At 38.0% G+C, this 288,358-nt stretch overlaps 1 protein-coding gene and 1 long non-coding RNA gene across 3 annotated transcripts; one reads left to right on the top strand and one right to left on the bottom strand.

Moving 5' to 3' along the window:
- Nucleotides 1-76,890: 76,890 nt before the first annotated feature.
- LOC134471263 (uncharacterized) lies at nt 76,891-162,539 on the bottom strand. Its single transcript, XR_010040556.1, has 3 exons — nt 162,406-162,539; nt 83,195-83,255; nt 76,891-80,245 (listed from the first exon to the last, which is right to left on the bottom strand). It is a non-coding gene; the product is annotated as an uncharacterized LOC134471263 (long non-coding RNA).
- Efemp1 (EGF containing fibulin extracellular matrix protein 1) lies at nt 161,986-230,942 on the top strand. 2 transcript variants are annotated; one of them, XM_063229428.1, is made up of 11 exons: nt 161,986-162,138; nt 163,234-163,321; nt 167,208-167,256; nt 167,419-167,811; nt 210,193-210,315; nt 214,108-214,227; nt 215,221-215,340; nt 216,701-216,817; nt 223,736-223,859; nt 223,946-224,141; nt 229,772-230,942. In XM_063229428.1, the coding sequence occupies exons 2-11, from the start codon at nt 163,241-163,243 to the stop codon at nt 229,931-229,933; spliced, it is 1,485 nt and encodes a 494-aa protein (XP_063085498.1). In that variant the 5' UTR covers nt 161,986-162,138; nt 163,234-163,240; the 3' UTR covers nt 229,934-230,942. The 2 variants fall into 2 exon arrangements, with proteins under 2 accessions (XP_063085498.1, XP_063085499.1); XM_063229429.1 differs by lacking the exon at nt 161,986-162,138 and adding an exon at nt 162,349-162,849.
- The last annotated feature ends 57,416 nt before the right edge of the window (nt 230,943-288,358 follow it).

The raw sequence follows: 288,358 nt of genomic DNA, 5'->3' as shown, positions 1-288,358 counted from the left end.
GTTCTGTCCTGCTTTGTTCTGTTTCTCCCTCTAATATAGAAAGGATAGAAATACATGTTAAAACTCATGCTTATGTAAAACCTATAAACAATTTTTGAGAACTGATCTTATGATACATGATGAAATGAACAAAAACTTGAAGGAAAGAAAGTGGCACTGCAGTACCCAATCCTCATTCCAGAGTGTTATGATATGAAATCCAGCAATATTATTAATCTTTGTTCAGAAGGATTTTAATCTAATAAGTTGTGTTAGGTCTCAACATAAATGAAGATATGGATAAATGTGTACATGTCTAAGTGCATAGGATTGATAGCCGTAATACTTAGTTTTTGTTGGATAGTTGAACAGAACTGTTTGCAGTCTCCCTGGTTGCAATCCCATTTATATGTTCCACTTGTGTACCTTGAACAGCTATTTATAGGGGGACAATATGTACACATCAGCTAGTGATTTCTTACTGTCTATTTCTTTCCTTTGAAAGTATGTACTATTTCTGCCCCTTTTCTATTTTGTTTTGCTTTCTTTAAATAAAAAAAATGCAAAAAAAATTCAATCCTTTATTTTTGTGATTTTTTCCTGTTAAATCTCTTTGCTTAATATAATAAAGCTCATAAAATTGTAATTAATAATTTACTAATAGAAATATTCTAAGCAAGAAATGTAGGTCTGACAGACCCATGTTTCTGGCCTTTATGACACAATTTGTATCATACTCCACAGGGTATGCACTACCACTCCTGGTTTATGAAATAATATTTCTTGAGATGAGAAGACATATTTGAAATTTAATAACTCCTTTAATCTTACTTCTATAAGTTCAAAATCAAAATATTGAATTTCAAGATAGTACTTGTTTTTTAAAAACATACTAATAAACTTTCTAAAAACATTAGATGCAAATATATCTAGTTATTAACATGGCTCATTGTAACATGGCTCATTAATGGAAATAAATATTACAATTATTTCATCTTAATTCTTTTCTGTAATTTTTTTAATTTCTAAAAGTAAAAAAGTAAGTAATTACGGAAAGATTTGAAGTCGGAACTAGGGTTACCTGATAAACTCTACTCAGACTTTCTTCATTCCTGGTATGTCTTCAGTAGCTAGACTTGTATACCTATGTGTGTACTACCGCATTATGCCTATAATACGAAAGTGTGTGTGCATAAATGTTTTGATCACCAGAAAATGAAACAAAGTAGCCACTTCTGGCTTCTTGTCATCTGTTTACTCCTCTAACTCTCCTCATTTCTAGCTTTGGCTCTTTCACGCTGCCCTTGTTGGATGGATTGGAGAAGCACAGGCAAGGTGCAATGAAAAAACGCATACCTTAATCTGAGCACTCTGGAAGGCTGAGGCAGGAGGATCACATGTCTGAGCCCAAGCTGGACAACTTAGTGACTTAGTGAGACACTATCTCAAAAGAGATGCAGGGGCAGAAGGAAGGAGAGGAGAACGGGATGAAAAAAGAAATCAAAATGAGTTATGTTCATGTACTAACTGCCCACAAGGAATGTAAACATTGTGTGCTACAAACACGTGTTAATGCGTATGCATACATACATGCAGGTCTGGGAATGTAGCTTACTGTAAAGACCCTGGTTCAATCCCCAGGACCACCAAAAAGAGGGGAAAAAAGTCTATCCTACTCCTTCACTCAGGAGCCTCAGCCTGGCAATTTCCCTTCTGCCTCATCTGACCGATGAAAGGACTTGAAGACCTTAAAAAGACCCTGGTGCAGGGATGGAGCAATATAAAAATGAGCAGGCCCTGAACTGTGGGTGGAGAAAAGGAGGAACAGGCCCGTGACCGGACCAGGAGCAGCTGTGACAGGTGAGGGCCAGCAGCACAAGCATGCTGATTGTTTCTGTTTGATCCTTAGCTTTACTATCCTTTTGCACAGATTTAGGTTGGAAGCAGAGGAAAGAGGAATGAATTTGGGGAAAGCAAAAGTGCTGAGTGACAGATGTCTCTTTCAGTGAAGTATCTCATTGGTCGGTGCTTCACACCCGGCCTTCCCTGACCCTCACAACAGCCTTGAGAACTGAGGAGAGGCACCTGTACGGTCCCCATGTCACAGGGGCCCAGCCCACTCCGGAGTCCCTCTTCCCTCACTGGATTAGTGAGTGGTTGGGTAAGGATTCTAAACTAGTCCCTTCGCCTAAAGATGAAGCTGATCCTGGTATCTCAGTCTTTCAAATACAAACGCATCAGCCCTAAATTAATTTAGCAAACAAATACAAAAGCCAAGATCCTGAACAAACCTGCACAAGTTTTAAGAGAAACTTTCAAGTCCAAGTCCCAGAAACTTCCCAGTCCCATAAAAGGTGGTTGTCTTAGTCACTTTCCTTACCACTAAGTCACAGTACTTGATACCTACACTTTATTTAAAGGAGAAGTTAATCAGCATCACATTTCAGTCCGTGATGGGCCAGCTCTAAAGCAGAAGCCGCACAGCAAAAGGGCAGACAGAGGAAAAGCTGCTCGTGGCATGGTGGTCAGGAAGCAGAGTAAAGGAAGGACCAGGAAGGGAGATGCCCGATGCAACTCAGGCCCAGAGACCCACCACTTCCAACCCCACCTCCTAACGGGCAGTCAGCTGTGATACACGCTTCGTCCAGTCACTTCCAAACGCATGAAGCTTTGGGAGCCCCTTTAGATCGGAATCCTAACGGTAATGGGACCTCTTATTCCTAACTACTGGTAACCACCTCCTCCGTGGATTGCATGCCATTCAAATACCTCAGAGTTCACCACAGCAGCACACATATGTGGCTACATCCCTGAACAGATCAAGTGACATAGGACGTGGGGAGAGGGGGTATGTCTCACATGCACTTGGTCATGAGAACTTCGTTTCTGAATGCTTTAATGTTCATATATGTACATCTGTATTGATCTGTTTGCAGTGCTGTAGGGGTTACTGGCAGGTGTCTTGTGATCACCTTCAAGTTTCAAAAAATGAGTAAAGTATGTAGGAATATTGATGAACTTTATGATTTCTTAGTCCCTGAAGAGATTGTGCTTGTGTCAGCCTAAGTATCCCCTGTGCACTGGATTCCAATAGCTGATTTCCTCATTCACTTGCATTACTGTAATCTTTATGAGCAGAATTATCATTGCAATAATAATCTCACACATCTTGAGTACTTATAGGTGCTGTGCTGTTTTGTTAGTATTACTGCATTTAACAGAATTATTGTTGAATATTTTAGATGATGAAACTAGTAACTAGAAAGGTTAAGGCATACACTCCCAACCATGTGACTCCAGTGTCTGGGGAATGAGATTCAAGCCTTAGTCTTTGATTTTGGAGCCACAGGCTCAAGCCTTAGACTAGTATTTACATATTTCTTCTAGTTATCATCCCAAATAAAGAGCACATCACCAGCTAAGTGTCCATCTCCTTGAGAATAGGTATAGAAAACTTTTTGCTTCTCAAGAAACAAACACAATGACCCAACCATCATCATAGTTGCTACAAAGATTAAATGAGAGAGAATACCTACATGATCACCTTAAGGGCTTTTATGTTTCAGAGATTTAAAATTTAACAATTATTCATATTAAGCCAAAATAGAAGCTTTCCCTCCACCTCCTTTAGCAATTTATTGAGGGTACAGTTAACAAGAGTTTAAAATTTTTAAATTGTTGGCTGAAATGGATTCATCACTTTTTAGGCCCTCCATCTTTCTAATAGCAAATCTTAATAGCTACTCTAAAATGACTCTGAAAACAATACTGTCTGGAAAACTGAGTAAATCTATCAACTAATATTTAATGAAATGCACAATATTTGCAAGTTGTGTGGAGATGCAAAAACAAGCATAAATCTAAGCCCCTGCCTTCACAGAGATTCCAGATCTTGTTTTATAACAACAGAATGTTCAGTAACAACAGCCACAGCAGAGAGACACAAGGACAGTTCGGTACAGAAGAACCTTTAATCAGTGTTTGGCAGTCCCTCTTACAGGAGTATAAACGTCACTCAGCTCAAAGTCAGGTCTTGTGCACCAGATAGTAAGAAAGGTGAAGGGGAAAAGGAAGCTAAGAAAAGGACAAAGACAGTGAAAAAGAAAGCAAGAGTATCCCACGGTGCAGCTCAAGAAACGGAGCGAAAAGGCAGAAGGCAATTGTGTAGAAGAGGCTGCACTGGGCACGCGTGAGGAGGCAGGCGGGCATGGCAGACAGGAAGTTCTCGTGGCCCTCTCCTGTGTACGAAGGACCCAGCACAGGACTAGGAAAATCAAAAGCTCTATCAAAAAGGAAAATTCTGAAAATCGCTTTCTTTGGGGAATCTCGGCTATTCTGTCTCTTAGAGGAGTTTTAGGGTGATATCCATGTACTGCCCTAAATCCACTCTGAATCTGGAACTCATTACAAGAAGATATGAGCTAAATAATTAAAATATAATATCCACTTATAAGGCTGACTAGAAAATGGGGTTAGATCTCTGGCCAACTTTGGTGGTAAATTGTCCTCTACACATGTAACACAAATTAAACTTATTGGCCCAATTAGGGGAGAATCAAGTGAGACTGTAAGCTCCTCCACCGCTCTAGCCCGCCCTCCTATCCAGGACCAGGTGCTACAGATTGCAGTGAATGAACATATACGACTTAAGCAAGTGATTTTGAAAATACGATAGAGCGTTCTCGGTGTTCTTGTCCTCTTCCCAACACCAGCGATCAGAACAGCACCAAAGAGATGTTTCCCTCCCGACACTGGCCCGTGTGGGGGAGTGAAAATACAAGGAGGTAGGAAAGAAGTCTCATGAGCCTCTCTGTCTGTCTGTCTGTCTCTCTCTCTCTCTCTGTCTCTCAGCTTTAGATTACAATAAATAAAATGCCCTCCTGTGTGTTTTAAGGGTGTTGCATGCATTTATTCTGTTTTGAGCAAGCATAACAATTTATTTTCTCAGGAAACTAAAAGAAATAAAATTTCAAGCACTATTTTTATACATTGAATTTTGCAAGTTTTAACACATTAATATTAGATGTAAAATATAATTATATGTAATTTTCTATAGTTTATGCAAATTATGATATATTTGAATACTAGTATTTGAAAACTAGTATATATGCTTGAATCTAATTCAGATATCCTTTCCAAAAAGTTAAAGGAAATGAAATCTATGCAGTGGGGGAGCAAACGTATTTGTTGTTTTTATTTAGATTTGCAAGAAAATCCTAAAAACATAGCTACTTGCAAAGGTATGTACACTTGTGGTTTTTTTTCCTTCCTTGTCCCAAACCAGTTTAAAACTTCATTGCTTTAATCACCTCAGGTAAGCACTGAGCTAATTATATAAAGCAAACAGTATTAAAATGACTGACCAAAAGCCCCAAATGACCCATGTGCATTTACATTTAAAAGATGAATTTGTTCACTCAGGTGGCTCTGATGGGGCCACTGAACTTGACAACCTCCTTCCCAATGTAGACCAGTAATTCTTTTAGACACAGATATTGTCGGAACAATAACTCCATTTATTGTTGCAGTTGTTGACAGTGGTGCCAGGTACAATCAAAGAAAAAGGCACTGGCACAGTCATCTGAGGACGTGTGAGGAACTTCTTATGATCTGGCACAAATGAGCTGTATCCTCTGATGTACCTTGAATTAGACCTTTTCTACCACCCAACTCTCTCTATTGATGTTGCAGCCACTATTACCCTAAACCAAATGTCACATTCCCACACTTTAAGCACAACACACTTCTCTGAGCTCGAAGGGAGGGGACACAGTTAGACAACATGTTAAGACATGTACAGGATTTACCAAGGTCAAGATGATGGTCTACATATCTTGCTGATTGCTTGTTGAGCACAAGCATGTGTTTAAGTTATTATTGACTTCCATTAGTGATATCTTGTGGGCTTAAGAGCTTAGACAGACTAGAAGAAAATGGACCAAATGTTCCTAAAATAGAAGCACGAAAGAAGCATAATTTAGAAGTCCTCAAAGAGAATCAGCTGTATGTTAAGACAAGGCTCTGAGAAACATGATGAGGAATGTGTTGGTACTAAAGCACGGGCACAGAAGAGGACCTGGCGTTGTTCTCTGGTTGTTAATGGCAGCCGCACACTGAATCTCTTCCTCCTTTTCCAGTATCCCTAGAGCTAGGGTTCTTCCCAAACTACCAGCATTAATCTTCTCTGGAACTTCCTAGAAGCACATATTCTGGGCCTCATCTCGGATGCACTGCATCAGGAACTCTCGGGCTGCTGCCCAGTAGAACATGTTTTAAGAAGCTTTCCAAGTGATGCAAATGACCAGTAAAGTTCGAGAAATGTTGTTTTAAAGCACTGTCCAGCTGTCCTCATCTTTTCTTTAAGCTATGGTGGACAATACCAATGACCAGATCTCTTGCCTATCTCAAACCACTGCTTATCCTTTGGGGAGCCCTTAAATCTGCATGAAAAATACTATAAAAGTTAATATCAGGGCATAGGGTTCCAATAACAAATATTTATTCCCTTCTTAGGGACTTTTACATACAAAAGAATAAGCCACAGTCTTTAATACCAATCCTGACTCACACCACAGCTGTTGGAGAGTAAAACAAAGCCAAATAAACTTACATTAGGTTAGACTATTATAAACAAGTACTTTTTAAAATTTAAATACATGTTTCTACTTGGATTCCAGTTGAATAAATGATCTTGCTTTTAGCACCTCTGCTACCATGACACAACTGGTTACACTGCAGAAATTATAGAAACTCATTTATTCTTACAAATATTTTCAAGTATTTGAGAATCTGGCCAGTAAAGACTGTTTTCATTTATTGTCATTTACTTCCTTCTATCTCTCCCCCACCCCTTAGTATCTAACTGGTCTCTTTACTCAGATAGAAAATTGCCCCACGCATAGAGCACACCTGTAAGCAAATACTGAGAGATATTTTGACATGAAATTCGTGGGTAAAGGCTAGCCAGAAAAGGGAAAAAAATAGAACTCAGAGAGAATAGAGAAATTCAATTTAAGGTGACACAAAGTGCAAAGGATGGCATAAACCTGCCACAAAGATCTTTGGGTCTAGGTTTGGGTAGGTAACCTTTCAGTTCAGGTAACCCTTTAATGCAGTGTCTCAAATTAGCTTCATCAGTAAACTGAGCTAAAAATATCTCTAACTGCTTAAAATCCACTCCCAAGCAACTTCCTTTCTTGCCCAGAAAAGCATCCATTGGTTGAGATTGCTATGAACTAGACAGGTTTCTTTCTTTAACTTCTTACTTTCCAGGTCATTCCTATCTTTTCCAACATATTTCTGAAAATTGCTTTGGTTATCTTCAACTGAGTTTGTTGTTCCAAAGGTCCTTTCCAAATTATGAGTACGTTAAAAGAAAAAGGGCTTCTCCAAAAGAAAGGGTTTGGATTGATGTAGAGAACACTGACACATAAGACATTTTGATCTGAGTGATACCTGTGAAGACAACTTTCCCTGACCCCAAATTAGAGTGCTTTTCCCTTTACTGAAAATTATTATCAAATGATCAATTAAACATCAGGTGATGAGATCAATGACTTTTTTATTTTGCTTTGACCAAAAACATAGAATACTCATAATGAAAATAATTTTCAAGTGTCAGTTACTAAAAATACTGTATCCTTACTAAAACAGCTAAGAAATGAATTATGTAACAGATCTCTTTGTATGTTCTTCTTCCTTCTTTCCCAGCCTTCCAGATAAAAACCTTCATGTTCATTTTTTTACTCCTCATGTTCCTGAAATGATCAGAATATCTGCTAAACTTATAACCCTCCCTCACCTTATCCCACCTGGGCCTAAATATTGAGAAGAGGTTTTGTTATCTTTAAATTTAAAGCATTCATTTTTGTTCTCCAGTTCTCCAGCAGGTGATTCCCAAATAAGTATATACAAAGTAAGACAGCAAGAGCAGAGAAACTCCACTGAGTCTCCAGCAGATACAGTTAGGCAGAACATCTTATTTCCTCTTTCACATAAGAAGTATTTTACAAAAACCATTTATTCAGCTGAGTGACATTGGCAAATGACATATTCACAGAAGAATGTGTTTGTATAATGTGTGGTTACAGGTTAATCAATATTTTAAATTTTATCTCACAGAATCAAATACATAGGTTGTTTGATTATTCTTTGGCATTTTGAGTTAAATGTTATGTTATTCCAGAAATACTAATTAAGTGTTTAAAACAGTACCTATTACATGGTAGGTATTTATAACTGTTCGTTGATAAGCATTTCTTGAGAACTTGATATACGCAGACCCAGTACCTTGTTTTCTGGACAATACGATTCCTAAAGTGATGGTGGACGTATTTCCTCTCAATGCTCTATTTCTGACTACAAAATCATTTGCACACCAAGCATCTCAGCCTCTCCCTTCCTCTATCCTCACCATTATCACCACTGATAATGAGACAAGTAATCTAAAAGCTTGAGCAATTTGCTTGTAAATCTATCTCTAAAGCTCTGCTCAACACTATGTCCTCCCTTGGGCCCACTGTAGGAAAATATGCACCAGTGGAAACCTAAACCATCCACTGCCATAGAAAAACACATAAATCAAAGTGTAGCTGGCCCACAGCACAGGCTGCCACACACTGGCTCCTGCTCTGCACTAACTCCAAACACTGTCATCAGATTGCTTTGCTTGGAAAAGTACAGTCATCAAAAGATATTCCCCAAATAGCTCTTGTACCAATAAGGAACTTCAAGACTGAAATGATCCTAATGCTTCCCATAGAGATCTCTCACCTACACCTTCCCTGTCACTGTCTCCCCACTTTTCCTCAGCAGGAACCTCTCTGTTCTTTGTGCTCCCCTCGTTCATTAAAAACTCTGAGAGCCCACTTACCCACTTTCTATTAACTTCGTTTGCAAGCTTACCTGAGTTTGAGAGCAAGCACTCTGGCTTCTTTATCTTTGAATCTTTATTATCTCGCCTAGTGGTTAGATGCTAAATAGTGACCTAGCATATGGACAGAAATAATGGTTTTCAGGTAGATCTTTGTTCTCAGTAACCAATAAATAGATGCTACTAATACCAACAAACACATTAGAAATATCTATTTAACCTGCTGTCTGCCCAGTAAAGGGTCCATAGTGGTACTTTCCCGAGTTCACCATTGTATGCAAAATTTAAAAAATATTTTTCCCAATTATCTCACTTAAATAAAACTATGTCATTTTAGAATTGTATGAGCTTGAAGATCTAGTACAAATCCCCTAATTTAACAAAGGAAGAATCTTAAATCTCAAAAAGTGAACTGAACAGCAGAGAAAAGATGCAATTCTAGTGTTGCCCCTTACCAGGTGCTTGAGTTGCTATCTCCAATCTGGATTCAGCTTGTCAAGATTCCATTTCTTGAGAGCTTCAAGAAGCAACCTGAGGAAGGCACTCAAAGTCGGGCTGGGTTCAGAAAGGGGGAGACAACCTCCGCCCACTGCTTTCTTTCTGATTCTGATAGATGTGTTCCAGATTAGTGAATGTGAGGAGGTCATTTAGGATACTTTGGGACTCATCAACTGGGCTGTCCACTGGTCAGATCTTCTGCAGTGACTGCATTATAGAACAGAACCTTTAGACCTACTGCAGTGTGAAATCTATGTTCCACATGGGCCTGAATGTCAAAACTTCATGACTTTAGGGAAAAAAGGAGAAAAACGATACTGCTCAAAGCTTTTACCAGGAACATGCCTCATCCAGGCACTTACTTAATGTCCATCAAGTCTGTACTGCATGCCAGGCAAGGAGTTGAGTAATAGGAATACAAGACGAATGAGACAGAATCCCTACTCTCAGGGTGCTGCACAACATTTGTGATTTCTCCTACCGAGAACTCTTTAGAGAGCTAAGTATATCATACACACACACACACACACACAATATTAAAAATACGAATAGCCCTGTCCTGAATACCCTGATTCTTGAACTTTCATTCTCCTGATGAACATCCCTCAGGCTTCTGTATATCTGTTTCCTTCATCCTCAAAGTCCAGTGCAACTGTGTCTGAATGGTGTGAAGGTTTGTGGATTGTCTCCACCAAGGCCAAGATGGTCACAGCTTCAGAGATGAAGAGAGTATAAGCAGCAAAAGATTTTAGGAAGAGAAAAGACAACTTAATTCCCTTAACAAACATCGCCTTATAGAGAACAAGGCTGTGATAGATTCTCATACAGCTAAGAGTTACTGCTTCCCTGCAGGTGTCAATGTGTGACTCAGGAAAAGCTCACAAATTAGTACTATATTACAGCAGCTGGAGACAGGTTGAAGAAAATTTCACAATGTTAAGCAATTCCCATTACTCTTACCTTTACCCTTATGTAACTCTGGACATGTGGCGGGGAGCAATAAAAATTCTATACATTGGTAACAAGATAAAATATATGTATGTCTATATATATTTTATATATATTGAAGTATATATTATATATTGAAATATATTTGTTCAAAATTTTTCAATGAGTTTTGAATCTCAGCCTTTCATAGAAACTCCTGTTTGTCAATTATAAGGTATATTTGACGTCTTACTTTAATGGTTCTTGGTTATTTTAGGAGAAATGTGATAACCTGGAGCACTGCTGTCCTGGGGCCTGTGCTGGGGAGACTGCTCAGCCTAATCAAAGGTCTCTAGCAGAATAGTCTGTTAGGGTACGCACAATTCTTTGTCTGTGTTTAAGTACAAGAATGCAAAATAATGAAGGGGTTTTCAGGTGTAGAGACCTTGCCAGAGGCTCCTGGGTTCTGACTGCAATGGCATCTGAATTATCAGCCCCACAAATTCTGTGGCTGGCTGAGACCTCCCCACAGTGTGGTTCGTTGTGGTGCACTTAGAAAAATCAGAGCAAGAGTGGCAAAATATGATTATTCTCTTCCTGGTTTTCATTCCAAAGCTTTTAAAGAGAAATACAGTAATCTTTAATTCACCTTTTGTAAATCTTATGATATGTCTACTTCTCCAGTTAATATCTCAGAACAACTTCATTTTTGTAATTTTACCTTATTCCTCATAAATAAATACTATTAAAGTCTAGTCAGTTTCTTATTCTTAGTCATTTTTAGTTATTTTGAAATGGATTAAAATTTTACTTAGAGCATCTTGTGCATCTGTCTTCACATCTCATTACCTTTCACAGTTTAAAATAAGGTCATGCATTATCTGACACCCACTGATTTTAATAAAACTTAGATAAAAAGCAGAAAATGAAGAGACGGGCAGCATGAGCAAGAAAGGAGCGCTATTTCAGTGTCACAGGTGACTTCCCTGCTTCCTCACCTCTGTCCTACTCCAAGAGAAATGTCGTGTAAACCCCATATTGGGAGCCATAAACTCGCCAAGTCCAGATATGATTCCTTTACTTAAGGACAGATTCGCACCCACCACATCCAAGGTCCAGCTGAAAAGGCAGCTTTCTCTCCCAAAGTTACAGAACATGTCCTGTCCCCAGGGTTCTGAAGGAGCACACTGGTCTCCATAGTTATCCTCGTTAGCCATTTTTAATGTAATTTTGACTAGTTATGATTTTCACTTCATAAACCACCCTTACATATAAATCTTCATGTAAATCTTTATGTATGCTATGAACCATAGATGGCTGTTCAGCCCCATTCCTAGTGAATATTATATCTGCATTTCAACTGTCTTTTGTATCCTGCATAGACCTAATATAGTGCCTTGATCAAAGAAATTTGAAAAACTGGAAAGAAACAAATGTTCCCAAGAACTGGACAATGTCTGTCTTTAGTAGCCTCTATAATTTATGCAAAGTCTTTATAAAGTAACTACTATGCTGATAGCTGTTTTGCTGACATCACTAACAACTACACTTCCTCAGCTTGCCTGCTTCAGTCAGGAGATGTATTTAGGTCCCACCATATGTTTGTTGGTTCAGCACATCTGGGAATGAATGCATCCCCAGAACCTGCAGCTCCTCATGTTTTCCAGAGTTCTTGTGCACTTCCAGGTTAAAGAACAAATTCACAAGTGCTCCTCAACAGTGCCTATGTACATTTCACCAAGGAGACTTTAGGATCTCCAGGAAGGTTCCCGTCACCTTGTATCTGTAAGCTCCACGGATAACTCTAAGGTTACTAGGGCTCACCCGGAACCATTCTTTCAGACGCTTCTTCCTCCCACATTAGCCCGCCCACGTGCAATCTGCAGTATCAGCTACATTAAGTAAACAGCAGACATTAAGGAAAAGGAAAGAGAATCAAGGAAAACAGAACATCTACAAACTTCAGGCTGTGGGAAAGTGAAACCGGGCACACTTCCTCCCAGCATGGGCTTTCCAAAGCAGTCAGCATCAAAGTCAGAGTAACTGGCTCTCACCGAACCAGAAGGGAGTGACATCTGATGGAGGCGCCACAAAGAGGCTCTTCGCTAACTTGTCTGTGTTTCCTATTAATAATTTAGGTTGAATCCATGTCAGTATTCTTTGGACTAATCCATGGTATCCCTCACTGGAGTTAGAAGAAGATAAATTAATCCTTTGTTTCAAAAAACAAATGTTTGGCTGTTTCCTGAAAGCAATTATAACTATTTTACATAAGCCATGCAGATAAAACTGTATCTATGGTTTATCACATGCCTCCTAGTAACCATGGTTTACAAGCAGGAAAAGTACTCTTTCCCCACATACTAGGCAGTAAAGCTAGGGAAATGTTGAGACACATGTCCAGAGTCACACACTAAAACCAAGCGTTCTGACCCAAGTGTAGACTTTTGCCATTCAAGTTCAATACTTCCCTTAAAAAAGAAAAAAAAAATTCAGATTCTATGGGAAAACCTCACCTATCTGCATTTCTTTATTTTCTTACTTTTTGCTTTATTTTTTATAATCATGTAGAATCGATCTACCTTATTGTCCTACATAAATAAAGATAGTATATGTCTGATTCCCCTCATATTCCCATGATACACGGACCTAAAAAAAAATGACAGAGAGTCAATAAATGTTTCTTGGGTAATTAAATAAAAAGGCAAAATAATATGTATTTAAAATTTCTAACTGTAAAACCTGCAACCCCAGAGCAAACATAATCTTGCTAATAATCACAAATTAATATATGCTTTTCTTGACAAACTTACCTCCATGTTCCTCTTAGAGTGGCATTAACCTTATTGTCAATCCAAGTAACTATGACTTTAGCTCTTTTAGGAAAATACCCAGCAGAAGTACAGCTAGGTCAAATGGAATTTCTTGTTTCAATTTTTTGAGGACTCTTGTGCAACTGGGGTTCTGTTCAGAAAGTTATTGACTACACCTACGCCTTAAAGAGTTTTACCAATTTTACCTTCTGGCAGATGAAGTGTTTCTGTTTTGATATTTAGATCTTTTATCCATTTTGATTTTAGTTTAGTACCTGGTGAGAGACATGGCTCCAGATTCACTCTTCTGCCTATAGACAATCAATTTTCCCAGCACCATTTGTCAAAGTGGCTATCTCTTCTCCAACATAAGTTTTTGGCCCCTTTGTCAAAGATCAGTAGGTGAATGTGCCTGGAACTGTTCCTGCATCCTGTATTCTGTGTCACTGATGTATATGTTTGTTTCTTTACCAATAACATGCTATTTTTATCACTGTAGATTGATGGTGTAAATCAAAATCCAGAATTGTGAGTTCTCTCTTCTGTTGCCTGCTGTCTGGAAGGAGCCAAACTCTGCACAGTTTTTGTAGTTCACTAAAGCCTTGGGCTCCAATGCCTTGTTCCCCAACATCCCATGCTGGACACTTGCCTTTCTTCTGGGGAGTCCAGTTTCCCTCCCAGTGAGCTGCAAGAGCCAGGGAGGGAGCCAATTTCTTTCTTTCCTGTGCATTGTGAACTGTCTTTCCAACTTCTCTATTGTTTCTAATTTTTCTGGTGGGTTCCTTTCCGGTTCCTGGCTATCAGTTTCTTTTTTTTTTTTTTCTTTCTTTTTTTTTTTTTTTTTCCTACCATGAGTTGTTATTTTCTGGTATCTGGATTTTGGAATTCAGAGAAGCTGAGTTTTTGTACTGGTTACCAATCCTCCATTTATTTTCTCCCACAATTTTCTTCATGTTAAACTTAAAAGCTTAGTTTAGAAAAGAGTGAAATTCTTGGCATCATTTAAAAGTGGTGCACTCATTCAAACAAGCTACTACTGAGGGGTCAGTATTTTTCCACAAATGGGAGATTTTGACACTGCTTCATCTTTGGTCAAAATTCAGATACATGTGGTGTGATGCTTCCTTGGTTTGTGTTTTCTATAAATGTACATTTCAGGTTCATCTAGGTTTTACCTATTACACAGAGACTCTTGATGCTAGCCCAACAGTCTTCTCACTGCTTACACTCACCTGCACACTAAACACTCCTCAGGACATGGACGTATTGCTTTGATTTTATATTCTCTTCATTGAGCTCAGGTTGGCTCACAGTGAGTACTTGGGAAACGTGTCAACTCTTGGATCTTTAAAAGCATGCATCATATCACTTGTTCCTACCAGGACAAGGAAGATGCACATGTTATAATGAATCACTTCAACAACATCTGTAGGTATTTATTTCCAAACCTCCTTTTCCCTTTATCATAACTATCTTCTGAACAATCACTGCCCATGGTTCAGTTTTCTCAAGACCACATAGGATTTTGCAATACAAAAAGAGAAGCTTTTCTAAGAACGGAAATAATATTCCTAATCTAGCAGTTCTTGAAGCCATCTTTCTTTGATTTCCAGCTTCCAAACATAAAAGTCACCTCCTCACCCAGCTGCTCATTCTGTGAATACAGTAAGCTCACATGATGCATTTAAATTGTCCTCTGAGTTTTCAGGAAACGTATTTTGTCCTGAGGCAACTGAGGTTGTAGATGTTGAATCTCCTTCGATGGTGAGGTAAGATGCCCTTCTCAGTACTTAGGATAATGATACCAGCATGAGGACATTGTAAAACATGCAATATTTAAGTGCTATTAATTTCACGTAATATCATAAATCTCAGTGAATTATGGAATTAAATATACAGGAAGCATACTTCAAACTCAAGACAGATATATCTCAGATATATTAATAAAAAAAATTTTAGAACAATTCACATAAGCTTTATTTTTATCTAAGTTAAGGTCTGGGACAGTTTAGATGTATATATTCTTTCTTGATATCAGTGTCTTCCCAGCATATAAGCAAATTAGAAGGTTGCAATGTATTTGGGAGGGGGTACTGGGCATTGAACTTGCAACCTCACACTTGCCAGGCAGGCACTTATGCCACTGAGCTAAATCCCCAGCTTGGAATTCAATATGTTGGACACAGCAAGCTTTTTTTAACCTCCCCTCTCTAAACTCAGTCAAATAATGACAAAGATACACAAAAGTATAGATATGAGCAAGTCACATATTAAGGAAATTTTCTTGAAATCAATGGCGTATGAGATTACATTGACAGCACAGAGGAAAATAATATTAAGCACATAAACGAGCTGTAAGTAAGGCTGTAGGGGAGTGAGTGCTGTTGTTTTGTGAAGAGATCACTGGAACAGAAACCTGAAGGACAGAAGAACTCACGCAGCCGGCCAGGAGTCTCGGTGGTTGGGGAGTCCGTAGTGAAGAAAGTTCGTGTTTCTGACGTCAGTGAGAAAAATCAAAGGAAACTAGAAATTCCAGGAAAAAGTAAACGCTCTGTAAAAGTTCATGATAAAATGTAAAGCATGGCTACAAGAAATTGATGAAGCCTAAGAAAAGAAAATATTGACTTCTAATTTGAAATACTCTACTTCAAGTAGACCTACTAAAAGAAAACTATTCCTTTTTACAAGCACAGGCAGGTTCTGAGTGAATAACGTCAAGCAATGGCATAACCTGGTAAATTATGTTTATCTCTTCTGGCTTCTCAGAATCAATATATAGACAAACACAAAAGATTTAAAGACTTCAGAATGTAAATGTTTTAAACTTTCACAATATGCAAATAGTGGTTAAATAGGTTAGCAGTAGGAGCTGGGGGAGGGGAGACGATGGACGTGGACAGGACAGCTCAGCTGCACAGCTCACAGTAGGGCTGGTTACGTGGTGTGCCTGAAGCTGATGGAACAAAAGATAAAAGTCAAACACATTATTTAAAGTTTAGTCAATAAAAAATTTAAAAATCAGTAGACATTTGAATAAAAGCAAGAAGGTGGTTGAGATGAGCTGATAGAATCATTTTTTAAAGCGATCCCACAGCACTTGCCGTAAAACTTTATTTCCATAAGCATGCGCTTCTGAAATTCTCATTAACACACTTACATTACAACAGCCTGTGTTTTCTGATTTTTTAATTCCCAACAAATGAATCACAGACCACACAATCACCAGAACTTGAGCAGAGGTAAAATTTCCACAATCTTCAATTCTGAGAAGAACAATAACCCTAAGTCTGATGTGTATTGTCTTCTGGACTACGGAACCAGATAGCTCTGAACTACTGTATTTCAAACTACTGCTGGTTTTTTCCCTCTGGGATCACCACTGTTTCTGAGTGTCATCTTTTCATATAACCGAGCATCATAGATCTCTCAGAAGGTCTCTCTAATGAGGTGTACTGGAAAAATCGAGGAATTTCGTACTTTTGAACTATTAGAGGAAAAGAATTTACCAGAACCAAAGTGTGACAGGTAAGATTTTGCTTCAGCTCTCTATGGGTGCTTTAGTTGCAATTGTGGAGCACTCACAATGTAAGAAAATTCTGGATTCTAATGACATGGAAGGAAACAGAGATTATTAGATTTTAGAAATAGTCCTGCTTCCTATTTTAGATATCAAAAGCAATGCTAAAGAATTATAGAATCAAATAAAATGCTGGATAATTCACTTCTAGAGATGAGAAACTATCAATTTTTTCTCTAGATCTCATCTTTGTCCATCTCCAAAGCACACTCAAAGTAACATTGCCCCAGGGTTACCTGTCACTTCGCTTGGTTTACTGGTTGTGTGTCACCTCTCCTTACTTGGTTAACACATTATATAATACTTAAAGGAGAATAAAATGAAAAGGCCAAGGGTTTACCTCAGCAGCATAAGAGCTTGCCTGGAAGCATGAAGTTGTGAGTGCGATCCCCGGTACCCAAAAATGAAAACTGTAACTGAAATGATCAAAAACCACCTAAAGGAAAAGATACTTATGCTTGCTATCACAAAAGAAAAAGTTGGGATAGAAAACATAGATTGTTAAGTAATGCAAACCTTTTATGTAGTTGGTATGGTCACAGAGACTATTGTTATTAAGCGTTTAGTCCAAGCTGTTTTCTTAACTAAATAATGACTAGATATAAGGAGACAATCCTCAAACCTGTAAATCTACTACAAGCTTAATGAATATTGGTCAGCCAGAAAACTGATGTTGGGCACAACATTTTTTTCTGCATATTGACAAATTTCTACTGAGGTTCACTCTTAGCCTTGAATGGTTCTTATGTTCAGGGAAATAAAAATGTGGACATTTTTCTGTCCACATAAATCACCAAAAGGTTGAGACAAAAGTCATTGATGCTGATTATACAAATCACTAAGGATACTGAAAAGGAATGTCTTATTTCTAAATAATCAGGATTATTTTAAGGGTCACTTATTTTGATTCTGACAATACAAAATTAGCATAAGGGTTTATTTTTCCAGAAATGTATCATTTATCTTTCACCCAGTTGTCTTTTTCTTTATATGGCCAAAACACGAAATGTATTAATTATTATGGGTTGCAGTCAAAACATTTTAAAAACAGTGCCCATCTGAACTAGTCATTTGTATAATATGGCTCCAATATTTTTTCGGCCTTGGAATTTATATTGTCTGCTAGAATTAATGTGCAAATATGTTATATTTTACCAAGTAATACTAACTGCTAAGAATAGTTGCTAGAAACACTGTGTTAAGAAAGATTCTAATGCTGTATCCAAATTCAGTGATGACAAGACTCCAGACAATGAACAAATTCACTATGGAAGCAAGAAAACAGAATGGCAGTAAGAGCTCATTATTTATGTCAGGTGCTCAAGTTATTAAAATGTTTTAAGAAATTTTATAATTTTAAACATAAAACGCAGTTTTGTTAAGTTGAAATTCTGTTGTGTAAAACTTACACGGAGACTTGAAGAATTACCAAAATGATCAGAGCTACACAAGCTGTCACAGAAAGAAGATGGATATATTCCAAAACAACTGCCAGCTTGTCACTCAGACCTGAAGGAAAAGTTCAGAGGAATCAAATGATTTGGTAATCTACTCCTCTATGCTAGCACCATTCTTCTCTAAATCCACTTAATTTCTCTTGGGATCATTAGTGTCCAGAGGCTAGAAACAATTTTTAAAGCATTTTCTTTTCTTAAAAATATTTTCTTTTTAAATAATTGAAGAGACAAAATAGATACCCCAGAAAAATATATATAAATTCTGAGACAACTATTTAGCTGTTTATGTTTAATAAAGTATATTTCGGTTATATACTCATCCTGTACACATAACAAATAACTTCTATACAAATTATATTTAAACATGAAAGGTTATATCATTTTTTCCAAATTTACAAAAAAAAAGGAAGTAAATCTTTATTTGATCCCTGACTAAGGAAAGAATACTTAAATTTAAATAAAATGGAGGGTCAGGGATTTAGCTCAGTGGCATAAGCACCTGCCTAGCAAGCACAAGGTGTCATGAGTTTGATCTCAGGTACCAAAATAAGTATATAAATGAATAAACAAGCAAAACGGAAATGACCAGGAAAGTTTCTGTTTTACCATGTATTACATTATATAGCCAAGTTAACTTAGCATCTATCATTAAGAAATCGCGAAACACTAAATTTTGTTCTGCCTTTCTCTGAATGACTGCATCCATTTCTTCATCCTTTGCACTTGCTGTTCATTTACAAGAAATATCTCCTTGAGTAATGCCCATAGTATAGCTTTCTGGTAGAAATGGTTTTAGGTGTCTCTGTTTCCATAATGCTTCAAGTACAGCAGTCTCTGGCCAACAGAACACCCAAGTTAAAACTGTTAAATCCAAGTGGTTGCAGGGTCCGTACTGCTGTGACTTTTTTTGGTTCTTAAATAAAATATTAGATGTGTGTCTTTTGTTGGTGAGCCATCCATGGTCCCTTGTCCAGCTGGCTGGGGTTAAAGGGTATGTAGATTAGCAGGCCAGCTGTTTGGTAATTGTCACAGTCAGTTACTTGGTAACCCTTAGAAAAGCATTCTCAAGAGGTAGCATGTTTGTTGCTAAGCAATAAAATCAGGGAAAATAACCTTTCTCTGGTTCTTATTGGTCCAGTTTTAGAACACAGGGTATAGATAGGTGTGACTTCCTCTACGGCCAACTCATAACTCTTTTGATTTTTCTACTCAGAGCATTAAACAGTGCTGATAAGTTGGACATCCTGTTTACTAGGGATTACCCATTGCTCATACAAGATATGGAGCAGTACTGACCAGGATGTACTTGTGGTTGCCACCATCATACTGTATCTTCCACACATTAGTTTTGAAATTGGTCAACATTAGCAATCAGATGGACATAGAGAAGACCAAACACAATGACAGGAATGGTAATATTTTGCCTACATTGGTTATCAATTTATTGTCTGAAATATCTATTTGCCCTTCACATTTACGTATGTGCTGTTTTAGTAAATCACTCTGTTAGAAAGTTCAGGGCCATTGGGTAAGGCACTTGGGAAGAGAAATTTCACTTCATTCCCCACAGGAAAGATCTGCATCATTTTCCTCCACCAAGAAATTGACTGAAATCAGATAATCAACATTCTTTACAACTGTATTTATTTCTACCTCCAAGTTGCGAGGATATCAGGAAATGATGTCATAGGTGATGAGGGAAACTCACCACTGTTTGCTGTTTCCCCTTGCAATGTTTGAACAGCAGAGAAATATGAAAATGTGATGCTGTGATTCTTCTAAAATCCTGTCAGTTCAACTGAGCATTCCTAGCAACTGCATTGGGAAAGCCACTGTTTTGCAAAGGCCGTGTTTGGATCCTGCCTGCAATTTCTGCGCGCATCCTGTGTGTCTCACATGGACGAACCTCATATGAGGTACGCTCTACAGGTTATTTAGCATGTGACATTTTCTTTCCAAAAAGTTATAGTATTGTTCAAAAGGGTTCCCAAAGAAGTCCCTTTCCATCGCAATCTCTACTAGGAACTTGGTTTAATTCAATCGGAGTAAATCCACAAGGTACAAAAATTATAGAATGCAAAATTGCTTCCAGGTCCACATAGATGCCACCTTCTTGTTAACATCTTCATTGAAATTAAAAGGATTCTGCCAGACTGCACTGCTCCTCCCATCTGAGTGATGGTTAGAAGAACTTGGAGTCGGAAACATGATTTCACCATTGACTAGCTGAGCATCCTTTGGAAAATGATTAAACCTCAGAGCTACAGTTTTGCCCATCTTGAAACGGGCATAAAAATAAAATTCTTTAAAAAACAAACTTCTGAGCATTGCAGAAAGAATAGATGTAACTATATATGTGCATAATAATTGTTGTAGTCAATGCCACCATCTCTGGGCAGGGCTCGGTGCTGATCACTTAAAATTTTATTTGTGTTAATGAAGATGAAACATTGAAGGTTGCTTTTGGTATTTACCACTTGATGTAATTATGCATTTCTAGAGAGAGCAGCTTATGGAGAGCAGTGAAGGAGCAGCATGGCAGAAACTCACATCGCACGGATGGCACGTTCCTCTGCCTGGGCAGCCATGCGACTGCTCGGAGAGCTCCCTGAGGTCAGAGGCCATGCCGGGGGACACTAGCCGCACAGCCTGCCCGCACCCCAGCGCACTGTGACACAGCGTAAGCAGTCAGGAAACACTTGCTCAAGGTGCTGAATTAGGAAACAAAGCAGAGGAAAGAAAGAGGCCAGCTTCAAAACGTTTCTTATTTCTGTTTTCTTATCTGTTTCTCTTTTTAAATCTAGAATGTTTAAAGTCCCCTGTGAACCTTTCACCACCTAGGCAGGTGAAGAGGTATCTCCTGCCTGCAGCACTGCGTGGGTATGAGATCACTGAGAAAATAAGCGGTCAGGCTGGGACCAAAACTGGAACAAACTCAGGAAAACATCACAGGCATCACATGGACAAAATTCTGCACAGCCCTCCAAAGGTCTTGTCCTACGTGCTAGTTCATCGAGCTTTCCTTGTAACATTTTAGATAAACCAGTGCTGTTGTGTGATGGTGCTCTGGTCTGTATAACAGACTGAAGAAGGTATAATGCTCTGCGAGACGTGGAACAAAAAGAGCGGGAAGGAAGCGGTCGTGCATCCAAAGGTGTAACATTCGAGGCGGCCGCACTGCGGCTCACTCCACAGACAGCGCTGGGCAGAGCAGAGCTGAGTGTGCCGTCCACAGCGTGGACTAGGGACCCAGGCCGCGAGGAAACCTGGCAGACTGAAAAAAAAGATAAAAGAATGCTGCCACAGCTTTTTAAGGCAACCGTGGCATGATTTCTGAGGTTTGTGGCAGTACGATTTAAACCAGACTCTTACGCACAAAGTAAATGCTTTGCATAAGAACAATTTTTTAAATTTTTATGAGTGCCTATTTGTTGTACATAATGATCACATTAATTGTAGATAACTGCCACATGTACATAACACATCTCAATTCTTTTTTTTCCCCTTCTCCTCCACTTAAAACTTTTTATTTATGTACTTTTTGGCCAGCATCAGACTTATTTATTTATTTTGATTTTTTTATTTCATAAGTCTTGATAAACTTAATTATCATAAACAGATTAACAGACTTACAGACCAAAAAATATATAAAACACACAAAACAACTATACCAAACCAATGTACACATTGGCCATGTGGGATTACAGTAATTTTTCTCTCTGTCCCCTATTTTTTCCCTCTATTCTGTCTAAAAAGGAATTTCTGAGGCCATACTTTATAGTTTATCTTTTCAACTTCCTTTAATCTACTTTAGGTCAAGAAACCCACTGTACTTCTCACTTGTAATTTATGCATGCATGATACATTTGTTAGTCGATAGTACTAAGTAGAACTCCAGAGAAAATCCCTACATGCCAGAACTTATATGACATGCAAAATCGGTCTTATTCCTCAATTGACCTTTGTTGACTTAATGATACATGGAAACGTAAGATCATAAAATTAAAAATGATCCTCACACAGTACATCCATACCAGAATCTATATATATCTATGTACCTGTATGCTGGCAAGAGGTTTTGGGCAGTATTATTTCATAAAGAAGCCATTTTGTTATTTTACGAATAAAAATTCCTTTGGATAAAGTCTAAGAGCCAATACTACTTCTAAACAAAATTACTCTTTGTAGCAAATAACATATTAGGACTCCTGTGCTCTCTCATTTATGTTCTGAAGAGGACTCTATCTCCAGTACTCAAGCATCAGAACACAGAACTGAGACATATTGTTTTTTTTCTAGTTCCCGTCTTGGAGTATTATGAGACACACTACTTTGATGGTGGTCTATATTTATACTTTACACAAAGCACAAGTGCACATTTTGTCATTGCGCAAAATAAACTTAAGCAAATATATCTTTTTCTACCATTGTGTTATGTCATTTGGCCATAAAAGCATGATTTTCATCTGCATATTCCTGTTTTATGAGTGAATTGCATTTTAACAGAACTTTCTCTTTAGGGGAGTCAGTGGTGACCATTTAGAGATCTCCGCCTGCATAATCAGAGAGCATCTCACTCCCTGTGCATGCTCCTACTTCCTGACCCCAGAGCTCTTCAAACTGATATATTGAAAATGTATAAATAGTAAAGATTGCCCAAGATAAGCTCTTTTTAGAACATATTTAGCATTAGCATGGCACAAATCTGCCTGATGTTTTTTTCCTAGACAAAACTCTGGTGAGGGTTTTTTTGTTTGTCTCTTTGGGTTTTTTGTTTTTTTCTTTTTTTCTTTTTCTGTCTCACAAAAACCAAGTGTTCTCCAGCAATGAGGCAACGGAAAAAATCAATACTTGCCATGTACCATGTAACCAATAGAATAAGGGGAATGATTTATGTATGGATGGATGCAGCCTGAATCAGCTGGGGCCTTCTACAGACAGCGAGAAAAGGGGAGAAGAGACAGAGGGAAACAGAACAGGGAGGGAAGGGAAGCTCACCTGCAGTGATTGTTTCTCCAGGATGGCCAGATTTTTTTTTTTTTTTTTCTGCAGCAATAATCCCCCTCTCTGGCTCTGCAGGACACAGGAAAGCCTGCAATTTGTGGAATATATGATGGCTCAGCTTTCCTCTCCTTTCCTCAGAGTCACGATGCCATGTTCACGTAACCGTCCACTGAGAAGGAGAAAAAGATGCATGGCCTGCAGCCCTCCGGCCTCCAGCCATCTCCACCCTGTGAAAGGACAGGGATGGGTTGCCAAGCACTAGTTGACAGAGAATCAAATTACCAACAAGATTTAAAAAACAAAATCACCCCAACACCTCCTCCTAAGAAGACCAGCGGGAAGAGCTCACAGCTCACAGACGAAAACTACTCTGTACCTCAAGAGTTTCTGCTGGAAATATAGTTTGGTACCTGGAAACCCAGGGTGCTACAACATTTGAAGGTATTTAATCTGTAACTTTTAGGGCATCTGATACTCTTGTGCAGAGCTTAGATATAAATTGTATGATGTGCTTCTGGTGGAAAAGTGTGCTGGGTTTGATGAAGCTACTTGGCAGCTGTCTGTATGGTCCTATTGTATATTGAATTCTGGTAGTTGTGACTTTAAATGGGTTAATCATTTGCTTTAGGATGGCATAGTAAATGTATTTTAAAAAAAAAAAAAGATAGTTCATAAAATTCCTACTCCCTAATTCAAATTCAGGATGAACATTGTTAGACTTTGTGAAAGGCAAATTTGACCATTTCTTTGAAATACCTTTGTTTTTGGAAATGCATTTAAGGAGATCTAAATTTATTTCTGTCAGCTACCATCTCAATACATTGTGCTCAAAAATACAGGTGGGAAGCTTGATAGCAGTATATTCCCATTAGTCTTTTAAGGAAGACCGTAATATGTTCTTTTATGAGTAATACTAATGCCATGTAATCTGTTTAAGTTTTTTACTCAAACACAGTGTTGATGATACTAAGGTGTTCCCTTAAAATATTCTGTATCCTATATGTGATTCACTATACCACACGTGATAAAAGGGAAGAAATATTAAATACGAAGTATGTTAGAATAATGTCATGTCATTAATGCTTGCTTAATTTGGAGCTGATGGCGTTATATTTATAAACTATTAAAATAGCTCCACCCACCACTTCAAAGTACAAATGCAACTCAGTATCATCACAAACTATTGATAAAATGCCATGCAATTTTTAAAAATGTATGTTTACCTTGTGAAAATTATCTTATGCCAATCAAATGCCATGCTGTTTTTAAATGTGTAGCTTAACCTTATAAAAATTATCTTAACTCTCTTAACTAAATTTCATGTTGCTTTGTAAATACAAACATTCACATATACTTGAAGGAAATTTTTAGCATTTTTCCATATATATTTATTATCTGATTTTTCTTTAATCTATCCCATAATACTCTTTGTGTTTCTCACATATACATAGATCTTCATTTACATTGAACAGTCTGTGCATTTACTTAGCAAAATTTTTGTTCAAAGCATAAAGGATTAGAAATAAAGTATAGATAAAAAAATTTATAAGGCATTATTCTCAGTAGTTATCTTTTAAAAGACTCTATGCTTCGAAATCATTTTTAGATGTTATTGAAGAGTAGTTAAATTGAAGTTTTAGTTACAGTCAGTAAATATTTCATGGCTTCATTTCAATACCTAGTCATTAAGCTATGTCACCTACTTCATTCTTCATAAAATTATCTTGGGAATATTTCTATGTTAACTGAATAAATACATACAATTTCTTTCCTCTAAACAAAACTGAGAACAATAAAAACACAGTCTACAAGTAAACCATACACAGTGAAACCGTCAGTAACATTAATGCAGAAATGAACACCCACACCAGCAGAGTTTAGCTTACTACTTTTAAAGCAGGAGAGACCAAGTAGATGCCTGCTGCCTCTTCTACGTAAGACAAGACTGTCATTGTTTTTCACAACTTGATCATGGTTCTCTTCCTCACTCTTTCACTGCCCCAAACAGGACCCATTACCATCTTTACTTTTGGTTCTGCTGCCTCCACCAAGTTGCCAGGACAAAGGTTAATAAAGACAGAAGAGCTGGGCATGGTCCAAACGGAGTGGGAACTGTGGAGCTCTACGCTGTAGGTGCCTCCGCCAGAAGGAACCTTCTCAGCACCCTCCAAGCAGGACTGTGCTTGTCAGAAAACTCAAACCCACAGGACGACAAATCACCATCACCAACAAGGTGCTTCTGAACTTTGAGGTAAGCACATCTAGGACCTTATTACAGATTTATTCTCAGAGACGCATTGCTGCCACTTAGGAAAAACTGTTATCCATAGCAGGAAAAAAAAGATTAAAAGCCTGTCAAAGGCCACAGAGTGTTTAATGAGTCTAGCCAAGGCTATTATATCATTTGCGATGGAACTTATAACCACAGATATCCTGGGTGTTCACAAACCAAATCCTAGCCCTCACAATCAGAAAAACACACAAATGAGTGATACACTAACTGCAAGCCAAAGTGGGTAAATAAAGCCCAAGAACTGGATTTCATCTCAGCAGAGTTCCAACACATGACTTTGGGTTTAAAAGTTAATTTTTATTAAACACAACTCTTTGCTTTCTAATGAAAGCCAATAATTCTTCACCCCAACATAAGATTAATTTCCTACAAACATCTAGACTTGAGATTCGTAAATTAAATTCATGTTGGCGTCTTATGCTAGAACCAAAAAAGAAATTCCTCTCAGTGTGAGTAAGAGAATTCAGGGAGCAGCTGCTCTGGTTTATTCTTCTTTATCAGTGGTTAAAATTTCACTGATGAAATACCCATTAAAGGGAAAATCAATACCAAGCTTAACTGCCTGCCTTGTTTTATGCCTCAAATTATTTTAAAAACTGATTAAAATAAATAACTCACTGTTTAGGAAATGCAAAAAATAAAGGTTTCACATTGCTAGTCTGTAATCCATCAAAAAAGATGACGTGACATCTAGTTATTTTCACACTAATCCATTTAATAAAAAAGAAATAATTGACAAAACGTATTTTTGTCTAATTTTATCCTGTAGTCTGAATGAAAACGGAATCATTCTAACATTATATGTAAAATATTATTAATCCTGAATAAGAGGTATACTGATTATACCCAAGTGATAAATTGTAGGTGGTCCATAAAAAAAAAAAAAAATACTTGTTTCTTATTCGCTCCATTTCTTTTTCTCTAATTAGGCAAGAGCAGCCAGCATCTTGAATTAGTCTAATTTAATCCGAACATAATTAGATGGCAAATTCCCATTTCCTAATCTAACTCATTCACTTTTCAAACCACATAGGACTTGGACTGAATTTAACAGAAAGGTTCAATAGAAACAACAAAATGTGGCAATGTATGCTCATTGACACACTGTTAAACTATTATTACCTGTGCTTTTCAGACTTTGGCAACACAGAAAAGCACTGGCGACAGCCTACTGAAAGTATTTTAAAAGACAGATACTCAGACCCACACCTCGCTGGATTGCCTGGCACAGTCAGGGTTTGCCCCTAGCCTGCCTCTTCGCGTTTGCATCTTCATAGATTATGAGGCGCTGTAGGTCCTTTCATCTCTCACAAAGCTGTCCAATCCAAGTCGCAATCTAAAATGGTTTTACTCTGGATTGTCTCATTTATTCTAGCAGAATTTTTCTCCCATAAGATCTAAATGAGAACATATTCTCCCTTCCCCCACCCCCAGTAATAATCCACAAAATGGGAGATTACTAATAAAACAAGTAATTGTGATAAATTTTGGAGTTTTGCTCCTTCATCTAGGGCCATTTCCATGGCAACACCCTCTCATCCTATTGTTGGGTTGTTCTTCATTCACACAGCAGGTTAAGCCCAGGGCAGCCAGGGCAGGCCGATGGTCAGCTTTTATTTTCTCTGGCCCTTCAACAAAGGTTAGTTGAGGTCAGCAGAAGCCAAAGGGTAATTACTTTTCTTCCTCGGGGTTAAAGGTACACAGGCTGCTATTGGGGCAACTGTATGGATGACCTTCAGCTTTTTAATGTTCAATCTTCTTTGCTTTTTATCAGCCCAAATGAGTATAACCATCACGATGCAACCCTCATGCCCAAAATTCAAAGCAGAAAGACAAACCACCGCTTTTCATGAAACTAATATACATTAGCATAATACACTCTTGGAAAACTCAATGCATTAAAAATGTTTCGAGTGCCTTAAATGGAAACAAAAAACCCAGCAGAAACATGCAGCGTGCCCTGGTTTCTCCTGCCCCACTCATCTGGTATTCATAACTTCCCGGGTTTCAGTGATTTTCCTCAGGGAATGTTCCTTAAGGCCGGGGAGAAGGTGGAAGCTTTCCTGACTCCACCATTTCCCCTTTAAAGATTCGTCGTAGCCTGTCCCCCTAAATTGATGGACCAAGAGTAATTCAGATTGAAATATTTCCTCTATTCGCTTCCCTATTCGTAAAGAAAGTCACTCTAAAATAATTGGGGGAAGGGGTTACCCTTCAGAAACTCAATTCTTAAAACGACTTCGCCCCACTCATTGGAAGAGCCACTTTCAGATCTCAGTTCTCTACTTCAATCTGAAATTTTGATTGCCGTGAGCCCCAGAAATGGAACCAGCCACCACATGAATTTCACGTGCCATTTTTCTGCCACGATGCAAAGAGACTTTCAGCTCCCTGGACATGATTCGCATTAAGAGTGACCCAGCAGAAAGGAGCTGTGCCTCTGCTGGAGGAGCTTGCTGGCGCCCTAGGAAAGAAGCCACGTGGCCCTGCCTTAGCCAGAGAGAGTCATCTCTCGGATTCTACTTATCTTTGTCCGAGTTGTCTCAGACAGAGGAGCATTTGAGGGACCCGGTTTCTCAGATTCAACTGTGTGCCATTTGAGAGCAGCCTGGGATGCTTGAGTCCCCCCCAGGCCCTGTCTCCCTGGCAGCGAGACCTAGCTGTCTTTCAGCGTTGTCTTCTGCTCTTTATTTTAAGCCATCTCTCTGCTCAGGAGCCCACTGCAAACCCTCCAGCTCCACCACCCAAGGCTTCATCAGCGGCTCCTGCCGTGGGACTTTGTGCCTGGGCATCCTGGCTTTGGCCACTCAGCAGAGCAGCAGTCTGCGGCCTCCTGTGTGCGGCTTCCCCATCTGAGATTCTGCCCTGCACACTAAGTGGCGATCCTCTTAGCTAATTCCCTTTTCTTCAAAAGGCAAGTTTACGATTTAATTCCATGTTTGCCTGTGATACTTTTAAATAAATTAAATAAATACATGTATAAAACAAGTTACTTATAACTATTGCATATAATGTACTGTACAAAATTGTATTTTGACTCTGTAGAAATTCATCTAAACATCTGAATTATATTAAACAGCCACTTTTTAAAACCCCAATGCTTTAGGTTTAAAAATTCAGAGACCTCTTACAAAAATACTATTTTAACTTAGAATTCGAATAGTTGCCCTTGATAGTCATCTTGTGAGTTCTATTTTTCACTTTTCTTTTGATAGAATTTTTGGCACAGCTAAAAAGATAAGAAATATGAAATAAAAGTGGCCTTTATTTTAATAATGTGAAGACAGACTCCATGACCTCCATGGAAGTCTGGCATTCTGTCCGCCCGACACATGGTGTGGGGGCATACATGTAGCTTAGGTTTGGGGTGATGCCTAAGGGGCATTACTGATGCACAAGTAGCCCACTGGAATTCATGTCGCACCACAGGTAAATTGTCTAGGGGCAGGAAATGTGACCAAGTCAGCATAGCTATCATTCTCAAAAACAGGATCTTTTAACATCATCATCTCACAAGCTCCAAAAATTATCTCCTTCAATGATGCTCCACTAATATCTTCTATTATTAATTCATAATTAAGCAGATAATAGAAAATGAATTATGATCATACTCAAGGAATATTTTATTTTAGAACATATTCTGGACTACTTCAAGACTCATTGAGTACAGTTATAGATATGGGTGGTGAGAGATAGAAACAATACTCAGAAAAGGATGTAAGGGATCCAGGAAGGCACAGTCAGGAGGGGATGTGACCTGGCTGCAGACCACCTGTGAGGAAAGGGAGGGGAAGCTCCAGTTGTGCCCATACCAGCTGACGGCAATGTCTCACAGTAAAACATAAAATAAAATATATTTTAATTGCCCATTCCCCAGTTACAAACCAAAGGCAAAGCAGCCAATTGCATTCTCTGTGCACAACTCCATGACCAAGGGTACTCGATGAAAGCAGGCCTGAGAACACTTCAAGCTGGCTCTAGGGTGGTCACCTACGACTTTGAGGAGTGTCATGGATAATTTCAATGAGGTAAGCTTTTTTAAAAAGTCATCTTTTTCTTTTTGTATATTTTCCCTCCATCCCAATCTCCAGCCACCATCCCACATACCCAGCTCTGAGCAATCCCATCTTACCTTAGAATTTTAATGCCAATGGGCCTTACCTACCCCAGTGTCATTAGAAAAAATGCCTGAATGAAATATTTAGCCATAAGTAACGCATCTCTAATGATAGTTTCTTGGATATTTTGGTGGAAAAGGTATTAAAAATATCAATTTCTTAGGTTCTGCCAAATCACCCTTTGGGTGTTCTCTAAACCAAGCACAGATTAGAAGTACCTTTGATGTGTTAGGTCAGATCTTGTGGTCACACAACATATCAAATCATCCATATTTGATATGTGATATTTGATATTTGATTCATCCATATCAGAGCACACATAAACCTTTCAAGTGAGACATTCAAGCCCTTGCCCTTAGCTGCTTCTTACTATTTCTTAAAGTTCTCTTATTTTCTCTTGAAATTCAAATCCATCAGGTTCTGTGTCTACAGTAGGATTCCCTCCTTCGTATTTTGTAGAAAATAGTGTCACAAGAAAGTTCAATATAGATGTTTCTACAGTCACAGTCAATTCTTCCTTATGTGCCAGAACTAAATGCGAACTGTCATCTTAATTCTTCTTCATATGTCCAGAATAAATGTGACTCGTTACCCTTCTTGGCATCTATAAATGTGGAATGTAAGGCTGTCTCCTAAGGACCTGCAGCAGAAACTTCTGTACCAGTCATTGAGTAGTTACAGAAATTAAAGGGAGAATGGCTGGGTCAAATGGGACCTCTGATCCTCGCTTTTGAGGAATCCCCTTGTTGATTTCCACAGTGGTTGCACCAGTTTACGCCCCCATCAACAGTGGAGAAGGCTTCCTTTTCTCTTCTGTGATGAATGTGATCATTATATATATCTAACGTACCAATAAAACCTAATTTTAAATGGAAGTGTTGTGGCCTAGAGTACCAGGTTCCTGTGCCAAATGAATGAAGCATATCCGGCACTAGGCTGGCACTAGGCTGAGATGGTGTCCTGAACCAGGGAGCACCTCTAGGTCTGACACCAAATGGGCCTTAGGAGGAAGACTGGATTACAGCACTGCTCAGATCTAGCATTCCTGTGGAACCCAGATCTCTCAACCTCAGCACAGAGACACTGATTCAGTATGTCTCTAAATCTGTTTGTAACAAGATGTCCGATGTCCATTGATAACGATGTTTCCCATCTGCAGAATAAATTGCCTATCTCTGGATTTGACTCGTCATACCTTTATCAGTCAAAGGGTCTCTCACCTATTCAGAATGCTTGTGGTATGTACCCCCAGTCTCCCTCCCTCTCTCTGTCTCTCTCTGTTTCTCTGTCTCCCTCTCTCTCTTCTCTCTCTCTCTCTCTCTCTCTCTCTCTCTCTCTCTCTCCTAGTGTTTCAGTTAACTTTAACATACACCTTTAATTTATATGAATCATGTAGAATCATATGGTTACTTAAGAGTAGCATCTTTCCTACTTTCATTTAACTGCATATGCTGCTAGGTTTGTTTGTTTGTTTGTTTGTCTGAGGAGGGAAGAAAACATTCTTACCTATCACCAATCTTGTGTATCCAGAGAACACATTTCCACAATTTCCAAATCCTCACTTCTTTAGAAGTTGTTAGGTGATCTTCCTCTTCTCTGATCTTAAATGGCCTAGGAGATTGCCAAGACATGAAGAGACATAAAACCCTTTCATCAGAGGCCGATCATTTTGGGAGGCAGCTTAATAGAATGGTAAAATGCATGGACCCTGTAGCCATTCAGAAGTCCTGAATCCAACTCTTTCATTAGCCATAACTCCAGATAAATAATCTGGCTTTGTTTATCCTCAGCTGCCCTTTCTGCAGATGGTAAATAATAATAACAAAACACTAATAATGCATGCATACGTACCTCATAGGATTATTATAAGGTTGGGTAATGTAATACACATAGAGAGCAGTTAACAGTTTTTGAGGCATGGCAATATACTCACATAGACAATAGCTATCACGTGTATAAAACTCACATTATGAACAGTTAGCATGGGCCTTAAAATTCTAGCTCAGGAACTTCCTGTTAGGTGGATTTAGGCAATGTAATATCTCTTTCAGCCTTAGTTACTTCAGATTTAAACAGAGATAATTTATCCACCCGGCAGGATGATTATGAGGCATAAAAACAGACATATATAATTCTTAACGCTGTTTCAGAACACACCCCACTAGTGACTATTACATGCAGCATTTTTTAAATCTGTTGCCCTTTATGCAGCAGTGTTTGAGAAACTTTTACTTTTTTCCAGCTAGAACTCTTGAAAGCACATGGCACATTTGGGAGACAATGCCAAAGTAAGGCTAAGTGTTCTCTTCTCTATGGGATGCAAGTCAAAGAAAGACAAGCACCATTTTGAAGTTTCTGTCAGGCCAACAGTGTATATCAACTATAAATTATGTAGCTTATCCCATGGAAATATTGTTATGAAATGGATTTCTTAAGCATCTATCAAGGAAAACTTAAAGTTTTACAGTTATTCAGGGGCACACAGTTAGCTTAGGCAGGGGAGAAAGAATACATATAATTCCCATTTTGTACTTGGCAAGGAAAGCACCTCAAGTTTACATCAGGAAAGAGGAAGTCTTTTCTCAGCCAGCTAATTGTGCTCTGAGGTATTTAAAATGTACTTCAAAAGATTTAAGGTTTGTTGTTGCTGTTTCTGCTTACGCAGTTCCACTAATGCTTCAAGCATCTCTTTAGTATTGATACACAGTACTGAGAAACATAGTGTCCCAAGATAAACTTCTTCCCCGCCAACCCCCCATTCCGCATCAGAACCCAAGTTCTAGTATTGGATTTGACTCCAGACCCAAACAGCTCCTTCAAGAACCTTTCATTGCTGTAAATGTGTAACTAAAGCAAAACTACAGTTTCATCTGTGTGTGCTAGGAACCACTTCTATACACTGCGTCACTGGGTCACAGGCAAATATATTTTTTTATCATTAGGCTTAAAATAGAACACCTACTTCTTCCTAAATTTTTTTATTATGTTTGGGTTTTAGTGGGTTTTTTAAAAATAAAATTCTCAGCACTCATTTCATTATTGAAAAGACATTTCTATCATGAAAAGTAGAAACACAAATCAGGAAAATAAAAGGCCACCTTGCCCATGAACACACACAGCCATTGAAAGACAGAACATTACCGTGGAATGCCATGGTGATCCATTATGGCAGCCCACAGATATGAATGCAATCCCATTCCATATACCCTAGAGCACTCTCCTATGCTTAACACAAGAAAGCCATTAGGAATATGACCTCTGTGAAGTCCTGGGTTCACAGACCACCAGCCTCTCTTGGCCTCTGAGGAGAAGGACGCAACCCTCCCCGCACAGCCCCTATTGCTGGCAGCTGTGCGGGTCCTCACATCCTGGTGAGGCTGAGTTCCGTGTCCTCTCCAGGCTCCTGAATGCAGCCAGCGAGGTATTGTTTCCCTGATGTTGTACGTTCCCTGACTCCCCACTTTCCAGCAACTTTTGCCTTTGCTGGTTAAGCATTTAACAAGTAGATGCTCATTTACCTGGAGGGTGTTGAACATCTTATTATTCTTCTTTTATGGATAGATAACATATGGTTCTAAAAAGTTAAGATGCTCTCCATAGGGACTGAGGAATGGTCCATGATAGTATAGTGTTTTGAGTCCCAGAACAGGGTAGAAACAGTATGAAATGAACGTTCTCCCTCAGCAACAATGAGGCTGCCTGAATAGATTTTCTTCAGTGTTACAAACTGAACACTCTTGGTCCCATGTCAACTCTGGACATTTACTAAGTCCCTGTTAGTCCTGTACTAGATGCCTATAAGACAAGTATAAAGAAATGTAGATTCAGCTCTCAAGACAACAGTCTACAATTTATTTCTTCCTGCATGTCATGGAGAATCTTGTATAATTTTCATGCCATATGCCAGAGATCCAGACCAGCAGGTGTGATGTAAGTGCCTCCGGCAGGCGATAAAAGATAACCACTGAGAATAAAACAAATTCAGTGAGAAGGGCTCTCTGGGAACCTTCACAAGTGCTAATCTACATGAAAGGACACGTTTTACACAGATCTTTCTGTGGGGCTCATAGTTACTGAGATACATGATTTTTTCCACTGTGAACATACCTGAAAAACTTTGGCATATTTTTCATTATAAAATTTCCAATAAAAAAAAACTAAATTACCTAGGGAAATTAAAGGAAGTAGAAAATCACTGATCTGAGTGGCAGTTACATTCCTAGCCTGACTACCAAGCAAATAAATGTCTGGGGGGGGGGCCAAGTCAGTTCACCAATCTGGACCCCAGTTTTCTCATCTCAAAAACAAGTCAGTTGAACCAAGTCAGTAGTAACTGCTCTGTGCGGGTGCAGTTCTCGGGGCTCTGTGAATATTAACTCACTTCATCCTCATGACTAGATGAGATCAAGAACATTTCAACCTCATTTTAAAAAAGGAAGTTGAGGCACAGAGAGATTTAGTACGGCCTTGCTCCAAGCCCTGTAACTTGCAAGCAGCAGAGATGCCATTTGGACCAGCTGAATCTATGGCCAGCATCTTGCTTAGGATGTGCTGCCTTTTAGCAGGTGAGTTTAGCACACGTCAGAATCCCTTCAGTGCTGTATTCCATGGGTCTATGAATTTAACATTTCTGCTCCATGCTCAGATTATGTATTGTAGACCAATGGAACAAACAGGTGATATGAGAGATCCTGTAATTTTTGAATCAAAATTATACCTCATACTAACCCCAACAAATAAAAATTTTCAAAATACTTGTATAGGGGTGATTGCTTTAGATTCTAACCAGATCTTGGGTGTACCAAGGTGGGAAGAGCAGCACACACCAAACCAGGAAAATGAATCCCAGAGAAGCTGGAACATGATTGTATTAACCAATAAAACAGCAAGATCAGATGCCTCCGGATGGTGTCCTTGTCCATCCAACCTGCAGCATGCATGCACATACATCATCAAAGATGTCCTCTGGGGTTCAGTAGAGACCTACCGATCTTAGCAGTGACACAGAGAAGTCCTGCCCTCTGAGGCTCCCCTGCCTGCCCCTCCAGTACAGTGTCTCACATGAGAGACCCCAGGATGTCTGTCCTGCTATCAAGAGTTAGCTCACTCAGCTCTTCAAATTCAGATGCGTGCACAAGGGGTCAGTGCAGAACGGGTTTGGGGACTTTTAAACGTGAATCTAACCTCAAGCCTCTGCTAGCTCTCCTCTTTCCCCTCCTCTGCTCTTGGGAGGAGTCTTCCACCTCCACTGGAGGAAACCACTCTCTCGGACATCACCCATGATGTTCTATTCTGAGAAGCAGTTGCTTGTTCTGTGACCCACCTGGTCCTTTCCCAGCCCCGTGCTGTGCACCTGTCCTTGATTCCCTCCTGAGCACATTTCCCAGCATCCTGCTTTCACGTTCTAGGTTGGCTCCTGGCCGGGCTCACATGTGACTTGCTCCTGGAGCATTTGGCTCCCTGCAATCAGACTTGATTCCTTTTGTTTTACGGCCCACTGTGCTTTTCAGGTCTCCCTCACCACGTACTAGAGCGCTGCTTTTTACCATCATTGCATTTGTTCTTTCCTGCTTCCCGTTAGCTTCTTCACAGTTAGGCTGGGTGGTACCCTTGCCAGAGCCAAGAGTAGTGCCTGGCCTGGTAAGGAGCTTCTTGACTTTAATCTTCTAGCTTTCTGTTCGAGGGATTCACTCCGTGAAAATACAGGGCAAAGGAAAGGGATTGTTAGACTCTAGTTTCTTTCCAAAATTTTACCAGTTGTAGAGTGATGATTCTTTTTTCAAATCAATGAATTCCTGACTGATAGCTCTTAGCATAGAAGTGAAAACATGCTTTTGGTAACTGCCATGTAACCTGTCTCTGAAGAGGTTTCTGAGTGTGAAAGTGCCAAGTGCAGACTCTGCTAATTGGATCTTTAGCTGCTCCAGGTCCTCGATGCACAAATGCTGTTTTACCACAGAAAGGGAGAGCCAAGCACAGTGTAAATGACAAGGCTGTCGCTGAAAAGCATCTTTGCTCTACCAAGCACTCGGTTTTCACTTAAACTAGTCGTCCTTACCAAGAGAGATGCTGGGACCTAGAAAGATTAGCTGATGGAATTCTTCCTTTTCTCCTACATTTTGGCTTATTAGAGAAGAATGTTATTTGGAATTTTGACAGTAACAAAGAGTTGGAATTTAAACTCTTCTAGTGGAAGGAAAAATTCTTGTATTTTCTTCTGAAGACAGCGAAACCGCAAAACTGAAATCAGGCTATACTAGATAAGCACTAGGGCTTCGTAGATGAGGTTTTGTGAAGAGAACCTAAGGTGACACATCCTGATGCCCACATCCAAGAAAACTTGGACCACTTGAGGCTTAGTAGGCACCCGTGAGCAAATGGATGTCCAAGTTAGCTTAATGAAATCACCAGGTCCCTCTTCATCAGCCCAGAGCAGCGTTTCTCAATCTTTCAAACCTTATTACCCTCTTAAAGAGTTTTCAGATTTCTTTTACTGTATTGCTCCTCTTTCACGTTTTTTCTCCTTAACTTTATAATGCCACAGATACAACATATGCTGTTTATAACACGTGACTCTTTGGAGACCTACAGGCCTTTGTAATGCCTCAGATATTTTTGCCCCTCAAACAGATCTCCCGCTTCCACGAGGGTAACAGCCCTCTGTTAAGATGCATGCCAGTATAGACCTACCATGTGGGTGAAACGTAATGGGCCATTTCCTGGGCACTATGCAGAGTTCCTTTCCATTTTTTTTTTCCTCATTCTTTTACAGACTCCATAGAAGCCCTGATCTTTTAGGGCACAGAGCTAGAAGCCAAGGTAAGTGAGAGGCTGCTCTGTACAATGATACAACACAAGCATTTCAGGGTGGAGATGACGACAACCCCAGAGAAATGGGATGTTTCATCCGGATAGTATTCTCTACTAAAACAAAAAATCTTAGCCAAAGAGTAGCATTACCAGACTTCAGGAACTGGCTATTTTCCCTTTTACCAGCATCTGGGTACAAACTGGATTTTACTTCCATCTAGTTCGTTTTCCAGGACTATATTATATTTTCTAATACTATATTTTTCAATTTCTACACCTTCTTTTTGGTCTAAACATTTTATAAGTACAACACACACACACAAATACAGACATACTAATAATATTTTAATTATTAGCTCACTTTAGGCCTAAAATAAGAGTACTAACACTACATTAACATTTCCATTATCAATCAAAAAATTGCAGGTCAGCTCCCTGAATGATATGTTGCTCAGCATATTAAATCCTTGAACTCAGCAAAAATACATAAACACTTCTACTCCTGAAGTTATCCTTTAAGAGAGACAAGAGAAAGTGGAATGGGAAGGCAATCCATTTAGGTTGTTTTAAATGGAAGGAGAATAGATTGCTATTTTTTTCCTTTATATGGTATAGAAATTGAGTGTCGATGCTATCAAAGAAGTGGCAATGAGTAATTAATAATAAATTTCATAGCTTTGCTTCTGTGTGAGTACTTCAGCATCTGTTAGGGACACGTCATTTAGGAGAGAGCCCGCAGACATTTACCAACTGATAGCACTAAGCACGGTCAGGAACAGATTATTTTCTCACTTGTGCACCACAAGACTTGGTTTTTCTGTGGGAAGCTTATTCCAATTGTGTGTATCCACCACTACAGACACCACAAGTTTATTATTAATTTCTTCCTCTGCTATTGCCAATATTTTGAGGCCTCAAAAAGTGCTCCAGGTGAATCTCCTCCATAATAGTAACTTTCCTCACAAAAAGGGAAAGAAGGCAAAAGGGATGGAAAAAAATGTTTGGCTGACATTTGTGTGACTGTGTCTGTACGAGGGAAAGCAAACGAGGAACCGTAGCCTGAGTCCAACCGTGCCCACTAGCTTCTGCATTGACTCCTACGGCTCATTTCATACAATTAAGTTGCTGCAAAAGAAACTAGCTCTTTGGACTGCAAACAGGTAACTTGAAAGTGACTATTGTTGGGCTCTTTAGAAGAACAAGTTTTCGGGGAACATGAAATTTTTTTAATAAAAATGAAAACAAAACTTAAGACCCTTTCTTCCACAGCTTTAGAATTCAGGGATTAGGATTATTTCTTAAACTGTATGGTCCATGATTTTTTTTTACTCCTGGAAATGAAATTTAGAAATATAAACAACATAAATGTAATATAAACATTATTGGTAATGATATGATTGTACATAAGCCATCTGCTATTTTTCTTGAAAAGGAATATCAAGTTTTCTCTTGAAAAATCATCATAGATAGCCATAATAGAACAGATGACTGTTTCTTATAGCACTTATGCTGACTTATTTTTTTAATTTTAAAGAGAATAAGAACAAAGCAAATCAGAACAGAACAATGCAAGCAATACAGGACTTCACAATAAGACCATGGGATATAACAGAGGCTACCAAAATATGTCTTGTTTTCTTCAAAATAGTTGACCATACTTTCACACACAATCATATCAAACAACAAAATAGTATGAAACAACCAAAAGAATGAAATCGTTACAGGACTTCAAAACCAGATAACAGGAAATGGACAATGGTTACTATAATATTTTCTTCAAAAAAGCTTTCATACTGTCATACATAATAAAATTAAATACAACAGAATAGAACCAATCAAAACAAAAGAATAAAACCATGATAGTACTTCAAAACAAGATGATAGTGAGTCAGCAATGGCTACCACAATGTCTAAATAGCTGCCATCACACATAATAAAATCAAACAAAACAAAACAGACTAAAACCAATTATACAAATGAATGAAAGCATTATAAGACTTCAAAACAAGATAATAGGAAACCAACCATGATTGCTATAATAATACATCCCATTATGTTCAGAATAGCTGCCCATATCATCAGACAAAGTAAAATCTAACAAAACAAGACAGAACAAAGCCAAACCTAACAACATGGTGAAAGCAATACAAGAGTTCAAGACAAAATAATAAGAAATTAACAGTAGCTATCAATTTCCTTCCCAGCTGTTTTCTCCCCTATCACTTTTACAATAACTACGTTGCTTTTTTAGATCCCATTAACTTCTGTTTTTATGCCAGGGTTCACTGCTGTGAGTTCAAACTGTTTCACCCATGAACATGATCTCCAGTTGCATCCATTTACCTAAAAGAGTCTCTAGATTATTCTAATTATAGCTGGATAGCATTCCACTGTATGAAAATACCATGTCTTTCTTATTCATTCTGCAGTTGATGGACAAGCTACGCTTGCTTTTTTTCTGGTCTCCTGTCACATGGAGCAACTATTTTCTCTTCCTTGATTTTTCAGTCTATGAATTTCCTTTCCAATTGAATGTGTTTCCTTTACACAGTGTATTGATGGATCTTGTGTTTTTCTCCCTGTGTTTCTTTTTATTGCTGACCTGAGGCCACCTACATTAATGGTTACCACCAGCATACATTAGTTTGTCTCTGCCATGCTATCCTCTTGCTGTTGGCCCTCTACTCTTCCCCTTCATTCAGTTGCCTGTCTTGTTTGGAAATCTTCCTCTACTGCTATGTCTAGAAACTTGGTCATCTTTATCTCTCTCTACAATATCCTTTATCACTCTCTGTAGGGCTGGTTTGTTGGTCATGAATTCCTTCAGTTGTTCTTTATCATAGAAGTATCTTATTTTTCTACCAATTTTGAAAGAAAGTTTTTCAGGGTATATCAATCTGGATCGGAAGTTGTTTTCTTTCAGGATTTGAAACACTTCAGCCTCTTTTTGACTTGATGGTTTATGTTGACATGTCTGCCGTGATTCTGATTGGCTTTCCTTTATAGGCGATCTGTTTCTTTTCTCTAACAGCTTTTCATATTTTGTTCTTGTGCTAAATTTCTGGGATTTTGATTATTGTATGTCTGAGAATAGATTTACTTTGGTTTATGGGTAGTTGGAGTTCTATATGCTTCATTTATTTGTATGCCAAAGCCTTTTCCCATGTTTGGGGAGTTTTCTGCTAGTATTTCTGTTTTGTTTTATTTTGTTTTGTTTTGTTTTGTTTTGTTTTGTTTTGTTTTGTTTTGTTTTTGAACTGAGGATTGAACTCACAACCTCACACTTGCCAGGCAGGTGTTTGTGCCACTGAGCTAAATCCCTGGTTCTGCTAGTACTTCTGTAAATAGCATTTTAATTTCATTTGTGTTGACCCCTGTTTCTTCACTGATACCTTTCACTCTTAAGATTATGCATCTTTGCATCATTTTGCAACTATTAAATTGTTATTTCCCGTTTCCTTTTTTGTTTGTTTCTTTGTTGTACTTGGGATTGAACTCACAACCTTATGCTTGCCAGGCAGACGCTGTGCTGCTGAGCTATATTCCTGGCTTCCTTGTTATTTTTAAGAGATCTTTCCTTTCATGATCACTAGCTGCGATACTACCTTCAAGGCTTGAAAGTCTATCTTCAGTATCTTTTAAGCAGTTTTCCAGCTTTCAATTGACTGTGTAATTTCCTGGATAGCTCTTTGAGTTGTTTTCATGCACTGTAATCCCCTTTCCATACTGTTCATTCAAGGTTTCCGTTATTTTCCTATGCTCCTCTTTTTTATGTATGTCTTCTTTAGATATGCTGAGCAATTCCTTTATTATGTTTGTGATTTCTTCTTTTACCTGAGACATTATTTCTGATTTGACTGCTTTTACAATCTCATGAAGCTGTTTCCTTGCTTCATTTGCTATCCTCTTGGAGATTTCAGCTGAGTGACTTCCATGACTGCACCTCCCAGACTTGTTCTGTTGGGCAAGAGGTCTGAGATTGCCTTTTGCTCTTTCATCTTGACATTCTCCTGGGTGCCTCCCAGCCAGCTCACTGTGGGACCCCAGACACTTCCCTCCTTGGTTGCCCTTCCATGGTGTAGGGGATGGGACAGGCACCTGGGGTCCTCTGACCCCAGATTTACACAAACATAGCAGGGTGTGGAGCAAGCTTCTCCAGACCTGTGCAACTATGCTGGGGCTTCCCTAATGACCAGGTGTTCATGGATATGGGGCTGCTTCTCTCAGCCTGTGTGTCTACAATGGGACTCCTGTGATGGTGGCAGACTTGCCTGGTAACTGAAAGCTTCCTGACGGAACCAAGGGCCTCCAATGGTGGTCTAAAGGTGCACAGAGCTTACCTGGCTGTGTGTCCCTGATCCTACTGGCAGCCCACAGGAGGGAGTCTTCCAGTGGCACCATTTGGCAGGCAGAGTTGGATCTGTTTGATTCTCTCTGCCCACACTGGCTGCTTGCAGGAAGGAGCCTTCTGGTGGCAGCCCCCAGAGGTAGAGATGAATCTGCTGGCTCTCTCTGCCCATGCTTGACTCTGTCTTCTTAAGCAAGGAAGCATGTTTGAGCAATGGAACTATAGCAGAATTTTTATATGTTTAAATATTTAACATTACTATGCCAAAGATTTCTTGAAGAATATTAACATAAAATACAATATACTTAATGTATTATTGTTGGGTTGAGATATTACTTAAGGAGAATCAGATCTGAAAACATAAACACAGCAATACTAATTGCTTTAACCCATTCAATACTGTGTTTGTATCTAAATTTTTGGAAGATACTAGTATATACTGTAAAATATGTACTTCATTACATAAGAACTATTAAATATATTACATTTATTCAATATAAGCATACAAGAAGGCAAATACCTACCATATAACACTGAAACATAAAGTATAAAAGGTATTTCCTCTGCTATCAGAGAACTTAAAATCTATTAAGGATACTAAGATTTGCAAACAGCTATTCAAATTCTATTTTACAAAGGTTTTGAAACTTCAACCTATTATTGAATATATAGAGGTATTAAAAGTTTCATTTTTTAAAGACTATTGCTTGATTATAACTCAAACAGTATAGAAAACCCTAATAATATCCACTCCTAAAACATTATCTTTTTCTCTGTTATTACAAGGACTGAAATTCTACTATATTTTAGAAATTCATTCTTTCAGATTAAGCATTTCCCCTATTTCCTTTCAATACTAATCCACCACTACATTTTTCTTAGGCATATTTAATAGCTTAATTGCTGACATTTTTTCTGAGCCTCTTTTGATTTTTGTTTTGAGACAAGACCTTGTCTAGTTACCCAGGCTAGCTTAGAAGTTGTAATCCTCTTGCCCAGGCTCACAAGTAGAGGAGATTACAGGCATGTTTCACCTTGCCAGACTAATGTTGCACTTATAATATTGGAATCATGTTAGTAAATTACTGCAACAGCTGCTTTTTATTATTTTGCAGTAATCTTGTTTAAGAATTGCCTATACATGAGTTAATAATTTATCAGACCACTATCATGAGAAATAGGATCCTATCTCTTGAAGGCACGAGGAAATTTTTTTAAAAGATTACTGAAAAATGACCATTACACAAAAATAAGGGAAATCACATAAAATAAACTCACAGCTGTCATTATATGTTAAAACTAGGCATGTGCAAAGAGTTAATATTATCAAGAAAATCAGGAATGAAAGTGGTGATAAAGTGGCCTTCTCAGTCACCGCCCCCCCCCCACTCCTCAAAATCAATCATGGTCAATTGTCATATTGAAGTAAGATGATGGTGGTAAAGGGAAAGAAAAAAAAGAGATGTTTCCCATAAATTCTGTGTTATTGATGACCAACCACACAGAGGTTAATGTTCACAACAGAAATGAACCTTCATAAACTCATGTATTAAAATTCTGTTCCATTCTAAAGTAAAAAGTAACTTTTGTTAACATTTTATGCCTTGATCATAGGCAAAGCCACATGAGATTATTGACCAAGTCCAGAGCAAAATGCAAGATACTGAAATCATAACATACTTATGGGAAATTCAAACACATTGTTATTCACTAATAGACATTAAAGGCTATTATAAAAGAGGACTTCAGATAACTTATTTCAACTGACATCAAGCATAAATATGACTTGATTAAATGACCATTAACTTACCTTTCTAACCAGGTAATAAGCCACTCTACGACTTAAAGTACACGCTTTAGTTTCTATTTTATATATTGTACAGTATTATAGGTACTTAATATATGTTATAACATATAAATATCTTGCTGATTTTATTTTTTCTTTTTGTGAATTTAATTCTACAAAATTTGATCATATATAAAGATTCATGCATTCAAACCAAAAATCAGATTACAGAGCTGACCTTTAGCCACAAAAAAATTACCTACCCCTTTATAATTATACTTTGTCCCTAACATTCTTCAATTGGTCTTGTTTGCATCTCTATAATTTTGTTCATTTGAAAATGTTCTGTAAGTAGGATTGTCGATGTTGCTCCTGGCCGGCAGGAAAGACACACGACAAGGTCTGGCGGTGGTCAGGCTTTTCTTTATTCTCTCCTTATACAGTCTGCCCCGAAGCCTCTACCGGTCCGCTCTCCGCGGCTCCTTCCGTGCTTCAGTCTGCCCCGAAGCCTCTACCGGTCCGCTCCCCGCGGCTCCTTTTGTGCTTCAGTCTCCCCCGAAGCCTCTACCGGTCTGCTCCCCGCGGCTCCTTTTGTGCTTCTCTCTCTCTCGGGGGTGGAGGCACTGGCTATATATAGGATTAATAGCTAGGCAGACTACCCTGTGAGGCGGGAACTTAGTGGGGTGATAAGAAACAGGTGCCACACAGGCGGGCTCGATGAGAGGGGTAATCTAGCTCAGGCTTTTGTACTTTCCCACAGGCCTCGCAATCACCGCGTCTGATGACTTGACAGTGCCACGGCTCCCAACATCTCCCCCTATTTTATTTTAAATGATGGCTACGCGCATCGCAGCCCGTCCTGGATAGAGTGCAGAGGCCTATGCCCCGAACTGAGGCCCACCGTAGGCCCTTAGCATAGATCCTGGTCGGCCGTCCCAGGGTCCACCAAGGCCCTGAGGCCCTCGTCCTTTTTTCTAGGGCCAGGAATGAACCGGATGGAACCTGGTTGCACATAGGCATGCACTCATTTCTCTTCACGAATCCCCTCGGAGAGAAATTTATCTAACAATCCAGCGGCTTTCGAGCGGAATGGGGTAGGGCCTGGCTTAGGTTGAGTCGTGCTGGGGAGGCACGCTCTTACCCGTCATTGACTCACCCACCCTGCTACATGTTGTTGTCTAGGGAGGAGAATGTGGGAAGCCTGTCACTTTTAAACGCGGTCGTAGGCCATGCGAGCGAGCCATGCGTATACAAGGGTAGCACATAGGGGAGCAAGCCGTTCCAGGCCCCCAAAAAGGGATTGTCCTGCAGTTCTTTTAGGGCTCATCTTGTTGTTGGGTCTGCGGTTGGCCTCTGGTGGAACAGGCCTGATCTTCAGTCGAGGGACTTGTCGCGTCAACCTCTCTGGGACCCACATTGGTTCTCGTCCCGATTCCTGCGGAAAGACACAAACCGCGCCTCGGCTTCCTCTTTTGTATCTCTGCCCTCCTTGACGGACCCTTCTCGGGAGCTTCCTCACTGTGCCTGTTCAAACACCTCGCGTACTTCTACAAGTTCTTGAGAGCTCCCCCCGTAACTACCCTCACTCTTTAGGCACGCGTGTATCATTTCCCACAATGGACGAGCAGAGACTGAAGCTCTACCCTCCCGTTCTGCTAGGGAAAGGTCTCTGCCCAACTTTTCCCAGGAGGGCAGGTTTACATGCCCTGTAGGCAGAAACCAGGGAGCAAAGCTGTCAATCTCTGCAAGGAAATTTTCTAAAGTCTTACGCCCCACCTTGAGGTCCTTGGACTTTAGGAGTCTCCGAAGGACCAACACCAAGGCTGTGTATCTTTACTTGGCATGTTTCCCATTTTTAATATATCTTCTGTTATTTTTACTTCTATGTTTATGTTTTACACTCTTTTATTACCTTAAGTTCTGGTGTTATGTTTCATACTCACCGCGTGAGGCCCAAGAAACCCGCCACTTACGCGTGAGGTTGAGAGGAGTCTACAAACCCTGTAGGTGCGCGCCACCCAGGGCCCAGGCTTATCCTCTACTCACCTGTCCTGCAGCTGCAGCACTGTGTAGGAGAATGCAGTCCACCGCCGCGTCTCGGGGTTGATCAATCCCCGTGCGGGCCACCAAATGTCGATGTCGCTCCTGGCCGGCAGGAAAGACACACGACAAGGTCTGGCGGTGGTCAGGCTTTTCTTTATTCTCTCCTTATACAGTCTGCCCCGAAGCCTCTACCGGTCCGCTCTCCGCGGCTTCTTCCGTGCTTCAGTCTGCCCCGAAGCCTCTACCGGTCCGCTCCCCGCGGCTCCTTTTGTGCTTCAGTCTCCCCCGAAGCCTCTACCGGTCTGCTCCCCGCGGCTCCTTTTGTGCTTCTCTCTCTCTCGGGGGTGGAGGCACTGGCTATATATAGGATTAATAGCTAGGCAGACTACCCTGTGAGGCGGGAACTTAGTGGGGTGATAAGAAACAGGTGCCACACAGGCGGGCTCGATGAGAGGGGTAATCTAGCTCAGGCTTTTGTACTTTCCCACAGGCCTCGCAATCACCGCGTCTGATGACTTGACAGTGCCACGGCTCCCAACATAGGATCACAGTATATAAAATAGAATCTGTAAGGATATCTGTTTATTTTTAAAGCTACATCTATATTTAAATATATGGCAAGTTACATATACTCTTATACACATGTTTACTTGACATAATCTTGCCTTAATTATTATATGTGTTTTTAAGCTCAATTTGATTCACTCTCCAAGACATTAGAGACAAGTAAATGTGCTAGAATTCCAACTGTAGGGAGACATTTGTTCCCTGAGGACAACATTGCTCTATGCATTTCAATAGTTTTGGGGGCTGGATTCTATCATGGAAATTACTAGTATTAGAGTATTCAGAGTAAACCTCTGCAGCATGGAGCTCTGTCTTTAGGAGGCAACATAGGAGAACAGACACCACAGGAAGGGAAATGTCATGCCATTCAGGGACCGCATCCACTCTGCCTTCTCCCTGGTTCTCTAGCAACAGAGACACCCAGGAGGGGTTCTATTGGACAGGAGGGTAGATAAGAGCTAATAGCTTCTAACCAGGTCATAAATTAACCTGTTTTTTAAAAACCCGAAGAAAAACGCTTTCCAAAGGAATAATGAACACAAATCTAAAAATAACTCTTGTTTAATTAACAGCACAGTCCACAGTCACTCTAATTAAAACTGTTGGGCCAGACTGATGAGTATTGGCTCCATATCTTTCACAAGCGTTAAAAATTCAATGAAGTCATTTGAACATTATGTGGAATAACATGTAGGTGACTGTGGAGAAAGTACCCAAGGAGGGAATTAATTTCATGTTAAACAAGAAAGAAGCAATAGACTAGATGTCAAGCTGTGCTAAAGTTCAGGATAAGACAGGCAAAAACCAAGAAGGGGAGCTGGAGAGGCGACAGGGAGGTCACCATCTCCAGCCAAGCTCGCTAGCTGGACTGTGAAGGCGGAAAGGCACCGTCTATACAGAAATATTCAATTCTGCCTTTGGGAGACTAAGCCCAGCCCAGTGCGGAGGAAGAGTAGGAGGCCATCCTAAAAGGAGGGATTTCAGGATGTTACTCTAACAACCAATGAAGTTTACTGATACTTGTTATGTGGCAGGAATTGTCAATACTTACTGTCTCATGTAACATGACAAACCATCTTACACTGAAAACTGAAGCTTGGAAAAATTACTTGCTCAAGGCCCTATAATAGAAAAGCCAGAAAATGAGTCTAGGCAGATTGGAACACTAACCAGGGACAATACCTACTTCAAAAGACAGGGTGACAGTCCAAGATCCCAAAATCTAGCTGGGTGCCTAATAAATATTTTTCCTAAGTCTATCCAAAAGTCTACGTTACACCCTAAAGAAGGTACTAGTGAAATTTATTCAATTGAAGTAAGGTTTTGTGTCTCTAGGGGTCCTCTGAAAACCCAATAAACAAAAATATAAGCAGAACATATTATACACACTGTGTCCCTGAAGATTTCTACCAGACATGCAGATGGAAAAATGGAACGGTAGACTGGTATACTCTAAGCAGTTCTATTCTCAGAAAGCTAAAATATTAAAAATATACTTCTCTTTATAGATAATAATATGTTTCCTATGGTTAACACATGGGCTTTAAGCCCATGTGGCTTAACACATGGGCTTTTAAGTTTAAATCTGGATAAATTCCTGAGTGAGACTAGTAAGTATTGTTTATATCTTATAGCATCATCATTTTTATAAAATTTTAAATAAAAAAGCAAAAGGTAGATAAAAACTCTTATATTCCCCAAATACTGATATAGGAAAAGACAATAGGATCCCCAAATCTAAACTGTCAGGCAGCACCACTGTGCATCACCTTGAATGTTTATTTACCATCTTAATGTAAGTGGAAAAGGCAGTTCATATATATTAATGCTTAGTACGTGAGAAATGAGGGAAAGTCATGCATTGCATTAAGCTACTCCATCAATCACTATTTTTTAGGTTTCAGATTTGTTAGATCACAAAAATAAATGACTATGGGACCCATACACACATGTCAATAATCTGACATACCAGGTATGAGAGAACTGTAGTGTCTTAGTTACTTTTTACTTGTTGCTGAGACAAAATACCTGAAACTCAAGTTGGGAAAGGAAAGGTTTATTTCTTACAGTTTTTAGAGGTTTCAGCTCACACTCAGTTGGCTCCAAGGCAGGTGGGCATGGCTGGGCCACAGTTCACGGCGGCTGCAAACAGCAAGCAGGAACCAGCAAAGAGCAAGACACACCTTCTTCCTGCCATTACATCACATCCTGGCTCCACCCCTTTGTGGGTGGAGCACTGACACCATCAATCCAAGCACTAGACAATGAACCAATCACAAATACACAGTGCAAACCCATGAGGCCTGGGGGCCACAGACATAAACCGTGACATGTAGCAACCTGGGGTAACACATAAGTGTCCAAAAGGATATTTGCTGTTTGCCTGGTGATTGCCATGGAGGAAGGTAGGTTCAAAAATACACAGAAGTTTTGGGCTTAATATAAAATTTCTGGTTTTTAAAACTAAGCATATATTTTTAAAAGTTCATCACTGCTCTGAGTAAATTTTGATAAGTTGAAAACAAAGAAAAACGAGGTGGGTACCAGAGACCCAGGAGTGAAGGTGAGACCCTCCCACACGGCCTCTCTATCGTTGGGCAGAGAAGGAAGAAGACCTAGAAAGTGAAATGACAGAGCAAAGAGGCTTTTACCTTCTTCACACTATGCTTATTCTTAGTAATAGCTAGGGGTGTGGAAAGGAGAGGAGAAGCAGGTCGGAAAGGCCTGAGATGTCTGCATGTTCACTGAGAGGAAAAGGCAAATCACTGTGATAAGCATCTTATTTTCACTGTTCTTGAGTGTGAACTTATAACAACCATAACAACTGCTGTCTCCAGTAATCACTGCATCAGCCCTGTGCCATAGCTTACAGAAATGCTCACTCACTCCATGACAACGACAAAATCAAGTAGCTATGTTCTCCCACTCTACACATAGGAAAACCGGGGGTTGCAGACAGCCTAAGGTCCTAAAAGTAAAAGGCACCAGAGCAGGCATTGAACCCATGGCTGTCTGACTCTAGTGGTTGAGGGGGAAACTCAGTTTGGTAATAAAACAATACCTCTGAATTAGGCGCAGCTTTAATAAAGGTATGCTGATCACAATTAGGATGTTTAACTCCATAGTTTAACTAATATTAATGCATCAGGTATATCTCATTTTGATTTCAGTAAGTGTTGGAAGGCATTGTATCAGCTGCCGTGAGGTGACCCACACGAGCCTGCGTGTGAACTGACTCACACATGCTAAGCTGCTGCACGGGAAGGAAGCTCCCACCGGCCAGCACCTCCACGCTGCACATGACTGTAATTCCTAGCTGTGCTGCTAACTTAGGGCGTGTATTCTTCGATTCCACCTTTTGAAATTCTGGGGTATTGTTCTATTCAATAGCCTCAGTAGTTTCTAAGAGTTGGTGTATTCAGACTGAACTTTGTGAAGAAGCCCGAAGACACCGCCCTTCCCTGGGCAGCCGTCTTTCCCAGGCTGAGCAATGTGCAGCCACAGATCTTCACCCCCAGGCCCTTGTGCAGCTCCACCAAAGCAAGGTCTAAAACTGGGCCCACGTTGTCTCCAAAAGTGGACTTTTTTTTTTTTCAACAAAGCCTACTTTATTATTCCTTATCCTTGTTATTGCTAGCTGCAGCCACTTGCCCAATCTATAAACCTAGGAGTTATTTTGCTGCTTTGCTCATCCTCACATCTCCCAGCTTGTCACATGCAGTCCATTCTAAACCACAGAACCCGCCCATGGCAAAATGAACTGGCCTAACTAAAAGCTAAAGAGCTGAAGAGGGGGACAAAAAGCCTCCTGGCCACTTGGCCACATCCAAAGAGCTCATTCAGTATGGCCCACAGAACAGCGGAAAGGCAGCCGCTTAGCATAAGGATAGCTCTCACCTGCCTCCCAGCTACTGTAAGGAGTGGTGCAGTAGAACCCTGAATGTGTCTGCCCGCGGGTGTTTGTCAGGGTCTGTGGACCAAATCACAGCCTGCAGACTACCAAAATGGAAGAAAAAGAAATGCTGTCAAAGGAGACATTAACAAAACATAAAAATAGCAAGGAGAGTAGCAGTCAGAATTTAACTCCCATCCACAAACAGGATCTGAATCTATGTCACAAGGCTATCTATGCATGATTCATCTCCACAAGTCAAACTTGGAGGCAAAAGGGGAAAAAAGACATTTGACAAGAAAAATGCTTGCAACCCATTTACTTTTGCATAAAGAAAATACATTTGCCAAGGATTTGACCTAAAAGCATTAAGGTAACTCATGTACTGCTCTAATCAATTAGGCCTTCCTGCATCAGCACTTTTACCTTAGAAACAACTAGAGCCATCATATTCTCAAATTTAAAAGAAAATATTCCCCCAGATGGCTTTTTGCACATTTGTTTTTATTATATTTTTAGGAAAAAACCAATAATTTTGAAAACAGATTTGAGGCTCTCTGCAATTGAAAATGATGAATTGTCATAAATGCATCCCCATTTGAAAGGAGGAAGAATTAAATGTTACTTTGTGTTTGTCTTGGAGCTTCCCCTGTTTTTAAAATCTTAAAATGTGTATTTCTACATGTGAGCAATGTCATTTAGAATTATTCACATCTAAAACTTCAACACTGTACTAGTGCTATCTGGATTTATCAAAATTATAATTGCTTGTCAGACTTTTGGCTAAGATTAAGTGAAAAATCATAAAAGTGTATATTTTATAGCTACAATGAGTTTAGAATTAATCTCTTTCATCCTGTGGAAATGCATCAAACTTTATAGTAGGATCTTCATTCCTAATTATAAGCCAATTAATTATTTATTGAGCATTTTCTATATTCCAGGCACTGTGTTCTCCACATACCTTATCTTATTTGACCATCACCAAACCCTTTGAGATCACTAGAGTTAAAGCCTGTTTCATAGATCATAAATCTGGGAATTCAGTTAATAAGCATTTCATTTGATTACTTTGGTAGATATAAAAATTAAAAGGCAATGAAATACATACTTTGCTACAAAATATTCAAAGAACAGCCTTAGTTCTCCACTTAGATAAAGTGACTAGTTTTGAGTTTTCATCTCTTGAACTCTGAGAAAACACTATCATTTTTCAAAATGTTAATATTTAAGTATTTTTATGAAATATCAATTATATCAGTAAGGCACTCTTCAGCATCTACTTCATTGTTCATTAACTTTTTCAGAATATAAAAGTATAAATTTATTAATGTTTAAGGGTCTTCTGTGTACCACATATTGAGTTAAACTTTCAAATTACTTCTTCACAACACTACTGGTTAATGCATTTCAAATTTTATAGGTGTAAAGGTAGTGACTGGGATTTCCAGGTATATTTTCTAATTCCTGTAGGAAACAAAGAACTAAGGACACCAGCTAACTAGCTGGCCACTATAGGGAAAACTATTTTCTAACAAAAATATATTGAAACAAAGAGCCCACATTCAGATAGCTCAGTGGGTGGAGATATATAGAATGCTGTCACGGCTCCAGGTTTCTTTGGGAAATCCTGACATGAACCGCATGAGATGTGAATCTTAAAAGCTGGTAGCCCAATATTCTTGCTTTCTGCACCACAGTCATCCTCTCCTCCTATTTCCAGCCAGATTATAATTCAGAGGCATAGAAATGAGCCAAAATTGAGAGCAAGGGAAAAGAAAAAAATCACACTATCAGCAATACTCACAATTCCATTGCTTTTAAATCTATTAGTATACCAGATACAATTGTCATAAACTTATAACTTAAACCAGTGGTGTAAAACTTGTCAGAGGACCTACCCTGCGGATAGTTCGTGGCAACCGATTTCAGGATTCTGCAATTCTAATAGCAATAAAAGCAGCTATTCACAAATGAAGGTGCTTACTAGTATCTTCTCATTCTAAATCCTTGGAATTGATCTCCCAGTTTCAAAAAGTGTCCCTGAACCCCAAATACCAGGTGAACTATACAATGTAAATCAATAGATTTTTCAAGTGCAATAATTGTTTCTCTCTGGGCGATTCCCATTAGTCCCAGAAGGAAGAGGACTTTGATTGACCTGGCAGCAGCTGTGGGTAAACTGTGTGCGCTGCTGACCTTATCAGAAGAAAGCCAGCCCTTGAAAATCACAAGGGAACATGCTGGGCTTGTGCATATCGGCTATGGGAAACCAAACAGCCGGCTGGTCAAGTATGTGTTTTCCTTACAAATCAACCAAATAAAAAAGTGCAGAACACAGAAGGGAAAGAAGAAAAAAATGGAAGTGTGACTTGACAGTGCTTATTTATCTTTTTAAAAATGTGAAATGATGATATGCATGGAAACAAGAAGACAAGTATGTTGTGAGCATTTGAGAATCTTTGATGCTTGAATCAGAAGATTTTCTAGAGTCTGACAAGCACGGGGTCGTTAATCAATCCCCTGTACCAAAAAAAAGATTTTTTTCTACATAAAATCCTGGGGATCCAGTCGCTTAAGTTTCTGGGCACAAAGAAGTTTACTCTGTCCCCTTTGAGTACCATATTTCCAGTCTGTCTAGGGATTCTATGGCTAAATAAGATGGCAGGAAGAAGGTGTAAAACCAACCAAACTTATTTCTCATGGATAATGCCAATCCCAAGAACTCTTTAAAATTAGGACAGGAAAGTAGGAGGAGGAGGAATGAAGGGGGAGCTCTGGACACAAAGAGACATCCTCGCTGTGACATGGGATGAGGGTTTAGTTCCGCTGATATCACCTGCTGGCACGAAGGAAGATCTGCCTGAAGTAGGGAGCTTCCCATCCTCTGCCATGAGTTGGATCAAGAAACTGAGTATGGTTTTTACCATAGAAGAATCACAGGCACTGTCCCAGAGTATTTCTAGGAAAGCATCAAATGTTTACAAACCACAGCAATGAAAATCATGAGGCATGATATGGCAGTCACTGTTTTAAATTATACCCAAAGTATAGCAAAACCAGGGCACTACTGGGCAAAGGGAACAGATGCAGGGACATGAAAATAAGCCCCGATTTGATTGAGTAGAAGAATCAAAGGAATCCAGGGATATTGCTGAAGACCCATAGCATGAATCATCAACATCCATGCCTCTCATAAATGTCTCTGAGATTGGTTAAAGGCACAGAATAATGTTCATTTCTTTGTTCATTTAATCAGCTTGCATTCACGGCAGACCCACTATTAATTAGGTACTGGAGATACAGGGAAAAGATAAGAGTCCTTCTGTTTAAAGAGCTCACAACCCAGCAGAGGGAAAAAAATTCACCAATACAAATGAAGCAGAGAAGGTGGTGAGAGGACAGAGTCAGGAGGATGAAAATGAAACAGGGCCAGACAGAAAAACTCAACTCCAGAGGCAGGAAGCAGTGGTCCTGACACGGAGGAGCTACATGGAGGTAAAGGCCTGGAATCATTCTCATCCACTTAAGTATTCTAAGCCAATATGGCTAACTCACAAGGTTTGAGGTGGGGAATAGAGAAAAGAGATCGACAGATGGCAGTGGAACTGTCACACCTGAAGTCAAATTTGGCACAAAGAAAAAAGTTGTTGAGAAACGGCATGGTAGCTCTTAAAATTTTGATTGTCAATACCTCTAAGCAAATCATGAACGTGTCCCACAAGCACCGAACTCCAATCGGCTTACTCCAGGGCATATTAATATGTAAAGTTATCAGCTATCCACAGGGCCCACTGGCATTTGTGTTTATGATCTCTGAACCAGGTCATGACCAAAGAAAATAGTTCCAATTCTACAGTTTATTTCAAACATGCAAAGACATTTTCGGTCATCACAATAACAGGCAGGTGTTCCTGGAAGATATAACTCAGAACTAGGGAGCTGAACTGCTTGCAGCACTAGGGAAAGAAAGGTCCTCACAAGGAAGACTTAATGATCCCCAAAGCCTGTTCTGAGGCTCTCGGGGCCAAATGATCTCATGTTCAAAATTTGCACTTAATTTGTTTGGTCTATAATGCTGATTCCAATTATATATATATATTGTACCAGGAATCGAACTCACAACCTCGCACTTGCCAGGAAGCACTTACACTGCTGAGTTAAATCCCTGACCCCCTAATTATATGATTAACCTTTCTAATTTCTAGCAAGAAGAAAACTTACAGACTAAGAAAATTTGTAATTCACTCTGAGAAAGAGACAACACATTTTGCTTACATTTGAAAAGAGAGCCATAGTTTCTTCTTTGAAATAGCAGTCATATGGTAACTGGCCTCAAAATAAAGATAGTCTCTGTAAAAATAGAATGTTCCTTCTGAAATGACTTCATACCAGCACCTAATTCGACAAACCAGAGGGGAGCAAATCAAAACCACCTTTAAGGGATTTATCACTTAAATGTGGAATTTCTGGCACCAGCCTCCTTTAGATGGTAGTAAATGCAGTAGAGGGGACCCAGGGCTGCTTACTGCACACCCTGGGGAGCACACTACGCAATGGAAGTGTTTCCATTTAACAGTACAGGGCAGAGACCACAATGACCGTGGTTCACATGGGTTAATGCATTATGTTTCTCTCTATGGTCTCTCCCCTGGTGTGAAGTCCAGGAATGTCGATGTCCGCTCCCGGCCGGCAGGAAGGACACACGACAAAGTCTGGGAGTGGACAACCTTTTCTTTTTTATTTTCCTTCTCCGTACAGCCTGCCCTGGGTTCTCCCAGCTGAAGCCTCCTTTGGTCCGCTCCCCGCGGCTCCTTTTGTGCTTCAGCCTGCCCCAAAGCCTCTACCGGTCCGCTCTCCGCGGCTCCTTTTGGGCTTTTACTTCTGGGCTTCTACCTGGCTTCTACTTCCGCCCAGGGGTGGCGCCGGTATATATACGGGTACAGTGTCCAATCATGTTAAAGTAAGCAAGGCAAGCTGATTGGCTAACATCATCAGTTGCCAGGCAGACTATATTGTTGAGCGGGTTGTTTACGCGGTAAGCAGGAAACTAACATATTCGATGGGAGGGGTAATCTACCTCAGGCTTTGCTCTTTACCACAGGCCGCACGTCCGCCGCGCAAGGCGAGCTATCACAGACGCGGCTCCCAACACAGGAAGAGAACTTATAATTTTAATTGTCTTGGCAACTTCAAGGAGTGTATAGAAAAAGACAAAATGGCATGTTTCTTGGGTCTCACTGGCAAGTTGCTAGTACTTACAGACTTTCTAACTCCACAGAAGAGAAAGGACAGCCCTTCCAGTGATGATTCTAGGAAAGAACTTCCTGGAGGAGCACCTTGCCAAAAGGTGGACAATAATTCTGTGCTCAAATCACCACTTCAGTTTTTAAACTTATCAAATAGTAGACGGAAGAATGAGCCAGAAGTAGTCTTCATATAGGAATAATCATTAAAGAAGAGTAAGTCCACTCTTTTTTTTCAAAGAGAAAAACCAATAAAACAAAAACGATACCAAATTTCAAAACAAGATAATAGGAGATAAATAATGGTTAATACATTGTGTATTGTTATCTTGAAAGTAGTTGCTCAGATTGCAAAATACAGACATGAAAAAGTGATCAAACAATATAAGGACAAGCCATTCTTTTCAATGACCAATAGAAATTAATAGTATAATTATATTAGTTATAATTATATTAGTATAATTATATAAGTATATTAGTTATATTAGTGTATATATTTTTTTCTTTAAAAAATAAAACAGCATGAGACATTATGGTAGCCATTGGTGATTTTCTCTTGTGTTGTTTTGAATTCCAGCAATGCTTTTATTCTTTATTTTGATTGATTTTAGTCTGTTTTCTATTATTTGATTTAAATATGTGTGAAGATATGCACAATTTTTTTGAAGAGAACAAGAGACATTATGGTAACCGTTGTTGACTTTCCTATTATCTGGTTTTGAAGGCCAGTAATGCTTCTATTAGTTTTGTTTTGATCAGCTGTATTGTTTTGTTTTGTCTGAATTCATTGGGTATGAAAATATGGACAACTACTTCAGGAGAACAGGAGAGGCTGCGGTAGCCATTGTTGATCTCCTTTGTCTTGTTTTGAAATCTTGTGTTTTTGCATTGTTTTGTCCTGGTCTGCTTTGTCATGTTCTGTTTTGTCTTGTTGTACTCTGTTTAAAATTAAAAAAACAAAAAAGATAGAAATGATAATAGAATTTCAAACAATAGTAAGAAATTAACACTAATTAATATGTTGCATATTATTTTCTTAGAAGTAGTTGTTCAGGTTACAAGATTTAGGCATAAAGTAGTGAACAAACAAACAATGACAGCACAAACTTTTCTTTTGGCTGAACTTATAGAGACTAGCAGTATAGTTATCAATCTTGTGGATATACACATGCACACATATACATGCATGCCCACACACCTGTAATGTTTTCTCTTCTTCCTTTTCTCCTTGCTGCATCCCAGTTGTTTGCTCCTGTGAGCACTTTCTTTCCATTTCATTTCACAATATCTATTGTGCATTTTGGATCTTATTACTCTCTCAGTTTTTTTTGGTTTTTTTTCCTACACTAGGGGGACAATATGATATTTACACATGTGAGTCTGATTTATTTCTCTTTTGAGTATGGTCCCTAGTTGAGTCCATTATCTAGACAAGCCTTAAGTCTATCGTCCTTTATAGCTGAGCAGTACTTCATTGCATAAAAACACCACATCTATTTTTATCCATTCCACAGTTAATGGACATTTGGGTTGTTTCTAAGATTTAGCTATTACAAATTGTGGTGCCATAAACATGAAGGCACACATATTGCTGTGGGATGATATTTTCAGTTATTCTGGGAAAATATCCAGAAGGAGAATAGGTGGATTAAATGAGACCTCCAACCCCAACTTTTTGAAGAATCCCTACACTGATTTCCACAGTGGTTCTAACAGTCTACACTCCTACCAACAGCAGAGGAATGTTCTTTATTCCCACAGTCCCTCCAGCATTTGTTATTGGTTGATTTCTTGATGGTGGCCATTGTTTTTGGAGTGAGATGGAATCTGTGTTGTTTTAATTTGCATCTCTCAAATGACCAATTATGCTGAACATTTCTTCATGTATATATTTGCTATTTATATTTCTTCATCTGAGAAGTGTGTGTTCATCACAAATGCCCATTTTTGGATAGAGTATTTGAATTCTAGGAGCCTGATGTTTTTCAATTCTTTTTATGCTCTAGATGGAAGTCCTTTTTCTGAGGGACAGTTGGCTAAGATTTTTTCCATATGCATGGGTTTTCTTTTCACTCTGTTGGTGGTTTCTTTTGAAGTGGAAAAACTTTTTAATAGGATGAGATTCCAGTTGTTGATTCTTTGCAGTACTTCCCATGTAGTCTGTATTTTGTTCATTAACTCTGCCTAACCCTGTGCCTTCAAGATTTTTAAAAGCTTTTTGTTCAGTAGATTTAGTGTTTCTATTTTAGATCTTTGTTCATTTATTTAGATCTCTGATTTTATTTATTTATTTCTAGATCTTTGACTTTAGTTTAATGCATGATGATAGACAAAGGTCTAGTTTTAGTCTTCAGCATGTGGAAAGCCAGTTTTTCCAGCACCATTTATTAGAGGCTACTTTTCTTCCAGTGAACATGTTTGGTCTCTTTGTCAAAGATAAGGTGGCTGAGTGTATTTGCAGTTGTGTTTGCATCTTCAAATCTGTTCCACTGATCCTCAGGTCTGTTTTTTGTTTTTGTTTTTGTTTTTCTCTGTACCATACTGATTTTCTCACAGTAGCTTTGTAGTGTAATTTCAAGCCAGGGAATTCTGAGTAAGGCCATTCTTAAGTTTCAAGGGAGGGAGATTCCTACTAGGTTTTCCATTGAAAATAAAACCAGGGTTGCTATTACTGAGCCCTTTGCCTCCCTTACTGCCTCTTTCTGAGGACTAAGCCCACTGTTGATGTGCACGCTTCCTTTTTTCCACTCAGTAGCTTCATATCCATCATCCTCCCACAACTTTCACTAAGCAACCAAGCCCAGCCCAGCGCCTCTTCCTTTCTCACTGTCCCTGCCTCATTTTCCCCAGTCCTCTTATTCAAGCAATATTTGTTAAATTCTCCACGTACCAATATTCTAGGCTTAGGCTAAAAGAGTAGCAAACAAGAGAGAAATCTCTAACTCGTGGAGCTTAGAGTCTGATGGAGCAGAGTATCGATAGATAATAAGTGAGAAATAAATAAAGAAGTCATTCAACTAGCAAAAAGTACTACAAAGAAAGTCAAATAAGACATTAGGCTGCTCAGCAACAAGGGAGAAGGCTATAAAAGACAGAGGAACCATTTCCTGGGGTCAGAGGTTTATATCCGGGTCTGCCACTATAATTAGCTCTATGAGAATAACAGTGTTTCCTTGTGCCTCAGTTTCCCTGCCTACAAATGGAAATAATAGCACTACATGTTTTACAGGGTATTGTGAGGGCTAATTTTAACTGTTATATACTTTCTACAAGTGCATAAGACAGTGTCTAGTACTAACTTTTTCCTGCATATATTGATATGATCATTTGATCTTTAATTCTCTGCAGCCTGCAACTGTATATCTCCTTGTTTTTCATTTCCATTAACAGATCTGACAAATAGATCTGAACCAGCAAAGCTATGACATACTTTACATAAAGCCATATTCTTTCTTTCCTTGTCTAGTAATGGGTCTGCTAACTACAAAATAGTAATCTTTTCAAGATATAGCACTATATGCAAGTAAAAAAAAAAACAAAAACAAAAAATCATGACCTATTTCTTCTAAGATTCCAACTTTGCAAGAAAATCTTATCACTAACAAGTACCAGATCCAGCTGGGAGGCTTTCAACTCCTCTCTGCAAGCAGTTCATGGCAAACACCTTGTGTTAAACAATTTTTGAAAGGTCAGCGATGATAACAATTTTGTTAATGAGATAGATAGCCAAATAAAATGCTTCCCTGGTAATTCTCAAGTATGAAAGAAACAGCATAACTCTGATGAATAACAAGGTACACAAAAGGATTCTGGGATAGGAGGCGGCTCCAACTGGAAATATTAAAAACTTGGCCAAGTCATGTCTCCATCGTGTACATCTGTGCTACAGCAGATATTGGAGCTGTTAACAGGAAATTCATACATAAATGTTAGAAAAATAAGGTTCTTCATGTGAAACAAATAATTATTTTAGGTTGAAGAAGTAGATAAGAAGAAGGAGTTTTGCAACAGTCAAGGTAAGAACATTTGCTTCTGTCATACCTCATTTACTAAATTAAATTTTTGAATACTTTGGAATTTTATTCCTTATTGTTGGCCTTATTATAGGGTAAAACACAAAATTAGTGTCAAAGGACACTAATTTATTCCTAAATGTTGAAACTGTTATCCTAAATGTGCTTTAGAAATAGCATATTTCATTTACAGATTGATATATATTGTCTTAAGAATACATTTAACTTTAAATATATTGATGAAACAGTTTCCCTTTTTAAAATATCATTGTGAGTTGTAATTTTTTTAAACAAAGATATTTCCAGTATGCATTGATCAATTATTCCAGGAAAAAGTATTTTATCACTTAAACTACATTACATTGATTATCTATTATCTACTCATATTAAGAAGCTTCTGTCATCAGTTAGTGTTTACTAAACAATCAATAAAATCTAAGTGAAACTAGAATAAGCTCAAACAAGTAAGTAGGCAGAAATTCAGAGAAAGTTGACATCATGTCCACTTTAGAAAGGCAGCCTTTGTAAGAGATCATTTCTGCTTAACTTATCTAATTTATCTTTTTTAACACCATCAAAGTTAATAATGGATGACATCTTATAGCTTCACTGATGCACCGACTTGTCAATAAAACAGAAATTTAGAAACTAATTCATCAATGCATGATTTTTAATGGGACTGTGGATGATTAATTTTAAATCATTAGACCTTCCAATTAAAAAAAAACCCTAGAAAAAGAGAGCTAATTAATAGGGAAGTGGCTAGCTGTACCCTATCTCTTCAACAAATTACTCAGAGTTCCTGTTGCAGCCCAAGTTACAGGTGGCACTTTTCATTTGAGCACTTTTGGTAGAATAGGGAGGAGATGTGTGCGTAGCAAAGAGTGAGGTCCAGATACAATTTTTGTGGGTGTGTGTGTGCACATATATCCTTCATAAATATCTCTCCCAGACGCCAGTGAATCTAATATATTCAAGACAAATAAGAGGGAATACAGATTTTTCTTATTTGCTTGTTCAGGGATCTTAAGGAATTTCCTCATTTCTTGGTTTGTATTTACTGGTAGGACGGCACTGCTGATCACATATTGCCTACTGACATTTTCATCATCCATTGAGTGTCCAAGATGGAATAAATCTTTGTGACTGTCTGAGTCACCGTAGGTCCTTCATGATCAGTGAAGCGGAAGTTCAGGGACCTCAGGAGACCTGTCCATGGTCACAGAGCACAGAGCTGAGAGTCAGCCAGGACTCTTTCAATTCCCACACCCTGAATCATTCCACTCCACCACGCTTCTCTGATCTTCCTGCTAAGAACATGTCTTCTGATACTAACAACAGAGAAATTAATGAGTCTGAAAGTTAAAGATCTGTTTTAAACAAATTGATTCATTATTATTTAATTGAGGAAGCTTCAGAACAATAAAGCCTTGCTTACCAAAACTGGATAAGCAGCTTGTGAAACACTTGAGCTCAAGAAATGCAAAACCTGTCACAAGTCGATATGCGCTGCCTTCCTGTTTGATAAATGGCACCTGATAGTTTCAGAAGTATCAGAAACTAATGGTGTCCCGGCACTCCATCAGCATACATTAATGGGGTCAGGAGCATAAAATATAAACAGTAATGTACATATTGATTGTTCCGTACACTTGAAGCCCAACAAACATTTGAAAGGTCAGTCATTTTACGTGCATCAAATTACAAATAAAGTTGTTTACTTGAAGCTGGAAACTTGGCTCTCTACACAAATTTATCTCATGACCTATGAACTTAATCGTGCCATAACTTTGTTAGTTTCCTTGGGTATGAAAAATGTACTAGAAATGCTTAACCCTATAAAGCATACAGCAATGCATACATTAGCAGGAAAAAATTTGGTGGGAGAAATCTATAAGCTGAATTAATATCATGAAACAGTGATTTCCTCTGAATAAACATGCTTCAAGATATTTGTGAGTCAGTTACTACGTGACATAACAAATGACTGCACACTTTTAGGACATTAAAAATGCAAGTTTGTGAAATTCAATCTCATAGTATCTTAGTAAAAATTTGATTTGGTCAGTTCGGACTTGAATTTTAACTTTACACATTTATTTCTGCAATGAAAGATTCCTTCCTCCTCAGAGCCCTTCCAGAATAGAATTTAAAAGCTATTTGAAGGTCATCAGTACAGAGCTGTCGCTTTATTAGCACTTGCACGGTAGGAAGTACCTCTCAGAAAGTTCGACTTCTGTCTAGAGGTCTTTCTATTGCTTCAACTGGATAATAGTTCTCAGCTCCATGGCCCAGTTCTTTCCCTGAGGTGAGATGTGTTTGTAGTCAGTATCCTACCGCTGACTTTAGGACAAAGGGAATTGAGGACTTGCAATTCATGTTCCCTTTATGAGAACAGCAATGCTACTTCTCTTCTGACATGGCTTCAATTATCCTTAGCTTAGAGACTTCCCCCATTCACTGCCAAGTGTGACTGTCTGGTTAAGAATCAAGCTGGTAGAGACAGCTCTCAACAAATAGCCAAAGCAAAACAATATCCTTGTAAAAGGTTTGTAAAATAGATTACTACAATTTCTGAAATTTCTTCTGGCAGAAATAGATGAATGAAAATACACGTGCTTTAAGGTAGGTAGCTTTAATAGTAAGCATTTTTAATTGTTTTCTTTGTGCCAAGAAGAACAGAATTTATTCTAAATTCTTTAGAATGAACTTTTTCACTGATTCTTCCAAGATTTGACAATAGCTAAAGTTAGCCATTTTGAAAATCAGCTTTCCTTATTCATGAATAATACCATTTTTATAAACATGTATAAACACATATCACATTAGTTTCTAGCAACTGATAGCCAATAAAATAACACATTAGTTTACTTTTTAAAAAAATCTTGATTCTAATAAGGAATACAAAATAGTTAAAAACCCACAAAATAAATAGCGGTAATTTATTTGGTAGTCAAATGATTTTATTCTAATGTTAAAGACATAATTTTGTAATTTTATAATAGAATAATTGTCTATAGAAGAGATAGTTCTATTTTAAAATACACCTGGAAAGTTAAATGAACCAAATGAATTTATAAATATTCTTTGATCAATTATACTTGATCAAAAGAGAATATGTATGTCAAAAAGAGACCTTTGGCTTCTTTCTTAAAGCACACTCACTATGCCTCTAATTTCTAACATAAGTTGCATTTCATTAAACAAAGCTAAATAGACTTGTGTTACTGTTTTCTTGCTGTTTAGGCTTTAAAAGGGCCCAAAACCAGAGTAGCATAAGCATATTTTATAATAAACAAAACTCAAGTTTACAGAAGTAACTTTTTAAGTAAAGAAAATTCAGAATCTCTGATTTGTTTTGAATGATTTTGTTTTTTTGTTTTTTGTGACACCGGGTTTTGAATGCAGGGCCTCTGCTATACCCGCAAACTTCCTTTTTATTTTTTATTTTGAGAAAAAGTCTCACTAAGTTCCTAAGTTGCCCGGGCTGGGCTAGAACTTTTTATCTTTCTCCTTCAGTCTTCCAGAGTACCAGTCTTTCAGGCATGTCCAGTGTGATTGTTTTTAATAAATAAGTTTACCCTGATATTCAGACTATAAATATTTTGCTCTGATACCATTAGGATGTAGGGTGTTAGAGCAAAACTAAAGAAAAGCAGCATCTTTTAATTGAAAACACTATCTTAGCAATTTCAAAGTTGTACCTTTTACTGAGCTTTCTCTTTAATTGCATAAGACCTGCTGGTTAAGCATCTCCCCTAAATAACCTACCTGTATTTCAGATGCTAATTTTTTGAGCCTTCAATTATAAACCAAGACTTTGAAGATCCATGAACAAGAAGAAAAACTTTTAACTCAAGACAAAAGAACCCTGTTATTCACTGCTTATGATCAAACATAAAACTATGTAGCAGTCTACCAAGGAGATAGATATTCAGAGAAAAAATAAAAGTACATTTCTCTCTTTGTCTAGTACTTCAAAAGCTGGGCTAATCCTTCCAGGCCTAGATCAAATGCAGGTCTCTCCTCTTCCTCTCCTCCCTACCTAGGATTCTTCTTGAAAGTGTGCCATTCAGCTCTGTGGGGAATAACTCCACAGGGCCCAGGGGCTGGATTGCCGAATCCAGTACACGGCATTTCAGTTTTGGAAGACTGGAACTAGGCTCTTTGTTTCTCCTGAATATCAAGACTGTTCTCTGCCACAGTACCAAGCTCAGAAGGTTTCATTTCAACACCAGCTTTATGGTGATGTTAAAGGGAAACGAGAGTCCCTTCTGGGATGGTGAACATCACATTTGTTAGGTTAAGCGGCATGCTCCTACCTTTGCTTGTCCCTGACAGGACTTATCCCAGGACTCTCCTGGGAAGCCTTTGGCAGCAACTGCAAATGACAGACGCCAGCAGGAATATCTAAGAAGAGGTGTAGGACCCGCCCAGCTGCCTACTACAGAGAAAGGGCCTCTGCAGAGCTGTGCTGGACATCCACTTTCAAACTGCCTTCTTGTCCTTGGCCATGGTAGATCTTGCTTCTTTTCATGCAGCAGATGTTTGCAAAGATTTGTAACACAGTATTGTGGCTTCTAAGATACTACTACAAAATCTTACCTTTTAAGGGAACTTGAGTAGATTCTCCAACTTTAAAAGGAACCAGGAAGATTTCTCCTGAGTTTGCATTCAGATAGGAGAAATCATGATAAGAAAAAGCTAGAGCTTTTCCCACATAACTCCACTATTCCAGGTTGCTTCTTACCATACCTCAGTAAGGAGACATTCCTAGATTTAGGACTTTTCCACACCAAAGCGGAAACAGACCAGGTCACACTTTCTCTGCAAACAATCAGACTAGTCACACACTAGACACCACTGCAAGAGCATGAGGACTACGACTAATCTTCACCCTTTATTAGAAATATTCTGTACGTAGGGTACTCTGTGCCATGGGTCCATTCACCGCTGGTACTCTGGCTGCTTCTCCAAGCATGGCCCATAGACTGGCACCATAGAATAGCCCAGGAGTTTGTTAGAAATGCAAAACTTCAGGTTAACCCAAGCTGACTGAAGCAGAATTTAACAAGATTTCTCAAAGGATTCATATGCAGAGTCAAGTCTGAGAAGCATTGGTCTACAGCTTCTGAGAACAAGATACTCTCCTGCCTCAGTGCACTGATTTATATTGCACTAGGAGCACTTGAGCACAAATCTAATTCTCAAACTCTAGAAAATATGAGCAAACATCAGTGTATCTATATTATAGTTAAGAAAATCAAGATCAAATAGTAAATGATTAGCAGCAATGAAACTGAAACTCAGAATCCCCAACTCCTAGATATCTGCCCTTTGTGCTGCTTGTACCTGTCTGTTTCAGCTGATCCGGCCGGAAGAGCTGGACCTTGAGAACTGGCATCACTGGTGGGGTAGAAAGAGAGCTCAAGTCTCGGTTCTGCATTACTCATCCCCATGACTCTAAACAAATCACATCGTTATAGTAAAGTTTGGAAGCCCAACACAACAAAAGACATTTGTAAAATAAAGTTAATAAAATAAGTTAGAAACGCAGGGCCACCATCTAATAAGAAATAGCAAATACTACAAAAATATACACATTTTAACTTATAATCTAATTTCTGAAAACACAAACTCTAAGGCATATGCCCAAAGAAGAAAATGGTATAAGAAGTAACATGGATCATTTAGTTATAATCTCCCATCAGGATATGGCAAATTAAATAGCAGAATATTTACTGGTTTTAAATTATGTTTGCCAATCAAAAATTCTGGTATAATATGAAGTGGAAAAACAGGTTATAAAATTATGGTACATTATGATCCCACCTATATAAAGCTGGTTACACTTCCGGGAAAAATGAAAAACACTTGTGAAATCTATTGAATTCTTTATCAAGATAAATAGAACACAGGTGATTGTTTTCTAACTTGTAGCAGTTTTAAACTAATTTTATTTCATTAAAAGAAAATAATATTATGAATAGGAAATGAAGACAGATACAGAAATCCTGAGGCCTAATACAATTACTGTAAATTATTCTTAAATGTGCCCCTGAAGCTCATGGATAATAATAACAAATTGAGCAAATGCTAAGCACTTGCTAAGTGCTCCTATTCATCAGCATTGTTCACTATCTGATTTTAGTAACATTATCACCCCCATTTACGGAAGGGATACCAGAACCTGCAGTATTCCACTTCCTTGAAACTGGGATAATAATACCTACGTTGCTGTCTGGATTAGATCAAATACTGGATCCCACATCTGTATGGTTGTAAATAAAAGTCATAAAGAAAGACAGCAACTAAACCGTGGAAGAAGCTAAAACTAATTTAAGGGACGGTGGTGCTGCCCCAATGCCTGGTGTTCAAATCAAGGACACAGCTCGGCAGGACTTGCAGCCGGTTCTCGGGTCTCATTGGCCTGGTCTGTACTGAGAAGTATACATTGTTGATACGCTTTATTAAGCTTATTTTAGAGGTGCAGCATCTCTGGAGGTGCTTCAACGCAGTTAGATCCCACTGAAACATGGGGGGGGTGTTTGTTTGTTTGTTTGTTGTTTCTTTCTTTTTTTTTTTTTTACCAGGTTTGGACAAAACACAACAGTTTCTGTTCTTTCGCCTCTGTAATGAAAGGTTAGATTAAACGACATGTAATATCTGTTTAACTTTTGAGATTCTGATACTAACAACATATCAACAAAAACCAAGAAACCCCACACATTCATCGCAACGCAAGGCTGTGTGTGAACCTGGCCAAGCCTTCTTTAGGGGACCCCCAGGAAGCCGAGGGCTCTCTGCCCACACTGCTGCCCCATCTGGAGGCGCCTCTCCGCCCTCTCCTTTGCTTTTCTTTGCTCTCAGAATAACTGTCAGCAAGATTCATTTAAGCCACGTGTTCCCTCTCCCCAGGGCATTTGCCTTTGAATTCTCCCTCTCAATGCAGTGAAAATTGTGTCCTGCTCCCAAGAGAAAGGATGTCAGGCAGAGGGGAGGTGCTGTGTACCGAGCAGGACCCCTGCCTGCCTGCCTGCCAGCAAAACCAGTTTCCTGGATGAGGTCCACCCCATTTGGAGCAGGACGAAGGGCAGGTGAGGGAAACCCAGAGAAGGACAAAGCCTGAACTCTGATACTATCTACTCAGGTTTCCTCCAAATGTCTTCATCCATTTGTTCACAAAAATATATACAGCTGCAGCTTCTTGAAAAATGATGGGAAACAACCAATCGTATAGCATTGGAAACAAACTTATAACTAACTTTGACACTGCAAACAATCATCCCTTTGTTACTTTAAATAACAAAATCCCCTTCTGGATGTGCAGTTTATTTAAAATGTTTTACATAAAGACTTTTAATTGTTCATCATACAGTACATCATCCCCTCGAATCACTGCAAAATTTATACCACATGCCACATTGTGGAAAATGTTAGAAGTACAGCTTTGTGTGACTACAATCATTAGTTAATTATTTTAAAAATTCTTTACGAGGTCTTGACAATGCAGTTAAACATTAACAATTGTTTGCTGTAATATATCATACAGCATATAAATTGTTGTTCTTGTGACGTATAATACCTTTCTTTCAACATTTGGGAGAACTGAAAAAACATTAAAAGCATTCCAACTTAGTACAATATTCCAATGAGAATAATTGAAAATTGTAATTTGAAATAATTTTACTTAGAAGACCTGTTTGTTTAACTTTCAAATTTTAAATTTCTATTTTCTTATAATACTCTATTTAGAATATAGAATATATTTGGAGAGCATAGAAATGCTTTCCAAAATTCTAAATGAACTATGTGAGATAGAAATCATATTTTATATTTATGGATTTTAACAATTATCTAAAGTTATTCATTAAACATGCAAAATTTTTAAATGTAATGTAAAATAAATTTTTACTTTAAACATATGCAATCCGGTGCAATTCATGGAAAGCAGTGTCCTTTCCGGCTCCTTCATCTTTCCAACTGATACACCGTCATCTACACACGTGTAGCATGAACGGTACCACACTTGACTTAATTGATTTTATCATCATTAAGCCTGTTAATTTTTTAATTGATTATGCCAGAGAAGGGAAGTATGTGTGTTTTGAATGAGATTTCTTTTACAAAGCAAGAGTTCAACTCATCAAAGTCTTTGTTTCTGGAAAGAAGTGAATTTGTTGGTGCTGTTGTTTTAGCTACTGAGGACTTCCTAAACCATTCATCATTTGGCTGCACAGACGGCAAAGCCACACAAAATGATACACAATTTTCTAATTTGGAGCATTAGTTATTTGGAGTTTGAGCATGGTGTTCCTCAATCCACAAAGTTCTTGTGTAGATATTCATTTAGAAAGAACATAGAATAATCAATTCACTTGGCTCAAATCTGACAGATTCCAAGAGTAAATTTTTATCCCAACATCAATGTTACAATGTACACAAGTTTAACTGCAGTTGGGGACTTTGATTCGGTGCTCTTGTTAGCATTTTATGGTACAGGCGTGGATGAGGAGGGGGGTAAAGCTTTGACAGATGGTACTCAGCATTTGACTCCTGCTGAGCTCAGCAGGACCTGTGGTTTCCAAGGTTAGGGCTGTCAAAATGGCTCTGTCTATCAAGTGAATAACAAAGTGTAGACCGCCTGTCTGTTTCCTACACAAAACTTAAATTTCATGTGCCATGATTGCCAGTCTTCCTGATGATTTAGTAACTTCTAAGGAGAAGAACGGGGCTTCTGACGCAGCCTCACTCTTTAAGAAACTACTTGGAAAAGGGAATTCTCTGGGGCTGAAAGAGGTAGGCCATGGTCTGATCTTTCTTTAGTCTCTCTCTAAGGTTTCATGACTTGAAAGGTTTCAAAAGCCACAAAAGTTCATTTTTGGGAAAAAGCTGAATGTGAACCTTTCAAAATGAACTTAATGATGTCTGTCTCTCAAAAGAGTAAAATGTTTTTATTAAGAAGGGTAAATACTTATTGAACTAGAAATATTGAAAATGAAATTGGAAATGTTTCTATTAAGAAATACATTGATGTCTTAGATGTATTTCTAAGGATTTTTTCTTTACTTTCCATAATTCCTAATATTAAAAACACTCCCTTTTTATTTTACTTACGTCTAAAGCTTTCAGATGCTCAGAGAAAGTACCTGAAGCTGAAAGACAGAAAGTTGAATAATTTCACCAAAATGTGCCTCTTCTCGCGTACCGTGCAGCTCTGTTCCTTGGTGAGTCTGATGTTTTCCTCTGTGCATATTTTGTGATTTTAAGATTGTTATTGACTTCCTGGGATTATAATAAAGGATCCCATTTGTAAATTCATACATCCAGGTTTTTTATTAAGACTATCCTGATACTGGACTGGGATAAGCTTTTGAGTAAGTTAATAACTGTATTTTAGTGCTTATTTTATTTTAAGTACCTAAACTTTAGGGGGAAACAACTCCTGATTGTTATTTCAAAAGAAAAAAGAAAATTAAAAATAAAATTTTAAAGTAGATTTTGAAAATAAGAGGCAGACTTTAATCCTGCCTTCCTGCTCAGCATTTTAGTTGCTATTTTTGAACAGTTGATATAAGGATACCTTCTGGGTCTCTTTGATGCTGTCTTGAGCAAATATATTTAGTAGAGGGATGATTGTTAACCACTTAGCTTCTCTGAAAAGATGACCTTCTTCCCACAACAGAGTTGAAGGATTCTCCTCTGTAAATAAGCAGTTTATGTAAACCCCATATTCATAAAATGAATGTTATTTGGAAGGGTAACTAAATGTTATGATTCCCAATATATATAATTACAGTGAGCATTAAATAAAAGCTTTTTTAAAATATTTGAATTATTTATCATCTTTTAAAAACTTTTTTAACGACCTTAGCTTAGTAGTTTCCTGATACCAGGTTGTTCACTACAAGGTAAATATTCAATAAATGTCATTAAACTGAATTTAAAGAAATACTGAATTTGATTTAGATATAACAGGAATTATTAATTTGAAATAAAAGGTATACAGCTCCTACACCAGATCATAAGAAATTTCCAAATGCCACTTAGCACAAGCCCTTTTCCATTTGCTCTTGATTTTTATCCTGCTAATATATAATGCTTTCAGTCATCTCAGTGGATAACAATGAATAAACAAAACCTGGGTGAGGACCCCAAACCCAAATGCAGTTTTCTTCTTTTCTTCTTGTTCTGCCTCTTGCTTGCTTTGTCCAGCAGGGCAGTGGCTAAGCTGCTTGCTAAGCGCCTTCTTCTCACCCAAGGAGCTTGTGTTTGATTTGCTGAATCAAATTTGCTTTTTGTGTATTTACATTTTTAAGAGTCTCTGATGGCTTTTGTCATGTGACTTTGGGGAAATAGTGCTGGTGAAATTTCATCCAAGTTCATAAAGTATAAGACTGTGGGAATCAGGTCCATCCCTGGAAGGAAGTCGGCAATCCCAGAGGAAGGAAACAGAATCAAAATATAGACGATGTTTGAGCACTGTAATCATGTGTTTAACCATTTGGCAAAACCTGCCTGTTCTAACCCGCAGCACTGGCCCAGCTCTCAGACCCGTGAGTCGAAATGCCCAGAACTAATATGACTAATATACCCTACCTGCACCGGGCTCCTCAGTTGTCTTTGTTATTGTGTTGTTGTTGTTTTGTTTACGTAGTAAAATACAGGTAGAGTTTATCATTTCAGTCATTTTCAACTTGCATTTACATTGTTGTTCAACCAGCCTCTAGAGCTTTTTGGGTGCTAAAACTGAAACCCTGCACCTATGAAACATCTCGCCCTTGCCCCCTGCTGGCAGCCTGGCAAACACCATTCTACTTTGTTTTTATGGCTTTTGCTGCTCTAGGGGCCTTCTATGAATGAAATCACACAGTGTTTGTCTTCTTGAAACTGGTTCATTTTGTTTAGACTAATGCTTTCAAGATCTAACCATGTTGCAGCATGTGTCAGACTGACTTTCCTTTTTTAAATCTGAGTAATAGTCCCCTGTGTGTGGACACCACCATCCCTGTTTTCCATGTATCTGTCAGTGTGTACTCGTGTTCTACCCTTTTGGCTACTGTGAATAATGCTGCTATGAAGATGAGATACAAATTCAGTTGATTTTTTTGAACATGATCACTGCATGCTGCAGAGTAAACTAAGTCCAGAGCACACAGTGGAAAAAGACAGACAGAAAATTATAACAATAACAATAATAGAAATGCTTATTGAGTGCTTACCTTGTTCTAGACACTGTGCCACACATATCACTGGTCTTACCCTTGCTGGAAGGCATTGTTATTACGTTTAATCCATGGAAGCAAAAACTGAAGCACAGACATGTTGGTGAACCAGTTCAAAGTCACTCAACTAATGCATCACTGGGATGCAAATGTGAAAATGGAGCCCAGAACCTGCACTTACAGAAAGCAAGAAATCTTAAGATTTGTATATTTTTTTCTTTCTCATTTTTATCGGTACCAGGGATCGAACTCACAACTGCCTGCTTGCAAGGCAGGTGCTTATGCCACTGAGCTAAATCCCCAGCCTCAAGAGTTGTATTTTATAGAGCCTCAGCCAAGTAGCCAAAACTTCTGCCCTAAGGGAAGAATTCCTTGACGGCTGCTCATTGTAGCCTGGGGGCGGGTGGGGGAGCAGCACTGGAAGCTAGAACAACCAGGTCTGTCAACAGTGAGCTGACGGGCTCTAAAAGAGCCCCGAAGGGTCAGGCCTATGAAACGAGTGGTTGGACCAAGAGTGCTTCAGTCTGGCCTCTACCAATCCCTCATCCCGCATGAGATTTACTATCTAATATTTTATGCCTGGGTTATTCCATCTACTTGAACATAAGGAAGTAATTTAAAATTTTCAAATATATGCTGAAGTCTCCAAACTTTAATGTGTAATGATATGATCCTCGTTCAACCAATATTCAAATCATTCCTTAATATTTAAATATCATTTGTACCACAATAATGAAAGTATGCCAACAGTAACGCTGTAGGTGAAGTCAGTGGGGTTTTTTCTTTCAAATGGCCCTGAGATATGCAAAATGGAAAAGTGTAAATAGTGTTCACCAATATAAATTCATTTAATTAGGCTTCTAGAATTCCCACCCCCCTGCTATTGAGGGATATAAGAAAAACAGGTTAAGTTAATTGACATTTTCCTCTTCATAGTCAACATTTATCACTTAAAAGTCTCTAAAAATATCGACTTGAAACACTCTCATCATAGTTTAGCCTTTTGCTTCTCTGGTTATGAACTTAGGTTCCAGATATTTTGTGTTCACTTTCAAAGCATGACCCTCACTCTTACTGACTGAAGAAATTGTACCTGAGGAGAGAAAGAAAAAATATTTCAGGAAGGAAAAATATTAAAGACTTTTTAAAATTTAGAGGTCCCAGAGAGGAAAATTGGAATACTATTGAGCTAGTCTGTCAATATATGCACATTTACAACGCCATGTCGAATGTTTCCTATGCAAACTAGGCTCAAAAGAAAACTCTGAGATGCAGTATTATTTGAATGCTATGCAAATCGAGTGGCAAACACTTATTTAACCAAAGTCCAGATGTTTCACATGCAGTTCACACAAGTCTGCAAATTGATTGATCAGGTCTGCAAATTTTTTCAGGAATGTTTGTAGATAAAGTTCACTATTAACTTAAAGTTACTATTTTCTTTTGCAGACCATTTACAGCAAGACAATTTTATTTTAAACTAAATTATTTTATTTTAAACAAATAATTTAATAAATTATTATAAATAATATAATATAATATAAATTGATTAATCATAAATAATTACAATGGAATCTTCAACATTCTAATTCGCAAGTTGCCTGTCCTACAGATAGTAATCACATACAGCAAAGACAGAAAATTCAGTGATGAATAGGGCATATTTCCTTCTCTGCCCACAAGGAGTCTGGCAATTCTGCAAAGGAAACAGGAGAGGGAGCTGTCTGTTTAAGAATTAACCAGTCCTCTCAAACTATGTCAAAGAAATACAGAGCAAAATCTAATAATTAAGACCTATTTAGTCTTGTATTTTATAGCAGCACTGTAAATTTTATGGTGCATTTAATGTAAGAAATAAAAGTAGCATTAAAGGCAAAAGCACTGTTATTTAACTAAAAAACAAAATAAACTCTTAAAAGAACAACTGAAAATACACTCACTTTTGGGAGGTGGGGGTTTATCTCACAACTATGGTAAAATGTAGACCCAGAACGTATGCCCAAAGCGAAAATATTCTGGGGCCGTACATATCATTCATGTGGATGGTGACTGTAAAATGAAACCCTGGCTTTAAAAATGATAACATCTGGAAATAATGGCAGAAAAGACAACAGTTGAGATGCATCTGTCTTGAAAATACTATGTAATAAGATTTACTTAATATATTTGACAGAAAAAAACTGTTTTGTTCCCCAATTTGTTGCAACATCTGAAAGTTCAAGAGGTTGTGACCCCTCTTTAAGAAAGCATCTCCCACCACCTGCAAATACCCCAGGAAAAGCAGTTGGAAACAATAAAACACGTGCTAGTTAACGGTTACCAAGGAAACGGTTCTGGTTCACCAATCAGAGCGCCTGCTCTTCCCAGTGGCTTTGTCCGAGGGAGACAAGCGCCAGCTGTTAGTGAATAACCATTGTTATAGATCATCAGGAAATCACAGTCAGCAGGCAACCCAGCCCCACTGGAAGTTTATTTCTCATATTTGTTCATCACCAGGGCAATCCTCCACCTTTAAAACATCTCTGTAGTCTAGGTTAACTAAATAACGTCCTGCAGGCAATACCGTCTAAAGGAGGCAACTAACAAAGCGGTCTTTTTATGCAGCTGATTTCTACTTTTGATACTAACTGGATCATTCTCCTGCCCCCTTAGTTTTCCTGTTCCAATTGCAGGGCCAACATCCGAGACCACTTTTTGGTTAAGTGCTATTTCTCCTTCCCTCGACTAGCCTCAGATACATACTCTCCATATTCCACGATGCCAGCCAGAGCCATGAAGATCATTCGAGGTCACTCCCCTTTCCCGATGACCAATGTGACTGGCAAATGAGGGGCCCCACAGAGGCAGTTTGGGGAGGTTACAAAAAGGGGCTGAGAGGGCTGCCCGGATCACATTTCAACCAGAACAGGCCACTTCTATCAAATTTCTATTTCTTCATAAATTTATCAGCTCATACATTTTCCTTTAAATAACACTATTTGGGTTTTCAAAGTTTAAAAACTCATGTGCAATAAAACTATCCAATCACCAGACTCATTTTTAAAACTAGAGACATTCAAATTTCAGGTTTCCAGAGCATTAGGGGTTTAATACTACCACTCTGTCCTAACAATAAATAAAAAGCTGAACAAACAAAACAATAAACAAATATTCTTAAAGTCATGTGAAGATTGAGGTCACAGTGCAGACCACTGTTTCCAAAATTGGAAAGACAGGTGAACAGAGAGAATCACATCTTAACAGAGCAGAAACCTCCTTAGAAACCAGTGCCAGGTAGAAAACCTAAATTCCAATTGCTAGAGGATCGATATATGTAAATTTGAACTGGGCATAGTGGCACACCCCTATAATCCCAGCACTCAGGAGACTGAGGCAGCACAATAGCCATGAGCTCAAGGCCAGCCTGGGCTACATAGTGGTTCAAGGCCAACCTGAACTACATAGCAAGACCCAGTCTCAAAAGAAAAAATATGTATACGATTGAAACTTAAAAGTTTCAGGGAGACCACTTAGTGTGAGCCCCAACACACACACACACACACACACACACACACACACACACACACTCTTGATGAGCAAGATAAGAATTGAATCTATCTCTTTGACCCTATCCAGGCAAAAAGAGTGATGTGGTATATACTAGTTGCTGAGAAACAATAACAATAAAAACAACACAGAATTCCATACTCGGTGAAATTCTTCTTTCAAATTTATTTCAAAGAGAAATAAAGACTTTCTGAGACAAACAAAATTGAGAGAATTTATTGTCAGGAGATCTGCTTTGCATGAAATGTTAGAAGTTTTTCAGACAAAAGGATACTGTTTTGGTCAGAAACTCAGATTTATACAAACAAGGAAGAAAATCAGAAAAGGAATAAGCAAAGGTAAAATAAAGGCTTATTTTTCTTACTAATTAATTTATACATGTTCAAAATATTAGAATTTATTCAATTATCTGTACTTTTGTGTGTTCTGTATATGTATACACACATAATATATATGTGCTTAGACAAAAGTGAGATGGATATAAGAAACAAAATGGAGGAATTAGGACTGTTTTGCTTTTATAAAATATCTGTATCACCCATGAAACATAGTGTGAATTAAACCTGCAATAATTGTGAATGTGTGTCACAAAATCTAGAGCAACTACTAAAAACAGTAAAAAAAAATGTATAATTGATATGCTGACAAAGATAAAATTTAATCATATAAAATTCTTGATTCAACTATAGAATAAAAAATGTGGAAGACAAGAAACAGGAATGAAGAACAATGACCATAAATAGACAACAGTAACAGATATGACAGCTATTAATCCAGCTACAACATTCAGTGTAACCATCAATGATCTCTATATGGCAGCAAAATCATTGAGACTGTCAGTCTGGATCAAACACAACTCAATTTTTTGTTGCCTACAAGAAACCCTCCTTAAATATGAAGACATGTATAGGTTGAAAGTAAGGGTATGCCAAAAGATAGTCCATTCTAATACAAAGACTTACAAAATAGCTCCACAAACCAAGACAATTAGTATGGTAAAAATAAACACATGAATAGATTAGAACAGAATAGAATATCCAGATACAGAGCCACGTAAATGTAGTCATCTGATCTTTGACAAAGCAGCAAAAGTAATACAATAGAGAAAAGACAACCTTTTCCAGAAATGCTGCTATAAAAAAAAAAATGGACATCCACACTTAAAATGTAGGGTCTAGGCCCAGAGCTCATACCTTTTATCAAAAATTTACTCTAATTGATTCAGAGACTTAAATATAAAATACAAAATTCTAAAGATAATATAGGAAAAACCTAGATGATTTTCAGTATGCAATACTTTTTAGGTAAAACACAAAAATATTTCCCATGAAAGAAATAATTGATAAGCTAAGCTTCATTAAAATTTAGAATTTCTGCTTTTCAGAAGATGATATCAAAACACATACCAGGAGAAAATATCTGTAAAAGGCACATCTGATAAAGGACTGCCATATGGAATATAAAAAGAACCCTTAAAACTCAAAAATAAGGAAATGAACACAGTTTTAAAATGGGCAGAAGGCCTAAGTGGACACTTCAGCAAAGAAGATATGGTAGGTACAATATGAAAGATTATTCAACATCACATGTCATTAAAGAATCACAGATGAAAAAACAATGAAATATCACTACATTTCTATTAGAAGGAGCAAAATCTAAACCACTGACAACACCACACACTGACAAGAACCTGGAGCAATAAAAACTCATTCATTGCTGGTAGGAAAGCAAAAATGTACTGCCACACTGGATCAAAGTTTCAGTCTTACAAGAGTAACCATATTATATATATATATATATATATATATAAAACTATACATACATACACACAAAGCAGTTGGAACATTACATCCACACAAAAACCCACTCTCAGACTTTTATAGCAGTTTTTTAAATAATTGCCAAAACTTGGAAGCAACTAAGCTGTCTTTCAGGAAGTGAATGGATAAATAAACTGATAAATCTCCAGACAAAAGAACACTATTGATCACTAAAAAATAGTAAGCTACCAAGCCACAAAAAATAAATGGAAAAAATTAAATATATATTATTATGTGAAAAAATCCAATCTACACTACTGTATGCGCCAACAATATGGCATTTAGAAAAGGCCAGGATGCTCCTTGCAAAGAGAGGAAATGGAGAAACCCACAGACTGAAAATGGAGGCCTGGGAGGGGCAGTGAAAATACTCTGGTAGTACAGTATCGGATGCGTATCATTAAACATCCGTCGTAACTCCTACATAAAATGCAAGAATGAACTCTAGCATACACCACGTGTCAGCGTAGGTTCAGATATCACAACATACTACTGCGGCAGGAAGTGTCGGCTGGGGAAGGAGGTTTTACACAGGCGAGGTGGTGGGTGTCCAGTCATGCTGGGTACTTTCCATTAGTGCTGCCATGAACCTGCTGTGTAAGGTGTTCCTTTTCCCATCCCCATGCCAACACTTACCCTTTCCCTTCCCCTATCTCCTTTTCAAAAAGAGGTTTCTCATGTCAACCTTTGGAAGTTTAGCTTCAGGAGACCTTGGTGGGGACTTAGAAGTATCAGTCTGCTCCACAAATCCAAGGTGTTTCTGATGTGCAGCCTAAGTTGAGAATCACCGGGTACATACTGGCCCAACCATTCAAAATGAGTGTTGTTTGATTTTTCACTTATACTTCTAATCTGTCCTAGGAAGTGTGGTACAAAGTCATGTGTATTAGTTTATTAATGACAGATGATGCCTATATAACAAATATTTGCAGTTTTAGAAAGGTATTTCTTTACCTAAGTACTTAAACTAACAGAAGCCCTAGAGCCTCTTTAGAGGCTCCTGTAACAATGAGGCTGTCTCAAAGCTCTGTTCCAACCGTGCCTTCACACAAGGCAAAAAAAAGGATGAACAGTCAGGAATGTGGCAATTATGATTCCGTCATTCACAGATTCCATTGTCTTCAAGAGAACAAGTAACATTAACCATGGCCTGCAAGCACATATAAAACAAAAAGCTTGTTATGAGAAGAGAAAACCAATAATGGCATAAGAAGCCTTGATGTTCCTTCATAACTGAGGTCTATTAGTCCCATGGCTTGGAATTTAGAGGGACAGACTGGGGATCGTGGAGTTCCCAGCAAATCCAGGAAAACATAGCTCTCTCGTTTTCAAACGATGGAAATGGTCTCTCTGGAAGCCCAGATGTTTTCTATCTTTCTAAGTTGCAATTATTTCAACACATGATTTTAGCTCTACTCAGATCAGATCAGGGCCACCTGTTACATCCTCTGCAGACTCATGAGAAATTTAATGTTAAATTTGTATTTATGGTTTATTTAGAAAAGTTGGAATGCAGTTGAAAGGAAGCTTTTAAAGTCATCTTGATTTCCAAAGATGTGTATAGGGCAGATTAACAGTCAAAATACTGTGTTGTGTAAACATAATCAAACCTAATTTTATGATTCATCATTACATAAATTTGAATATAACTCAGAGTTAAAAACACTCACCTGGAATAGAACTATATGCATAATATAACATCACTGAGTTTTGTTTTGTTTTTTGTCTTTTTCTTTTTTGTTGGTACCAGAGATCGAACTCATGACCACACACTTGCAAGGCAGGTGCTTATGCCACTGAGCTAAATTCCCAGCCCCACAGCACTGAGTTTTAACAAAATTACTAATCCCAAATGAAAAATGTATCCATTATAATGTATTTTACTATAGGGTTAATACTTTGTTGTCAAGATTGATTTTATATACATTTAAATTTTCTTTAAAATTAATTATTTTCACTCTGATGTCAATAAAATATCACTATAGATTTATATAACTATGTATCAATTTTATACTGGTAAAAAAATGCTTGCAAAAAAATCTTCAGTAAATTAATGTTCATTTCAACAGTAAATGTTTATTAAGCTACTATGAGGCAGGAACTATTCTATGCACTGGGATACAGCAGGGAACAAAATACACAAAATTTCTATTGAAATGATAAATTTATAGTTAACACTGAGAAAACAAAATGCTGTGGTAAACAAAAAAATTATATAATATCATGATATTTATAAACTAGACTGATTTTTTTTTATTTAAGGAGAAAAAGAAAAAAAAGCAGAAAAAGGGTACATGTTATACAGAATTTCAGAAAAAATAAACAGTAGGAAATCACTAATTAATGGTTTACATATTGTTATCTTAGAAATATTTGTTCAAGTTACAAAATTAAAGCATATAAAGTGGACATTCAAACACTGAGACTGCAAACAGTTCTGTTCAATGATCCAACAAAACTCAGTAATATCATTGTCTATCTTATACACTTAAATATACATGCAGTTATATGGTTTAGAGCACTTTCTTTTCCACTCTTTTGTACAATGACTATTACACATTTTGGGTTTTATTACTCCCACAGTTCTTATTACATTTTTGGAACAGAGTAAAACCAAATGTGACATAACAGAACAGAGTCAGTCAAATCAAAAGGCTGGACATAATAATGTAAAAATATAATACAAGGTGATCAACAATGGTTACCATAATGCCTCCCGCTATCTCTAGTAGAATTGCCTATATCATCAGTTATAATAAAATTGAACAAAACAGTAAAGAATGAAACCAACAAAACTAAAGCATTGGAGACATTACAGGTCTTCAAGAGTAGATAATAGTCAACCAGAATGGGCATCATAATGAATCCCACTATTTTCACAGCTGTTGCCTAAACTTTCAAACCTGGTACTATCAAACAAAACAGAATAGAGGAGCATCAGTCAAAACAAGACGGTGAGAGCAATACAGGGCTTCAAATCAAGTTAATAGAAAATCAAAGTGGGTTACTATAATATATTCTGCTATTTTTTATTTATTTTTCCCTTAATTAAAAGGATAAAAATAAAAAAGTAAATAATAAAATGGAGATTGAGATAAAAGAGGGCATAATAACAAAACAGCACAGATCAAAACATAACCATTTAAGCAAAATAGTGTTTCACCATAAGATAATCCCAACATAAGAGTAGTTACCATATTGTCTCTTTTCTTGAAATCTTTGAGTATAACTTTGTATACTGTAGCATCAAATATATCAAAACAATGTAAAACCATTCAAGAAAATGACAGTATTACAGGGTATTTAGAATCAACTAACAGAAAATGAAGTGGTTTCTGTATAATCTCCTTGTCTACAAAAGTTTTTGTTTATACTATCACATATAATAAAATCCAATAAGATACAACATGTTAAGACCTATGGAGACAGAAGAACAAAAGCTTGATAGGACTTCAAAACAAGATGATATTAAATCAGCATTACCTATTATGACGTCATTTTCTCTGAAATAGCTGTTCCTATCATCCAATCTTCTCTGCCTCATTTCTGTTGAGATCTTTTTCTGTCATTAGTTGTCAGTTTGTCTTCTTCATTTTGTTTTCTGCTCCATTCATTGTGGCCTCTCTGCCACTATTTCTGGATTCTTAGTATTTTTCTTTTTTAGAATATCCTGCAGTATTCGCTGTAGAGTTGAATTGGTGGTTGCATATTCCCCTAGTTCCTCTTTATCCTGGAAGCACCTTGTTTTTCCATCAATTTCCAGGGATAGTTGTGCAGGATATATCAATCTTGGCTGGAGGTTATTATCTTTCAATGCTTGAATTTTTCCCCCCACGCTCTTCGTGATTTGATGGTTTGTGCCGAGAAGTCTGCTGTAATTCTGATGGGTGTTCCCTTGTAAGTGATCTGTTTCTTGTCTCTGATGGCTGTTAGTATTCTGTTCTTATATTGGATTTCTGGTATTTTGAGTATTATATGCCTGGGTGTAGCTCTGTTTGGGTTGTAGGTGGCTGGAGTCCTGTATGCTTCATACATCTGAGTATCTTTACCTTTTGCTAAATTAGGAAAATTCTCCTGGATTATTTCTGTGAGTAGCTTTTGTAGTTCATTGGTTTGTGTCCCTACCTCTTCTTTTATGTTCTTAATTCTTAAGTTATAGATCCTCTTATCATCTTCTAGCCTTTGTATTATTGCTGTTTGTTTCTTTGTTATTTTTAAGAAGTTTTTCATTTCATGCTCCCATATTACAAATTTGCCCTCCAGTTCAGATAATCTATCCTTAGTTTCTTTCAAGCTGTTAAGCTAGTTTTCAATAGAGTTTTTAGTTTCCTGGTAATCTCTTTGAACCTGCTTCACATATTCTTTGTCTTCTCTATTTTCTCCATCAAACAATTCTCCCCTTTTTTTCTGTTCTTCCATTCCACCATCTGTTTTTTCTGGGCAGTGCTTAGCATTTCTCTAACTATTCTGCTTATGTCTTGCTTCAGGTCATTAATAACTTCATTCCTGAACTCGTCTATGAGGCTCTGGAGATCACGATTTATGTCTATTGGTGTCGTGTCTGCTATTGCATGTTTTTCAGGATTGGGGGCCGAGGAGCCTTTCTTGTTGCTCCCTCTTCCCATATTCTTTGTTCCTTATATACAAGCGTATATAGCAGGCTGAGCTTCCTTCCCTGTTGGCCACAGTCTGTTTGAATCACACTGGCTAGGTGTTCCCGCCCACCGCAGCGCACCAGGGAGTTATGGACCGGGCAGCCTATGTGGGGCCCACCCCTCCAGATCAACCTACCGAAGGCTTCACCGCTAGGGTGCACCTCCAGACGCTGGGACATGGGTTGTGCTAGCCTACTGGGTCTCAGCCAGCAGTGTCACATAGGCTAGGCACTGCTCACCAATCCAGCTTGAGAGGAAGATATGTGACTGAAGTCACTACAGCGCCCTGTTCCAGCAAGTCTGCCCGGTTCCAGAATGTCCTCTGTTGGAGCCTCCTAGATCATGGAAGAGTCCCAGTTTCTCTCACTCACCACAGGTCGATGCATAGCTCCCCGCCCGTCCCACTCTCAACTCAGTTCACCGATTCCTGTTCTCAGAGCTTTCACGGGTCTCTCTCCCTGCCGAGCCGATGTAGACGCAGCAGAGGCGGCGGGAAACCCAAACCGCAGTTTCCAATGGCTTGGGCTCCAGCTTCCATGCTGAGGCTTTATCTGTTCCTGTTATAGCACCAGGATTGCATTCCCAGTTGGTTTCTCTCAGCCCAGTTCGTTCTTGGGTCAGCAGGGTATATCTCCTCTTGCTTAGGATTCCTCACTCCGCACCATTCCTGGATTCTAAGCTGGGTCTCTACGTAGGCTCTCTCTCCGTAGCTGCTGCTATCTGTCCGCCATGTTCTCCCCGACCTAGACTGATCTTCTAAAGTAAATATTATATATTATTCATTATTGCAGCACTGTAAAAATTAACAGCAAGTGATATTATTCATCATAAAACAATTGCTAGGTTGAAAAGTGATGAGGAACAGCAGCACACTTCCTCATCTACTCCTTTCTTTTGATCACTTAGGTATAATTGTAAATTAAGAAAGACATGGAGAAACCAACTGCAAAGTCTCACATACAATGAAATTGCTTGAAATGTAAGGATATGAGTTTGCTTTCATTGTGACTATAACCCAGTCACAAATGTGACTGTTGGTGGTTTGCATGGCTTCAGTTTCTCCGTTTTCTTTTATTATCTATGATAATAAGTGACAGAATTAGAGTATACATTGCCATTTACTTTCTTTTTACAATTCCAGCTATAACACCTACTTTGCATTATATTTTAATCTTGAATAAATACAGTTTTAAAATATAGAAGGGCCAGAAATACCAACTGTAAAATGAAGACAATTCTCTTTCCATGTTAAATACAATGTCAGAGTGGCAGACTGGAAAATCTCTGCAGGCAAATGTGATGTCACTGAAGAATCACACACTTACCTGTAAAGATTCTGCAGTCTGACAGCTTCCAGCATCAAACTGTTTCATTAACTGTGCTTTTCCGCATGCAGTTTTTTGGCTTGGGATAAGTCTAGCCAAGTAACTAAATGGTAGCTAACTTATTGAATTTAGGCTTCATCTGAACCAAGGGAACTACATGTCTTAAAACGGTCAAATCTAAACTAAGATGATTGCTTGTAACACGATTTAAAAGCAGTTGTTATAAACATGCGACCCCTGAACTAGAGTCAACAGTATCCCCTGGGGACTGTTATAAATTTAATTTCTTGCACCCACACCAGGCTTCCTGAATCAGAAATTTCAAATGCAATATGTTCTTAACAAGCTCTGTAGGTGATACTGATTCATACTCAAATTTGTTACCACCAGCTTAAAGAAAACAAAGGAGTACTGAATATGTAACTGGAGTACTGAACCCAATGGCTCTTCCACTGTTAAATAATATATGCAAAAGGCAGATGAAATAATATGTAATTATAAAAACATTTAGAATTCATTTATTTTCTAAAGTTATGATATTAATGAACAAGCATTAATAATGAAAAGAAACATCTTCCTTTAACTCTTATCTTGCCAATGGTATTACAGAGCTCTACTTATTTCCTCTGAAATAAAGAGTTAAGAAATCTTATTTAAGAGGAGAAAACGTTTTCATGTTTGGGAGGATTAAAAGGGTACTGACATCATTCAAGTCATGAGCCATAATTCTTATTAGATTTTATTGCTACATTCTTCACACAGCTTTGGAAAGTTATTCCTAAGAGCATAAAATATGCACTTAGACTTCACACAGAGAAGGAAAATGCTCTCACAATGAAGTTATTTTAGCCTAGCCCAATAATATTTGAAAGACCTAAGACTTTTTCTCTATGTAACATATCTTGGCAAAACAAGTGATGACTTTATATAAATTTGTCTTTTTCAACATCTTTGCTGTTGAAACAGTTAAATTTGGCTATAAATTAGCAAATTTCAGTAACTAAAATATTTTTCCTTTTGAACCTATCAAAATTGCACAGCCAAAGAGCAAAAAAAAAAATCAAAAGTTGAACTTAGCTTTTAATGGCAATGAATAAACTACATGATTTGATTCTTACAAACTAGAATATAGGATTTAAAACTTTGGTGTGCCTATTATCCAATAACTTCTAGTAGCATGTTAAAAAGTCATCTGCAGTCTCATTCTTAGTTCAGTTTGATTATCCTGGACCACCCCAGTTTCTCATGATGTGATGGAAAAAATTGTAGCATTCAATAATTGAATTAGATCACACACAAAGTAAGACTTACTCAGATTATAATAATGAGGTTTGGCTCATTCATTGAAAAGCAAGAGCCCAACTATGTCCAACTATGTACTGCAAACACAGTACTAGAGATCAACAAGATGTTTTAGACACTTTAAATGGCCTGAAGGAAGTAAATTTTCTTAGATGAAGATAAACATCTAAGTGTCATTAAATCTGTTCAGTCTTGATGTAGTTTCTGGGCAGAAGCTCCAAATGGTAATCTTAAATGCCTCTGATAATAAAAGAATTATTAACCAATGGGTATCATCCAATATACAGAATCTTTCAAAACATGGGATTCCATTGGAGGGAACAACAAAAAGCAATGCTAGGATTTAGTGTCCTCCCAGGTAGCGTGAGGGCTGGAGGGAGTGTAACTGCTGGAAACAACTCACAGCTGCTACTACATGAACCACTCTATACACAATTTTCTAATTTCCTTCTCTCACAAAACTAGCAAGGCTATTTTTTACAGTCTTGTTTTATGAATAAAAAAATACTGAAACCCAAAAAGGCATAAATGAGAAGGAAAGGAATTAACTGAATTAAAAAACCCAACATCTGAGACAAATACTATGAAGGAACAAGCCTAGAACTATGAAATCAGGAAACCTGGGCTTTAAATATCAGATTCACCTGCCTAAATTAAGCCTCTGTGTATTGAATTTCCTAATCTATAAAACAAACAAGGTGTTCTGTTTCTTATTTATGTCCTATAGCTGAGAAAACACTCGTCAATTATAAAGAACTTGTTAAAAAATGTAGTGTTGTTATTATGCTTGGGGAGAACTGTATAGGCCTCTAGCTGTAATTTGGTGCCACCCAAAACTGCACCCATGGATATGGAAACTGTAAGAAAGAGGATGCTGATAAGAGGAATATCACTTCCGTAGGTCCCTCCTAAGTACATTGGTTTCTGTCTTTGATCACCCTGGCCCAGCCATGTTCCCAGCCCTAGTAATCCCAAGAACACTGACCCTTCTTCTGACGCACAGCTTCTTTGGAAGGACTGCTCCACACAAGTCCACATGGTCTTTCCTTGTATGACCAGGTGACAGGTTTCCTCTTACCTTTCAAGGATGTTGGAGTTTGCAATAAACAGGTAGCTAAAATCCATCAGTGCCCAAGGACCTATGTAGAATAAAAAGCTTGGTTACCAAGTGCTCCCCGACAAAGACCTGAAATTCCTAACTGGAAACAATCTTAACAGATACTTAAGAAACTCCATCATTCACAGATTCATAACATTCAGATATTGAAAGGAAAATAGTGACCACTTCAGCTAAGTTATTCTTCGTGTACTGTCTGAGTGCTAGGCATTTTACACAGCCCCATTTAGTCCTTGCAATAACCTTAAAGTGCATGAAATTCATAAGTCAGTGATCTTATTTCACAGATAAGAAAAACTGAAGCTTCTAGTGATTTAACAAAGGCCTTGAACCAGGTCTAATTGACCCCAAAGCCCCTGATTTTAACTATTTTCTGACTCTAAGGCTCAGAGATGAAGTAGCCCAAGGTCTTATAGTTAGTTAATGGCAAACTTGAAATTATACTTTAATTTCCTTTACACCATATGACAGTTATTCCTAAACAATTTATTTGAGTGGCCTATATTTTTATAAAAGGTACTTGAAAGAATTGTTGAATCTGTCATAGAAAAATGAACAGATGATTCAAATCATAGCTGCTAAACCATAGCACACTGGCTACCATGGACATCTGGAAGGTTCTTATGAATTATACATCTATTTATACTTTTTTCCCAATAGCTAAGTGCTAAAATCATGGCTTTCTATTGCTGAGGACAAAGAAAACCATTAAATTCACAAGTTAGTATTTATAAAAGATGCTTCATCCTTTCGTAATGTTGGTGATTTAAAAGTAAAAAACATTAATACATTTGTATCACCACAGGAGTCATGAGGAAGGAGGATTTTTAAGATCAGGCATAGTTTAGCCCTTATAAACAGATAAATGCACCATGTTCATATGCATCATCAAATTTACACATCAAAATTCAATTTTATCTTTGGCAAAGTTGAAAATGAAGAATCCATTAAAGATATTACAATCCACAAAGAATAGATAACTTTCCGTTTCTGGGCTTTTCCTTTATTGCCCACAACAGTGGCTGTTATGGACAACCTTTTTAAGTGGACAAATGACTGTTACCAAAAAAAAAAAAATGCACATACCAAAATCTGATCTAATAAGATGAGTAATTGTTTTACTGGATTGTAATACTGATTTATTGAAGCAGAGGAAAATACAAAAGGACCTTTTTGTTTTTGGTGTTTTTACCTCAGCATTTGTCTTCCCCTCTGTTTCTATTTTTCATCATTACCTGTTATTTTCTTTCCTTCCTTCTATCTCTGTGTTTGGTTGTTAGGAAGAATGGACGTAAAGTGTAAAATAATTTCAATTGATGCATAAAACACATCATCACTAATACACAGAATAATCTCTCCTGAGGCTCCAACCAGGAGCTTCAAAAGAATTTAAAGTCATATTTGTTTGCACAAGTTATTGCTTTAGGAGGGTCGCCATGAATTATATAAAAGGGTAACTTATCATCATTATCATAATCAACAAATATCTGCTAAGCACACAATGTGCTTGGAATATTACCAAGAGCAGTATACTTTTGAAGACTTTAACCAACACATCCCTTTTTAAGTGAGCATTCCTCTTTGAACCTCAGTTTTCAATCCTAATAAATCTGAGAGGTACATTAAATTATCTCTTATTTAAGTTTTTAATTATGCCTTATAATATCTCATTTTTATGGGTTTTTTATTTCAAATTTTCTCCAACTCATTTTTTAGAACGAGCCCTCTTTTCTCACTTGATGCATAAAGTGTCTTAACTGCTTACATCTGATTTCAGATATCTATGTTGAGAGGGCTCAGATTTATTTAAGAAACTAAGCATTTGAAGACTATGAGGGCTAAATATTTATAAAGATGATAATATTCTCTTTCTTGAACTGGGTCGTGGTTACAAGGGTGTGTTCACTTTGTGATAATTCATCTAACTGCACACATATGATTTCTGCATTTCTAAGTATATTTACCTCAATAAGCTTAAAAATGTGTATAAAAATATTTACATCCCCTCCCCAAACACATTCAAGCCCACAATCAGAAGGGCCTGAATATTCATTCTCCCCTTCAGCCCCAATCTCTTACCCTATGGAATTAACTCTCCCACCCTCCTCCTGAGAGACTGTTTTGGAATCCCAGGCCTCAGGCATTAGATATTCTTCCCTTAAGTTTTTCACTCCCAAATGGACTTTCCTGCCTAGACAGGGCCTCTGTTTTCTCTAATAGGTCCTGAACTTCCCTTAACACCTCCCAAATGATGTAGAAAGCGTTTCTTTTCATTTTTCTTCACAGCATGATCTCCAACCAGACTTGCCAATGCCTCACAAGGCCCAGGTCTGCTTCCACGGTTCGCCTTCACAAAGGGTTAGCAGTTATAGCTATGGCTCCTAGTTTCTGCATTTTTCAGTATATCTCTGTAACTTGTGTTTCTAGAAAATGAGCTCCATCTTACCTTATCTCCATGTAAAGATACTGTGATGAGATATTCAGTCATTTCAATTTAAGAACTTTTCTTATTGTAAAGGTCCAGTAACATAATCTTAAAATTCTTAGTGCAAGATTACACACATGGAAATCACTCATTAATAGTAGTTTGTTATATTATTCATAGCAGTATGCTTCCATATTAGATATTATCAGGCACTTTGCATACTTTCCATAAATAGTCTTATGTGAACCTCTAACGCAATCTCATTAGATCAATTTTGAGATTCTTTTTTAAATTAGAAAACATATTTCTATAGGGAGTCAGGTTCTTTTGCTGGGTTACTAGCCATTTAAACTGACTATGGGGATGCATTTGCTTCTAAATAACTACCTTCTTGCAGAATGTGAATCCTGCCAGACTGTGGCATGGCACTCAATAAGAAGCCACTAAGTTCCCATCAGGGACATTGAGAATTTCAGAAGACATTTCAAACCTGGCCTTTGCTGCAAAAAGTTGACAGTGGGTAAGTTAACTTTTTTGCAAACTTGTCCAACATTTTACTAGCAAGACTGAAGTGTTTACCAGCTTCAAGCACCCAATCATCATCTGCTCTTCTGTTTGTTGCCTTTAGCATCTTCTCCATCCTCCCAAACCAAGTATTCTCATAGAAAACTGGGACAGTTTTCAGACCGAACTTAAGTTTACAGACTGAATTTTCTTCTCTTTTTTTTTCTTTCAGTTTCATTTTACAGACTGAACTTTCTTCTCTCTTGCAAGAACCCTCAGGTATGGATTCTAAATAGTCTCTCCTAAAAATTTCCAAGACTAATCCACTTGTTTCTGTTATTTTGGGTGTACTCTACCAAAGAAGGTAGATATTAATTGATTCAGCCATTATAAGTATAAACCCACTGAGTCAGATCAATGGTTCATATTAAGAAATAATTAAACTTAATTATTTCTATGTCTCTGGTCTCCAGAAAAAGAATCTTCAAAACACTCTTTTTTGTAAGAAAGGGAGGTAACATAGCCAAATTTTACGAGCTACAGCCCAATTATTCATAGGCAATCCCATGACTCTTCTTATGGAAAATAATTTATTTCTGATTACTCATTATTATCCAGCCTACTGATGGCTTTTCTTGAAGAAGTTATTTAGTCATCTGCTTCGCTCCCAGTTTTGGAGAATGTAACATATCTCCTTAAGTGGAGCTGACTTCTTTTTTATAGCTTTGTAAATGCTTAAACTGGAGAAGGCTAAAGCCTATTTTATGGGGGCCACCCTTTGTATCAATAATATTTACAAGTATGCTGTTGTTAATTGTGACTACCTGTTTAAGAATGCCTGCACCATTCAGAATGTAGGAAGCACAGCAGTGGGAAGCTCAGCTCAATGGCAGTTCCAGCCCTGGCCTTGGGCTGGACATCCACAGCATGACTCAAACTCCCTGCTTGTAACGCCTTATCTCTAGACACCATTCTCCATGAATCCCTTTCTCTATTCGTAATCACTTCTAATCCTCATGCTCTTCTGTCTGACCTTTCCTTCCCACAAAAATCCAGAAAGTATGCACTTCATAAACAAACAAATCCATTGACAAAGATAAATCTATTCGGGGCAGCTTTACCAAAATTCAGCCTCAAACTGGTATTTAACAAAACTGCAGCCAAAATGCTCATTTGTAACTTCAGCCAACTATTTTATTGAAACCAATTTAAAGTCAAATATCTTTTGAATGCCTACAAGGCTACAAAAATAATAAATAATATTTGGCTCTGTTTCAAACTTCAGAGGCTTCAGAGTCTCAATCACAGAAAGAAGAAGAAGACCAGGTAAAAGAAAAAGGCCTGCAAAAGGCTGTTGCTTGTTTAGTGAAATCAAATAGAGGAAGATCTCTGGGGAGGGTTCAAGTGCTTAGCACAACTGCTAGGAAAATGGGATATGGAAGAAAGGAACATCGAATGGGTTCTTATGTGTCTTCTTGGTCATCAACACTTTTTTGTTTGGTTTTCATAGTTTTTTTTTTTTTTTTTTTTTGAGTTAATTTCCAAAAAGGGGAATTCAAAAGACAAGCAGATGTGACAAAATTAGTACAGTTTCAGTACTAGTGTACGTAGTATCCAAGCACCTGAGATGTTTGAGAATTTACACTTGAAATCAAAAGAAAGATTAGATTTCTAAACAGTTTGTCTCAGATGACTGAGTGCTCAAATCCACAGAGAAAAAAAACTAAATTACACCTATAGCTCACTTCAACTTTTTTTTTGAAGGTAGTAAAATACACACACACACACACACACAAACCAAATAGAACAATAAAAAGGTACAGAAAATCTCCAATAAAATTATGATCACGAAAGCATGCATTTCAGTCCCTCCCAAGACATCCATAGAGACATCTTCCATGAATTCGGTCAAATCTCCAGAATATTTGGACAGAATGTATAGCTAATGTTACTTTTTCACTCTACACTGCTACTGGTTTTTGGTTTATTGACCTGTGAATTATCTGTCCTTATTAGTAAGTCTTAGTTAATCAAAAACCACTTTTTATAAGTTGTTTCCTTTTCCTTTTTTTTTAAACATCCACATCAGTAACCCAGTATTCTAAGACAGGCAGCAAGATATACACATGGATGCTTGCTATCAGGACTCTTGTCAATAGCCTTGAGCAGGACACCACCTATGATTTGGATTAATCTTCAACAGTTTTATCTTCCTAATCAACAAACAATATACTCTCCATCAATATTCTCTTTTTCTAATGTTCTTCAATAGAATTATCTCTGTATTCATGTCACACTTTTGTCATCACTTTTCAGTGTAAAACTTTCTAGAGAAAAGAAAAAATTCAAATATGAGGTTAAAAGAAAAAAATCAAACCACCATTCACGCTGCTTTGAAGTTGGCTCTGAATCGTACTACTCAGTACAGAGAGAAATAGCCTTTTACTTTTTGATTGGGATAAAATCTGATTATTTTGATCTTGAGGTCAACAATAAATCTAAAACTATTAACTATGAACTAAAAACTTTAAGTATACAATAAACATAAAATTATATTTAAGCCCCTCAGTGATCTCTATAGTTATGCTTTGCCAGCAGTTCACGTGAAGAGCACGATTACATCCACTTGTTCTGTCTCAATTGCTTTATGACTTTATATTTACCTATACTTTTTCCATGAAAAAACATTTTTCTAACTTACCAAATTATCACTATTCCAGTTCTGTCAGTTTAAGTTATTCAAGGATAAATTATGGACTACAGCATAGAATTCTTTGGTTGAACAAATATTTGATTTTGACAAATCTTATTGAATAGTTATTAAGTATCAGATGCTATACTGAGAATTCTATAGCCAAGAATAAACATGAAGAAGCCTGGTCCTTGCATATAGACGTTCACAGTCTAGTGAAAAAACATGCACTGATAAGCATGAAAATATTGTGTATAACAGGTGTTGAAATAGAGAATCTATAAACTGAATGGGATTTTGGGAAAAAACTGGAGAGGAAAGGAAATATTCAATATTTTTCAGTGTATATCCAACACACATGTTTACATGTGAGCATGTGTGTAGCAGTGAAAGAGGAAACCATTTCAACTATGAGCAGTATAGGTCACTAGTTTCTCATAACTTCAATTTGTTTTGGCTGGAGTCTACAATATAGAAGATCTGGTCTAATATGAAATCAAGTTAGAGGGGAAAGCCCCGCCAAATCTAGAAGCAATCCCAGGGATCTGTATTTGAGTAAATTCTAGGATTTCTCATCCTCACTGAAACTGAGAAACCTTGCATTGATCATCTCACTCACCGAAAGAGCTAAGGCCCATGGCCCAAAATCACTTGGCCATAAAAAAAATTACAGGCAAACGGGAAGACACAAAGTCTACCATTTCTAAAACATAACGTGCCAGACCTCCATCATCATTCTGTGCACCCGGTGAATACGTGGTCACTGCTTTTTTCTCATGTGTAATTGCTGGTTTTCTTCTCTGAGGAAGTGTTTTACAAATATATGATTTTAGCATTTCCAAATTATTTACAAAACTTGTTTCCAAATGATTTTTGATTGAGCCTTTAGTTTTACATTCACTCATACTCTTTCTTGATTGCTTCTTTTTACGTAAGGATTAAATAGAGTAGTTTTTCTGAAGACAAAGATTGTATTTTATGACATAACATGCCAATACTGTATATGCCAGAAATCTGTGAAAGTAAATCTCAATATAACCAGGGGAGTAGCTTGTTACTGTCTCATCAAGCAAAATACAGAAACATTCCTGGGATTTCAGTGTGCATTCTCCACGTGGTACGCTCAGCGCCTCTGCCGAAGGCACCATGTGTCTCTGCTTACACCGTTTTTCTTGCAGGTCTAATCTGGATGGCTGTGAGTTGGCTTAATCTCAGCTGGCAACTGTGAGATGCTCATGTAATCCCTCACAGTGGTCTCTGGGATTATGCTAAACAGAGCAATTTCCTTAACCTGGTGGATTAAAAGATTTGTGTGGCAACCAAATTAGAGTACTAAACTTCTATTTCATGACCAAGAAAAGGAACAGTGATGATATTACTGTATCATACTCAATTTTGTTAATCCTGACAGTCTTTTTCTAATGAACTGTTGTACTAAAAGAAAACCGGCCTTGGGAAGTAATTTGACTTTATTAGATTCATTTGCTGCTTACGTTGCTCCTTAAGTGTTACTTAGTTTTGTAAAAAAAAATTACAGCTGAGAACTTTCGGTTTTAGAAACTAAACTCCCAAAATATTTTCCCCATGGAAGTTCCTCCCACTCGTCCTGTGGGTACCACTCCATCAAATTCCAAGCAGTTCAAAAGGGATGAGCTCTCATTAGGCCTTCCTCAAACTTCAACTCCCCAGATCATCACTTTTCATCAGCTTTTCATTCCTTTTGTGAATATTTCATATTTAACAGCCCTGATTAGTATGAAAGTTTAGAACCAACTATATTTCAGGCTGAGGTTGTCATAAGATTTTGAGATACAGCTAACTCTAAATCTTGTTGACACTAAAAGTGGGTATAAACCTTGTTTTCTGAAGAAAAAAAAAAACAAGAATAGAATTCCTCCAGATGAAAACTCAAGGCCATTTCTCTACTTCATTTACCAGGTAACTCCAAACAAATTCAGAAAAGTCAAATTTATAATTAAATGTATGTTTGTTTTATAATAAAAGTATTAAAGGTGGTATTTTAAAGGCCTTACCTAGTGTATAACACTTTGAATGCCCTAGGAAATTGGTATGTCTCAGATTAAATTACGTTTTGGTATCAAGGCAGACTAGAATGCTCCATTAAATTTTCTGGCTAGAAATGAAAGTTAAGTAGGAGGAGGCTGGTGTGAGAACTGGTTCCTGCTAGGTATAAAGAACAAATACTGAACTACAAGCCAGAGCTTGACTTAACCTTTATAAGTTTAGTACTTCTTGTTAATCCTCAGGGCTCTTTAGAGCTCTTAAACTTTTGAAACTTTCCACGTGCTATCTCTATCCTTAAATTAATTGAAACAACCATTTTTTTTCAAATGTGAAAAAATTCCCAATTCTAACTCCTGGAGACAATTTTCTAAAAAGAAAATAAAATGAATGTAATTCAACAGAGTGAAAAATATGTTTAAATAGTTGAGTGCATGCTGTGAGAGAGGAGCCATTGTTACTGGGCTGGGGCATGCTAGCAGTACACAGCCATCATCTTTAGGTCCTGACAGTGCTGCCTGCACATAGAACAACCAGAGGAGCTTTTGAAGATGCCAGTGTCAAAAGTTTCACCACAAATGAACTAAATTCAAGGGCCTGAAGGTACAATATAAGCATCATTACTTAAGAACTACTCAGTGGATTCTAATGGGCAGTGAGAAATAACAGTTACCATCTTTGAGCCCAAGGAGGAAACGAGGGGGAAAGTAAGAAAGAAAAACAAAAAAGTAATAGGAAATAGGTTTGGAGGTGGTAGCTAAGTAGATCATGGCAAAGATTTTGAGTTATGATCTAAATGACCTGAGAAGCAGTTAGGGAGTTTTCATTAGAGAAATGGCATGGACTGTTCATCAGTAGCATAGGTTGATCAAATAGGTTTTTCGCAGAAGCTAATCATTTATAAACCCTGAAGAAAACTGTTTATGATAAATTACAAATAATTCCTTGTAGTTTTTCTTTTTGAAATCTTAGACCACAGCATAAACATGTTCCAACCAAAAGGAGCTAATAGAAAAGAGAAAAGAAACTGGCTCAAGAATCAGGAGCCCAAATTCCTTTTAGCAACCAATTGCTGAGTCATTATTTTTTTAAAAACTCACTTATTTTTTCTCACACATAGACTCCAAACTTTGGTTTTATTACTCAGAGAAATAGTTATTCATGCCCAATAACTGAGTTTTTAAATTTTTAATTTAATTTTTCATTTATTTTGTTGTTTTGTGGTTCGTGGAACTGAAACCAGGGTTGCAAGCCAGCTAGCCGAGGGTTCCACCGCTGAGGTACACCCTGCCTCCAGAAATCATATATGGATGATTGAACTCAGGAAGTTTGCACCTTTGCTCTGAGCTACATTCCCAGTTTTTTGACTAGTGCTAGGTTGCCCAGGCTGGGCTCAAACTTACTGTCTTCCTGCCTTCATCTCTCAGACTACTGACATTATAGGTGTATACCACTGTGCTCTAGAAATGCACAAACACATGCACACAATAATAGACGCTCATATTAATGTCACAGAATATTGAATTTTATGTTTCCACTTTCATATATGTATCTAACATCCTCTTTAGTATCAGTCCTCCCTGGTACTCTCTCTAACCCCCCCCCCCTCGCATCCTCACCCCTCTTTTCTCTCTTCCCCTTTGTCTAATACAACCTAGTTTTTCTTAAGCTTAAAAATTCCACAGTTGAATCCTGGAAGTAATTATCACAAAAATGAAGAAAGGATGTGGCCTTTCTGATGATGAGATACTCAAAATATTAGTCCTAAAGCTAGGATTCATTTATGCCAGTCTCACTGAGGATGGAGTCCAACAGAGTTTTCAGCCTTTGATTGTTAGGCTCCATCATGCTCACTCCCAAGAATCTCTGAGGGACAAGTCTTCAGTGTTCTAGTTCAATGCTTTAATCACCAGTACCAATAGCATGGCTTCATTAATCCCTTTCCCCCATAACAGGAAGACTTTGCAAGTTAAAGTGAAAGCAGTAAGCCTTTTAACCAGTGCAAAAATTAGTAACTTATTGCCAGTCTGCAGGCGTGGACTTTAGATATTTACGGAATCTGTGATCTAAGCCATTGTTGTAATACAAAATTCTATTTCTGCCCAGTATAGATGGTATGTTCTGTTCATCTGCTAGCCTGTGTGTCCCTACCTGACTGCAGATTCCCCATGCACCTAGAATCTACGTGTTGCTCATGTAAGACCTAACTGTAGGCCTAGACGTGCCTTTGCCATCAAGGTCTATAGTGGCCATGTGCCTCCCATAGCCATTGGCTATTTAGGACCTCATGTGAGAGCATTCAAGGCTACTCCTTTACATACTTCCTAGGCCCTGATTTGGTGTTCCAGCATATATATACATTAACCTGGGGGCCTAAAGCTTGTATTAATATTCTCCAAGCATTCTTGGCTTCCTCCCAGATACAGGCATGTGGAACCTCAGATGTACCACCACCAGAGTAGCAGAAATCCAGACATCAATGGCTTCTTCCTGATCTGACTTTCCACATTACCTGAAGTTTCCCCAGCTAAGCAAAGGACTCTTCATAGATCAATTCTGAAAATCTCTTGACTAAATTTGCTAAATGTTAGAAAACAAAATTTCTTTCTTAAGCAACCCTGCCAGAAACCAAATTTGAGCTTAACTAGCTCATTCTTCAAAGTGTGCTTGAAGTCTAGACTTCTAAATAGCTTCTCTCTCCTTTGGAAGTTGTGGCAGTGTTTAATCCTTAGTCTCAGAGCCCGCTACAATCAGGCCCAGCATTCTGCACACAATGAATATCACGACCCAGAAAGAGTAAGGATGTGGAAGGGGCAAAGCTCAGTCAGCATTCTTGACCAAACAGAAACCCCATCTTCAAGTTCTTCTCTCCACAAAATACACCTGTTTCTCATTTTCCATTCAACCAGTACTTAATGCAGTGAATCACAGGCTTCTGTGTTGACAAAGCACCCATGAACCAAACATCCCTGCCATCAGTCAAGTGGAAGGGTTGATGGTTAAACTAGTTGTAGATTTCACTTTTATAGATATAAATGATTACCTGATATGAAGGAAGACAGGGAGGCCATATCTAGACTGAGAATAAGATAGCTGTTTGAAGGATGGACAAGAACCTGGGGAAAGGGAAGACTCTAATCAACTCTAGGAATGAACAAGTGGGCACTATGGCTTATCATCTGGCATGGACATACTGGGAGGATCTTTCTGAAAAGCTCAAGAAATACTCTGGAAAGGATGAAGTTTTGCTTTTTTAGTACTACTCTAGACACCTAAATTACTGAGAGATGCCCTTCAACCTGTACAATGCTCCAAAAGTTGCTCTAGAATGAGACCTGGATTTTTGCATTGTGTTCTAAAATGACCAGCCTCTGAGTTATCTTTCTCACTAGCATTTTACACCATACATCAGCATATTTTTTATATTTCCAAACGCAAGTAATGATGAATTACTTGAGTAATAGAGAACAGCAGAGTTTCTATTCTATGATTGTTTGGGGATAAAAAGAAAAACAAATAAAAACAGGAAGTTAAAAATATGCTTCCAAGAGACCTGTCATAATGTGGTACAAAAAGCAACATTCCTGAGCTAAGATAACTACTAGTACTTGGAATTTTGTAGATGATTAATGATAGTCATTGTTCCCCCATCACACTTAGTTACCAAGGCCCTATTTAAAATTACCTGTTTGCACAGAGCCTCTGACAAGCTAGCATAGTGGTTCTCAAATTGGAGTTCCTGGACCAAATCACCAAGAAACTTGTCAAAATTTCCAGTTCTTAGGCCATATCCCAAATCTGCCAACTCAGCAGCTCTAAATATAGATCACGGCAATCTGCATTTTAATAAACCCTCTGAATAAGTCAGTTGTATACCCAGTTTTAAGAATCACTGTCCCAGAGGACATTTTACCTACATCTTTGAATCTGGTTTCCCCTACCTGACTCTCTGGAGCAGTTTATAATTAAAGATGATATTTCCATTTTCTTTCATCCAAATTATAATCCTCAGATTATAATCCAAATTTAAAATCTTGATGTAGTTTTATATTGCACACTCCAGGAAGCCAAGAAAAATCTAGAATTATGTCATGGAAAAAATTTGGGCTTCCGTCTGGTTATTCTTGATAAAAGACACTTCTCAGAAAAAATCACATAGAGCATATTTGCATTGATCAAACCTTGAGGGGTCCTACTCTTCACCGCCTTTTATTTCCTAAATCATATTCCATTTCAGAGCCCAAATAGCACATTACCAATGATTTTCCAGCTATTGCTAGGGAGTTAATCCAGTTCCTTAATCAATCAACTCTAAGTGTAAAATCTAAGCACCATACCTGCAGAGAGACCATGGTAGCTACAGGAGGACCCCATGATGGGCTTTCTTTCCTTGTCCTGGCATTTCTGCTTCTCAAATAAGTCTTTAAGTTCTCAAGACCACTATGCTTATAAATCCTTTGACTTTACTTAAATATTCTTATAAATCTTAGAGGAATAGCTGGCAAGTTAGGATCGTACATAAGATTTTTTCATACATAAGATTCTAGAGACAAACAATAAACTGGAAGTGTCTACTTGTAGTACTTTACTGCATATTTGCACTATTTATAAAATGAAAACATGATAAAAATCTTAACTCTCAGGCCTATCTGAAATCGATATAGATGAAGGCCATCTGGGGAGCGGTAAGGAGGCTCTTGGGTCTTCATTTCTACAATCATCTACCTCCGTTCTACTTCCAAATTCCCTATTCAATGATTTCCTAAATTTTATGTCCAAAATTACTCACACAAAACATTTCCACTGGACGGAATGGAAAATTTTCTATTGTTGGAGTCCTTCATTCATTCTATATTTGGGTAAATTCTATAGAACTTATTAGAGTTTTAGAATAAGAGCTTCCCAAAAGACAACCTGCAAAATTATCTATAAGACAGGAAACCAGTTACATTCTTGCAGTTGTACAATTGGTCATTGCATTCTTCTTGGTGTCATGTGCTTTCCAAATCTACTCCTTCTAATTCTAATCTTATCTCTTCAATGGATTATATTCTGGTAAAGTAAGAATAACAAGGAAACTTTTAGATGTGATGGGTATGCTTATTACCTTGAGTTAGGTGATAAAAATGCAAATATATGTATGTTCAAACCATAGACGTTAATTTTGGTTTTGGGTTTTACAAATTGTTTCAGGAAATATAGGTTATTCTAATCAATAAATCTGAAATTAAATGATACATCAGAGTTATCTGAGTCAAATCCACTTTAGGATTTTAGTATTTCATAACTTATCATGACAAAAAATTGAATGATTAGTTTAGAGGCTATTTTCTTAAAACACCTTTTCTAAAAATATTTATCTATACTTATTTTTCATGAAATAAACGACTATGCTGAGTTTCATATAGATATATTTATGATGCCGCTCTTAGTAAATTGGGGAAAATATTCATCAGTATAGCTTTGGATTGCTTTATTACATGATATTATGAAGAGTTTCTTAACCACAAATTTCATAGAAAGGAACAATAAAGAAAGTTTCCTGTATTTAGAAATAAATGATATTTCATGTATTCATTACACAGTTTTTGATGTCGCAGATACTGCATCAGGAACTGATTGGATAAGAATCAGTCACCATCAGTTCCTAATGCATTGCCTTCAGCATCTAAACAAGCACCAATATACCCTTAGGTTAGATTTGCTGCAGTGAGTTCATGGTCATCTGATAAAATAAATACTCTTAATTTACCTCCAAAAAGAATTGTTTCTACAATCAAGATAATCCCAAGACACTAAAACATCTCTCACTAGCCTACTGCTCTTGGGAATTTATCACTGAAATCAAACACAATTTAGATCCGTATTTAGCCTATTATACACTAGTACCTTCTGTGCTAAATAAAACAACCAAAAAGTTTCTATCATCTGTGTAATTGAGAGAAAAATGAGTAGACATTTTTCTATGTTTAGCTTTACCTATTTATTTTAATGTATAAGGTTTTTAGGGTTTATTTTATAAAGTTTATTTTATTTTGTAGGGTTCTATGTTTATCTTTATCTATTTATTTTAATTTATAGGGTTTAAATGGGTATCGCTATTTAAGTAGAGATTATTTACCACTAGTACTAGTAAAACATTATTTTTAAAATGCTGCAATTGCTTTGGAAAATAGCATGTTAGTCAAATTCTACTTTAGTTTAAATTCATTTGCATTTCTAGCATATTTTACTGGGAGAATTAAGGTAGTTGGACTAATTCATTTTATTTCACTTACTATATCATTTTTAAAGGTTTACTGGACACCTAATGGCAGTAACCGTGAGCAAAGAAAATCAACTCTAATGGACCTTACATACTACCTTAGTAAAGGGAGCAGACTAAAAACTTAATTTCACTATGGAATCAAGAGTTTTCAGGAATGCAACAATCTTGAAATAAATACACTTTAATATAGATTGTACAATATGGTGATACAATTAATTATACAATTTTATGGCTGCTTATGATATAACTATATTCTATACATGTGCCATGTAAATTCTCATAGTCTGAGCTGAATATATCCAGTGAAGAGAGAAATATATTCACTGACAGAGACCCTGTACAGAGTCTCTGAGTAGTCTTTCCTGCAGCTAATGTAAAACATAAATTTAATATTTATTAAATTTAAATCCAATCTAACAATAAACCATATGACCCAATTGCAGTAGCATATGATATTAAAGAGAAATAAGCAGATGATCATAGTAATTTCTAAAATAATTCCCACTTTTATTCATATCTGACAAAAAGCATTAAACAAAAATCACTTCATAATCTTAAAAATGCTTCTAGAAATCTCTTCTCTTATTCCTTGTGCCACTGCAGTTACTCCTGAGCCTCTCAATTTCAATTCTCAGTTTTGTTTTGTTTTGTTTGGGTGGGGGTGGGTACCGGGGATCAAACTCACAACCTTGTGCTTGCCATGCAGGCGCTTATGCCACTGAGCTAAATCCCTGGCCTTTCAATTTCAATTCTCAAACCCTTCCTGATTATAAAATCCCCAGACCATTTCCTTATCTATATTTTCACTCCTCCTTTTCTCCTAGTTCTCTCTCTCCTCATTTACCTCCTACAGAAACAGGCCCAAATTCAGTACAGGCTAATGGAGTCAGGTTATTGAGAGAATTTTAGCTCCAGTCCATTCCCATCTGCGGGGTTGCCAAAACTATACTGCAGATATTTCCCCAGTTCCAGAATATATAATTAGAAAACACAAACTTGGCAGCTGACAACATTTTCACACTGATATCCTCACCTACGCATAGATCACATGCTGCCCAGTGGGAAAAGCCAAGCAGAAAAATCAAGGAGAGATTTCACAAAGCAGTGCCACCACTAGTCCTGAGCAGGTTGCAGTGCAGGTAGTACACCTTAATAATATGTAAGGAGAGTTTATTTGTGTCTCTTGATCACCCACAATTTCTAACCTCTGCAGGGTTAAGGACTTGAAAGAAGCAGAGGTGATGATTCTTACCACATCAGCATTCAACTCTCTTAATTTAACCTACACAGAAGACTGATGAACCTTGGCAAATGACAGTGAATTGTCATAAACCTGATCAAATGATGACTCAAAATGAAGCTGCTGTAATAGATGTGATTTCACTGGTTGTGCAAATTAACATAGTTCCTGATACCTGGTATGCAGCTATTAATCTGTCAAGACTATTTTCTCAATACCTTTTGTAAGGGCCAATAGAATCAGTTGCTTTTAGCTGGCAAGGTTAGCAATATGTCCTCACTTTACTATCTAAGAGGTGTGCATATTCTGTAACCTGATGTCATGATTTAGTTCAAAAGGATCTTGATCACTTTTCCTTTTCACAAGATAGGACACTCAGCTATTATACTGATGATATGATGCTGATTGGACCTAGTGAGCAGTAAATAGCAACTGCTGTGGACTTACTGATAAAATATGTGCAAGTCACTAGGTAAAAAATAAATACAACCATGAAGTTTCCAGGCATCCAGTATTGTGAGGCAAGTTGACTTAGCCCTTAAAAGGTGTAGTATGCCATTGTATCTGGCCTTTCCTACAAGTAAGAAAGAGGCACAATGCCTACCGAGTATCTCAAGGCTTTTGGAGGCAACATCTTCTGCATCTGGCAATGTTACTCCATCCCATTTATTGGGTACCCTCTATGGACCAGTCTTGAAAGGCAGTAGTAAAAGAAAGCCTTCCTATCCCACTGGGGAGAAATTTTGGCAGTATACATGTTATATACTTTGTTCCAAATGAGAAATGACCAGATGTGAGATTGTGTATCAGTTAATGACTATTGCTAATGGTTTGCCTACATGATCAGAGACTTGGAAAAAAAACGATTGGAAAACATGTCAAGGAAATTTGGGGGAGAAGTGTATGGGTAGACCTCTTTGGGAAAAAAAAGAAGATACTTATGTCCATGTGAATATATACAAAAGGGTGACTGCTGAGGATTCTAGTAATCATATGGATAAAATGACACGTTCAAAAATTATTGTCAGATTCTTTCTTCAACCACCCCTGTAATGCCCAACAGACTCATGAAAAGTTGGCCATACAGGCAGCAATGGAGGACATATATATTAACTCACCAATAGGGGTTTCCTTTACCAAGGCCAAACTAATTTTCATCACTCCTGAATTCCCAATCTATCAGAAGCATTGACCAACACTGAGTCCCCAGAGTGACAGCATTCATACAACAAGATGGTCCTGTCTGGGAGCGATGAGAGACAGTAACACCTGAAATGTGCTGCTGTGTCCAGTCTACTCGGTAATCTCATTTTGGTTATTGCCACCACAGAAAATTGTGCTTTGCGATGATTAAAAGTCCAAAATGGAAACAGAGTTTTCAGTGGATTTGTGATAATCTCAGGGTATACCACCTCCATTTTAATACCTAATATATGGAGATTTGAAGTTGTCTCAAACAAGACCACTGTCATTTGAGATTTCAAGCACTTGATCTTCTAGCATGGACAGAGTCGTGTCACCTGCCTTGTTCACAAATGGATCGGAGATCTGTTCCTTCCTGGTGTGATCTTTTGTAGTTAATAAATGATGCTCATACTTCTTAAAATTCTGATCATGCACGAGCTGGGAGCAAAAAGGCCCTCACTTAGTCTCTTTCAAAATCTCTGTTAATGTTTGAAATATGTCAAAAAAAATCTCTTGTTCACTTTTCATTCCCATAATACCAGTTTGCCTTTGAAGGTATCTATTTTATTTGCCAACTCAAACACAGTTATTATTTTCCCTTAAAGTGACAGATTAAGTTCATTGATCAGGTTGAATGTCACATGAGTAAGCAAGATTTGCACCTCATTCTGTGTCACCAAAATGTGCTGCCAATGGTGACCATTTTTCTAAAAGAAATCTCTGGAATGGCTCTTGTAACTCAAAAACTCTACCTTTAGATATCCATCCCATGTCTCTGTATAAGAGAAGACATGTATACTTTATCTCTGTCTCCTCACAAAGATATATGTATACAGATATGAGCTAATGGCATATACTTTAATGTGGCTCATAATTTTAATCACATCTTGCAAACTTTTGTTAAGTTCAGTTGACATTACCAGCTAATCAGTGTTTCTCTGTGAGTGACTTACTGTGCAGACTGACATTCAAGAGGAGCCTCTTTGACCCCAATAGTGAAACCCCAAAGCCATCCAGCCATGGCTGGATTCTGTCCATGCAAATACCAGCACAAAATGGCAAGTGCATAATGCGGAAAGGAGGCATGGATGAGAGTGGGGAATAAAATAATGGATGAGTCATTCACAGGCTAAATAAGCGTCAGATTCTTACTGAAAACATGCCACCAGATAAGGCTGTAAAATTGAAGCACATTGATTCACTTGACATTATATAGCCTGCAACCAGATGCAGCTTGTCACTTGCCACTCAATAGTATGATTTTGATATGGGCCTGCAAACACTCATTTATTATGGCCTGTGTATAGTCAAACCTGTCTGCTAATGTTAATCTTTATTTGCACCTGCTCCCTAGTGCTGGCATCATTCCCTCAGCTCTACCTCAGACCATCAGGCATTAGTTTTTCACAAGAAGCATACAGCTTAGATTCCTCACATGCACTGTGCACAGTGAGACCTGTGATTATGAGAATCTGATGCTCCCGCTGTTCTGAGAGAAGACACAGCTCAGGTCTCAGAAGCAATGGGAGCAGCTGTAGACAATGAAGCTTCCCTCACTGGTCTCTGCTTACCTGCTGCTGTGCAGCCCCATTGCTAACAGGCCATGGACCAGTATAGGGACTGGAGACACTGTACCAGGAAATTCTTAATCCAGTGAAGCTGGTAAACCAGCATTAATGATCACAAGTCGGAACATAAACTGTCACTATTTCAGCATAGAGCTTATAATCAGCCATAGAAGCAGGGTCCACAGAAACCCCTTATATCACAAAATTGTAACTTGGTTAGAAGTAGTTCTTTCTCGGTACAATGTGCTAACTCACGCAAGGTATTCAGGAGGGAAAAACAATTCCTTGAGTGAAATTATTAGGTAAAGCATTAAGAGAGGAACTTCCCACTTTATCTTGTCAAATACAAAAAGTACTAGAAAAGCCTGATGGGTAAACAGCAGGCTTGCAGGCTTCCTTTTTGACTTTGCAGTAAAGGCTTCTTATTCCTGGCTCAGCTCAAATATCACTTCTTAAGCAGCTTTCTGTGATCAGCTAATGCTTAAAGTGATGCACCCTCACACTGCTACAGTCACTATCTTACCACGTTTTATTTCCTTACCAGCATTTCGCATCCTCTGAAATTATTTTCTATTTCTTTTCATCCCCTCCTCCATACATTCTGTAATTGTCTTATGTCTTCAATACCTAGAACAGTGTGTTGTACCTAAAGTTTCTCTGAAAATATTTCTGAATAGCGTGGAGATTTGTGGCTTCCAAGAAGGTAATACCAATGGGAACCACGTGCCAAAATTCAATGTGATACAGAAAATTTCTTCAGAACAGACAGTCCTCTCACTGAAAGGAGAAATGCAAAGCAGAGTTCTAGGACTGATGAGCCCTCAAAACAGTTCCAAACTGACTTATACTCACAATCTCACAGTGATCACTTCAAGTGGTAGAGGACTTCAGGAGGAAAATATTTAAAAATCAGCCTCCTGATACAGTTATGGAGGCAAAATAAAAAGATAGACTTTGCAGAGATAGAGAACTAAAAGTGGGTATGTCTAGGGGTTGTTGCTGCTCATTAAAACAGGTAAGACAAAGTTTGGAGTTGAGGATCATGTTTTGAGGACTGTTAAAAAAACCTTTTTGAAGTTTGTCAGAAGGACTGTCTTTTCCTCTATCATGCCACCACTTCACAAGACTTCTGGAAATGCAGATGTAAGTTGGAAAGGCTGAAAGGACTTTATGAAGTGCTTTGGCACCCATGGCACCGAAGTGAAATTTGGTTATACTCAGCAAATAATTACCACCATTGAAAATGTACCACCTGAGGTGACTTTCATTTCTAGGGAAGCAAGTCACAAACCACAGTTTGTAACTCTGTTACATATTTGGCAAACCATCTCTAATCCTGCTGTGCTTATTTGGACCAGAGGCACAGAGTAGCCACGTCTGTTACCCATTACCCACTGAACTGGCCTTGGGAACAACTTGCAAATAGGGACAGTGGCCCATGTCATGGATAACAAACCGCCATTCGCATGAATATCCTTATTTGTGAATCATGGGCCCTCTGAGAATCCACACGCTATCTGAGTGCTGGATGGCACATTGAAAGTGCTGAGAGCTGAAGAGCACACACAGCCAAGCAAGTCCCTGCTGAATACACATCTAAGGAGCGTTGCATGTATTGTTTACCCCAGCAACTTTATGGAATAAATTTCTACAACAAATTAGTTTCAGATGGTAGGATGCGAATAACCGATTTTCAGTACAAAGGAAGGTAAAAATCCTGCTTTTCACCCAGCTGTTTCCCTTCTCAGTCTTTTTACTCTCAGAGCCCAGACTCAGTGTGTTTTTCTTTTTTTTAATTTAGAGGGAAAAAAAGAAAAACAGAAGAAAGGGTAGAAATAATACAGAGTTTCAAAAACAAAACAGTAAGAAATGACTAGTCAAAAAAACAGTAAGAAATCACTAGTTGGTAAATTGCATATTGTTATCTTAGAGATAGTTGTTCAAGTTAAAAAATCAAAGCATAAAAACTGGACAATCAAACAATGAGAGTGCAAATGCAGTGGAAATCTGAAAGTTAGTAAGTGGTGAGGATTAGAGATTTTAAAGAGCAAGCCGTGAGCACTGTTAACTCACTGTATCTGTGATTCTTGGTTGTCATATGCTAAATTGTGGCTAAAACTGAACCCATCCTCCTTTGTCCCTACATTATGCACAGCAATAAAAAAATTCCTTCTTGACATTTTCTACCTATGCAAACATCCCATAATACATTCAGCTTAACATGCTTAAACCTTCACCACTTACCACACTTGGGCAATGATTACAGTCTTGAAAGAGAGATAATGTCTTTCCTATTCCCTCCTAAAGCAAATTGTTTTAGAATTTTGCTTTTGTTTTGATTTTCATTAGTGATTTTTTTTGGGTGGCGAGGTTAGGAGTAGAGGTCCAAACCCAGGCCTCCAGCATGCTAGGAAAGTGTTCAACCACTGAGCTGTAACTCTAACCCCATAGAATTACTTTTTTTTAACTTGACACAGCTGACTCTTTTTTTTTTTTTTTTAGTGTATAGTTCAATGAGTATTACTAAATATATAAGGTCACAAAGCTACAGAAGTTACATCAACCCCAAACTGTGCGATGCTGTGACTTCTAGTGCCCACCTGCTTTTAAGTATTGAAAAGCCACTGGTCTATTGTGTTCCTTTGGTTTTATCATTTAAAGAATGTCCTACAACCTTTGTTAGAAAGCTTCCACTCAGCAAAATGCCTTTGAGATTTATCCAAGCTGCTGCACAATTCAACAGTCTGTTCTTTTGCACTGCTGAGAAACAGTTCATTATATAGACGCACCAAAGACTGTTTATCTTCTCATCCTGGAGATGGGAGTTATTTCCTTTTTTTGTTATTTATGAATAAAGCCGTACAAACGTGTGTATCACTTCTGTTGTGAATGTCAGTTTTCATTTCTCTTGGATAAATACCTTGTGGAATTGCTGAGTCATGTGGCCCATGTATGTTTAACTTTATAAGAAACAGCCTGACTATTTCCACAGCTGCTGCACATGATGTTTTTTTAAGAAGAAAAATAAAAACTACTAAGAGTGACCTCTTCGCAGGACATTCACTTGTTTAGGTGATTCCAATAATAGTATTCACCGTGATAAATTACAGTTGCTAAAATAAAGCCATTCAATTTCACTTTTGTCTTTTTACTTTAAAAGCTTCAATTAACTCTATAATATCTTGCTATTTTAAAAACAAATTAGGTATCAGACAATTGTAGAAACAAAAAACTTTGAAAAGTCTATCTTTAAAATTGAGAAATGTTGTTGTTAAAGAAGAACCAGAAGAAAATTTTCACCACTTGCCAGTTTAAGCAACTTAATCCAGTGTCATAAGCATCAAGTCCAATTTTCAATTCATAAATAAATCTCACCTACCTTATCTCCAAAAATGTCCACCTCAGGCTAATTACAGAAGAAAATGAGCCCCTATCACCAAGAAAAACATTTTCACGATTGTCACTGTTTAGTTGCTACTTCATGAAAAACTTACCACCCAGGAGACCACTGACCAGGATTTGAGAAAAGCAATTTCTCCCAAAAGCAAGCACTCAAGATAGCCACTCTCTTGGACATGTTGAACCCAGGAAGTTTGATAACATTTTTTGTTCTGATATAACTATGTATGAGTCCAAAGATGAGATGCAGAGATAGGAAATAATCTAGAACAACTAAATTGAAAGGCAGTAACTTGAATTACCCCTCCATGTATTTATCGCATACACATATAGAGTTCTTAGTAAAGCCAATGTGAGGAGAAATCTTGCAAAAAATTGGAAGAAAGGAGAATGACAATTTTCCTTATTAGATAATAGCACTGACACTCCTTATTAGCCACCTCCTACTACAGCTATCAAATTCTGTTCTGACTGCTGTAGATATAGGGTCTCATTATTTCTCTAGTTTACAAAGTAGTTTAAGCATTATAGACTAAGCTTAATCAACAAGGAATTTATTTCTCACACTTGGAACCTGGAAATTCTGAGATGAGGGTGCCTGCTGATGCCATTACTGATAAGGGTGCCCTCTTTGGCTTGCACATGATCTCCTCCTATTCACCATCCTCCATAGCGTGTGGAGGGGGCTTGCATTATTTCCCCTCATAAAGGCACTAATTCCTTATGACGTCACCCATCCCTAATTATTTCCCAAAAGCATCATCTCAAAATATTCACTAGAGGCTAGAATCTCTACATAAATTTGGGAAGAAAGACACATTTCAGTCCATAGCATTCACTATGCAAAGAAATGATGTTTTAACAGTTTTAGGGATCAGCAGAGCTTTAACTTGAATTCTGGGCTGCGTGATTTCACAGAAAAAAAAATATCTGTTTATTGATTGCCATTCAGTGCCAGGAACATCTACATAATATCTCTAATCTTCCCAAAAAACCACTCAAGGATTTTCCTATTTTTCCCATTAATAGTTACAGAAATTTCCCCATTAATAGTTACAGAAACTCAGCCACAAATAGTTAAATAACTTTTCATGACCTACCCTCTGAACTCATTTACACATTTATGATTTAATATATAAACAATTGAGATTCCCAAATCATTATCATCATCGTCATCATCATCTAGGAACTCACTATAAATGCAAATTCTTGGGTGAAATGGTAGACTAAGTCAGAATCTGTCATGGTGAGCACGGTCTGTGTTTTGCCATACTTCCTAGGTGATTCTGACAAGGGCTAATATTTGAGAAACATTCATTTACCCCATAAATCTTTGAAATAACTAATGCATTCAAAAGCTCAGCAATAAATGGTATATCCAGCATCCGAGTACATATCTGATTCTAAGGCCTTTTTCTATTATATACTGTCCTATCCTAACTTTATCAAGGGAAAATGTTGGGGATGGAATGTGTTTTAAATGAAGTACAATTAGAAAACACAGTTCTGAATTCTGCCTTGCCGTTAGAATGCTGATAATCCTCCTTTCACAATAATGTAATTCAGGGAAATGTCAAAGGATAATCCCTAAAAAATAATGCTGCTTCCATCGATCAAAAAACACCTTCAGATATGAATTTAAAAACAAAGCTTTAGAAGAAATTTTCATTTTGGCCTGACAATTTTGTATTCTATTTGTTGAACATGAGAAGCAATCTAGTACATGTAAATAGTAAATATGAAACAAAGTTTACTTCCCATTATGCAGATATGAAATTGAAAAGTAAAGAGAATAAAAAACATGCCAGAGTTCCTTCAGCCTGAAGCATAGAACTCTGTGTGCCTGCTGTGAAAAGAGCACTTGTACTCATTCAGACGCTGACCCTTGGCTCTGCATGGCTGAGCTCAGCATCACTCTGCATCTGGGTTAACTCCAGTGTCCATCTGTGAGCCTGCCTGGCCCCCGTGAAGGGGATCCAGAGAGAAAGTGGTGGCTCAGTGGTCCTCACAGTCTGTTAATCTACAGGGACGAAAAATGACACAGAAAGCAAAATGATAAAGCAATTCTTTGTTTCCTACTGAATTCTTAATCACTCAATTCAACATGTTGGTCATTTCACCGACTCTTAACACATTTTTTTTTTATTTTAAAGAGAATAAAACCTAACAAGTAAAACAGAATAAAACCAAACAATAAATTGGGGCAAAATAAAATTGAGAAAAATATTGGATTTCAAAAACAAGAAAGAAGGAAATTCCCCATATTTGCTATACTGCACACTGTTCTCCTCCTAATAGATGCTCAGACTACCAGCCTTAGACCTGCAAAGTCAATCAAACAATACAGGCATTTAGTTGTCTTTGTACCTTAGTTGCTAACAACTCAGCCTGTCCACCAATCAGCTGGTAGCTTATGGGGGCTAGGGACAGGTGCAGTGTTCTTGATTCTCAGCCAATGTGCTGGTCAGCTCAGGGGGAGGGCTAATTGGCTTGTCTCTTCCTGGGTCTACGTGGATTGCATAGCTCATGGGAAGGGTAAATTGGTTTCTTGTTTATCCTCCCAGACCCAGCATGGCTTCAGCTGACTCACAGGAAGAGCACACTGTCTTCATCTCCTGTGAAGGAACCACAATTTTAACAGAATTGACCAACAGTCTGGAGTTTTGCTGAATTGAGAAGTATGTATTGATGGATCTACGGGGTTTTGCTTTAGGGTGAAAGTCTTTCCAGCTCATTTGAAACTTGAAAACTGGGCCCCACAAGGATTGCCTCTTAACATATTTTAGGAATAAAACCACGCATTTTAGGCAAGGACTAGCAAATTGTGTGTGTGCTCAAACTTCTCAGAGGAAGAGAAATTAAAACACTAAAAAGCACGTCACTAGCCAAGTGTAAGACTTCTGTATTTTTCTGTTTCCATTACCGATAAAGGCAACATAAGCTCTAATTGCACAAGACTTTGCATGATTTATCACACAAATATTCTTTTAGGCAACTTCCATTCTCTTTGACTCCACCTATAGAAAGCAAAAGTTATTTTCATGAAGTGAGAAGGGCTTTCTAAAGAAACTGTTGCCTGTCATTTTTTCATTCAGTCCTGATTTTGGAAGTTCATCTAAGCCAAAATCATTTTCTGCATCTAACAAAGTTTGTTCAGTGACTTTTGCCTTCTCTGTTCATTTTCACCGCCATTCTTCCCTCTCTCTCTCTCTCTCTCTCTTCCTTTTCCCTCATACACGTCTTTCCACTTTGATTATATTCATTGATAACATAAGAATGTTACTAGGAAGGCAAAGTTGTATTGCATTTTGGGAGCTGACAATGTAAGAGCGACTCCCGGCTTACGCAGGTCTGTTGTGCCAGGTCACATACAGACTCTTCCAAAGCTGTGAGCGCCTCTTACTGTGTCCCTCAATACTTCAAAAGCATTTAACTTCACTGACTATGGTCAGATCTTCAGGTACAGAAAAGATTCAGGGCCTGTACCCAAGGTGCAGAGTCTTGCCTGGCAGAGACAAGGAGCTCATGAGTAGCACACCTCCTCTAATCAAGGCCCGAGAAATGCAGTTAAAAGGCAATTTTCCATGAATTCTCTTGTGAAAGAGATACTAGCAGGCAACAAATTCACAACAAATCACCCTAGGATAAGGACAGTGTATTAGATACTTTGCCATCTCTGGGACAAAATAGTCAACATCAACAATTTAACAGAGAAGTTGATTTGGGCTCATGATTTCAGAAGGTTCAGTCCCCACCTTATCCACGGCTCCCAGGCAGAAATAGTGCGGTAGAAGGACACGGCAGAGAAAGCTGCAGCACCTGTGGCAGCCGGGAAACCGAGAGAGAAGGCAGAATGACGAGAGTGTAACAAACCCCTGCCCAAAGCACACACGCAGTGATCTGCCTCCACCCACTGGGCCCCACGTTCTAAAAATATTCAGCTGTGAGCTGATCTACAAATTAATTCATTGATGAACAGAGCATCCCATGATCCAATTATCTTCTGAAAGAACCACCTCTGGACACATGAAACTTTGGAGATACTTTGGAGATCCAAGACATAAAAATGGTAAACTTTCTCGTAAAATGTTTCATTGAGAATCTGATCCACTTAAATTTAAATCCCAAGTCTACCATGGACAAATTACTCAATTTCACTTAATGTCAGTTCTCTCTTCTGTAAAATAGGCATGGACTTACCTGGACAGTGTACATGAGGATTAATGAGAAAGTAGCATCTGTCAAAATGGCACATAGAAGGTACTAAATAAAGCTTATTTTGCTTTGTTTTTTTTCTCTCTCTTCTCTTTTTCCAGGCCTCACAGAAAGAGGGGTGTGATCCCATATTGGGAGAACAAGAAAGGGACTCTAATAATATGAAACAGTTCGGTGGTACCTGCTACATCTCGGGCATTATTCTAAGCAATTTATATATTTTAACTTGTTTCATGATACCTCAAAACTGTAAGAGATATCACCAGGTCAACTTTATAGATGAGGAGCAAAGTTTTTGCCAGTGTCACCCAGCTAGTAAGTGATAGAACTGTGATTTCACCCTAGATTATCTAGCCCTCAACTAGGAGTCTAATAGTGAAAAAGTTCATTATCTGAAGCTGGAATCCAAGTATATACACTGGCAGTCCTCAAACAATGAACTCCATTTGGTTATATACTGTTTAAAAGTCAGGACAAAGTTCATATTTAAAGCCTGTATTTCTGATTACTCTCAAAGAAGTTGAAAGCTACAGTACTATGCAACTCACATTCTGATGAAATAACAAACTGTGTACTTGTGGCTGTCCTCTGGACTGAGGTCTCTGATTCCCCACAGTGCCTCTGGTTCATATGAGATAAAGTCTGCTTCATTTCTACCTATATACACAATTGAGCTTACGGTCCAAAACTAGGTAATATTGTAAACACAGCCTTAGCCATAAAGATACATGAATACTGATCAATAATATGTATTCAGTGTGTGAACGACGTAAAAGAAAAAGTAAATGGAGAACAAGGTCTTCATGAAAAACAATCAAGTTTCAAACCACAGTCATAAAAGAAAATGTCTGGATAAGACTTTGAACTAGTTGTACAGAAACTGTAGACTCTCTCATATACCTAAAATAAAAATTCAAAACTACAAGTTTCCTTATCATCTATGGGATGAAGACCCTCTTGTCAACGCTGAAAGCATCCTTCTGTGTTTGGCACAGGTAGAAGAAAGATTCTAAATTTCCACGTAATGCCTAACACAACCGCATCTAAACATTTTTCCTCTTTTTGATCTTTAGGCCTCCCCGATCACCACAATCTTAAAGAGCAGCTGAGTATATAGCAAAATCCTCCTAGAAACCTGGAAAATGTGTCAAGAGTAGAGCATGGAGCCCTCCATCAGACCAGCCAATCAGCAAAGGCAAATGACCCAATTTACATATCAGGAAAAGAACTAAAGAATTCCCTAAGAACACACAGCCAACCAGTGATGGACCCACCATTGGATGAATCTAGTTCCAGTTCTGGCTTCTTTCCAAGATTCCACACTGCATCCCTTAGTTCCTGTCAGTATGATAATCTGTTTAAAGAAGTAATCTACGGTGTCACCATTTACACTAAAATAATATCACATATCCTGTATTTAAAAGTTTTTCTAATAGATAACTTTTTGGCCAGAGAGAACTTCTCTCATCAATGGTCCCACCTTTGTAACATGTGAATGTTTTTATTGTTTTACCTTCTTAATTTTATTAACTGAAACCAGATAAAGCCATCCTCTTTTTACCCATTTTTATTTTATTATGAACCTGCAGGGATGCTGTTTATGTTTACAAATCTCTAAGTGAAATTTTAAAATCATTTGCCTCCTCTAATCCCTCCCATCCTGACTTCTTAGAAGTACACAAAGCATTTCAACCACTCCCAAATTCCCTTTTGGGATACCCTTAATGATTCTGAAATATGTTGTTATTCCCCAAACACCGCCCTAAAGATGAATCGTTGGACTCCAAACTCTTCATGTTGCCAAGTTGAAAAGAGTTCAAATGTTCTATCTAACCAACTCTAACTTACAACAGAGTCACATATAGTAGATGATGTGTAAGATACTCTGAAAATACCAAGGCAACAAGGAAAAAAAACCTTTGTTCATAAGAAGTCTTCCCAAAATTTCTTGCAATCTGGAATAATTATCTTTCTCAAGCTTCTACAGCTTGGTCCATGTGCAGAACTATATAACTAATACATCATATTTCATTTCTTAATGTGCAATTTAAATTTTCTCACATCCCAAACAATTCATGTTGCCAAAATTAAAAGCCTTTTCCTCTTTAGACATTGGAGTGTACACATGGACTCCAGGAGAAAGAAAACAATAAAAAACAACCTTACCCTGATAAAAGTGTAGAAAAAATTGCACATAAATTTTAAAAACAATCTTGCTTTTTGAATGAATCATCCCGGGAATATGAATATAAAATCTAGGATCTACTAGGATTTCCTTTAAAATACCCGCATGGAAGAGCAGTTTTTAGAATGAGCAATGTGCCTTTGATCAACTTTCACTAGAAGCTAGAAGCTAGAACCTTTCACTAGAAGCTTCACCAAAGGGCAAAATTTCACTCAACTCAGGGTTTTGACACCAGATTCAACTCTTGTCAAAGTTTCCTGGAGAATTTACTAAGTTCCAAGGTCATCTCACCTCAAAGATCTCTGGGGACATTTAAAGTTAGGTCCCCTGTAATATTTAAATAATCTTGTAAACATATAAACAAACTGTGCAAGGCTACATATAAATGATTTAACTCAAATGCTTTAAAACTATAAGCAGCTTGAAAACAAAAATTCCCTGCAATACTGTCTTACTGGAGGCACCTAAATAATGTGTAACATGTAACAGTTAATAAACTGAGTACTTTCATACATGAACAGGAGAAAATATTACAAGACCATAGAGGTAGTTCTACAAATTTCGTGGTAGCCCTGCAATTTTCAGAGGTTTCATAACACAGTATCCTTAATTGATCTTTAATTTGCTAATTATAAAGTCACATAGCCAGAACAGAAAGGAGTCTCAGAAACCAGAAACCAAAGCTGTTTGCCCTGTCATTCAATTCATATTTCTAAAGTGTCAGACTAAAAGGGCTACTAGAAGTTGTCTTTGAACTACCTTATTTTACGTATGAAGAAACTAAAGTCTCAATTCTCAGGTTAAGTAACTTAGCTTTGATCATCCAGCTAAGAGGCATCAGGGCCCTTCCTGTTATTATTTCCTACATCTGCTTCTGCAGTTACTCTCTGTGACTCCCAGAATAAGTATTTATAGACTTGAGGTTGTATTTCAGCTTTAAAATCTGCACCACCACACCACTCCACAAGAGTATCATTTGACTTTGCTTGTGGTAGGATGGAAGGAACCACAATTTTAACAGAATTAACCAACAGTCCGGAGTTTTGCTGAACTGAGAAGTATGTATTGATGGTTCTGCGGGGTCTTGCTTTAGGAGGAAGGTCTTTTCAGCTCATTTGAAACTTGAAATTTCACATTATTCTTAATTTACTCCATAAATAGTTCCAGAGGGAGAAAATATATCATTGTTTCCTCTAAGTACTGACAGAAAGTCAAAACCTCCCATCTGGCCACAAGAGGGCAGCTAAAACATTTCCTGCTGGGTCTCTGCAGCTCTGAATCACCATGACAAATCGAGCATTCTGGGGCTCGGTTTGCACCTTTCCACTCTGTTCTCAGCATGTTACGAAACGTTCTCTCACTTTGTTTCTTGGGTCTTGTGTTTTGTTCTTAAACAAATTATTTTCCAACTTCTTTCCAGAACTAGGCAGCCCTCTGTTTTAGAACTCTGTGCCAGGATTACCATCTACAAAGATCTTTGGAGACCCATAAATCTTTAAAGTAATTTGGAAACCCCAGAAAATGTTTTATTTTAATTGTGTTTGACCTGAGATAAAAATAAAAACAGTAATGATCATCTGATTCCACTACACTTAATAAAGTTTATTCTCAGTGCATTAGGATTTGCCAAATATTTGCCTCATCGCATTGCCTCCATTCGTCATCCCCATTTTTGTGATATCCTGAAATCTTTCAAGTCAAAATTTATTGTGGAATTTTATCACTGAGCTAAACAGTGGGAGGTCTTAGAAAAAAATCAGAGATTAGTAATAGCTAAATTCCACATCTTCATAGTTTGACAAAAACATAAGTTCTAATTTATTTCACCTTTTAGGTGCGTGAAGCATTGGGAGTTAATTTGAAAAACAAATGCTAGGTTTCATATGCATACATATGCACGTTGAGTGTGATGAAACTTAGTGAATGTGTGGGGTTCCTACACTCACTAATAATTATTGATAGGTAGTTTGATATTTATTATATTTGGTAGTGTTTGACATGGAGATGTATTTTGATCAAGTTTATTGGGGCGGTTTCCTTAACCATCCTACTTGAAATCAGACCCTTCTCCCACTCTTTCACGTCTTGCCCTCGAGCTTTACTGCCATTTTCTCTTAGCACTTAACAACTTCTGACATACATTTTTTTTTCCTCTTAGTTTTTGTTATTCTCCTTCACAAACACCCGCTTCCCCAACTAGAACAAAAGCCCTGTGACAAAAAGAACACTGTCTGGTTTGTTTAATGCTGTATTCTCAAAGCTTAGAGTATTGCCTGGTGTACTACAGTAACTCAATAATTTAACAACATAGTAAAAATCACAAAAAAGGAAGTATTTTTACTTGAAACTGATCATTTTAATTATCCACTGTTGGTAATTTAGCACATTTAAGGAGATTTCTTTACAATAGATAATAATACAAACAATCAGAATTGAAGCATATAAAATATATCTTAAAAAGTGGGTTCAGGGTCTGGGGATTTAGCTTAGTGGCATAAGTGCCTGCCTACATGCACAAGGTTGTGAGTTTGATCTTTAGTACCAAAAAAAAAAAAAAAAAAAAAAAAAGCAGGTTCATAATCATTGATGAAAATTTTCTCTTGAATGAGCAGATCCAGACAATGCATCATTATGGTCTAAGTAATTAGCAATGGTGCTCCTCCAAGTGTTGTTCCAGTGTCTCATAAGCAAAGAAGTGCCATAAAAGGAAGAACAACAGTCTAGCAATAAGAAGCCTGTAGTTCTGTCTCTGACACTGGCAAGTTAGGAGTAACCATCCATTTAAGTTGTTAGTGCTTAAATATCCTCATTCAAAAAATGAGTATAACAATATCCCTGCCAGTGTCAAAGAATTCTGTGAACCTGAGATGTGAAAATCTTTCAGAAAGATTTTTCCAGTGCAAGGTGCTAATAAAATCAATACTTGCAGCTCTCTGTTACGTAGGTCCTGTACTTGATAAGACTAGCCATCTATGTTTAATAGTTTAATCGCACGCCCTACACTGGATGCAGTTCTATTATTCAAGAAATGTTTGTCCCACCTTTCTTAATCTCCCAATGCCTGGACTTTCAGGATTTATTTGACACAGGAAGCTCTACTCCAGCCAATCTCTGGGATTATTTCAACTGCAAACAAAAGACATGTAAAAGAACAACTCTATCCTGACAGGTAGAATTCACATCACAACTCAGTAGCTGGTCAGGAATTGTATGACTGAATACTGGAAACTGAATGTCTTCTTTCTTTTCCTGATGATAATCAGGTCAAAATTCTCCTTATCTTGGAAGTCTTTTGCCAGTAGATAGTCAATAAAGATTTACTGAATAAGTGAGGGATGAAAGGATCTCCCCAGGTGCGGAGCTCCTGGCTAGACCCTTGGCAGTGTGTCCTTTACACACTCATCTCTTACTTGCTAGATGCTGGCTGATCTATCAGAGCCCCACAAGAAGGTCAGAAGTACAGGGTATCTTCCTTGACCCCTGCTACTTTTGTCATCACTGTTATGACTTCTCTTTCATTCCACTAGACTCTGTTAAACCAACTTCTTGCCTGAAATGTGCTTGCATTACCTTATTTGTGGACATCATGTTCTACTTGCCATTCTGAGCCATTCTGAGACCTACAAAGAGGACAAAGAGAAACCTCTTGAGACACCTACAATGATTCTATGTCCTCAGGCCCAGCCTCAGTTAGCTTCTGTTGCAGCTCATGGCTTATCCAGACCACAGGCCCCTCACTGTGGTTAACTGAAATCATAGGCAGAGTTCTGAGAGCATACAAAGCAGTGCAAGTAATTTCCAACAAATACTATATAGTATTTCAAAACAGTGTTTGTAAATAGATTCTCTAGCATTTGGGAATACATCTCTCCACAGAAAAAAACGCAGCTATTTCAATAGTAATTGAGCATCTCCCTACTTTGTACTGTTCTTGGGACAAGAAAAACAAAAATGGGACTCCAGAGGTTCATGGAAGAAGGTGATAATGGTAGCAGTGAATTATACATATGCAACACAGCATGTATAAAAATAGAGACTCTCCATGTATGATGAGAGCGAAAGTGAAGAAGAGGTGTCCCTCGGCCGGGGTGGATCCGGAAGGTTCCACAAAGAACATTCCTGCTGAAGCCTAAAGAATGAGGAAATATGAAAAAGGCAGATGAGTGGAGAGGGTGTTCCTGGTATGTAGCTGTCAGGTTGCCAGGCCAACACCCGAGTGTCTGTTTAACCCCTGCTGGCTCTGCATTACTACAACGCTTTATCAGAGATAGAAATGGAAGAGGCTTCTGTAGGCCAACCTTGTTTGTGTTTGGAGATTATACCAAGACCTTCAGTAAGACAGAATTGATCCTCTTTGCCTCATGCCAACACACACACATATTCCACTCCACACCCACCACTCATCCTCTGGGGCAGAGAAGGAAAACAAAGCAGTTTTAGAAGGAGCAATTCCTGTTCTTTCACTTTCTTGTGGAGTCCTAGCTGATCCTGCAAATGGTTGTAACTGTGTTACATACAAGACAGGTTCACACCTTGAGGAGCTAAATAACTGCTATAGAGGCAAGGCTTTGTGCATGCAAAACCCGAAAGAATGGCCCAAGCTGTAAGCCAGCAGAAAGCCTTTGCTGCTTTCTTCAGAAAACAATTCAGTTTATTTAGTTCAACAAGTGTTTTATGGTAAATGTCCACCAGACATCTGTTGATGATGGAAGACAACATTCTGAAATTCACAAGGCAGTATCCACCAAATACTACAAATATAAATAAATCTTCCTCTTAAATATATTAGATTGATCAACTCAGGAAAGACTGGTGGGGTCTAATTAGTAGGAATTATTTTACTGAATACAGGAAACACATCAACATTGAATAGGTATGAGAAGAATTTACCACCAGCTAGGACTGTTCCAATCATAATGAAGTGTCTTGGGAGGTAAGAAGTTTCCCGTCAGCCTAGATAATTACTTGGCAGTCATTTTGTAGGAATGATGCAAGCATTCAGTGACCAGTAGGAGCCCTTCCAATCATGGGATTGTGTGAATTTTTGCAGCTCCTCCCTTGATAGCATAACAGACAGATCAGGGAACCCACGCTGTAGAGCTGTCACAATTCAGAAAATTATCTATGGGTTAGCGTACAGGTATCAGTGTCCAATCTGAATGATCACAAGGAAAGAAAGGATGGAATGATAAATTCTACCAAGAGTTTGGTTAAACTCCCAAGATGCTAATTGAGATGTCTGGGGAGAGCCTCAGAACGCGAAAATTCATGAGTATTCAAAGGGGGTCATGATCAGTAGACAAAGGGAATCCCAACAGGAAGACCTATCTAAAACACACAGTCCCTGGAAGATGAGATAAATGGGATTCTAGAGTGATTGGAAATGCTCCTACCTATGGTCCCTACCCTGAGGGTTTGCGTGGATGTTGCATGAAGATTCTAGGGAAAGTCCATGCAAAATTTCATCAAAGGCATCCCCTGGAAGAATGTCTTGAAAAACAAATAAGCAGGAGATGGAAGTCACTCAGGTTCCTGAGTATAATTAGAGTATGTAGTGTTCATAGAATGGTGATTGTAAAAGAGATTGAACAGCCCGAGGGTCCTGGACAACAGAGAGCAAGCTGTTCAAAATCTTGACATTATGCAGCACAGCAAAGTAAATCTCAGGGTTATAATTCACTGAGCTTTATGGAAAACAGTGTCACTGTGTTGATGTGAATGTATCTGTTGAAACACTGTCAAGAAAAGGAACACACATTTAGCTCCCTACTCAATCAGTTCTGAGCTCAGTAACTGAAACACGTTTTTGTTTAACTCTTACAAGCTTCAAAGAGCAAAGGGATGAATTAGAAAATTTTCACCAAGTTTCCAAATCTATAATCTTTAACCTCCATGTTCAAAGGAGAACATTTTACAGGAAGAGAAAACGGATATTGATAGATTATCACAAATTATACGAGAAGAAAGTATTCTGTAAATAAAGCAAAAAATATCTTGATTCTTAATATTTTTATCTACGACTTCTCTGTTTTTCTTTGCTTTTTTTTGTACTAAATTGTGCTGTAAGAGCTAATCAAAATAAATGGAAGTGACATCCATACACCACACACCAGCAGCATTCTTATTTTTGTGAGGGAAAAAAGCAGATACATGTGATTTGATCATGTAAAAATGGTAACTATCACTCCTCCACAGACAAAGCCCTGTTAAATGAATCGTGGTTCTTCCCAGTGCCCAGGGAAACCCATCAAGAGGACTCAAATTATTTCTTTTTAAAAAGCTATCAACTTAACATTACAAATCATTTGCTATTCTCAAGAGGATTGCCTAGTATTGCAAAACTTGATAATTACTGATTCATGATTTAGGAAAAACATCCACTTAGGTAATCAGGCCAGAGCACTGCTGTTGACCACAAGGCTAGCAGGAAAACTAGCCTTTCTTTCATTATTTGTTTCATAAATGTTTAACTTTTAAAATATTAAATTTTCAGCATATCACTTGTGGTTTGATTTTTCAAAAAGATCAGAATATGGAACAAATTCATTATATGTTCTTGAGTACGTATATTTTATCTAATTTTTATTTAAGTATCACTAATCAAAAACATAAGAAGTTATGAGAAAGTAGTCCCAGAAATCACTCTTGGTAATACATAGCTTGTTTTCTGTAAAATATCAGATCTCAGTCTCTCTGAAAGTATGCTACAAACACAGAAATGTCAATAGACAGTACACTCTATATAACCTAGCAGGAGGAATTTAATACCATTCTGAGCCAGTACTGCCCACTACAAGCTGCACATACCTACACTAGGGTAGTGCACATAAGCTCTGCTAAACAGTCACTTTGTGTAGTCAGCAAATAACAAGCACATCAGAAAATGTGCATCTGTACATGCTCTTGGGAAAATGTCTGCTATAAGCATATGTAAATCTCTCTGCAAAAAAAAAGAAAAACTATTCCTTCTCAACAGGAATTGTTTCTTCTACTTAAAATTAAGAAATTAAGAATAAACATGCTTTTGTTAGTAAAAGGTATATATCCTTGACATTGACCTAATTTTTACTATAAATTCTTAATATGCATGTATCAAAAATATCTAAATTTTATATCAGTTTGCTAAGATACATCATTAAAGTTCTTGCAAGGAAAAAAAACTCAAGTCTTTGAGAAGTGAAAACTTTAAGTAAGTATTTTATCAGGGCTCTGATAAAATACATTCTCATTTTTTAAATTTTTTATTTTAAAGAGAAGAAAAAACAAAACAGAACAAAGCACATCAGAGCAAAACAATGCAATCAACACAGGATTTCAAAACAAGACACAGGAAATTAACAGTAGTTACTGATAGAATTTTCAGTGCGGCTAAAAAGATAAGAAGTATGAAATAAAAGCAGCCTTTATTTTAAGAATGTAGGAGAGAGACTCCATGGCCCCCGGGGTCTGACATTCTCTAAACCAGACGCGTGGGGTGGGAGCATATATGTAGCTTAGGTTTGGGGTGGTGCCTAAGGGGCATTAGTGATGCACAGGTAGCCCACTGGCATTCATTTCGTGCCATAGGTAAATTGCCTAGGGGCAGGGAAGGTGACCTCAGGATAGAGCCCCTTGGTTCTGCCTCCCAGCTTCCCACCAGCTACAGTGTCCCATCTGGGGTAAAATCCTTTCGGTTACCAAAATGTCTCGTTTGAAATAGTTGTCCACAGTAAATTCATTGTTCATACACAATGAATTCAAACAAAGTGTATTCAAATCAAAGTGTAAAACCTTTCAAAACAAAAGAATGAAAGCATTATAGCTCTCCAAAACCAGACAATAGGAAAATCAACAATGGCTACCATAATGTCTGTTGTTCTCTTCAAAACAGCTGTCCATACCTTCACACGTATTGAAGTTAATACAAAACAGACTAAAAACCAATCAAAACAAAGAATAAAAGCATTAATGGACTTCTCAACAAGATGATAGGAAATTAACAATGGCTACTATAATGCCTCATTTTCCTCAAAGTAGCTGTTCATACCATCACACATAATAAAATCAATTCTTGTAAACTCTTTATAATGCTAGGCATGTATGAGCCTATACATGTACATCTGTCCTTTTCTTTCATAATATTTATTGAATATTTTGTATTTTATTTACTCTTTCAGTTTGTTATACTAGGGAGACAATATGGTTATTTACACATGTGAGTTTGATTTATTTCACTTATGAGTATGTTTTCAAGTCATATGCATTTATCTATAAAAAGCTTCAATGTGATCCTTCTTAATATGAGTAGTACTCCATTGTATGAAACACTACATCTTTTTTATCCATTCCTCAGTTGATGGGCATTTGGATTATTTCAAAGATCTGTCTATTACAAATTGTGCTGCTATAAACATAACTGCATGTATATCACTGTAATATGCTGTTTTCAATTCTTCTGGGAATATGCCCAGAAGTAGAATACCTGGGTCAAATGGAACCTCCAACCCTAGATTTTTGAGGAAGATACAGACTGATTTCCACAGTGGCTACAGCAGTCTGCGCTCCCACTAACAAAGAAGAAGTGTTCCTTTGTCCCCGCAGCTTCTGTAGCACTTTCTATTGGTGGTTTTCTTGATCCTGGTCATTCTTTTTGGAGTGAGATGGAGTCTCAGTGTGATTTTAATTGCCTGTTTTTGGACTGGGTATATGAATTTCAGGGACCTGATTTTTTAAAATCCTTTTTATGTTCTAGATTGAAGTCTTTTCTGAGGGTCACTTGACTAAGATTTTTTCCCAGTTTGTTGGTTTTCTTTTTACTCTGTGGGGGACTTCTTTTGATATGCAAAAACTTTTTAATAAGATGAGATTCCAGTTTTTGATTCTGGGAAGTATTTCCCGTGCAGATTGATTTTTGTTCAAGAACTTTCTGCCTACCCCTATGTCTTCAAGACTTCTGCCTACTTTGTCTTCCAGAAGATTTAGTGTTTCTGTTTTAATATTTAGATCTTCGACCCATTTTGACTTTAGTTTAGTGCATGATGACCGGCATGGGTCTAGTAAAACATGGTTTATACATTGCTGATAAATAATTTACAGCCTTGTTATAACCACCTTCATTTAAAAAAGCAACTTCCTAAAATACATTAAGATTATACAAGTTTATGCCTTAAAGCCAAAAAGCCTACTTTGAGGAATTTATTAGTATATTATTAAAAATTTTAAAAAGATATCTATTGTCATGCAATTTATAACAGAAAAACAGACACATCAATACTAAACAATTAAAAAATATAATTTTTCAACAGAATACCATGCAGCTATGAGATTTATTTATGGACATGAGTAATAATATGAAACTGTTTATGATATTAAAGAGAAAAATATAAATTTATCATAGCTATCCAGCTATCCACACATAGAAAACATTTACTTGAAACTATTCTTATAAAACTAAAGTTTATCCATATAAAAAAGTTAAGAGAGATTATGAATAGTTTTCCTCCCTTTACTTTTTCTGTATTTTCCTTTTTTTTTTTTTTTTTTTTTTTTTTTTTTCCTTTTTATCGGTACCGGGGATCGAACTCACAACTGCCTGCTTGCAAGGCAGGCACTTATGCCGCTGAGCTAAATCCCCAGCCCCTTTTCCAAATTTTTTTCAATGAAATACTTAAAGAAATATATAAACTAAAATAGGAATAATTCAAAATAGACATGTACTAAAAATAAGGGTCAATATTACTGACCAAAATTAAATTAAGCCTGAGAGAATTCAGATGTAAAGGAGAGATTTAAATAGAATTAATATTTATTGAATTAAATTCATAATTCATTCAATGAATAATTATTTAAGTTCTCTGAGGGGGAGAAAGAACCATGGAAATCATAGTTAAGCCAATAAAAAAACCTATTCCACATTATGCAGCAACAGAAAATATGAACCCTGGGGTGACAGATGTAACCTAAGAATTGAAATAATATAGTAGCAGAGCACCCAGGTGAAGAGAAATTTTCCACAGGGCAGAGGTCGGAAGTGTCAATACTGCAGAGACGCAGTAAGGTTAGGGAAAAAATAAGGGGAAAAAGCACTGACTACTCAGAAAAATGAAGACAGGAAATCAAATCTCAGAGGGTAAAAGGAGAGAAAGGATGGCAAAAGCTTGGTCATTTGTTTTATCCTTTACAAAACAGGAGACACCAGAGTAAATCCAGAGGCAACAGGTAGAAAGAGACAGCAGATGGAAATGGGAAATACCCCAAACCCCACCCTTTGTCTTCCTCATCTGAGGTCGTGCCGATGCCTGCATCTGGTACAGAGTGCCCTCAAATGGTCCCAAGAAGTCTTCTAATCAAACCATGCTGATGCTACTCCACACATGTGCTCACTTGGTTCTTCCCTGTCTCTGGACCAGCCCTTACCTGTTTCTTTCTCATAGCTGTCCTCCCCCTCTTAGCTGTCAGGTTCCAAGTCTATCCTGGTTCTGAGAGCCACCAAAACAAAGAACAGCACACCAGGTGGCCTAAGACAACTGACAACATACAGGGTCTCACCTTCTACAGGCTCGAAGTCTAGAATCAACAGGTTGGCAAGGCCGGGTTCTCTCTCTCTCTCTCTCTCTCTCTCTCTCTCTCTCTCTCTCTCTCTCTCTCTCTCTCCTCTCTCTCTCTCTCTCTCCCCCCCGTAAGAAAAACAATTTCTGTGCCTCTTCCTTCCTCCTGTACTTTCTGGCAGTGTCTGGTGTTCTTTAGTATTTACATGCATCACTCCCACACCTGTTTTCACACAGCCTTCTCCACTGTGTACATGTGTGTCTGTGTTTCTGTTTCCTCTTTTTTTTTAAAATTTTATTTAAAGAAAGACTAAACCAAACAGAAAATGAGTAGAAATAATACATACTTTCAAAGAAAAAATAAACAGTAAGAAATCACTAGTTGATGACAGATTGTCCTCATATAAATAGTTATTCAAGATACTAATGTGGAGCATATAAAGTGGAAATTCAAACAGTGAGACTGCAACAAGTTGTGTTCAACTATCCAGCAAAAACTTACTAATATGGTTATTAATCCTATACACTCAAACATACCTGCAGTTATCCATATCTTCAATTATGTTGAGATTGAACAAACCCAAGCAGGCTAATATCACTCTGAACAAAGAATAATACTATTGCTGGGTTTCACATTATGACACTCCAGGATCAGCACTGGGTATTTTAGTGTCTCTTTTTCTCCAAAGTATCTGTTCATTTCATTATATGTCACAAGATCAGTTCTCATAAACTGTTTATAGATTCTACACATGCATGAGTCTTAACATGTATTTCTATCCTTTCTATATTAGAGGGAGAAACAAAACAAAGCAAGACAAAACAAAACATATTCCTATAAACACATGAAATGAAAAAGACATATAACACTGTAGTACAAGGAATTCTAGTTTCTGTGTTGTCTCTTGTCTTCAATAGAATTGGCTATATCGTCAGACATAGTTTAATTGAATATATCAGTACATAACAATATTAATAAAAACACAACTTTGTGTATAGTATAAAACTTCAAAAACAGAAAGTTATCAAACTAGAATGTGTATCGTAGAGACTTGTCATCTTCAGTGTAGTTCCCTACACTCTCAGACTTAATACTATCAATCATATCAGTTTTGAATAAAACTTGCCGATACCAAACAGCAATCAAACAAACCAGATTTAACTAAGATCGGTCAAGGTAAAACAGTGCATGTCATACAGGGCTCCAGATTAAGTTAATAGGAAATTAAAGATGATTACTGTGCTATATCCTGATGTTTTGGGGATAGCTGTCTGTGCCCTCAAATCTAATGCAAGTAGACAAACTGGGACAGAATAAAATCTATTTCAGCAAAGTGGTGCGAGTGATGTGGGTTTTAAATCCTGATACACTATTAACAATACCTTCTGCCATCATTTTTAAGACTCTCCCTCCCCTTTCACTTCCCCAGGGTACACTGTGCATTTTTGGGTCTCACCAAGACCCTTGGTTTTAACTTGGGGAGGAGGGCAACCTGCTATTTACCTAAGAAAATTTCTCTCTCCTGGACTTGATCTCTAATTATATTCCTTTACCTATTAAAGCCTGTCCTTCCAACCTATCCACAAATACTGGTCTAGTTGCCCCTATTACTCTTTGGTTCTCTGTCACATAGAGCATTGTTTTCTCATATTTGATTTTCAGTCCATGTACTCTTTTTCATGTTAATTATATTTTCTATAAATAGCATCTCAGTGGATCCTACCTTCTGATCTACTCCACATGTGATTCTCTTTTTTTTTAAATTTAGTGTATCAAGACCATCTATATTAAAGATTATAACCAAGCTTCTCTGCCTCATTTGTGTTATGCTCTTTTTTGCCATCAGTTGTCTGCTTATCTTCTTCATTTTGTTTTCTGCTCCATTCATTGAGGCCTCTCTGCCGCTGTTCCTGGAATCCTATACTTTTCTCTCTCTCTCTAGAATGCCCTGCAGTATTCTCTGTAGAGTTGGTGGTTGAGAATTTCCCAAGTTCCTCTTTGTCTTGGAAGCATCTTGTTTCTCCATTAATTTGTAGAGATAGATTTTCAGAGTATATCAATCTGGGCCAGGGTTATTTTCTTTCGGGGCTTGGAATATTTCACTCCAGGCTCTTCTTGACTTGATGGTTTGTGTTGAGAAGTCTCCCATAATTCTGATGGGCCTTCTTTTATAGGTGATCTGTTTCTTGTCTCTAACAGCTTTTAATATTCTCTTCTTATATTGAATTTCTGGGATCTTGATTATTATATGCCTGGGTGTAGCTCTGTTTTGGTTGTAGGTGGCTGGAGTTCTGTATGCCTCATGCATCAGAATATCATTTCTTTTTCCAATGTTTGGGCAGTTTTCCTTAATTATTTCTGTGAATAGCCTTTGTAGTTCCTTTGTTTGTACCCCTGCTTCTTCATTCACATTCTTTATTCTCAAGTTATAGATCCTCTTGTCATCTTCTAGCCTTTGTATTGTTACTGCTTGTTTCCTTGTTATTTTTTAAAAGTGTTTCCTTTCATAATCCCACACTGCAAACCTGTCCTCCAGTTTGGATAATCTACCCTTAGTTTCTTTCAAGCAGTTTTGCCATCTTTCTATAAAGTTTTTAATTTCCTGATAATCTCTTTGAATCTGCTTCATGTATTCTATATTTTCTTTATATTTTTCATCAAATGGTTCTTACCTTTGAGTTCCTCCATTCTTCCATCTGTGTCTTCTTGAGGGGTGCTTAGCATCTCTTTTATTAATCTTCTTATATCTAGCTTTACTTGGCTAAATATTTCCCTTTTGAACTCATCTATGAGGTCCCGAAAATATCTCTTTATGTCCACTGGTGCCATGTCTGATATTGCATGTTTACTGTCCCTATTCTCCTTTGTATTTACCTGTCCTGGGTCAATGCTCTCAGAGTTGGGACCTGGGGACTTTTTCTTGTTGCTTCCTCTTTCCATCTTTTTATTTCTTCCAGGAGGCCCCATTTTCTTTCTTTGTTGGTTACAATTCTTCTGAAGCACACTGACTAGGTCACCCGTCCCACTGCAGTGTGCTGGTGAATTGCAAACAGGAGCAGCTTATGCTTCCCCCTCCCCTCCCAATCAATCAACCTACTGAGGCCTGCACTGTATTAGTGTGTGCCAGCACCATGGGGAATTGATTTCAGATAACCTATTGAGTCTCAGCCAGGTCGCATGACCCAGGCCAACCTCATTCCACCAGTCACGTTCAGGAAGGGACCAACTGACTGAAGCCACTGCTGCCCCTTGTTCCTGCCAGTCCTGCCCAGTCCCAGAATGTCGTTTGTTGGAGCCCCTTTCTCTATGGAATGTTTTTATTCCCATCACTCACCACAGGTCAATGCAGGTTCCTTGCTAGCTCAGCTCTCTGTTTGGCTTGCCGACCCCCAACCTCAGTGTGACTGCACCTTCAGTGAGTCAAAACGACAGAATTTCCGATGGCTCAGTAAGTCACCACCGCTCAGATTCGGGTGCTGCAGCAGGAGCACTGAACCTTTAGCTGTTCCAATAATAGCACTGGGACTGTGTGTTTGTTTGGTTCTTCTCACCTTAGTTTCTTCTTGGGATGAATGAATTCATCTCCCTCTGTTTGGGACTCCCCATTCTGTTTTGTGTTGAATTCTAAGTTGACTACCTCAGGGAGCCTCTGTAGCCAGCTCTTGTCTATCCGCCGTCTTTGCTCCTCATCTCTGTTTCCTCCTACAAGGACTCGAGTCACTTGATTAGGAGCCACAGTAATTCAGAATAGCTTTAACTTAATCAATTAAACTGCAAAGACTGTTTCCAAATAAAGTAATATTTTCAGTAGATATGACATAGAAGGTGGCACTATTTAACTCAAAACAATCATCATCTATTCCTTGTGGGTGGCTATTCCAGTGTGATCTCATCTACTCCATTTATCACTAAAATCTGTATTCTCATCCTCATTCCCTTGCTCCAGATCTATATTCCTGGCTCTTTACTAGACATAATATCTATGAAAATGCTTTAAACAGAACAGCTGCTCCCAAAAGAGAACCCTAATTCCATTGTGCCTCATACACTTTGTTTTATGTTTTAATTCATGACAAATCAATGTGATACCAAGTTAGAAGCACTGGCATTATCTTAAATTTTCTTTCTAATCACCTCACACCACCTGAGATCAGACAATAGAGACTGTGGATTTCACCTCACAAACCTAACTCAAATGTGAACGCATTTTCCACCTCCAGTACCAAGGCCCTAGTCGGAGCACTCATCCTTTCCTTAGACTATTCAGGCTGTGAAATCTGCCAGTAGTAAAATAGAGCACCTATTATGTGCTAGGTGTTGAACACACCAAGGAGGATTGCATTGATTGCAGTTTCTCAGCTGCTCTCCCTGCTACCAGACTTAAGTATATTTCCTTGTAAGAAAACAAACCTGATAATATTATGGTATGGCTTCTAGACCTCTTTTGACTCTCATTTTCTACTAATCAGAAAAGACAGTTTACAATCTGCTTCTGCACACATGCCATAACACTTCACCATCAGCCCTTGGTAGGATTCTTACTTTTTTCAGATCCTTCTCTGAGAATAATGCTAAATATCCTAAATATCCTTTCTTTTTTCTATACACTTGCAAGACTTTACCCACTTTTAAGGTGCAGCTTAAATGACCCATCTATCCTTACACCCCTTCAGAATCCAGCAGGCTCCCTCCATGCTCTGTGCCCCCTGTGGACCTTTTTAAACCCCCATACTTGCACATTTAACACACCGCATTGAGGGTTATCTTTTAACCTGTCTGTCTCCCTCACTAGATCATGAGCTCACAAAAGGCTAATGCCAGGTCTTATGCATTTTTCTTGCCCTGAATGAATTTGATTATGAATTCACCCTACCCTCTACATGTGAATCCTACCCAACATTTCAGACTTACTTTAATCCCAGCCCCTTCCCTGGACATTCTCAGACCATGAATGTCTCCCTGCTCAGAGTAGGCACAGCACTTACCCTCTATGTCATAGACATTGAACTATTGAATGTATCTATTTTCCCTTTTGGAAAACTTTTTCTCCAGATTAGTCTAATTCTTTGCATCTTACTTGGTGCTCTATAAATATTTGCTAATTCTCAAATCCTTTGGGTAATACAGTTCTAGGGGAAATGAGAAGGGATGATCCTAAGACAAACAATAGTTTTAGTTTTAGAATAGATGTATGCTGTATTTCCTCTCACAAAACTAAAAGGATGAGAAGGAGAATACAAGCAAATGACAGAGCTTTCATCTTATTAAAAAAGATGGAAAAATAACATGATAAGTATGCCACACAAATGGCAATTACAGCCAAATAAAAACCAGTGAACATTCATTATTCATAGAAAGGAAAGAGAAGACAAGAAAATATGTAATTTATGTACAGTGGAACGCATCACGTACATGCCTAGTTTATTTAATCTTGTCACTATAGGCTTCATGGAAAGGTGAAAGGAAAAATATTTCAATGAGCAGGCAATTCTGCCCACTATTCCACTTTCCAAGTGCCCCTTGTATAAAGCTCCTGATGCAGAGGTCAATTGTTGGGTTCAAAGATAAACTCAAGCTCACTAGTTGTGTAGAAATTGCTAGGCATGAGAGCATGTGCATCGATATCCAGTGTACCTCATATTTCTGATTTTGTATACTGAATTTATGAATAAGCTAAGAGACTATCACGGACATTGACTTCACATGATTTTTATACAATATATTGATTTTAGCACCTAATTCCTTAGCAAGATATAACTCCACTGTTTATATCAAATTATCTCTTCTAATACTTAGCCACTATCAGGAGCTCTTAAGTTATTCCATCTTTATGTTGCTTATTTTGGGCACTGGTTTTCCACTGCTGTTTGACACCTTAAGCATTTATAACCTAAAGCAATGAAGGCAAACATTTCAGAGTTCCCCAAACTGTAACCCCAAATTCACTTATTTATCACAAAATGCCAACACTATAATTAAAACCTGAACTTTTATGTATTAGTTTATAAGAAATAATTCATATATTGACATCTTTCATTTTAAAACAAAAACAACCTGCATGACATAGGTTCACCACCATTGCATCGCAGTGGATATGACACAACATCAAGGATGGAACAAACTGCTGAGCTACAAAAGACCATTTTATCAATGGTGACATCTCCATAATCAAACTCAGAGTTTAAAATAAATAATTCAACCGAATGTGTGAGTTGCATACTCTCTATTAAGCTTTCTTGGTTACATTATGGCCATAAAATGACTGGCAGGAAGGGAGACGCTCTTGCTTGACCCAAAATTACTCATTAAATAAGTTACTGCATGTTATCACATCCAATTGAGAAGGGATGGAAAGTCTCAGATTAAAGGGTAATAAAAAAGAAGATACTGTCATCAGCATTTTTCTAAAAGATAATTAAAAAGTCATTTGGGAAAGAGGACTGCCTTTATTAGTGGCCTGGAAAGGAACATCGTGTCAAGCAACGATCCATCTACTTCTCTAGAGAAAACAAAGCAAAAGAGCAAAATCTCTGGGGCTTAATCAATAAAACACAGACATATGAAGAGATTAATCAAGATGCCTTCATGTTTAATTAAATTCTCATGTATCATCTCTAATTTAAAAGCAACAGTTTTAAAGTAAAGCACGCTCCCCACAGCTAACCTCTAACATCACTTTCTTGACTTCTTTCATTCCACCCATATAATTCCATCCACATGGCAGTGACGATCAGATGAAAAATGAGCAATTATTGGGTGTCACAGAACTATCGAGACAAGTTTTCGCATAATTTAAACTTTAAAAATAGCTACCCTTTACCTCCAGGGTGGGCTTCAAGACTTGGGTTATTCAGATAATTTGGCCATTATTAGAAGCGACATCCTAATTGTGCTACTGACATGAGAAAATTATTTCAAACTGCTTCAACATGCTCTGTAATGAAGCCCTGTAAGGTTAGATATCATCCTGGTTAAATTTTTAGTTTGCTGCTATTTCTACTTTATTGGTCAACTAGCTCCTTTTAATTCCTGGGTCAAAGTTTTGAGCATTAAAACAAATAAATTCACTCTTTTTTCAAGCATAAATGATGTGCAACAAGCCTCTAAGAACAGAGGTCCCTCATTCTGGTTATGTTTTACTTTCTTGCAAACACACACTCATGCTTAACTGAACTGCCTCCAAGCAATTTTTAAGTATTAAAGGTGAACACAGCCCTCCTTTTTCAAGGATATTTTGGGCAACTGTTGTAAAACAAAATTGTAAATTACTTTTTAAAAGCTTAATGTGAAATAAAAAAGCACTAGTCAATAAATCACCCCAAGTTTAAACTCATATAAAAACAAGCTAAAATGAATGATGGGTAAGCACCTCGTAATGCTGAACAGGAAAGACATTTAAATCACTTACTTGACATGTTCAAATTTCCCAACCTCCTGGACCAACCTCTTTGTACACCTTTCCTAGATTCCACAAAATCCTGTTTTTCTCTCCACAATAAACCATAATTTATCTAGACTTCAGTCAGCCAAAATTAAAATAAGGTGATATTTTCTATACTCTCCTTTCTGTTACTTTACAGCTATTTATTGAACACTTATTGCATTCCTAACACTGTTGCATTTGGTGGACATGTGGCAGTTGTCACATAATTATGGCCTCATGAGGAAAAAATAACCAGTAAATAAATTTCCAGAAATATAGCCTATAACACAACTTCTAGCACAGCCCTAAAAGCAATCCTGAGTCTGTCTAACCTCTGTCACCTTACTCATCTGCAATTACAAGGCTTGGCAATAACAGCTATATCTATAACTAAAAAGTACTGTAAAATCTCATATAAAAAAAGCTCATATAAAGTTTTAAATATATTCCTAGTTTGGGGATCTTTTTAAATGTAAGTAATTCATTTATTAAATAAAACTAATCTATTCTCCCATGTTCTAAGTACATGGACTGAAATCTGTTTTTTAGCCAACACAATGCTCAGCATAGAATTTCAACAGGTCAAGAAATAATTAATGAGTGATGAAAATTATTTCCATAATGCAAAACCCATGTCAGTCCCACTTAGGTATGTGGTCATATAAGCTACAAGATGCAATTGGAAGTGTAGTTTTATTTTATTACAATGAATTTCTAGTTTGTATGAAAATAATTCCATAGACAAAAAATAAGCTTAATTGGAAAGTACAAATATAACCTATGAAGAAGAGTCTCACAATTTTCCATTTGGGTTATCCACACAACCCTCTCCTCGTCCTCATCACCCCCATCCCTTGAGAAATAAGAAAATTCAGTATTCCCTTTCCAAATACATATGCATATTTCTAATTCTCTAATAAGGCACTGGTAATTATATTAGAGGGAGAAATTCAGTATACTCAAGATTCTTATTTTAGGAAAACAATACATATATGAGACCAACAAAATTTTTTAAATCCTAAGATTCTATTTGATAACCCATTTTATATAATCATGCAGATTTTTGAGAATAAAATATGTATTTTATAGCAGTGTTAGTAAACAGAACCAAGAAATGAAAGATTCATCTTTTTTCAAAGAGTAAAATATGTAGATAGATAGACATAGATATGGGTATAGATGATAGATGATAAAGATAGATATTAAGGTACATTTAAAAACACAAAACCAATCATTCTCATAATTGGGTTATCACATTATACAACTAATAAGTATGCTTACAACATCAATCACAGTGCTTTATACTAGCAATAGTGATAGAACTTATTATTTTGTAATTCTATTTTTTGATAAATTATTTGGTAATCAAGAGAGTAAGTTACTTATCTGAAGAAAGAAATAAAAATTAATTCCTACTTCTCAAGTTTCATCAAGATAGATTCCAAATGAAATAAATAGTTAAACCTGTAAAACATCAAGCTCTAAAATTACAAAAATATATGTGAATATTTGGATATTCTTAAAGGATTTTCTAAGCTTAACTCAAAAAAGTAAAATCCATAAATGAAAATATTGACAAGTTAGACTACATAAAATTCTTAAATTCCTAGATTTATAATCCATCAATGTACTGTACAGCATATCTAAAGTTTTTTAATAAAACATTTTCAATCATTTTAGAAGCATGTATTAGATGGCAAGAAATTAAAGAAATTCTTCAGAACCAATTATGATTCAAAAGATAAAGTGCACAAAAAATAGTCAATCACATTCTGAAAGTTGGACCCTTTATTTTAATATGGAACAAGAGACAAGATCAACAAAAATTAACGTTGATACGATGTCTGTGTGACTTGCAAGCAAATGATTAAAAATTAAAACACACTGAAGTGGTTCTTGGTTTTGTAGTGCCCCTGTTGGCTCACATTCCGTAGTTGTGTGGTCTCAAATAAAAATCACCCCCCAAAATAAGAAAACAAGCCACTATGAATAAGAATCATTAAAATAAAACAACTTAATCATACTCAAAAATTGCAGATATTGGCATTATCATACACTAAATTAAAGCATATATGATTTAATGTATTTCAAGAAAAAAACATGAAAATTATCAAAAACCAAGGAATAGCTTGGTTGAATAGGCTTGAAACATATTACTTCCCAGAATGAAAATGATCATAATTAAAATGATAAATGTAATGGTTAAGTTAATCAAATCAGCAAGTTAGAGATGAAGAAAAAAAAACAATGAATCTGAGTATTCATATGCACCAATGAAAATCAGGCACGGACATATTAGAGAGAAGTCAAGAGATGTGGAACAAAAAAGAAGATAAAGGTATATCTAATATCATGACCAAAATAAATAGAGAGAGTAAAGAAGTGTCACAAAATAAAATTGCTAGAATTGTAGAAAGGCATAAATCCTCAGATTGTAACAAAGTCAAGGAGGGATAAGTAGAAACAAAAAATCCTTACTTAGACACACACACACACACACACACACACACACACACACCACTGTACTTAAAGAGATACTTAAAGCCAGAGTGAAAAAAAATTATCTACCAATGAATGATTAAAAATAGCTGCTGATGTCTAAGGTAAAAGTGAAAGCAAACAGATGATGGAACAATATCTTCAACAGACCGACGGACAATGGCCCTGAAACTGGATGTATTTTTCAAGATAAGCATGACAAAGACATCTTCAGACACACATATTTTTACTAAAGAAATTCCTACAGGAAATTCTCTAGGATAAAACTGAATAAAAATCTAAAATGCAGGAAGAAATATCAAGAAAAAATATAGTAAATGTGAGTAAATCAAAGAAATATTGATGGCAGTGAAAACAATCAATGTGCAGGTTGAAAACATACAACAAAATTACAAAAATGCTTTTCAACATCTTTTATGATAGTGTTCTAAGATTATGTTGTTCAAAAGGAGAGAGAAGATAGTGGTCATCTTTGAGCATTTTTATAAATACATATAATGTACATTTTAAGATTACCCCAAAATTAGTGGAAATAATACATACAATTAAAAACTAGGAGAATAAAGCAGATAGTGACAAAAAAGCATAATAAAAAGACAAAAGACAAAAAAGAGGGAAATTTAAAAAGTAAAGAGAAAATGAAAGTTAAGATAGTAGTGATCAGTTCAAAGTCAACAATAGTCACCATATAAAAAAGTGACTAAAGTCTCTCTTTCAAAGGACACACTAAGCAAATACCAACCAAAAGAAAACAATTAAAAGATTATCAATGTTAAAGAAACAACTAATTATCATGTGGTAAAAGAAAAAAATTAGTACCTACATTAGTTAATTATCATTACAGAATGAAATACCTAAAACTCAGTCTCTTATAAAGTCAGCAGCTTCTTACTATCAATAAGTTTACAAATCAAGTAGAATTCAGTTGAAATCAATTGAGTTTGTTTAGGCTGCTTGGCTAGAGCAGTCTACTCGCTCTTGGGACTAGTGGGAAAGCTCAGACATATTCTTCTCAGTGGGAATTAAAGAAGCAAAAATACCCTCTTAAAGCTAGAGCTCAGAAGCAAGGTTTTGTCTGTTCATTCTGTTGTTCAAAATAAGCCATATGACCAATCCCAAATTAAGAACTGAGCCAATACTATCTAATTTTATTGGTATGACTTAAATCCACCAGCCAAAAGGATAAGGACACTGGAATGAGTGAAGAATTACAATCATTAATACAATTACTGAAGGGGAAAAATTAAAATTTTAAATAAAAGCCTACCCAGAATGCTTGCAAAGACCAAATGGGCATGTCCAGCAGGTCTGATAACAGAACACTTCTTCCTTTGTATAAACCACTGTCTTTGCTACCCTTGTATTACGTATGGCCTTACAATGTAACAGGACAAACTTTCCTTTGTATAACCAGGCTTTGTATAAGAATAGCCTTATGTTGCAGCCTGAAATGTTTAAACTCCTTCAGCAACCCATGATGTCACCCAAGCCTCCAATCATAAGTGCCAAATCTGCCTATGTACCTCTCCACTCACTTTCCCTTTAAAATCCCCAACATCCCACCAGGCAGAGCCCTGGCTTTTTGGGAGAGATCCTAGTCAGAAGACCACTGATAAAATATATTGCCTTCTTCACCTCCTCAGTGCTGTTTCTTCCAATGTTTGGTCTATTTTCCTTAAATGTCTTGGTTCTCCTACCAGAAAGATCATGCTGCCTACTTAGGTAACTGGTTGAGGCCTAGCAGCCAACTCAGGAAACTCTGAAGTCTCCTTGATGAGAAGCAATACACACTGGACCTCCTTGAAATCACCTAATGAGGCTGGGAACAGAGGCTGTGTGGTGCTAATAGCTTTCATCATATCCAAAGAGAGGGAAAGGACACAGTCAAGTTGAGTCTTCGGATAAGGTAAGGCCCCCGGGTCAGTCTGTCAGTTAATTCTCTTCACAGTCAAGCAGAAGGATCACCTCCTACAGTTTAGACCACCCACGAGGGAAAGGGGTTGGAATGTTTAACCTCTGAGTGCCTTCAGTTTGATTGTGTATATGTTTGTAAAGAAGATGTAAGCAGTAGGATGTCTGTACTTCTCAGTGAAAGGCCACCTTGAGACCTCAGAGCTATAGAGCTTGATTAGGCTTCAACCTGCAGATCCATGGTTGCATCTAGAAAAGACAGAACAGAGACTATATCAACACTTCTCCGTAGTCTGAATGGCCACACTGCTGCAGAGAGGCAAGTGGCCAAGTAGGCATCTGTATGGTCTCTCTGTGAGGGACCCCTAACTTTTGTCTGTTGTGCCACTGTTCAAAGACACACCACATACAACACAGGGAGATAAGATGGAATCTAATTAGTCAAAGCTTATAATTCTGGAATATATCTTACAGAATTTTTTTTAAATAAAAGGCTTTTCTGCTGATTTTAAAGCTAAAATGAAACCAAACAGGCTCTGTTCTTGAACAAAAATTCCTGAACAAAAACTCTATTCTTCCTGAAGTTTTCTCTTTAGCAAATATACCATCCCTTATTGGCCACCACAGCAACTGCCAGAACATACAGTTCTACTGGGCCAGCCCTCCCCCTCCCACTCCAGGTTCCTCTACTCCCAGCCAATTGGACCAGTTCCAGTCACCAGTCCTTCTGTTGCAGCCCTCTGCCATTTCACCTGATACCATGCTGACCTAGCTTACTACCCCAACTCAAGAGAGTCCAGTCAGTCACTGCATGTGTTCTGTCACCAAGGCCCTCCTAACTAGGGCCTTCTGCTGTTCAGCTGCCTTTATATTTCTAACCTGATCTGATGGCATCACTTAACAGCCACTTGGGATGACTGTCAGAAACTCTTTTTCACTCTGTTCAACTCTGAGGAGTGCCATCATATTTTAACAGAAGCTGATAACTGATTGGAAGGAAAGGTTCCCACTCTCACTGTCAATCCTGATAAAAAAGAAACTTCAGCCTTTCCAAAAGACTACCCCAGCTTGGATTACAACACCCCAGAGGGAACAAAGCAATCCACAGATACTGTCAAGCACTTCTTGAAGGTGAAGAGGAGGACAAAAAAATCCGTCAATATGTCAAAAGTTACTACTGTTCCCCAGAAGCCTGATAATTTAGATATTTATGAGATACTCTGTAAAGTCTACAAGGTCCACCTTGAGGCTCAAGAAAATCTACAGATAGTAGATGCAGCCTTTATTGCACACAAAGCACCTGGTTATCACAAGAAAGTAGTCTGACAGATGACTATACCCTCTGGTTAAAGTCCAATATACAAAATGTAAGGGCTATGGACAATAGAAAAATAAATGCACTGAAAGAGAAGGATTCTCAAAAGCTTTAACCTAGACCAGAAGACAACACTTTCATCAGTCTGATAGGCTCAAACCAGGCCAGATTAAGTTCTCTTCCTCATCTAGGCTACCCGGCATTCACAGTCTACACACACATGCATCCATTCTATGAGAGGCTTGAATAGAAATTCAACCACACATCTAGAGGCTTCAGAACTCCAAAATTCTCATAGACTGTAAATGCTCTGAAGCATTTAAAACTCACTTACCCTCTTTGGAGAAGCCCTGAAGGCTGGTTTCCCATCACAGAATATCACTTCACCCTCCTCTAATACACTGATCTCCTGGCTAATGGAAATCTGCTTGCTGGAGAGACACAGAATCTCTGATACAACATCTGACAAAAACTAGCTACAAGGTGTTTTGGGAAAAAAGACAAATCTTCAAACAAAAGTCAGATATCTGGGATTTTACTAAAATCAGGAACACTGTTCTCTTGGACTAAAAAATGAGATCCCCTGTTCCATCCTTATCCCAACTACAAGAGCAAACAAATCCACAAACTCATTGAAACTATTGGCTTCTATAGAATCTGGATCCCTGTGTTCATAGAAAAATAAAAGTAAGGTCTCTACATGACAGCTTGTCTAAACTCTGACACTTTTGACCAAAACTCAAAATAAAAAAAAGCTTTCAGTGACATTACAAAGGCCCACTCAATAGCCTCAGTCTTGAGAATTCCATATGTAACTCACATGTTGTTTGTTGATAAATAATGACATGTGGCTTCAAAGATGCTTACTCAGACTGTCAGAATCAGACCTACTCAAGTTCATTGTAGGCCAAAACTATCTTATTGCCACATGCTCTCCTGGACTTCCTAAATAACCTTGAACAATGCTGGCTCTCCAATAGCCAAGTTACCCAGTACCAAAGACTGTTATGCAAAATCTTTGACTCACCTTCCAACTGATCAAGCCTCTAAACCCTGCTACTTTCCTGCCCACCAAGCTTACTGCTCCCCCAACCATGACTGTCTAGCTCTAAACTGATAAGCTTTGCCAGCCACTTTAATTTACAAATGGAGCCTTTGTCTGATTCTGAGTACTCCCCATTCACAGATGGAAGTAGCTCAGTAAAGGACTAAAAAATAACCAGGCCAGATATGCTGTTGTTACCACATAGGAAGTATTCATAGCTGGAACTCTTCCCCAAAATTGGCCTGTTCAATGGGCTGAACTGTGGGCCTTAGTACAAGATCTCAGTTGGGCAAAAGGGAAAAAAGGTTAACATACACACTTACTCAATGTATGCTTTTGCCATTGTTCATATCCACAGAATATTATAAAAAGAATGTGGATTCCTGAAGACAGAAGAAAAACAAATTAAAAACAAAGATAAGATTTCTCAACTCCTGACTGCAATTTGCAAACCTAAGAACATTGCCATTATCCACGTAAAGGGCATCACAAAGTAAAAGACACTGTTCCCTTAGCAATCACAAAGCAGACAAGGCCACCAAGTTAGCAGCAGGGAGCTCCACCTGGAAACAAACGACTTAGTACAGAATCTGGGAGCCCGATATAAAATGCCCACTAAAACTGTTCTTATTCTCTGAGACAGGCCCCTCCACTACTCCAAGGAAGAAGAAATTAAGTGGGCACAACAGGTACTTGGATCCAAGGACCAAAAGGTACTTGGATTTTACCAGATGATCAGATGATAGTTGCATAAAACTTAGCCTATGTATGGGTAAAGTGGTATTACGATATCACACATGGAGGAAAAACTGCTATGAATCAGTTCTCAGCCATTACTGTTATATCCCTAATTAGCCTCAATCTGTGCCTCTGTTAGAAATGTCAAACCTATGCAAGGACCAAACCCTCATCTGGGCCCAAACCTGTACATGGTACTCAATATGCTGGACTTTCCCCTTTTGGAAACCTGAAAATAGATTTTTCAGAAGTCATGGGGAGGTAACAAATATCTCCTGGTACTTGTCTGTACTTATTCTGGGTGGCCAGAGGCATTTCTCAGTGAAACAAAAAAGCCACTAAAGTTTGTAGGGTATTACTAAGAGAAATTACTCCCTGACATAGGCTGCCCCTAACCATGGGCAGTGATAATGGCAGTGATAATTTGTGGCAAAAGCTCTAGAAAAAAAAATTTTTTAAAGTAAAGCTGTAAAGTCAATATTGACTAAATATCACTAAGAAACCCAGGCATCATGGGTAGATTTGCTTCCCATAACCATCCTAAACATCTAAAGTTACCAGGACCCAAAGGAAATATATCCTTTGATATTTTGTATGGGAGACCCCCCACCCACCCATCATTAGGGGTCTTCAAGGAGACCTATACCAGCTAGGGAATTTATATCTGTAAGAACAACTTCACAGCTAGGAAAGTCCTTTTCTTAAATACACACAAATATCACTGAGAGACCTGCCATACTCACAGACACAGCAGCCAACACACATAAGCCCATATAAGCCCAGGGATATAGCTTAAAGGTTGAAAAAGGAGCCCCTCCAACCTGTCTGGAAAGGCCCTATGTAATTCATCTACAGCAATATAAGTATTTGAGGTCCAGCTGTGAATCCATCATTTCCAAGTCAATAGAGCTCACTTGAATGACTGCTGGAAAGTCCACCTGGTTGAGTCAACTCTCCTGAAAACAACTCTGAGGAGACAGCATAACCAATGCCTTGATCTTGTTATACCGGAAGCTGACGGGTCAACAGATGGCTGAAGTTGGACAGACATTATACACTGGAACATCTGCCTTGATTAGTTCATGTTTTGCTATCCAGTTTGATTTCTAGTCCCCTACTTCCTGATAGTTTTAGTATTCACTCTAGGATACTGGGTTGTGTCCCCAGAGGACTGGAAAGTTCCTCATAAGGTCACTTTTGTTATCGTCTACATTGTCGCAACTATTGGATTGAGCACTCTAAACTGCCTTTCTTAATCCAAGGGTCACAATGACCACCATGACTAATCTGTGTCTGATCCTACTCATCCTGCTTGACACACATGCTTGCCAAGCAGACTCAGGCCACTGGGAATTCCAAACCCAACTTTATGGCACTGACCCATAGTGATTCTCAATCAGACTAGATGGGACCCCTCTCAATCTAAAGTATACCTTTATTTTGAGGCATGCCCAATTCAAATCAACAACCCAGGTCAGGATACCCATGGCTATTTTACAGGATGTAGAGGTTTAAAATGGGAATAAGGGTATCAAGCCAATCACAAATATATCTGTCTTGAATGGTGCCATAGAAAGGACTACCACAAGGGCAAACTAATGTGGACTTCTGCCACAGATGGGACTCACCATAGACTTTGGGGGGCTGGGTCCTCCAAAAAGCCTTCTGACTCAGCTCCCATCTGATCCAAACTTCCCACAGGGAACCTGTAGCCCTATAAATTATACCATTAAGGACCCCACCCATCAGGAATGGACGTCTGGTCACCAGATGGGTGTTTTGGTAGATGGGAGGGGATTGGACTCATTTATTATCCTGAGAGTCATGCAAGTCTGGATCCAATCCCTCCCTTGAAACCCATATTATTCCTACTAACCCCCACTCCAGCAGCTAATACACACAGCTCTGCCACCTAACTTTTTGCTCCTGGTCAACAGCACTCATCAGGTCCTCCAAGCTGTAGATCCAAAGTTGGGAAATGATTATTGGCTCTGTGTGCCCCTTGCAGCTCTCTCTTACTGGGCCTTAGGCCTGACTTTGAATAGTACCAACCTTAACTCTATCTCTATACCTGGTTTCTAGCTCCAGCTTCCCCATCAGAAGTATGGGGGAATGCCAGATGCCTCCAAGGTTCCTCTGCAAAACCAAACATCCAAGCTGACTATACCAATGTTCTCAGGCTTCCTGATGGTCCCTCGTGAGATCTTCTTTATTTTCTCTGACAGGGTCTATCAGTTATTTTTGAGCACAAAAGTGAGTCTTTGTGTGCTTGCCTATCTAGTACCTGACCTCTCTGTTTACCCAGGTCAGTAGGGTTCCACATATGCCCACCAGCCTTGCCAAAAGCATGACCCAGTGGTAGTGCCACATGGTGGGGACAACAGTAGCGGAGAGTCTAATTCTCGGTGCCACTGCCCTAGGTAGGGGCCAACAACAGTATTTAGAAGTGGACACTCGGGAGAGGATGATTTTACAGCAGAGTAAGGAGCACTTGGCTCACTCCAAGACCACATTACTTCGTGGCTGCAGTGGTCCTCCAAAAATGTAGAGCTTTAGATCTCCTCACTGCTCAGCAGGGAGACGCTTGTTCTTAGAAAAAATGTTGTTATTATGCTAATAATTCTGGTGTTGTTAGAGAAACTGCCTGCTGGTTATGAGTACAAATAAATCAGCATATCCAAGACAGACAGGCTTGTTGGGAAATTGGGAGCCTGGTTAGCAGTTCTACTGGAAGCACTAACTGGCCTCCTCTCCATATTTCTAATAAGACCCTGCTATTAAATTGGCTTGCCTCTTCTGTTACAAAACAAATAAAGATCATCAGCCTACAGATGACTAAAAGCCTGCCCCAAATGCCCACCAATATCAAGCAGACTTGTCCAGCAGGCCCAATAATAGGACATATCTTCCTTTGTCTTTGCTGTCCTTGTGTAAGTGACGTCCTTAAATGTAACTTAAACTGTAACAGGACAATCCTGCCTTTGTATATCCCATGCTTTGTGTAACTCATAGCCTTAGGATGGGGCCTGAAATGTTTAAATTCCTTCAGTAACTCATGATGTCATCCAGCTCTCCAATCGTATGTGCCAAATCTGCCTATGTAGCTCCTGCTCACTTTCCCTTTAAAAGCCCAAAACCCACGAGGCAGGTGTCTGGCTGTTTGAGGGAGATCCTAGTCAGAAGTCCACTGGTGTAATAAAGTGCCTCTCCAGCCTACTCTCTGCCTTTTCTCCCCATGTTTGGTCTGTTTTCTGCAACACTACTAAGGAAGTGAAACCAGTCAGGAAAAAAAATCCAGATATGTGTCACAAATTCGAAAGCAAAACTTTTATGCCTTTCAGAAAATATATATACTATGTCTTCATGGTAGAAAAAAGACTTTATACAAGAAACCAAAAGTACAAATCATGAAATTAAGCTCAATAAATTAAATTATCACATCAAAAAGATAAGTTACAAACTGGGGAGGAGGCACTTTTCACATAAAACTGATTTAGTATTCATAATATATGAAAAATATCTTTAATCAAAAGAAAAAAGAAAAATGAACAAAAGACAAAGTATTCCATAGATGGACATCCACAAATGGAGAATAAATACATGAAAAAGATCTCACCTCATCAGTAATCAGAGAAATACAAAATAAAACCACAATGAGATAACAATTTACAGGATTTTTTTGTAATAGTTAAAAAACCAGAAACAACAGAATAAATAATTAAACTGTGATCATATAGTATAATACCATTTATGCATTAAAATAAACATGAATGATTCTCAATGGATAATGATTATATTCCAAAAAAAGTCATAAAAGAATTTATAAAGTATGATACTAGTCTATTTTTAAAACATGCATAGTTATATGCATTGTTTAGAAATTGTCTGTATATGATTTTATAAAACTGTGTAAAGAAAGTAAGAACAAAATTTAGAGAATTTGTTATCTCTGGAGGAAAAAGAAAATAAAATGTAACAGGAGTTTATATAGGCTTCAAAAGTCTTCGAAATGTGCTATTCCTAACCTGGGATATGAGTGCAGGATTTTGTTTTATTATCATTCAAACAACTTTACAAATGATTATTTAATTTTTCAAATAGAGTCATACATCACTTAATGACAGGGCTATGTTCTGAAAAGTGTGTTTTTAGGCAACTTTTTCACTGTGTAAACATTACAGTGCTCTTATATTAGGTGATGTTACCTGCTACATACCAAGGATAGGTGGCAGAGCCATTTTCAAGTGGGCTGTAACTCTGTACTGAATACTGTAGGCATAACTGTAACACAGTGGTAAGTATTGATATACCTCAACACAGCCAAACATAAGAAAAAGACAATAAAAATACTAGATGATAAAAATTTTCAAGCTCCTTTATAATCTTCTGAAACCAGTGCTATACATGCCACTGGAATGTTGTATTAAATACCTACAGTGTATATCAATAATAGTACAAATATTAGAAGGAAATATCAAACTTAAAATGTAGCATTAAATCTAATGAAGAAAAAGTTTTACATTTAAAGTTCTACAAGTTAATAGAAATGTATCCTAAATATTTCTAAAAGTCTATTAAAATTGTAGTTACATAACCATATATGAAAATGCATTTAACCTCACTGGTCACTAATGAAGTGTACATCAGAAAGTCATGTAATAATTTTCCACTACAACAATGACAGAGATTAAAAAGAAAAGAGTAAGAACAAACAATTGCCCATATAAGCAGGAGGACTTTTTATTAGTGCACTATTTCCATGGAACAATTTGGCAGCAGATATCAAAAGCTGTAGTATATTCTTAATAATCTAGGAATTGTACTTCTGAAATTCACTCTAAAAAGTGGTCAAATGAACACAACTATCTGTAAAGACACTGATTAGAAAACTAATAATTAGGGATTGACTAGATCAAATATAACAATCTATACAGCATCATATTACATAAATATTAGGTGAGAACATATATGTTTGTGAAGAAAAAATGTGCTAACAATGTTAAATGAAAAAGAAAAAATAATTACAATGTAACAACACAATTAAGATTCCATTTATAATATTCATATGTATAAATAGAAAAATAGTAAATGCAGCATATCAAAATGTTAACATTTGTTACCTCTAGATGGTGAGATATGCAATGAATTTATATCTTTTAGCTTGTCATTACTTTCTACAATAATTATGTATAGTGAATTATTTTATTTTAAAAGAAAAACATTTAAATGCAATACTAAGACAAGATCAAGCATGCTCAAGGTAATATGGCCATAGATTAAATATAGTATTTAGAAAAATAATATTGTGTGAAAATTATTTCAGATAATGAAACTTGAATAAAATTCAGGCTTTTTTTATGGTGAATCTAGCACTTTTTGGTAAGAGGAGTCCAGTATAAGAATACGTAACTGTAGAAGGAGGTGGAGGTCAGTAGTGAAATTAGCTTTAAATGCCTTATTAAAATGTGGCCACAGATTGAATACAAAAGAGCCAGAAAATCATAAAAATTAAGATTCAAAAATTTAACAAAATAAGAAAAAGCTATCTAAAGTTCTGATGGCATATATTAAATATAAGTACCCTACATATACTATGACGAATTTTTAAGCTATAAGTTATTTAAACATTGTACTTCCATTATAAGAGCCTGAAGTATCCCCTGACAATACACAGTTAATAATGTAAGGAGAAGAAAAACAAAAGGACCCTAAGAGGCCGTGGAGATTAGTAATAGAATCTAGGGACTTTCACCACTAGTTCATGGCTTGGCTTTTCGCCTAGATCAACAATGACTAAGAATTATAACCTACACTTCATTCCCAGCAGCTACAAGATTCCTTTGCCTAGAGAAAAAGTATTCAATACATAAAGCTGCCTACCAAGGTGGCACTTCTACTAGACTTCTGCAAATGCTACAGAAATGAAAGGTCAATTCTGACTTTTACCTGTTCTCTAAATAACTGTAAATGTATATGAGGGAATGAAAAATTCAGGAATGCAGATGTCTCAAATGCCAAATTCAATCCTTCAACTCTACCCTTTCATACAAATTCTACAAAGTTTACATCCAAAATACTAAAAACCATGCTACAGTTAGAAGGTAAATTTGGTCAGTCCACAGATATTTTAAATGTGGCTTCAAATTTGATGAAGAAGCATAAAAGGTGTACATTATTCTATTCTATTCTATTCTATCTAAAATGTGGTTTAAAGCTTCCAATAAGTCCCCTCACACTCATATATTTTGTATTTTCATTAAAAAAAATTTTCCCTCTTGAGTTAAAAGTTTTGCTATTGAACAATGAACTATTATACTCCCACCTGCTAACAACACCCCTTATAGTTGTTGGTCATAAAGACCCATTAGTTGTGTGTGTTTGACTCATGCTGGCTGCTATTCAGAGAGTTGAATTTATGTGGCAAGGCCTGTTCTTTACTAGAGATATGACTTTGCATGGTGATTGAATAATGCTAAGTATACATGGCTAGGATCCCAAAATCTGACAAATTGAAATGATTGCTTGTAGAAATTTAAATTCCAGTTGAGAGCATCTCGTAGTTCCCAAGGGCCGTCCCAAACTGCTATTTATTCCTAACTAAATATGACAAAAGGGGGAGGGGGTAGGGGTGGGGAGTTATTGAAAGGATAAATCTGTCAGCTATTTAGAGTAAATATAACATTTAGAAGCCATTATTTCAGCTATAAAATCATTTTGTAAGTTTCTAAAAAGAAATTTTTCGTAATTTACCCACTCTATGACCTTAAAAAAGCATCAAGAAGTAATATTATAGAGTGATAAGAGCCCTTAAAATTTAATTTCTTTCAAAATTCTTTCCTACCAAACCTGTCAAGAAAATTTTATAATCAGAAAAGACTAGGAAAAATAATAAAATCAACTAAAGCTAAAAGAAAGTTATCACTAAGTAGACTATGCTTAGACCAAGAGGTTAGGTTTTTATTTTTCTAAAAATCAGAGCTCAGATATGAAACATGAATATATACTGAGCTTGGAGTACCAGATGCCCTTTAAAAATAAAATATTGCTGGAGGAAAATGGAAGGGAGGCTTAATCGTCTAGAAAAAGCCTATAATAAGCAACTAAACCCTTTCCAGGCTCCTAGAAAGAATTCTAAAGACCAAGGATCAGCCTGAAAACACAATCACCACAGAAGGGTTCAATTAAACATACATTTCATTCCATTTGGGTAACATAAATGCTTTGATGGTAGGGAAGTAAAAAGGATGAACTGTTAGGCTACTTATGGATGGCTTTAGAATAAATGATCTCCCACTTTTCTCATGTCTATTTATCACAAGCACTAAGCACACTGAGTTTTCAGTGACAAAGTAATTCTTTGGCTATTTGAGTGACAGTAGGTAACTGGATCATATTTAAGAAAAACTGTTCAAAAATGTTATCAAATACCTTAGTTTGAGGTTGTTCTTCCTACGGCCATCTCTTTCATTTTATTTGTCATAAGACTATAGTTTTATCCTTGGCACTTAACAAGCCTGACAACTATTCATATATACCAAAAAGATTCTGATTGTTGACAACCAGTGGATTTTTGAGTGCTTTAATGCTCTGCTGAGGTGAAAAACAGTAAAATGTGGTAGGCAGGAAAATCATCTAAAATATGGCAAAATTGTAAGTCATCATTTTCACCTACCAGTGACACCACAGACAAGCTCACTGTTAAACAACCAGAAGTTTGGGGTTCCCATTTCTACACAGCTATAGAGAAGCCACGAGGGCATTATGGCTTCTAACTCTTCCCTGTAACTGAGGGCATTTGAGTTTGCATCCAATTTTCTGTGAAAAGTTAATTCTGTTCAGGTATCTAGTAGACAATTCTGATCACTTTAACAGTGTATATATTGACCACTCAAACAATGCACCAGAAAGTTGAGCACAAGCTTAGCAGGCATGCCTAGCTCTGTCCCCGTTCTGTAGGCTTCAGCTTCTGCATCAGTTCAACGCCTATAGTAATAATTCCTACTGAAAAGCATTGCCCTGATTAACTGGAGCCTAGTGCACAGGAAGCCTCAAAAACTGTAGGATCTTACCAAATTACAGAACTGCACAATGGTTAGAATAACCTAGTTGTGGGAATTCCCTTCTTTGCTAGTATTTTAAGAGTATTCACTAATGATCAGCCCCTGTAGAGATTTTAAATAATTACATTGAAAGTCCTCATCAAACGATTATGTTCTACCCAGAAATCATCAATGGCTCTAGATTTTCACAGGTTTGAAATTTATGCAAGTTGGAAGACTTCTTTTAAAAAAATATGATAAATCAAAATTAAGTAAAGGGCCATAGAAATTAGTAATACAAAATTAGGTGGGAAGTTGTACAAGTAAGAGGCGCTAAATTTGAGTAACTTCATTGTAAATCCACCTGGAGAGCAATTTTAATATACTAAAGCATAGTCTGTGTTTCATTTATAATGTTTGTAGTCTGAAAAAATAAGTATCAAAAATTTCACAACGTAGTACTTGTAGGAAACGTATACTGCTTTGCATATTACGTAAACCATAATATTATCATAATTTGAAACTTGTTTATCGAAGTAATTTTCATGTATAAAAGTCAAAAAATTCTATAGCCAGTATCTTTTATAATGTCAAGAATTTTTTATGAAATGAGGAATCCATTTTTAAAAATTAGTTTCTTGTGACCTGTTTTGTTTATAATAGTAACTATCATCTGGTTTGAAATTCTATTAGTCACTGTGAGCTAAAACTATATAGAAACATTATATCTCATACGTATCATGATTCTTAAAGATATTAGCCTTAATTATAAAAGGACATCTCCTCTGGAATAAACATTTTTATGTTCTGTGTTATTATTTTCTTCATAATGCAGGAAATGAAAGAATAAATTAGAAATATTTTCCTTTTGTTCTGCAACTGCCCATAAACCTAATCCTGTATATGTCACTACAATCTCCTTCATTCTCATGCAGTTAGTAAAAAGTTAACATTAACACATCACAAAAAATCACACAAACTATTCTATATGATGGAGACTCCATCATTTGTCATTATGGTCAACCTATAATTTCATCCTCATTCTATAGGTTAAATGACACATAAATTTAAAATGTTCAGAAGCAAGTAACTTCTGAATGGTAACCACTGACTCTTCCCTTTTTGTTCTCTCTTTAATCTGCTTTAGTCTGGCTTCCAATTTCACCTCTCCACATACAACTACTGACTTGAAGGTTGAAGTGATTTTGTTTCTAAATCCAGTCTACATTTTTCAGTTGTAAACAAACCTCCTTCAGGCTCTCCTAGACAACACCACGCAGTCAAGGTTACCTAGCCTGGCAACCAAAGGGCTTTATGATTCAACCCTACCCTATTTATCCAGCTGGATTCCCTTTTTTTTCTCCTCCAAAATCTCTCCACCTTGTTCATGCTGAACCGCTTATTGTCGGTATTATGGTTTAGATTTTCAATGTCCCCCAAACCGCATGTGTAGAAGACTCAGTCCTCAGTGCAACAGTCTTCAGATGTGAGGCTTTTGGAGTAACTGGATTGCAGTTCTAACCTTATAGCTAGATTTATCCATTTATGGAGTCATAACTTAATGGGATATTGGGAAGCAGTATTAACTTTAGGGAATAGGGCTTAGTTTGAGGAAGAAGGTCATTGCAGGCATGGCCTTGAAGGGTGTATTTTGTTGTTCACTCTCTTCTCTGTCTCTGCTTCGTAGCCAAGAAAAACAACCAGCACTGTTCCACCACATGTTTCTCACCACGATATTTTGCTTTGACACAGACCCAGAGCAGTGGGGCCAACTGACTACAGACTTCAACCTCCGAAATTGTGAGCCAAAATGAATCTTTGGTTTTTTTGTAGGTTGATTATCTCAGATGTTTTATCACAAGGATGGAAAGTCAGAATGATGCTCTGGGCAATTCATCCTCCAGCACTTGCCTTAAACATCCCTCCTGGGAAACAAATAGGCCCTGACCTCCACAGCTGATGAATTGCTTGCCTCTTCCTGATTCTCTCCACTGCTCTCCTCATCACATAATGTTACAATTGCCATCTCCTTAATGACAAGGTGATAAAAACCAATGCTGAGAACATAGTCTATGTTCTATGACTCTCTATATAAAAATTGAAGGACCAATAAAAAATAAACGATTTCAAGTATAAATAAATAATATGTTCAAAACACCTGGTAGCATAGACATTGAATGTTTCCAATACAAATAAATGACAAATGTTTAAGGTGATAGATAATGCTAATTATATCATGATATTGCATGTTTAAAAATAAATATGTACAATTATATATTATTTTAAAATTTTAAAAACACAAATCATTCAGATGGCTTTTACATTTCACTGTTTTACAGTCTATGCAACAAACTCAATTACACAAGCCAAAATGTATTTAATTTCAAATAAAATACATTAGCAGTTAGCCAGCACATAATCACATAATTGCATATTATAATCACTAAATTAAACACTGGTATCGCTGTATAATAGCAAAACCAATAATTTAGTCTATATCACTGCTCATAAGTAATTTAGTTATTAGGTTTTATTTTTTGCAGAATTTACTGACTTGACAGGCTACTTAAAGATCATTCAATAATGAGCTTGTTAATGATTTTATAGTCTACTAAGTCTATGTATCAGCTTGAACTATATAACTAAGAGCTTTTGCATACAAATATAAATTTATTGTGTGAAAATTTATACAAATTGGAGGTAAATCAGGCTTACTGCATTACTGTAAGCATAAATAATATTAGAAATACATGGTCACTTTATTTGCAAAGAACATTTGAGTTTAAGTGTACCTTAATCCAAATGTTTTTTAAAAAATCACAATTATCCAAAAGAAATGGGGAATTAAAAGAATACAATTCGTTTCAAAATACTCAATTTGGCCAAGACATGGATTACTCCCAGCACTCAAGAGATTAAAGTGGGAGGATTTCAAGTTTGAGCCCAGCCTGGAGAATTGGAGAGACCCTATCTCAAAATAAAAATAAAAAATTAAAAGATCTGGGGATGTTGCTCAATACAAAACACCTGGGTTCAATCTCCAGTATCATCATTAAAAAAAATTACTTGAAGAAAGACAAACATACGCTTTAACGAAGACTCACAGGAGAAAGTTGGTGAACATTTGCTGAAGCTGTCAGTCCTTTTTTTTATTTTAAAGAGAAAAAAAAATAAAAACCATGATACAGAATTTCAAAACAATAGGAAATTAACTGTGATTAATAATATTGCATATCATTATCTTCAGAGTAGGTGCTCAGATTATGAGACATAGGCATGCAAAATTGATCAAACAATATAAACACAAAATGTTCTTTTCAATGAACTAAAAGAAACAGTAGTATAATTATCCTAGCTATCTTGTGTGCATTTTTTCATGCCCTTCCTTTCTTCTTTCCCCCAGTCCAATTGTTCTTTCCTTTTCTGTTTCTTCCCCTTTCCCAGTATCTACTATATGTTTTGTATGTTATTAACTCTTTGAATTCCTTACACAAGGGAAACAACATGGTGTTTACACACACATGTCTGATTTATTTCACTTGTGAGTATGGTCTCTAGGTCCATCCATTTACCTATAAGAACCTTGAGTTTATCCCTCTTTATAAGTGAGTAGTATTCCATTGTATAAAAATACTACATCTTTTTTATCCATTACTCAGTTGATGGGCATTAGGGTTGTTTCAAATATTTATCTATTACAAATTATCATCTGTACAAATTATGCTATAAACATGCATGCACATATGTCACTATGGTATGATATTTTCAATTCTTCAGAAAGGGAATAGCTGGATTGAAGGGGATCACCAATCATAGGTTTTTGAGGAATCTCCACGCTGATTTCCACAGTGGTTGTACCAGTTTACGCTCCCACCAACAGTGGAAAATAGTTCCTTTTTCCCCACAGCCCCACCAACATTTGTTACTCATTGATTTCTTGATGATAGCCATTCTCTCTAGGTGAAATTGAAATCTCAGTGTTGTTTAACCTTACATTTCCTAACCAACCAGTGATGTTGAACATTTTTTCATATATTTATTTGCTACTTGTATTTCTTCATCTGAGAAGTGTGCATTCATTTCAGATGCCCATATTTGGGTTGGGTCTTTGAATTTGAGGTGCCTAATGTTTTTTCAGTTCTTTGTACATTTCAGATGCAAGTCCTTTGTCTGAGGGACAGTTGGCTAAAATTTTTTCCCACTCTGTGGGTTTTCTTTTCACTTTGTTGGTGATTTCTTTCGATGTGCAAAAACTTTTTAGTAAAATAAGATCTCAGTTGTTGATTCTTTGAAGTACTTCCCACAAGGTTTGAGTTTCATTCATAAACTCTGCATGCAGCTATGTCTGCAAGATTTCCACTAACGTTTTTTTTCAGTTTTTAGTGTCTCTGTTTTGTCCATTTAGTACAAGATTTCCACTAACGTTTTCTTTCAGTTTTTAGTGTCTCTGTTTTGTCCATTTAGTACAATGTTGATTTGTCATAGATGGCTTTCATCAGATTGAGGTGAAGATCATCTGTTCCAATTTTCTGAAACATTTTTATCATGAATGAGTGTTAGACTTTATCAAAAGCTTTTCTGCATCTATTGAGATGATCATGTAATTCTTATCTTTGGCTTTGTTGATATGACATTATACATTGATTGCAATTTACATATTGATTACATATGCTGAACTGGCCCTGTATTCCTGGGATGAACCCCCTTGGTCATGTTAAATAGTCTTTTTTAAATTTTATTTGTTTTAAAGAGAAAAAACAAGAGAACTGAACAAAAAAATCAGAACAGAACAATGCAAGCAATCCAGCACTTCAAAACAAGACAACTGAATATCAACAGTAGCTATCATAGTGTCTCTTTTCTTCGAAATAGTTGAGCATAACTTCACACACAATAATAGCAATCATAACAAAATAGTATAAAACCATTCAAGAGAATGAAAGCATTTCCACATGCTTTCATTCCACATGTGGAAATACAGAACTTGAAAATCAAATAACAGTAAATGATCATACCTCATTTTCCTTAAAAAATTTGTTTACACCATCACACATAATAAAGTCAAATAAAACACAACAGGATAGAATCAATCAAAACAGAAAAACAAAAGCATTATAGGAATTCAAAACAAGATGACAGTAAATCAGCAATGGCTGCCATGTCTTGTTGTCTTCAAAATAGCTGTTCATACCATCACACATAATAAAATCAAACAAAACAATAAAATCAATCAAACGAATGAAAGCATTTTAAGACTTTGAAGTGATATAATAGGACCTTGATTACCATAAAATATTCCATTATATTCAAAATAGTTGCCCCTACCACCTGACAGCATAAAATCTAACAAAACAAGACAGAACAAAGCTACATCTAACAAAATTATGTAAACAATGCAAGAGTTCAAGGTAAGACAATAAGAAATTGACAGTAGTTACACTTTTCCTTCCCAGGTGTTTCTTCCCCTTTGCTCTTACAGTAACTAGTTTGCTTTTGGATCCCATTAACTCCTTCTGCTTCTTATGCTAGGGATCACGTGTATGAGTTCGAAATGTTTCAGCCATGAACGTGATCTCCAGTTGGGTCCATTTACCTACAGGAGCCTTTAAGTTATACTGCTTTATAGCTGGGTAGCTTTCCACTGCATGAAAATACCGTGTCTTTCTTATCCATTTTGTAGTTGATGGGCAAGTTACTCTTTTTTTTTCATGGTCTCCTGTCACGTGGAACAACTGTTTTCTCTCCTTCGACTTTGAGTCCACGAATTTCCTTTCCAGTTATATGTGTTTCTTGTAGATAGTATATAGATGGACCTTGTTTCTTGATCCACTTTCCCTGTATTTCTTTAAATAGCCTTCTTGAAGATTTGCTGCATTCTGTTTCTGAAGCTAGCCATTCTTGACAAAAGAATTGGAGAAAGGGTGTTTTCTTGACAATATCTTAATCATATATGTTCTGTGAAATTTTTCAAGACCTCAGCTTCCACAAATGAACCTAACCACTCAGTAGTTCATTTAACACATTTTTGTTGGGAGTCAGATGTAATAAATGTTGAAATATAAAATATGCATTTGAAGGTTAGTTGCTCAGGTTTGGCAGATAGTTTGTAGTAACAGTAAAGTAATAAAATGTATCATTGGGGGTAAGAGTTAAGACATTTGGGGGATTTTTGGGGGGGACGGGAATAAGTTACTCTCATCATTCACTGTATTTGAATATCAGCTCCACAAAAGAGAGGCTGTTCCTTCTGTGTCAGTGCTTGCTATGGATGATATTCTCAGCAAAACTGGTTAGGTTTATCTTTCTTGAAGTGAAAAGCAAAGTGCTTTCTGAAAAAGTTTCTCACTTTGGGGCTGCTAGGGAGATAAACCAACACAGACCTGCCCTAAGAACATACAGGCGACACTCAGTTCTGTACTTGTGCATGGTCAGCTCCACCCAACGCTCCCATAGGGTTTGAGATACGCTTTAGTCAAGTGTTCAATGTGCATTGCATGGATAGGTAATGATAATGAAGATTATTACATCAAATAGACAAACAAGGATTCAAATGAAGAGAGCAAGCAGGGAAGTGGGGAGCGGCACGCCTCAGAGACGGTGTGGTCAGGACACGCACCATCAGCAAGTGCTGGCTCTTCCCCTAGCTAGTGTTAAGGAGCACAGTCTCATCCAAACTGCAATTTAGTGAGCGAGCAGGAGCAAATGCTTGCTAAAATCCCTTTTCTCTTTTTTTCTTCCCAATATAAAATGAATTCACTTCAAATCAGATTGAAAAGTCTCTTCTGATCCTGCCATTTTTCTAACTGAATTGAACACATTCAGCAGTGTTCTGTAACTCTTGGCTCTTTCAAACACTACAGTGGAAGCATCTGCTTGAACAGAGATCTTACAGGGAGAAAAAAAGAAAAACGTAAATCCAAGCAATATCCTTGCAATATCTCTCTTGTGAATACGTAAACTTTTAACCTCTTACCTTGAATACAATTTCCCCATTTGCCCTATTTAAACAACAATAAAAGTCATATATATCATTCCTTATATTTTATCCATCAGCAGCATACTATAAATTCTAAGTAGAAAGAGGATTTTTTTTTTGGCTTTCCACATTCTACAGTGATAAAGAAGTTAATGCTCGTTTAACAAAATAATTTATGTTTTAAAATTCCTTAAAGAGCAGAGAGAAAAAAATAATGTCCATTCCATTTTCAGTCATGGATCTCAGGAGTTCCATTGCTGTAGAATATAACATTCTCAGGGAAAAAAAATCATAAATCTGTCCTATCAATGATATTACACATTTTTAATTATAAATGCCATCATACAGAAAGTCTTTATGATTTTGTTTGAATCATTAGTCCATAAAAATCAATTTAAATATTTTTCAAAGAGATTTTAAAAGCTGTTTTGTTTTTTAGGATCAGTATTAGGATAGAAATATTCATAAAATGACAGATGATTAGCATGTCTATTACAAAGAAAATCTACTAAGTGAAGTAAAAAAATAAGTAATGTAAAATAAAGTTGGAAAGTAAAGCAAAAGTTTCTAAAAACATTATGGAAATGTTCCAAACTAGAAAAAAACACAAGTGTAATGATCCATTTCTTTAAGTTACATATTGAAATAAAATTATTAATTTTCAGAGGATATTATTTCTAATTACATGTTTATAATATAATCATCTTGAAACCTCATCAACCTTGATTAGCCAAATGAAGCTTCCCAAAAAGTTAAATTGAAAGATGGAGAGAATTGTAGCTTGAAAAAAAAAATAGGCTTCACATCTGTGCCCACATCTGAAGTTGCTCTGTAAGATCTGATAACTTGTTAAAGTAATCTTTTTTCCCAAGGCAGTGGATTTACATCATACAGTTTTAGCTCTCCAAGGAAATTCTAATTACTGGTTCTAATCATATCTGATTGACTTGACTTTTATTCATCCAAGGTATTCTCTGCTCTCTGATGAAATCAAGTCTCTAATAAAATTCCAAAAATTTCAGAACAATTTACAAGCTCCAGATGACTGAAAGTTTTCTCATGTCCATTTGGCATTCAGAAAGAGTTTCACTGAATATATTCTGAGGAATGATACATCTGGCACTCACTGAAACAAAAGCCTCAACAATGACACACTTGAAGTTATTAATGTCACATAAATGCAAATGTGTCGATATTCTTTAAAGTCTAAGCCTAAACACAAACACCATGTATTTCAATGAGTCCTTTTCTAACACAAAGTCGTGCTTGCAGTCATCTATCAGTCAAGTTTGGAGGATATTTTAACAACCAATAAATACACCTTACCTTCTATGTACAAACATAATTATATATGCTGTGTATATTATTTTTAAAAGAAAGAAATTAGCATCTGTTGAAAGCTCACTTAAATTCATCCTTTCTCTTGCCTTTGTGTAGATTCCAATTCAGTGACAAAATACAACATGAAATCAAAGAATGTCAGTTCTAAAAAGAGTAAAGTAGCTATCCCTGACATGTCAGAGAGCAAGATTTGCTAAATCATCAAGTTAACCTATAATTCTGGCCAAATCAGACAGTATTTGGATCCACTTAGTTTTTAGAAATTTGTATAAAGCTTTTATGAAGTTGCTTTTCCAAGAACTTGTTACAATCATGTATCGGAAATCCATATGTGTATTCACCATTGGAATATTTTCATAAATAGTAATGGTAAGTTCAGCATTCAAAAATATTGAACTTTTTAAGTATCAATAAGAAAGCAGTCCAAGAGAATAAGTAATAGGGTTATCAATTGATCAATTTTTAGCAAATCAGAGTACTGTAGTATAACAAAAATTTAGTCAACACTCCAATCTTGGCTTTTCCTTCAGCAACTTCATAAACACATTTATTTCTAAAAACTAAGTGGATCCAAATACTGCCTGATTTGCCCAGAATTATAGGTTAACTTGATGACTTAGCAAATCTTGGTCTCTGGCATGTCAGGGATAGCTACTCTGAGTCCTCGTTGGACCAATATAGTCTACACCTGTGTGAGCCGCCCTTAGAAATGAGCTTCGCAATAGGACGTGTGTGACTCTAGCACACACTTGAGAGCATATGGAGATTTAAAGCACATTGCACAGTGTATAGTCACTGACATCCAAACCTCTTGTGAAATTTTGCATATTTTTGCGACAAATCTTTAAAATCTCAGTTTTCCCTAAGCTCAGAGCAATTTATCAAGATGAATTTCTTGCAGTCTCCAAGTGCATTCTGCTGAATCTCTGTGTCAATTTTGAACTCCCTAGTTGCTCCCACCTAGGAAATCATCTACGTGTTCTCGTGTCACTGCCATCCAACACTGGGTTGGTGATGGAGAAGGAGTAATGCAGAGGAACACTCAGAACAGGGCTTCTGGAGGCAGACATCAGCTTGAACCCCTCTTGTATTGCCTCCTAGACAGATGATGCACAGCAAGTTATTTAATTGCTTGGTGTCTCAATTTCTTTTCCAGTATGTTAGGAATAATAAAACTGCTATTGAGTTAGTACACAGAAGTTGATTTTTACATTTTCTGGAACAGTGCTAATTATGTGTTATGTTACTTATTCATGGCCTTTTAACTTTTGAAATGCAAAAAAAGTATCTCAGAGTCATGTATTCCTCAAATATCTTCATTTGAAGATATTTGAAGTCACACATTTCTATAACCCAGTCATCAAACTACAACAAAGTATGCTTACTTCTTCTAAATACCCCATAAATGAGAAATATTAAAAATGAAATCATGAAGAAAAAATGTCAAACTCTTCATATGATAAATCTGATTTACTAAATTTGTGACACAGACTAATTAGTAATAGACCATCAGATCAATAACAATAGTTATATGTAGAGAAGTGCACAAAAATCTTTATGTACATTCTTTCATTTAATTCTTGAAAAACTCTACAGTATGGAAACTATTGTTACCCTTATTTTATATATGAGCAAATTAAGGCTCAGAGAGTTTAAATAACCTCCCCAAGTTCACACAGCTAAGCAGTCTGTGGAAGTTTTCACATCCATACAGAATGGACTGTCTTTCTACTAAACAATCAGGAAACAATAACCTTTGTATTCCCAGCCTCACCAGCACACAGAAATAAATTAGGCCACTCCAGAAGGCAATAATTCTACCCAAGCATCTGACCTAATGAGTCCATTTCCTCTTAGGTGTATTTCAGGATTCTCCTTCTGTGCACACTTTTGAGCATGCAATGGACAGATGTGGTGATTTTCTATCCCCATAAGGGTTGGTTTTCAAAAGAAAACCAGGACACAGTATAAAAAGAAAGAGCAGATAAAAACAATGTGATAGCTACAGATAACTATAATGTGATGGTACTAGGTCAGTGCAGTGTGGTAATGACAGACAAATGCTATCAACATGTGTCCAGCATGGACTCACAGGACTCCAGTGACTTCCATGACTACCCAGCGAGAGCACTAGCTTTTAAGTTTTCCTGGGCCTAAAAGGTTTTCCAAGTCACACAACTTTCATACAAAAACAAGAGAGTCCTAAGCAAACCCGAATGAATTGGTTTCCCAATATATACCCACTTAACTGTTTTGTCTTTACTGTCTTCCTTATTGAAGTCAGTTTTTCATGGATTTCATGTTTTCACATAGCAGTGAATATTGTTAATTAGGCTTTAACCACAGACTTGTTGAATGCATGACTTAATTAAATACCATGAGGGTCTAATTATTTTCAATGGATTTTTAAAAGATAAATATTTTTCTCCATGATATATATATATAATGCAATATCTGTATGAAAAGGTACATAAAGCTAGAGCTCCCTTTGTAAAACAGTGACAATTAAAGGGAGAAGTTGTATCTTAAATCTTTAAAAATCTAAGCACACATATGCAAAGTAAACTCAGAAGCTGCTCCCAAAAGCAGTAGCTGAATGTTTAGCTTTCCCAGGGACAGATAGGCTAGAGTTTTTCCCAAGAAACACTCAAGTCCTGTCACTCAAAGCACAAGGTCCCCAGGCCCAAAACATGAAAGGGTCAAGGTTCTCAGAGTAGCAGATTCTCTCAGCCAGCAATGAATACATTGTCTGTTAGAAGGAACTCAATTCGTGATTCAAATTAGCTTGAATCACAAGGGAATATATTACTTCACAAAACTGGGGTTCAGAGTTAGGACAGACAGTCTAAGTTGGGTTTGCTCAATAGATTAGAGGTGCCTCTAATGATTGTCATGGTCCCAGATACATTTGCCCTCCTAAATCCTTTCCATAACAAAAAAAATATATATTTTATGGCTGCAGTGGTATAAAGACAAATAGAATTCAAACAGGGTGATATTTTTTTTCTTCTGAGTTCAAAAGACATTAAAACATCAAGGTGGGCCTCTAAAAATGCCATGAGATGAGGTGGGACCCAAGTCTCTTTCCAGCTATTGGTTATACACAGTATGCTTCCCCTGTGGGCTCAGGTCGGCTTACTTCCAAGTTTTTCTACCCTGCCAGCTAACAGTTGAAGCCATAGGTCTTACTGGTTCCCTCCACAATTAGCCTAAGAAATCTTTGCCCTTACAGGAAAAAAACCCTTTCATTTCAATTCTTATTGGTCCTATCTGAGATCATGGTCTACCCTTGAAGAAACAGCTCTTAAAGTGCCATTGCTAACTGTATTACCTTTAGATGAATCAGAAGACACCCACTGTGTCAGGGATGGGAGTCAACCTAAGGGACATAAGGTTACACTAGAAAGGAGAAAAGGTCTACCCTTACCCTCACATCAGACCTTCTAATATCACATTGCTATCAGTCACGTGTTTGATATTTGTCTTAGATTTATCATTCTATCCTCAAAACAATCTTAAGAAGTAGACTGCAATCTTTTCTATTTTCCAAAAGCAGCAGCTGAGCCAGGCATGGTGATGCATGCCTATAATCCCAGCACTCAGGAGGCTGAGGCAGAAAGATTGCTGTGAGTTCATAGCCAGCCTGCACTGCACAGCAAGAACCTGTCTCAAAGGTAAAAGCAAAAAGCAGGAGCTGAGATTTACAGACTATGAAAAGTGTGCCCAAGAGAGATTCCTTCATAGGACAGAAAAAGAACAAAATATAAAATAAAAATGCAATAAACTTCATCAAAATTTAAATTATTTGCTCTTAAATGATAGAATTAAAGAACTGAAAACACAAGACAAAGACTGGATGACAAAAGGATTTTTACTTTTTTTGTTTGTTGGTTGGTTGATTGGTTTGTTTAAAACAGGGTCTTGAACTCACTATACAGCACAGGCTGAGCTCCATCTTCCTGCCTCAGCCTCCTGAGCTGGGATATAGGCACGTGCCACCATGCTCAGCCTCGGAGAAAATATTTTAAAATACATATCTGACAGAGTACTTGCAGAAAGACTTTAAAAATACTGTTACAACCAATAAAGAAAATGAAAAGGCTGGAGATGTAGCTCAGCAGCACAGCACCTGCCTGGCAAGCGCAAGGTCCCGAGTCTGATTCCCTGTACCAAAAAAATAAAACACAAGAAAATGAAGAAACAAAAAGTAACTAATAATAATAATGAAGAAACAAGAATTTTAATGGGCCCTTCAAAGAAAGCTCTATCAGTGGACAATAGCATATGAAATAAGTGTTCAACACTAATGTCAGAGAAATGCAAAATAAAACCACAATAAGACATCGTTTACACAGCCACCAGAATGGCTAATATTACAAATATCTGAGAACACCAGGTGTTTTCAAGGATGTGGAGCAAATAGAATCTCACAAATGCCGGTGTGAATGTAAAATGTTACACTTACTTTGGAGAACACTTTGGCACATTCTTATAATTATAAAGTTAAACATGCTTCTACCATATGACCTAGCAACTCCACTCCTAAAGTACATACCTAAAAGAAAAGAAAACATATATTCCTACAAAAAATGTCCAAAAAGCCTTATTAATAGACAGCTCAAACATATATCAACAAGCGAACAGATAAATCAACAGTATATCCACATAATGAAATTCTGTAGTGTAATACAAGGAAATGAACTTCTGATGTACCTTACGAGAAAGGAGCCTAAGAACACACTGGATGAATTAATCCAGACCCCAAAAAGTATTTACTGTATGATTCCATTCATGTGAACTTCTGCTGAGAAAAGCCTGTAGAGAACAAGAGTTAAGCAGGAAAAACAGGCTTTTGCAACAGTTCAGGTGGAAAATAGTAGTGGCTTAGTCAGGAAGGCTGCAAAAGAGGTGACGAGAAGTGGCTCAGTGCTGAATATATTTTGAAGGTGAAACCAACAGAGTCTTCTGGACGGTTCAAATGCAGAACGTGTGAGGAGAAGAGAAATGGACTGTGCCTCCATGGCCTTGGATCTGAGCACACGGAAAGATGAAATCTCTATTGAGAGAGCGAAGCAGGGGATGCAGTAGTCAGGAAGAGGATGAGAACAGCATGTGTGTTGAGTCCGAAATGCCCATTAGATGTCTAAATGAAGATACAGGACCAAGTCAGCAGCTGGATATACAAGAAGAGAGTCAGGCTAACGATAGGGATCATTTTAACCTCATTTTTCTGGAGAAAGGATTGAGGACAGGTAAAATGATTTCAGTGGAACTTAGAAACAGTTAAGGAGATCTTTTCACTGTACAAAAGTAAAGATACATTTTTTTTTAATTTTAAAAAGGATAAAACCAAGGAAAATAAAACAGAATAAAATCAATCAAAATAAACTGTATAAATGATACAGGACTTCAAAACCTTACAAAATCAACAATAGTTACCGTAATGTCTTCTGTTGTCTTCAAAATAGCTGCTGATTACCTTCAGACACAGTAAAAATCAAACAGAACAGAATAGAGCAAAAACAATAAAAACAAAACAATGAATGCAATGAAACACTTCAAAACAAGCCAATGGTAAATCCAAAATGGCTACCATAATATGTGTTGGTATTTTTTAAATAGCCGCTCCTGCCATCAGATTTACCATAATCAAGCAAAACAAAAGAGAATAAAACGTAACCCAACAAAACCGAAAATGATGTGGTTTCCAAGTGAAGATCACTTCCTAATGAGACTTTGTTCTTTCCCTCCACAGTCCGTGAATGGCCCTGACTCACAGAGAGAGGTGTGGATCTGGCTGTCCCCACTCCGGAAGCAGCCTGCACATGGTGCTGATTTCTAGGCAGGGATCACCTCCTTGTAAGGCCTAGTTCTCTTCTCTCACAGTCAAGACACATTTTTTAAAAGAAAGTTTGGAGGTCATTAATGGCTAGAAGAAAAACTTACTAGGACTTTGGCAGTAAAAATCTTCTATAGCATTAGCAAATCCTTTGTGTTCAAGAAGGACTCTGGAACTCCTCTGATCTCAACCATTACTGCTTGGCTTGTTACTAAACTGACTTAAGTCAGAGTAACCCAGAGGGTAACCCAAGGATAAGGAAAGCAGCTTCCACCTGACAACTTCCCTCTCCTGAAATCTCCACCACCTTCTTATTTTTGATCACACTTCTGCTTCCTTCTCCTAAGCAGAGTGAAGTCCTTACCAACTTCAGTTTAAATATAATCTCCTTTGTAAAACTGTATTTGGCCACTTGGTTCTTAAAGGCACAGCTGCCATTGAAGCAAATAGCTAACCAGACTTTAGAGTTTGTTATGGTTTGTGTCTGAATGTCTCCTGAAAGCATCATGCTGCCATGGGAACAGCCTTCTAGAATTTGTGAATGATTCATGGTCCAATGTTGGGTAATCTCCATTATGGGTGTGAGTGCTACACCCACCATGGTAGGTAACCTACATACAATATAAGGGACAAAAAGAGTTTTCTCTCATGCTTCTCCATTTTCACTCTTGTTGATTTTGTTGTCCTCTGCCACCACGAACTGCTGTCTTTTGCCATGTGCCGCGCAGCCTTGGAGCCAGTCTTCTATAGACTGAAACCTCCATATACTGTGAACTAAATAATCATCTCCTTCCTTAATTTTGGGTGTCTGGTATTTTTGTCCCAGCAATGAGAAAAAAGTAACTAAGACAAAATTTAGTACCAGAGAAGTGGGGTCATCACTGTTACTGTACCTGACCATATGGTTCAGGAGCCTTTGGTGATGGTTTGTGGGGACAGTTTACAAAGATTTGGAGATGTCACCTGAAAGAGTAGATCTGAGATGCCAGATCTATTAGGCATCTAGTAGTGTTCTGTATGGGAGATTCTGGTCAGAGCTCAGAAGACCAGAAATCCAGGCTCAAGCACCAGGCTCAAGAATTTTCTGCTTGGAAGACAGACTGCATTGGCTGTTGGACTCCAGATGATGTGAATTATGGCTTGGCAGAAAGTTTGTCTGCATTTTGCTTGTGTCCAAATATTTTGCCTGACACTGAGATTAAAGACAGTGAACTAGTTAATATGGTGGAAGACATTTCAAGCAGTCTAAGTTGAGGCAGTGGTATTGCTATTGTTGGGGGCTTTTAGCCAGATTTATGTTGTGAATCAGGAGCAGAGAGCCCAGCAGGATGATTTAAAATGTGACTTTGGCCAGGAGAAAAGCTTTAGTAAAACTTTGGACTGCCAAGATAGAGCTAAGGAGATCTCAGTTGCCTAAGGGCATCAGAAGAAACAGCAAATCTCCACTCTGCAAACTCTAAACTGCAAAAGTGAAAGACTTTGCTTTGAAAAGAAAGCCACAGAATACTATGTTCCAGAATGATGGCAGCAGCCACACCAGGTTCCAAAATGGTGGCAGCCTAGAGAAATTGTTCCTCAGAATTGGATTCAGAGGACTCAGAGATTCAGGCACTCAACTCCTACAGCCAAGACAGGATAAATTCTGGCTACTGCTACAGCTGGCAGCAGACCTTGGCATCATTCACATGGTGCTACTTTTAGGAGCGTGCAAGATGCAAGAGTTATGATGTTTAAAAGGCTTCCACCAAGATTTCAGAACAAGTCCTGGGAGCCAAGCAGTGTGCCCCTGAGAGGGCAATGTGTCAAGCTGTGAATGTGTAGTGGAGACTCCAGAAGTTTGGAGACCCCAGAAACATGGATCCTCTGAGGAAAACTGCAAGGAAGGAGCAAAACCAGCCCAAGAGAGTAGCCATGGGAGCTATAACCACAGGAAGTGCCAGAGAGGAGCCACCTAAACGTTTTGAAGCTCACAGCTTGCCACAGGTTGTGTTGGATGTTGCTATGAAACTATAGGACTTAATATTTGCCCCAGTGGACTCACTTTGGCCTCAATCCTTTGTATCCCCAAACGTACCTTTTGGAATGCTAATGTTTATCTTGTGTAATTGATTGTTGGAAGTACTTAACTTTCTTTTCATTAGTACCAGGACTCACTGCTAAGAGTTTGCCTTAGATCTTGCCAAAGACTTGGGACTTAGACTTTTCAGCAATGCTGAAACTGTTAGGACTTTGGTATCTTTTAGAGGTGAACTAAAATGCCTTTTGCATAAAGCAATGTTCATGAGTTTTGGGGGGGGGCCAGGAACAGAATGCTATGGTGGTTTGTGTCTTGATGTCCCTCCAAAGCCTCATGCAGTCATGAGGGATGAATCTAGAGACTGTGACTGATTCATTGTATAGTGATGGGATTAGGGGTGTGAGCACTACACACACCCTGGTGGGTACCTGCATACAAAAAGAGACTTCTGCATGCTCCTCTCTTTTTGCTCTTGTTGATTTTGCTGTATTTTGCCACTGTGAACTATTGTCCTCTGCCATGTGCCACTCTGCCTTAGAACCAGTCTAGTATGGACTGAAACCTCCACATACTGCGAGCTATGTGAACTTTTTCTTCCTTAACTTTGAGTGTTGGGTATTTCATCTCAGCAACAAGAAAAAAGCAACTAAGACAGAGTTTGACTTTTGAGAGATACCTGAAATCTCTGTGGTATGATTTGATGATGCTAGAAAAACATTATCTTTTCTCTCCTCAGATTCCTGAAATTCCACCCATTCGTGTGGAAGGTAAAAAGCCAAATGATCAGCTTTGAGCAGTACTGAGGGCTCCAGCAACTGAAGCGGTGCAGAGAAGAAAAACTACATTTTTGAGAGGGATAAGAGACTATAAAAACAACACCCTTTTCGTCACAGTTTTGTTAACGTGAATTACACTCGGCCCATTCCCAGTATCTCACACATAACAGGCCACAAATCTTTGTTGAATGAGCACATAAATTCTCAATTTTTTTCCATTTGAGAAAGAAGGCTTCTCCCATCCTGACCCCCCCACCTCCAATATCTGAAAGGACCAGTTCTGTGACTAGAGTTAATTTAATCTCCTAGAGCTTACTTAGTGGGAAAAAAATAGTGTCAGTCATTTCTGGGGACCCTTAGAAGCTCTCTAAGAAAGACGTTTGCCTCTTGAGACAGGAAACATTGCCCTGGAACTTGGAACATCACCAGGCAGGACATTGATTCAAAGGCAGGACATCTCACCCCCAACATGCCCTCTGCAGCCTGGCATCCTGGTGCGACAGAGAACTCGGGGTCTGCTGGCAGGCCAGGGCACGGCAGACCCTGCAGAAGCAGGACAGAGCTGTGCACAGCGCTCTCCCCCGGCTCCCAGCGCGGCTCAGCGCTTGCGCCTCCCTCGCCTCTCTCCTCCGCCCCTCCTCCCCTCCCCGTTTTCCTCCCTTTCTCCTCCTTCTCCTCGCCAGATCAGACCCACCGGGCTGCCTTCCCCTGCGCACGTCCCCAGCTGCCCGGCCGGAGCGCAGCGCGCCGGCGCAGGTAGGAGCCCCGAGGCAGGGTCGCCGGGCGCCGGAGGGCGGTGGGGTGCACCGAGGGTGCGGGCGCTCGGGAACTGCCCGGCCGTGCAAGCCGAGGGGAAGTGGAGGTGTGTGGTCTCGGAACGCGATCTGTCAGCTGGTGCCAGGGCTCGGGTGACATCTGTTGGATCCGCAAGTGTATGCGCGCCCCGTGCCAACCCGCAGAGCTTGACTCGTAAACGTGGTTTTGAAAGTTTCAAGGGACCCACGCGCGAGCTTTAAACCGCACCTGGATTCCGCGGAAGCTCTCCAGGAGCGGGGTGCTGAGCAGCTCCGGCGGACAGCTGCCGCTCAGCTCGGGGTTCAGGGAGAAGAGCTCGACGCGCGCCGGGCACCAGCCTGCCCACCCGGAACTGGTGCCCGGGCGGCGGTGAGGGCACGATTCCGGGCCGGAGCTTGAGGGTGGCCAGGGGCGGATAGGAAGACGCGTGGGCGGCTCCTGTGCACACCCTGAGCTGTGGAACAGCCGTGTGCCGAGAACATCACCGAGATGCGCTGAGTTTTGCAGGAGGACGCGAGAAGCTAGAGGGGTCCGGGAAACGAGTGTCCTGTAGAACTGGGAGGCGTTTGCTCTCCAAGTTTTGTTTTGTTTTTTAAAAGTTTGAGGCAGTATAGTTGATATTGGCCCGCAGGTACGTTTGCTGAGCTGCGCTAGAAACGTCACTGGCTGGAGGTGAGCACACAGGGAAATCCTTAATGTTCCAGGGAACAGAAATTGACCGCCTCGCTTCTGACCCAAACGTGGCCTTTGAAATTGTTTACACTCTCTCCCGTGGCCTCCCCTTTTCCGGAGCCTGTTGGTTAGGTACAGTTTAAATGCATGGTGAATGTCCTCTGTACTGGTGTGGATGGAATGAAACGAAATGCAGTCTGCTGCCTCGTCTCAGACTTTCGTGCCTCCTTGGTAGTTGTGGCAAAGGTTGTGGAGGAGACAGGGAATTGAAATTGGGTGCCAAGTGCCTTGGGCTCTCCACTCTTCCTTGCCTGTTACTGCTGAAATTTTGTTACTTCCCTTCAGCAGATACTAACCATCGATTTGCTTTGCTTTTTCTTTGAGATTCACGATGTGGAAAGTCCTTTTCTTAACTATGCTAACTCTGGCGCTGGTTAAGGCACAAGACACCGAAGAAACCATCACATACACGGTAAGGGGTGATGGAATTTGAGATAAGTGCGTTCAGGAGAATTCTATGGCATAAGGAACCTTTCCAGCTCTGCCAGTGGATGCAAAGGGCAGTAAACAAGTTTTAGAATGGCTCACATTTACGATGCATTGTTAACTGCACTCCATGCTTTAAAAAGTTCATTTACATCACTGATTGATAAGGACCCACATGTAATAATTTGTGCGCAAGGCCAAAAGAGGGAAGCCTGTAAAACTAAAAGTAAGCCGTATATTTCTAATACATTCAATAAATTAGTGGGTGTAAGGAATTGGGAAGCTGGAGTTCCTAGAGGAGTCCATGTAGATGAAATAAATACATGCAGACTAACGCTGATGTCAAATAAGGTTGTTAAACATCAGGTAAGCATAGCACCCCATTTGTGCATGTAACTTGTTTGCGTGGGAGCTGCCTTTATTGAATCTAAAAGATTATACATTCATTTCTAGTACAACTCGTATAAATTCCCTTCACATACAGTTTATGTGTTACCAGGATGTATTATTTGCTAAAATGGATTTAAAATGCAGTGTTTTGCGTCTTGTACTAGCATCTCTGATATTTCCAAGTGTTTGATTCATTAGTTAACTACATGAGTATAACCAATACTTATAACATATTTACTATAGCATCAGACTTATCCCAGTCCCCAAAAATACATGTGGTGAGAGCACAGCAGGACAGTGCTTCCCTCACGGGTGCTGTTTGCACTTCTGCTTTATGTTTCTAGTTTGTAATTAGTGTTGTGAGATAAATGATATTGGTCATGGATCAAAATGTGAAAAACATATTTTTTCTACTTGTCCCCAATTTTTGAAAATTAAGTAACCCTACTCAAAAGAATGTAAGATATTTTGAAAATAAAACACTTGAAAGTGAACTAATGTCAATTGCTAATAATAAACATTATCTCACTGTTTGATATCATGTTATCCCTTGAATGCTAGTATCATCTGGTAAATATTTGTTTCCGTTATTCAGGTCAACCATAAATGAAAGTTTAATATAAATATTTTGTTAATGTTGAGTGCAGTTGCGTCCTCTGATGAAGTTAAATAAAGCGAGAAAATGAATGTCTGTGCTGTTTACCTGCAAATGAAAATGTTTTGTCATTCAGGCCAAACTTACCACCTTCTCAGGGATCCAAAATTAAATATGCTATTTGCTTCTATAATCATCTAACAACAGGTTTTATTGCTTTTACAATTGCTAATCTTATGCCCTCTTCTTTTTACTGACTACATAAATCTTACTCATTTTAGCAGAGAAAGTTCCTGTGAATTAAGCACTAAAGTTTTAAAACTACTAAGGGTCACTCATATTGTAGCAGATTTTTGAGATGTATGATACCCTTTTTGTGCTAAGATCAAATTTGGTCTTTTTTGAATTGTGGATGCATAATAATTCATGGTTAAAGGATAAGATATAACTATTGGGGTCTTGAGTGCCCCACTGTGGATCCGTTATATCCCTTCATCCTCACTGCAGTGTGAGATAAGGAGCATCATCTTCCTTTTGTTGATAATGAAACTGAAGATCAGAGAGTGTCTACCTTGCTTAAGGTTCAGAGCCAGCAAGTAGTGAAGAAAAATTAAGTGTAGACTTGTTTAACAGAAGACCCACATTAAATGCACTGAACCTAAATACCTTTAAAAGACTTTTTAAAGTACATCTTCTCTATGTGCAATACAAACGATTCAAATGAACTGCCACTTTTGCCTAGTTTTGAAAATACTTTTCAGAAGGCTGGAGTTATATCCTCAAGGCCTCATATTTCTATTCCATAGTAAAGATAAGGTTCATTCAGCTCCCTTCACGTGTCTGCATGAACAACTCTCATCATTATCCAAAGACTTTGTTTACACGGAAGATTCAGCTGTCTGCCTCAGGGAATTTACACTGGAAAACACTGTTTGAAAACTACAAAATTTCAAAGCAAGTACAGATAATACTATTATCCAGATTATACAAATTGCTAAAGAAGTAGAAAAACAAAGAGATAATTAATGTCAGTGCTGGCATATCAGAGGATAGAGAACTCTGTGCAGTTCTTGAAGGAGGTTATGACCTCAAAGTTGATCTAAAAAGATCAAAGAGGCGCCTGAGGCAGAAAGGGTGATATTAAGACCAGGGTGAAAACCAAGACAAGTCCAGGGCTTGACAAGGAGCTTGGAGGCAAAAAGAACCTCAAGATGATAATGCAGGCAGACAGAGGTCTGTAAGCAACTATGAGCTCATCGATGCAGGAGCAATTCAACCATGAAAAAAAGAACAAAAGGCTTGGTATGTGCAGGATGTAAAGAGACAGAGCCTGGCTGCCACGTGAAGCCAAGAAGGCTCACACCAATGTAATGGGTGTAAAAATGAACACGAGTAGGATGCGCTTGAGGGAAAATAGAGAGGTCAGAGATTATGTTCCTGTGTTTGGAGAAAGGTAGTAGGGCCTTGGATGGTGTCAGAGAAAAGAAAAAGAAAAAGAGTTAGTCTTGGAGAGAACACTGATTTTATTTTCACCTTGTTAAATTTTAGGTATCAGTAAAACACCTAAACAGATCTCTCTGACATTAGCTAGTCACATACAGTTTACTAAAGCATACAGTTTATTAAAGCAATGTAAGGCTGTTGACTCCACTTTTGCACTGTTCTTCCTGAGGCAACTTCTCACTGTGACTTTCTCAAATGAACATCTAATCAAGATTATTTCCCAAACTGCAGATTTCTTCCGGGGCCTGTGGTCACATATAGCAACATTTCCCAAGATATGGCCACAGATGGCCTATATAGAAATCACTGGGATGCGTGTTAGGCATCGAGACTGCAGGCCTCCTACACAGCCCTACAGAATCAGATCCTTAGGGTGAGCATGTTAACACATACCTTGGATGACCCTATGCATATGCTAAATCTTGAGATTCATTAACCTTCAGAGTAAAATCTGGTTCCTCCGTGTCCTAGGGAAAGGCTTCCTGGATTTGGCCTTGGCCGTTTCTCTTAACTCTGTCCACCACCCAGAACTACTTGTAGCTCTTTTCACCTGCAACAGTTGTGTGCCCTTGTTCCCCTCCCTCACATCCCTGGGGAAAAACCTCCTGCCGGTTGTGTGAGGCCCAATTCATTTGCTACCTTCCCTCCAAAGCCTTCCCTTCCTGTCTGTCAGGACCAGCCCACAGCTGCAGACGGGTTCCTCACCGCTTTCACACACACCATGGACATCTCCCACCAGCTTGTCTACCTGTCTTCTAGCTCATGAGCTCATGAGCTGCTTGAGGGTGGGGCCAGTTCCTTACCATCTTCCATCCTGAGGGTCTGGGCAGTGGCTCATGAGAGAAGGCGCCTGATAGGTGATTGTGTAGTGAGGAACTAGGCGAGGTCCAGGGGAACTAAAGGTAGGAAGCGGAGCGGGTATGAGAGTTTGCAAAGAATGGTCAGGAGAGACAAGAGGACTTAGGGAAGAGCTCAGTGCTAGACAAACCAAAAGGAAAAAACTTGGTTAAATGTTTTTTCTTTTGAGGTAGAATTTACAATGTGGAAAACCAAAGAAACAAATATAAAAGAGCAATCAGAGAGGTTGGAAACCATTTGTCTAAAGGGAGAGAGAGGGAAAATAATTCCAAAGTGGTAATAATGGGCAACTAAGTGCAGCGGTTAGAGTTGAGGCTGCTGATGAGTGAGGAAGGACTCTTGAAGAAGCTACCCAATACGCAGATTTCCCTTAAAAATGAGAACAATCAAAAAATGTTAAACTACACATCTCATCATAAATCTAGGACTCGAGCATGAGGATTAGTGGTGTAAGAATTAAGCTTTTAGAGTGACTTCTTAAGCAGTTCATTTTCTCCTGACTCCATCTCTGGTGTTTTCTTTGCAGCAATGCACCGATGGGTATGAGTGGGACCCTCTACGTCAGCAATGCAAAGGTGAGCCAGCTCCCGTCTTCCCATCCGAACACAGCTTTGTGTCTCCGTCTCTCCTGTTGTTCTTCTCATCTTGTTTGTAAGAACCCTAAAGGCATGTGCATGTATTTAGATGTCCTATTTTCCCCTAAGAAGACTGCTGACTTCTTTTATTACTGACCACAGATATTGATGAATGTGACATTGTCCCAGATGCTTGCAAAGGTGGAATGAAATGTGTCAACCACTATGGAGGATACCTCTGCCTTCCTAAAACAGCCCAAATTATTGTCAACAATGAACAACCTCAGCCTCAGCAAGAAACACCAGCCGCTGAAGCCTCCTCGGGTGCAACCACTGGGGGTGTTTCTGCCAGCAGCATGGCAGCCAGTGCAGTGGTGCCTGGGGGTGGTTTTGTGGCCAGTGCTGCAGCAGTCGTAGGCCCTGAAGTGCAGACTGGCCGAAATAACTTTGTCATCCGGAGGAACCCAGCTGACCCTCAGCGCATGCCCTCCATCCCTTCCCACCGGATCCAGTGTCCAGCAGGCTATGAGCAGAGTGAGCATAACTTGTGTCAAGGTGAGTATGACAAATTATTCTAACAAGATAGTTGTCACCCAAATGCATCTCCTGGTGATGGTAATGATAAGAGCTCACATTTATCAAGGGCTTCCCTTGTGCGGGACTTTGCGCTAAGTGGTTTGTCTTCATTAGCATATTTAATCATTGCAGTGATCCTAAAAAGCAGTTGCTATCATTGTCATTTTGCAGATGAGGAAACTGTGGAGGGCTCAGAAATTTCATTATTGTTTCTAAATCTTAGCAGGCCCTATTTATAGTCACTTAGGAACATTTAACACTCTTCAATGCTCAAGCCACACCCTAGGACAATTAAGTAACTGTCCCAGGGGGTGGATTTCAGGCACCAGTATTTTTTAAAGGTCTCCGTGTGGTCCCAGCATGCAGCCAAGTTTGAGAACTAGAGGTCACACAGGTGGTAAATACAGAGCTGCATTTCAAACCCATGCAAAGGAGTGTCAGAGTCACAGTGATCAGAAATAGCAGTCAAGTTGCTCATTTGGAATTTGAAACTGTGCTGTTGAACTACTCCATAAATGTCTCCCTTTGATTTCTCCAGCTTTCCTATCAATGAACTTGCCACTGATTTATTTCCCTCATGCACTCATGAGTAATTTAAAAACAAAAAAAATGGGGCTCCTGCTTATCATTACCTTGGAGAGGATCCCCACTGCTCACATTTGTATCTTTTTTAAAGCTTTCATTTGAGCACATTTTGCTTATATCACTTGCACCATGGCACCGTCTGCCTGGGCCTTTCTGTTTATTTTCACAAGGAGTACATATCACTGTGTATTCTAAAAACAGCTGTAGACTCATGCTAGCAAAGTGATAAGAATCTCAAGCTTTGAAGACATGTAGGATATTAGCTAACTGGACTGTGCAAAGGGATTTTGCTTCCCTTGTCCTTTTTTAGCAAACCCTTTCATAGCTGCCTGTGAGGAGATTGTGTAACTGAGATGAGACCATAAGAGCCCCCAAACTCCTCTCACACTATCAGGGGCTGGCTGGGCCAATGAAAAGGGCCCAGGAGCTCTGAAGTTTAGCTGGTTGTGAATGAGGGAGAGCGTCCTCCCCACCCCAAACCACACACACACAATTGGGGTCATGTAACTGTTGTACCAAGTACAATGCATCTTTTAGTGTCTTAGAATACTGCCCCCCAACACTGTATTCCCAGTGCTGTATCTTCTGTATAGACACTACATTTTAAATGGCATAGAAGTGGAGTCATGCCCTGACTTTTATTCAATTTCATTCTTTTTTATTTGAGTTTATTAGCCATGTGTGTAGGACATAATGTTTACATTCCTTGTGGGAAGTTGGTATATGTACATAACACTTCTTAATTCCTTTTATGATCCTCTTCCCTTCATTCCTCTGCCTCCAGCCATCTCTTGATCCCCTTCACTTTTATTTTTTGTGTATGTTTGCAGTACATAATGTTTATTATTTCATATTTTATGTGCACATTTTAAGTTAACCCCACATCAAGAGCTAATTCGTGCCATAATGGTATCACTTTTCAGAGGGAGCATCATACGAGCATCTGTTTTGTGTTATGTCATGACTCAGAATTCCAATATTGATGATGAATGCTTCAGCATCTGCTTGATATTCTGATATCTAATTTAAGGGGTATATCAAGAAGATGGACTGACATAATAGCTGTATTATGTCACATATACATGTGTGGGTAAATATTGATGAAAAATAACTTGAGTTTATTTAAGATATACCAACTTTTTATTTTATTTAAATATATAATTAGATTAGAAAGTTTGGTGATTTATTCTGGAATTAAATTTTTTCCTGAAATTTTTGAAGTAATATTTTTACATTCTGCATTACTTTTAACTCTTCGGCTATTATATATTTTAATGATACTTGGAAGGGGAAAAAGACAGAAAAATAAATAGTCCATTTACCAAGTTAGTTACTAATCCTTCAGAGATTCTTACTGTTGCATTAAACAACAAAGCCTAGAATTTAATGAAGGAGTTCTATAATAAAGTACATTTTAGACTTATAGCACACATTGATGATAGTACAAACTATAGTATGAATTTTGAAAATGAAATCCTGTTTAACTTTCCTTGAAAATATTTAGGCTACTTTACAAAGATTCTTTTCACATATTAAAACAATTTTCAGGAATTTTTTAAACTTATAAAGTACACTTATTAATACCTTATTTATGGAAAATGTAAATATATACTTGTTTATTGTGCACAGAATATTTCCAACCCAAACTATTCTGTATAATTCAGCCAATTTCCAAAATTTGGGATTGGGGTCTGTACCACTGAGAGCAGGGTTAAAAGTTTTTTTGGATGACTTAAGGCTTAAGTTGGATTTCTTCCCACCACACAATTTTGCAAAGTGCCCATAAATGTGGATTTACTTAATTGTTGATAAAAGGGGTTATTTCATATGATAATGACACGATAATCTGTCTTGGGAATCTGACTAACATAAGTCGAGTCACACTTGTGCCCGTTTATTATTGAGCTAATCAAACATCAGTCCAGCTTCTTCTAATTGCCTGCAGATGTATGACATTCTCGTTCCAGGCCAGCAGCACAAAATAATGTTTTATAACCAATGTGAAAGTGTGGGGACCTCCACTTAAAACAATTAATGTGCTCCAAGGACCTATATTCTTGACATCATCATGAAGTTTGAGGACCCTTCTCTTTTAATAAAGATCACCACTTTTAAATATTGCATACTTATGCCCAGTAAACCAAACTCATTTACCATGGTCAGCTGGATTAGAATAAATGAATACTTACACGAGTCATATTTGTATAAAAATTGTTTCTTTTTCCACGTATGTTTTTCAACAAGTACAGTTTATCATTACCTAAAACTGAGAACATTTTTTGGTAAGGGATGAGATCTGTATTGTTTCAATCTTAAAATCAACTGTGCCTTTGAATGTGTTATGTCAATTACATGCAGCTTCTACTAATCTAAATAATATCATGAGATTTTTTTTGATACACTATTTCATAAATATGTCTTTTTAGCCAGCTGCCTATTTCTTAACAGTTTAATGAAAACATGATTTTACTCCTTTTTATGTGCTTTTCCAGGGTTTTCAGTTTTGCAAAAATGAATGTTTTAAAATGCAGCGTAATATCCAAAGGTCAAGGTATAGTCCCCCTTTTTTAAGGTCATTCTTTTGCCAGATGAAGGTGATGGTAGCGGAGCCGGTCATGCTGAGTGTTGCACATAACTAGTGTTATCCTTGGCAGATATAAAATTTCATGAACATCGTTTCGGTGTTATGAATCTGGAGTCATGTATACTTTCAGAAAGTGATTATTTCCAATCACTAGATATCATCTACCTCAAAAATGACAAGTAGTCATTTATGCCAAAAGGAAGTTGGATGACCAGGAAGCAGATTATAACCCATTGATGGCTCACCTTTGGTTTTCCATGTTGATACTACTTAGTCTCTATACAATCCTCTTAAGGAAGTGGAGTTAGAAATCACTAGTCCAAGTTGAAAAAGAATTTTTAAAATCAGATGTAACTCTGTAGAAGTCCCATTTTTGTAGAAAAGAATTAATTTGGGAATTCAGCAATTGGGAAAAAAAGAGAGAATCCATTAATTACCCAACCTGAAGGCATTTGTTTGCTTACTTGAACTTTCCAAATATTAAACATAAGGCGTTTTGTATAGCTAGTAATTACTAAACTCAGTCAAGATTTACAGGTGTGGCTACTACCTTGTTTTTAAAAAAAAGAAAATTATGCTATCAAGAAATGAACTTAGTAAAAATGTTCAATGAAAGTAATTATACAGCCAAGTCCAAAGCACTGTGCCTGGGGCTGGGGCTGTAGCTCAGCAGCACAGCACCTGCCTGAAAAGCATGAAGTCGTGAGTTCGATTCCCTATACTGAAAAAAAAAAACCATGCACAGTGCCTTGCTGGTTTGATTTAAGGTGTCACTAAAACATAGGAAAGCAGACCATAGGATTTCCAGCTCATACTGGATTTAAAAGTTTTTGCAAGCTTCATGTTGCTTGAATTGGTGCAGACCAACACATATAGGAAGGTTGATCACCCCAACATACCCCTGTAGTCAAGTTCCATGCACCTCACAGTCAATAGTAAGAAAGTCTTATTAGAGCTATTAGTTCGGGTTAAGGCATTGTTTGTCCTACGAGATTATATTTGGAATTTGTTTAAACTTTCAAAAGCCAAAATCAAACTTCATCCATTGTTAAATACTTAGACAGAGCCTTTCTTTGCAATTTTTGTGATCCCACTTTCCTGTTATGCTATGTAAGTCTCTACATTGTTTCATGGGGAGGGGAAGGGGGAGAGGGGAGGGAGACAACCCTAGGGCACTCATGCTGCAGTGGGCCATTTGTTATCACTGAAAGGCTCTTCATCGCTGTTTTAGACTTTACATAGGTAGATTATCCAGACATTGAAACTTGTACAGTACCTAGATATATACCATACCATAATTAGCTCATCTTTTTACATTTCCATTTGGCTAAATTACATACTAGGCTTCAATTTTAAGTTTGGCAAAAATTTTTACATGTATTTTCCATGACTTTATTTTACTTTTATCGTTATTACTTGAAATACAGGAGTATCAAAATTTTTTCGTCTCTTATATAAAAGTGTAAAACAACAAATTATACTCAGGCTTTAAAAAAAACTCTATACTCTTGGGGACCACCTATTATCTCTTGCATATTTTTTAATAAACAGAAGGATAGCTAAAATACTATTTTGAAAAAGAAAAAAGATATCTATGCATCTGCCTTAAAAAAGAGAGACTTGAACTAACATGTTCACTTTCCAGGGAGTAGAGACATTTTTCTTTGACTTCTTTCATTTTGAACTTAAGTGATCTCACGTCCCAAAAAGGCCTTATAAATTATAATAGTGTGCTCCAGTGGCTCGGCATACCTGGCATTGTCATACCAAACTGCCTTCAAACACTACCCTTTTGTTAATCTGACTGATGTTAGTAGGGTCTCTGGCTGGTTGGGTTACTCTTGTAAAGAAATGCCTAATTTTTCTTGCATATAATTACACAGCCCAGTAAAAAGCTTTGATCTAAGGAAATAGGTATTTTGCAAAAGGAAGACTATAATTCAGTAAAGTATGATATTAACCTAAAAATACTTAAAGAAGAAAGCAAAATGGGCATGTAGCCAGTTTGCAGTTCTTCAGTGTTAATTTTCGTGAAGTACGAAAAATTCTCGAATGCCATATAAATGGATATGAATTGTCCTTGTAAGAAAACTTTAATTATTTTTTTAAACAAGCTTATGCATAATAGGATAAAAGTAATTGATTTTCTTCTGGAAAATCTAGCATTGTTTTGTAATTTATTTTTCAAAATATTGTATTCATTGAATTTCTAGTCAATTCAAGACATTTTAATAAGCATTTCTAAAGAATATGTGTATATATCTGATTCATACACAGCCAGAAAATTATCCTGAAAATTCCCGCCAAAACAAAGCTGGAGATGTGGTTCAGTGGTAGAGTGCTTGTCTGTCATGCATGAGCCCCTGTATTTAATTCCCTGTTTTTAAAAAATATATACTTATTATAAAATTTGAATGATAATTGCTTATGGTAGAAGGAAAGAAGAGATTATTATGACCACTCTTTTGCTGCTAATGACTATGTATAAAATTTCCCAGTTTAGTGGATCCCAAAGTGTAGTCCTAGACCATAAGCATCGACCTCATCTAGTAGCTATCAGAAATTCATATTCTTGGGGCTGGGGATTTAGCTCAGTGCCATAAGAGCTTACCTTGCAATCACTCAGTTGTGAGTTCAATCCCTGGTACCGATAAAAAAATAAAAATAAATTTTAAAAAAATTCATACTCCTTGGTTCCACCCAAGATGAAGTCAGACACTGAGGGTGGGGCCCAACTATTGCATTCTAACAATCCCATAATTGCTCATGTCTGACCATGAGTGCCTAATTTAATCTTAATTTCAGGAAGCTGTGTCCAGCTATATAAATCAGAAAGCAGGGCCAGAATACATGAGATATGAGTATTAATGAAAAGAAAGCATAAAAAATACATTCTTCTATGAAGCAGAGCAATGCTTTGTTTTCCTCTCTTATGTTTCTCATGTCATCACCAGTACTCTGATCCCTAGATATAGATGGATTCGAGTCCTGATTAAGATCGTGTCCCAGAACCAAGGAAATGATGTGTATAGTCTTGAGGAAAAGGGGCATTTAAGAAGACAGAAGAGCCTTTATCTCCATAAAAACATGAAAAGGTGAAATAAAACTCTCCTCCAATCATCAATAAGTGAAACTCTCTTAAATTAGGTATAAGAAGCCCCCTTAAACTCATGGTACAAATGTGATCTAAAGCAATGCTGACTAGAGATTTGGTTCATGGCAAGCCACTTAATGGAAGAAAGATAATTCTGAGTTTGGCCCCAAAAGCATCTTTCTGTTACTAAAGCAGCAGAGAATACTTCCAGTATTAGATGCACAGCCGACCAGCTTATTCCATTTAGATTCTGTGAGTTATCAAACATTTGAGGAGTATTCACATTAGTATCTTCAGTTCAATTTAGACTTGATCAAAGACTTGCTTCCCATTGAAGATGAAAAGATTCTGTTAAGACTAGTTAACACTGAATCGGTGGAATGAATTTCCCTCTCCCCATAGAAGCACAAAGCAACAGATTAGAGCAGAACTGCAAGCTTGGGTAACTTCAGGAATGTGCACAGGGACTGGCTCATTATTTCTTTCTCCAGCAGAATAAATCAACCTATATTCTCTGAAATCAACAAAGTCTTCTTTCATAAGGACTGTCTTTGCACTTGTTGAATTACTGGCACAATATTATTCTTTGAAACCAAAGAGTAAACAAAATTTGTCCCAAATGTGTTTGATTTTGTGCAAATGTACAAATAAATTATTCACACCACATCTGAAATTCATTAGCATGCTGGTTTTTCAGGAGATAAACACAAACTGTATACTCAAAAAATCAAACTGATCAAAAAAACTACATTCAAACATCGGCAAAAGAAAACACCATACCTGCAAGAGTTTAGACACATTTGCAGGCTTGTAATTTAAAGTTAAGTTATTTATAAATGTTTAATAAAGATGAAGTGAAGAAATTACATTAAAGGAAGGCTGAGTGCTAAGATATTGACATCAGCATAGTTTATTGCTGTAAATTTCATATTATCACAGATTTTTAAAAAGACAGTAAATTAATGTTAGATAAGTTGTTATAAATAAACTAAAAATTTTAATATTCATGCTTCATCAAAATCTAAAATTTCAAATAAATGTCAAATAGTTGTACATCTACATAAGGTAACTAGGCAACATTTTAGTGAAATATCAAACAGCATGTAACTCTTCAGTTAGTGTTCAAAAATTTCAACCCAGTTTATAGTTGATAAAATCAAAGTAGATGGACACTTTGATATTCAAAGTAGAGAGAGATGATGGCTGTAGCTCTTAGAGAACTTGTCATAACCATGATATCAACAATAAAACATGCGACTGTTTAGTAAAGTAGCACATAGATCACCACAAGAAATACATGAGGAACTGCAAAGTAAGACAAGTACATGACACAGGTAACCCCTGCATATGAACAGAAAACTTGCCTCCAGAAATATCACGGACAAAAGTCTGTTTCTTCCCTTGAATGCAGCAATTAGGAGAGAATGTTAAGAAGAAATTTAGGGGGCTGATGTGGAAACTAACATGGAAATAGGAGAGGAAATAGCCATCCCTTAGTCAAACAGAGCAACCGAAAAGCACTGTGTTCGTGTTCCTTCTGTCCTGGAATAGTGTCCCAGGAGAGGTCCCAAAGACAACATGCACAGATAAGAAAGCTGACAGGTCAAACAGGCAGAAGACCAGGTCAGAACAGACAAGTGATGCAAGACACACATTTGTAACTGGTTCCATCCTCAGTAAGTCTCCCTAACAGAGTACTAGTGACTTCATCTAGCCCTGGCTGAATATCTTCTAATACAGTGCCCTGATTAAACACCTAGAAATGTATTCTGTTTTACCTAGTACTAAATGGGCACTGAAAAAATATTTGATTATTTACAAAAATAAATTGTTTTTATTCACGGAACATAGACATAAAACATTCTTCAAAATGAGACAGTGAGTACCATGTATGTATATTTTCCAAATACAACTGTCATGCACTTTCCATGTGGCCCAAAAGTAATTACTGAAAAAGACTATTCCATACGTTTAACAATGGAATTCTTAGATAACTGTTTCCATTTAAGACTTACGCTACTTGAAAGAAAGGTCCATAAAACCTATTTTTTATATCCTGGATAATTTGATCCTTAATAAACACTGCTAACTAAACAGGCCAATGCCATTCCTAGAGAGAAACTAATAATTGGAAACACTGGGATTCTTTTTTGTTTTTTACAACCTATTCAATCAGTGAATGCATCTGTGTATCAAGTACATGCCTCCTTAGAAAACTCACGGTGAATAGTGAAAACATGCATGGCTTAGGAAAATGTTAATATTTATGATATTTGAATAAATATAGTAAGGCCAGAATATTTTTGCTTTTTCAATTTTATTTTTAGTTGAAAAATAATTTTATGTAGATATATTTATCAATATGAGTTTTGACAGATATGTACATCATGAAATGATGAAATCAAGATGATTAATATATTTATCACCTCTCATACTTATCTTCTTGTGGTGTGACCCAGTTAAAATTTACTGTCTTTGAACTTTTAAATATATATTAAAGTATTAACTGTACTCATCATTATAAGCCATAGCTGTGAAAAATTTATTCTTCCAATTTAACTTAAATGTACGATTTAATATCTGCCCATTCTTCGCCATGCTCATACTCTTCCATGAGTTTAACCTTTTTAGATTACATATATAAGTGACATTGTACAGTGTTTGTCTTTTTTAAAGTTTTATTTAAAGAAAGACTAGACAAAACAGAAAATGGGTAGAAATAATACATACAAAGAAAAAATAAACATTAAGAAATCACTAGTTGATGTTTACATACTGTCCTTTTACAAATAGTTGTTCAAGATACAAAAGTGGAACATATAAAGTGGGAATTCAAACAGCAAGACTGCAAACAGTTCTGTTCAACTATCCAACAAAAACTTAGTAATATGGTTGTCAATCCTATACACTTAAACATACATGCAGTTATCCATATCTTTATTTATATTGAGGTTAAAGAAACTAAAGCAGGCTAAAATCATTCTGAACAAAGAATAATAGTATTGCTGGATTTCACATCATGACACTCCGGGATCAGCACTGGGTACTGTAGTGTCTTTTTTTTTAAATTTTATTTAAAGAAAGACCAAACAAAACAGAAAATGGGTAGAAATAATACAAAGAAAAAATAAACAGTAAGAAATCACTAGCTGATGATTACAGATTGTCCTCTAACAAATAGTTATTCAAGATACTAAAGTGGAGCATATAAAGTGGGGATTCAAACAGTGAGACTGAAACCGTTCTGTTCAACTATCCAACAAAAACTTAGTAATATGGTTGTCAATCCTATACACTTAAACATCCATGCAGTTATCCATATCTTCAGTTATGTTGAGATTGAACAAACCCAAGCAGGCTAATATCACTCTGAACAAGGAAAAATACTATTTCTGGGTTTCACATTATGACACTCAAGATCAGCACTGGGTACTTTAGTGTCTCTTTTTTTCAAAGTATCTGTTCATTTCATCATGTGTCACAAGATCAGTTCTCATAAACTGTTTATAGGTTCTACATATGCATGAATCTTAACATGTATTTCTATCCTTTCTATATTAGACGGAGAAACAAAACAAAGCAAGACAAAGCAAAACATATTCCTATAAACACAGGAAATGAAAAAGACAAATAAGACTGTTGTATAAGGAGTTCTACCATAGTTCCTGTGTTGTCTCTTGTTATCTTCAATAGAATTGACTATATCATCAGACATAGTATAATTGAATATATCAGTACATAACAGTATTAATAAAAACAGAACTTTGTATATAGTATAAAACTTCAAAAGCAGGCAGTTATCAAACCAGAATATGTATCGTAGAGTCTTGTCATCTACAGTGTAGCTGCCCACATTCTCAGACTTGACACCATCAATCATATCAGTTTTGAATAAAATCTGTTGATACTAAACAGCAATCAAACAAACCAGATTTAACTAAGATCAGTCATGATAAAACAGTACAAGTCATTCAGGGCTCCAGATTAACATAATAGGAAACTAAAGATGGTTATTTTGCTATATCCTGATGTTTTGGGGATAGCTGTCTGTGCCCTCAAATGTAATGCAAGTAGACAAACTGGGACAGAATAAAATCTATTTCAGCAGAGTGGTGGGAGTAATGCGGGTTTTAACTCCTGATACACTATTAACAATACCTTCTGCCATCTTTTTTAAGATTCTCCCTCCCCTTTCACTTCCCCAGGGTACACTGTGCAATTTTGGGTCTCACCAAGACCCTTGGTTTTAAATTGAGGGTTGGGGGCAACCTGCTATTTACCTAAGTGGCTCCGAACCTTTTCTCTCCTGGACTTGATCTCTGATTATATTCCTTTACCTATTAAAGCCTGTCCTTCCAACCTATCCACAAATACTAGTCTAGTTGCCCCTATTACTCTCTGGTTCTCTGTCACATAGAGCATTATTTTCTCATATTTGATTTTCAGTCCACATACTCTTTTTCATGTTAATTTTATTTCCTATAAATAGCATCTCCGTGGACCCTGCCTCCTGATCTACTCTCTCAGTGGTTCTTTTTTTTTATTTAGTGTATCAAGACCATCTATTTTAGAGATTATAACAACCTTCTCTGCCTCATTTCTGTTAGGCTCTTTTTTGCCATCAGTTGTCTGCTTATCTTCTTCATTCTGTTTTCTGCTCCATTCACTGAGGCCTCCCTCCCACTGTTCCTGGAATCCGAGTACTTTTCTCTCTAGAATGCCCTGCAGTATTCTCTGTAGAGTTGGATTGGTGGTTGTGAATTTCCCAAGTTCCTCTTTGCCTTAGAAGCATCTCATTTCTCCATTAATTTCTAGGGACAGGTTAGCAGGGTATATCAATCTGGGGTGGAGGTTATTTTCTTTCAGGCTTGGAATATTTCACTCCAGACTCTTCTTGACTTGATGGTTTGTGTCGAGAAGTCTGCCATTATTGTGATGGGTTTTCCTTTATAGGTTAACTGTTTCTTATCTCTAACAGCTTTTAATATTCTGTTCTTATATTGAATTTCTGGGATCTTGATTATTATATGCCTGGGTGTAGCTCTGTTTTTGTTGTAGATGGCTGGAGTTCTGTATGCCTCATGCATCTGAATATCATTTCCTTTTCCTATGTTTGGGAAGTTTTCCTTAATTATTACTGTGAATAGCCTTTGCAGTTCCTTTGTTTGTACCCCTGCTTCTTCATTCACATTCTTTATTCTCAAGTTATGGATCCTCTTGTCATGTTCTAGCCTTTGTATTGTTACTGCTTGTTTCCCTTGTTATTTTAAAAAAGCTTTCCCATGCATACTCCCACACTGCAAAATTGTCCTCTAGTTTGGATAATCTATCTTTAGTTTCTTGCAAGCTGATTTGCCATCTTTCCATAGAGTTTTTAATTTCCTGGTAATCTCTTTGAATCTGCTTCATGTATTCTATATTTTGTTCATATTCTTCATCAAATGGTTCTCTCCTTTGTTTGAGTTCCTCCCTTCTTCCGTCTTTGTCTTCGTGAGGGGTGCTTTGCATCTCTTGTTAATTTTCTTATGTCTTGCTTTACTTGGCTAAATATTTCACTTTTGAACTCATCTATGAGGTCCTGAAAGTATCTATTTATGTCTACTGGTGCCATGTCTGATATTGCATGCTTGCTGTTTTCATTCTCTTTTGTATTTACCTATCCTGGGTCAGTGTTCTCAGGGTTGGGACCTGGGGACTTTTTGTTGTTGCTTCTTCTTCCCATCTTTTTGGTTTCAAAGTAGAAAAAAATGGATTGCTCCAGAAGTGACAAGGGAAATTACAGATATCAGATGCCCCAAAAGAAAGAACCTGGCAGGAGCCAGGGCTTTAGCTCAGTGGCATAAGCTCCTACCTGGTGAGTGCAAGGTCCTGAATTTAATCCCTGATACCAAAAAAATGAAGAAGAAGAAGAAGAAGAAGAAGAAGAAGAAGAAGAAGAAGAAGAAGGAGGAGGAGGAGGAGGAGGAGGAGGAGGAGGAGGAGGAGGAGGAGGAGGAGGAGGAGGAGGAGGAGGAGGAGAAGAAGAAGAAGAAGAAGAAGAAGAAGAAGAAGAAGAAGAAGAAGAAGAAGAAGAAGAAGAAACTGGCTTCCTGAGGGATGCTTGAGAACTGATAATTGTCTTAAACTTGAACTGTAGTTGAAACAGCAGTGAAGTCAGGAGTGGAACTAGAGGCTGCCATAAAAACTGTGTGTAACTGTGTGTGTGTTCCTGGCTAAAGCGAGAACCATACGGGTCGGAACTGCCTTTGGGTATATAGTTAAACCTTAAAAGGCTCTGGGGACTGTGATTAAACCAGCTAACATTTGCAACAGCTGTGTGTGCTGCAGAGCCTCTAATCCTGCTCCCTTGAGTGGAGCTGTGGAGCACAACCCAAAATGGGAAACAACTCAAGGGCTCATCCTCCCTGCCCTCCCTGGAGACCAGTCTACAACCTGCATTAGGAAAGATATTTTACCAAGATTGACTGGAGTTTACTTACGAAATATTTTGCAGCAAAGATCTCTTCTGTATATACACAAATATACCATAATATTATTAAATTTTACTATTTGCAAAAATTTAAATACTCAAAAAAATTTTTTGCTTTGTTTTGTTTGGGTTTTGCAAAACAAAGTATACTTTTACAAAGCTCAGTGCAAGCTGTGCCTCCACTGGGAGAATAAGGCAGGAGGATGACAAGTTTAAGGCCAGCCCAAGCTGCACAACAAAGTTCAAGGCTGGCCTTGAACTTAGTGAGACACTGTCTTTTAAAAAAAATCACACAACCAAAAGAATACTGCAAGTATTTTTCAGAGAATTGATATTGAATCTTTAGAACTGTTGATTTGAAAAGGCTTCCTATAGAATTAGGTCTACTGTAATCATTTTCAATGTGCCATTCAACATTGGAAAGCTCACCAATGAACTTTTTTCTAAACAAACTATTGCTTCCTGCAGAGATGTTGTTGTATAGAGTAATTTTCTCTCTTGAGTAACTTGTGATATCAGAAAATACCTCCTCTAAAAGAGAAAAGAACATTGCAGAGAGATTGATAAAAGACACTTTAGAAACCTCCCTATACAGGCTGAATGGTCTATTTCTTGTCTAGAGTTAGTTTATACTCACATGTGTGTACACATATACATGCCAAATCAAGTATATAGTGATACACGTGCATATGCAAAAATATACATACAATGTTACATTTAGTAAACAAGTTTAATGTACCAGTTAAACTAATGAAAGCAGATCATGCTTCTGAAATAACTCACAATGCAGCTCTGGTCTCATTATTCCTGTGAAATTAATATTGGAAACTGATTTCTAAATGCATGTGTTTACCTCTCACAAAAAAAAAAAGAGGGCACCTTGGACAGCTACTACAATATTTGCTCAACAAAGAATTTTGTTAAACAGAATATATAGAAAAAATCAACAAAATGAGATGAAACTGCTAAGGCACTGTTATGTTATTCTTCTGCAGTGTTATGTCATTTCTTTCCTGAGTATTCTGAGAGATTTACATGGATTCTATCCTGATCCACCATTGTAAATGTACTGTCAAAGAGAGTACCCACCTTAGATTTTATACTATACAATTGATTTTTCAGCAAAAGTCATGGTTTAGAGAAATACTGTAGAGTAGCTTAAAAAATAGTAATTTTTATGAAACTGAAATTAAATGTCCAAGCTCTTTTATTCTTCAAATTTGGGTTTGTTATAAAGTCAAAAAGAAGTCTGGAGTCAAACCACTCAACAAGCCAGTCATTCACATGAATTAAGCTTCACAGTAAAAAACTTTAGGCCCTTTCTGTTAAAACGGTGCATGACTTGGTGTATCATATAAACCTAATCCAGGGAGGAAACCAGAAGAAAAATATCCTTCCACACAAGCTGATAAAGATGCAGGCTTTGTTCTCAACCTTAATTGAATGAACTCCTTCTTTTGGTGGTTAAGCAGAGGGTGGAGCTAATGATAAAAAGAAACTAAATGGAAGATGGAAATTTAATTGTGGTACAATCTGAACTGCTAATGATTGTCCTGAAAAACCAGGAAAGATTATTTGGTGAATAAATCATTCAAATGAAGATTGTTAAATATAAAAACCGTTGTAAATTAGAGTTTAAATAAACTGAAAAATCTCATTGATTTTTCAATTTGAGAAAAAAATAATTGTGTAACCATGGAATTTTTCAATCATGATATTCTGTCACAGATGGTTAGTACACAAAAGAGACTATCAGAGAATCACTCTTAGAAAAAGAACCTGAACTGTTTACTTGCCACTTTAAAACTTGGCACAAACAGCAATAGGGTTCTAATAGTTTTAAAGAATTACTGGAAAATGTTGTAACAATACTGAAATCAGAAATAATCAGATATATATATATAAATATCTCAAAAGTATAATAAGTGTATTACAAAGCAGTTTTAGTTGTATATTATTCTTGGAAAGTACAGTTTATGGGCTCAGATTTATAATGGGTACAGTTTAAAGCGATGAGAAAATAAGATCTCAATAAGGAAGATTTCATGGATTATCGGGTTTAAGATGAAGTTTGAAATTTCCTCCAGAGCTTAAAAAAATCAGGTACAGGTCCAGAGGAAATGGATAAAACGAATTGCAAGAAAAGGGCCTGCCTATTTCTCATTGTAAATCTTGCCTTAGAACAGATGTATTGAATCAATATGGATTCAAGTTCAGAACAAGCTTTTGCAGAAAATGAACAGAGCCTAAATTTTTAAAGTATTCTCATAGATCACACCTTACTGTTATGTCAAAACTATTACTCAGAATAAAAGAAAACAGCACTCTCCCTCAGAAGAAATAACTTTTCTCTTTCAAACTTTGGTGAACCTCTGTTTTAGTCAAAGTTCTCCAGAAAAACAGCAACTAGAAAGGCGAGGTGAGGGTGGACACTGAGAAATGTTTCATGTGATTACGGGGGCCAGGAAGTCACACTACACCATCAGCGAGCTGGGGACCCGGGAGGTCAGTGGTGTAATTCAGTAAGTCTCAGGGCCTCCGATGAGTGGGGAGGGCAGGAGCTAGAGGATAAACCTCAAAGTTCAAAGGCCTGAGAACTACAAGCTCCAATGCCTGAGAGCAGGATAAGGTGACTGTCCCAGCTCAAAAAGAAAGAGCAAATTCACCCTGCCTCTGTCCTTTTTGTTCTGTCGTGGCCCTCTGGGATTGGATTACTTTCACCCACACTTGTGAGGGCCATCTGTTCACTCGGTCTGCCACAGGCACACTCTGAAATAATATCTTAGCAACTATCAGAGCAATCCTTAGCCCAGTTCAGTTGACATAAAATTAACCGTAATGACCTTTTACCCACCAAGAATGCAACTAGGGAAACACGGTCATTGAGAATGCATGATTTAAGTGTTGTTGTCTGTTGATCAAATTTAAATTTTCATCACATATCATCAAGAAGAGATGGTGAAGCAAGCATGGCCTCCCCTGTCTCTCTGCCAGATGACTCAGGTAGCCGTCCGTAGCAGTCTCCCCACTCTACCCCCAGTACTGACCACCATCACCACATTGCACTTGGGTATGAAAAGGTGCCTTCTAAGGAAGAAGGGAGGGATGCAGACTGCATTGATGCATTTATGGGCAAATGAAAAAACTGAGCAAATAGCTGAGCTATAGCCTGCTCTCGCAGGAACCTGCTCTTACCCTGGCAGACAGAGGAGCTGTGAAAAGAATGAGAGGCAATAAAAAGGGCATAAAAATGGGAAAGAGATAAAGGAAAAAACAAATAGATAGCAGAGGACCTGAGCCATCCAAAGAAGATGTTAGTGAGTAGCAGAGTCTATTGAAGAACCTCATAAAATAGTGGTAGAACTTTCCATATAAGTATTGTTTTCTATGAAAAACTGATAAAGGAAAAAAGAAAGTCAATTTTGCTGTCTTTATATTTACTAGAAATCTTTAAACTCAGAATTCAGGTTAATATACTTTCGAGAAGCTCTTATAATGCCAAACATGATAGACCAGTGATTCCCAAACTTTAATGAACTATGAATTATCTACAGCTCTCATTAAAATGAGGATTTTGACCCAGTATGTCTGGGTCAAAAGTTACTATTGTACCTCTCTTGCAAGATTATCAGTTTTGTTGGCGTGTATATTTAGAGTGTCTATTACAATAGCTGACAATCTGAGTCCCACCCAGAAGCTAGTATGTCTAATGATCCTTTAGGCTCCATTTTCTACAGCAGCAAAATGAGGTATAATATGGGAGGAATAAGCTTGTGTGTAGTGATTTTTCCAAAATCGATTTCACCTTTGGTTAAAACTTGTTTTCTCTAATATAAGTTATAACAGCTACACAGTGTAGCACATAGATATTTTCCTTTCTTACTAATTAGTAGACTATTTCCTGTAGTGGGGTGTTTTTATGCTTGAATGCTTGAATGCTGAGGAGGATTCCAGAAAGTGGCCAAGAGTGGTAGAAGACTATAAAACTAAGCAAGAGATGAGGGTTTCCATTTGGGTCTTCCCTAAGTGATTTGTTGACTAGATTAAATCAGTTAATCCCTCTGGGCTTTAGTTTTCCAGGCTGTCAAACTGACTTAGCCTTTCCAGCTCTTACTCAATAATTTTTAAAAGGTGAGGGGGGAGAGAGGGAGAATACACTTCATTTAGGTTTGTGGAAGTATGTAATGATGTGATTCTTGATTGATACATGCCTGGCACTTAAACTTGCTTCTATTGACAGCAGTTCATCCTTGCCTTTTGGATGGCATTTCTATCAGGAAAACATACCCAGACAAGTTGAAATCTGCCCTTAGAAGAATGTACGTGATGATAAAAGTATTAATGACTCAGAAACCAAAAGCTAGACAGTTCTCATGACCTGAAGCTTTATTGACAAAATATTTCACACCTAGTACTAGTTGTTTGCTAAAAGTCTGGACCAAATGACTGAACAACACTGCAGACTGCAGACTTTTCCCCAAGCACTGACTTGGTAATTACTATGGTCCATGCCATAGCCTAGAGCTCCACTTCAGTCCCAGCTCAGAACAGAGTTTATTTTAATTTTAATGTAAAGAAACTATACTTTTTTGCATACATTAATACAAGCTCCTTTAAAATCTAAAGGTGCCAGCAGTAAATTTGATTATCCTTTTATTATTTTCTTGATTTTTAGTTAAGGTTTTTCAACTTTAGGAGAGACAAGAGTGCCTTTTAGCAAACAACAATTTATTTAAAGTCTACAAGTTTGTTCATTCACATTTTGCAATATTTTTTTCAGCCTTAGACTCAAACCAACCTCCAAATGAAAACAATATGTCTTGCCTGGGTTTTTGCATTATTATTCATGACATATGAACTATAAGAAAGACTGCAAAGAAAGACTTTGGGATAGCTATCTGTTGCTACATAACAAATTATCCTAAAATTTGGCAGCTTAAGACAGGAAACATATTATCTCATTTTCTATGGGTCAGGAATCAAGATGTGACTTAGCTGGATCTAATTGGGAAGGACCCACTTCATAGCTCACTCACCTGTAATTCTTGCTTCGGATCCTCATGAGTTCTTTCTTTTACCTGTAATTCCTTGCACACACCCTTCTTCACAAAGCCTCTCCCACAATGGCAGCTACTCTCATCAGAGTAAAGAGGGAGTAAGGGAGAGAATGCTAGTTTTACAACCTATTCAACAATGACAACCCATCGCATGTATCATAGGCCTATTCAATAGAAAGAAATCACTAGGTGTACCACCTTCAAGAACATGAATGTCAAGAGGCTAGTGTCATTGGGAGCCACATCAGAAGGTGCCCATCACAATCTATGGTTAAAATTCCCCATTGTTGACTCCAGCCAAATCTTTATAGTTAAATTTTGAATTTTACCAAAATCAAAGTATGCAAAAGGTATGTCTCCCTCCCCAGCAGTGCCAGAGAATGGGTGATAGATTCAGGTATCAGTGTGGTGGTTCTGGTTAGCAGTATAGGCAAAGTCCTGTCCAAAAGAGGAAACTGGTTGCTTCTAACTGATGCTTTTGCATAAGTGTACCTTTTTTCCTCTTCACTGACCTGGAACTTCTAAAATGCTGTGAATCTCCTCCAAAGTCCACTGAGTAATTGTCTCCTCTAAGTTTAATATGTTTTATTTTATGGAAGTCTTCTTTTATCAAATCCATGAAACCATGAAACACAAACTTTAAGGGAAAGTACAAAACTTGCTTTTAGTATTACAAATTAACATTTACTCACTTACATAAAAGAAATTACATAAATACTCATATTTTTTGGTAACTATATTTGCTTTAGGCTTTGTGATACTTGCTTCTTAGAGAATCATGGACAAATATTCTTCATCTATAGAAATCTTTATGTTTTGATCAAAATTTTTTCTCCAAAGCCTATTAAAAGTCCTAATCATAGAATCATAGAATCACCCTTATCATAGAATCATCATCCTTATCATCCTAATTGTAGAATCATTATCCTTATGTGTAAATATGTTTACATCTTATTTTTTGCTTCAAAAGTTTACAAGAAGGCCTGTGCTGAACATAACCCAAGGCTATAATGTAAAAGTTAAAAATTCAAAAGCCACAAAAATCGTTGAACTTTTTCAGGATCCTGAGGAGTAGGTATCCTCATAAGAGGCAGAATAGCAGCTTATTTTTCCACAGAAGAGTACAAGAAGCTAAGTAGCACTCTAAAAGAAAGATAAAATATATATGACCCAAAACTCCATAAAATTCAGAAAGGTAGAAACCAAGAAACTGAACAATATATAGCAGGTTTTAAGAAACGTCAGTTTTATCATAAAGGGAAGACCACCAGCCACACAGTCTCTCCCAGGAAAATAATAGTGTGGTAGCCAGGTTATTAATTAACCAGGGAAAACCTAGAGAGGCTAATGCAGCCATTGAGAACCAAAGGAAGATTTTTGTGATAAAGCAGATGGAAATAGGTCAAATATTCTTAAACTGCTTCTAAAGTACGTAATATAACACTGTATGAAGTGCTGTGCATTTTCCCCTCAGTTTGCTCTCTCCCAGATTATTTTCCAGATTTGTCCAGGTGTCACTGATGCCAATTATAAGAATCTCTGTGGATCTGTTGAGTGGGTTGTGGGTAAGGATGCCTCACAGCCAGGTAGAGACCAGACTCTTACCTCAGGCTCGAAATATCCTGGTCCATCCTAGAAACACCCTGGTCCATGAAGTGGATGTGAGAGCTGGACAGCCTTGGCAGAGCTCAGGCGGATCTGTTTCCTTTTATTGGGAGCCCATAGCAGCGAAAAGATATTTCACTCATATTTCCTCCATCCATTTGCTAATAACTCTCTTGACATAAGTAGCCCCAATAAATTCCTCTTTCCTCATCACTAACTCTAAAATGACAGTTTAAGGATTATCTTTTCTGCTGCTTACCATGAAACATGGCTCAAAAGCAGTTTGGTGTAGGTTTTTGAGCTTAACCACATAGCACACAACTGAGTGGATAATCAATCATTCTATGACTAAATCCATCTGGAACAAATTTGAAGACGTGGCCGTGTAGGTTTCTTTTGAAAAAAGGAAAAAAGAACAACAGAAAGCTGAAATCAGAGTTGGTATTTTCAAAGGTTCAGAAGGAAAAAAAATTATAAAACTTAGCATGATGTCCCCCCGAACCAGGCACGGTCTCGACGTAAGGTTTGTTCTACCTTGTGTCTTTCCTCTATTTTGCGTTGCCTTCCAGAGAGGCCGTCTGTGAGTGCACTGGAAGAGTCTCATCCCAGAGAATAAGATCAGATCTCTGCTAGCATGGCAACATATTCCTCCACAAATTCCCTGAACCTGTAACATTTATGCACTCACTTATTCAACCTGTAGTCCTCTATTCATAGATGGATGCATTGATGCATTCAGTGACTATGTGTTTATGCTGTACTAAACACTTAGACACATGGTCTCTCTTGAAGGAACTTTCCAGACTATCTGAAAAGGTAAACTCAGTATTTTTTAATTAAATGATACAAATGATTCAGCTCAACAATTCAAAAACTCTAAATGAGAACTTCCATTTTAACACAGTGAGTGGCAGGTGGTGGTTACCTAACAACTCTGAAGGAGTCAGAGGAAGGATTGCCTGCTGTAACAGTTAGGCAGTTAGGACTTTTCAGAGAGATGAGACAGTCATGAAGGATTACCTGGGTGTGGGTAAGCCAGAGAAGAGCAGGGCAGACCTCGGTAGGCAGACACCCTACATAAGAGTACTGTGTCGTCGTTTGGGAGGCCACTATGGGCGGCAGAAAACAAGATGGCAATATTATTAGAAGACAGTTTAGGTAGGACCCTCATTCTTGGTTAGACCACTTACATTTAGTACTTTGAAATCGTAGGACGGACAAAATAATTACGTACACACGTGGTTAAATGTCAGTAATCCTAATAGAACTGGGGACCAGGTAAGGAGAAGCTATAAGTCAGCCTGACTTTGAAAAGTGAGTGACTTTCTTAAGAAAGAATGACGTTCATTTCAGGTACTTATTCATAGTAGCAATACACATAAGAGGCCTAAAGTGGACCAGAGACTATCGTTAGGACTATCATATCGTTAGACTATCATAATAATTAATTTAAAACTATTTCTGACAGACAAGTTTATTATTTTTATATGCAAGTATTTCTCCTGAGTAAACAATGATTCTAAGCAAGTTCAACTGCAAGTAAGGAAAATAGTTTATAATATTCTTTAACAATATGTTTATTTATACATACTGGAAAGGTGAGCACCAATTACAAATTAGTAAGATGGTGTAGTTTCAATTTGAATAACCCATGAAATAACCAATTAAGAGCTAAGTAAGCCCTTAAAAGATCTTCTGAACAATCAGCCTTTCTGCCTCAAACCTATATTCATTAAACTAAGAATATTCATTAATTCTGGAATACATGGCCACATTTTTGTTTGTGTGGAAAAGATGACCACAGTTGTGTTCACCATCAGATGCAGAGTTCCCAAACAAAAACAAAATTTTGCCAAATGCTCTGTTTGTGAGCAATTTAGTTCACAAAGAGAAGCATTTGTTAACCAAGATACCACTGTATGTCTAAATATAGACTGTTAACAGTAATTACTCTTATTTTAACATGAAGACTATGACCCTTCCAAGTGCAATGAACTCATCCGAAGAAGAGTCAGACCTGATTATTAGATTCTTATAATTATCAGAAATTTTAATGACAGGCAATTACACATTCCCAGTTTTCCCCCACAGCCTCCTACTATGCATTCTGCAAATAATGAATAAGGGGTAATCTTGTTAAAGATAGAAGATAGCAATAAGTTGTCTTGATACATCTAGAGAAAATCATCTTCCACTTAGAAATTATTTTCATTTAAAATAAGAATTTTAAACTAGTGCAGAAAGAGGAAAAGTGGTTTGAAAGTACAGGTAAAGCTGGACAGCCAAGCTCATAAGTAAAAATTTAACATAAGAATGTATAGTTTATGAAATAATCCAAAGGAATTTCAGCTGAATTTATATCTCATTTCACTTAGTCTTAACTCTGGCTTTTTCATTAGAATTACCCACAGCTAGTTTTCAAAGGTCAAAACACATGGTTTGTCTGCTGGTTGACTTAAGTTTTCTCTCTAAAACAGTCCATCACAGTGGGCCTCCTGGTCCTTTTTCTTCTCAGTGCGGGGAGAGTTCGCTGGAGCAACATATTTGTTATCTGGGTCTACCTTTTTATTTTCCATTGGATTGGGGAATAAGATGGGGGTAATGTTGCTTTGTTACATCACAAAACCACGAACTAGATATCCTGCTGCTAGATTCTTAAGCATAATTAATAAAGTGTGAGGCTATTCAACAAACCTGAGCTAACTACTGTGCATGTAGCAAATAGCTACTGAGAACACAAAGGTAAAACTCTTGGAGCTTACTTTCAAATAGCTGACTATCTATGAGAAAGCAGGTAATAAGTATTGTTTCATAGTAAATACCATTTCAGGGACTTCCTAGAGAAGGTGACACTAAGCTTCAGTTCTAGGAAGCTAAGGGAATTAAAGTTTAAGGAACTGGGGCAGGAAGTGGGAAGGAAAACGTAGTTTGCAGGTAGTAAATAAAAGAAAAAAGGAAATAAGATGTTGTTTTGTATGATGTCAGTGTACAGTGTATGAAGGTAGACACAGTCCAATCATGAAGGACCTTGCATGTTAAAAAAAGTTTGGGTTGCATCCTGCAGATGATGAAATGGGACATAATTAAATTTCCTTTAGATGAAGATGCTCTGTGTCAAATTGAAACTTGTGCAAATCCAAGTGAAGTACCCTCTTTTCACACAAAAGAGTGAAATGCACAAAATACATCATTTACTTTTAAAATTTATTTCTAAATTATAGCAACCAGGGTGCATAATGTTACTGTGACATTAGGACTGATTTTATTTTCTTTTATAATAATGCTACAAAGGCCAATTATGCATTGGTTTTATCCTAAAAATAGCACAGTTCTGAGATAATATTTTATGCAGTGGAGAAGATATCTTAGCTCAAAGAAAAACTAACGATGTCAAATAAATTTCTAAAGTCCACTCAGCATCTACTGTATTGTTTCAGGCTACTTCTATATTTCCTCCACATGCACTATAACCGTAAGTCTCAAAGGATTTTACTATTTGAAGTTTGTCTGTCCTGTTTAGTTGAAATTTGTTTGAATTGAAAGTAAAATTGAAATTCAGGCTTTGGAGAACCTAAAAAAAAAAAAATTCTACATGTTCATCTTACTTGGCAGACTATTGTCTAATCTAATAAAAATTCATTATTGCTGCTTTAATGACAATTTAATTGTAAAGTACTATGAAAGGATCAAATATTATTTAAGAGTTTTGCCTCTTTATAACAATTCTAGAATTTGTACATCCAATCTAATAAAGACCTTAATTACCACACTGTACTAGTCTTGAGACTATAAAATTAGTTACCCAGGCCATTGATAGATAATCAGGGTTATTCAGCTGGTGGTGTCCTCATGACGAATGCAAAATTCATTCGTCAGGGCAAAATTAGTCTAGAACCCTGAACCAGAGAAACTGTCACATTCCTTAGTCCTTACAGCAGTTTCCATTAAAGACAAGATGCAGGACAGCTATTAAGAGCTTAACCAAGTCATTTGAGTTTGCAGAAAGAGAAAGTTGACTGTTACTTCTCCTTCTTATCAAAGCTAATATGTGGGTAAACCTGTACCAAAGACAAGTTGGACAAGTAATGACCACATGTTGGCTGAAGGAACCTCAGAAAAGATGCTCAATGGAAGTGGACATGAGCACAAACTTTGACTGGAATCCGGAAGGTAGAGAGATTTGGGGACAGTTCATGGGCAAAGGCAGGATAAATGGAAAGGGGGTCCTAAGGACGAGAGTAGATAGCCTGGCTGAGGTAGAAGGTCCTGTAAGATGCACTAGTGAATTGGAGCCCAGGGATAAAAACCATTTTGTATATAGACTGACCAGTAATTTTAAAGGTAATGTTTAGGCCAGTCACACAGAACCATCATATGCATTTTACTAACAGCTTATGCGCAGGCGGGTCTTAGAGCTGTAACAGACTGACAGCAACCCAGCCTCTCTTAAAAGGCAAAGACTGCAGGGTCGTCCCGGTCAAGCTTTGGAGGGTTGCCCTCACGGTGCATGGCCTTGGGCCTGAGAAGAAACACCCATAATATTGCCCAAGAAACAGTACCCAGAGCCTGCAGATCAGGAAGAAGCATCTCTCACACCACTAGCAGCAGTCAGAGCCTTCTCAGAAGAGTGCTCTGACGCAAAAAAGAATGTTAAGAAGAAAAAATAAGTCAGAAATTCAGAGGATAGAAAAGACCTGAAAAAGTCAGTCTAGCTCCCCACTGACTACCATAAGTCGAGTGCTTTTCCTCAGACCTCTGGTTATTTCATTTTTCTGTTACACTTTTAATGTGGGAATAAGAACCACATATGTGTGTATAATTTACCCAGAGCTATGATGAAATCATTTGGAAGGAGTCATTTGATTTTCAAAAAAACCAAAATTAACTTTGCAATATGGCATATTTACTTTTTCATATGCCATAGTTTTACTTTATTAAAAAGCAAAAGCTGGACCCCAACCAAACTCTGCTGTTACATGACTGAATGGATGTTTCACTAAGTACAAGTCATGTGCTCATTTGAGAAAGTAGGCATCCAATGAATCTACTCCACTCAAGTTAGAGTCTAACTCTAAGGCTTGTCCTTAGAAAAAATGGCTAGGTCCTCTTGTCCTGCCTTAAAATGCAATTATTTCAGTAACACTTTAAAATATTTCCTGTATTTTCTCTAGGTCTGTGTGATCCTTTTGTTAATAGCTTGACAGATGGTGATTTCACTGTCCTTGACATACAACATAATAAATAAAAATTGCTATTGAAATTTGTATTTTTCATATATTTTTCATAGCTATAACTTGTTTACACAGTTATTTCTTGCAGTTATATGTAAGTCCTAATACAAGTTCTAGTTCATGCTATGTTTGTGAAGTAACCTTTATTGTTTAATTTTTAAAATTTTTATTAGCATGATTACAGTACATAATGATTACATTCATCTTGGGGAGTTGGTACATGAATACAACACATGTTAACTCTTTTTAACCCCCTTGTTAACTACCAGTCTTTATGATCATTAACTCCATTGCCATGAAGGGGTCCTATAACCACAAACAGCCCTTTCCCATCACAAACCATTAAGAAATGCAAAAGATGCTAGATTTGTTTTGTTTTGCCAGGTCACTTTTACTTAAATGTTTTCAATTTACCTAATGAGAAATAATTTTAAGAAAGAAAGGCCTGTTCCACATCCATTCATCTAGAATATGTAAAAAAAGGGAGGGTGGAGGTTACATAATATTATGGTTTCTTTCTGATTAGATTTCAGTCACAATAGACCATATTCAACACATGACACTAAGCCAAGAAATGAAGATAAGATGTTTAATTATATGCAAATCCTTGTGAAAATTATATTAGAAATCATAACTTTTGTAGCTTTCATGTTTCTTTCTATCTGTATGTAATAGAACATCATCCTTATCCATCAGCGACTTATAACCTTTTCATGTAAGTGCAACTTACTGACTACTTACTGTGGATTAGGTACTATTTGGGGGACATATTATTTTGGTTAGTCCTTACAATCACATTCTGAAATAGATATCAGCCCTACTTGATAGATATAAATGAGACTTGTAACAGTTAAATAACATTCCTAGCACATATAACTAAACTATAAATGTTGCATGGATTTGACCAGAGATCTGTGTGACTCTAAATCCATGATCTTACACACACTTCTATCTCAATTATATTTCTTTTTTATTATTACTTTATTTAAAGAGAGAAAAGTAAAAAAAAATGATACAGTTTCAAGACAGGATAATAAAAAATAATAATGGTTATTATATTGCATATTGTTGTCTTCAACGTAGTTGCCCAGATTGCAAGATATAGGCATGCAAAATTAATCATTCAATGTAAGCACAAATGGATCTTTTCAATGAACTAAAAAAGAAATTAATAGTATAAGTTTTCTCTATCACATCTTTCTTCTTTTCCCTGTCTTCTTTTTTCCTTTTCCCCATCCCAGTTGTTCTTTTCTTATAAGAAGTTTTTGTCCCTTTCTCAATATCTATTGCAGATTTTGTATCTTACTTAATCTTTTAGTGTCTTACACCAGGGAGGCAATCTGATACTTCCACATGCAAGTTTGATTTGTTTCACTTGTGAGTATGGTCTCTAGTTGCATCTATTTACCGATAAAAGCCTCCTTGAGTTCATCATTCTTTATAGGTGAGTAGTAGCCCATTATATAAAAATGCCACATCCTTTTTATCCATTCCTTAGTTAATAGGCATTTAGGTTGTTTCCAAGACTTAGCTATTACAAATTGCACTGCTGTAATCATGGGTGCACATATATCTCTGTAGTATGATGTTTTCAATTATTCTGGGAAAATACCCAAAAGAGGAATAGCTGGGTCAAATGGGACCTCGAATCCTAGTTTTCTGAGAAATCTCCACACTGATTTCCACAGTGCTTGCACCAGCGTACACTTCCATCAACAGTGCAGAAGTGTTGCTTTTCCCCCACAGCCTCTCCAGCATTTGTTGTTGGTAGTTTTCTTAATCCTGGCCATTCTTTCTGGAGTGAGATGAAATCACAGTGTTGTTTTTATTTGCATTTCTCAAATGACCAGTGATGATGAACATTTTTTTCATATATATGTACTTGACATTTGTATTTCTTCTTCTGGGAAGTGTGTATTCATCTCAGATGCTCATTTTTGGATTGTCTTTGAATTGGGGGGAGATGAGTGTTTTCAATTCTTTATATGTTCTGAATAGACCTTTGTCTGAGAGACAGCTGGCTAAAACTTCTTTCCACTCTCTGGGTTGTCTTTTCACTTTGGCACTTACTTCTTTTGATGTACAAAAGCCTTTTAATAAGATGAGTTCCCTGTTGTTGATTCAGTGAAGTACTTCCTGTGAGGGGTGAGTTTTGTTCATGAACTCTCTGCCTAATCCTGTGTCTGGTAGATTTTTATATACTGTCTCTTCCTGCAGATTCAGTGCTTCTGTTTTAAAATTTAGATCTTTAATCCAGTTTGACTTTAGTTTAGTGCGTGGTGATAGACATGGGTCTAGTTTCATTCTTCAGCATGCAGAAAGCCAGTTTTTCCAGCACCATTTATTGAAGAGGCTTTCTTCCAGTGGACATATTTGGCCTCTTTGTCAAAGATATGGTGGCTGACTGTGTTTGGAGTTGTGTCTGCGTCTTCTAATGTGTTCCACTGGTCCTCAGGTCTGCTTTTTGCCAATACCAGTGCTGATTTTATCACAATAGCTTTGTAATATAATTTTAAGTCCAGAATTCTGATGCTCCTCCTCAGCCTTACATTTGTTGCCCAGGATTGCCTTTGCTACTCTAGGTCTCTTATGGTTCCAAATGAATTTTAGGAATGTTTTCTCTATATTTGTGAGGTTATGCTAATGGTATTTGGACCGGGATTGCATTAAATGTGTATAACAGCTTTGAGTCAATCATACTTCTGTCATGAACCACATAGAATAATTTATTCTATAGTTCTCAATATTTTTAAAAAGATCAAACTCTCTCTTAAATGCTTAACTCTTGGTGTAATAAATTATACATAAACATTTATTCTTGTTGAAGCAATACTGGGGGGGAGAAGCTAGTTTAAGTAACTGCAGAAAAGTACAATCTCAAATAAAATAATTTAGAACTTAACAATACTAGAAGTGAGAGGTTAGCCTGATTCCTCTACTTCTGAAAACCACAGAAAAGAAGTCTATAATTGAAGGTCAGTGACAGGGCCTTCCTTACGCCTATCTGGCAGCTTCACAGTCATTCACATTAACCACATGTGTGCCTGAAGCCAAAGACTTCTCGTTAAAGATTTCCATAAACAAATTATTACATTTCTAGGGAAAAAATAATCCTAGGCTAATTTTTAAGTTAGCAATATGAATTGCTCGATTTTTCTTCCAAAATGAAACCTTTGGATATGTAGTCTCTATGGATGTGCTACATACAATAACCATAACGTATAAAGGAGACCTCAGGACATAGAGGTTTTTTCATATGCGTTTATTCACGCCAAGAAATTCTTTTTAAGACTGGCTTAGCTTGGCATCTACCTTTAACACATCAGCTGTGCAAGTGGCACAGGTCCATGTGCCTTTGTACTCGACCGGCACAGAAACCACGTATAGGGCATGTTTCCCCATGAGATCTTTTTCAGTTTACATTGCCAAACAGACATTAAGCTACTCTAAATTCCTGACAAGTATGTAACTTTAAAGGACAGTAGTGCATTTAAACACTGAAGAGAACTTTTATTCATCCTGTCCAGAAAGATGAGCCCATTTTTAGACTCCTTTGATCCTACAAATGAGGAGGAGGGAGAAGTTTGGTGAAATATGAAAAATAACAGAAGAAGAAATAAAGATTTGTGACCCTGACCCTGAGAAAGTAACAGCATGTTATTCAGCTGTATTTTAAGTTAGAGAGGGGAGATGAGATTACAGCTAGAAAATGAACACTTTCTAAAACAGCACTCAGGAATCCATCGAAGTAATCATTATTCCAGATTCTTAAAACCTTAGAGAACATACACCCCAAGTTTCTCACCACCCTCTCCTCCATGGAAGCATAAGATAAAATACCCCAAGTTCACTGAAAAGTCCAAAGACTATTTTATGAACTAATCTTTAGACTTGAAACACAAATGAATCAATGGTGGTTTTATTGAACGGTATTTTTGATTTTCCTCTATTACTGTTAGGCATTTCCTAGAGGTGTCTGATTTTCCTCCATGACTGTTGGGCATTTCCTAGAGGTGTCTGATTTTCCTCCATGACTGTTGGGCATTTCCTCGAGGTGTCTGATTTTCCTCCATGACTGTTGGGCATTTCCTCGAGGTGTCTGATTTTCCTCCATGACTGTTGGGCATTTCCTCGAGGTGTCTGATTTTCCTCCATGACTGTTGGGCATTTCCTCGAGGTGTCTGATTTTCCTCCATGACTGTTGGGCATTTCCTCGAGGTGTCTGATTTTCCTCCATGACTGTTGGGCATTTCCTCGAGGTGTCTGATTTTCCTCCATGACTGTTGGGCATTTCCTCGAGGTGTCTGATTTTCCTCCATGACTGTTGGGCATTTCCTCGAGGTGTCTGATTTTCCTCCATGACTGTTGGGCATTTCCTCGAGGTGTCTGATTTTCCTCCATGACTGTTGGGCATTTCCTCGAGGTGTCTGATTTTCCTCCATGACTGTTGGGCATTTCCTCGAGGTGTCTGATTTTCCTCCATGACTGTTGGGCATTTCCTCGAGGTGTCTGATTTTCCTCCATGACTGTTGGGCATTTCCTCGAGGTGTCTGATTTTCCTCCATGACTGTTGGGCATTTCCTCGAGGTGTCTGATTTTCCTCCATGACTGTTGGGCATTTCCTCGAGGTGTCTGATTTTCCTCCATGACTGTTGGGCATTTCCTCGAGGTGTCTGATTTTCCTCCATGACTGTTGGGCATTTCCTCGAGGTGTCTGATTTTCCTCCATGACTGTTGGGCATTTCCTCGAGGTGTCTGATTTTCCTCCGTGACTGTTGGGCATTTCCTCGAGGTGTCTGATTTTCCTCCATGACTGTTGGGCATTTCCTCGAGGTGTCTGATTTTCCTCCGTTACTGTTGGGCATTTCCTCGAGGTGTCTGATTTTCCTCCATGACTGTTGGGCATTTCCTCGAGGTGTCTGATTTTCCTCCGTGACTGTTGGGCATTTCCTCGAGGTGTCTGATTTTCCTCCATGACTGTTGGGCATTTCCTCGAGGTGTCTGATTTTCCTCCGTGACTGTTGGGCATTTCCTCGAGGTGTCTGATTTTCCTCCATGACTGTTGGGCATTTCCTCGAGGTGTCTGATTTTCCTCCATGACTGTTGGGCATTTCCTCGAGGTGTCTGATTTTCCTCCATGACTGTTGGGCATTTCCTCGAGGTGTCTGATTTTCCTCCATGACTGTTGGGCATTTCCTCGAGGTGTCTGATTTTCCTCCATGACTGTTGGGCATTTCCTCGAGGTGTCTGATTTTCCTCCATGACTGTTGGGCATTTCCTCGAGGTGTCTGATTTTCCTCCGTTACTGTTGGGCATTTCCTCGAGGTGTCTGATTTTCCTCCATGACTGTTGGGCATTTCCTCGAGGTGTCTGATTTTCCTCCGTTACTGTTGGGCATTTCCTCGAGGTGTCTGATTTTCCTCCATGACTGTTGGGCATTTCCTCGAGGTGTCTGATTTTCCTCCATGACTGTTGGGCATTTCCTCGAGGTGTCTGATTTTCCTCCATGACTGTTGGGCATTTCCTCGAGGTGTCTGATTTTCCTCCATGACTGTTGGGCATTTCCTCGAGGTGTCTGATTTTCCTCCATGACTGTTGGGCATTTCCTCGAGGTGTCTGATTTTCCTCCGTTACTGTTGGGCATTTCCTCGAGGTGTCTGATTTTCCTCCATGACTGTTGGGCATTTCCTCGAGGTGTCTGATTTTCCTCCGTTACCGTTGGGCATTTCCTAGAGGTGTCTGATTTTCCTCCGTTACCGTTGGGCATTTCCTAGAGGTGTCTGATTTTCCTCCGTTACCGTTGGGCATTTCCTAGAGGTGTCTGATTTTCCTCCGTTACCGTTGGGCATTTCCTAGAGGTGTCTGATTTTCCTCCGTTACCGTTGGGCATTTCCTAGAGGTGTCTGATTTTCCTCCGTTACCGTTGGGCATTTCCTAGAGGTGTCTGATTTTCCTCCGTTACCGTTGGGCATTTCCTAGAGGTGTCTGATTTTCCTCCGTTACCGTTGGGCATTTCCTAGAGGTGTCTGATTTTCCTCCGTTACCGTTGGGCATTTCCTAGAGGTGTCTGATTTTCCTCCGTTACCGTTGGGCATTTCCTAGAGGTGTCTGATTTTCCTCCGTTACCGTTGGGCATTTCCTAGAGGTGTCTGATTTTCCTCCGTTACCGTTGGGCATTTCCTAGAGGTGTCTGATTTTCCTCCGTTACCGTTGGGCATTTCCTAGAGGTGTCTGATTTTCCTCCGTTACCGTTGGGCATTTCCTAGAGGTGTCTGATTTTCCTCCGTTACCGTTGGGCATTTCCTAGAGGTGTCTGATTTTCCTCCGTTACCGTTGGGCATTTCCTAGAGGTGTCTGATTTTCCTCCGTTACCGTTGGGCATTTCCTAGAGGTGTCTGATTTTCCTCCGTTACCGTTGGGCATTTCCTAGAGGTGTCTGATTTTCCTCCGTTACCGTTGGGCATTTCCTAGAGGTGTCTGATTTTCCTCCGTTACCGTTGGGCATTTCCTCGAGGTGTCTGATTTTCCTCCGTTACCGTTGGGCATTTCCTCGAGGTGTCTGATTTTCCTCCGTTACCGTTGGGCATTTCCTAGAGGTGTCTGATTTTCCTCCATTACCGTTGGGCATTTCCTAGAGGTGTCTGATTTTCCTCCATTACCGTTGGGCATTTCCTAGAGGTGTCTGATTTTCCTCCATTACCGTTGGGCATTTCCTCGAGGTGTCTGATTTTCCTCCATTACCGTTGGGCATTTCCTAGAGGTGTCTGATTTTCCTCCATTACCGTTGGGCATTTCCTAGAGGTGTCTGATTTTCCTCCATTACCGTTGGGCATTTCCTAGAGGTGTCTGATTTTCCTCCATTACCGTTGGGCATTTCCTAGAGGTGTCTGATTTTCCTCCATTACCGTTGGGCATTTCCTAGAGGTGTCTGATTTTCCTCCATTACCGTTGGGCATTTCCTAGAGGTGTCTGATTTTCCTCCATTACCGTTGGGCATTTCCTAGAGGTGTCTGATTTTCCTCCATTACCGTTGGGCATTTCCTAGAGGTGTCTGATTTTCCTCCATTACCGTTAGGCATTTCCTAGAGGTGTCTGATTTTCCTCCATTACCGTTGGGCATTTCCTAGAGGTGTCTGATTTTCCTCCATTACCGTTAGGCATTTCCTAGAGGTGTCTGATTTTCCTCCATTACCGTTGGGCATTTCCTAGAGGTGTCTGATTTTCCTCCATTACCGTTGGGCATTTCCTAGAGGTGTCTGATTTTCCTCCATTACCGTTGGGCATTTCCTAGAGGTGTCTGATTTTCCTCCATTACCGTTGGGCATTTCCTAGAGGTGTCTGATTTTCCTCCATTACCGTTAGGCATTTCCTAGAGGTGTCTGATTTTCCTCCATTACCGTTGGGCATTTCCTAGAGGTGTCTGATTTTCCTCCATTACCGTTGGGCATTTCCTAGAGGTGTCTGATTTTCCTCCATTACCGTTGGGCATTTCCTCGAGGTGTCTGATTTTCCTCCATTACCGTTGGGCATTTCCTCGAGGTGTCTGATTTTCCTCCATTACCGTTGGGCATTTCCTAGAGGTGTCTGATTTTCCTCCATTACCGTTGGGCATTTCCTAGAGGTGTCTGATTTTCCTCCATTACCGTTGGGCATTTCCTAGAGGTGTCTGATTTTCCTCCATTACCGTTGGGCATTTCCTAGAGGTGTCTGATTTTCCTCCATTACCGTTGGGCATTTCCTAGAGGTGTCTGATTTTCCTCCATTACCGTTAGGCATTTCCTAGAGGTGTCTGATTTTCCTCCATTACCGTTGGGCATTTCCTAGAGGTGTCTGATTTTCCTCCATTACCGTTGGGCATTTCCTAGAGGTGTCTGATTTTCCTCCATTACCGTTGGGCATTTCCTCGAGGTGTCTGATTTTCCTCCATGACTGTTGGGCATTTCCTAGAGGTGTCTGATTTTCCTCCATGACTGTTGGGCATTTCCTAGAGGTGTCTGATTTTCCTCCGTTACTGTTGGGCATTTCCTAGAGGTGTCTGATTTTCCTCTGTTACTGTTGGGCATTTCCTAGAGGTGTCTGATTTTCCTGCATTACTGTTGGGCATTTCCTAGAGGTGTCTGATTTTCCTCCATTACTGTTGGGCATTTCCTAGAGGTGTCTGATTTTCCTCTATTACTGTTGGGCATTTCCTAGAAGGTGTCTGAATGCTTGTTTCACAACAATGAAAGTTTTAACACAAACAGAAATTACATTTACCAGCAAATTAAAGTTAAGCATGTGCCATCATTTATGCATAACTTGCAGTATGAATTTGAAGCAAGTCCAAAACCAGTATCTCTTGGTTTAGTGGTAATTTTTGAAAGATTGGGGCACAATCTGATAGCTGCTTGCATTTAATGAGGAGTGAAGAGTCTTTCTCTCTGAAAATTCCTTAATATAGAACAAACAATAATAAGTAAAAGACTCCTTACCTGCTTTCCTGCCCAAGGAAGAGGGATAAACTAAGCAGCCTTTTATAATCCAGAAAGCTTTTCAGATATTAGAAGATCAGTTATTAAAGTATTAAAGTTAACTTTACAATTAAACAGAGCTGTGCATATGTGCCACGCATCAGATGAGAAAAAATGCAGTGTAAATATTCAAGTTTGCTGAATCCTCCCAATTTTCTATATTAGGGTGGACACAGTATTTATTTTTCAATTTCTTAATTATCAACATTATCAAGCTTAGAAAAAAGCTAACTGTGCCCTGCAACACTCACTATCCAAATTCAGCAACCACTAACTCCACTGTATTTTATGCAGCACCTTAGCACCACTTTAAAACATAATGAGCAGCCAAATCCCCGAGCCCTGCTGAGACCCACATTGCACCAGTTACAAACTGTCAGTCACAAGGAAGCTCTGAGTTCCTGAGACACTGAAGTGTCTAATGACCACCTTTTTTTCTTATATAGAACTAAAATCTACCTTCTTTGGACTTCTGCCCATTTATTTTGGTTCTAATTTCTGAAAACGTTGTCAAGATCTTTACCTTGTTCTGTAAGCAGCCCTTCAGAACCCTGAAGTCAATTCTCACAGTTGACTGAGACACTTGTAAGATAAACACGAAACAAAGATGAGGATGACACCAGGAGAAAGGCGGAGGCTGCTGGCCTCGTACACACTGGCATGCGTTCCCACAGAGTTTCATATGTAACATTCTCACTTTCATTCAGTTTTTTTCTCTTCTTTTTTTTTTATTTTAAAGAGAACAAAACAAGACAATCAACACAGGCTTTCAAAACAAGACAACAAGAAATTAACAGTGGTTACCATGATGTCTCTTGTTTTCTTCCAAATAGTTGTCTATATCTTCACACACAACGAATTCAAAAAAGACAAAAATAGTATAAAACCTTTCAAAACAAGAATGAAAGTATTACAGTCCTTCAAAAGTAGACAATAAGAAAATCAACCATCACTACCATAATGTCTGTTGTTCTCTTCAAACAGCTGCCCACACCTTCACACATATTGAAGCTAAATAATACAAAACAGACTAAAACTGATCAAAACAAAGAATGAGAGCATTAGTGGACTTCATAACTAGACAGCAGGAAATCAGCCATGGCTACCATGGTGTGTCGTTTTCTTCAAAGCAGCTGTTCATAACATCACATGTAATAAAATCAATTCTTGTAAACTCTTTAGGAGATGTGCATGAATAAGCCTGTACATGAATAAGCATGTACATGTATCCTTTCTGTGTTAGAGAGAAAAACAAAACAAACTACGAGAAAAACAAGAAACAAAAGAGACAAATAAATAACAGAAACAAAGAGCCCAAAACAATGTCACTTTCATTGTTTATGATATTCTCCAAGCTCAACTTTTTCATCTTCTTTAAACCATTAATTACTTTGAAGTATATACCTTCTTTTCCAAAATAAGGAGTTACTTTTTCTAGCTTCATGGTTGTCACTATTCTTGTTATTGTTTCTATTTTATTTGTATAATCTATATATTGCAACTCTTTGAAACTTGTTTACACTTGCTTTAAGGCCATATGTATCCAATTGTCAGTGTCCTCGCAATACTTAAAAAAGCTTATATATTCTGTACAAAGTTTTTATCAATTAATTCAAAGTTTTTAGTCATGTTATTCACATTTTCTCTTCATTTCGAAAAACGTATGCTTAGTGTTTCAGTTTCTGGGAGATACATATTAAAATCTTACCCTAATAGTGTGTTTATTTTCCTTTTAATTCTGTCCATTTTTGCTTTATTTATATGAAGTGACTAAATACATTTAACTTTAGAGATTCTATGTTTGCCTGATGAACTAAAACTTTTTGTTATTAAGTAGATACTAGAAATAACTATATACTTGTATTTCTATTTTCTAATGATTTTTCCCTCAAAAGTGCACTTCGACATTACAGGTGCAAAGCAAACTTTCTTTTGGTTAGTATCAGGTGGTATGTTTCCATCTTTTGTCTTTTAATCTCTGTGTTATATTTAAATTATTTATCTTTAAATAAAATACCCGAAGTGATTTTTTTAATCAATCTGCCAATTTGGAGTTTTTAAAATGAGAGCATTTAGTCCATTTATGTTGAACATAATTACCAATATGTTTAGATGTAAAACTACTTATTTTCACTACTTTCTGACTTTGTTTTTCCCATATTTTAGCTTCATTTTTCTTGATTTTTTTCCTAAGTTGATAGATATGTTGTATGACTCCATTTTCCCCTGTATTACTAGCTTTGTAGTTTTATATTACTTTGTTATTCCTGTATTCTTTTATTATTCCTAAGGATTCCTTAAACAAGCATCCATGGCTTATCAGAATCTAAAATAATGTTTATAAATAGTACAAAGACCTTAAAAAATAGGTAAATTCCACTTTCCATCCTGACAATCTGTATGCCATTATTCTCATGTATTTCAATTCTAGACATTTTTAAAACCTCCAAAGCCTTACTATTATTGTTCTATATGGTTATTATTCATTTAGATTTACACACCTATTTATCCTTTTTATTGCTTTTTATTGTACTGGAATTTTGAATCAAAAAGAAAACTAATAATTTAATTCAAATTTGGTGATTTCACTGGCCTCCATCCTTTATCTAGAAAAACATGGAGAGAACATTTGCAGAAATATCATAAAATGTGATGAAATAGGCAGGAAAATACACACAAAAAGTTAACATGCTCCAGAGACAAGAAGTACAAAGACACACTTTATTGAAAAAGTTTTAGGCAATTATTGAGTTGGAGATGTATTGCCAAGTTACACTCACCAAATTTAGTTGTATGCCTCAATTTAGTGGGCACAAAAGCTGCTTATTGTTGAATGAACAAGCGTAATGTAATTGGTTTCATATAATTAGGAGGTCACCAAGCCATGCTTGTTATAATTGGCACTGCCATAGCCGGGGGCTTTTGTGACCCCAAGTGATGATTTGCCTGAAGGAGTGAGCCAAGAATGTGTGTTCTTTGGGCTAGAGAGACTGACTAATCTGGCCGTAAGGCCTCAGGGAGGGAAGCCAAGAATCAAATCACAGTGCTCATACAGAGAGCTCTGTAGACTCTGTCAAATTTAGTCAATCTTCATTCAGTTCGAATCACAGGTTTGATTTGGGGCCAGAGAGGTAGGGCGTGGGGGGGGAGTAGAGGGAAGCAGGAAACACAACCAAGTGTCAATACACAGGCTTCTCACTCTAAGGAGAAATGCACTTCCTCTAAAGGCCATGCACTTTGAAGCAGATCTCCAGCCTGTGTAGAATGACCCTAAGCCCTCTCACAAAGGACCTTTAATTCCTAGTTATGGGGCCAGCCCTAAGCAAACATGGATGGTGCTCCTTCTTTCAAAATAATCTTCCTCCTCAGAGTTGGAGATTGATAGTTGGTTTCACCATCTCAAATTCCAAGCTATATTTTCTCAAACAAAAAAAAAATTTTTAACAAATGATTAAGTTTAAGAGGAGAAAGCTGGACATAACATATTTACACAAATGCCAGAAGATATACAATGACACTAAACAACCATTTATCTGCTCTTTCCTTAAGGTTCTGAAAGCAACAGGCTTTCCTTGGCTAGCGTGTGAAGAATGAGTATTGGAGCACTGGTTTTCTGCTTGTTCTTCTGCTTCAGCCTGTTACTGACTGGTTCATTTGGTTTGTGTGCAATGCAGCTGAGTCACAGATTGATCATTCACATGCACCAGTTGGTTTTCTTCCCATATTTATGAACAGTATGTCTAACCTTGTATAGTTACCTTGCAAATGAAAACTATTATCCACAGAGAAAATTAAGTGAACAAAGGCCTATTATCAATGCAAACCTATTATCATATCTGGAAAAACAACTCAAGTATGTGTATCTTGATTTTTCCTTATGTGGACACCATATTTCAAGGTTTTGATAAAGACTTCCAGGATATTTGATTCATCACTCTAAATTTAACAAAGAAAGTGAATATTGAGGTGGCTGATATGTATTGATTTTGGTGATATTTGTGTTTATGATTTAAAATGTACTAAATTATTAATAATATGTTTTGCCAGAACTGATAAGAATCTAAAACTATGAATCTAATGCTGGCCATCGAAACAGACAGCTCTCTTCTGTTACTTAATATCAGTATTTATTTTCTCTACTAGAATTGCTTAGCTTGGGTGAATTCTAGCTGATAATTTCAGGAGGGTGAAAAGCTAACTAGAACTGGGCATTTGGCCCAGATAAATTTGATTCCAGTACTGTGAAGGCAGCGGCAAGGGAACTAGAAGTCTTTGACAAAAATTGTTGATAATTGGCTAAGGAATAGGGAGGCAAACAAAACTTGGAGAGCTGTGAATGTTATTCTAAGTAAAACAAAGACAGGAGAAATCGAGGTGTGCAGTATTAGCAACTTTTTCTTTAATGCTAAGAAAAAACTTAAAATATACTTGACCATGACCGAATATGTCCTATCCAGAATTTTTAAGACATATGCCTTTCTAAAGACCTAAATTACACAAAAAAAAAGTCAGTCTTGGGTTTGAGTTTATGCTTTGTGTGATTTTAGGCAAGTCAGCTCACAGGATTTACATTTCATTAACATTCATCTTCCACGTCGGGTAATGGTAAATGATGTGAGCACTGTTGCACAGAGCTATTAGGATTACATCAGAGACTTTATAAATCTCACTGCTTAATCAAATAATAGTTTTTTCATATTACTAAGCATGTATCTATTTTATACTAGTTGGTTTTAAAATTTTAGCAAATCTGTATATGATGCCCTGTAAATACTATATACATTCTTTTTAATAAATTTCATACAACCCAATTTAATGATTACTCAGATTATAACTGTCAATTGCTATTATTAGATTAATGAGGAGCAAAACAATGCATGCCCTTAATTCTTATTAAAGTAGTTCCTACCTCCTCTAAATAACCATAAGATCTTTATCCAATGACTTCTTTTTTAAAAAAAAGTATCACTGATACCATGGCCCTAGACCTCAAGGCAATGACAGAAATCAAACAGCTCCAGTTCTCTCCCTCCTGTTTTAATGCGTTCCTTCACCAGTGTTCAGTGGATTGTGCAAAAGTAATTCTGAATTATTTCCTAAGCCTAAGGAAGCATAAATTAGAAAACCTAAATTGTACTCAACAGCATTCAAAATGCAGATAATTTTTGCTCACATAAACACACTGAAGTGACTGTGTTGTGGTAAGTTATCAAATTATGGAAAGAACATTGCAGAGATTAAAACGTTGCATAAGACAGAGAAAGCAGCATGAGTCAGGGGTTTGGGAAATATGAGTCAGACTGAAGGGAAGGAGCCAAACGAGGAGAAGAAAGGCTTAAGTAGGGACTTAATGGATCCCACCATCATGTGGACATCGTCACCTCCATTAGCTGTGAGAGAAAGGAATACATGGGTCCATCCACTGAGGATCAGTGTGATAGAGGCCAGGAGTGAGAACTGAGCAAAGATTATACTGGATTATTTAAGGCAACAAAGGTTGCCAAAGTCAGCAAGAGAGGAGCCTGCAATAGCATAAATCACGAGGAGGGAGACCATGGGCACATTTTTAAAAAATGAAGGAATCACCAAATAGTGCCATTAGCTATTCTTAATATATTAGAATGATGAAATGTGTTGTGATATTTTAGGAAGCACATTCTATTATTTTGTTCTTCTGTAATGTTAACATTAGGCTGTGATTGCATCGTTAAGAGCTACTCGCTATGGTATTCAATCCAAACTCTCTAATCCTACCCTTAAGGCATTGAATTTTGCTCAAGTGAGCATTTTATGAGCCTTTTCTGGGAGACCGTGCAGCCCCTTCCCTGTGCTTACTCCAGCTCCCTGCCATGCTTCCCATGCAGAGCAGCTGGGTCTCATTAATGTTTTCTAGTGGGGCCTGCCTTCATAGAAACAGCCCTCGTTGCCTGCCAATCCATGCAACTCATGTTCTTCAAAATGCAGCTCAGAGTCCACCTCCTCTGAAGAGGCTTCCGCTGCTCTTCACCTCTGCTCAGGCTGCTTCATCCTTCACAGACTCAGTACTTGTGTGCTCAGGTCCTTCATGTTAACAGCACTTACTGACATCTCCATAATTTTTGCATGTCTCAGATCTTGCCTTTTACCCCGCCTTATGCATTTTGGCTAGAGTGAGATAAAACATTGATCCTTTTTCCCTTAAATCCTACATACCAGTTCTCAGCAAACTTGTGATTCATTCATCCATTTATTGAACAAAAGCTTTTGGAAAACCCACTACATGTCATATACTGTGTGTTAGGCACTACAGTACAGGAAAAAGTAAGGCACAGATTTCACTCTCAGAGAGCTGGGGTTTGGGCTCTGGGCGTATGTTATGGATTACCTGTAAAAATCAAGGAGTTTAACTGTTAACAATAAATTATAGATAATTAAAATACACAATAAAAAGTTATCCCTCCCCCCCACATAATTGTGTCTCAGAAAAATCATGGCTGACCTGAATAGTTTTCCTGATAAATAAAGCACTTTGGCCTATGCAGATAGTTTCTCTTATAAATGTAGGAAACCAAAAATAAATAAATAAATAAAAGTGGGAGACCAATTTTGCTTATAAACCATGGGGATGCCTGCATTTCTGCTATCCTGTTAGTAATTTTTGTATCGCATTGAGCTTTCTGATATGCATCACAAATAGAAATGTACAAAATTAGAAAGTACAAAAATGAGAGTTTAACAATGTGTAAAGATCTTGATATGAATTTATATAGTTGTGGAAATAAGCAATGACAGGATAATCCAAATATAATTTTCAAAATAAAATTGTGCTATTTGAATAAACAGACATTATAATGGAAGACAGTTCAAAGTTCAATCAATCAGTAGCCTTCAGGATTAGATAACCTGCTAAGAAAGAGCAGCAGTGTCCTAAACTGTAGTGATAGAATCTATAGATAGAAGTTAGTAGTTAGTGACCGCTTCCTGGTCATAAAGGTTGATTTTTTTAAAGCCAAGTAAGTAGAAAGTGTAATTACCAGTCGATACTAGGTAATAGCATCCTGCTGCAGCTTTGTTTGGCTTTTGATACAGAAAGAAAAAGAATATAGTGCCAGTGAAGGTAATCATATTTTAGGGATTTTTTTGTTCGTTTCTATTTATTACCTTAAGTTACCAAGTATTTTTACATTATGATCCTTCTCAGAAGCTAAATATACCTGATTTCAGGTTTGTATGTTTAAAACCTATTGATTGATACACTGATTCCATGTTAGCCTGTTTATCAAAGAGATTTAGAAAACGAACAATGAGGCAATAGGAAGGAAACTGCAGGGCATTGGGACTGTGGTGGGTTGGAGGGAATTTGCAAAGATGGTCTCAGGAAAGAAAAACGTCAGTCGCTTGGGAGGCCTCCCTTAGAAAATGCAGCAGCCTGCCCGAGTCCTTGATCCTCCTCCAGCATATACTACTCGCTACATCAGAATCTGACATTGCCGTAGCTCTCAGCCATGCTCACTGCAAATGCTATAAATGTTCTTGACATAAAACAATAGGAATTCTGCTGTCATTTCGGCATTATCAAGTCATAAAGCTCTGAAGAAAGCCCAGTAGAAAGGTTTTCATCAAGTACATCTAAAAAAATAAAAGACACAAAAAGGAACAGATAATTTCATAGCAAGATCGTTGTGTCTTTGCATTGTACCTAAAAAGGACAGTTTATAATCACCTATAAGTGACAGTAACAGAAATAGTACTAACGAATTTCAAAACAAAACACAAAATAAACCAAAACACTTACCTAACCTTTAAAACCAGGTTCAAAGAAATATGTGAGTAGATGCTGTAATAAGTTATTATCTGATGAAGTCATACATCACTAAAGCACTTGTCATCCCCTCTCCGTCTTTCTTGTGAAAAGAATCTCTCTCACCATTTCCATACCCAGAGAAGGGAAGCTGTTGTCTGAGGACAACCTTCTTACAAGTGAACTTCCTTATGACATTGCATAATACAAGTACAATGATTCGTCATGAAAATACAGAAAAATAAAACGCAAAATAACACCAAGAGCTACTCCACAGGTTTCTTAAAGATAAGGCAGGAACTCGGTAAATTCTAATTGCTCTTTTTTCTTTTTTAATTGATTCTTCACCCAGTTTCTTCCAAACCACTGCTCTGGGTTTACAGCAGTGATGATGTTAGACCCCTTAAGTCCTGTCTTGATTCTCATGAAAAATTTGTCATATAGGTAATATTACATGTTTTAAGATATTTTATAATAAAGCTGAGCTTCTTCAGTTGTTGGAGAATGCCAAAATAGTGTAATGCTTTTATTTGTTCCATTTAATATGAGAGATTTTAATAAATACTGATATAGATAAGGCAATTTTTTACTTATAAATGTCTAAAATATGAATATGCACACACAAATTCATATCACATTTCTATCCCAAACAAAAAAATTTCTAAACTAGCTTTTTATGTTGTGAATGGGCATTATTTACTTTTCCAGAACTGTAACCTGCCTAATTCTTAGGACACAGAAGTAAAATCTTGGGGAAAATACTTATTTTAAATTATACCAGCATATCTCTACCAGAGGAATATGATCAAGTTGAGTGCTTTGAATTTTGGAATTTGCAATGAAAGATTTATACACACATATTACCCTCTCATTTGCAAAAAAGACAGCAATATGAAGTGTGTGATATTAAAGTTTGATTATACTCAGTTACTGGGAAGATTTTTAACAATTTGTCAATAGTAATGATCTCAAGTTCAATATACTGGGTGAAAAAATAGATTTCATACACCTATTTAAATCTTAAAACACATGAAATAATATTATAGCCCACTAGACGTAGCCATCTAGTCTCTGGATAAGAACATATAACTATCTCGGGGGAACAATCCATCCCTACCAGGAAAGTAGTGTGTGCTGGCTAAAGGGATGGGGGTAGAATGAGGCATCAGATATTTCCAAAATGTTTCATTTCCTAACCAAACAAAAGGAGCTGAGACAAGCATGGAGAAATGTTAGCATCTGATAATCTGAATGGTAAACATTATAATCAATGAAATTACTTTGTGAACACATGATATGGTTTATAATTTGATGTATTTCCAATATAACGATATTATAATGCTTTAAGAATAAAGTTCAGTTTAAGAAAAATATATTTTCAAAGAGGAGAAAATATTGATATCTTTAGTCAACTAAAATTCTTTCTGTGTTGTGTGCTTTGACAGACACGGATGAGTGCACGGCAGGGACACACAACTGCAGAGCAGACCAAGTATGCATCAATTTACGGGGCTCCTTCGCATGCCAGTGCCTTCCCGGGTATCAGAAGCTGGGAGAGCAGTGTGTAGGTAAGTGCCATGTGCAGCAAGTGAAGTCCTGTCCGCTGCATCTTTTAGACTTTCAAACAGAGCACTCACGATTATTTGGAGAATGATCGCTAACATCTGCTTCTTCGTCCATTGATTATCAATCTATTTTCCCGCAAATAAGAAGAACTAAGCTTAAAGGTTGAATCTGTTCTAAAAATCAAAGTGCTGTAGACTAACAAAAGCAGAAATGTGGAGTATAAATGGAAGTAAGCAAGAAAATAATTTTAAACTAGAGGGTGTAGCACTGACACACTGGTGACATGGGCTTCATTCACTGTCATGTAGCATCACACAGCATGTGAGACAGATGGCGAGTTTCAAGTGCTGGCTCTACCCGTAAGTCATTTGGAGCCCTTGAGCAAGTCACTTAAATTCTCTGTCTCACCTTGTTCACTTGTCCTGTAGAGATAACATCAATCCCACTTCAACAGTTCACATATGGGAGTGTCTAAAACAGGCCTGGCCGTGAGCCATACAGCTGTGTGCTGTTATCATGCAGTGAGTTGGCAGTCTAAAGGCCCTTATGTTAGAGGCCTGTAGGTGCTAACAGTGCAAAGCAACATACCTTACTTGCCTCACTCAATGGTCTGAAAGGGTTTTTCTGAGGGCAAGGACCAGTCAGCTGATGTCACTGATTGCTCTCTAGTCAACAAGAGTGTCCACCATGTGATGGACGTTGAACGCATGCACGGTGGATGAATGGAGGGACACAGGATGAGGAGGCCAAGGGGCAAGGAGCAAAGTGGCTGAATCATGAGAACTGCAGTAGCCCTGGAACTGACTCATCCGCCCATTTATCTAGGTACCATCTCTAACCACAGACCAGTGAGAGGCTGCATTTGCTATTAGGAACAGCAGGTGAGGACGTGGAGACAGGCCTCTCATATCAGGTTTCACCAGATAATGCAAGCTGTTGACTAGGATGTCAGCACCAGGTTCCTCCTGGGCCCTGATCCAGTTCTGCCTGCTGTGGGACTGTGCCTGAATGTTGAGGTTGGTGCCCAGCCTTAGAGAAAAACCCTGGAGCCACGATTTAGAAGAGTGTATACAAAACTCCATAGGCGCTGGGAAGATAGCTCAGTGGCACAGTGAGCACCTGCCTGGCAATTGTAAGGTCATGAGTCGGAATCTTGGTACAAGAAGAAAAAGAGGAGAAGGAGCAGTAAGAAGAAGAAAAATAGGAGGACGAGGCTGAGCAGGAGGAGAAAGGGAAGAGGAAGAAAAAGAACACTCCATAGATACCCAAGTTTTGCCCATAGATACCCAAGCTGCATAGTAAGGAAAGTAAACACTGTGGGGGCTAAACAGTACAGGAAAGAAAGATCTCATCCTGCTGTAGAGTGAACCAAAGAGAAGAGAATAAATGACCACAATCCTTCAAGAGAAAGTAAGAAGAGACCTTCTTAAACTCACATCCAATTACAGGTCTACGCTGGTGTTCCCCTCACTGACCGAGTCAAGTCCACATTCCTCAGTAGAGCATAAAAGGTCATCCTCATCCTGACCTTTATCCAGCTACTTCATCAGCACCCCTCTTCACGAAGGAAAATTATTCTGTCCCTTTATTTATACATAGATAGTGTCACAATTCAGTGCCTCTGTAGAAGCTCTTTCTAGCACAAAGAACATTTCCTCCCAGGAAACTCCTCCACCAGCAAATCCTAGCTCAGTATCACCTCCTCTTGGAAACTTTCTATGATCTATTCAAATATTATTAGTCACTTCTTTGTCAAATTATGAACTACCTTTTTTTGTAAATTTCCAATCTGTTTCCAACTGTATCTCTGTAAAGTATAACAAAAATAGGTGGTGATGTCGAACTGCTAGCTCTAAACATGTATGCTCCTGACTTATTTGTTGTAGGTCAGTCCAAACAGTGCAGCAGGAGCGAGCAGGCCACACAGTGAGCAGCACTGTGTCCCCTCTGTTCCTCTATTTTTATCTTATCAATCCACAGTGTAATTTTTTTCTTGCCTATCTTGCATACCAGACAGATGCGGATATATGTATATTTATGATCACTACCTGCGGTACCAAACAGTGTAAGTAAGCAATGGTTTGGTGAATATTTATGTTATGCAAATGAGAGTGCATGAGACACCTGTTTACATACATCATTTATTCATCAAATATTTATTGAAGTTTGACTTGGTGCCAGGCAATGTCCTAGGTATTGGACTATAGTGGTGAACAAATAGACTACACAAATTTATAGCTCTAACAGAGTTATGAGAAAGTATAATTTATATGATTTGGCTGTCAATACTGGCACCTAGCTAACATATGCAATATTAGGAAGTGCTATGCTAAAATTATTCTTAATTAGTATTATTGCTATTCCTTCAAATAATGTTTATTGATCACCCACTATGCCAGCCCGTGTTTCAACTACTGAGTATTCAGCAGTGATCAAACAAGAATCTCTCAGCTTCTACCTCAAGAGGAGAAGATAGGTCTCATTCACCACGTATTACAGTGAGGGAGATCAGACAGAAGCAAATACAGTAAATGCATAACACAATGTCCAGTAATGTCAAGAACTACGCAAAATTTAAAGCATGCTAAGGAAAAAGACAGAGCAGAATAAATTATGTAGTTGAGATATTCTTCCCAAGGAGCACTGGTCACTTGAACAAAGACCCAAAGCCATGTTAATGTCTTTATTTATTTCAATATTTGAATTAAATAAAAATATCTTCTACTTTATTAATAAGCCTACATGTATATTTACTTGCTATGTTCTAGGAATTTAGTCTATACCATATCGTATAATCCCTCTAACAATTCTGTAGTGTTGGTACAGCATTACCTTTGAAAGAAACGGAGGCTTGGGCAGTGAAGACCAACCAATAACTATCAGAAGAAAGAGTCAAATTCGGGTTCCCCTGAGGTCATGCAAGCACCCTGCCTCTCACTGCACAGTCTAGCATAGACTTATTTCTTTTTGTCTTACCTGAAAGCAGTGTAGTATTACACTATAGGTAGAGTATGACACTATAGATGCAGACTTGTTATTTTAAATTACATGCTCCATGTTAAAGTTATCACGGAGTGTACAATCATGAATTAATGACATTTTATTATGCTTCTAAGATGTTAGTACTACTCTACAAGTTCTTGGTTGAACATTTTATGGTTGGAATTATTTATCTAAGAAAGACACACAGTCTGGAACACTTCATCAGTGTCAGAAGACCACTGTCAAGAGGTCACTTACTTAGCGTCCTTTCCTTCCACGGTGTTCTTTCCTTTGACTTCCTAAGATACACATGGCAAGCCTTCCCACACGTCTTGCAAAACAGTGAGATACTGAATGTTTCAGGGATTTAGAGACATCAGCTGAACACACCCCACAACTTTATTCTCTTAGATTGTACCTCATTAGTTCATTCTCTGCTCCATTCTTTGTTCTTTACTAACGGTTTCATTTTGTAAATAAACGTGATCTCCCCAAACTGATATGCATATTAAACACTCTTACTTCTCTATAATTCTCAGCCACCCCAGGTAGGTTTATTTACCACTGAATGTGCTTTACAATCAATCTTTGTTCTTACCATCTTAACAGAATGCTGGCCATAGTGTATTTCAAACACATACACCCTAATGTTAAGAAGAGGGAGAGCGAGAGGCAGAGACACAGAAACAGAGGAATGAACGAGAGCATTATTTGTCAAAGTGTGTCTTCCAGAGATGATTTTTCTAGATAACCTCCCCTGAGAGCTGGGTGAGTCAGTAATACGGCTTGCTGTTTCTGTGCTGACCCCTTAGACATAGACGAATGTGCTGTGCCTCCGTATTGCCAGCAGAGATGTGTGAACACGCCAGGCTCGTTCTATTGCCAGTGCAGCCCCGGGTTTCAGTTGGCAGCAAACAACTACACCTGTGTAGGTAAGCTTCTGGGAACTGCCCTCCTGACTGATTTATTTCTCCAAGGAAAGGTACCCTTGTGTCAACGTGCAATATTTGCAGCTTTCTGTGTTCCTGAGAGAAGTGGTTTCCATCAGCTTCCCTTAAACAATTGTTAAGCTGAAAAGACAGTAACTAATCAGTTTCTTAAAGCACATCAAGATGAGAGTGGAAAACTTTTTAAACCTTTTCTTTTCTCTGTGGGTGTATAAAATTTTTTTAAACTACAGATCAGTTGATATGCACACACTAATTAGTCAGTGGTGTCTGATATACGTGCTGAAGGTGCCAAGGGGTTACTGAGAGTTCAAGTACATAAACTTCCCACTGAAAGCGCATCTGATTTTTACATGCTGCCTCTTCCTTTCAGAGTGCCTTGTCACAGCATACAATTATAAGATTGGCATGAGATGGAAAGAATGTAGTGCAGGAAAAATGCCTTTTCACAATATTTTCTGTGCCTTAGAGCATTGCAAAACTCTGTATGGGTCTCAAAGGCTTATGTTATAATTGTAATGGAATTTAACAAAAGCCATTTAAAAAGTAATAAATAGCACATATAAATCTTCATCACAGCATGCTGAGAGACCATATCAGTGTGACTGTCATATAACAATTATTTATAGGCTTGGCATTTTGAAGCTGAAGAACAAAAGAAAATGCATACTGGGATATATTTTTATTAGAGGCATTAAATTCTTTTGGGAAGATTTGTCAAACATCAAACTAACTGTCATTTCTTAAAAATATTCTGGTATTTCTAAAGGAAGTCTATGACTTTGAGATGGTTCCAACCAATGTGAAACTGAATGGATGTTCTCCAATGAGCTTCTGCAAGGCAAAGAATTCAGGGAGGGAATTACTTATCATCAAATGATACAGACCAAGGATAGGTTTAAATAAAAATATTTATTTGTGTGTGTGTATATATATATTTATTTATATTTTTATATATATTTAAAACCTTTCTTTCAGATATAAATGAATGTGATGCCAGCAACAAGTGTGCTCAGCAGTGCTACAACATTCTAGGTTCGTTCATCTGCCAGTGTAATCAAGGATACGAGCTGAGCAGTGACAGGCTTAACTGTGAAGGTAAATATTTTCCAAGTAATGGGTAATAAGAACTATCCTTGTAACTGGTGTTGCTTTGTCTGCTCGTGTACCTGCTGATGAAAACAAATTTTTAACTCGCTGAAATTCTAATCTGTAGTCTAAATAATGTAGTTATAACCTTGGCCTTTTAATATGTTACCAAAAGAAAAGAGAAAAAGCAAAATAACTGAAATACTTGGTCCAGGCAAGGTCTAATCATTACGAATGGTGCTCCAGTGTCTTACTTTTTGAATTTTGAGCTGATGGCCAGTGGCATTAGCAGTTCCTGGGAGCCTCTATGGGATCCAGAATTTCATACCTCAACCAAGACTTCTGAGTCAGAATCTACTGTTTAACAACAAGGCTGTGTGACTGATATTTGAGAAGAGTTGAGCATTATCAAAAATATTACAATGAAAACCAAGAGCCGGGGATGATGGCACATGTCTAATTGCAGCACTGAGGAGGCTGACACAAGTGGATAGTTAAAAGATCGAGGTCAGCCTGGGCTTCATGGTGAGTTCAAGGCCAGCCTAAGGTACATAGTGAGACCTTGCCTCAGTAGACAGAGAGAAAGAGAGACAGAGACAGAGAGAAGGTCCTTGTGTTTGTTACTGCACTGTGTACAGAAACTTGGGTACATGCCTTAAACTGAGTTAATTTCAGGAATTCATTCTAGTGGATAATTCAAAAGGCATAAGATATCATGAAAGGAATACTATCAACACTTGATATGCCTGACTTCCTCATGATCCCTCCAGCTATGCTTGGAGCCACAAAGCTCAAGCTAGAGGCCTCACATCATGCCAGTGTTTTCAAAACCAGAAGCAGGCGGCCTGGGACTACTGCCTCCACTCTTTTGGAGCAGACTCTAGGAACACACCTATTCAGAAACACAAAGTATTTTTCCCTTGAAGCCCGGACCCCTGCCAACATATCACATCTGGAAACTCCCAGGGACGGGATCTGGAGTTCAAAACTCATGAACTCAACTAAGGGGTCACCCGGTTTCTGATGAGACAAGCATGAACCCACATGTTGGGTGGGTGATCAAGGCCTAAACTGAAGAGTGTCAACTGCAAGCCAGTTTGTTCAGCCTGCTCAGCTAGTATAGGTAGCTTCAGGCTTAGCCAAACTGTCACTAAAGCTGATTCAGTAAAGCTGATGGTAAGAAAACTCCTTGTGCTCTGAAGTCAGAGAGGTACACTATAAGAATTGACCCTTGAGTTTCTGATAGCTGTGTGTTTGTCTTTTAGAATTTACAGTGTTTTTACTCTCAAGAGCTCATCTAAAAATATATTACCAAAGCAGTGACATGAAACCTTCTGAACTTTGTGTCATTGCTGTTCTGATTCAACAGACATTGATGAATGCAGAACTTCAAACTACCTGTGTCAATACCAGTGTGTCAATGAGCCTGGGAAGTTCTCGTGTATGTGTCCCCAGGGGTACCAAGTAGTGGGAAGAACGTGTCAAGGTAAGAGGGTGTCTTCCTAGCTGGTCAGTTTTAACCATGAAAAAAATGGAGGCGGTTATAGGATTCTCTACCATAGACATTTGTTTTTCCCACATTAAATATGCAATTTGAGTTCTTTCTCTCCCAGTTTATAATCAATTAATGCATACCTCATAAAGAGGAGATTCAATGTTAACCTTGACTTTGTTTGAAATTTAGTGTTTTTTTCCTTAAAACATAAATAATTTTAATAAAAATGCTACTATCACTAGCAAGTTGACAAAACAATCTCAATGAGTTAATATCTGATAATTATCTACCAGAAAAGATTCAATTATTAAAATGTTTAACCATGAGGTTGAGCTTATAGCCTAACTTAATAAGTTGGTTAGACAGACCTCAACCCAGTCTCAATTCTCTAAAACACCAAGACAGCAGTATGTGGTAAGTTAAACGCTAAGGAAAATTGTCCATATGTATATTAAAATGTGCTTTGAAAAACAAGACCTATTAACCCCCAAATAGATAATAGCCTTGGATCCAATTTCAAAATAAGCACTCATATGGCCTTCATATTTATGCATAAGGAAAAGAAGCACCTGTCTGTAACAGTACAATTTCAGAGTCTCTCTGAAAATATGTACTCTTCTACTTCCTATGCTGCTTATAGTTTAAAATTTCTTTAACATGAGAAAAACTGGCAAATATAGCCAAAAAATGTAGATAATCTTGAAAAGGCTAGTGCAAACACTTAAATTTAAACAAAATAGTGGAGTTAAAAAAAATGCCCACGCTTGAGAGTATAAAACTTACTTCAACCTAGCTCTACTGCATTGACCAATGTAATCTTGAACAAATGGTTAAATTTTTTAAGTCTTAACTTCCTTTTTGAAAAAGGGAAATGTGGGAATGAAACAAAATAACATGTAAAAATCACTTGTAAGCTATAAAACCTGCATGATTCAATTTTTATAAGAATTAGCACTGTAAATGTAGCACTGTAGATGACTAACAGTAAATTCTCTCTAAAGAATCTTGTTTAATCAAAATTGAAAATAGTACATAATGATATAAAGATTATTAAGAAAGGAAAAGATCAAGGAAAGAAGAAAATAGGGAATCTATCAATAATTATACAGGAAAACATTAGCTCAGAGAAATATCCATGGCGTGGGATGTTGTAGTATGCATCACTAGTTGTGAGCATAATCAGAATGCCATTCACTGTTCAGGCAACATCTTCATAACCCTTTGCAGATTACTAGAAACTCTGTAAATGTTAATTGTGGGGAAACATTGCATTCCAGTGGTTATACTTACTGGACTCTAATTGAGATTTTTAACATGAATATTAAATGCAAGAAAATGTTAGCTAGTGGGATATTTTAACTGTTTCCCTAGTCTTCCAAATAAGTGTCCATGTGTTTCTGATCATAACTGGATTGATAATCAGCAAAAAACAGAAGCAAATTATGTACATTTGGATTTTATTTGCCTGACCTTTATGTCAAGAAGCATTTCTATCTGATGTAATTAAAGATAGAAAATGCACCGTAATTACAAGTCGGTATTCATGAGTATTGTGTTGAAGACTTGCAACTTCAGAATATTTATTTAAGCCAAAAAATTCTTTTAAAATATAAAACAATTGTGCTCCTCCACTTAAACCATCCCACCTGAGCTTCAGTCACAAAAACAAAGTAAAATTGAAAGTTTTGGATTCGTACCCTAATAGCTTATTTTGAATGTGAAATAACTGTTCTCATTTCCATGGGCTTACAAAAATGAAGGCTGTGTGTGGTGTGTGGGGGAGAGGGGAGAGAGAAGGACACAGAGACAGAGAGAGACAAACATACAGCCAGTCACACAAAAAATGATCAAGCTATCCATTATGCCAGGCCTTAAACTGCTGGAAGTAATAAATGAAGTTACAGTTTAAGCTTCCTTTTCAGCCACCGTTGAACTCCATATGACAAAGCAGTCTTAGTGTCCCTGTGGCTAAACAGCATCTTTATTTTTTAAGAAGTTGAATAATATCTAAAGGGCAAGTCTATTGTGATTTCTTCTAAGGAATCTACGTTTTCTGTGTTCACCCATAGCTAGTGCAAGAAGACTTCATGCAACTAAATCTTGGAAACTGCATAGCTTTTCCAGTCTTCTCCTGAATTTCAGATAATTGTAGCCATTTAGAAGACTTTTTTAAGACTTTTAAGACCTTTTTTTCTACAAAGACAAGATATAATTGTTCTTAGAGTAACTTGCAATGGAAAGGTACTTGTCACTAACTAGATGAGCTTAAACTACCCACTTAAACCTTATTTGTTTTTCCTCAGTATCAAATAAACATCTTTTTCATTTATCTCTACATGGTTTGTGTGAGAAGCCGTTTAGTTAATTTAATATTCTGTAAGACAGGTTCTCCAGTGCATTAACACTTGGCGGTGAAAAGATTAAACCTGGATACAATAGTCCTTGCCTCCAGAGAGTTTCAAGCTAATAGAAGGATTAAAACATGGAATTCATTCCACGATTTTGGAAAAGATGGCTGTGGTCATGTTCTTCACCTGATGCAGAGTTTGCAAACAAAAAAGAAATTTTTGAGACGTGCTTGTTTGCAAACCAAATTGTTTATGAACTGAAGTACCCATTGTAGATTTCAATAATACAAAGCAAAAAAAGGAATAAAAAACCTAAAAGAGAAACACAATGCAGGAGACTTCAAGAGATCAAATGCCATCACTTAGCCCATGCCTGGCTTGCAACAAAGATTCACTAACTTACTTATGGGGCAAGTAAATTAATGAGCAAAAACATTCAATTCATGGAAGTGCTTGATTCAGAGAAGGGTTATATTGGTTAGAATGTAAGTCACTATTCAAATATAAAGGGAGATAGACTTTGATAGGCATGTGGATATTGATTGTTGCTGTTGTCATAAACATAATGACTCACTAATAGAATTTTTTTTCCAAAATCATCTGAGAGCCAAATGTCATCTAATAACTAAATCTAGACTTGGTCCTTGTCTCCCTGACTGACCCAGTCCTCCCTAAGACTCACGCCCTTCTGACTTCTTTGGCAGTGCTTTTCCTGGCCCTCCTCCCAGCACTTACTTTCTTTTTTCTTTAATTTTATTTAAGGAGAAAAAGAAAAAAAAAACAGAAAAAGGGTACAAGTTATACAGAATCTCAGAAAAAGAAAACAGTAAGAAATCACTAGCTAACAGATTACATATTGTCATCTTAGAAATAGCTGTTCAAGTTACAAAATCAAAGCATACAAAGTGGATATTCAAACAGCGAGACTGCAAACAGTTCTATTCAATGATCCAACAAAACTCACTAATATGGTTATCTATCTTATACACTTAAATATACATGCAGTTATATCCTTTAGAGCACTTTCCTTTCCTCTATTTTGTACAATGACAATTACACATTTTGGGTTTTATTACTCCCACAGTTCTTATTACTTTTTTTGAAGAGAATAAAACCAAATGTGACGTAACAAAACAGAGTCAGTCAAATCAAAAGGATGGACATAATACATAATGTAAAAACAAAATACAAGGTGATCAACAATGGTTTCCATAATGCCTCTTGCTATCTTAAAAAGAATTGCCTATATCATTAGTTATAATAAAATTGAACACAACAGTAAAGAACAAAACCAATAAAACCAAAACATTGGAGACATTATAGGACTTTAAAAGAAGATAATAGTCAACCAGAATGGGTGTCATAATGAATCTTACTGTCTTCACAGTTGTTGCCTATACTCTCGAACTTGGTACTATCAAGCAAAAAAGAATAGAGTAAAATCAGTCAAAACAAGATGGTGAGAGCAAGTCAGGGTTTCAAATCCAGTTAATAGGAAATCAGAGTGGGTTACTATAATATATCCTGCTATTTTTTTCCCTTAATTAAAACATAAAAATAAAAAAGTAAATAATAAAAAAGGAGATTGAGATAAAAAAGGACATAACAACAAAACAGCGCAAGTCAAAGCATAACCATTTAAGCAAAATAGTGTTTCACCACAAGATATCCCGACATAAAAGTAGTTACCATAGTGTCTCTTTCCTTGAAATCTTTGAGTATAACTTCGTATACTGTAGCATCAAGCATATCAAGACAATGTAAAACCATTCAAGAGAATGACAGTATTACAGGGTGTTTAGAACCAACTAACAGAAAATGAACAATGGTTTCTGTATGATCGCCTTATCTATAAAAGTTTTTTGTTTATATTATCATGTATAATAAAATCCAATAAGATACAACATGTTAAGACTGATGGAGACAGAAGAACAAAAGCTTGATGGGACTTCAAAACAAGATGATATTAGATCAGCACTAGGTATTATGATGTCTTGTTTTCTCCAAAATAGCTGGTCCTACCATTCAACCTTCTCTGCCTCATTTCTGTTGAGCTCTTTTTCTGTCATTAGTTGTCAATTTGTCTTCTTCATTTAGCTTTCTGCTCTATTCATTGTGGCCTCTCTGCCACTGTTTCTGGAATCTTTGTATTTTTCTTTTTTTAGACTGTCTTGCAGTATTCTCTGTAGAGTTGAATTGGTGGTTGCAAATTCCCCTAATTCCTCTTTATCCTGGTAGCACCTTGTTTTTCCATCAATTTCTAGGGATAATTGTCCAGGATATATCAATCTTGGCTGGAGGTTATTATCTTTCAAAGTTTGAATTATTTCCCCCCATGCTCTACATGATTTGATGGTTTGTTCCGAGAAGTCTGCTGTAATTCTGATGGGTGTTCCCTTGTAAGTGATCTGTTTCTTGTCTCTGACGGCTTTTAATATTCTGTTCTTATATTGGATTTCTGGAATTTTGATTATTATATGCCTGGGTGTAGCTCTGTTTGTTTTGTAGGTGGTTGGGGTCCTGTATGCTTCATACATCTGAGTATCTTTACCTTTTGCTAAATTAGGGAAATTCTCCTGGATTATTTCTGTGAATAGCTTTTGTAGTTCATTTTTTTGTGTCCCTACTTCTTCTTTTACGTACTTAATTCTTAAGTTATAGATCCTCTTATCATCTTCAAGCCATTGTAGTATTGCTGTTTGTTTTCTTGTTATCTTTAAGAAGTTTTTCATTTCATGCTCCCACCTTACAAATCTGTCCTCCAGTTCAGATAATCCATCTTTAGTTTCTTTCAAGCTATTATGCCAGCTTTCAATAGAGTTTAGTTTCCTGGTAATCTCTTTGAACCTGCTTCATGTATTCTATGTTTTCTCTATTTTCTCCATCAAACAATTCTCCCCTTTTTTTTCTGTTCTTCCATTCCACCATCTGTTTTTTCTTGGATGGTGCTTAGCATTTCTCTAACTACTCTACTTATATCTTGCTTTAGGTCATTAAATACTTCACTTTTGAACTCATCTATGAGGCTCCGGAGATATCACTTTATGTCTATTGATGCTTTTTGTTCCTTCCATACAAGTATATATAGGAGGCCCAGTTTCTTTCTTTGTCGGTTACAGTTTGTTTGAATCTGCCGGCTAGGTGTTCCTGCCCACTGCAGTGTACTAGGGAGACCCAGACCTGGGCAGCCTCTCCTGGGCCCGCCCCTCCAGGTCAGTCAACCTATTGAAGGCTTCACTGCTAGGGTGCACCAGGGCACTAGGACCTGGTTTGGGCTAGCCTACTGAGTCTTAGTCTGCAGTATCACCCAGGCCAAGCACTCCCCACCAATCCCACTTGAGAGGGGAATATGCAACTGAAGTCCCTGCAGCATCCTGTTCCGGCTAGTCTGCCCGGGCCCAGAATGTCCTCTGTTGAAGCCTCCTAGTCTATGGAAGGGTCCCCGTTCCTCTTACTCACTGCAGGTCGATGCAGGGCTCCCCACCAGTCCCGCTCTCAACTCTGTTCGCTGATTCCCGCACTCCAAGGTTTCTCCTCTCTGTCCTTGCTGTGCCGATTCAGATGCAGCAGTGGCAGCAGGAAATTCAAATTGTGGCTTCCAGAGGTGTGGGTTCCAGCTTCCACACTGAGATTTTATCTGTTCTGGTTATAGCACCAGGATTGCGTTTCCAGTTGGTTTCTCTCAGCTTAGTTTGTTCCTGGGTCGGCAGGGTATATCTCCCCTTGCTTAGGACTCCTCACACCACACCGTTGCTGGATTATAAGCTGGCTTTCTCAGAGAGCCTCCATAATTGTTGTTATCTATCCGCCCTGTTCTCCCGGAAGTTCAGCACTTACTTTCTTTTCTGTGCAGTCCTTAAATAGCTGTGCCCCAAACAATGAGACCCTCCATAGCTTCACTTCCGCTCTGCCTCCTCTGGATAGTGCAGTCCCCTGTCCAGTCATTTACTGTCCTTCAAATACTGTGCTTCATGAGACCACCTTTCTAGACTTTTCCTCTCTCCTTTTCTTCTGGGAGGTGCTAAGTCTCCCCACTTCATAGTTTTTGCTTTTTATTTTCTCAATCTGGAAAGGCATTCCCACCCTAGCCATGAAAGTCTCACATGATCACCGTGCTACGAGGCCAAGTGGAGATGCCTCCTCCTGCCTTCAGCTTTCCTTAATCCTCTGGACAAAATTAATCAGTTCTACTGCAAACCCTCCAGTGCACTCACCCATCTATTCTTTAATTCCATTTTATAAGTAGTCATTCCTATATTTATATTTCTAACTAGTCTTTTCCATTTTTATATAAGCAGAGTCAGTAGTTAGCATTTGGCTTTTAATTCAACAGATAAACAATTGATGCTTCATAAAATATGAAATAACACTAATCTGTCCAGAAAGGCTCAGATATGTCTATCGTGAATCCAATGCAATGAAATTAGGTCCCACTTAATCCTGTGTCTAAATGCAGATTAAATACAATACACATTTTCACACATTTCCTTGTGTGTGAAAGAACCTGCCACTTACACAATTTTCATACATCTATAAACTCTTTAACTCTACATCTCTACAGATATAAATGAATGTGAGACTACCAACGAATGCCGAGAGGATGAAATGTGTTGGAATTATCATGGTGGCTTCCGTTGTTACCCGCGAAATCCTTGTCAAGATCCCTACGTTCTAACAGCAGAGAAGTAAGCAACAGCAGAACTTTTGATAGTGAGATTTTCTGATATTCCCAAGCCAAACAAATGAATACTGTTTTTGTCTATCACTGCAGCCGATGCGTTTGCCCAGTTTCTAATGCTATGTGTCGAGATCTGCCCCAGTCCATGCTCTACAAATACATGAGCATCAGATCGGACAGGTCTGCACCATCAGACATCTTCCACATACAGGCTACAACTATATATGCCAACACCATCAATACTTTTCGGATTAAATCTGGAAATGAAAATGGAGAATTCTACCTAAGAGTAAGTATCCTGAAGGCAGCATGAACTGCTGAGACAGGCAGAAGTTTATTACTGGTGTATTGTATTCAGATGAAGAAAAGATAAGCTTTTAAAAGTTTTATATATAAGGACTTCCATGTGTACTATCCCACATAAACCTCTGGAAACACTGTGAGATAGACATTATATTGATCTCTGTTGCTCAGCTTTACGTTACTGTGAAAAAATACCTCCTATAATTAATTAAAGGAGGAAAGACTACTTTGGCTCATGGTTTTAGAGGTTTCAATCCATGGACAGCTGGACCCATTGCTTCTGGCCCTGAAATGAGGCACAGTAAAGAAGGAAGGCACAGTGGAGCAGAGGCTCACTGCACAGCAGCTGAGCAGAGTGAGAGAAGGGAAAATCCCAATAGGAAGGAAAAATTCTGAGTGCCAGACGTAGACTTCAAAGTCAACCTTCTACCAACCACTCCTTTCAACCAGACCCCTCTTCTGTTTCCTTCTCTTCCCAATAACACCATCAAATTATGTTAGAGCACTCATGATCTAGTCACTTCCCCAAAAGCAGTGAACACCAAGCTGTCAACACACATGCTCCCAATAGGTACCACCACTAAATGATATTTCATTTTACACAGAAAAAAATATTTCTGGAGATCTTTTAAAGCGTCATAAATTCCTTAACTGCAATATGTGCAAGACAGTTTACATTTACACCAAAACTAAGATTTGTCAGTCTCTGAGACATGACCCACATCTGAGCACAGAATGTGTCAGCAGTTGAACATTTATACGAACTTCAGGGGAGACGTGGGCTGGCCTGTCTTTTCCTGCACTTTCACTGCCTTTGTGAAGTCTCCCTCTGAACTCTGCCATTTCTCTCTTTGCAACGTCTCCTGGATTATCTTCACTTCCCATGTTCCAGCTTCTCCTCCTGTGACTGTTTTCCTCTCACCTCGCTGACTCCTGGACTCCAGTGCCTCAGCCCTCCAGTCTCTTCTTAAAATTTCAGCAAATTCATTGTAGGGTAAAACTGACATATTTTAAATCACCACTTCATGTGAAAGTAATGGCATCCCATCAAACAGCTTGCACAGTTTTGGTAACTGTTTCGTGCTAGGGATGTTATTCATCCAGGTATAATTTTCTCAAAAACTCCTTCGAGTGCTCATCACTTTTAATCAAATTAATGTCAATATTTCATTTTCAGAATATGAAAGAAAAGTGAGAAACTCAAACTTGTGGTATAAAGTTTATGGATTTTTGATATTTACATGTTTATCCTGTTCTTTGAGAGATTAATTCCCCTTCCAGCTCAAGAATAATGTGATCAGTAAACTTAAAATTACTAATTTCTCTGACCAATATCTGAAGTGAAAAACTCAATCCACAGCATAATCTATTACTACTATTTTTTCTAATAGGAAAGAATAAACTTTTTTTTTTAACTTTTTATCGGTACCGGGGATCGAACTCACGACCGCCTGCTTGCAAGGCAGGTGCTTATGCCACTGAGCTAAATCCCCAGCCCCAAGAATAAACTTCTTTAACATTTGCTGTTTTAAATTTGAGATATACTAGGTATTGTAAGAAGTTACCTATAAATGAGTTTCTCACAGTTCAATAATATCAAGTAATTCTAACCCAAACAGGTAACATAAGCAATAATCCCTTGATAGCAAAATAGGTTCACCTCAAAATGTCTCTGAAATAACTTTCCATTTGGAACTCCTAACTATAACTTAAGAAAATAAAATTTTCTATCAGAATCAACAAAGAGTTAAATGAAGTTTCAAAGTTTTTTCTCTGCAATGGCACTTCAAAAGTTATTTTTATTCATATCTGCATTCATTGACTTTTTGGGCAGTACTGAGGCTTGAATCCGAGGTGTTTCACTCAGCCACATCTCCAGCTCATTTTTATTTTTTATTTTAAAACAGGGTCTCACTGATTTGCAAATTTGTGTTCTTACTGCCTCAATTTCCCAAAGCACTGGGAGTACAGGCACATGCCACCATGCCTACCTTGGCTTGGTTTTTTAATGTAGCTACTCACCATCTTCTCAAATGAAATCCTTTTTCTTATGAATGATAGAAAACATTGCCAATTTTATAACTCCAAAGTTAATTAATTCCAAATTATTTGAAATAAAAGCCACTTAAAAATAATTCAAGATGATGTATCGCATAAATTGAAAAGTACTTAGATCAAATCCTACCAAATTTCTCCACTAAAATCCCACTTACATAGAGGATATCTAATGTATAAAATTAATTAGGCTTTGATTAAGTATCTGCTTCATGTGGGGTGCTGTAAGGAATTAAAAAGACATGTAAAGCACATTCTGATTTCAAAGAGCTTTAAGTATCACTGTGCAGCGAAAGTGAGCACCTACGAAAAAGAAAGAAACAATTGTGTGCTTAGTTCCATAATTCAAAGACATAAAAGGTTAATAGATACAGGAGATTTTTGAAAACCATGGGAGGTGAACTGACCTTTGAAAGAGGTGTAGTAGTATATAGAATTTCATTTAAATTCCTTTCAAAATAATACTGAAAAAATCTTCCCTAGAAAGAGGGAGATACTGCTAAGAAGTAGTGCATAAAGTTGAAGACAGAGTGTCACAGCTCCTCCCTCCAGGCCTTAACTTTATTCATAGCTCTGTCACCAGCTGGCACATGACTCACCTGACCATGTCATTATGAGAGCAGAGACCTTGCTTATCAGTTCACTTTTCTATTCCTAGCACATAGAAGAGCCCCTGGCTTACAGCATGTGCTGCAAAATTATTTTTTAAAAAATTAATACAATAAACACCTTCACAGAATTACTGTCACCTACAACTACCGCTTACGAGAGAGGCAACCTTCCTTGTACACAAGCACAACAGTGAATAAAATCAAGCCAATTCCTGCCCCATTGGAGCTTATTGTCAAGATATTGAATATGTGCTCAGAAAGGTGCACAACACTGTAACACAGCTGTAAATTACACACACACACACACACACACACACACACACACACACGCACACAAATATATACACACCATATTACTGTATTTAGTATATAGCAAGTATTCCTAACCATGAAAGCAGTGGTCTAAGAACCTCTGAAAGAAGTGGATTTAGTTCAAACATGAATTCAAGAGGAGAAAATTAATGAAATATAAAGATTCATTGGTTTGGAAATTCAAGCACTCAGGCAGAATTTGTAGGGAAATTTGATGAGATGAACAGGGACTAGTTCACACAAAGTCTGATAGAACATTTTAAAGATTTCAAGCACAGTAGCCTATAATGGATTTTCGTGTTAGAGTGATTCCTGCCTATACTACAGAGCCTGAATTGGACTGGGGTAAGGATGGAGATGGGGAGTGCAGTTAGAAATTTAAGACATAAGAAATTGTGGGGTAGCAATGGGGTTTTTTTTTTGAAAGACACATTTCTGCAGCTATCAAAAAGTGAGACTGGAAAAGCAGGTAAGTAGATGCATGAGTCTAAATGCCAAGGGACAGGGACTTGGATTAAGATTTAGCAGTCACCACGATGAGAGGACATTAAATGAAGACAGAGAATGAAGAGGTGGTAAGGCTGCAGTTCTGGGAGAGGATGAAATTGAAACCAAGAACCTAACTTCATAACTCATTTGCTATTGGGAATTTAGATGATAAAGAGAAAGCAAAAATTACATCCTCTCTTTTTCTGTCTTGAGCAATGGTAAGTGATAATACCATTTACTGGGAGAAGAAAAAGGAGCAAGTGTGAAGGGCAAGATGAAGAATTCGTTTTGGACAGATTAAGTTCTGGTACCAGTGAGATGTCTATGTAGAGATAAGTGGACAGTTAACATGCATATTTGAGATACAGACAAGTCACTGACAGCCCTGGTAACTAAAGCCGTGCCGGTGGTGAGAGTCACTCAGGGAGAGTGTGTGGGGAGGAAAAGAAGGCTGGAGTAAGGAAGGGCTAAATGGTGAAGTGTTCCTTCTGTACACTGAGCAGGCAGCTATTAGAGTTGGTCACTACCTCAGTGCACACTTACACAGCCTCCATGTCCCATGACCGTCAGCCTCATGCCCTCTGCCATTAGCACCATGGCCAAGCCCAGACTTTGTTCCTATTCATAACAGTTTCACAGGATGAGAACCTTGACCTCTAGTGGCTCACTCAGTACCTGGCCTCCTTCCTCTCTTTTCTGCCCCCTCCCCCCTCTGTGCTCTTCATCCTCACAGTGACACTGTTCCTCCGTCCTCCTCTAATCTGGCACACGCCTGGTGGGCACTTAAAGTACCCGGTCACCAACACTCAATCTCCTGTCAGCATCCTCAACCTTAATGCTGTGCTGATAGATTGTGAATATTATAAAATCTTAGTCTCTGATTTCATATAAATCTTCAGGGTACCTCATAATCCTTACTTTTTCTAATTTGTTCCTTCTGTTCTCTTTAGACCCTGATCTCAAAAGTTTCCATGTCCTTTAAGTCCACACTCTTCATTTTTACCTCCCACCCTTCCAAAACTATCTACACCAACATGCATGAATTACGTGCACCTCCAGTCCCAACTCATGCAAATTTATATCTTTCTCCCTTGAGATTTTGCCCTCTCTTCTCCCAGACTGGGATCTTAAGTTTCAGCCTGTAATTATTTCTCACCTCCGGGTCACCTCTCTACCTTCTGTTCCCATTATCCTACTAAAGCTATTGTGTGTGTCTGGGGTGCCCCCCCCCAATGACATCCATACTATAAAGCCCAGAGTGCACTTACCCATCCCAGGAGCCTCAGCTCATCTGCTTTGTTGGATATTCCTGGTCACCCATCTTTACACACTATCAGGTATCTGTCCCTATCTTACTCCTGGGTTTCACTTCTCCCACTTCACCCTCCTCCAGAACCCTAGCCTTATCACATCTGCATTCTCTCTCTTTGTTTAATGTCCTTTCATGGAGTGACTGTTAAATCTTAATCCAAGCCCCTGCTCCTTGGCAGTTAGACTCATGGATCCACTTACCTGCCTTGCCAGCCACATCTCCCTCCAATTTCAGCAATTTTCATATTCTTCACCAAAACTAAAGGACCTCCAGCTCTTCTAAATAATGGTACTTCATGGAGTTTCTATATATAGTCTTTATATATACCCTTATAAGCTCTCCTTAGGCATTCAAGGCCTCACTTCAGGGTTTCCAGGTTTCTCCATCTTTTTCCCATGTACACACACAGCTCTATTCACATAACCCCTATATCCATATGTACCTTAAAATTTACCACATTCTACTGAAATTAACTGCATACCTTTATATTTACCCACTGCGATGTGAGCAGACTTCACGAAAGTGAAGGAAAACAACTTTGTTTACCAGTTCAAACATTATCAGATTTTCATCTCATCCAGGATCTATAAAAGCTTAAACTACTTAATAAGAGACTAGAGAAATGTCAACAGAAAAAAAGGACTAGAAAATAGTAACTGTTTCAAAAGCAAGTCCTTGTAACCTGGAGCTAGTGATGGGTGATAGGTGGGCAAGAGGCAAGAGTGAAGAAGGGTTCAAAGTCAGAAGAGATTGCGTAGCATCCTTTATTCCCCTACTTCCTCTAATTTTTATAGGAGGTGTAATAACAAATAATAAAACTTCCTCCTTTTATTTTAGCAAACAAGTGCTGTAGGTGCAATGCTTGTGCTGGTGAAGTCACTATCAGGACCAAGGGAAATCGTCGTGGACCTGGAGATGCTGACAGTCAACAGTTTAGGGACCTACCGCGCAAGTTCGGTGTTAAGATTGACAATAATAGTGGGGCCATTTGCATTTTAGCCTTTTATGAGCATCTACCACAGGCATTTAAACCAGCCAAAGAATATTGTTACTTTAAAGCACTATTTTATTTATAGATATATCAAGTATATCTACATCTGTATACTGTACATGCACCCATAATTCAAACAATTACACAACGGTATAAAATGGGCGTTTAATCTGTAAAGATTCAAACTTTGTCTTTATTATTATGTGTAAATTAGACACTAATCCACTAAACTGGTCTTCCTCAAGAGAGCTAAGCATACATAATCTGGTGGAACTTGGATTCTTTCCTATAAAAATGGAGCCAGGCAATGATGCTCTTCCGTGGTGCGTAAGGACAGCTCCATTGACAGTCTTCCAAGGAAGCAGCCATCATGACCTGAGAAGCATGCGAGGGCAAAAAAGAGATTTTTAACTGCTTTGTAAGAAAATGGGAAATGTCAATAAAGATATACTTCTTTAGAAAATGAGGAGCTACCATATTTATGTTCATCCTTATTTTCATGAATCTACAAGTGGTTTCTGTAGGTATTTTAGATTTTGTAAGGAATCTTAGAAGTTTTAAAACTCAATAATTAAAGTTTTCCAAAATAAACCAAATATCCTCCAGAAAAGTATTCTATTAAGAAATCAGTGAGAAAGTAATAAAAAATAACTTTCTGAGCCACTTTAGAGTTGGCCTGAAGAAGTAAATACGGGAATGTCCATGTACTCAAAATCCTAAAAGATGAAGAGTAAAATGAGAAAAAACTATTTCCCGGGATAAGTTTAATTTCTAAGTAAAATTAAAATTTTAGCACTTCACTAATTTGTAAATAAAAGTTTTTATCTTTGTCCTTGATGCTCACAGAGGAAGAAAATTATGATGGTTCTTATTTGTGGCACTCAGAATGACAGTAAGCTAAAGCAAATCTCTCCATCCCAATTCTATGAAAACATTTTATGTCTTCTTATTTGTTTAAAATGTAATTGATTCATTTTAGTCTGTTATTTTTTAAATAAAAATATTCTTTTTAAAGGAGCACCCAATCTTTTGAGGTTTTTTAATGTACCCAGTAACAGCTCATATAACTTTACATCTAGTGAAAAATCAGTTTTAGTTGCCAGGCCAAAAACACTGGTTCCATAACCTTTTTATCAGAAAAAAAATCTCTCATACTTTTAAGTGGTCACTCTTCATTCTTGTCACAAGCTCTGTGAGAACTATCACACATGTACTCTATGTCCTTATGGATTTGTCTATTCTGGACGTTTAATATGTACAAGATCATATAATATTTAGTCATCTATGTCTAGCTCCTTTTACTTGCCCTGATGTTTTCTAGGCTCATGCATGTTGCAGTATGTATCAGTAATTCATTCATTTTTGTGACTTAATAACATTCCTTTTATAGTTGTACCACATTTTGTTATCTGTTCATCAGTTGATGGACTTCACTTAATAGGCTGTTTTTGTCTATAATTCCTTTTATTATTGGTGTCAAAAAGAAACTGATTGCTAAACAACTCATTCACTAATTTTCCACTTAAATTCATCCACTTTTATTTTCCTTTTTGACTAAACAAATAGCAAGAAAACAAAGGTGGGGTTTTTTTTTAAATTATGGGAACAAAAACTTTGGAAAGAACCTTGAGATGCTAACATATGAGTTTCTTTATATGTACAACTATCTTCAGTAACTATGACAGTCTCATGGTCTTTTTTAACAATCTGAAGTTTAAAATAAATATGATGATCAGAAACGTGCCAAAGCGGTAAGATGTGCCCTGCTTTGTTTTCAAACTATATTGCTTCCTACCATTATCTTTAAAATCATTAATTTAAACCACCTTCGATAGATGAGACTTACAGGAATCATTTATTGTTAGCCACTATCACCATATATATGTATATATATTCAGACATATATATATTCAAGTATATAAACATTTGTATAATCAAACATATATTCAAATACTGAATATATATATTCAAACCCAGCACTTTTCCAAGGTTAGGCAAACATCTCAGCACTGAGCTACATCTCCAGCCCTATTACCCTTTTTTCTTGAAAATATTTATTGAGAACTTCCTGTGGTAATCCCTTCCACATCTAATAATATACTATAGGATAAAAGAACCAGAACTCTAGCCTCTGTTGTAGTACTGATGAGCTGAGACTTGGACAAATCACTTAGATTCTCAATCTAAAAAAACTGGGATATGGAAATGAAGTATTTTTTTCAGCTTTAAAAAACAGAGCGATGCCCCTCCCCTTCAGCTGGAAGACCTCTGCGGCTGAGGGGAGCCTCAGATGCCCCTCTCCGACACCTGAAAAGCCTCAGGAATCCAGCTAGGTGAGACCACAAGTGACACAGTAGGGATCCAGTTGGGGCACACACAGGTGTGTGTGGTAGCCTGAACCAGTCTGAAGCTGCAGTAACAATATAAGCTTAAGTTTGGATCACATCAATACTCTTAGCCTAGTCAGCCTAGCAAGAATGTAGGGCTCACCAAACTGGCCCCACAGGAGAAATTCAGGTGACTGGTGTCTCCACTACACTTGACTCAGAAACTGTGGGTGGTTGACCATCACCCACAAGAGGACCCTAAGACACACATGAGGGACAGTCAAGACTAGCAGGACTAATCTAAAATTAATCAAGAGATGAAAAGGACAAAACAAAAAAGCAAAATACAATCTCAAATCCCCAGTCCATTTGGAACAAATACAGGAGACATAAAAATAGAGGACATTAGAAGTCACACACTTGAATTTTCTGAAAAGATAGCCAGTGAAGTAAAGATATAAACCATGAGGCTACCCAGAAAATCAGATCAGAACTAATCTCTCAGGTAAAGAAAGAAATGACAACCTTAACGAAGAAGTTGCTCAGCATAGCTAGAGAAGACAAAGATTTTTTAAAAAGTATGTCAGCATGGAATAACGATGGAAACCTTTAATGAACAATGTAGGAAAGAAATATAATGCATGAAACAAATTCAAAGAGGATACTGAGGAAATTAAAAATTCCCTTGAAAGCTAGCAAAACTGCTTGACTGAAACTGAAGATTGACTTCCAGACTTTGAAGACAGGATTGCAGTTAGCAATCATAAAAGGACTCTTAAAAATAACAAGGGACCATGAAATAACAATTCAACGGCTCCAAGACAATGAAAACAAAAACAATGTAAGACTGAAAGATGTTAATGAAGACACAGGGTCAAAACAAATGACATTTAAAAAAAAAAAACCACTTATGTGAGTAATAACAGAAAATTTCCAAGCATGGGAAAAAATCTGAAATAATAAAAGTGAGGCATACAGAACTCCAAACAGCCATAACCAAAATAAAACTGCACCCAGACATGTAATAATCAAGATCCCAGAAATTCAGCACAAAAACAGAACACTAAAAACTGGTAGAGAAAAGAAACAGATCACCTATCAAGGAAAGCCAGTTAGAATCATGGTCAACTTCTCAACACAAACCCTCAAATCAAGATGAGCTTCCAATGAAGTATTTCAAGCCCTGAAAGAAAACAACTTTCAACACAGATCGATGTACCCTGTAAAACTACTTTTCAAAAGTAATGGAGAGCGGCTGGGGATTTAGCTCAGTGGCGTAAGTACTGCTTTGCAAGCAAACGTTCGTGAGTTCGATCCCTGGTACCAATAAAAATGAAAAAGACAAAAAAAAAAGTAATGGAGAAATAAGATAGTTCCATGACAAAGAACAACTGAAAGAAATTCATGTCCAGCAAACAAACTCTAGAAAGAGCACTGAAAAATAGTCTAGATAAAGATAAAAATAATCACAATTCTCAGCACACTGGCAGAAAGAAACCACCTAGCAGGACAACCAATTAATCAACAGGAAAATCAGGGAACCAGCCGCAGAAAAACAACATAACAAAGATAAACCATACCTATCAGTTATAACCATCAATGCAAATAGTCTCAGTTCACCAATTGAAAGCAATAGATGGGCAGAATGGATCAAGAAACAAACTCTGGCAATATGCTTTATACAACAAACACATCTAACTCCAAAAGAAACCCATCGACTGAAAGTCAAAGGATGGAAAACAATATTCCATGCAACACAGACTCAGAAAAAAGCAGGGGTAGCTATTCTGTTTGCAGACAATGTGAACTTCAAAGCAAAAATGACCAAAAAAGATAAAGAAGGTCACTACATATTTGTTGGGGAAAAATTCAAGAGGAAGGGACAACTATCTTAAATATATGTGCATCAAATATAAGAGCACCCATCTCTATAAGACAAATACTAATAAACATGAAAAATCAAATATGCAATTACACAATTGTAATGTGGGATATTAATACTCCATGGTCACAAAAAAATAGATCAACTAGACAAAAAGTCAGCAAAGTAATAACAGAACTGAATCAAACCTATGAGCAAATAAACTTATTAGATGTTTACCCTAGCATCAGAACACACATTCTCAGCTGCACATTGATATTCTCTAAAATAGATCATATATTAGTCCATAGAAAATAGTGAAATGCAAAGGAATTGAAATTATCCCACGCATATTATCTGACCATAGTGCATGGAAATTAACAGCAGAAGAAACTAAAAACAAACTACATAAACACATGGAAATTAAATAACACCCTCCTGAACAACCAATGGATCACATGACATTAAAGAAGAAAGTAAACAATATATACAATTCAATGAAATGAAGATACAACATACCAGAACCTGTGGGACACAATGAATGAAAGTGGTCCTAAGACAGAAATACATAGCAATGAATTCTCACATCAGGAAAACAGAAAGAACACAAATAAACAACCTAACGCTATATCTCAAGCTTCTAGAAAAAGAAGAACAAGTCAAGCCCAAAGCTCATAGAAGGGAGGAATTGTAAAGATTAGAGGAGATGCAATTGAGACTAAGAAAACAATACAAAGAATTAATGAATCAATGAGTTAGTTCTGGTCTGGGGATTTAGCCCAGCAGCATAAGTGCCTACTGGCAAGTGTGAGGTCATGAGTTGGATCTCTCCTACCAAAAAAAAAAAAAAAAAGAGTTGGTTCTTTGAAAGAATAAACGAAATGGACAAACACTTAGCCCATCTTATCAAGAAAAAGAAAGAAAAAATTCAAATTCATTCAATAAGGAATAAAATGTATAAATGTTCTGTGGAAATTCAGAACATCATCACTACCTACTTTGAAAATCTTTACTTGCATAGGCTGGAAAACAGAGAAAATGGACATTCCTAGAAATGCATGAGTTACTAAAGCAGAATCAAGAAGATATAAAAATTTTGAATAACCCAATATCAGTTACTAAAATTGAAAACATAATTAAAAACTTACCAACACAAAAAAACCCAAGTCCTGATGCATTCACAGCTGAATTCTCCAAGAAATTTGGAGAAGAATTAAGTAAATATTCCTCAAACTCTTTAATGAAGTTGAAAGGAAAGCAATTCTCCCTAACTCATTCCTGGAGGCAAGTATTATTCTGATAGCAATACTAGCGAAAGACCCAACCAAAAAAGAGAACCACAGGCCAGTCTGCCTCATGAATATAGATGCCAAAATACTCAGCAAAATTCTAGCAAACAGAATGCAGCAAATCATCAAGAAGATTATACACCATGACCATGTGAGATTCATCCCAGGAATGCAGGAATGGGCCAACATACACAAATCAATAAATATAATACACCACATCAACAGAGTCAGAGACAAAAATCACACGATCATCTCAATAGATGCAGAACAAACTTTTGATAATGTTTAACATTCATTCAGGATAGATTCAATTCCTGGTACCCACAACAAAAGGCTAAAACCCTTACAGAAAATTGGAATAGATGGTCACTACCTGTTATGCTCGAGGGATTGTGTCAACTTGAACAGTTTAGAAGTTTAACTGAGAGACTCAGCAGGGAGCTAGAGTTCTTACTTTGTAAATATCCTCACCCTGTGCAAAGGAGGGTAAGGAGATTTTGTGAGTGCTTCACTTGCTTCTTGCCTTAGACAGGAGAAGAGGTTTGTTCCCTCCCCACTTACCCTGGCTGCTTTTGCTAGATGCTGCCTTGAAGTGTTGCCCCAGTGCCGTACCACCCTGCCTTGGAACCAGCTGATTATTGACTGAAACCTCCAAAAACTGTAAGAAATAAACCTTTCCTTCTTTCATTTTGAGTGTTGGGTCTTTTGTGCCAGCAATGAGAGAAAAGTAACCAAGACATAATTTGGTACCAGGAGTGGCACCGTTGCTATGACCATACCTGACCATGTAGTTCAAGAGCCTCTGGTAATGTCTTTTGGGAAGAGTTCGGAGAGGTTTGGAGATATTGCCTGAATGCATAGAGCTGGAACAGCTTAGGCTGTTCTGTAAGGGAGATTCTTGGGAGGTTTCTTTTAGGAATAAGAACTGCATTGGTTGTTAGACTCCAAATGATGTATGTTATGGCTTGGCAGAAAATTTGTCTGCATTTGCTCATGTCCAGAGACTTTGCCTGAGACTAAGATTAAGTGTAGTGGACTGATTAATCTGGTAGAAGAAATTTCAAGGTTGGGGGCTGGGGATTTAGCTCAGCGGCATAAGCACCTGCCTTGCAAGCAAGCGGTCCTGAGTTCGATCCCTGGTACCGATTAAAAAAAAAAAAAAAGAAATTTCAAGGCAGTTGAATATTGAGGCACTGGCATGGCTATTGTTGAGGACTTTTAGCCAGATTTATGTTGTGAATCAAGAGCAAAAAGTCCAGCGGGTTAATTTAAAACACTGTGAGTTTGGCCAGAAAGGAAGCTCCAGTAAAGCTGTGGACTATAAAGATACAGCTGAGATCTCCATTGCTGAGAAGGAACCAAAGAGAAAGGATGGCCTGAAGGCATCACAGAAAGTAGAAAGTCTAGAACCTTTGCAGCCTCCAAACTGCAAAAGTGGAAGATTTTGCTTTAAGGAGAAAGCCTCAGAGCACCACATTCCAGAATGGTGGCAGAGGCCCCACCAGGTTGGCAGCATAAAGAATCTGTTTCTTAGAATCAGGTTCAGAGTGCCCAGTTATCTGAGCACTTGACCCCTACAGCCAAGAGAGAGAGAAGCCTGGCTACTGCTCCAGCTGGCAGCAGACCTTGGCATCTTCCATGTGGTGCTGATTTTAGGTGCGTACAGAATGCAAGGATTCTGAGATTAAAAAGGCCTCCACCCCTTTTCAGAAGGCTTGGGAAGCCAGGCAGTGTGCCCCTGAGAGGGCAGTATGTGAAGCTAAAGATGCAGTGGAGACCCCAGAAGTTTGGAAAAGCTAGGTACCTGGATCATCTATGGAAACCTGCAATATGGGAGCAACACCAGCCCAACAGAGAAGCCATGAGGTTGGTAACCACCAGAAGTGCCATAAGAGTGGAACCACTCAGGCTTTTTGGAGCTCACACAATTTGCCACAGATTGCTTCAGATGCTGGACATGCAACTACAGGCCTTTATGTTTGCCCTGCTGGATTTTGGACTTGCTTTGTCCCAATTCCTTTGTATCCTCCTGTTTGTAACTTTTGGAATGGGAATGTTCATCTTTTGCCATTGCATGTTGGCAGTGTTTAACTTTGTTTTCATTTGTACAGTGGTATTCAGTTTAGAGTTTGCCTTCCATCTGGAGGAGACTTGGGACTTGAACTTTTCAGCAGTGCTAAAACTGTTAGAAGTTTGGAAACTCTTGCAGGTGGACTAAATATCTTTTGCATAAAGGGATGTGCATGAGTCTTTGGTGGTCCAAGGACAAAATGTTATGTTTCTAATGTAATACAATGTTCATAGACTTAATGCTTCTTCTTAAGGATTGTTATATTGAAAAATGTTAAGCATAAGCACGCCTTTGTATCTGGAGGCTGACTTTAAAAAATATGTCTGGTTGCCAAGTTGACAAGGGGTGGATTGTTATGCTTAATACATTGTGTCAACTTGAGAAGTTTAACTGAGAGACTTGGCAGGGAGTCAAGGTTCTTCTAAATATCCTCATCCTATGCAAAGGAGGGCAAAGAAATTTTGTGATTGCTGCACCCACCCTGAAGGCAGAGGGGGGGGCTGTAGCCTGTGTACAGTATAAACCAGCAGGAGAGATTTGTTTTATCCCCTTTTTGCTTTGGCTGCTTGCTCTGGCTGCTGCCTTGAAGTGTTGCCCCAGTGCCATGCCATCCTGGCTTGGAGCCAGCTTATTATAGACTAAAACCTTCAAAAACTGTAAGCTAAATAAGCCCTTCCTTCCTTCGTTTTGGGTGTTGGGTGTTTTGTCCCAGCGATGAGAGGAAAGTAACTGAGACACTACCTCAATCTGATAAAAGCCATGTATGATAAGCACAGCCAACATCATACTAAATGGACAAAAACTGAAATATTTCACTCTAAAATCAAGAACAAGACAAGGATGTCCACAATTAATGATCCTGTTCAATATAGTTCTGGAAACATTAGCCAAAGCAATTAGACAAGAGAAAGAAATAAAAGGAATAAAGATAGGAAAGGAGAAAGTTAAATTATCATTATTCTCAATGGTACAGAAAGTACAGAAGACCTCAGAAACTTCACCAAAAGACTACCAGAGTTATTAAGCAAATTCAGCAGTGTAGCTGGATAAAAAGTCAGCACTCACAAACAACAAACTCACTGAGAAATTAGGGAAACAACATCTCTCACAATAGCATCCTCCCAAAATGAAATACTTAGGAATCAATCAAACAAAGAATGTTAAAGATCTATATATTGAAAAAGGAGATTAACGAGGATATCAGAAAATAGAAATATATCCCTTGCTTATGGATAGTAAGAACCAACATTGTGAAAACGGCCATACTCCCAAAACTGTTATACACATTTAATGCAATCCTGATCAAAATACCATTAACAGGCTGGGGATGTGATCTAGCTCAGTGGCAGAAGCACCTGCCTGGCAAACATAAGGTTGTGAGTTTGATACCCAGTACCAAAACAAAGAAAAACAAAATATCATTAGCATACCTCCCAGATCTACAGAAAGCATTCCTAAAATTTATATGAAAACATAAGAGACTGAGAAAAGCAAAGGCAATTCTGAGCAACAAAGGCAAGACAGGAGACATTACAATCCCTGATTTGAAATTATGCTCAAAGCTACAGTGATGAAATCAGTATGGTACTGGCAGAAGAACAGACCTGAGAATCAATGGAACAGATTATAAAATGCAGACACAACTAAAAAGTTACTTAGCCACTTGTCTTTGACAAACATGTTCATTTGAAGAAAGATAGCCTCTTTAATAAATGGTGACAGAAAAAGTAGCTTTCCAGATGCCAAAGATTAAAATGAGACCCATGTCTATCACCATGCACTCAACTAACGTCAAAATGGATCTAAGATCTAAATACTGAAGCAGAAAAACTAAATCTAGGGTTGGGTATTTAGCTCAGTGGCACAAGTGCCTGCCTGACAAATGCAAGGTCATGAGTTCAATCCCCAGTACACCTCAAAAAATAAAGAAACACTAAATCTACTGGGAGGCAAGGTAGGTAGAAATCTTGAAGATGTAGGGATAGATAAAGAATTACTGAACAAAATGCAAACTGCATGAGAAGTACTTCAAAGAATCAACAACTGGGATCTCATCTATTAAAAAGTTTTTACACATCAAAAGAAATCACCAACAGAGTGAAAACAAAACCCACAGGGTGGGAAAAATTTTAACCAACTGTTATATGTAGAACATATAAAGAATTTAAAAACATCATGCTCTTCAAATTCAAAGATCCAATCCAAAAACTGGCATCTGAGATGAATGAACACACACTTCTCAGAAGAAGAAAGACAAGTGACAAATAAACACATGAAGAAATGTTCAACATCACTGATTATTCAAGAAATACAAATTAAAACAACACTGAGATTCCATCTTACTCCAGAAAGAATGGCTGTCATTATGAAATCAACCAATAACAAATGTTGATGGGGCTGTGGGGAAAAAAAGAACTCTTCTCCACTGTCGGTGGGAGTGTAGACTGGTACAATCATTGTGGAAATCAGTGTGAAGATTCCTCAGAAAACTAGGACTGGAGGTCTCATTCAATCTAGCTATTCCCCTTCTGGATATTTTCCCAAATAACTGAAAACATCATATCACAGTGATATATGTTTGCCCACGATTATAGCAGCACAATTGGTAGTAGCAAAATCTTAGGAACAACCCAAATGCACATCAACCATGAAATGGATAAAAAAAGTGGTATTTTTATGCAATGAGTCCTACTCACCTATAAACACGTATAAACTCAAGGTTTTTAAAGGTGAATGAATGCAACTTGAGACCATTCCTATAATGAAATGAATCACTCACATGTATAAATCTCACATTGTCTCCCTAGTGTAAAAAAAATGTGAAAGTAAAATCCACAATGCACAGTAAATATTGTGAAAATGAAAGGGAAAGAAAGTGCTCAAAAGGAAAGAACTACTGGGGTAGGGAAAGGAGAAAAGAAAAAAGGAAAAAAATATATGTACATATGTATAAATATATGTGTGTGAGAATATATATGCAAGATAGATAACTATATTACTAATCTTTTACTTCATCAAAAAGAAGAGTTTGGACTTCTGGGAGAACATGGCAAACAGATAGCAGCAGCTACGGAGGCTCTCTGAAACACCCAGCTTAGAATTCAGGAATAGTGTGGAGTAAGGAATCATAAGCAAGAGGAGATATGCCCTGCTGACCCAAGAACAAACTGGGCTGAGAGAAACCAACTGGGAATGCAATCCTGGTGCTATAACAGGAACAGAAGAGCCTCAGTGTGGAAGCTGGAGCCCGCACCATTGGAAGCCGCGATTTGGGTTTCTGGCCGCCGCTGCTGTGTCTACATCAGCTCGGCAGGGAGAGAGACACACAGAAGCTCTGAGAAGGGCAATCGGTGAACGGAGTTGAAAGCAGGCGGGCAGAGGGCTGTGTATTGACTTGCGGTGAGTGAGAGAAACTGGACTCTTCCACGGTTTAGGAGACTCCAACAGAGGTCATTCTGGGACCGGCAGACTTGCAGGAAGAGGGCGCTGCAGTGACTTCAGCCATGTATCCCCCTCTCAAGCAGGATTGGTGAGCAGTGCCTAGCCTACGTGACGCTGCTGGCTGAGACCCAGTAGGCTAGCACAACCCAGATCCCCGCCTGAAGGTGACCTGGAGGGGTGGGCCCCACATAGGCTGCCTGGTCTGCAACTTCCTGGTGCACTGCAGTGGGCGGGAACACCTAGCCCGCGCAATTCAATCAGACTGTGGCTGACAGGGAAGGAAGCTGGGCCTCCTATATACGCTTGCATATATAAGGAACAAAGAATATGGGAAGAGGCAGCAACAATAAAAGGTCCTCGGCCCCCAATCCTGAGAAAGAGGCAACAGCAGAAAAGCACCAATAGATATAAAGCGCTATCTCCAGAGCCTCATAGACAAGTTCAGGAATGAAGTTATTAATGACCTAAAGCTAGACATAAGCAGAATAGTTAGAGAAATGCTAAGTACCACCCAAGAAAAAACAGGTGGTGGAATGGAAGAACAGAAAAAGAGGGGAGAATTGTTTGATGGAGAAAATAGAGAAAGCATAGAATACATGAAGCAGGTTCAAAGAGATTACCAGGAAACTAAAAACTCTATCGAAAACTGTCATACCAGCTTGAAAGAAACTAAGGATAGATTATCTGAACTGAAGGGCAGATTTGTAATATGGGAGAATGAAATGAAAAACTTCTTAAGAATAACAAAGAAACAAACAGCAATAATACAAAGACTAGAAGATGATAAGAGGATCCATAACTTAAGAATTAAGAACATAAAAGAAGAAGTAGGGACACAAACAAATGAACTACAAAAGCTACTCACAGAAATAATCCAGAATTTTCCTAACTTAGCAAAAGGTAAAGATACTCAGATGTATGAAGCATACAGGACCCCAGCCATCTACAACCCAAACAGAGCAACACCCAGGCATATAATAATTAAAATTCCATAAATCCAATACAAGAACAGAATATTAAAAGCCATCAGAGACAAGAAACAGATCACTTACAAGGGAATCAGAATTACATCAGAATTACAGCAGATTTCTTGGCACAAACCATCAAATCATGAAGAGCGTGGGGGGAAATAATTCAAGCTTTGAAAGATAATAATCTCCAGCCAAGATTGATATATCCTGCACAACTATCCCTGGAAATTGATGGAAAAGCAAGGTGCTTCCAGGGTAAAGAGGAACTAGAGAAATATGCAACCACCAATTCAACTCTACAGAGAATACTGCAGGATATTCTAAAAAAGAAAAATACGAAGAATCCAGAAACAGTGGCAGAGAGGCCACAATGAATGGAGCAGAAAACAAAAGGAAGAAGACAAACTGACAACTAATGACAGAAAAAGAGCTCAACAGCAATGAGGCAGAGAAGACTGGATAATAGGAACAGGTATTTTGGAGAAAATGACATCTTAAGAGGTAATAATGATTTAGTATCATCTTGTTTTGAAGTCTCATCAAGCTTTTGTTCTTCTGTCTCCATAGGTCTTAACATGTTGTATCTTATTGGATTTTATTATGTATGATAGTATAAGCAAAAACTTTTATAGACAAGGAGATTATACAGAAACCATTGTTCATTTTCTGTTAGTTGATTCTAAATACCCTGTAATACTGTCATTCTCTTAAATGGTTTTACATTGTTTTGATATATTTGATGCTACAGTATACAAAGTTATACTCAAAGATTTCAAGGAAAGAGGCAATATGGTAACTATTTTTATGTCAGGATTATCTTGTGGTGAAATACTATTTTGCTTAAATGGTTATGTTTGATCTGCGCTGTTTTGCTGTTATGCCCTCTTTTATCTCAATCTTTTTTATTTTTATCCTTTTAATTAAGGGAAAAATAAAAAATAGCAAGATATATTACAGTAACCCACTTTGACTTTCCATTATCTTGATTTAAAGCCCTGTATTTCTCTCACCATCTTGTTTTGACTGATGTCCCTCTATTCTGTTTTGCTTGATAGTACCAGGTTCGAAAATTTAGACAACAGCTGTGAAGGTAGTGGGATTCATTATGACACCCATTCTGGTTGACTATTATCTACTTTTGAAGACCTATAATGTCTCCAATGTTTTGGTTTTGTCGGTTTTGTTCTTTACTGTTTTGTTTAATTTTATTATAACTGATGATATAGGCAATTCTATTAGAGATAGCGGGAGGCATTATGGTAACCATTGTTGATCACCTTGTATTATGCTTTTACATTATCTATTATGTCCACCCTTTTGATTTGACTGACTCTGTTCTGTTATGTCACATTTGGTTCTACTCTTTTCCAAAAAAGTAATTAGAACTGTGGGAGCAACAAAACCCAAAATGTGTAATTGTCATTATATAAAAGAGAGGAAAAGAAAGTGCTCTAAATGATATAACTGCATGTATATTTAAGTGTGTAAGATAGAAAATGATATCACTGAGTTTTATTGGATTATTGAACAGAACTGTTTGCAGTCTCACTGTTGGAATGTCCACTTTATAAGCTTTAATTTTGTAATTTGAACAATTATATCTAGGATGACAATATGTAATCCATTAACTAGTGTTTTCCTACTGTTTATTTTTTTCTGTAAATCTGTATAACTTGTACCCTTTCTCTGCTTTTTTTCTTTTTCTCCTTAAATAAAATTTTAAAAAAAGAAGAAAAAAGAACAAAGGAAAACAAAAAGAATAAAAAAGAAGAGTTTGTGTTTTCAGTGATTGTTCAAAGATTTGTTTCATGACTTAATCTTGTAATCTGGGCAACTACTTTGAAAATAAAAATATATAACATATATCTGCTTATGGCTAATATATGTAATATATATATATATATATATATATATATATATATATAGCTAATCCCGACCTGAAGGATTCATTGAATGAAAAGAGAGCTCTATTTGCTGAATTTTTATAAGTATTTGAGTATCTTTTGATTGCAGTGACAGTTGAGAAGCACTGGGCATTGGTAGAAGTAAAAAAAATTAATAGTTCCCACCCAAAAACATGTCTTCACATTACTGTGGCTGAAGACATGAGAAATAATCCAGTTCAGCTGTAGTTATTTTTAAAGTGTAATTAAAAATCAAATTTTTTAGTATTAATTCTGTTGCTTTATGATTCTGTTCCTTTCCACTGATTCCAACTGAAGTATGAATACTCATGCTAACCCCAAAGTCATTTAGCTGGTTTCACAGGTGGAAAAAAGGCTGGTGAGTTCTCACACTCCGAAGAGATGCCCATGTTTTTCTTCAGTGAGTCTCAGTCCTCAGGACTGGGCTAGCTGTTTCCACCACTTCACCTTCGTGCCTAAGGCCTGGGCTGTGAAACCTCCAGGCTCTCTGACTGGGTGTAGTTATTTTCATAACAGTGGTTAGAAAAGGCCTTTTAATGGTCCAACTCTCTTAAAAGTAAGATAATTTCCCTTAGTTGCTATATTTTCCAAACATAAAATCAATCCTTTGACACACCAATCTTTTTAATAACAAGATTCTAAAATTAGATACCATCTTGTCAAACTCTCTTGTTTTAAAGATTTGTTTAAAGTCTCAGTTTGTTGTGCAAAAGCACTGTGCATAGGATACTGGTCGTAAGATCTAGACTATAGTTCTTTTCATGGGAGCTAGACTCCGGATTTCAATAACACCAGACAATTCCTTTCCTTTCAAGATTCTTCCTGTAAAGTGTTCACTCAACATTGTACTTCAGACTTGCCAGTTACATGACCAGGTCTTATAGCTCCTGTCACATGTGTTCAGTTAGAATAACACAGATACCATCCTGATACTGATTTACTGTTGTGAACTGTAGCTGATTTGTTCTGTTTAATCCAGAGAGGTAGAAATAAGTGTACACAATACTGCTGAATTCTACAAATTGAAATACAAAGACTAGTCATAAAGATTTTACTAAACTTGAAAAAATGGCAGTTTCTAAAAGAAAAAAAAAGCCTGTTATTGAAGATTCAAAAAAGAATTTTCTAAATGGAATGGGTCAAACACTCGACTAGTCCAGGAGATGGACAAAAATGGCCTAGAGAGTCCTTCCTTTCTTAAGGATTAGTGTAAGGATAGGGTTAATGTAAAAAATATTGCCATTCCTTGACATGGGTTAATATTCCTTAAGTGATTATTAAAGGAGATAATATGTACAATAAACACCACCATGACTCTGTGAAGTCTGGAGTAAGATATGACATTTAATTAACAACCCCGTTATCAATGACCCTGTTAGTTCTTCCATGATATGTTTAAGTGCAAAAGGCAAAAGACTAATTTGTTTTTTAATATGATAAAAATATAATTATCGAAGGCAGAAATCAACTGGAAATTAACTCCCATATCTAATAAATGTCATTTCTACCACTTTATAAGAGATATGTTTCAGAGAATCCAAATTATGGAATAAGAAGACTATTCAGTACCCTAAAACCACCTGAACACAGTCCAGTGAGATTATTTTTCTGGGAGAAATTTCACAAATAAGAAGGTTTTGCTGAATCTTGTTTCCATAAATTCAGGCAGTTGCTTGAAGTATTTTGAATAGCTATGTATGATTCTAACTTTCTAACTCTCCTTTTAAAATACAGAACAGCTGCTGGCTTGCTCGTATGTTATGCATAAGCAGCCCACAAAGGACAAAGCTCTCAATTAATATGTTGAATTATTTTTGACACACTTATATTTCTATCCTGAGTCATCATCCCTGAAAGATGGCAAGCTTCCATCTTCCCAGCTGGGGGAGCACCTGCAAAATACAAACCCAAACTGCGACACATCTGGTACCAGAAAAAACCAATCTTGTTTCATCTGGCCTACAGACTAAAATATCAAGATTGTTGAACAGAAACAAGGCAAAAGTTAACTGATTCTTATATGTAGTCAACACAGATGTCTAGTGAAGCAGTGTATATTGTAAGCATATGTGTATGTTAACAGAGCACATATCCTTTTAATAAGCCAGAGGTAGAATATAAATGCAAGAGAACATTAAAGAACCTGAATGCAATATTTCACATTCTTTTATTTTATTTTATTTTATTTTATTTTATTTTATTTTATTTTATTTTATTTTTGGTACTGGGAATTGAACTAACAACCTCGTGCTTGCCAGGCAGGTGTTGTGCTGCAGAGCTCTACTGCCAACCCTCAGCTTTTTTGTTGTTGTTGTTAAAAATGTGCACATTATTTATTTTCTCTGTAACTCAGTGTGAAAACGACACAACATAAAAAATGCAGGGAAAACCAAATGCTTCTGGGAATCTGTCCATTTCTTCTTTGTTATCAAATCTTTGAGAGTAGAGGTTTTCGAAATAGGTGTTGATGATCTTCTGTATTTATATAGAGTCTGTAGTGATTTCACCTTTTTCATTTCTTATTCCATGAATTTTCTTCCCTTTTTTTAAATAAGGTTGGCTAGGGGCTTATCAATTTTATTTATTCTTTCAAAGAACCAACTCTTTGATTCTTTGGATTGTTTTCCTAGTCTCCATTGCATTGATTTCTGCTTTGATTTTTATAATTTCCTCTCTTCTTTTGGCTTTGGGCTTGACTTGCTCTTCTTTTTCTAGATGTTTGAGGTGTAGCATCTGGTTGTTTATTTGTATTCATTCTGTTTTCCTGGTGTGGGAAATCAGTGCAATACATTTTCCTCTGAGGACGGCTTTCATTGCATCCCACAGATTCTGGTAAGACGTGTTTGTATTTTCATTTGCTTGTAGGTATTGTTTAACGTCTTCTTTAATTTCTTCTGTGACCCACTGATTACTCAAGAGTGTGTGATTCAGTTTCCATGTGTTTGTGGGATTTTTGCAGTATCTTTTATCATTAATTTCTAATTTCAAAGCGCTATGATCCAATAACATGCAAGGGATAATTTCCACTCTTTTGCATTTATTTAAATATGTTCTGTGAGCTAATATATGGTCTATTTTAGAGAATGACCCATGTACTGCTGAGAAGAATGTGTATTGTGATATCATTGGATGGAACAATCTGTATATGTCTATCAAGTCCATTTGTTCACAGGTGTGATTCAGTTTTGTTATTTCTTTGCTGATTTTCTGTCTGGTTGATCTGTCCCTTGGTGTCAATGGTATGTTAAGGTCTCCTGTTACAATTGTGTTACTGATAATTTGATTTTTTATTTCTGTTAATACTTGTTTTATATAACAGGGTGCTCTGGAATTTGGTGCATATATAACTAAGATAGTTAACTTTTCTCTTAAGTTTTCCCCTAACAAGTATGTAGTGACCTTCTTTATCTCTTCTGATCATTATTGGTTTAAAGTTTACATTGTCTGCAAACAGAATGGCTACTCCTGCTTTTTTTTGGGGGGGGGGTTCTTGTTGCGTGAAGTATTGTTTTCCATCCTTTGACTTTCAGTCTGTGAGTATCCTTTTGGGTTAAATGGGTTTCTTGTAGACAGATATGGTTGGATTTTGTTTCTTCATCCATTCTGCCAGTCTGTTTCTTTTAGTTGGTGCATTGAGACCATTTACATTAATGGTTATAACTGATACATGTTGGTTTATTGTTGACATGTTATCTTTCTGCTGTTGCATCTTTATCTTTCTGTTCTGTTTAGTTGTCTGCTTTGCTTAGTGGTTTTTTCCTAAGTGTATCTAAAATGTCTTTCAATATTCTTTGCAGGGTTGGCTTGGTGATCATGAAGTTCTTCAGCTGTTCTTTGTCATGGAAGTATCTTATTTCTCCATCGATTTTGAATGATAGTTTTGCAGGGTACATCAGTCTAGGTTTCCTTTAGGATCTGGAATACTTCACTCCATGCTCTTCTTGACTTTATTGTTTGTGCTGAGAAGTGCTGTGATTCTGATAGGTTTTCCTTTATAAGTGATCTGTCTTTTCTCTGTGACAGCTTTTAATATCCTATTCTTATGTTGGATTTCTGGGATGGTGATACATCTGGGTGTAGTTTTATTTTGGTTATGACTATTTGGAGTTCTATATGCTTCACTGATCCTGATTTTTTTGTTTCCAATCTCATGTTTGGAAAATTTTCAGCTATTACTTCTCTAAATGTCCTTTTGATGTGCTTTATGTCATCCCCTTCTTTTTCATTAATCCCTATCAATCTTATGTTGTTTTTCTTTGTATCATCTTACAGTTGTTGAATTGTTATTTCCTGATTCCTTCTTATTTTTAAAAGATCTTTCCTTTCCTGTTCACTAGCTGCAATCTTGTCTTCAAGGTCTGAAATTCTATCTTCACTTTCATTGAGACAGTTTTTACAGCTTTCAGTGAGTGGAATTTTTGATTTCCTATATATCTCTGTGCATCTGCTTTATGTATTCTGTTTGTTTCTTATATTGCTCATCTAGGCTTTCTATCTTTTGTTTAGTTCCTCCAATTTTTTAACTGTGTTTTCTTTAGATATATTCAGCATCTCTTTCATTTCTTTTATCATTTCTTCTTTTACCTGGGAGATTATTTCTAATTTAAATTCCTTTAAAGCTTCCTGCTTGTTTATTTCAGTTGCTATTATGTCTGATATTTCAGGTGCATGGCATATATTTTCTTCTATGTACATCACTCCTAGGGTTTCTTTGGATGGGCTGGAGGTTTGAGATTGTAATTTGGTCTTTTGTTTTGTCATTTTCCTATATTTCTGTGTTTCAAGTGTTTCAAGTGTTATTCTAAGGCTTCCTCAGGGTCTGTTGGAAATCTTCTTCTATGCTTTCAGCTCCTGGGACTCCAGCACCCAGTTCCCTGGATTGATAGAGGGTCACTGGGGATGGAGCAGACTGGCTCAAGCCCAGCCTCTGGAACGGATGGCGCCCACCTGCTTGCTTAGCACTCCACAGTCCGCCAAGCACAGCCAGGAGAGGGGAGACTGATGCCAGCTCCCCAGACCTGCTGCTCTGCTCTAGTGCTCCCGAAAGACATGAGGTTCCCTGGCCAGGACCAAGAGAGGGTCCCAAACTAGCTGGACTCAGGGGAAAGTGCGCAGAGCACTTACACCAGGCGGCCAGGCCTCTGGAACTGGTGGTGCCTGTCTGCTTTGCTTAGAACTCCATAATCCACCAAGCACAGCCAGAAATGGGGAGGCCGAGGCTGGTGCCCCAGACCTGCCAAGCTACTCCCTCCTTACTAGATATTAATTAGCAAGAAAAGACCTGAGAGTTTCACCTGAGGATGCCTAAACACTTGAATGTGTAGCTTACCTTCTAGATCCTGTCTGAAAGTGGCACTCATTCTAATAAAGATTTCTCCAGGCATCCACATGAGCAAGGCATTACACTAACTACTAAGAGCACAAAGATAAATTCAACATGATGCCCAACCTCAAAGAACTTATAACATGGTTAAAAAATTAAATTCAATGTTCTGAACTCAATTTTATAACAGTCACCATGTATTTTGCACTTACTCATAAGATGTTTTCAACCTTTTATTGCCTCACATTCACCTCATGAAGAAGGAATTCTTAGCCCTATTAAGGTGAAGAAGCAGACTCCATGACTTGGTATATTTATACTATCTTTCCCATTGCTGGCACACAATATCCAATATTGACAATGTACAATAGGAAAAGTTTAATTTGGCTCATGATTTCAGGTCCACGATTGGTGAGCTCCAAGCAGGAACTCATAAAAGAAAGGTTTGGCAATGCAAAGCTGCTCAGTTCATGGCATCCAGGAAATAGAGCAGGAGAGCAGCACAAGAGGGGAAGAGGCCAGAGGCCAAACACAAACCCAAGGTCACACCTCTGTGACCCACAGACACACCTGAAAGCATGCTCCATCCATTCCCTGAGTGGCTCCCAAGCCAATCAAACTACAGAATCAAGCTTGGCTGTCACAGGTCGCCTCCACTGTGGGGCTTCACCACCTTCAACAGACGGTTTCCAAGGTCATGGTGCTCATCTGTATCAAGAGGTCAGTGGGGAAGTACAGAGCAGCGGTGGTGAACCCTATGGCATGTGTGCCACAGCACGTACACAGCCACGTCGCTCCAGCATCGCCCCAGAAGCTGAGTACCAGATCAGCAGATGAGTCAGTGTTGGCAGCCCACAATAAATAAGGGTTTTGAGTTGGGCACTGGTTCTCTAAAAGGCCCACTATCACTGGCACAGAGAACTGAATGGAAAGACTTATTATGAGGTGATCTAGACACGGTTTCCATCTCTCCATTCTTCTTCCTCTGGCCTCCCGTCACTGTGAGGAAGGCTGTGAAATAGAATCTGGCTATGTGTCCAGGACGAGGAGTGAACAGGAATGGTCACAAGTAAATGACCCAGGGCGAAATGAGTCTGTTCTCTGTGATAGGACTGGAAGTGTTCCACAGAGGCAGAAAACAGTTTTGTAATTCTAAGTTATTCTTAGCTTTCCCTACACCTCTCCTCTAAATGTAGTTCAAAGGTACTTCAAAGATAAGCATATGCCAATTTGCCTTTATTCATTTTTTAGTGAAAGTAAATCACCTTTTTGATACACTTTACTTATTCAGTGAATATTTAAATGTCTACTGTTGTCTTAAATTACTTGTTTACTCCATGCCCAAGGATGGCAGAAACAAACTCATTATTTCTTTTTTTAATTAAATGTATTTTAACTGATAAACAAAAACTCAAAACCATACATAACAAAGGATACCATTTGATGTTTTGGTACATGTGTACATTATGTGAATTTAAAAACTAATATTATTCTTTAAAAGAGTATTATTGGCATTTCAATTTATGAGAAAAATATTTATGTACAAGTCTGATTATATTTGTATAATTATATAATAATCAAATAAATTAAAACAATTTAAAATGTACAACAGTGGAAAATGACTAAAATATGACAGATCTGTTTGTAGAATATTTTTTTGGTACTTATAGCACTGAGCTAACTCCTCGGCTCTGTAGAATATTCAGTAGTGATTAAAATCATATTTACAAAATAGAGTATGTTTGTGATGCACTGTTATGCAAAAAATACAAGAAGTGTTATCTTAATCACGTAAATATATATATAGAAAAAGACAATATATCAAAATCAATTGCTATTACTTCTGTAGCAGGATTAATATAGAACATTGAATCTCCCCCTGTTATTTCATATGACAATTAATTACAGCCAGGTCATATTTATGCACACCAAGTAAAATGAGCTGGAGGTTCATTCCTAAAACAAGGGTCAATATTTTGATCTAAATATGGTTTGTCCCCCAAAGTTCCACTGTGATTAGAGGTTTAGTTCCCAGCACGGTACTGTTGGAAGGCACTGAACCCTTTGAAAATCTGAGTCCTGAGGTCATGGACGGCATGAGGTATCTCTCACACGACCCCTTCAGTAATTTTCAAAAGAAATTTGTCAAAAAAATAAATAAGCCTGGTCTTTCCCTTTCCTTTTCCCTCTCGCTTGCTTGCTCCCACGTTCACTCTGGCTATTTCTGTCTGCACCGTGACACAACACAGCCAAGAGGCAGCCCTTGCCCAGACCGAGCTGCGCCTTTTGAGCTCTAAGCTTCCAAATCTATGAGGCAAATAAACCTCTTTGCTTTATAAATTAGGTGTGTCAAGTATTTTGAAGAGATGGAAAACTAATACAAGCAGGTGACCCAAGTCTCCCATGTGAGTGTTTGTTCAACAGTGTTTTAATATGAATTCCACCAGTCTAATTAACAAAGACTTTAATATCATGGTGTTACGTATTCAGCCCAAGGGTGAGTTGATCAGTGCCAATCTACCAGACAAATCCAAAACTGCACGCAGGTCAGAAGGTCAGGCTCAGGTCGATAAGGTAACAAACTTCTTGGTAAGAGAGAATCAGCAGAACAGATCAGAGCTTGGCTACCAACAGGCACAAGGCAAGAAATGCCACCTGTTAAACAAATAGACACAAGAGGCAAAAACACAGGAACCGACTGGATCCAGAAGGCTTCGGGTTGGACCAGTGCAAGTACGCAGGGCTGGGCAGTCTGCATGAATTTTCTAGGATGAGATTTAAGCTAATCCTGACTTAACAATAAAAGGCCTTTTTCTCTGGCAGGCATTCAAACATTTTACAGGCATAGCTTAAAAAATCTATTTTAGCATTTCCTTTTAAAAAGTGATTTTAATGCTTAGATATTTAAATAGTAATAATAATCCAAACAGCTACTGGTCACTTAATATAAAATAACTTGTGACCTCACATCAGACTAAATGTCTTCCCTGCTTTATAGATACCATCTCACTTTATGAGATGAACACATTCTCTCCGTTTGAAGAAGCTGAATATTAGGTGATTAAGAAACTGCTCAGGTCACACAGAGAGAAAGTGATAGATCCATCTTTAACCCAGGTCACTTTAACTCCAAAATCTACTATCCTAACTACTTTAGAATTGGTCAATGGATAATTCTATGTGGTCATTGGTATTTTCAGGCCTTTAAAAATAAATACTTCAGTAAAGCAAAAAAGAGGGTAGGGTAGTAGACACCATGTGTAAGTAAATTACATTAAGGTCTTTGATCTCTGTTAAAAGTAATTTCTAATAGAAAGTATTTATAAGCAATAACTTGGAGAGTAATTAAGAATTATTAGTACCCCTAATATCACACAATAGAAACTAGAGATGACTTCTCTTCTCCATCCCCAGCCAAGATAAATAAGGAAGTAATGATATTTTTATACCAGAGACAGCTATGCAGCCATGATTCAGGAAAGATCTAAATGAGATACAAAAGGCACTAGGCAATTATTATTTCTAATTAAAACTGAAAATATAATAAACAACCCTTGGGTCACTGAAATGTACCCCTTCTAAATAACAAGTATAAATATAAAAATTTCTAAAGGACAGTAAATACTTCTAAGGACTAGAGACTATAATATTCTCATAAGTTGGAGTTTTTTTCATAAAATACCAAAAGCAAAACATCAGTACATACTCCTTTTTCTGCTTTTCAGAGATTAATGTAGAACTGTTCAATCAAATGCAATTTAACATGCTCAGATTTTTGCATTTCTTTTTAAATTGCTCAAGGTTGGGGACATTTTCTTCTGAAGAATGAAATCTCCTGCAGTTAATTGTGAGGAAAGCTACAGTTAGGGTACAGCCACTTTATCTTAACAAAAGTAATGGTTCATAATCAATTGTGTATTCTGCATGATTTGTCCTAAATATAGCAATCCATTCCAAATTACAACGCATGTTATTTACTTTCTTTTGAAAGAAAGATCAACACATTTGATCACATCAAATTAAGCAGGTTCTGCACAGCAAAAGAAATCACCATCCGAATGAAGAGATGACGTACAGAAAAGAAAAAAATCTTTGCCAACTACTCCTCAGACAAAGCACTAATATTTGGAACATATATAAAACTCAAAAAAATTAGATCCCCAAAAGTTAAAGGTCCAGTTTAAAAATTGAGCCTCTGAAATGAATAGACAGTTCTTAGATGAAGAAATGTAAATGCCCAAAAAATACATGAAAAATGTTCAACATCTCTGGCCATTCAAAAAATGCAAATTAAAACAATGCTGAGATTCTTTTCCACTCCAGAAAGAGTAGTTACCATCAAGAAATCAACCAATAACACACGCTGACAAAAGCTGGGGGAGAAATGAATACTTCTTAATTGTTGGTGGAACCACAAACTAATACAACCAACTATGGAAATCAATATGGAGATTGCTAAAAAAACTAAAAATAGAAATTTCACTTGACCCAGCTCTTCCTCTTCTTGGTATCTTCCCAAAGGCATTAAAGACATCATACCACAGTGATATATGCATATCCATGTTTATAGCAGCATAATTCATAATCGCTAAATCTTGGAAAGCTTACATGCAAATCAAGACATGAATGGATAAAGCAAATGTGCTATTTATACACAAGGGAGTACTACTCTGCCATAAAAAGGATAAACTTGAGTCATTTGTAACTAAATGGATGCACCTTGAGACCATAAACAAAAGACAGGTAACAGAAAAAAAAATTCATTGTAATCCATATCTAAAAGTATACCTTGACTATGTACAATTATGTTACATATTTTATATGTTTTGGCCTATTGTCTGATTTTTAATCGTATACATAATAATTAACTTTATAAGGTCTTAGAAGATAAATAAGTGAATCTGACGCTGGAAAAATAAAACAGGGAATGGAGAGAAGGGGAAAACAAACCAAAAAAAGCCAGATTGAAATGTGTTACATACATACACAAAATTCTGTACAGTGAATGTAATCATTATGTACTTGGAATATGAATGGAGAGACGGGTTAAAAACACTGGGGGAGGGAGAGAGGGGAGAAGAGCAGAGAGAGGGAAGGGAAAAGATTAGTCCCTGAGCAGCAATTCCCATCCTTTCCCAAGAGATATTTCAAACATTCAGCGAAGAAATTATTAGAAAGGAAACAAAACAAGTAACACTGTGAATGTCACACTTGATAGTAGGACGTCTCGTAGCAGCCCGTGATCACTTTGGATGAGGGAAAAATAAAAACCAAAGAAGTTTTATTGCTTTGTTGTTGTTGTTGTTGTTGTTGATGTTGTTATTGTTGTTCTAATGGCCCAAGCATCGGTATAAACATTCCATTATGTAATCGCTGAAGGTGTATCAAGATACCCTCTTTATTCAGTGAGAGCACAAGTTTCCATGACAAGTAAATTTTTTTTTTAATTTTATTTAAGGAGAAAAGAAAAAAAAAAGCAGGGAAAGGGTACAAGTTATACAGATTTACAGAAAAAAAAATGAACAGTAGGAAATCACTAGTTAATGGATTACATATTGTCATCTTAGAAATAATTGTTCAAGTCACAAAATTAAAGCTTGTAAAGTGGACATTCCATCAATGATACTGCAAACAGTTCTGTTCATTGATCCAATAAAACTCTGTGATATCATTTTCTATCTTATACACTTAAATATACATGCAGTTATATAGTTTGGAGCACTTTCTTTTCCTCTCTTTTGTACCATGACTATTACACATTTTGGGTTTCATTGCTCCCACTGTTCTTATTACTTTTTTGGAAGAGAGTAAAACCAAGTGTGACATAACAGAACAGAATTGGTCAAGTCAAAAGGGTGGACATAATAGATAATGTAAAAACATAATACAAGGTGATCAACAATGGTTACTATAATGCCTCCCGCTATCTCTAATAGAATTGCCTATATCATTAGTTATAATACAATTGAACAAAACAGTAAAGAATAAAACCGACAAAACCAAAACATTGGAGACATTGTAGGTCTTCAAAAGTAGATAAAAGTCAACAAGAATGGGCGTCATAATGAATCTCATTATCTTCACAGCTGATGCCTAAACTTTCGAACCTGATACTATCCAGCAAAACAGAATAGGGGAACATCAGTTAAAAACCAGATGGTGAGAGTAATACAGGGCTTTAAATCAAGGTAATGAAAAGTCAAAGTGGGTTACTATAATATATCCTGCTATTTTTTTCCTTTAATTAAAAGGATAAAGATAAAAAAGTAAATAATGGAGTGGAGATTGAGATAAAAGAGGGCATAACAACGAAACAGTGCAGATCAAAACATAACCATTTAAGCAGAATAGTGTTTCACCATCAGATAATCCTAACCTAAAAGTAGTTACCATATTGTCTCTTTCTTTGAAATCCTTGAGTACAACTTCATATACTGTAGCATTAAGTATATCAAAACAATGTAAAACCATTCAAGAGAATGACAGCATTACAGAGTATTTAGAATCGACTAACAGAAAATGAATAATGGTTTCTGTATAATCTCCTTGTCTTTACAAGGTTTTTGCTTATACTATCGTACATAATAAAATCCAGTAAGATACAACCTATTTAGACCATTAGAGACAGAAGGACAAAAGCTAGATGAGACTTCAAAACAAGATGATACTAAATCAGTATTACCTATTAAGATGTCATTTTCTCCAAAATAGCTGTTCCTATCATCCAATCTTCTCTGCCTCATTTCTGTTGAGCTCTTTTTCTGTCAGTAGCTGTCAGTTTGTCTTCTTCATTTTGTTCTCTGCTCCATTCGTTGTGGCCTCTCTGCCATTATTTCTGGATTCTTTGTATTTTTCTTTTTTTAGAATATCCTGCAATACTCTCTGTAGAGTTGAATTGGTGGTTGCAAATTCCCCCAGTTCCTCTTTATCCTGGAAGCACCTTGTTTTTCCATCAATTTCCAGGGACAGTTGTGCAGGATATCTCAATCTTGGCTGGAGATTATTATCTTTCAAAGCTTGAATTATTTCCCCCCACGCTCTTCGTGATTTGATGGTTTGTGCCGAGAAATCTGCTGTAATTCTGATGGGTGTTCCCTTGTAAGTGGTCTGTTTCTTGTCTCTTACAGCTTTTAATATTCTGTTCTTGTATTGAATTTCTGGAATTTTTATTATTATATGCCTGGGTGTTGCTCTGTTTGGGTTGTAGGTAGCTGGGGTCCTGTATGCCTCATACATCTGAGTATCTTTACCTTTTGCTAAATTAGGAAAATTCTCCTGGATTATTTCTGTGAGTAGCTTTTGTAGTTCACTCGTTTGTGTCCCTACTTCTTCTTTTATGTTCTTAATCCTTAAGTTATGGCTCCTCTTATCATCTTCTTGTCTTTGTATTATTGCTGTTTGTTTTTTTGTTATTTTTAAGAAGTTTTTCATTTCATTCTCCCATATTACAAGTCTGCCCTCCAGTTCAGATAGTCTGTCCTTAGTTTCTTTCAAGCTGTTATGCCAGTCTTCTATAGACTTCTTAGTATCTTGGTAGTCCCTTTGAACCTGTTTCACGTATTCTATGCTTTCTCTGTTTTCTCCATCAAACAATTCTCCCCTTTTTTTCTGTTCTTCCATTCCACCGCCTGTTTTTTCTTGGGTGGTACTTAGCATTTCTCTAACTATTCTGCATACTTCTAGCTTCAGGTCGTTGATAACTTCATTCCTGAATTGGTCTATGAGGCTCTCTATATGGTGCCTTATGTATATTGGTGCGGTGTCTGCTATTGCCTGTTTCTCAGAATTGGGGGCCGAGGAGCCTTTCTTGTTGCTGCCTCTTCCCATGCTGCCTCTTCTTCTCTGTTCCTTATATATGCAAGCTTATATAAGAGGCCCAGCTTCTCTCCCAGTCAGCCACAGCCTGATCGAATTGCGCCAGTTAGGTGTTCCCGCTCACCGCTGCGCACCAGGGAGTTACGGACCAGGCAGCCTACGCGTCTCCCCTCCCGGCCACCGTCAGGCTCTGGGATCTGGGTTGGGACAGTCTACCAGGTCCGCCGGCAGCGTCACGCAGGCCAGGCACTTTTCACCAATCCCGCCCGAGAGGGGGATGTGTGGCTGGAGTCACCACCGCGCCCCGCTCCCGCAGGACTGCTCGGACCCAGAAAGTCCTCCGCTGGAGTCAAACTGTGGTAGAGTGTCAGCTTCTCTCACTCACCTCACCACAAGTCAGTGCACGCCTCCCTGCCGTTCGCAGATTTCTGTTCTCAGAGCTTCTGCGCGTCTCTCTCCTTGCCGAGCCACTGTAGAGGCAGCCAGCCGCCGTGCGGCGGGAAACCCAAATCGCGGCTTACAATGGCGCGGGGTCCAGCCTCCACACCGAGGCTTTTCTGTTCCTGTTTTAGCACCAGGAATGCATTCCAAGTTGGTTTCTCTCAGCCCAGTTCGTTCCTGAGTCAGTGGAGCATATCTCCACCTGCTTATGTCTCCTTAGTCCGCACCATTCCTGGCTTCTGAGCCGAGTCTTTCAGAGAGCCTCCGGTAGTTGCTGTTATCTGTCCGCCATGTTTTCCCGGAACCGACAAGTAAATTTTTAAAAGACGATAAATTAAAAGGAAGAAATGAAAAACGATGTAATATAAAGCTATCTCACGCTGCCAGATGCTTCTTTAGCAAACAAGAAATCGCAGCAAGTAAAATACATTTCCTATTATCTTCCCAATAGCTTCAACAGCAAGTTATTTGGTGTGGGAGGAAGCCTGGCACTCAGCTTTTGACAATTTTACAGTCCTTGGTCAAACTTTCTGGAGTGTTTGGGGCCAGCACGACTAGGCAGCTAGATGACACACACACTGACTTTCTACTCGCAGATCCACAATATTTACTTCAGGGTAAAGCCATAAACCATCTCACCATTTAATCCTCAGATACTTTGCACCTCGTGAAAGCTAAGCAAAGACTGTAATGTAAAAACCTCAGAAACACATGCCAGTGGCACCTCCTCCAATGGAGCTTCGTATAATCTCCATGAAAAACTGCCAACAGCCAGTAGTCTTTTAGTAGTCTACCACTTGAGAGCAAAAATACTGAGAATGTCTCTCATGAGGAGACATCTGTGGATTTATGGAGACCCACACTCAGGTAGTAGATGGCATCAGACTTCAGAAACACTGCCAAAGCTGTGCAAAAACCCTCTTTGTGTTTATCTTTCCTTCTTGGCTGTTATTTTGTTATTCTGTTTTCTTCATAATCAATATTCAAACTTTTAAAAACAATATTCATTAAATTATTGTTCATTCTAACCAAACTGACCTGGTATCGTGAATAAAGAAGGTGTTTGCCTGCCTCTGTTTAAATTATTAGCTTCCTCAGAATGTCACTGTTCCTTCCGCCCTCACTGGCCTCTCCCATCATAGACCCTCGGCCTCCATCGAAAGCCTGATTAAATGCTACTCCACCGTAAATACTGCTTGGGCACAGGGATTTGTCCCTTCTCCAGCTTAACTGTTTCACACTCACTTGCTACGTAACCAATCTTACATCCTCGAGTAACTTTTGATTTATCTGTGCTTTTCTCTCCCCAAAAATTACTCAGCCACCTTTTGACCACTACTAAGTGGTGGCTAACATATTGGAAACTGAACAGATCTACAGTCAAGTCTATGTCCTTTTAATCCCTATCACAGAACATTGTCTTTATATGTCAGCCAAGCTGAGAATCCATGGATTCACCTTCAGTCTTCCTCTTCTATATTTCCCATATCCAATCACCAGGGCTTATGAGTTCTAGCAGTGTCTCTTACAACCACCCACCTTTTCCATTCCCATTGCCAAAACCCTTGTATAGGCTTTTATTCTAGGCAAAGCCTAGACTATTTCCAAAGGCTTCCATTGGCCTCTCTGACTCGCTTCCCCACCTCTAATCCAATCTAAACACCTCAGTGAGATTAATCTCCCTACATATAGCTCTGGTTCACATTACTTCTCTGTGTAAACGCCTTCAGTAGCATCTTAAAGGCTATTAACCAAAGTATTCCCCAATCTAGCATGAACTAGGCCCGGTGTAGTGTGTACTGTGGATTGCCACCAAGATCCTCCGTACCAAGCTATTCATTCATTCCCAGGTGCCAGCACTGTTGGTCCTGACAGGTCACAGTGTAATCCTGCTTCAGAAATTGCTCTTGGCAATGGAAGATATTTGGCCCAAATTTTGTCTCTTCCCCAGAGGCTGCCCACATCCAGTGACTGGATGCTATGAGGATGCAAAAGCCCAGCTCCTTGCTTTAATTCAGGACAACTTTGCCGACCCACGCAAGCTTCTGAATACCACATGGAATCAACGGAGACCTCTTCGTACACTTCATTTTAGTTCCGCCTCTTCCTGAACCGTATCCTGCCCTCCTCATGCCTTCACAGTTACTTATCCCAAATAACCTTCCTACCCTGGAATCTTCATCTCAGAATTAGGATTCAGAAAATAGAATGTCAGATACTCAGCCATTTTTCTTCATATCTTTTACTTCTATCTTTCACACATCCTATACTTCAGTCAAAGTGGGTACTCCGACATTCTTTAAAGATACTTCATGCATTATTTATTACTCACATTCACTCAAAAAAGAATCTATCAACTATCTAAAATGCTCCAGATTGTAAAAGAGGTAGTGGCCTAAGGAATAAAGACAGCAAACAGACACTCAGTGTACAATGTTATCAGTTGCTACAGGTCAGATATGGCTTGAGTGTCGGAATGTGGATCTCCAATGTACCAGTAGAAGAATCAGCAGAACCTGTGAGGGGTGAGGTGCAGACTAACCCATTCACTGGGGACGCTGCCCTTGGAAAAGGTAAATGTAGTTCTTACGGAATCCCAGTTAGTTTATGCTAGAATAGGTTATCTTAAAAAGAAAAGAAAAGCAAGACTGGCTCCTTCTGATCCCTAGCTTCCGTCTCCCATGTGATCATTCTTTTTTATACTGTTGCCATCTACCATGGTGATGTGTGAAAGCAGCCCTCCCCAGAGGCCTAGTCAGTGGAGCTGCCCAATCTTGGATTTCCAGCTTGTAAAAATGTAAGCTAAATAAACTTTTCTTTAAAAGTACCCAGCTTCAGGTGTTTCATTGCAGCAACAAAAAGTGGATTAAAAGAGCAATGATTTCACAACTGAGATTTAGAGGAAGAATGTATCAGTTAAAGTTCTCTCAAATTCTATATACAACTGGATATACAAGCAAGGCTTGCAATGGCTACTTGCAGAGGTCAGGCATGAAAAAAGGGATGTCCAGCTAGCTGTAGTGGTACACACTTGTAATCCCAGCACTCAGGAGGCTGAGGAAGAGGATCACCATGAGTTCAAGGCAGGCCTGGGATGCATAAGGCAGTTCAAAGGCAGCCTGCACTACATACCAAGATCCTGTTTCAAAAAGCAGGGAGGGGCCTGCCTGCATGCTAGAGAGTCAAGCAATGCATTCAAAGGTGCAAGACCTGGAGCCTACTGCAGAGTTCCTGCTGGAGTCAGTGTCAGAAAGCCAAACGCTCAGTATTGGAAAGCTGAAGCACTTGAGCTAGAAGACTGAAGAGTTTATGCTGCAAGGCTGAAGGATGTGCGCTGGAAGCCTGGAGATGGATGTCTAAAGACAATGGTGAAGGCTGGAGCTCCTCCAAAGGAGCGGACATGAGACCTCTTTTCCTTTCCTATTTTATCCCATCCAGGCCGCAAGCCAACTGGCTGGTGCCACCCACACCTGAGGTTGAGCTACCCTCTTCAGTAACTCTATCCTTCAGTCACACCCAGAACTATGCCAAACCAATCAGTTGGGCATTTCTTACTCAAACTGACACAACAGTTAACTATTACAAAGAACAAGGGAGAAGGGTGTGCTAGATAGGGAACAGTATGTACAGTCCTAGAGATGAAAATTCACCTGATGAGTCACTGAACTCAACATGCACTACACAAGGGCCCAAACTAAGGTGGCTAAGAGGTGGTAGCACAAAAAGAATCAAGAAAAGTTGGTAGGGTCAGAACAAGAAAGGCAAGTATGCCTCGTGTAGGAATCTAGGGGCCTCTCTTAGGGGAAAAGGAAGTATCACAAGGCTTGAAGGAAAGAAAACACATAATGGTAATATTTGTGCTGTATAAAGACTTTTCTAGCTACTAGATGGAGAAAGAATTATCTGGAGGAAAGTTTTAAAATAGATGGCTACTGCAATTATCCAAGCCAAAGATGAGGAGATATTGATATAGATGTTAGGATCTGGACACATTTGGAGAAACTGAGCAAATATAAAGGATATTATGGTTTATTACTGAAAGGTGATGAACTAGATGGGCATCATTTACTGAGGTAGGAAATTGAGGAGAATATAGATTTAGGGCAAAAATATAATGAGTTCAGCATGCAATAAGCAGAATTTAAGATGTTTAAGGAAGAGTTAGATACATGATTGTGAACTGTAGACAGTTATATAGATCTAAACACAAGGAGAGCAGCTTAGTTGGACACACAGACATGGATTCATCACCAAATGTATAGTAATAGAAAATGAGGTGAGAATGGAAAGACTCATCTGATAAGCAAGAGGAAACCCAAAAAAAATGGGATCACAAAAGCCAAGAGAAGACCAAGATAAAACAAGCAGTCAACAGAAGAACAGGGGAACAGATTAGAAGATGCAGAAACAGTTCCAAATATACTCAACCACTTTATCTTTGACAAAGGAACTAAACATCTTCTCTAAAAGAAAGACGGCCTCTTTATTAATAAATGGTGCTGGGAAAACCAGCTTTTCATCTGCTGAAGATTACAACTAGACCCATGTCTTTCACCATGCACTAAACTAAAATTGAAATAGATCAAACATCTAAATATTAAAACAGAAACACTAATTTGCTAGAAGATAGAATAGGTAGAACTCTTCAAGATGTTGGTGTAGGCAAAGACTTTATGAACAAAACTCCAATCGCACAGGAACTATCACAAAGGATCAACAACTGGAATCTCATCTTATTAAAAAATAAAAGCTTTTTCACAGCCAAAGAAACTATGAACAGAGGTAAAGAGACAACCATAACGTGGGAGAAAACTTGACAGCTGTCCCTAAGACATGGGACTGATACCTAGAAAATACAAATAACTCAAAAAACACAGACCCTTCAAATTAAGGTCCAATCCAAAAATTGTCATCTGAGATTAGTAGACACTTCTCAGATGAAGTAGAAACAGCAAAGATATACTTGTAAAAATATTCGACATCACTTGGTAATTTGAGAGATGCAAATTAAAACACTGAGATGCCATCTCATTCCAGAAAGAATGATTATTATCTTGCAATAAACCAATAACAAATTCTGGCTGGGCTATGGGGAAAAAGAAACCCTTTGCTACAGTTAGCGGAAATAGACTAGTGCAAGTACTATAAAAATCAATGTAGAGATTCCTCAAAACCTAAAAATTAGAGGTTCCCCTTGACTCAGCTATTTCCCTTCTTGGTATCCTCCTGAAAGAATTAAAAGCATCATACCACTAACATATACATACCCATGTTTATGGCAGCACAGTTTGTAAGAGCTAAATTTTGGAAACAGCTCAAATCCCCATCAACCAATGAATGGATAAAGAAGATGTGGGGGTTTTATACAATGGAGTACTACTCCTCCATTAAAAAGGATAAACTTGAGCATTTCTAGCTGAGTGGATGTACCTGAAACCATACTTTTAAATGAAACAAATCAGATGCACCTGTAAATACCACATTGTTTCTCTGGTGTGAGAAATCTAAAATGTAACTAAGGACCAAAATGTATAATAGATATTGTAAAATAGTAACAAAATGTTCAAATGGAAATGAAAACCGGGGGAGGGGATGAAAGAGCCAAAAAAAAAAAGAGAGAGAGAGAGACTAAAAGGAAAAAAACAGGGCTGGGGATTCGGCTCAGTGGCATAAACACCTGCCTGACAAGCGCGAGGTTGGTCCCTGGTAACTCGCTCCCCCCAAAAAAACAATCAAATAAAAATGAAAAAATGGAAACAAAGCTTTTGTAAATAAGGAAGGGAAGAGAAGTTGAAGGGAGAGGAAGACAATGGGAAAAAATAAGAAGCAAGATATATCATGTACAAATTCTCTACGATGAATGGTATCATTACATATTTCTAAAATGTGCCAATAAAAAAAATCAGTTAATCACACACATGCCAAAAAACAAACAAACAAACAAAAAAAAACACCAAGTAGTCAATAATAGTAGCAAATACTGTTCAGGCCAAAAAAAAACCAAGGTCAAAAAAAAAAATTTCACTGATTAGAAACACCCCTGTGCCTTTGTTGAAAATATTTTCTGGTTTCAAATGTTCTTTCCCACAGTCAGAGATCTTAGAACCATCTCCAACCTTCATGAATTCAAATTGCCTCACCTTTGCATGGTGGTTTACTGAACATCATCAGCAATTACTTCATTCACTGACTGTAAGATTCTAGGGCTTAACATCTTCCGTGCATGTTGGCATCTCCTCAGTTCATGGAAACGTGCATGCCTCAGGTTCAGAAGAGACCAATTTATGATGAAAGCTTTAGGAAACAACAGAATCTAAAGAAGGGAAGAGCTAATCCATAGGGCAGAAGTATGGCTTCTTCCTGTCAGCCAGAGGCCATCAGCAGGCCAGTCCTACCTAAGATATTCTTTGTCCACAAATGCAAATATAGTGAACGAAATGTCAGTAGAAGGCCATCCTGGCTTATCATTATGACATTGATTTTGTGCACCAGTGTAGAGTAACATGTAATGCAAAATGCTCTCCACTTCCACAGCATTACCCCAAAACAGAGGCCTCACTTACCCCCCTTACCCCAACATGGAGAGAATAAATACCAGTGATAAGCAGGCATTCATCTTCTGGTTATTCTTTCCTGGAGTATAAACAGCTAAAGAAGAAAACCTATTTGAATAACCGCAACTGCCAGCTTCACTTACCTTCTTGCATTTAATGAGCCTATTTTGTTTTATAGATGCTTCAAAAAAGCTGACAGAGAGGAGGCAGCTACAAAGAAAACATCAAGCAACTTGCTGAGCCCTCATGTGAGGTCCAGGGTTTGCTTTGTCGCAGCCCAGCAGACCAGTGTTTTTACAGTTCTTTTTCCAAACACAGATCAAAACCTAACCTAGAAGGAAATGCTTGCTTTCTTCCAAAGTGTCAACATGAAAGAGTATTTCAAGGCAGCTTGAGGAAGATGCAGTCACTAATATGAACAACTCAAACGTAGTAATGGGGTACATTTTTTGGAAACATTCAGTCCAGAGCACCAAAATGTGCTGCTCAGGAATCATTCTGCCCTTCCCCAGCCCTTGCCTAAGCAACGCTCCTCTTAAGTCCCCAAGAGGCCGTGGCATTTAGAACACTGGCAAATATTTACCCATTGCCCAGCAGAGCACTTTGACTATGGCAGCCTTGACAGTGGTGACGCTCTCCAGGGGTGATAAATTCCCCTTTAAGCATTAGGTCTTTATAAATGGAGGGAGAGCAGGGCAGAGAAAATAAATGTTAACCAGGGTAGAAGTTCCCAGCAGCCTGAATTGGGAATACATGGCCTAAAGAAACTTCCAGTCAGTAAGAAGTTAGTAAACACCTAGTAACATGCAGCCCTGCTGGAGTATGGATGCCTCCTCCGTATCCATCACCTCGTTTCGTCATCAGGATTGCTTCCATGTTAACACTGCAAAGGTGTTGCTTCTACTATGTCTATCCTTATGCTGTGGTTTCCATCAATAACACTGACTGAGTGGATGAAACACAATCATCTAGCTGATCCTTCTTCCTGTAAGGGTCCCAAGATACAAGTTACGATAAAAGTGGATCCAGCTGCATAAAGGTATTTCATACAGGAGAAAGAGTCTATAAACCCAAAGCTCAGGAAGAAAATGGAGATTTAATCCAGTAGTATTATTTTGCATGATTTTGAATAGGAAGAGAGTAATGTTTTAAGAATATACTATTATACTTACCTTCTCAGAATTAGTTTGATTCCTGTGTAGTCCTTCTGCTCTTTAATACCTGCAATATTAGCACCCTGTCGTAGTAATAATAACATACTGCATTTTATAATCTTAATGAACCCAAACAAATACAGAATTCACAGCTGTCACAGGCCTTCAGGAAAAAACATGTACCCAAAAGTTAAACTATTTGTATAGAAAAGACTATTCCCAAACACCAACTACAATGTACATTAAAATGGGGAGAAGGTTATTTGTATTAAGCCAGAAAATTCTCTGCTACAGTTAGTTGGTATAATAATAATAATAATAATTAGAATTTTTAGACATATTATGGCACCTAATCCTAATAATCCTATGGAATAAGACTATTCTTACCATCATTTTAGTCAGGAATGAGCAGAATAGTTCTTGAAGAGGTTACGTAATTTTCCCATTGTCCTAAAAGTCTGCTAGTAAATGAAAGAGCAAAGATTTGAATCTAAGTGGTCGGCCCCAGAGACTTCTTCTTCACCATAAGGCTTAGCATACACAAATAAACAATATACACAGACTGATTTCCAAACAGATTTCACTCTATAAGAAGTTTCACTCTATATACAAAATTTGAGATTTTTCTTGTTTTAAAACATGGTTGACCCACACCATTGCCCCCCAAAAAAGAAATGACTGCTGGCCTAAAACAGTAAATAAGTCAATATTTCAATCAATATTTTTTTTTGAGACAGGGTCTTGCTATGCAGTTCAGGAGGTCAGGCTCGCCTTGAGTAGCTGACTTGGTAGCCTTGGCTGGTCACAAACTCACAGTGATCCTCTTCGTCAGCCTCCTGAGTACAGGGAAAATATTTCAATTTTCAAGTTGCCTTTTCTACTAATGTTTCACTCACTAATCTTTATAGCAAATTAGCATGATTACTTCCGGCTTAATATTTTTAAGGAACTTGGATTTTTCTCTTAGAAATTGCTTTTTTAAAAAACTAAAAATCTGCATGTGCAAACACTTTGTTGTCTTGCTAGTATGAAAACCTGAGAAGAATAAATAATATGCAAAAGTTACGATACATAGAGTAAAAGGGAAAGAAACTGCTCAAAGGGAAATTTTAGGTTTGATCAACCTTGCATGCCTGTATGTGGTACCCTGAGCAATTACTTTGAGGATAACAATATGCAATATAACAACCATTGTTAAATTTCTATTTTGTTTTGAAATCCTATATTGTCAGTGCTTTATTGTCATCATTTTGCTTTTGTTGTCTTTTGTTTGCTTCTTGATTTTTGTATGTTTCTCTTTAAAGTAAAAAAAAACCTAAAAGTCTCTAGCATCTCTATCTTTTGGTTATCATTCATGACTTATTTTCTTATGGAAAATATGCTTGATTTGATTTAAATTATTCAAATTGGACATGGGAGCACTTTCATTAGCTATTGAGGTAAAATACAATTTAATGTTTGTAGTGTTTAGTTGTCGGTGTCACTCCCGGCCGGCAGGAAGGACACACAACAAAGTCTGGCAGTGGACAACCTTTTCTTTTATTTTCCTTCTCCGTACAGCCTGCCCTGGGATCGCTCCCAGCCGAAGCCTCCTCTGGTCCGCTCCCCGCGGCTCCTTCCGTGCTTTGCTCCGAAGCCTCTACCGGTCCGCTCTCCGCGGCTCCTTCCGGGCTTCTTCTGCTTCTTCTTTCGTGGCGGGAGAGGCACTCACTTTTATAGGGTTACAGTGGCCAATCAGTTCAAAGCGCGCGATGCGGGCTGATTGGCTAACATCAGTTGTTGCTAGGCAGACTATCTTACAGGGTGGGTTGTGAAGCAGATCTTACAGGGCGGGTTGTTTACCAAGCAGGAAGCAGGAGATCTTACAGGGCGGGTTGTTTACCAAGCAGGAAGCAGGAGATAAGCGCCATCTTAGCACACTCGATGGGAGGGGTAATCTAGCTCAGGCTTTGCTCTTTCCTACAGGCCTCACGTCCGCCAAGTAAGGCGACCGGGCTAGGCCACGGCTCCCAACATCTCCCCCTTTTTTATTTTTTATGAGTGTGCGCATCGTAGCCCTTCCTGGACTGGGTGCAGAGGCTTATGCCCTATGCGTAGGCCCACTGTAGGTCCTTGGCTTAGACCCTGGTCGGCCGTCCCATGGTCTGCCAAGGCCCTGAGGCCCTCGTCCTTTTTCTAGGGCCAGGCACAAACTGGACGGAACCTGGATGCACACAAGCTTGCACTCATTTCCTCTCCGTAAAGAAATCCCCTCAGAGAGAAATTTAGACCTGGGCAGCATCTAACAGTCCAGCGGCTTACGTGCAGGATGGGGTAGGGCCTGGCTTAGGTTGAGTCGCACCGGGGGAGTATGCTCTTACCCGTCATTGACTCTCCTACCCAGCTATGTCATAATTTTTTAGAGGAGGAGTGTGGGAAGCTCACCGCCCCTAGACTCGGTCGTAGGCTAGGCGAGCGAGCCATGCATATGCCTGAGGATCTTTTTGTCCATTTTGGGCTACCGCTATTTCTATTCATCTTGTTGGTTGGTCTGTGATGGATCTCCGGTAGGGCAGGTTTGATCTTCAGTCGAGGGCTTTGTTGCCCGTGTCAGTCTCTCCGGTACCCACAGTGGTTCTCGTCCCGGTTCCTGTGGGAAAACACAAACCGCGCCTCGGTTCCAGCTGATTACCGGATCCGGGCCCATCCATTGTCCTGTTAGGACATCTTTCCATTTCACCCATCCCTTATTGCTAGGGGATGGACTAGAATGCTCCATAGCTGGTGAGCAGTTATTATTGTTTAAATTTAAAAAATTGTATGTGAACAGTGCCATAGATAACCGTGCCTTTGGAGGCAGGCCTTGGCTTACTCCCCCTTTTTGTTTATATAAAACTTCTTTGAGGCTTTTGTGAGCTCTCTCAATAATTCCTTGACCTTGAGGATTGTATGGGATACCATGTTTTAATTGTCTGCCATTGATCTTAAGCAAAAGCATGGGCCTCTTGTCAAGAGTCATGTGGAGTACTGGAACCTCTTATGGAGGCTGGGGAGCAGCAGGAGCTGTGCTATCCTGTCCTCGGCCACAAATACGATTTCCTTGAGCATCATAAACTGACCTGCAATCCTCTGCCTTATGTGGACCCTTTCTGCATCGCCCACAGACGTTATACGATCCTTCATTTTTAAGGCGAGGCTTGGCGTCTGCACTATTTGGGCAGTTGCGTTTAATGTGTCCTGGGTCCCCGCAGCTGAAGCACCCCTTGGCTTTATGTTCCTCTCTAGGCCCGCGAGGTCCCCTTTGTTGCACTGCCGCAGCCAGAAGAGCTGCAACTCCCGAATTAGAAAGCGGCCCCCCTATTTCTCTGCATATTCTGATCCAGGCGTTAAGATCCTTATTCTTATGTGGGGCTATTGCTGCCTTACATTCCTTTGTGCATTGTTCGAAAATCAACTGCCTAACCAGCGGTTGAGCCACTTCCCTATCGGAAAAGATCTTATCGGCGGCATCTTGCATCCGAGCCACAAAATCAACGAATGGCTCTGTTGTGCCCTGGACTATTTTAGAAAGGCACAAGGATGCCGTTCCGGCACCACTCACCTGCTTCCAGGCGCGAAGCCCAATGGTATTGATCTGCTCATAAACTGCACCAGGGAACTGAGTCTGATTATCAGCGTGTTGGCCTTCCCCCATAAGCATGTCTCTATTCCACCCCCGGTTCCCTCGGTTAGCGTTTCTTTCCGCCTGTTCGGCAGCGAACTCGGCGTACCAGGCTCGCCAATCCAGGTAACTACCCGAGGGCAGACACGCCTTTGCCAGCTGAGTCCAGTCCGCGGGGGTGAGGGGCCCAGAAGACAGGTTCTCCAGCATGGCAATGGTGTAAGGCGCAGTCGGCCCAAAGGTTGTAACTGCATTTTTAAGTTCTCTAATCTGCTTTATTTCAAAGGGTTCCCACACATTACGTCCCTGACCCATGGCCATCTGTACAGGATATATCCTATAGGGGCCGCTATCTATCCCTGGGAACGGGTGGTCTTCATTAGACACACGACCCCCATGCCACAGCTGTCTGTGGAAATAACGTTCCGCCGGTGGCGGAGCATCGTAAGATGGCGGCCGCGGTTGGGTAGAAAATGGCGGCCTGTGCGTTATTTCCTGTACTGACAGAAGAGGGGGGAGTTCCCATGCGGCGGTCTCGCGGCGAGGGACCGCTTCCGGGAACGAGTTCCAGGGCGGAGCAGAAGGTTCTGTCTCCCTCCCCTGCCAGGGGGCGCTCAGAAGCTCTCTGCTTTTTCATAAGCCTAGCTGAGCGGAGCGCAATTCGCGGCGCAACGCAGCAAAAGAGCCTTGCGTCTCCCCATCAAGCGACTTAGGCCCCTGACAGCTGGTCTCTTTGGCCTCCTCACCATTCAACCTTCCCTCGTCCTCGGAGTCAGACGACTCCAAGGCTTGAGCCCCGTCCTCCTCCTTAGCATCTTTGTTCCCCTTGACGGACCCCTCTCGGGAGCTCCCTGACTGGGCCTGCTCAAATACCCTGCGTACTTTTGTAAGCTCTTGAGAGCTTTCCCCGCAACCACCCTCACTCTTAGTGCCGCTACCTAGCATGTTTCCCATTTTTTAATATGTTACTCACCGCGTGAGGCCCAAGGAATCCGCCACTTACGCGTGAGCCTGAGAGGAGTCTACAAACCCTGTAGGTGCGCGCCACCCAGGGCCCAGGTTTATCCTCTACTCACCTGTCTTGCAGCTCTGCGTTGGAGCGTTGTCCACTGCCACGTCTCGGGGGTGATCAGTCTCCGTCAGTCCCCGTACGGGCCACCAGATGTCGGTGTCACTCCCGGCCGGCAGGAAGGACACACAACAAAGTCTGGCAGTGGACAACCTTTTCTTTTATTTTCCTTCTCCGTACAGCCTGCCCTGGGATCGCTCCCAGCCGAAGCCTCCTCTGGTCCACTCCCCGCGGCTCCTTCCGTGCTTCGCTCCGAAGCCTCTACCGGTCCGCTCTCCGCGGCTCCTTCCGGGCTTCTTCTGCTTCTTCTTTCGTGGCGGGAGAGGCACTCACTTTTATAGGGTTACAGTGGCCAATCAGTTCAAAACGCGCGATGCGGGCTGATTGGCTAACATCAGTTGTTGCTAGGCAGACTATCTTACAGGGCGGGTTGTGAAGCAGGAGATCTTACAGGGCGGGTTGTTTACCAAGCAGGAAGCAGGAGATCTTACAGGGCGGGTTGTTTACCAAGCAGGAAGCAGGAGATAAGCGCCATCTTAGCACACTCGATGGGAGGGGTAATCTAGCTCAGGCTTTGCTCTTTCCTACAGGCCTCACGTCCGCCAAGTAAGGCGACCGGGCTCGGCCGCGGCTCCCAACATTTAGTGTCTCACTGACCTTGCAGGTCTAGAGCCAGTGGTCTGATCATCCATTCAGAGGATAGCTGTACACAGTGCGGAATCTATGGGGAATCTCCTTCTGAAGGTGGTGGGCTTTATTAATTCCCTATTATCTTGTTTTGAAGTCCTGTATCATTTTCATTGTTTTGTTGGTTGGGGTTTTATCCTGTTTTTTGTTTGATTTTATTATATCTGATGGCATGGTTAGCTATTAGAAAAATAACAAGATCTATTATGGTAGCCATTTTGGATTTACTATAGGCTTGTTTTGAAGTCCTTTATTACATTCATTGTTTTGTGTTTATTGGTTCTATTCTGTTCTGTTTTGTTTGATTTTCACTATGTCTGAAGGTATCTGTAGCTATTTTGAAGACAGTAAGAGACGTTATGGTTTCAGTTCCTTTGGCTATGTACTCACTGAAGAGATTTCAGGGTCAGGATGATAAGCATGTTTTTAATTTTTTATTGAACCCCCCACATTTATTCACTATAGCTGATGGAATGTACATTTCCACCACCAGTATACAGGATTTCATTTTTCCCCATTCTTCCCAATACTTGGTATCTTTTGTCTTTTTGACAATGGCCTAACAGACATGAGGTGAGAGAGCATGGTTTTGATTAGCTTTTATCCAATGATTAGCAATGCTGAGCATCTTTTTATATACCTGTTGGCCATTAGCATTTCTTCTTAAGAGGAATGTCTGCTTTATTTCTTTGCAGTTTTAGATTATTTGTTTTCTTACTATTAAGATTAAAAATTCCTTCTTTTTTTAATTTTAACCTCTTATATAATATAGTTTGAAAACATTTTGTACATTGCCTTTTATTCTATTAATTGTTTCCTTTGCTGTGAAGAAGGTATGTTTGTTTGTTTGTTTGTTTGTTTGTTTTGTTTTGGAGGTCTTTTTCTGTGTTTTATATAATCACACTTGTCTGATTTTGCTTTTGGCATCAAATTAAAAAGAATCAGTGCCTAGACAATATCAAGAAGATTTTCTGTATGTTTTCTTCTAGTAATTCTATGATACAAGTCTTTTTACATTTCAGTCTATAAACCATTTTGAGATTGCTTTACCATACGGTTTAAAATAACGGTTTACATTCTTGTTTCATGTGCCAGAACTATAATTGTTTATATACTGTAGCTTTGTAATATATTTTGAATTCAGAGAGTGTGATTCTTCCCACTTTAATCTTCTTATTCAAGATTAATATTGGGGGATTTATGTGGTTTCATATGAATTTAGCATTATTTTTTCTATTTCTGTACATATGTTAATCAAATATGGATTTGATTTATGCATATGGATTGCATTAAATCTGTAGCTCACCTAGAGTAACATTTTAGTAATATTAATTCTCCAACCCATTGACATAGAATATCTGTATTTTTATTCAATTTTCTTCATCAATGTTTTTTAGTACACATCTTTCACTCTTTGGATTAGTTTATTTCTATACTTTTATTTTATTGCTATTGCAAATAGAATTATTTTCTTAATTTTCCTGACAATCTACTATTTGTATATAAAGATGAGATCAATTTTTCACACATTAATTGAAATCATTTATTAACTCAACCAGGGTTTTTGCTGAATCTTAGGGATTTCTACATACATGATCAAATTCTGTAAAATAATTAATTTCTTATTTTCCAATTTCGGTGCGTTTTATTTCTTTTTCTTGCCTTGTTTTTCTGACTTGACTTTCCAGTACTGCATTGAGTAGGTATGGCAAGAGTACACTCTTAGCTGTTTTGAACACATTTTCATGGAAAGAAATATACTAAAGGAAATGTAATATGCAGTAATGTTAACTGTAATTCTTTGCCCAAGGTTCTATTTGAATATTTATAGTATTTCTAATTTTTTTCATTTTAATTTTTATCTTATGATATTATTTTCACCAAGATCAATTACTTTGGAGTTAAAGTTATAATAAAGATTTTATCCATTTATGGAATTATCATATAAATATTTTACTAATTTTACCTTTGACCATGTTGTTTTCTTCTTGTGACTATTGTTTCATACCAAGTAAAAATTTGCTCTCTAAATTTTGTTTAGAATGTTTTATTTTTCTGTTAAATTTAGTAAATAGCACATTTTGTCTTATAGAGTTTTAGTTATTGTTTCTGGTCATTGTTATTCCCTCTCTTTCTTTCTTTTTTAGGCAGTAGTGACTGAACCCCAAGGTCTTTGCAGTTGAGGGTCAGCAATCCTTTGTGTCGTTGTTTTCTGTTTAATTATTATTTAAAGATGGGGGTCTTGCTAATCACCAAATTTCCCAGTTTGCATTCAAACTTGCAGTCACCCTAAGTGCAGGCAATTAATTACAGGCATGTACAAGCACACTTGGATTGTCTTCATTGTTTCTTTTGAGTAGCTGTAATATTCATTATGATTTTAATCAGAAATAATTACTAGCTCATGAAAACATTGTGATTTTTCTCAGAAAATCCAAGACTGACTTGTTATTAGGAGTTGGCAGTTGTATTGTTTGAATACTTCTGGTCATTTTGTGTTCTATGAACTGTCCACATCACTGATTGAATTATTTTAGTCAGATTCATTAACCTGACTGACTGTTACTTAGGACTGTAATTTGCACACCTTAATATAAAGCACTTAGAACAGAGCCCAGCACCTATCACTTAGTTGGTATTGTCACAAATTTTATTGTTACTAGTAGCAAAGAATATGCTACTGCTGAAGCAGATGAAGCTGTCACAATGTCCTCAATGAAAATGTAATTGAGCCAAAATGGTAAGACGAAAACAAGAATATCAAAAGATGTATTCTAAATATCCTGTTTGGTATGGGGAAATATCTCACTGGTAAAGTGCTTATCTAGCATGTGTGAGGCTCTGGGTTCAGTTCCCAGGACCTAGTACACACACACACACACACACACACATATACTGTTTCATGTACACATAATACTTCGGTTACAAATTTTTCTTTAAAAAAAATATAAGCCTGCACTCTGGGAACCAGCGCCATGCGCCGTTGGCCACCAGACTGGGAACAGCCAGACCCAAGCCTCTCCCCATGAGTCAGTGCCATGCACAGACTGTGGGGAGAAAAAACAAGGCCACACCAGCAAGCAAGCCCAGTCTGGGAGCAGGCCACTGCCAGAGTGGACAAGCCACACGCCCCCCCTTCTAGCACACAGCTCGGCAAACAAGTTCCAATCCCCCCACCCTGTAAGCGACTGGCTTATCCCGAGAAACACAGGCTGTGACAGCTATGGAGGTGGAATGCAATTGGAGGCCTGGGGTGCTTTGGGGTTCCACTAACAGTGCAGGTCTAGGGCCAGGGGTCTGATTATGGGTTCAGAGGATAGCGGTAGGCAGTGTGACGTCTAAGGGGGATCTCCTTCTGAGGGTTGTAGCCTCTGTTGATTTTCTATGGTCTTGTTTTGAAGCCCTATATTGTTTCTATTGTTTTGCTGGGTTGGCTTTTACTCTCTTTTGTTTGATTATGTTAAATCTGATGGCAGGAGCAGCTATTTCAAAGATAGCAAGATATATTATTGTAGCAATTTTGGCTTTACTATTGGATTTTTGAAGTCCTTTATTACATTCATTGTTTTGTTTTTATTGTTTCTATTCTGTTCTGTTTGTTTTTTACTATGCCCAAAGTTATCTGCCACTATTTTGAAGACATCAAGAGGCATGATGGTAAGTATTGTTGATTTTGCAAAGTTTTGAAGTCCTGCATCTCTTACACTGATGTGTTTTGATTGGTTTTATTCTGTTTTACCTCTTTAAAGTAAAAAAAAAAAAAGCCCTCATAATTACAGTCTCTGTCATAATTTAACAACCATTTCACAGTTTTCAGAATAATTCTGTACCAAATTCATAAGGTAAAACTACTATGCAACACAGTGTAACTCACGGCAGAGATGTCTATGTCCTCATGCTGTCTTCCAATAGTGATAGTTCATGGTTCCTCAAAATGACAATACTAATATTTCCTACTTAGAAATCTGTCATTTTTATTGTGTTTTCACATCTGCCTCCACTAATTCTCACAAAACACATGAAAGTTGATTAGGGCATGTGATAACTGGCCTCTGAAGAGAATGAAGGGTTTGTTCAAGGTACATAACCACCTAGGAGATGAGCCAGAAACAAAAACCAACTCTAAAATTATTGCTAGCTTTAAGTGTTTGAGGTCCTCTAGTAATGAGCATGGTGTGTACTATAGCAAAATAAAATAATTTTGATGTGTATGTCAGATCACCTCTCTCTTCCTACCATCAGTCCCGCCACTATTTCAATGACTTTCTATTGCTTTTAGAAATAAAGACCAAAATCACCCCCTAGAGAGCTGTGCACCGCCCTGGATTGTCTGGCCCCTGTGGCCAATCTTCATCTTGCTTCTGCTATTGTCTCATCCTGCATCCTCCTTTCTTTATCCCCACCCCTCTCCTCACAGAGATTTGACCCTGGGTCCGCAGTCTAAGAACGGCTTGCCCCCAGCAACCAAATTACTTGCCTTTCTTCTGTCTCCTTTGAACTCATGACCACATCAAGCCCACCTATTACATGTTCTCATAGGACCACGCACTTTCATTTTTGGACCCTTATTACTAATACAATTTTACTTCTATTTGTGCAATTATGTGATAATTGTCTAGATTATACATTACTTCATGAAGATGAGAACTTCCTATCTGGCTTTGCTCAGTTATTCATGGTAGGGTTTTCGGCACAAGGAAAGAGAGAAAAAAATATAAAGTAAAAATAGCCTTTATTCCAAGGATGTGGAGAGAAGTCCATGACCACCAGCGGCCTGGCTTTCTCTACCGGAATATGCGGTATATGTAACCCACATATAACATGGACTATATGTATATGGATAGCATATAACCTTTGACCAGGTGTGGCGCTTAGGGCAGGCATTGATGTCGCGGGAGCAGCTATTGGACCCTTTTTGCAGGACCTCTCTCTGCATCTGTAACTTATTTTAGGGCAAAATCCTTTCAGTTCACAGTTACTATGCTGGATAGCCCTGCTAGATGGCATTTGGAATTAGCTTTTCCGAGTTACTTTGTCTTCAGATAGTTAATCTCTTCTCAGATAACATAAGAGTGTCTGACTACCTGATGATAATAATCTCCTGGCCTCTCTAAAAAGAGCAAAGACATTTTATACTTGGGAACTTTCTTCTCTGTTTGCTTTTCAGCTCAATGTAACTTACTAGGTTCAACAATAAGATTTGAATTGGGGAATCTAAATGCACAAAAGGAGGTTTACCTGATGCCCCAATCCCAGGAATATCTTTTGATGGGATCATAACCTCCTCATGGTAGAATGAACCTAACAGCGGTTTTACCTAGCTCATCCTCTTTCACACCCAACTCTGAATCATTCCAAGCCTCTCACTGGCATTGCCTTGAACTAGAGCAATCTGTCCGCACACTTTAAGGAAACTTGGAGAAAAAAATCTTGGAAGTCTTGTGATAAAAGAGAAGAGAAAGCTGAGACTTTCCCAAAAGATCTAGAGAAATAGGAAGAGACAGTGGGAGGCAAAGGAGATATTAGGAAACAAGAGTTGGGAAACTGGTAACGGGAAAAAGAACAACCAGGGCAAACAGTGAAATGGAAAAAAATTTTCCAAAAACATGTACAACTGAGATAGCCCAAAAGATGAGTCAGAAGCAACTTGCTTTAAAAGCACAACCAAATAAAACAGAGAAAATGAGAGAGCTTTGCTGATTTTTGTTGTCTTGTCTTATAAATTTGCCTTTCTCAAACAAAGCAACAGTTTGAGTTGTTATAATGTACGGATTTGCAGGAAAATTTCTGGAGGTAAAATATGACTGTCCAAGAATATACTTTAAAGCATACCTTATATTGTTTCGAGAGGAGTCACATTGAGCAAGTAAAGAGATCCCTTCCAGAATGTTTCCTTTTCCTTCTCTTAACTGTTCACCCACACACCTTGATTGTACTGGTACCTAAATCAAATATTTTGTAAAAATCAGAAATAAAAAATGTATAAGCACAGGAGATTCTCAATACTGGCAAGTCTCGATTTCACATATATTCCTGGGCCTGATCCACTAGCATGCTTTATCAAATCAGTTTGTTCTCAATTCAGCAATGGGGAAAGTATGACCGTCGTTACGTGTTCTAATGTACTGTTTATAAAAAGCAAAATTTGTCCAACAAATTACTCTAGAATTCTCATGGAAAATGAATACATAAATGTATAAACTTTTCTTGTCTACAAATTTGCAACAGTGACTGAAGCATCAGAAGATGCATAAAATCTAGCTTGATGCATTTGTGATGAACAGTAATGTAAGAACCTCTGAAAGGATGTAGCAATGCCTTGGGCATGATGTCTGAGCAGGGAAACTGTGTCTGAGGCTGAGAACTTGCATGTAACAAAAACCACTCTGTGCCTCAGGAAGATCTGTTGCTGTTGGACAATAAAAAAAGCAAAGAGAGTTTGCCTTGTCCCCCAAAATAATAACTTTTGAAATGGACAAGTTGCATACCATATAGAGAAATCTTAGCTGGAAAAAAAGTCTCAAAAAGGAGGCATGATAGCTCCCATTCTGCCAGAGGCTCTTCCAGGGAAGGACTCCCAGAGCAGTCTTCAAGTCTGTTGACTTGTTTTTTCAAGCTGTTAATGTAATTCGCAGCTACATTTGTTTGTTTTGTTGTTGTGACATGGTCTCCATAGATGTGCATTGAAATTGTGCCCAACTGCACTGGAGCCAAGAGCCATGCAATCTGGAGTTGTGCAAGCGAGATTACAAGGCTCCAAGGTATCCAGTGCCTGTGCTGCTTCCTCTCTTCTGCTTACCTCGAAGCTCTGCTTGTCCACTCTGGGTAACTGAATGCTTCACTGGGACCATATCCAAGTGCTGAAGGAAAGTGGTCATGTCTTCAAAGAAGGAACAGAGCTTTGCTTTCAAATCAGGGCTCTATTTACATGTTCAAGGAATTAGCAGTGGTAACTAGAAGCAGTTTGGTGTTTGTTTGTTTGTTTTTATTTGCTCCTACAGTATTCCTTTCTGTTCATAACCCAACTTGCTCATCTTGTCTTTATCCTTTATCCTTCTCAAGAAATATACTCTCAAGAAATAACTCCATCAGCTCGTTCACACCAGACAGCAAATATAAACACAGGCCATCTAGTCAGATTTGAACTTCAGAAAAACAACAAATTTTGAGACTATGCTAAAATTATATTTACACTAAAATGTGTTATTATTTATTTGAAACTCAAATTTAATTGGTTGTCCTGTACTTTATGTACAGGACAACCTAAATGATTCATGATGTTTTACCTCTCCAAAGGATATTCTCTGAGTTTTAACTTAGGGTCAAATTCCCCATACTCTGAAGATATTTTAGCATTGCACAGGAAGAAAACCATATCAGATAGGCAAACACTTCTTATTCCTATCCTTAATGGGTGACATCTTAAATTTGAAGGTCTCCAGCCCAGCAACAAAATACACAGTTTGATTCTTATTTATTTGGAATTAAACCTACCATCTATAATGTTTATTTCAAACTGAGCAATACAATCATTCATACTAATTAATTCACACTAATGTGGTACTATTCTTCCAGATAGAGGAAATACTGTGAAAAGATACAAATTATTTCCCCAAAATATCAATTGCCACCATGTCTTCAGAGACACAGGTGAAGACGGCTGGCTATCCCAGGCCTCAACTCACATCTCACCAAGAAAGACTTTTCACATGGCATGTACAGTAACAGCACCAACTATGAAATATATGCCCTTTAAATCTGTAGAAAAACTGTAGTTAGGGACAGGGACAGAGATGAGACGTGAAAAGAGTGGGAATAAAAGAGAAAATAGAGAAGACAATGAAGCAAATGAAAAACATAAAAAAAGTAATTGGGGAGTGAGGAGAAGACCTGGACCCAGCACAGGTAGTCACCTACGGGGGGAGTTGAAGATCTCTGAGATAACCCTGGAGAAGATACTAGAAATGAGCTAATTTGAAATCCATCCCAACTTCCTGGAGTGATTATTTTTGGTTACAGAAGCTAGTGAATTGAAAGCTACTTTTTTCCCATACTCCCTTGCAGTCTGAGTATGGTTCAGGCTACATCATCAAATACACTTTTGGAACTTGAGTTCAGAATGGAGGGAAGCAAGGAAATCGTCTGAATGTGAAGGATCTTTTGCTGATGCAGATGGAAAATTAGCTTCCCCATTTAGAGGTGGCTTCCACTCTGCCCACAGTCTCTCTATTAACACGCAATGTCCACATCAAGGCAGGAGAAACTGGTCCCTCAATGTGTCAGTTGTGGTGTTACTTCAAGATTTGTTCTTGAAACCCCAACCTAGATTCTCCGTCTTCAGCACACGGAACAGGTCTGTAGACCAGTTAGTACCCCGTCATTAGTGCATTTCATACTTAGGCAGCTGGAGTGGGGTCTGTTCCCTGTGATAGAACACTAACATGTATAAGCTACTGTCCCCAAAATAGCCATTTTACCAGCCTGATGGTTCTGAGCCAGGCATAATGTCCTTTGCCAGAGGACACTTTACAATGTCTGAAGACACTGTCAGTTGTCTCAGCAAGGTAACAGGTAAGGTGGATTTAGTGCTACTGGAATCTAGTGAGCAGAGGCCAGAGCAGTTTTTAAACACACTACAATGCATACCATAGCACAGCTGCCCAAACAAAGAACTATTCAGCCCAAAATGTCAATAGTGCCAAGATTAAAAAACCCTTTCCTAGCAAACCACCTAGTTTGGCATTATGCCATTAAAAATAAAATCTCTGCAATATTTTGGCTTTGAAAGCATTCTCTTTTATTGCAAATTGTCCTTTTAAAAAGTGCAGTTAAGGGCCAGGAGTTTAGCTCAGTGGCATAAGCGCCTGCCTGGCAAGTGCGAGGTCATCAGTTTGATCCCTGGTACCAAAAAAAAAAAAAGCAGTTAATACCTTATTTTCAACAAATATGATCTTAAGTAATTTTCTTTATTCTATAATTTATATGATTTTTATATTTTAATATTTGCAAAACCATGTCATGACCTAAATTTAATCATCCTTTTAATGTGATATTTTTTACTTTTTTTAATTTTAATTTTTGTTATTACATGTTTGAGTAAATAATGTCACATTCATTGTGAGGAGCTGGTAAAGTATATAACACATCTTAATTATTTTTATGTCCCCTTCTCCTCTCCTCCCTCTCCTTCCTTTTTTAATCAAAAGAGCTACTATTAAAGCTACAGTAGCCAGGCATGATGGATCACACCTGTAATCCCAGCACTCTGGAGGCTGAGGCAGGATGATCATCATGACTTTGAAGCCAGCCTGGCCCGCAAAGTGAACTCAAGGCCATCCTAAACTACATAGTAAGATGCTTTCCCCTCCCCCCAAAAAGGTAAATAAAAGCTATTTAAGAACTGGTGACAAGTTAGGATCAGGATCAAGTGTAACATAAGCAAGTATCTTGCTGAGAACAGGCTGGCTTGTTTGGACATTCAGGATGAGTGCTGAGGGGCCCAGAGAGCACCATGGCCTCTGACCCTTCTGCACCATAAAGCTACTGAGTTACTTTTCATGAGTTTTGGTATAAGGCCCAGGCATATCTGTCATTTCAATATTCTGTGCAGCTAGGACTAAGAATGGTTAATTTATGGCAGCATAAATGAGATGGAGAGAAGGAAAGAAATGGTTCCATTATTGGGAAAGACCAGTGACAAATGATGGCAGAGAACCAGATAGCACGATTTCATTTTTCCCAGGAACAGGCCTCCTTAATATTGCCTGGTAATTTGCTGACACTCCAGCCTTACAGCTCTTGAGAAACTTTCACAAGCCCCCTAGGGCCTAAAGAAAATCCTAACTGGAAAATTTAACTAATATTTGATCCAGAAAAGACACAGTGCATGCTTTTATCTACTCCCAACTCAGCACATATTTAGGAACAAGAGGTATCTTATGAATACACTTTCTATAATTTGTAAACACCTCATTCCCATAAAGACTAGTTTTTGCCTTACATGAAGGGCTCAGCATTTGCCAAATTGATTTAAATCCAATTCCTACATGTGTTACTACCTTTGTTACAAAATGTGATCAAAATGAATGTGAATGTTTAATTTTTTTGAAATGTTATTACAGTAAAAGACACATTGTCATTAATTCCCCACAGAACACACATATCTCATCATTCTTGCTACTTGGTGAAGTAGTTCTGGATGTCCTCTTTTATGAGTTTGTTTAGAAGATGTGATCAAAAATGCAGTGAATGCTCCTGTTGTGTCCCATCCAACAAAAAGATGGGCTTGTAAAAACATTGCAGTGTATCCTCACTCACTTTATTTACAAGACGGGGAGCCATGCAAGTTTTAGCTCTTCCCCCAAAATCAAAATGATCATGAAAGGTAAATATTTTGAACTGATTTAAGACTTAGAGGTATGCATGACCATATAAGCAAAGGCTTCCGTGAGAAAGGACTTCCAGAACTTCTTCAGGAGGTGGCAGGAATGGTGGCCATGCATGTTCAAAGCAGGGAGGGGGTGGGTTTTTAGGGGGATTAACGGCAATGTGTCTTTTACTGTAATCAATTTTTTTAATTTAAACATTCACTGTATGTTATAATCATACCTCATATAAGTTCCTTTAAAAGAGAAGAGCAAAATTAAAGAGAATGGTAACAGGGACACCAAGAAATAAATCTATGCCAGTTACCTTTTTATTTCTAGCAACAGGAGGAGATCTACCTATCTGGTTTCAAATAAATAGTGTCTCAAAAACTGCTAATAGTGCCAACATTGTGTTACTACTGTTTATTTGTTAATTGTGTCTTTAAAAAATCACAATGGACACAATAAATTCTAGTCTTCGCAACTGCTCATGACCTAGAGTATGGACTTACAGCTAAGATCCCGGAGTGCAGCCTGGATAGAGCCTGAGACCGTGCCTCCTACAGCCAAAAGGTGTTCCAGAGCAGGTCTGATCATGCTGAGGAGTTAGTTCTGAGCTGTCCAGTTTGAAGCCATAGCTTATCTTTTTAGAAACAATCTTTTTCCTAATCCCAGCAGAGTAGGTTTTCCTTTGTTTTACATTTATTTATCCAGAGGCTTCTAGATATATGCTGGTCTGTTGAAACTGTCTCCAGGCCCAAGTATAATAAAAATATTAATTAAAACACATGATTAGAAACATCCAACAGAGAGCCTGCAATCGCATCAAAGAAGCTTGCCATTGAAGTGTCAGCCAGAGAAGATAAATCTGCCTGCAGAGGACCTGCAATGTGCCTGCCCGGCTTCTCAAGGATTCCTGACCCCTGCTGAGTGGCTGTGCCCTGCTAGTGGGTACCCACACCCAGTTAGTCCATTTCTTTCCTGACCCTGAGGTTGGCACCGTCTCCTCCAGCCACTCCTTTCCTTCTGCAATAGACTAACAGGAAACGTGCAGAATCCCCAAGGTTGGCAGAGATCTGGGCACAATAATCTTATTATATAACCCTTGGGCTTTGGCAGAGCAACACCAGAAGAGCTGGGTGCTCTCGGCTGAAATATGCCCTGAACTTTCTGGGTGGTATCACTCTGTCTTCATTCTTGATTTGCAATCAGAAGCAGCAGCAGAATTCACACAAAATGCACAGCGCAAAGCTCTGTGGAAAACAGCAGGAAAGGAATACGGATTTCAGAAGGTGTAAGTGCTTCAGATTTGCAGGGCGGGGACCCATCTACCAAGTAGAAGTAACTCCACTTGACAGAGAAGATTCTCTAGATTCCAAATTTGTTTACACAACTAATTAGGCATGAATATTTTCAATCTAGCACAGGCCTGTTAAGTGGCAAGATCTTGGTGTTCCATGAAGACATGCTCTGTCAGGGGCTCACATCCTGTGAGGGATGCCATCAATGAGAAATGTGACTATTATAAGTTCCACCCTTTTCTTAAAAGTTCACAAGTAAAATAAAAGCCAAGAGCTTGGCTTCCTTCTTTTATGTATAATTTTCCTACAAGTCTCCTGTCTTAGAAAAACAAGAAACAAAGATTTGAAAGAAAATAATAGCACATCAATGCTAGGTAGGTATAGGATTTCAAAAGTGGTGGGAACGTATTATTTACTCTTCCAGTGAATTCTGTGTTATTCATTCCTATTTGTTTTTCCTTAATGACAAATGTGCCAATATTTTATTACAAAGAAGCTACCACCAAAGTAGATAGAACTGCCTTGTATCATCCATCTGGCCCAAATTATATTTCTGCAACCCCTTTTCAATCAACTGTGATGCTTTTCATAATTTTATGAGTTCGTTGAATTGATTGAGTCTCATGGGCTGCCTGCTCCTACATTCTAAAGTGCCCAGCTAGTAACTAAAAGGAAAAAATTAACCACATTTTGATTTCTCATGCTGAATTTAATCCCCAGCTAATTAGTTCAAGAGCAAGTAACTTAAACCAAGATTTGGTATGACTTTCCTGTTTCTGAGAGCGAGGCTTTCCCCACATGCAGCTCTCTTGTTACCCTTTGCATTTTAAATAAGCCATTCTGGAGCATGGCTCTGGTTTTTCTTTAATATATGCGCCCCTGGGGGCTGCACTGGCGCTAGTGATGGCTCCCTGCCTGCAGTCAGGGTAACAGAAACTCTGCAAGATCGGGTTCTGTCCCGCAGTTGACGTCCACCGTGCCAGCCTAGTCGAACTGGGAGGTTGTGAGTCAATTTTCTCAGAAATGCAGGGTCCCTAGCACTTCCATACAGAACCCTGAATTTCACTTAAACTCTTCCATATTGTTCAGTTTTAAACATGAAGTGTTTTATTGATAGCTCAAGGCATAAAGTATTCCACGGAAGTCAATTTTTCAAATAACTGAGGATTTGTTGATGTTAGAATTTGATGAAAATCCTTTAAATAGTTCCCTTGGGTTTCAAACAGGGTACACTAACTAGATTTGACTTTTTCATGATGATTTAGAGACATTGTTAAACTATTAGTTAATACATGAGATATAAAACAATACCAAAATCATAGAATGATTAGCTCCTTCATTAAGTAAACCTGGGCCACTAAAATTTGCTACGTTGGTAAATTCTTGTATTTTTTTTTTTATTTTTGTCTCCTTTTATACAGTTGAACTATTGGTAGTCACTTTGCCCTGGTGTTCACAGGTCAGTATCTAGAAGCAAACTTTTGGTTTATACTCTCTAGTTTGTAGATAGTGTTACAGAAAACTGAGTTAGATAGAAATATTATAAGCAGTCGGACAGAGCTAGGTCCTCAAAGGAGCCAGTGCACAAGGCCAGATACCTTGCAACTTTGGGGGAGACAGATACTTCCTACTGTGGGCCAGGCCTCAAGACAAAAGATCAAATATACCCACATACTAAGGACTGATACAGGCCTAATCCTAAAAGATACATGGTCTTTAGCAACCTGCTGCAGAACCCTTCTGTCTTTCAGACAGCAGCTTTGTTTCTCTCAGAAAACATATTCTGCCCTTAACCCCCATTGTTCCTAAAATTCATTCTTTGATTTTAGAGAACACGAATTATACCAGACATCTATTAGGTTGGGGATTTCATTCCCTTATATCAATAGCTTAAAACCCAAATAAATAAGTTCGTTGTACCATCTACATTAAAAATAAATCTATTGTGGATGATACTCTGGAGCTCTGCCTTCACAAATAGATGTATAAGCATCAGTGCATTGATGTACAATAGCCATCATGTGTTCACAAAGGCCCTTTAAGGCTTAATTCGCCCTCCTAATGTGTGTTCCGTGAGAGCAGTTACCAGAGACTTGTGCTCAGATACTGCAGGTAAGTTCAGGAAAGAGCGATCTGTTCACTGATAGATCTCTTCTTCTCTTGCTCTTATTGTCTCTCTCGGATTTGCTTTGAATCATTTCAGGAAGCATTAAACCACCAAAAGGAAAGAAATTATGGAGAAAAGCCCATTTTAATCTTACAAACCGGAACTCTGAAGTTTTTATTTGGTAGGAAAAGGATGAAAGTACACTGAAGTTGGAGACTATTTGAACGTTTTTGTGTTTTTTAAGCTGCCTCTCATCACAAGGGCACTATGTACATTGGTTATCCTCACATAGGCACCTGCCAGTCTTACATGGGGCTGCCTCCTCACTGCCCTGATATAACTTCTCAGTCTCCTTGCCTAAAATCCTAAGAGCTGTTGAAATGCCTAACCCAGATAACCCAGGTTAACCTGACTCAGTGTCAAACAGCCCCAAGAAAATAAAAGCTCTCATTCGGTATTACATAATACGATTCTGGCACTGGTTAGGAGTCCTGTCTTGCCAGCTTGAAGCCCAAAGTCTCACATCCTAGGAATTTTCTCAGTCCTGGGCAATTCGGGACCATCAGTCACGCTGTTAGACAATGATCCCTGGGTGGTCTCTCTTATTTGTCCCAGGTGCACTCTTATTTTTAAATTATTTCTAAACATTCCTAGAATCATATTCTTTTCTTCCTTGCCCAGTCAGTTTGGCAAATTCTTTCTAAGTAATATTTCTACTGTGCATGTCTTCTTTTGCTACCAACTTGGATGTCCATCCAGTGACCCTGGGCTATTAGAAACATCTAAGAATCCTGCCTTCACCAGAATGTGCACACCTCGCTCACATTACTGCCTGACACACAGTTCAGTTTGAGTTCCACTTCCTCCAGGAAGCCTGGCATCTTCCTTGGCAGGGGAAGGGTGCCTAGGGTGGAAGGAAGCAGAGGGATAGGCAGTGTTGGCTGCTCAGTGCTGTTAAGAATGCTGTGGGACCAATGGAGGGGCTGTTGTTCCTAAAAAGCGCCTAAGAAATAAAATTAAGGCAGGCTGCAGAGAAGAGAGAGGCCAAGCACTAGGTCAGTAATGCAGAGCAGGAGTCTGAGTCAGCTCCTGAGCCTAACCACAGCCACAAATACTCCTGTAAATATGGATGCCCAAAACCCAGGGTGCCCAGGCTTGGCACACAAGGGGAAAGAGGGTCATAATAAGCAAACACCTAGACAGCATACTTATTCTCAGCTGATTTAAGAAGGAGCTGACTGCAGAAGAAGAAAAAGTGAACTTCAGTAGCAGGAACTGCCAGCACTCTCTTCTCTATAGTTAGCAGGTAGTAATTTAAAAAGCTGTTTATATTTTAATGTATGCATTCCTCCAGTGCAAACACTACTTCATAGAGTGTTCTGTATTCCTCACCCCCCACACAATATGTAGGCAATAAATATGTAATTTAAATGATAATAAAATCTGGTCCGTGGTTTAAAGGCCATGTGCACAGGAAGCCAAGAGAAGTTTACAGCAATTCCACTTCTTTTCAGGAAGTCTGGAAGCCATCTGCCCGGTTGAGGTTTAAGATACACTAATCAGCAAAAATAGAGTGAACACAAATCTTCCCTTTCCTCTTTTTAAAACTTCAGAGCAAACATCAACCCTCCTTTTTTTTTTGTATCTCAGTCTAAACTCTAGGCACAAAGAAAAAATAACAAAACAAACTTCCTTTCAGCAGAACTGCAAACCAAACCCTCGGCCCAAAATATCTTTATGTTTTCATGCCATACAGTGTTTATTAGTATTTGAAGTTGAAAAATTGACCTAGTTGTTCAGTTTCTCAATTTGAGAGTTTCCAGCACACACACTGAATCACTTTCTGAACATATGTTGTGATGTGTTCATGCTGAGAATCCCTTTAAAATGGTTCAGTCTTTAAAAGATTTTGCTAAGAATATATCTTTCACTCAATAAGAGTTTTTTTTTAAAAAGATCTGATTTTAAATAAAGGCCTATTATGCTGGCTTTATAAACACAATCACTTTCATTGATTTATGAAGTTCCTTGAATACACAGAAAAAAGACTGATAGTTAAGATTTACAAATAATATACCATTCAAATTAGTCTCAAGTGCAAGCCTTACATTCGATGCCAAAATAAACATCCATAAATATAAAAAGGTACTACCGTAGTTTGTTTTCTATCCCCTCAAAATAGATGCCAGGTGTAATTTTGGAGAGTCTTGGGGGGGAAAAGGGACCTCCAAATAAATCTTTGATTAAACATCCGCATAATGCAAGCAACCAGCCAGCCTTCCTAGTTAGCTGTGCTCCAGGGAAAGAAAAGTCAGCACCTCCTGTGAACTTACAGTGGTGCACGGGCTAAGAATCAAACACACACACACACACATCACCCCACCACCACCATCACCCCTTAGCAACTGGATGGTTCCAAGTACAGCCTGAGTTGATAGCAACTAAGGTACATAAATCGACTAAATGCTTGTATTATTTGGTTGATTATGTAGGCCAGGGGCCAGTGGTGTGGGCATCTTTTGGGAGGATGACCCTATGCAATATAGCAAATATGGGGGATTTCCTAAAATGTGACTTCATGTTCTAAGAGGGTTTAGAGTAGACATTTCAAAATGTGGTAGTATGAATGGGTTTGAATATCACACTTGGAAATAAGAAGCTATTTTGAAAATCCCAGACAAAACTCAACAGAAATTCCGGAAATTTTAAAGGATTTGAGTTAAATTACAGCTTGATTGGTCCTAAATATGTGACTTTGATTGTTTACTCCTCCATAGACTGAGTACAATAACCCTATCTAAAAGATAGTTAAGATAATTATATAAGATAAAGTACATTTTAAAAAATAGCTCTCTTGATCTTCTAAGAACATGGAATTCTTACTTCAAGTAGAGTACTATCCAAGTTAGCTTTTCTCTTTGAAGAAGAAAAATCTCAACTCATTCCAGACCTAAAACAAAGTGTCACCAAAGTCCCATACCAAGAAGATTAGTTAAAAATTCTTTCTTTTTAATTTTTTTTTATATTTTAAAAAGCAAAACAGAAAAAAGAGTGGGAACAATACAGAATTTTCCAAAAAAGTAGGAAACTAATACCAGTTAATGTATTGTATATTGTTATCTTAGAAGTAGTTGTTCAGGTTATAAGATTTGGGCGTTAAAAAATGATCAATCAAACAATGAAAGCACAAACTGTTCTTTTTTATTAAATTACAGAGATTAGTGGTATAGTTAACTATCTTGTCTCAAATTGCCTATAAAAGCCTCAAGATTATCCTTTCTTATAACTGAGTAATACTCCATTGCGTAAAATATCACATCTTTTTTTATACATTCCACCAATGATGGGCATTTGGGTAGTTTCCAAGATTTACCTATTACAAGTTGTTCTGCTATAAACATGGGTGTACATATATTGCTGTGGCATGATGTGCTCAATTTTTCTGAGAAAATACACAGAAGGGAGTAGATGGGGATTTCCAAAGATTGGTTAAAAACATTTCAACTAAATGTTACCAAATAGTCAAGACCTATCATATCTGTACAACTGTAGGAGACACACAATATATAGCCAATAAAAGTGATTTTTCAGCTCACATTATTAATAGAAATGAATATACAGTGGATAATAGAGATTAGCAGTAAAACTAATAATACTAAATGTATATATCTGAAACAACATACACAAAAGAAAAATTTAGCCAGGCATGGTGATACACAACTGTAATCCCAGCATTCTGGGAGGCTAAGGCAGGAGGATTGCAAATTCAAGCCAGGCATGGGCAAAGTAGTAAGATCAGTACTCAAAATAAAAAATAAAAAAAGATCTAGGTGTACAGCACAGTGTAAGGGCACTGGATCCATCTACCAGTATCAGAAAGGAAGGAAGGAAGGAATGAACAAGGAAGAAAGAAAGAAAAGAGAGAAAGAAAGAAAGAAAGAAAGAAAAAACTGCCAGACAAATATAATACATTTTAAAGAGAAAATTAAGAAATAAATGATAGAGCAATTATAGTGCATGTAAACATTACCAGCCTTACTTACACAGTAATCATTTAGATTTATCTCTTTTTAAGAGATGCAGGAAAAAA

Source organism: Cavia porcellus, unplaced genomic scaffold (assembly GCF_034190915.1).
Source record: "Cavia porcellus strain 051 isolate PalLab524CR breed Dunkin Hartley unplaced genomic scaffold, mCavPor4.1 scaffold_18, whole genome shotgun sequence".
Classification (NCBI taxonomy): Eukaryota; Metazoa; Chordata; class Mammalia; order Rodentia; family Caviidae; genus Cavia; species Cavia porcellus.
Note: the sequence above shows the minus strand (reverse complement) of the source record. Positions and strands in the feature narration are given on the sequence as shown.

Coding starts and splice junctions, on each gene's coding strand:
- Efemp1 (XM_063229428.1), top strand. CDS start 163,241: ATGTGGAAAGTCCTTTTCTTAACTATGCTAACTCTGGCGCTGGTTAAG. Junction 216,818..223,735: donor AGTGGGAAGAACGTGTCAAG/GTAAGAGGGTGT, acceptor ACATCTCTACAG/ATATAAATGAATGTGAGACT. Junction 224,142..229,771: donor ATGGAGAATTCTACCTAAGA/GTAAGTATCCTG, acceptor CTTTTATTTTAG/CAAACAAGTGCTGTAGGTGC.